This window comes from Mobula hypostoma, chromosome 1, assembly GCF_963921235.1.
Source record: "Mobula hypostoma chromosome 1, sMobHyp1.1, whole genome shotgun sequence".
NCBI classification, from domain to species: Eukaryota; Metazoa; Chordata; class Chondrichthyes; order Myliobatiformes; family Myliobatidae; genus Mobula; species Mobula hypostoma.
Window position 1 is genome coordinate 164,563,359 of NC_086097.1, and position 288,358 is coordinate 164,851,716.

Here is a 288,358-nt window from a genome sequence, read left to right on the forward strand (position 1 = left end):
TTGGGATTGATTAGTAAAAGCAAATTAAAGGAAGGCAGGAGCAAGTGCAGCAGCCATCATCTGAGTGAACAGAGTCAGAGTGGTGATCTTGAGGCTTTAGCTCTTCAAGGCTTCAGTCAGAGAAAGCAAAAGAAAAAAAAGCTCAAGTTTTTTTGTTCTCTTCTTTATATCTGCTCAGCTAGGACAGTTGGGATGACAGGTGAGATGGTGGAATGCTCCTCTCATGGGAAATGGGAAGGCAGGGAGACCTCCAGTGTCCCTGACGATTACAACTGCGAGAAGTGCATCCAGCTGCTGCTTCTAACAAACCGTGTTAAGGAGTTGAAGCTGGAACTGGATGAACTCCCGATAAGACATATAGTACAGAGGCAGTTACACCCAAGGCACAGGGGACAGGAAATTAGGTGACAGTCAGGAAGGGGAAAGGGGTTAAGAAGCCAGTGCAGAGTAGTCCTGTGGCCATCCCCTCAACAACAACTGTATCACTTTGTACACTGTCGGGAGTCGCCCTGCGGCCATCCCCTCAGCGACAGCTATATCACTTTGTATACTGTCGGGAGTCGCCCTGTGGCCATCCCCTCAACAACAGCTGTATCACTTTGTATACTGTCGGGAGTAGTCCTGTGGCCATCCCCTCAGCGACAGCTGTATCACTTTGTATACTGTCGGGAGTAGTCCTGTGGCCATCCCCTCAACAACAACTGTATCATTTTGTATACTGTCGGGAGTCACCCTGTGGCCATCCCCTCAACAACAGCTGTATCACTTTGTATACTGTCGGGAGTCACCCTGTGGCCATCCCCTCAACAACAACTGTATCACTTTGTATACTGTCGGGAGTCGCCCTGTGGCCATCCCCTCAACAACAGCTATATCACTTTGTATACTGTCGGGAGTAGTCCTGTGGCCAACTCCTCAACAACAGCTATATCACTTTGTATACTGTCGGGAGTCGCCCTGTGGCCAACCCCGCAACAACAACTATATCACTTTGTATACTGTCGGGAGTCGCCCTGTGGCCATCCCCTCAGCGACAGCTGTATCACTTTGTATACTGTCGGGAGTCGCCCTGTGGCCATCCCCTCAGCGACAGCTATATCACTTTGTATACTGTCGGGAGTAGTCCTGTGGCCATCCCCTCAGCGACAGCTGTATCACTTTGTATACTGTCGGGAGTAGTCCTGTGACCATCCAATCAGCGACAGCTGTATCACTTTGTATACTGTCGGGAGTAGTCCTGTGGCCATCCCCTCAGCGACAGCTGTATCACTTTGTATACTGTCGGGAGTCACCCTGTGGCCAACCCCTCAACAACAACTGTATCACTTTGTATACTGTCGGGAGTCGCCCTGTGGCCATCCCCTCAACAACAACTGTATCACTTTGTATACTGTCGGGAGTCGCCCTGTGGCCATCCCCTCAGCGACAGCTGTATCACTTTGTATACTGTCGGGAGTAGTCCTGTGGCCATCCCCTCAATGACAGCTGTATCACTTTGTATACTGTCGGGAGTCGCCCTGTGGCCATCCCCTCAACCACAACTGTATCACTTTGTATACTGTCGGGAGTCGCCCTGTGGCCATCCCCTCAACGACAGCTGTATCACTTTGTATACTGTCGGGAGTAGTCCTGTGGCCATCCCCTCAGCGACAGCTGTATCACTTTGTATACTGTCGGGAGTAGTCCTGTGACCATCCCCTCAACAACAGCTGTATCACTTTGTATACTGTCGGGAGTCGCCCTGTGGCCATCCCCTCAACAACAACTGTATCACTTTGTATACTGTCGGGAGTCGCCCTGTGGCCATCCCCTCAGCGACAGCTGTATCACTTTGTATACTGTCGGGAGTAGTCCTGTGGCCATCCCCTCAACAACAGCTGTATCACTTTGTATACTGTCGGGAGTAGTCCTGTGGCCAACCCCTCAACAACAACTGTATCACTTTGTATACTGTCGGAAGTCGCCCTGTGGCCATCCCCTCAGCGACAGCTGTATCACTTTGTATACTGTCGGGAGTAGTCCTGTGGCCATCCCCTCAACAACAGCTGTATCACTTTGTATACTGTCGGGAGTAGTCCTGTGGCCAACCCCTCAACAACAACTGTATCACTTTGTATACTGTCGGGAGTCGCCCTGTGGCCATCCCCTCAGCGACAGCTGTATCACTTTGTATACTGTCGGGAGTAGTCCTGTGACCATCCCCTCAACAACAGCTGTATCACTTTGTATACTGTCGGGAGTCGCCCTGTGGCCATCCCCTCAACAACAACTGTATCACTTTGTATACTGTCGGGAGTCGCCCTGTGGCCATCCCCTCAGCGACAGCTGTATCACTTTGTATACTGTCGGGAGTAGTCCTGTGGCCAACCCCTCAACAACAGCTATATCACTTTGTATACTGTCGGGAGTCGCCCTGTGGCCAACCCCGCAACAACAACTATATCACTTTGTATACTGTCGGGAGTCACCCTGTGGCCATCCCCTCAACAACAACTGTATCACTTTGTATACTGTCGGGAGTCGCCCTGTGGCCATCCCCTCAGCGACAGCTGTATCACTTTGTATACTGTCGGGAGTAGTCCTGTGGCCATCCCCTCAACAACAACTGTATCACTTTGTATACTGTCGGGAGTCACCCTGTGGCCAACCCCTCAACAACAACTGTATCACTTTGTATACTGTCGGGAGTCGCCCTGTGGCCATCCCCTCAACAATAACTGTATCACTTTGTATACTGTCGGGAGTCGCCCTGTGGCCATCCCCTCAACAACAACTGTATCACTTTGTATACTGTCGGGAGTCGCCCTGTGGCCATCCCCTCAGCGACAGCTGTATCACTTTGTATACTGTCGGGAGTAGTCCTGTGACCATCCCCTCAACAACAGCTGTATCACTTTGTATACTGTCGGGAGTCGCCCTGTGGCCATCCCCTCAACAACAACTGTATCACTTTGTATACTGTCGGGAGTCGCCCTGTGGCCATCCCCTCAGCGACAGCTGTATCACTTTGTATACTGTCGGGAGTCACCCTGTGGCCATCCCCTCAACAACAACTGTATCACTTTGTATACTGTCGGGAGTCGCCCTGTGGCCATCCCCTCAGCGACAGCTGTATCACTTTGTATACTGTCGGGAGTAGTCCTGTGGCCATCCCCTCAACAACAACTGTATCACTTTGTATACTGTCGGGAGTCACCCTGTGGCCAACCCCTCAACAACAACTGTATCACTTTGTATACTGTCGGGAGTCGCCCTGTGGCCATCCCCTCAACAACAACTGTATCACTTTGTATACTGTCGGGAGTCACCCTGTGGCCAACCCCTCAACAACAACTGTATCACTTTGTATACTGTCGGGAGTCGCCCTGTGGCCATCCCCTCAGCGACAGCTGTATCACTTTGTATACTGTCGGGAGTAGTCCTGTGGCCATCCCCTCAACAACAGCTGTATCACTTTGTATACTGTCGGGAGTAGTCCTGTGGCCAACCCCTCAACAACAACTGTATCACTTTGTATACTGTCGGGAGTCGCCCTGTGGCCATCCCCTCAGCGACAGCTGTATCACTTTGTATACTGTCGGGAGTAGTCCTGTGGCCATCCCCTCAACGACAGCTGTATCACTTTGTATACTGTCGGGAGTAGTCCTGTGGCCATCCCCTCAGCGACAGCTGTATCACTTTGTATATTGTCGGGAGTCGCCCTGTGGCCATCCCCTCAACCACAACTGTATCACTTTGTATACTGTCGGGAGTCGCCCTGTGGCCATCCCCTCAACGACAGCTGTATCACTTTGTATACTGTCGGGAGTAGTCCTGTGGCCATCCCCTCAGCGACAGCTGTATCACTTTGTATACTGTCGGGAGTAGTCCTGTGACCATCCCCTCAACAACAGCTGTATCACTTTGTATACTGTCGGGAGTCGCCCTGTGGCCATCCCCTCAACAACAACTGTATCACTTTGTATACTGTCGGGAGTCGCCCTGTGGCCATCCCCTCAGCGACAGCTGTATCACTTTGTATACTGTCGGGAGTAGTCCTGTGGCCATCCCCTCAACAACAGCTGTATCACTTTGTATACTGTCGGGAGTAGTCCTGTGGCCAACCCCTCAACAACAACTGTATCACTTTGTATACTGTCGGGAGTCGCCCTGTGGCCATCCCCTCAGCGACAGCTGTATCACTTTGTATACTGTCGGGAGTAGTCCTGTGGCCATTCCCTCAACGACAGCTGTATCACTTTGTATACTGTCGGGAGTAGTCCTGTGGCCATCCCCTCAACAACAACTGTATCACTTTGTATACTGTCGGGAGTCACCCTGTGGCCAACCCCTCAACAACAACTGTATCACTTTGTATACTGTCGGGAGTCGCCCTGTGGCCATCCCCTCAGCGACAGCTGTATCACTTTGTATACTGTCGGGAGTAGTCCTGTGGCCATCCCCTCAACAACAGCTGTATCACTTTGTATACTGTCGGGAGTAGTCCTGTGGCCAACCCCTCAACAACAACTGTATCACTTTGTATACTGTCGGGAGTCGCCCTGTGGCCATCCCCTCAGCGACAGCTGTATCACTTTGTATACTGTCGGGAGTAGTCCTGTGACCATCCCCTCAACAACAGCTGTATCACTTTGTATACTGTCGGGAGTCGCCCTGTGGCCATCCCCTCAACAACAACTGTATCACTTTGTATACTGTCGGGAGTCGCCCTGTGGCCATCCCCTCAGCGACAGCTGTATCACTTTGTATACTGTCGGGAGTAGTCCTGTGGCCATCCCCTCAACAACAGCTGTATCACTTTGTATACTGTCGGGAGTAGTCCTGTGGCCAACCCCTCAACAACAACTGTATCACTTTGTATACTGTCGGGAGTCGCCCTGTGGCCATCCCCTCAGCGACAGCTGTATCACTTTGTATACTGTCGGGAGTAGTCCTGTGGCCATTCCCTCAACGACAGCTGTATCACTTTGTATACTGTCGGGAGTAGTCCTGTGGCCATCCCCTCAACAACAACTGTATCACTTTGTATACTGTCGGGAGTCACCCTGTGGCCAACCCCTCAACAACAACTGTATCACTTTGTATACTGTCGGGAGTCGCCCTGTGGCCATCCCCTCAGCGACAGCTGTATCACTTTGTATACTGTCGGGAGTAGTCCTGTGGCCATCCCCTCAACAACAGCTGTATCACTTTGTATACTGTCGGGAGTAGTCCTGTGGCCAACCCCTCAACAACAACTGTATCACTTTGTATACTGTCGGGAGTCGCACTGTGGCCATCCCCTCAGCGACAGCTGTATCACTTTGTATACTGTCGGGAGTAGTCCTGTGGCCATCCCCTCAACGACAGCTGTATCACTTTGTATACTGTCGGGAGTAGTCCTGTGGCCATCCCCTCAGCGACAGCTGTATCACTTTGTATACTGTCGGGAGTCACCCTGTGGCCAACCCCTCAACAACAACTGTATCACTTTGTATACTGTCGGGAGTCGCCCTGTGGCCATCCCCTCAACAACAACTGTATCACTTTGTATACTGTCGGGAGTCGCCCTGTGGCCATCCCCTCAGCGACAGCTGTATCACTTTGTATACTGTCGGGAGTAGTCCTGTGGCCATCCCCTCAATGACAGCTGTATCACTTTGTATACTGTCGGGAGTCGCCCTGTGGCCATCCCCTCAACCACAACTGTATCACTTTGTATACTGTCGGGAGTCGCCCTGTGGCCATCCCCTCAACGACAGCTGTATCACTTTGTATACTGTCGGGAGTAGTCCTGTGGCCATCCCCTCAGCGACAGCTGTATCACTTTGTATACTGTCGGGAGTAGTCCTGTGACCATCCCCTCAACAACAGCTGTATCACTTTGTATACTGTCGGGAGTCGCCCTGTGGCCATCCCCTCAACAACAACTGTATCACTTTGTATACTGTCGGGAGTCGCCCTGTGGCCATCCCCTCAGCGACAGCTGTATCACTTTGTATACTGTCGGGAGTAGTCCTGTGGCCATCCCCTCAACAACAGCTGTATCACTTTGTATACTGTCGGGAGTAGTCCTGTGGCCAACCCCTCAACAACAACTGTATCACTTTGTATACTGTCGGGAGTCGCCCTGTGGCCATCCCCTCAGCGACAGCTGTATCACTTTGTATACTGTCGGGAGTAGTCCTGTGGCCATTCCCTCAACGACAGCTGTATCACTTTGTATACTGTCGGGAGTAGTCCTGTGGCCATCCCCTCAGCGACAGCTGTATCACTTTGTATACTGTCGGGAGTCGCCCTGTGGCCATCCCCTCAACAACAACTGTATCACTTTGTATACTGTCGGGAGTCGCCCTGTGGCCATCCCCTCAGCGACAGCTGTATCACTTTGTATACTGTCGGGAGTAGTCCTGTGGCCATCCCCTCAATGACAGCTGTATCACTTTGTATACTGTCGGGAGTCGCCCTGTGGCCATCCCCTCAACCACAACTGTATCACTTTGTATACTGTCGGGAGTCGCCCTGTGGCCATCCTCTCAACGACAGCTGTATCACTTTGTATACTGTCGGGAGTCGTCCTGTGGCCATCCCCTCAGCGACAGCTATATCACTTTGTATACTGTCGGGAGTAGTCCTGTGGCCATCCCCTCAGCGACAGCTGTATCACTTTGTATACTGTCGGGAGTAGTCCTGTGACCATCCCCTCAGCGACAGCTATATCACTTTGTATACTGTCGGGAGTAGTCCTGTGACCATCCCCTCAACAACAGCTGTATCACTTTGTATACTGTCGGGAGTAGTCCTGTGGCCATCCCCTCAGCGACAGCTGTATCACTTTGTATACTGTCGGGAGTCGCCCTGTGGCCATCCCCTCAACAACAACTGTATCACTTTGTATACTGTCGGGAGTCGCCCTGTGGCCATCCCCTCAACGACAGCTGTATCACTTTGTATACTGTCGGGAGTCGTCCTGTGGCCATCCCCTCAGCGACAGCTGTATCACTTTGTATACTGTCGGGAGTAGTCCTGTGGCCATCCCCTCAGCGACAGCTGTATCACTTTGTATACTGTCGGGAGTAGTCCTGTGACCATCCCCTCAACAACAGCTGTATCACTTTGTATACTGTCGGGAGTCGCCCTGTGGCCATCCCCTCAACAACAACTGTATCACTTTGTATACTGTCGGGAGTCGCCCTGTGGCCATCCCCTCAGCGACAGCTGTATCACTTTGTATACTGTCGGGAGTAGTCCTGTGGCCATCCCCTCAGCGACAGCTGTATCACTTTGTATACTGTCGGGAGTAGTCCTGTGGCCAACCCCTCAACAACAACTGTATCACTTTGTATACTGTCGGGAGTCACCCTGTGGCCATCCCCTCAACAACAACTGTATCACTTTGTATACTGTCGGGAGTAGTCCTGTGGCCATCCCCTCAGCGACAGCTGTATCACTTTGTATACTGTCGGGGGTGGGGGGAGGTGACCCAACAGAGGAAAGATGCAGTGGGTGATTCTGCCTCTGTGACTCAGAAGGGAAGCGGGGAGAAAAGGCATGCTGTGGTGATAGGGGATTTGTTAGTTAGGGCAACAGACAGGAGATTCTGTGGGTGAGAACGAGATTCCTGAATGATATGTTGCCTCCCAGGTGCCAGTGTCCAGGTTATCTCAGACTGAGTCCTCAACATTCTTAAGTGGAAGGCTGAACAGCCAGAAGTTGTGGTCTATGTCAATACCAATGACAAGGGTAGAACAAGCGAAGAGGTTCTGCACAGGGAGTTGGGTGCTAAGTTAGAGGGTAAGACCTCCAGCTTTGTGACCTCAGGTTTGCTATTCGTGCTATGTGCTAATGAGAAGCTGTTGATTGAGGAAAATTGCAGTCAATGGGTGAGTTGCAATGTAAAGGATGGAAAAAATTGAAAAGAGTGAATACAGGTCTGAAGGTGTTATTTTTGAACAAGTGCAGTATACGGAATAAGGTGGATGAATTTGCAGCACAGTTGCAGATTGGCAGGAATGATGCTGTAGGCATCACAGAATCATGGCTGAAAGAAGATTGTAGCTAGGAGCTCAATGTCCAAGGATACACATTGTATTGAAAGGACAGGCAAGAAGACAGAGGTGATGGCATTGCTCTGTTGGTAAAAAATGAAATCAAATCATTTGAAAGAGGTGACAGAAGGTGGGAAGGTGTTGAATCATTGTGGACAGAGCAAAAGAATTACAAGGGTAAAAGGACCCTAAGAGAGTTATACACAGATCCCCAAACAGCAGTATGGATATGAGCCTGCAACTTACAAAGGGAGATAGAAAATGCATACCAAAAGGGCATTGTTACAATAGTCATGGGGGACTTCAATGTGCAGGTAGATTGGGAGAATCAGGTTAGTCCTGGATTCCAGGAGGAGGGGTTTCTAAAGTGCCTATGAGATGGCTTTTTAGAGCAGCTCATGGTTGAGCCCACTGGAGGATCAGCTATTCTGGATTGGATAACGTGCAGTGAACTGAAATTGATTACAGACCTTATGGTAAAAGAACGCTAAGGGGCAAGTGATCATGGTATGACCAAATTCATCTGAAGATTGAGAAGGAGAAGCTAAAGTCAGATGTATCAATATTACAATAAAGGGAATTACAAAGGCATAAGAGAGGAATTGGCCAGAATTGATTGGAAAAGAACACTGTCAGGGATGATGGCAGAGCAGCAATGGCTGGAATTTCTGGAAGCAATTCGGAAGGTACAGGATATATACATCCCGAAGAGGAAGAAGTATTCTGACACAACCGTGGCTAATCTAATAAGAGAAGTCAAACCCGCCATAAAAGCCAAAGAAAGAGCATATGATAGAGCAAAGATTAGTGGGAAGTTAAGAGGATTGGGAAGCTTTTAAAAACTAAGAGAAAGCAACTAAAAAAGTCAATAAGAAGGTAAAGATGGAATCTGGAAGTAAGCTAGTGAATAATATTAAAGAGGATACCTAAAGTTTGTTCAGATACATAAAATGCAAAAGAGAGGTGAGAGTGGATATCAGACAGCTGTAAAACAATGCTGGAAAGGTAGTAATTAGGAACAATGAAATGACGAATGAACTATGTATTTTGCATCAGCTTTCACTGTGGAAGACTAGCAGTATGGTGGAAGTTCCAGGTATCAGGTGTAATGAAGTATGTGAAGTTACCATAACTACAGAGAAGGTTCTTGGGAAACTGAAAGGTCAGAAGGTAGATAAGACATCTGGACCAAATGGTGTACACCCCAGAGTTCTGAAAAGGTGGCTGGAGAGATCATGGAGGCACCAGTAATGATCTTTCAAAAATCACTATATTCTGGAATGGTTCTGGAAGACTGGGAAGTAACAAATGTCACTCCACTCTTCAAGGGAGAGAGGCATCAGAAAGGAAACTATAGGCCAGATAGTCAGACCTTAGTGCTTGGGAAGATTTTGGAGTTAATATGAGGTTTGAGGGTACGGAGGCACATGAAAATATAGGCCTTAGACAGCATGGTTTCCTCAGGGGAAAATATTGCCTGGCAAATCTGTTTGAATTCTTTGAAGAAATAACATGCAAGATAGACCAAGGAGAATTGCTTGATGTTGTGTTCTTGGATTTTCAGAAGGTTTTTGACAAGATGCCACACATGAGGCTACTTAACAAGCTATGAGCCCATAGTAAAACAGGAAAGATTCTTGGATGGATAAAGCATAGGCTAATTTGCAAGATGCAAAGAGAGGGAGTAAAGGGAGCCTTTTCTGGTTGGCTGCTGGTGACTGGTGGTGTTCCACAGGGTCTGTGTTGGGACCAATTCTTTTTACTTTATATGTCAATGATCTGGAGTTTAGTGGTGGGGCAGGTAGGTTTGAGGAAATAGAGAGGCTACAGAAGGACATGCAGGTTATGAGTTGGAAAGTGTATGGTCATGCACTTTGGTAGAAGAAATGAAAGGGCTGACTATTTTCTAAATGGAGAGAAAATACAGACAAAACTGAGGTGGAAAGGGACTTGGGAATCCTTATGCAGTATTCCCAAAGGTTAATTTGCAGGTTGAGTCTGTGGTGAGGAAGTCAATTGCAATGTTAGCTTTCATTTCAAGAGGACTAGAATATAAAAAGTAAGAATGTAATGTTGAGACTTTATAAAGCACTGGTGAGGCCTCACTTGGAGTATTGTGAGCAGGTTTTGGCCCTTTACCTTAGAAAGGATGTGCTGAAACTGGAAAGGGTTCAAAGGAGGTTCATGAAAATGATTCCAGGACTGAGTGGCTTGTCATATGAAGAGTGTTTGATGGCTCTGGGCCTTTATTCCCTAGAATTCAGAAGAATGAGGGGTGACCTCATTGAAACTTATCGAATGGTGAAAGGCCTTGATAGAGCGGATGTGGAGAGAATGTTTTCTATGGTGGAACTGTCTAAGACCAGATGACACAGCCTCAGAGTAAAGAGGAGTCTTTTTAGAACGGAGATGAGGATGAATTTCTTGGGCTAGAGAGCAGTGAATCTGTGGATTTCTTTTGCCACAGGTAGCTGTAGAGGTGGAGTCTTTATGTATATTTAGGGCAGAGGTTGATAGATTCTTGATAGGTCAGGACATGAAGGGATATGGGGAGAAGGCAGGAAATTGGGGCTGACAGGGACTTTGGATCAGCCATGGTGAAATGGCAGAATAGACACAATGGCCAAATGGCTTAATCTGCTCCTGTATCTTATGGTCTTATTACCAATAAACCAATTATGACATTAGGTCACATCAGTGGGGAGAGAACTAGTGTTAACATTTTAGGTGGAAGACCATTCATCAAAAGAAAAGACACAATGAAGACTGCAGATGCTGAATCTCTGGGGCAACACACAAAATGGAGGGAGTCACTGGGTCAGGTAGTACCTCTGGAGGGAAATGGACAGTAGATGTTCTAGGTCAAGACCAGATGAAAGGTCGCAACTCAAACCATTGACTGACTGTTACCCTCCATAGATGCTGCCTGATCCACAGAGTCCTCCAGCATTTTGTGTGTTCCTGAGGACAGAAAAGAAGCTTGTTATGCTGTAGGGATGATGGGGGAGAGGGAATGTCTCTGACGGGATAAAATTGGGGTGACTATTGGAATGAGCTGTATAAACTTTATCTGGTCATTGAGAAAATAGGGGCATTTAAAGAGTGAGAACAAAGACAAAATAAGTGTGAAATGTAGAGCAGGAAGATATGTCCTGCAGGTCAGCTGAATATATTGCCCACTCACAGAAAGATGTAGGGGAAAATAAAACAAACAAGTTGAGTCAATATCACAGATAGATGACTGATACAGAAAGAGAGATCAAATTGTCTGAAATTGGACTTTTTTCACTTACTAAACAAATTAAACATGTTTATGTATACCTATGATAAGAATTCTTACAGTATAGCTGTCCTTTTCCCTCACCCAACCAGCAGGAAAAAGCCGCTGGACATTGGAAAAATCTCCGAGACTTGCATTCACACCTAATCCGACTTTTTCTCTGTTCATCGAGTCACCTAAACTGAGTTTTACACCTGTGTGTGTGTTCATCGTGCAGTTATCCATAGTTTGGCTCTGACCTTTGTCTGCCCTGGTCAAAACAGGATACAGGATCGTGCAGGAAATGGACACAATTCTGGTGATAAGGGCAAATTGTATTGTGAATGACTTGGTTTATTTTATATCCACATCAAGCTTGCGAATATTTGTGGCCAACAATTTTGAAAGTTCACCTCTGGCACACCACTGATTTTCAAAAACTGGAAATTTAGGAGCTCAATCTAGGTGCTCAATTTTATCCAATTGTACTCAGAGTCTTGAAATTCATCCCTAGTGAAGCCATGTGTCTGAATTGCAAATTATTAAATAGTACTGCAGGTGGCAAAGGATGAATCAATTTTTTTCTGGAACTGATGCTTACATCTTTATTAACACAAAATAGTTATGACAGAATATCAGTCACCACATCAGAACTATGCAAACCCCCGTGTGCCTGAGAGCTTTGACTTTTGCATTGTTCCCAATGATACTTGCTGCTCAAATAGGAAAGCACATTTCGGAAAACTGGGAGTTCACCCTGCCCAACCAAGTGATTAAACCATAGATGGGCATTGTAGGAAAACTAATGAAGTGATTATAGACACAGATGACCTTGTTAATAACATGGAAAATACATCAGTTGCAATGTTGGGAGAAGATATTATAATTCCTAATCCCCGGAGATTATTTTGGATTCTCCTTAAGTGGACCATTGGTTTCCTAGTCTGGTATTCCCAGGAGAGCTTTCAGAGATTGTATATTTAACACCCTGGTTCAGTTTTTTTACTGTTAATGCTGTTCTGTATTTGATTTTTGTGCTGTTCTCTGCAAGCTGCTTGTTTGGGTTACCATTGAAGATAAGAGATAGAATTGTGTGTCCAATTAGGATGACCGGATTAAGGGGAGAGTTCTCTGGTGAGGGACACTAAGGTTGGGCTTGGGGTTTTTGTTAAGGAGATGAAGAGAGAAGACACCAGAGAGGAGAGGTCGTAGGATTTGACTCAGAGTGGGGCTGTGATTCAATGACACCTGGGGTGAGATCAATAGACAATAGGTGTAGGAGTAGGCCATTCGGGCCTTCGAGCCAGCACCGCCATTCACTGTGATCATGGCTGATCATCCACAATCAGTACCCCATTCCTGCCTTCTCCCCATATCCATTGACTCCACTATCTTTAAGAGCTCTATCTAACTCTTTCTTGAAAACATCCAGAGAATTGGCTTCCACTCCACAGATCAAAGGAGGGTCAGCCAAATTAAGAATTATAAAGCTAAATCTTTTAATTATATGCAGTGTACTGTCTGTCATTTCGTGGAACTTATTTGTAACCGGGTAACAAATCACGCAGCATCCACGCAAACGGGGGGTTTTGGGGTGGGTTTGTGCCTCCATCTCACATGGTTGATGGGGCCAGAGATCGTCTTACACAGCTGACGGAACCGGAGTGTTTCATGTAGATTTCAAACCCGTGATAGCAGTGAGGGACCACAACCTGCACTTAAGGACAGGAAGTCAGCACAGAGGTGGCCGGTCTCCAGGGAAGATTGATCCAGAGAGTGGGTTACAGTTTCTGATGCTGAGCTGGGTTGACGATGATATACCTGTGTAAAGGTTGCCTCTTTTTCACTCAGCACTGCTCTTGTGGCATCTTTAAATTTGTCTCTCACCAACTGAAGTTCAAATACAGAACTTTGAACTTTCAAAGTTCTGCATTCGATCTTCACTAAGGCTTCTGTTTCAAAATCTAAAGTACAGCACAAGAAAACAGAAAGTGTCAGCAGCATGATGCAATGAAATCCCTTGCTCTTGTGAAGCACACAGAATATACAGTACACATGGTAATAATAAATACAGTGACAAGCACAAAACAGCAGAATAGTGCAGCAAAGAATGCAGTGCAGTCTGAAATAGTACAACAAGAAATGTTAAAGTGGCAAAACCAGAATTAATCACAGAAGTAGAATTAGGGCTGAGAACATCACAGCACCACCGGAGGAGGGATGTGAAAGAATGTCAAAGATAGAACAGTACAGGACCCTCGGCCCACAATGTTGTGCTGATCTTTCAACCTACTCCAATATCAAATTAAACCTTCCCTCATACAGATGTAGCCCATAACCCTCCATTTTTCTTACACCCATGTGCCTGTCTATGAGTCTCTTAAATGCCCCTAATATAGCAGCTTCTATCACCACCCCCTGCAATTCGCTCCAGGACCCACCACCCTCTGTGTAAAAATCCTACAATATCTCTGATCTCTCCCCTAAACTTTTCTCCACTCACTTAAAAGGATGTCCTCTGGTTTTACTCATTGCTGCCCTGGATAAAGGCACCAGCTATCCACTGCACCTATGCTTTTTATCATCTTATACACCTCTAGTAGTTGGTTTAGAAGTTTGACAGTAGTGGGGAAGAAGTTGATCTTGAATTTGGTGGTCTGGGCTTTCAAGCTCCTGTATCTTTTCCTAGAAGGAAGACGAGAGAATAGAGAATGGTCAAGGTGGCAGGCATCATTGATTATACTATGGTATTAGCCTCCCTGAAGCAACACACCATGAAGGTGAACTGGATGGAAGGAAGTGAGGACCTGTGGTGGACTGGGCCGTGTTTACTACTCTCTGTCCAGAGGAGAGCAATTGACACATCATTGATTATCAGCAAGTTGTGGCTCACAATTAATTTCAAGTCAGATACCAGTATTACCTCAATTTTGACCCATCATTTTATTATTGCTGGTTAAAAGAGAAGTCTGAATTTTATCAGCATTAATAATTAGTGGAATTTTATCATTGCTATTGACTTCTGGTAGAATTCAATTTATACCAGTTATTTGCTTTACTGTTAAGAATCACTAGCCCAAGTTTGATTTCCTCTCTCCTCACCGCCTACTCTCCTTACCTTTTATCTCCTCTTCTCTTTGCCTTGGCTTGCCCATTGTTCACAAATGTACTTCTGGTAATTGGCACTCCTCAACTATAATGTCCCAACCTTTGCAAAGTAAACTCAAGGGTCCTTGTGAATTCCATAGGACTGGAAGTCATGTTTTCAGATAACAGATTATCAGACACCGCATGCTGTGTACAGCATGTGACTTAAAATCCTGAAGCCACAGACAGGCCCCTTGACCCGCCAAGTCTATACTGACGATCAGCCACCCATTAACAAGTTCAAGTGATTTGTAAGATCACGAGAGGCATAGTTGATGTGAATAGACAAAGTCTTTACCCCAAGGTAGTAGAGTCCAAAATTAGAGGGATAGGTTTAAAGTTAAAGGAAAAAGTTTTAAGACAAGGTAACTCTTCACATAGAGAGAGATGAGTATATGGAACAAGCCAGAGAAGTGGAAGAGACAGGACAATTATGATTTTAGTTGGCATTTGGATTGGAAAGGTTTAGAGGGATATGGGCCAAAGACAGGGAAGTGGGACTGACTCAGTTGAACAACTTGGTCAGCACAGACAAGTGGGTATCTTGGTTGGACTAGATCAGTTGGGCCAAAGGGATGTTTTCCCTCTGTATAACTTTGACTTTATAAGCAATGTTATGCCTAGCCAGGAAACATCTATAATCACTCATTATCTGCCATTCCAGTACGATGCATTATCTGAAGTAAAAGACAAAACATAATGAATGACTCTTAAGAAACTAGCCTTATAAGTGTCCCTGCTTTGGCATTGTGACCACAGCTTCCACCATAGCTTTTTCAGTCAATAACAGCACTTTATCAGCTGCTGCATCATTGCATTTTGCTCTCCCAAGCCAAGTTTGCTACGGGAAACGTTTACTTGGCAGTTTATTCAAAGAATAGAACAGTACTCCAAAATTTTCAAGCCCATTGCTACTGGTGTCACCTCATCAAGTGGAGTGAACAACTCCAGTTTTGCTGTGATTCCAAACCTGGCTCGATGTCTTGCAACCAAACATCAAGCTGCTGGCAAGTCAAGCAATATTACGTTAATAGATATTCAACATTTAAAGATTATTTGTTCATTTTCAAGTGTTTCTTGATGTACACATGTTAAGCAGAGTTTCCAAAGTACATACAGTATGGTTTCTTTATACTGGACAGGGACCTAAAAGGGTGTGATTTTTCTGTCCAGTTTCACATCCATAGCTTGAGTACATACAGGAGCTGCAAAAGGGAATTAAACTTGGTGTGTTAAACCCAACTTTTTGTATGAAGATACGTGTAAGCAGAGTCAGATTTTGGCAGCCCCAGTGATGGGACTTCAATCCTAACCTCAAGGGTTCTGTGAGGAATTTGCAGGTTCTCCCTGAGGCTACATGGCTTCCCTCTGGGTATTCAGGTTTTTTCCCACAGTTCAAAGGATGATGGGTTAATATTAATTGCTCAGATGGGAATGTGGATAGAAAAGGTACATGTAAGATTAGTGGATAAATGGAATTACTCTGTACCCAGCATAAGATTGGATGGGCTGGAATAACCTCCTATGTTGCATGAAAATTCAGAAACCACAGCAGAAATTAACCTTAAGTGGGATCTGACCAAAATAAATTGAAAATTCTTCCAGCAAACTTATTGAATTACTGGGTCATCTCAACATTTAACGGGGTCTGAATTTGATCTCCATTTTAAAGTCTGGGAAGTTTTTGAAGTATCTGGTTTAGTTGAGATCAGTGCAGAGAAAACATGGAAAACTGATGGAAAATTAAGTTTTTTCTACAAGCCTGGAAAAGCTGATCTCATCACTAGAGTTTCCGACTCTGGCTTGGTATATTCCTGAAAGCTGGGATTTATGATCTCTGCCCTTTAACTACCTCACCAGCCCATTTGCACCTTAGTTTGTCTCAGTAAATTGACTTCCTACATTGAAATGTGAATGTAAATGTAGGATTGTGTATTCTCAGGGACATAGGGACCATCAAGCACCCATTCTGCTCAAATCCTGTTTTATTCTCCCCATATTCCCAATGGACCCCCTTAGACTCAACTACTTTTTAGGGATAATTGACCTAAAACCCCTTATGTAATTGGAATATGGGGAAGGGGGGTCCCTAGCATTGAGGATAACTTCAAAAGCCGATGCTTCAAGAAAGCAACATCCATATTTAAGCAACACACATCAAAGTTGCTGGTGAACGCAGCAGGTCAGGCAGCATCTCTAGGAAGAGGTACAGTCGACGTTTCGGGCGAGACCCTTTGTCAGGACCAACTGAATGAAGATATGTGAATGTAAGAGATTTGAAAGTGGGAGGGGGAGGGGGAGGTCCAAAATGATAGGAGGAGGAGGAGGGATGGAGCCAAGAGCTGGACAGGTGATTGGCAAAAGGGATATGAGAGGATCATGGGACAGGAGGCCCAGGGAGAAGGAAAAGTGGGGGGGGGGAACCCAGAGGATGGGCGAGGGGTATAGTCAGAGGCACTGATGGAGAACGAGGAGAGAGAGAGAGAAAGAATGCGTGTATATAAACAAATAACGGATGGGTTACGAGGGGAGGTGGGGCATTAGCGGAAGTTGAGAAGTCAATATTCATGCCATCAGGTTGGAGGCTACCCAGACGGAATATAAGGTGTTGTTCCTCCAACCTGAGTGTGGCTTCATCTATACAGTGGAGGAGGCCGTGGATAGACATATCAGAATGGGAATGGGATGTGGAATTAAAATGTGTGGCCACTGGGAGATCCTGCTTTCTCTGGCGGACAGAGCGTAGGTGTTCAGCAAAACGATCTCCCAGTCTGCGTCGGGTCTCACCGATATATAAAAGGCCACATCGGGAGCATCAGACATCGTTTTGCTGAGGCGCATACTAGGATTTTAGAGTGACATATGTTGCCATCAAGGCGACATCTCTTCCCGGGACGTCCATGCTTATTTCAGCAGGACAATGCCAGACTACGTTCTGCACGGGCTACAACAGCATGGCTTTGTAGACACAGAGTGCGTGTGCTTGACTGGTCTGCTGCCAGTCCAGATCTATCCCCCATTGAAAATGTATGGCGCATCATGAAGAGGAGAATCAGACAACGGAGACCACGGACTGTTGAGCAGCTGAAGTCTTATATCAAGCAAGAATGGACAAAATTTCCAGTTGCAAATCTACTACAATTAGTATCCTCAGTTCCAAAACGATTAAAAAGTGTTATTAAAAGGAAAGGTGATGTAACACAATGGTAAACATGCCTCTGTCCCAACTTTTGTTGAGTGTGTTGCAGCCATCAGATTCTAAGTTTGTGTATGTTTACAAAATACAATTAAGTTGGTCAGTAAAACTATTGAAAAACTTTTCTTTGTACTTTTGTCAGTTAAATAAAGGTTCACGTAAATTAACATATCACAAATTTTTGTTTTTATTGCATTTTGGAAAATATCCCAACTTTTCTGGAAATGGGGTTTGTATATTAACTAGTGATATATATATATATATATAAAATAGTTAAGTTAAAATTAGTATAAAATAACAAATAAAAAGTAGTGAGGTAGTGTTCATGGGTTCAATGTCCATTTAGAAATTGGACAGCAGAGGGGAAGAACCTCTCCTGATCCCTCTAAGAGAATTTTTAAATTTATTTTTGTTTATTTATTTATTATTACTATTTCTTCTGTTTGTACTTACAGAGTTTGTTGTGTTCTGCATTCAGGTTGAACACCCTAGTTGGGCAGTCTTCCATTGCTTCTGTTATGGATATTGTTCTATAGACATTGAGTATGCCAACAATAAAAGGACTCTCAGGCTTGTATATGGTGACATTTTTTTTGATAATAAAGTTTACTTTGAACCTTATTTATGCCACTCATAGATTTTCTGTAATCTGCCCGAGGTCACCCCCTCAGTATCCTTTAATGCAGGCGAAAAGATCCCTGCCCATCCAGACTCTCTTTACAACTCAACCCTCCAATCCTGATAAATCATGTCTGCACCTTTTCCAGTTTAAAAACGTCCTTCATACAGCGAGACGACCAGAAATGCACAATACTCTAAGTGTAGTCTTGTACAGAACACCTCCCAACTCCTGTATTCAATGCCCCAGTCCATGTCTGCTTGCAACCAATACGGAATAAATAAAATAACAGAAACACGAGAAACTGCAGGTGCAGGGAACCTGGAGCAAAGTAACAATCTGTTTGAGGAAATAGTGACTCGAAAAGCATCTATGAGAGAAAAGGAGGTGTCAACATTTCGGGTCGAGACCATGTATCAGGACCCCTTATCCAATACAACACTCCCCGTTTCCCTTTAATAAATCGGTCCATTTCGCAAACAGAGATATATATTCAATTCCACTAGAAGTGTTAGGCACTTATTCCATGTTTACACGTAATCACACCACAACCTGCCGACCGCGACTGCAACCACCACAGATCCTGTCTTCGAAGGGGGGGGGGGAGAGATCGGGCCGAAGAAATGCGCATGCGTCCAGGGACTGGCGTCAGGCGAGGTTGCAGCTTGTTTTTTTCCTTCTTTCAATCAATCAGGCCGCGGGGGGGGGGGGGTGAAGAAAGCGAGCTGTAGGGAGATCAGAGAGACTGAGGCACTGGCAATGGGAGCAACATAACCCGGTAGCACAGGATAGGAAGCTGAGAGAATACCCATCACGCCGCCGATTGAGGATTTTAAAAAAAGGGGAGGGGGCGAAATGGTTATCATCTTCTGCTTTGACCAGCGTGCGCTGGGCTCCGTGTGAATCCGATTTGGGAGACTGCTTGGAGGAGCAAACACACACTCAGGGGAAAGCAGCAGCACGGTATCAAGAGAGGAGTGATGCACACACACAAAGGGAGAGCGGGGCTGTTCTTGTGTGTTGCAAGGCAGAGGTGGCTGGCGACCAGGCTGCATCGCCGCAGGCATGGAGACTGTGAACGGGAGCGCTGAGATCAAGCAGCAGTACGTGGAGAAGAAGCGGTTGAATCGAGCTCCCTCTCCCGCCAGACCCCTGAAGGACCTGCACTGCCGAGCTGGAGCCAAACCCTCGCTAAACCCTTGCAAGCCCGGGATCCTGCCTTCCTCGCCAGGCTCCCTCTCCAAACAGCAGCAGCAGCAACAGGTCGCCGGGGTGCTGGCTCCCCAGAGCAGACCATCCCGCAGGAGCAACGCTCCGGGCTCCAAGGACAAAGCGTCGGTGCCCAAAAGCGGCGTGTCCGGGGCCAAAACTTCACTGACGGTGAGTCACTTCGCCAAGAGAGCTTCTTCCAAAGCCCACCACGAGAAAGGGAGCAAGCAGCAACAGCCCGGACACGGTGCGGATCATCAGCACAAGGTCCAAGGGAGGAGGGTGAAGAAATGCTTGGTAGCCGAGCCCGGAGCGACCGCCTTGCTGCCGGGCAGCCTGGCGTTGGCGCTGACCAAACCCAGCCACACCGACAGCAGCTCGGACCTATCGGACTGCGCCTCCGAGCCCCTGTCGGACGAGCAGCGGCTGCAAGCGCCGGAGGCGGCCAGCACCAGCGACGCCGAGTCCTGTGCCGGTTCCAGCGATGCCGAGAGTGGGAAGAAAGGCAAACCGGCGGCTGGAGCACCCAACCTCGGCCGGGAACAGCAACAGCAGCGCAGCTCACCGGTCAAAGGAGTACCAGGAGGCGAGGGGTTGAAGGCTGGCTCTTCGGCGAACGGTGGGCAGGGCGCCAGAGCCGGCAAAGCCCGGAACCCATCCGAGGTATCACCGAGCGGGGGCGGCGCGCTGGAGGTGGAGCTGCTGAGAGAGATCGAGGAAGTCCGTTCCGAAAATGATTACCTCAAGGTGAGCCTTAAGACTTGTCACCGTCCCTTCCCCGAACTTCATTTCTCACTCCCACTCATCACCCCTCCACCCCTACTTGTGTCCTTGAAATCCCGACAAAGGCCGCCCTCAGTCATCATCCAAATCCACCGATTTCTGACCATTGTAGTTAAATCTGATGACATCTCTATCAATAATATCTGACCAGTTTGGCTCAAGGTTATTACATTCCTGTCATAGTATCTGTCAATTTGACCAAATTTAATACATCTGTCTCTAAAATGCCTGAGCAATTCTGACCACATTTGTTTCATTGAATATCGCAGAGTCTCCTCAATATCATTATCACATTCGGGATATTTGTATCATCAATAATCTTGTCCCAATTTAATTAACTAGTCCGCTATCTTGTATCAGTGGCGTTTTGTTTTAAAAAGACGGACAAACAAATATTCGGTGGTGATTTGTTAGCGAGCTCATTTTGCGATACGGCGGTGTGTAGTCTGAACCCCCTTTCCCCCTTCGTCGCTCTGTGAATACTGTCTGCCTGTGTATTTCTAACGTGGCGAGATCTGGTTTCAGACAGTCCGTTCGTCTTGTCACTTTCCACAGATTTGAAACTGACCAACGGGCGGTGATTGCCGGAGGTGGGACTGAATGGGGGGGGGGGACGTTGAGTGTGTCAGGGAGCTCTGGTTGGATAGTGGGACCGTTTAATTTTGATGCTGACGCTGCCTTCCAGATGGACATTTAAGCGCGTTTTTTAAATAATATGCCAGTTGGATTTAGTTTTATCTAATGGGAATTTTTTTTTTTGAAAATTGGAATCAACCACTCACACACCGCTAACCGAGGCAAACTGGCGTGTGCACTCTGACTTTGATGCTTGATAGAAATAACCCTTTGTGCACAAACTGAAGTTCCAGGAATCATGAAAGGGGTTAGATAAATAACGGAGAGCCTTGTGTTAATAGAGAGTAACTTCTGGCGCCGTTAGACTCAGCGCCTTCATGGTTGCAAATTATTTCCGTCATTAGATTTGCTCAAACGGTACTTTGCTCAACGACGAACTGTTTATATCTATTGAGACTGCTGGATTTGCATGACAGATCTAAACCAAATTTTATGTTAATTTTGTTAATTTATGCCAATTTAGTATTTCCTCGTCTTGTAATGCACTATGCTTCTGTTGTAAAAGCGCGGTATTTTGTGGCATTTATGCCCTGTGTATGTATGTCTATGACAACAATAAACTTGACCACAGAAGTGTCTTCAAAGCCTAACCTTTAACGTGGCAAGGTGAATTTGCTATTCCACATTTCTGGCACTGTTATTGATGTCTGTTAGGGAAGTTGGGTGAGAAGTGGCAAATGGATTTCAAAAGAGATAAGTGTGAATTTAGAAAGTCATACCTGCATAGGACTTGTAAGGCAATATGGTAAGGCAATAGAGAATGCAATGGAACAGAGAGAGCTTGGAGTACAGATGCATAGTTCATTGAAAGGGGCACCACAGGTAGACAGGATGGTGAAAAAGGCATTCAGTACATTGGCTTTTCTCTGCCAGTGAGTTTAGGAATTGGAACATTATTATGTTGCAGCTGTATGTCATTGGTGAGGCCACATGTGGATTAATGAGTACAGTCTTGGTCATGCTATTAATATGAAAGACATGGTTACATTTGGAAAGAGTGCAGAAAATTAGTATTTAAGAAGCACTTGGAGAGGTGGAGTTTAGAGGGAAATGGGACTACCTGGGCAGACAGCATGGTCAGTATGGACTGATTGGGCCAAAGGGCCTGTATCCATCCGATGTTGCTTTATGATTCCATTGCAAGAGTGATAGGTCAGCATATTGTTATAGAGCAACACAGCAGTGAAACATAAGACTGTAGGCCATAGGAGCAAAACTAGACCATTTGGGCCTTTTGAGTCTGCTCCGCCATTTGATCATGGCTGATCCTTTTTTCTCCCCCTCCTTAGCCCCACTCCCCAACCTTCTCCCTATAACCTTTGATGCCATGGCCAATCAAGAACCTATCCATCTCTACCTTAAATACACCCAGCAACCTGGCCTCCACAGCTGCCTGTGGCAATGAATTCCACAAATTCACCACCCTCTGGCTACCTCTTGTCCTAGACTCTCCCACCATGGGAATCATCCTTTCGGCATCTACTCTGTATAGGCCTTTCAACATTCAAAAGGTTTCAGTGAGATTCGCCCCTCATCCTTCTAAATTCCAGCAAGTACGGGCCCAGAGCCATCAAACTTTCCTCGTATGATAACCCTTTAATTCCTGTAATCATCTTTGTGAACCTTCTCTGAGCACTCTCCAATGCCAGCACATCTTTTCTTACGTATGGCGTCCTATGCCCTACTCATCCATGGAGACCAAGGTGCTCTTTGGGATTTTGTTGGGGATATTAATATTTTTGGATAATTTCTTTTCCTCTCTTCTGCCTCTTTAAAAAAAATCCATTCCCCAAGTCTTTAATTTTCATCCATTATTTCCTTTTTCTGGTTGATACACTATTACTTGCCCAATTCACAGATGCCCAACTTTCTTTGCTGCAGTATTATAGGTTCACACTATGATTAACGTATGAAAATGCGGGGTTGATTATCAAGAGCAGGCACCCTGTAACAGCAAAATTCAGCACAGTAAGCGAAAGTCAGTCAGGAGTATCTGAATGATGTTCATTGCTGACAACAAAATGGCAGATTGCTACAAGTCATTTAATGTTTCTCATTGGCCAGCTGGGGCCATGGCAATATCACACTCACAGCGCCATATCATGAGCACCCAACTATGCATTCCTTGTTTACATTGGTGGACAATGCACTGTGCCTCAAGTCCTTTCAAATTATTCTAATAGTATTCTAGACAGATGACTGATCCCTACACAAAGCTGTTGTAACAAAAGCTTATTCATATACCACTAGGATTATTTACATACTCTTTGTTGTAGACGTGGAAGGAAGTATGACTCCTTATTTTTATGGTGGAATCTTAAATTGACAATTTGAATAAAATCAAAGTAAATTAGGCATTGTAGAGACAGGTTGAGTTCATAATTAGTATTGCAGTATTTAAACTGTTTGTTGAATTGTATGTTCTTTATACAGAATTAAAATCAGACTTTAATTCTTGTTTGATTGCAGTACTGTTAAGTAGTTTTATACTAAGTCTTAAATGTAACTTATTCAAATGGATTTTTAAAAATCGTTCATAAAGAAACTTTTCAGTTGGCAGTGGATGGATTCCAAATTTTGTTGGAATGACTCCAGGGTTAGTGTGTTCATTACAGTGCTCTACTGGGAACACATTGTGTGCATGTGTTCTCTACATGTGGTCAGTATCTATTTATGCATAGTGAATATGTACCAAAGTTGCTGTACTCTGTATGGAACTCCAGAGACATTGAGATGGCAGATGCAGGCAAATTGAACCAATTGCATGGAGTATGGATTTTATTCACAATATGATATAAAAAGCACATTACATGGTATGTTTGCATTGAACAATCACTTAGCTGCTTGAAATTTGTGTGGCATTTAGAGACTAGACTGCCAGCACCATTACACTTTACAAATACCACAGATGCTGGAAATCTGAGATAAAAATGGGAATGCTGGAAAAACTGAACAGGTCAGGCAGCATCTGTGGAACAAGAGACAGTTAATATTTTGGGTCTGATGAAGAGTCTTTGACCTGAAATGTTAACCATTCCAAGTTGTATCATGACAATACAATAAACCATTGGAAAAATAGAAATTTGAGACAATAAAGTATCTGACCTTGAACGTGTTTTCAGGATTTATATTTTTATTTCAGATTTCCAACATGTGTAGCATTTTGCTTTCTAAGTCATTAAGGTGATAAATATAATACTGTGTTATTTGTCACTAATATTACTTGCATTGTGAATGATTGACCTATAGACTGCATCATTTCATCTAATTTTTTCCACATTTTACCTGGAAACATCATTTGCGCATTCTGTTATTAGATTATTAATAAAACAAGTTGTATAACAGTTGAGTGATGGATCTATACATTAGCCCAGATTGGCCTGATGTGCAGTGGTAACAGAATGACCATCACCATGACCCTTTCACTGACATGGGTCTGCTATGCAGTCAGTTTACAGGCGATCATTTGACAATATGGTGCCAGGGTGTTTGTGGCTTCCACTTATTGAGATTCTTCAAAGGTTTATTTTACTAATCTGATGGTCTTCTATTTTTGCACTAGGGTATCGTGGTAAGTGTAGAGATTGGATTTTACATAAGCAAGATATTTGATGTTTGTGGCATTGACATACAGGAGCAAGTTGCTGTGGTCATAGTTAACACTCAAAATCTCTACACTGTCCGTGGACAAATATTTGATTTAGTTTACAAACTGGCACCTATTTTTGGAGAAATAGTGTCAATTGTTTGCTAATTTTGCACTTGAACAATATATCTTGCAATGTGCTTAATAATTTGTCAATTTTTTTGCCTGCTAAATTGCTTATGTAGGATTGAGGTTACTTTTGTTATATTAATAGGTACTTTTACATAGGATTTGATACTTTCAAATTGCTCACTTAGAATGGGGCTTACAAGTGACTAGACTAAAGGCAATTCATTGGCAGTCAGTTTGCATACTGGAAGCTCCATCAAATAATAATCCTATTATGAACAATTATTTTTTTGTTTAGATAGAGAAGTGTTATCCAAGAACACTAGTGTTAAGACCCTATTTCAAAATAATTACACAGAATTTTTTGCACCCTACCCCTATCTAGAACCTCAGTTTAATGTTCATCTGAGTCACCTTAAGCAGCTGCTTAGTCCATTAGTACATCATTACAGTGCCAGTATTGACCTCGTTATCAAGACTGGACTGGAACTTGAACTCACAGTACTCTGCGTCAGAATTTTCAGTCTTACCAAATGTACCACAGTAGACTTGTATTCAATATCCCTATACTCAAACTCTCTGTTGATGGAAATATTTTGAGAGACCTGGAGTGCCCCAACCCAGAAATTGAAATGGTTTTGGTTTTATGCTTCATTCTTTCATGCTGCAAATACATACAATGGATTTTATTTAATTTTTACACATCGGGACCAGTATGTTTTGGCCTAATTAAGCACTGCTCCAATTAGACAAAGTTTCATGGAATAGTTAAAAGCTATTAGAAAAAGACAACCACTTTTTAACTAAGTTAAAAATTATGTATGTAAATGAAATACAGAACAAAGCGGAACACTACCAATAGTCCTACAGTATTATAAAACTCTATTAGTTTGTACATGGTTACTGATAGAGAAATCCATTGAGTGTAGTCGATTAGTAAACTATCCATTCTTGGCCCTTTAAATCTTGGAGGTTTAATGATTTTTCCAATAATTAACCAACAATTAATTTTTATCAGATCCTGACATATTTGAACACCACAACATAGCAATGCGATCCATTACTTTCATTAAACCTAATAGTTTTGTGTGTTTGTAGCAAAGGGAACCATTTGGAATGGCACAAAAAACACATGCCTGTATCATCAGCATTGTAGATATCATCTGCACAAAATTTTTAAAGCAAGTGGGGGAGTTTTGTAGTTATCCATGTTTCTGCACTTACAGCATCAGCACTACCTTTTTCACCATGTGCTTTCTTGAATTGAATGTGTTGATTAAATCTTTGTGAGCTAAGTTCTTAGCTAACTCCTTTGACTTGTTGTTATTTAACGTTGGTCCACTGCCACGCACACCTTGTCTATTTACAATGGAAAACCATTGGTTGAAGGTCACTTCAATATCTAGATCCTTAGCTTCCTGCTTTAGTTTTTGGGATATTCCCTGTTGTCACTCAAGTAATGCCCATTCATCTTACATTTTATCTTGCTGATGTATCAAGCTTGCAGTTGTAGATTTCGGCACTCCAGTTATCTCTGCCAGCTGACAATGAGTGGGGTTAGGCGGATGACTTTTAATTTAGTCCAGTAAGGTAATTTTTTTGGCTGTTGTCAAATCTTTTTGTGGCAAGGATCTCAAAAGAAATTTTTTTTGTTGGAAAAAAGGCTAAAATTCTCAAGAATCCCTGCTTTTTGAATTGCCCCAAATGCATAGCGTAATGCAAGCATGCACAACTGACTCTAAGCACTGTGCAGTATCTACCGGGCACACAAGTGCATGTGACTGAATGTTTCCTGCCTCAGCTAAGCAAAGTCAGTCCTAGCTATTTTCTTAATTTGTTTTTATTCCTTATGAGTTGTCCCAAATAAGTGTCCATCTGGATTAATCGATGATGCAATTAAATGGAATTCACTGAATTTTGTACATTTCATCAGGACAGTGCAAGTCACTAATGTACATTCCCTGTGGAAATGTGTGAATAACTTTCCTATAGCCAGAAATTGATACAGTCCAGAAAGTGGTTGTTTGGCTTGCTGTGCCTTTTCTGCCCTTTTGCCTTTTCTTCATGGTTATGTATATTTTTTTTCCTCTCATGACACTATCTTGATTTACTTGTGTATGGAGTGATCGATCTGGATGGCATGCAAACAAAATCTCTTCACTCTGTTTTGGTAGACGTGACAATAATAAACCAACCACATTATTCTCATTCAGATATTTATCAGATGCTCACTGGAAGTTGCACTGAAATCAGCTTCCAACATCTCAGCCTCTGCATTCCATAGAAAATGCCATTAACATTTTGGATGTTGATCTATGTGTGAAACATTATTTGGTGCCTTCTCCATATCAAATCTACAAACTATATTGGATTTCTCATCTGCTAATATAATTGCAACATCAAATAATTCATAAGGCATCATCCATTGTCTCTAACATCATGCTAGTTACATCCAATAAGCCTTACATTCTGTAAGTGAACTCTGATTGCATCTTGAGAAATGCTGGCAATCCCTTTCCTCTCTGAAAGTTACAGAATACATTGGATTCTGGTTAATTGGGACACATCGGGACCAGTAAATTTAGGCTCAGTTAAGTGGCTATTTCAGTTATTTGATGAAGTTTCATGGAAATAGTTAAGAACTTGAAAAAAGACTCATTTCCTTTTAACTGAGTAGCGAATTATCTATTGAAATGAAATACAGAAAAGTATCTGGGACACTACCTATTCTATAAAATCGTGTATTGGTTCCTAATAGTTATCGATGGAGGAATTCATTCATTGTATGCTGCTGTGTTCTTTTGATTAACTGTAAATGAACAAAATCAGTGCAGGCACTTAGTGTAGATAATGGACTGCCTTCATACAATGCTTTCAGTGATTGCATTCTCCAGATCTTCATTCTCATTGTAACATTGAAGATGATTGTATCTTCAAATTCTTCACAGTGCTTAACTTGTTTGTGAAATCATTTCATTTTCATTCATGGTCGTTTCTGGCATCTCCAATCCCAAATGCTTGAAACTGCAGTGAGCAAAACAGTTCTGACTGTCTTACTGCTTATTTCTCACCAACTATCAGTGACACAAGTCACAGATTTTTTAACACAAATGCCTGTTTTAAAACTGTTCATTGTAACCATGGTGTCATGTCCAATGGCCATGGAAGTGTACGTGACTGACGCTAGTTAGAAACTGTTCGGCAGCAAGCCTCCTATCCCAATTAAGTGGCACAGTGCCCCAGGTAAACGAAAGTAGTCCTGGCTATTTTCTTAATGTTTTTGTACTTTAAGAGTTGTCCCAAATAAGCAGCTGCCCCAATTAACTGATGGCCCAATGAACTGGAATACACTGTATTTGGTCTGTAATTACTTGATTGAGGAAATGTGGCTAATGTCTATTCTGCTTTGTAACAGATGTGATTTATATGAAATGTATCTAGTTTTTGGAAGTGAGTTGGAAATGTTTGCAATTTCAATTGTCAAAAACCCTTAGGGATGTTGTGGTGTGTTGGTGATCAACGTGTTGGGTGATAGGGTGATGAAATGTGTCCTTGAATTCAAAATCCTCTAAGCTGTGGACCTGACATCTCAATCATTCTTTGATATTGAGGTTGAGTCCGAAGGGTAGAAAATTCAGCACTTTGTGGCTAAAACAGCATGGTGATTAAGTTACAAGAGTATTATCTGGAGGTTTTGGTTGTAAAACTTGCAGACATTAGTTTCAATCTCACCATTGTAGCTGGGAAATTTAAATAAAATAAATAAATCTTGAATAAAAAGATAGTTTAAATAAAGATAATCATGAAACTGTTGGATTGCTCTAAAAAGCTACTGGTTCATTAATCTTCTGGAGGGAAGGAAATTTGCCATCCTGAAACAATACTGGCTTATATGTTACTCCATACAATGTAGTTTGCTTTTAGCTGTGAAAGCAATAAGGTAAGACCTGTAAGTGTTAAAGTGCAGTAAGTGAATAGAAAAGGCCTATTGGAAGGAAGAGTTTTAATTTTTTCTTTGTTTAGAGATACAGCATGGTAACAGGCTCTTCTGGCCCGACAGGCCCAATTACACCTGTGTGATCAACTAATCCACTACCCCGTATTTCTTTGGTCTATGGGAGGAAACTGAAACACCCAGAGGAAACCCATGTGGTCACAGGGAGAATATACAAACTCCTTAAAGACTTGAACCCTGGTCGCTGGCACTGTAATAGCATTACACTAACAGCTATGCAACTGCACTGCTCCTATAATTCTGTGTGAATCACACCTATATCATCTGTGCAACTCCCAGTGGGCATTCCTGGATAGTGTTACTACATTCCTATGGCTTCATGGCACCTGTACATGGGAAAGCCAGAAGACAATCCAAAAAATTATTTGGAATGCAGTACTCATAAACATTGTGTAGAATGCCTTTATAGATTTTCAGATCTATTGTGCCCTCTGGTCCTAGACTCACCCACTATAGGAAACATCCTTTCCATATCGAGCAGATGAGGCACACATTCCTTTCATTGTCTTCCTACAGATTATCCTGGGATTGCATTGAGCAAGTTCTCTTTGGATTTCCGTAAGGCAAGAATATCCTGTCTTGGTTAAGGAGACCAAAACTGTCTCAGTGCTCTACGTGTGATCACACCTACAGCCCATGCAACTACAACAAGGATCTTTACTGTCGGCTCTAGGAACATTCATCTTCCTAATTGCTGGCTTTCCTTATGTGATAAGTGTTGAGCAAAATTACTTGGTGCAGAACAGCTGTTTCCTCAGCTAATCTTCTCCACTGTGAATCTAATGGTGACTCCAAACGTTCAGCCTGCTGCCACTGTGTGTCATTGAAAGGCTTTCATGGCTCCCTTAAGCATCCACATTTTCTGAAAAGAGTGTGGTGTGATACAGAAGACAGCAAGAACTTTCGAATAGATTTGCAATACTGCTATTATACATTCTAATTTATTAATACTTCATGATATATGTAGCTAACATTTTTAAAACTGCTGGTGTGGTACTGGTCAGTGTGTTAAACAACTTAATTAGTTTGCCAAAGTGATTCTTGTGTATAAAAGGACGAGAATTTCCACAGATGGAGATAACTGCTTTGGACTGAAATTGTATGTGGTGTCAGGGACTAAAATTGAAAGGATATGTGCACATTCACTGTTGTTAGAAACAGCATGTGTGAATGAGATGCAAGAGTTTTGCTTTTTCTTGAGAATTGTTTGTTTACTGGATTAATTGAGCAGACTTGACTTCAAGCTATAGTCTTAGTTGAGTGGCGTCAAGGACTATTGAGGACTTGTACACTTGCTGATGTTAGGAACAGCAGAAAGAGACTAGGGACTGTATTTACTTGAATAGTGTAAACTGTTTGTTCTTGTTACTAATTGTATAATAAAACATATTTTTCTTGGACATGCTGATCGGAGCAGAGCCTTATTGATATTAAACAATGTTTTACAAGAAGGACTATTGAGCAATTGGTGAGTCAGTTGGTATCAGTGGTCTGTGCATCATCTGCTTCTGTTACCTTCAAGGGGATGTCTCATGTCAGATAGTTTTGGTAATTGAGTGAAAACTTGGCTATCACATGAGCTGACTACAAAATGCAATATGTTTATTCACTAAGCTACTTCAACATGCTTCGCAAACCCATGACCTTTAACTACCAGGAAGGATCATCGATACATAGAAATGACCCCAGTTGTAAATTCCTCTCCAAGTCACACACTAATTTGGAAGTATATTGCTCTTCCTTTGCTGTTACTGCAGTGTCCTCTCGATCGACGTTGTGAGAGTACCTTCATGAGAAGGCATGTTTTCATTTCAAGAGGTGATGAAGGTGCAAGAGCCATCTTTCTGAGGGCAGTATTGGATGAGCAATGAATGCCTGTATCCATACGTGAATGAGCCAAAGTGACCATATTCTGGTTTGGGTGGGATCTTGTAAAGAATACTATGCTTTGAGTCTGCACCAGAGACTCTGATTAATTGATGTTGGTGTGGGGTGTGTTTCTCTAGCTGGTTACTTTTATTCCTGAGAAAATAAGCAGCTTAGCTTCTTGGCTCCCTTAATGTGGCTAAAGAATGTTCATTTAGAGTCAAGAGTTTTTGTCCTTTCCTACACTGCCAAATTCTGATGTCTTCATTCAAAGACAATCCTTGAGCTAGCAAAAGTTAATGGGCTTGGTGCTGAAAAGTCAAAACTGTGTCTTCTATTCACCAGTTTTACTGGTGAGAAGGTTCAAATGAAGTACTTCACTAGATAACTTCTAAATAGGAGAGGCGTAGCTAGGATTAACTGCCTAACACATTATTCGTAGGGTGGCTATTGTAAATCAGTTGAACAGACAAAAGGTATATGTTCATAGTTTATGAAGCAGAATTTCAGGAAGGAGCTTGATGTTGATTAGGATTGTAGGGGGATTGTTAAAGTTTACAAAGAAGAAATAAGGATATTTCCTTATATAACACCTTTGACAGTTTCATTTGAATATCCTAAAGGTCTTTACTGCTCTTTATTGTAAAGCTAATTGTAACCTCATCTTACAGTCCTGCAAAAGGTGTCCCTTTAGCAAAGATCAAACGCAATAGAAACATAATGAAGGACAGTGATCCGAGTCTTTGCCTCACAGTATGAGCCATCCAACTTCAATCCTGACCCCAGGTGCTGTTGGTGTGTAGATTGCATATTCCCCCTGTGAATTTGCTCCAGTTCTCTGATTGCCTCCCACATAACAGTTGGGGTTAATTGGCCACTATACATACTCACTGCCATGGAGGTGAGCAGTAGAATATGGGGGAGATGCTGGGCCACAGGGACTGATTCTGTGCAGTATGAAGTAGTGTGGAAAGTGATTGGCTTGTTGAAAGTGAGGTGTGGTTACCCATTATATGGGGCAAACAGAGATGGGATAAATTTTACAGTGGATCAAAGTATTAACAGAGGCAACTATGTGACCAATAAATATCAGTAAATAGAAACAAGAACACATTCAACAGAATCAAAAACGGGGCATGTTAGAAGCACTAAACAGGTTACACATCATCATTGGGGAGAGAAATAAAATTAACAAGGTTGTCATACTAACAATTATTTAACAAGTTAAAAGAACTGATTTTAAAATAATTATTGCCTTGACAGCTTTCGTTTATATCTTGCCACAGACCTTCTCTTTAAATTAATTTAAAAGTTCAAAAAGATCAAAGTACATTTATTATCAAAATATGTATAATATATGCAACCTTGAGATTCGTCTCCTAACAGGCAGCCACAAGACAAAGAAACCCAACAGAACCCACTTTAAAAAAAGATGGTCAAACACCAAATATGCAGGGAAAAAACAAGTCATGCAAACAATGAAAGTAAACAAATAAAAGTAAGCAAACATTCGGAACTGAAGTTCACAGAAGTGAGTCCACAGCCACAAATTCGGTCATCACTGCAGTCAATCCAGGTGCCCATTACTTGCAGGCCAAAGCCTATGTTCAGCACAGAGACAATAAAACTCGTGCAGCACCAAGCTGAACACTGGCCTGTACCTCACATCTGGTCCCAACACCCTGACCTTTTCAATCTGACCCAGTGTTTAGATCTGCCAAACAGCAGATTGTTCTCCACTCAGGCCTTGGCCCCACTGCCGCCGCCTCGATTCTGCTAGTAACCGTAATGCCACAACCATCCTGCACCTTTGAGACTTCAGTTCACACCACAAAAATGCCAGGTAATACATGCAGGTTTAAAAACTCAAGTCTGAAAGGGAAGTTACAGGCTATTGAATGCAGTGATTGTTTACCAGAAAGAGTGTAATTAATAAAGTAATTAATAGTTCTGTTTGCTGCCAGCAAGTTGTCACTGTACTTCACCAGCACCATCTTAATTCTATACTTTTCAAGTTATGATGGTGGAGCCTCAATCTGCTCACCAGCTGTCTCTCTTGCCCACTGAGTGTTTCCAGTATTGGTTTTGATTTCTCCATTCAGATGTTTGACTACGTTTGGATGTCATTAAAAGAACTTCCAAACAATAATGCTGACCGACTTGTCTCAAGTCAGTGGACACAGATTCATCACCATTTAATGCCCTCTGCACCTTCACCAAACATCCTCCTCCTCATCAGCACACACAAGATGCTGGAGGAACTCAGCAGGCCAGACAGCATCTATAGGAAAAAGGTACAGTTGATGTACTTTCAGGACCGCACTTTCTCATTCCTCTTTCCAATGCAGCTGTGGGAGATGCAACACCTCTTCCTTTCCCAGCTTCCAGGGACCCAGGCAAAGTAGGAATTCATTTGCATTTCATTCAAACTGGCCTACTGCATAGGCGATCGCTTTGTAGCACATCTCCATTGGGAAGATCTTGAGCTTCCGTTCATCTGTCACTTGAATTCTCCATTCCATTTCTACTCTGATCTCTAGCCTTCTACAGTGCTCCAGTAAGTAAGTTTAAGGAACAGTGTTTCATCTTCTTCCTGAGTGTTTTGCTGCTGTAAGTCATGACATTGAATATAACAATTTCAGCCAACTTCCATTTTTTTAAATCTCCTGGATAAGCATTAAATGTTGATTTTTCCAGCACTGCCCATGAGATAAGTAAAAGTTCAGGGAGATCATTTCCTGTGTCAGTACTGGCATTGAGGATTCTGTGATGCTACCAACACACATCAGAAAACCTATGCATGCTGCCTATCACTTGCCTTCAAAACAGTTATAAATTTACATTATTTACTTGCAATGGGCGAGGCCCGTATACTAGTGATTCTTTCTGAGAGATTCTCACATTCAAGTGACTTGGGAGTATAAGTGCATTGTTCATTGAAAACAGTGTCACAGATAGGGGTGGGAGGTGAAGAAGGTATTTAGTAAACTGGCCTTAGCAGGCACTTGTATAAGTCATTGGAGAGGCTGCACTTGGAGTACTATCCACAGTTTTGGTTTCTTTGTTATAGGAAGGATGTGATTAAATTGGAAAGAGTGCAAAATAGATTTATGACGATATTGCCAGGAATAGAGGGCCTGAGTTGTCAGGAGAGATTGGCAGGCTAGGTCTTTATTCCTCATAGGAGAATGAGGGGTAATGGGATAGAAATGTTTAACATTTTGGGGCGTATAGATAAGGTGGACAGTAATGGTCTTTTCCCCAGGATAGGGGAGTCCAGAATTAGGGGGCATAGGTTTATGTTGAGAGGGGAGAGATTTAAAAGGAAACTGAGGAGCAACTTTTTCACACGGAGTGGTGAGTACATGGAATGAGAAGAGTGGTTGAGGCTGGTGTAATGGTGTCATTGGGTAGATACACTGAGGGGCAGGGCTTGGAGGGGTATGGGCTGAATGCAGGAAATTGGGACCAGCTGTGTGGGCACTGTGGTTGGCATGGGATTGTTGGGCCATAGGGCAGGCATCTGTGCTGTATGACTCTGCAAATGATGTCCTTTGAGATGAATATATTGCAAGTTATTCTTTAACTGCCCATTGCACTGCCAGTGTTGAGGGCGGCAATGAAGGTCCTACTTGGTCTTGACAGTGATCAACGTTTCCTTCATCATGTCAGTAGCTTCCTGTCAGTTTCTACTGCTGTCAGCCATGCAAATCCATTTGGAGGCTCAGGAGTATTGTCACACACAGATGTTGAAGGATTCTTCATTGCTATCTCCGCAACAGTTTTGTTTGACCAGTCAGAGTTGTTGGCCCTAAACTGAACCACCAAACCTGGAGGACCAGTGGACCATTCTTAATCTAGCCTCTACCCTTTGACCTGTTTGGCATGGGTGAAACTACCAAGGGTCAAAACGTAAAGCCCTGACTCCAAATAGCATTGCTCTCTAGGTCATTGAGGCACACAAGGGCTTGATTTCAAACAATAGTGAGTTTAGGGAGCTTCTAACAGAGTACTGGTAGATTTTCTCCATTGTGACCAACTTAACATTTTATCTGAGGCATTTTCATTTCATGAAAGGACAGAATCTGGAGTTAAAGCTTCCTTAATTTATACTAATAGATAGTTTTAACACTCAATCCACAAATGAGGATAAAACAGTAAATTCTTTCTTATTTGAAACTTGCCTTTCATTCAGTTGAAACAGTAAGTTAAAATGCTGCAGGGAACTTCCGTAAAGAAGTCTGGAAAATCATCAGCAGTGTGCAAACATAAATTTCTGATACAGTTTTGACCCAAAATGTTGTCAGATTAGGAATCTCCACTAGCATGAGGATGGCTGGTGTTTGAGATAGTTCTAGCACATTGATGAAGTGGTGGATGATCCTTGGAGGCTGATTTTAATGTTTAAATTGTTGGAACGGAATAAAGGGAGCTTAACTCTGCAGCTGCCTGTGCAGATGTTCTTTATAAAGAAGAAACTTCCATCATTTTCTCAGTGCTGAAAAGTCTGTCTTGTTAACAAGTATGGGATTCATACAAAGCAAAGCAGTACTGTTTTTGTAACTTATGCAAGTTCCCTACAGTATTAAGTTTTGTGAATTTGTACTTGGGAGCTATTTGTGATGAAAATTTAAAGAACTGCAGGTGCTACAAATCTTAAATAAAAAAAGGAAAATGCTGGAAGTACTCTGTAGGTCAGGCAGCATCTGTGGAAAGGGAAACAGGTTTAGAACTCCTCAGCCTGATAAGTTACCTATTTCCAGTATTTTCTAATTATACTTTTCGAGTATGCTTTCATTCATCTGGTTAGTGCCCCTTTTAGTCATGTGTGTCATGTCATTTGCTTCCGGTACTTAGGTACCGGTTGTCAGGAGATATTTGATGTTACTTCTCCATCCTCTCAGCTGGAATAGAGAGGAGAGAGTCCCGTCAGTCTGTGTACCAATCTTCCTTCCCTGCCCGCCCACCCCCATCCCATCCCACTGCATGGGGTTCATTGACTGTAATTGCACCTTCTTAGCTTGCATGTTGCTCTTTTATTTTTGGTTTTGTGCAAATTAATGGCAGGATAGAAGAGTGCAGCACACGGTGTTATTAATTAGCATGTGTTTCTTAATGGACAGGATGAGTTGGATGAGCTGCGATCCGAGATGGAAGAAATGCGGGATAGCTATTTGGAGGAGGATGTGTATCAGCTGCAGGAACTGCGCAGGGAGCTGGATCGTTCCAACAAAAACTGCCGCATCCTGCAGTACCGCCTCAGGAAAGCCGAGCAGAAGAGCTTGAAGGTTGCTCAGACCGGTCAGGTTGATGGGGAACTCATAAGAAATCTGGAGCAAGACTTGAAGGTAAGCTGGTCACCATACCCAGTCAACTCACTAACCTTGTGACTACCCATGAACAAAATCAATGTGTGTTCTATTAAGCTCGGGGCAACAAGCTGATCCACAAATTTACACAGAAAAAATAACCACACAGATGCAAATCTTGTTTCTGTTGCCTCTATTCTTGTTGCTTAGCAAAACAGCATTGTATTTTTCTCTATGTCAGCCTACTGCACTAACAGAATCTTTCAATCTCTCTGTCCGTGATGAACAAACTGTCCCAATGTAGTCATCCCATTCATGCTCAGTTACGTACAGTATATATTCATTCATTCATTCCTTTGTGCATGTCCACTCATTCATGAGTCATTCATTGCCAACTTTACTCATGGGAAATGCCTCATTCACACACAGGAGAACTCTGTGAAATAGAGAGATTGGAAATAACCATGTGTGGTAGGAAAGAAAGAACTATGTTTTAGGGTTAAGCTTCACCCTTCACAATTTCCATCTTTCACTGATCATAAATTTCCCAGCAAGGTGATTGCATTTATGCACTTGATTTTTTTCTCAGAAGTTACAGCACATTATGACCTCAATGTTGTTTTTCAAGGTGTAATTCAATTATTCCATTTAATTTCTGAGCAATGTATGCAATATGCATCCTGAAATTCTTGTTCTTTGCAGGCATCCGCGAAAACAGAAGAGTGCCCCACAGAAGCTGTGACAGTAAAAATGTTACACCTCAAAGCCCCCCTACTCACCCCTCCCTTGCTGAAACAGCAGGAAAGCAACGACCCTCCCCCGCCCCCACTTCCGCGCAAAAAAAAGCATCAGCACCCTCCACCCAGCAGGCAAACAATAGCAAGGCTCCTAAGAAAGACTATGATCTGCAGTACAAGAAAAACTAATCGTTCACCCAAAATTCAACATGCCACAGGCTCTCTCTTTCTCTCTCCCCCCCTAATAAAAGGACAGAGAGCTGTCCCTTTTCACGGTGAGAGGGGAGAGATAACAGAACAACTCACTGATTTGCAGTGATAAAGTCTGTCACGTAGCTGTTTTTCCAAGTTCTCCAACTCAAGAATCGGCAACAAATTCTCCCCCAGCAACGAGAGAGAGGAAGTGTGCTCAACTTGCTGATTACAGAACCTCCAACAACTGATCCACTATTCTCTTCTTTCAGTTAGTCCTGACGAAGGGTCCCGGCCCGAAACGTCGACTGTACCTCTTCCTATAGATGCTGCCTGGCCTGCTGCGTTCACCAGCATTTTTTGTGTGTGTTCCACTGTTCCTAATGTTCCATTTTCTCCCACGACGATTCAGTCCACAGCACCGGCATAGAATCAGCCTGTCCACTGGGCCGCAAAGCCTCGGAACCTTGAAGGCACACTTGTCTTTTAGGCCTTGTCCTTGTGATATCGAAAAGGGGGCAGTTGTGAGCCCCCCTGGGAGTGGGTCCCACCACCGCAAAGAACTGAAGTCTGAGTGTAATTCCAGGTCAGGGTCTCCAACAGAATCCAATCCACCCTGAAGGGGAAAAGGAGAGACATCAAAGGTAGAAATTAAGCTGTTTCCGTGGATGAACTCGAAGGAGTCGCTGTTAAGCACCATCTTAGCTCTGCTCCAATATAAAATCCTGGAAACACACAGGAGCTCAGCATCATATTTGGAGAAAACACCATCCATATTTTGTGGATGTGAATTCTCTGTTAGAACTAATCTGTCCACCCGCTGATCAGACCTCAGCCTCCTTATCTGGTTTTTGACTTTAATAGAGAAATAAACACAATGCATTCTTTAGGATTGCTCTCACCACAAGGTAAATAAAAAGCAGCTTTCACACTGACTCTGCCAAATAGCCAGTGTTAATTCACCGTAACACTAGAGATTCTGCTGATGCTGGAAATACAGAGCAACACACATAAAATGCCACAGGAACTCAGCAGGTCAGGTAGCGTCTACAGAGGGGAATACGCAGTCAATATTTCTGCCCAAGACCCTTCTTCAGAAATGCTGAGATTTTCCAGCATTTTGTCTGCATAAATTAACAGTGTCTTTCTGAATGAAAATAGGAGCATACAGTATCGGGTAATATCTTTGGAAAGAAGCAGTGCTGATGCTTCTGGTTGAAGAACAGCCTCCGTATGATATTGGATCTTGGACATGAAATGTTAACTCTGTTTCTCTCTCTACAAATTCTGCCTGGCTTGCTGCGTGTTTCTAGCACTTTCTGTTTTTATTTCAGAGTTCCAATCTCTTGCCTTTTTGTATGGCATGTTTTTTCTCCTATTCCTGTTCTTCTGCTCTCTGTGACAACGTCTTGTTCGACTGATATTTAGGTCTTGTTTTCACACCTGCCCCGCTCCCATCCACATTCCTGCTTACATCCTTGTCCCTGCTGCTGGCTTTCAATCAGTGCCACTTTGCACTGCCCTACAATTGAAAGAGGCCTTTCACATGTTTTTTAAATCCTACTTTTAATCTTGGTCCTCAGTGGCATGTTTATGTTGAAGATGCAGGATTGGGGGAAATGGTTTGCATTTCCAAAACGTAAGTGAGAAAGTTGGTCAGACAAAATGCATTTATACCTCATTCAATGGTTTGTTTGACATGCCATTTAATGTTCTCCTTGGATACATATAGTTAATTGAAAAGCAAAAATACTGCAGGTGCTGGAAATTTGATATATAAGCGATGCTGGAAATGCTCAGTATCTATGAAAGGGAAACAAAGTTTGCATTTCGGATTAACCTTTCATCTGACCATAGGTGTGTATTGATGCTTCTTACTCACACACCTGTGCTAATACAAATGTCTTTATATCAATATTGTAATCATACTTCCATAAAAACAATTAGCATGTCTTTTTTAATATGAATTCACAAACTAGTTTCAGACTGTTTGGCTTGATACTGATATGCTTCCCACCTTTTGTCCTTGCCTACTGTCCAATGAGCCTCTGCATGCAACACATCATTCTCCACAGCTTCCAGCATCTTCACACCAAGCACATCTTAACCTCTCCCCACCCCCCCCACTCTCTGCTTTCCACAGGGATCACTCCCTCTGTGATTCCCTTGTCCATTCATCCCTCCCCACTAATCTCTCTCCTGTCACTTATCCCTGCAAGCAGCAGAAGTACTAATAAGCCCAGTCACTTCCTCCCTTACCTCCATCAGGGCCCCAAACAGTCCTTCACGGTGAGGCAACACTTAACCTGCAAATCTTTTGTGGTCATATACAGTATCCAGTGCTCCTGATGTGGCTGCCTCTAAGATTGGTGAGACCTAATGTAAATTGCGAGACCACTTTGCTGAATACCTAAACTGAATCCTCAAAAAGCAGAATTCACAGTTGCCAACTATTTCCATTCCTATCCCATTCCCATTCTGACATGTTGCTCCCTGTCGTCCGCTTCTGCTATCATGAGGCTACTCTCAGGTTGGAGGGGCAACACATCATATTCTATCTGGGTAGCATCAAACCTGAAAGCCTGAACATCGATTTCTCCAACTTCCAGTATTTTTTCATCTCCCCCTTCCCTCTTCTTCATTTCTCCACATAGCCTCTTACCTCTTCTCCTCACTGCCTATCACCTCCCCCGCTGACCGTCCTCCTTCCTTTCTCCCATGAACTACACTTCTTTCCTAGCAGATTCCTCCTTCTCTCCTTCTCTAGCCCTTTGCCTTTTTGCCTCCCAACTTCTAACTTAATCCCCCTCCCCCACCCACCAGACCATTTTTCACCTTGTAGCTTCTCTTCCTTCCCCTCCCCTCACCTTTTTATTCTGGCATCTTTCCCTCTTCCTTTCCAGTCCTGATGAAGGGTCTTGGCTTGAAATCTTGACTGCTGCCTGACCTGCTGAGTTCCTCCAGCATTTTGGGTGTGTTGCTCTGGATTTCCTGTATCTGCAGGATCTCCTGTGTTTTTCTTTACTAATAACTACAACTCTAAGTATGATTCTATGCTTAAACTAAGGTTCACTTTCCCTGCATGAAATTAGCTTTGGGCTCGAGGGCTTTCACTTAAGTTTGAAAGCATTTAGATTTAATTTGTGCAGAATACAACAGATTAAAGAATTATTAATACCCAGTACTAAGATATAGGAGGTTGTCCATTCCTGCAGTAACATCGAAAATCCAATAATCCGCAAAGACATTGATGATAATAGGGACACAAATTGCATAAAGTTTGCAATTTTTAAAATTTTCAGACCAGTTTGGGGTCCAAAGGCCATTAACCCTATGGTCATGTCATAATTTGTCAACACTTTATTATGTATTGAAGTTAATAAACCTGTTGGTTAATTAAATTGCTTTATTTGTATTTATATAGGACTTGCAATGAATATTGGGTCACTATAAAGCATTTCCTGGTAAATGATATACATTTGAAGCATAGTTACATTTGTAATGTAGGAAATGTTATGGACAATTTATACTTGGTGATAATCTGTTTTATTTGATATTGACTGAGGAAGAGGAATGATAATGGCCAGGACTCCATGAAAATTCTCATTCTCCACTTTGAACTAACATCTTCTATGTCCACTTGGGAAATAAAACGGGCTTCACTTTAACCTCTTTATCCAAAAATGTAGTGCTCACTCATTACTACATTAAATTCCACACGTGTTGTGTTCAAACCTCTAACAAGGGAGTCTGGACTGACAGAATCTGGAGATAATTGGCCTCATTTGCCTTCCCCTGATATTGAAAACTACCAAGTAAGTTTTGATGGCGGGATTTTGATAGGCTAAGTGTTTCCTTGATAAATTTTCTTAAAAGACAGATTCATTGGGTATGTGTGTATGTGTGTGTGTGTGTGTGTGTGTGTGTGTGTGTGTCCACAAGATTTTCATGACCAATTTTAAATTAAGTGAATTCTTCCTTTCACCAGATAAATGCAGTATGAGGTTGCTTGAATCAATTTTCTATTTTTTGATAGTAAGAATATTTTGTTGGCTAAGGGGGTGGTTACAGGAACGTTACACTCAGATAACTCAACCAAGTCATAGCCTCACAGTGATAATTCTACATTTCAGAACCCAGTCAGGAATTTCTATCACAGGCACCCAATCCTGCCTTGTGCAGTGCATTTACCTTCTGAGCCTTGTAGAATTTATTTAAAGTGTAATATTCCTGGGCTTGCCCTACTGTAGGATTATTCTGACTTTATTCTGCTGCTGTTCTCAGGTTGCCAAAGATGTGTCTGTGCGTCTGCACCATGAACTGGAGAATGTTGAGGAAAAACGTGTCAGCGTGGAGAATGAAAATGAGTCCCTTCGACAAAGGCTTATTGAAGTTGAAATCTCCAAACAAGCATTGCAGAATGAACTAGACAGGATCAAAGAGGTACGTTGAGGGCCTTGTGCTTCTTAGGTTCCAATCATTCAGCATGATGCCGAAGTCAGAAAGTTACTTCAAAGTTCAAAGTAAATTTGTTATCATAGTCCATGTATGTCACTGTAAATACAACCTGAGATTCATTTTCTTGTGGGCATACTCAGTAATCCAAGAAACATGATAAAATCAATGAAAGATTGCACCCAATTTTATAACCAATTTCCCTCGGGATCAATAAAGTATGGCTATGACAACAGAATGGACAAATAACCAATGTGCAAAAGAAACCAGACTGCAAATGCAAAAGAAAAAAAAGATAAATAAATAAGCAGTAAATATCGAGAACGTGAGATGAAGAGCCCTTGGAAGTGAGTCCCATAGGTTGTGGGAACAGTTGGGTCGAGTGAAGTTTCAAGGTTCAAATTCCTGGGCTTTGGGAAGGACTTGGGTGAGTAGTAGTTAGTATAACTAAGTGAAAAGCAAAATGCATCCTTGGTCTCTACAGACTGAGCGAGCAGCTAGCTGTGTCCTACCCAAAGTCATGTAGCTGATATTTATGTTTGTTGGTAGTTGTCCATGTGCCTTGGGAGATATGTATTTTGGCTTCTTCGTGTAATTGGAGACGGTGGTGTCAGAGCAGGATTTTTTTAAAGTTTATTTGAAATCAACTGGGAAGGGTACAAGTGAACATCGGGGTGGTTATCACCTGTTTACAACACTTCTCTGTATTTCATGGGACCAGAATATATGTAGGCAGAATTAGGCCATTTGGCCCATCGAATCTGCCCCACCATTCAATCATGGCTGATTTATTTTTTCATCCCCTTTCTCCCTTTAACCTTAATCCCTTTACCAGTAAAGAACCTATGAATATCTGCCTTTAATATACCCAATGACATGGTTTCTACGGCACCCTGTGGCAATGAATTCCACAGATCCACCACCTTCCAGCTGAAGAAACTCCTCCTTATCTCAGTTTGAATGTGACACCCCTTTATTCTGAGGCTGTGCCTTCAGATCCTATATTCTCCTACTGATGGAAGCATGCACATGATGTCCACTGCAGACCTTTGAGCATCGAATAAGTTTCAATAAAATCGCCCATCATCCTTCCGGGTGTATCGGCCTAGAGACTCCAAATGCTCTTGTTACGTACCCCGTAACTGGGTTGCCAAACCAGCAGAAATGGATCACTCAGTTGGAGTCTGGATTACTAGAACTAAGAGAGTTTTATTAAAGAAACAAGCAACACAGTACTCTAATCAAACGGATAATAAATGCAACAGTTCAGCAATGATAAACACACATGTACACAGAATTAGGATAACAGGATCAATCAAGCTCTATCGTCGTCTAGGGGTAAATGACCAGTTTCAAAGTGACGCGAAGTTCCATTCAATTGAATTCAGTTCAGTTTGCAGTAATCACTGCCGTGGGAGATGGACAGTGTGGGGGAAGGAGAGAGAGAGCAAAACGAATGAATATTCAAACGGCTTCCACACAGACCTTCGATATTCTTCGCAGTCAGCTTTCGGGCGAGCCCTTTGTGATGTCTTCTGAGGTCATCGACCGTGACCCCTCCGTTTCCAGATACGATCGTTTCTCTGCGGTGAACCTGGCACCCAGGCAAGGGTGGACACACACCAGGTTCCCGCCGATCGTGCCTTTCCATCCTGTGCGTCTATGGCTTGGTCCCGCGACCAGCCTTCCAAAACTTCCCACCGACTTGTGGGAGACGCATCGCTTCCAGGGTCTCGTTACCTCGGGGTGTCGTGTGTGTCTTGCCTTAGCGAACCTGTCCCTTTTTATCCCCCTGCTGGGGTATCGCCTGTCCATCACTTCAAACAGTTCAGGGTTCAAAGGGGGAGCCGATCTTGACAGCTCTCCTTCCGTTAAACTCTCCCGTCCCTTCATTAACATCTCCAAATGCTGCTCCATTGTTTTCCTTATCTCTCTTTCTCCTGAAGGCAGGTGGCAGACCAACTGCTGATCCCACTGGTGCCAGCACAGGCCAGCTAACATCTTAATCTATGTGTACTCTCGTCACATTCTTCATAGGTTAAGCCTTTCTTTTCCTGGCATCATTCTTGTGAACCTCCTCTGGACTCAGGGCTAGCACGTCCTTCCTTAGATATGGAGCCCAAAATTGTGCAAAGTATTCTAACTGTAGTCTGACCAATGCCTCAAAGCCTCAGCATTTCATACTACTTAATTGTAGTCCTCTGAAAGTGCATTTGTCTTTACTACTAACTCAACTTGCAAGTTAACCTTGAGGAAATCTTGAACTACCAACTCCCTTTGTACCTCCAATTTCTGAATTCTTTTCCTACTTAGAAAAAGTGTGTACCTTCATTTATTGTACCAAAGTGCATTATCCCACACTTACACTTTATTGCCCATTCTCCTAACCTTCCAAGTTCTTCTGCAAACTCTCTGTCTTTGTGACACTATCTGTCCCTCCACCTATCTTGATATCAACTGCAGCTTGGCCACAATGCCATCAATTCCTTCATTCAAATCATTAATGTATAAAGTTAAAAGTCGCGGACTGAACACTGATCCTTGCAGAACTTTGCTGGTCAGCAGTAGCCATCCTGAAAAGGACCTCTCCATCCCCACTCTCTGACTTACTGCCAGACCCCTAACCTTCAATCCGTGCTAGTACCTTGCTTCTAATACTGTGGGTGCTTGTCTTGCTTAGCAGCCTTGTGTCCAGCACTTTGTCAAAGGTCTTCTGAAAATCCAAATAAATAACATCCATCGACTCTCCCATATTTTTTTTCCCTCTCTGCACTTTGTGGCAACCTCGCCATTTCTTTAGCATTTGTCTGTTTTTTACGAGACCGAGTTGCTAGCTCAACACTCAACCCAGCACAGATGAAAAACATGCAAGGAGCTGGCTGGATTCAACCCAGGACCTCTCACCTAGAAGTCTAGTACAGATGCCACTATACCACCGGCGGGTCCTCTTTAGATTTTCGTTCAGGCTTTTTATGTTGCTGAAGCTTTGGTAGAACTTTGACTCAGTCCGTCTCCCTTTGTCAAATGGGTAACTTTAGAACTACTGCTGTCCCGTACAGACTTTCCGTTCTCCTCAGCTCTGTACTCCTGCAAGAAGGGGATCCATTTATTTGCCATTGGGCATCTGTCAGCCACAGCCTTTACCATGCAAACAGTAGGTGTTGAAAGCTGGTATAAAAACAAATGCTAGAAATACTTACCAGATCAGACAGCAGCTGTGGAGTGTGAAGCAAAATTAACATTTCCTGCCTATACCCTTTCATTGTACTCCAAGGAAAACCTAAAATGTTAATCACCATTTATTCTCACAACCCAATCACCATTCTGAACCAATGAATGAATGATGCCCAAAGATGGTAAACTAGAGGTGTCTACGGACAAGAGCTCATGGTCTAGTGGCATTTAACAGAACTCTGATTTTAATCTGACTCTCCCGTCCTTGTTTCTTCGCATTTGCTATCAATATTTTTGTAAGAACCTTTTGACATTTTTTTTTATTTTTAGTACTCTGTCATTTTTAGTTGGCCAAAACCCATTTGGAGTTTTTATTGTGAAATATCATACAGAAGTATTATCTTGCAACTACGACTTGTTGCTTTTCCTGACCTCTACGTCTGCTGTGTGTAGATAAGGTCTGCAGCTGGAAGCGGGAGGTGTGTGTTCTATGGCACTGACAAATCAGCCATTTGTTCTGGCCTTGGAGCCTTGTCTCATTTAATTCAGCACTGCTGTTTAATGTCTGTACATAAACAAGCCATTTGAGCATTCTGCATATTTCAGCTGTATCATTTTACAGCACAATACTGTCAAAAATATACTGATATGGAGGAAACTTAAGGTTCATTTTGATACCACTTTATTTGATAAGTTTTAATGGGCCCTATCAGACTATTCCAGACTCCAGTGTTGCCTTTTTTCAATTCTGGCCTCTTTAAAATCCTGTATAAGGAATAAAAGCTGGAATTTTGCCATATTTAGTTTACATTTCTCTTAATGTCTCAGTGGTAAAGGAAATAAGTCTTTTCCAATTGAAATTAATGCTGTTTATTCTAACTGTTTTGTACAGCTTTACACAAGTGATTCATGTTCTGTGATGGGTGTTTGTTGTCTCATGGCACTGTTCTGTAAATTGTCACTCCATCCATCCCAGGCAAATACTTCAGAGCAAAACTTATGGACATAAAGGCAACTAACTCTTTCAACCAGAAACCTCCACACTGTGGTGGTATGTAACAGTTGGTAGCAGAAATGGCTTTTCAGTCTCCCAAACCTACTCAGACATACTGTATAATAAAATCATGGCTAATCTGTTATAACTTCAACTCCTTTTCAAGTAAGACCGTAAGATATGGGAGAAGAATTAGGCCATTTGGCCCATCGAGTCTGCTCTCCATTTCATCATGGCTGATCCATTTTTCCTCTCACCCCCAATCTCCTGCCTTCCTCCCTGTCTACCTTCATGCCCTGACCAATCAAGAATCTGTCAACCTCTGCATTAAATGTATACTAAGACTTGGCCTCCACAGCTGCCTGTGGCAACAAATTCCACAGATTCACCACTCTCTAGCTAAATATCTATCTACTTCAGCCTAACAAGTAGTTTTACTTTTTCACCACTCTCCAAGGAAGAAAATTCCAGAGACTGTGTCCCTTTCACGTTTTAAATGGGTAAAAAATTCTAACTTCCATAAGTGGAGGCAGCCTTTCCACATCTATTCTTGTTAGACCTTCTCAGGATCCCTTCTAATGTTTCATTAAAGTCCCTTAAAAACTCCTCTGAACTAGAGTAAATAAAGCTTTGCCCAATTTCAGCTGTTAATCTAATAAACATGCTCTGAATTGCTACTCTGCAAATAAAGAAAGCAATATTAGACTAAGTACTCCAGATGTGGTTTCTGCAGCGTTCTATATAATTGAAGCATAACCTCCCTATTTTTGTGTTTGATTCACCAAGGAATAAACAATGACAATTGTAGAGCAAGCCTCCACAAGTGCTAGGGCATTTCTCTTTGGAGCAAAGGAGGGTAAGGGGCAAATTGACTGAGGTGTCTAAGATGATAAGGGACATAGATAGAGTGGACAGCCAAGGCCTTTTCCCCAGGGCAGCAATGGTTAACACAAGAGGGCATAACTTTAAGGTGTTTGGAGGAAAGTATAGGGGCAGATGTCAGAGATAGTTTTTTTTTACACAGAGTAGTATGTGAAAGAAACACACTGCTGGGAATGGTGGGTAGAGGTGGGTACATTAGAGATATTTAAGAGACCCACAGATAGGCACATGAATGAAAAGAAAATAGAGGGCTAAATGGAAGGGAAAGGTTAAATTGATTGAGGAATAGGTAATAAGGTTGGCACACATTGTGGGCCAGACTGTCTGTCCTGTACCACACTGTTTCATGCTCTGCGTTCTGAGTGTGAGCCCTGCCTTAGCAACATGTACAGGGGATCTGGTTGCACACATCCCCTGCAATGCAGGAAGTCTCAGTCTTTTTTAAGCTCGGATAGGGGAGCTAAAACTAAAGGACATCAATTTAAGGTGAGAAGGAAAGATTTAATGGAGATCTGAGAGGCAAGTTTCTCCACACAGAGTAATGGGTACCAGAGGCAGATAACCTTTCTGATTACCCAGAGTTTTTGCCAACTAGCCTTACTAGGACAATGAACCCATGTACACTAACTCAATATTTTTCTATTACTTATTTAATTTGAAATTTATATATGTTTTTATCTTATTGTAATTTATATAGTGTTTTATCATGTATTGCAGTGTACTGCTTTCACAAAACAACAAATTTCATGACAAGCAGTATGCCAGTGCTAATAAACCTGATTCTGATTTGACACCCTGATCCCTCTGCATCTCAGAATTCTGCATGCTGTCACCATTCAGAGAAACTTCCTTTTACCTGCCTTTAGCATTCAATTCCTACAAATTGTGGTAACATAACAATTTTAACATTAGATTTCTCTGCAATAATATTCGTGATTTCAAGATAGTTATCCTACATAGTTGAAATTATTTGACTTTTAATCATATACTGTAACAGTCAGGTGATACCTAAGCATGTTGGCAGTGATGACACCTGTTGGTGAATTTGTATTATTTTGCATTATTGCTTTCAGATTTACTGGCATAGATAATTTCCAGTTTTGTTTAGGTTATTGATAGAAGAATTGATTTGTTTGACTTCAGTTTATTTTCTTTTTACTTAGTGAGTTGAACATTCCTTTTCTAACTTTTCAAAAGGTCATGAATTTAGGTGAACAGACCATGAGAACTAGGATAGTTGAGCCTGGACTATGGTGTGAGATACTAGATTGTATTATTAAAATAACAAGATAATCTACAAAGTTTAACTCCCTTGGGGTTCAAACAAGGTCAACCTAAAAGCAGTTAGCCTACTATATGATCATTTCCTGGAATGATCCCCAAGAGAAGAGTTTGTTACATGAATTGTTATAGTCGGATTTAATGAGCTTGAGTTGGGATCTTGTCTTTGTTGAAATGAGTATTTATAGAAAAGCTGTTGTTCTGCATCCTTGAGCGAGAGCTACCCTGTTTATTTTACAGATGCTGTTTGATCCAGTGGGTTCCTCCAGCATTTTGCTGACTCTTGTTGGAGAGTGTTATTGTCAATGTTATTAGCCATTGTCTGAGTGAATGAGCATCAAAAGGTGATTAAAAGCATGCTGAAACAAGGGCAAGATGAGTAGTGAGGTAATGGTGATTGTGGGGCTGTTTTCAGAGAGGAGAGCTAAAGGCTCAAGATACCAGAGTCAAACAACAGAAACCAAGAGAAGGTAGAATAATCTGTCCATCAGCAATGGTAAGGTTCAATGCATTCAGTGTATTGGAGGTAGTCAGTAAAGGTTCAAGTGATATGATGAAGGCCTTTCCTATGGATCAGTAAGTGGGTTGAATTTTCAGTGATTTAGAAGTTATCCAGAGTGGGAAACAGTAGGTGAACAAGGAGTTTTCAAACCTAGAAATGAGAAACATGGATAGACATTTCAATGACGGTGGAAGATTTCTTATATTGCTACTTTACAAAGTTCAATGCAAATTTTATTATCAAAGTGCATATACTGTATGTCACTATATACAACCATGAGATTCATTTTCTTGTGGGCAATAAATCTATGGAATAATAACTATAACATAATCAATGAAAAACTGCCCAACCAGGGCATTCAGTGGGAGTACAGAAGACAACAAATTGTGTAAATGCAAAAAGAAGAAACAATTATAATAAGTAAGCAATTAATTATCAAGAATATGAGGTGAAGAATTCTTGAAAACTGAATCCAAAAGTTGTGGGAACATTAAATAATGGGGTAAGTGAAGTTTAGTGTAATTATCCCCTTTGGTTCAAGAGCCTGATGGTTGAAGGGTTGTAACAGTTCATGAACCTGACGATGCAAGTCCTGAGGCTCTTGTACCCTTTTCCTGTTGGCAGCAGAGAGAAGGGAGCATGTCCTGGGTTGTGGTGGATCCCTGATGATGGATGCTGCTTTCCTGCGACTGCGTTTCATACAGATGTGCTCAATGGTTGGGGGTGCTTTATTTTCGTGATGGATTGGGCCATATCCACTACCTTTTGTGGGATCTTCCGTTCAAGGGCATTGGTGTTTCCATACCAGGCTCAACACATTTCCATGCTCAACACTACACATCTATAGAACTTTGTCAAAGTTTTAGATGACGTGCTAAATCTCCACAAACTCCTAACAAAGCTTTCTTCATCATTGTACTTACGTGCTGGCTCAGGACAGGTCCTCCGAAATAATAACACCTGGAATTTGAAGTTGCTAACCCTGTCCTCCTCTGATCCTCTGATGAGGACTGGCTTATGGACCACTGTTTCTTTTTCCTGGTCTATAATTAACTCCTTGGTGAGAGGTTATTGCTATGAAAACACTCAGACAGATTTTCAATCTCCCTCCTATATGCTGATTCACCACCACCTTTGATTGGGCCTACTACAGTGATGTCATCAGCAACTTGAATATGGCAGTGGATCTGTGTTTAAGTCATACAGTCATAACGTGTAAAGTGAGTAGAGCAGAGGACTAAGCACAGAGCCTTGTGGTGCACCTGCGCTTATGGAGATTGAGGAGGAACAGTTGTTGCCAATCTGAACCGACTGAGATCTGCAAGTGAGGAAATTAAGGATCCAATTGCATAAGGAGGTGTTGAGGCCAATGTCTTGAAGCTCATTGATTAATTTTGAGGGGATGATGGTATTGTATGCTGAACTGTCGTCAATAAAGAGCATCCTGATGTATGCACCTTTGCTGTCCATGGCATCTGCTGTGGGCCTGTTGCTTTGGTAGGCAAATTGGAACAGATCTAAGTGGCTTCTTGGGCAGGAGTGGATATGTTTCATCACCAGCCTATCAGAACACTTCATCGCTGTGGATGACCGTGCTACTGAGTGATAGTCATTCAGGCAGCTCACCACACACTGGGGTAATTAAAGCCTGAATATAATTAAACCTTAATTGAAGTACACTTTGGGAAATTTTACTCTTTCAGCCATTGATTGCAAGGGAACCACAAACAAGAGAAAATCTGCAAGTGCTGGAAATCCGAGCAACAGATGCAAAATGCTGGAGGAACTCAATAGGCAAGGCAGGATCTAGGAAAATAGTACAGTTGACATTTCGGGCTGAAACCCTTCAACAGGACTGGAGGAAACAGCTGAGGAGGAGAAGGGAATGCGTTTTGAGTTACCAACTGCTTTCAGTCTTAGAAAAAAAATCAACATCAGATTTTGGACAAAATATTCCAAATTGTAGCTGTGGGATTGAGGGAGCTGCTCTTGAGGTAGTGTGATTAAACATGCAGGTGGAAATCGACCACTTTGATAAAAATGCTTCTGACTTGTAGTCAAAGCCAGGAACCTATGGTTACTCAATCGATAATTAGAAGAGAAGCTACTGCTAGTGATGTCTTATGAGGAGAGTGTTCTGTGCAGACATGGAGGAGAAGCAAATCTTGATAAAGAAATCGACTGCATCATGGTCATTGAGAGAAATGTTGAGACACAGTCACAATTGGCAACAGTGATACCTTTTGCCAGAAAGGTTTCAGCACACAGAGTGAATCAGAAGATAGAATCACAAGGCCATCAGTCCACTGAGTCTGTGTCAACCATCAGGCATCAACCTATGTCAATCCCATTTTATTCTCGTCTTGCCCTGTCAATTCAGCCCAGACTCTATGACTCATCTGCACATTACAGCGGCCATTTTGCATGTCTTTGGGATGTAAAGGAAACCAGAATCCTTGTGGTCATGGGGAAAACATGCAAACTCCACACAGAGCAGCATCAGAGGTTAATGTTGCTGGACCTGTGAGATTCTGAAGGGGGGCTGCGTAAGGATCTTGATGCAACAAAGTTACAGACTTTATAAGGACTGCAAGGCTAGAGGTAAGGAAATTGAAGAAGATTAAAAAACTGAAGGCAGAGCTGTTTGAGCTGGTGGATACAATGAAGGAAAAGGAAACGATCCCTGTGCGAAGTCAGTGAACAGGGAGGTTGGAGATGATCTTAGATTCATCCAGTGAGGAAACAGGCTTTTCAGCTCACCTTGTCTGCGCTAATAGTTTTTGATTGTTTAGAATCTGCCAGAAAAGGGAACACAGAAGTTGGAGAGAAGATACCCATTGGAAGGGCTGTACAGCAGATAGGGGAATAGAAACTATGTGCGCAGGCAGGCATGAGAAGAAATTTGTGTATGAGCTATCTAAATTTTAATGCTCAGAGTTTTCACGTTGTTAAAGGTGGGAAAGATGGACAGCAGAATGGAGAATGATAAAGTGATGCTTGTGGAAAGAGTGGTATGACATTTTTATTCACCATCCAGGTTTATTGTGTGGTAGTAGTTCAAACTGGGCATGTAGAGAAGATAATAGTGGTTATGTTGGCTTCACTGCTAAGAGAAACAAGACCTTCCTGTTCAGCTTATCTAGGTCCTTCATAACATTATATATCCTTCTTAAATTTTCCTTTAGCCTCTTCGGTTCTAAAGAAAACAACCCAGCCTACCCACGTTTTCCTCTTTACCAATGTCTCCCATCCCTGACTGCCTGCTTGTGAATTGCCTCTTAATATTCCCAATTTTCTATAATCTCATAACTTCTCAGACTGGCCTAACTCTTAAAAAGTTCTGGAATAATCGCATTGCTCTTGTATTCTGCTCATCAACTAGTAAAGGAAAAGATTCTTAATACTGTTTCCTCTCATACCCCAAAGACATGTGGGTTTGTAGGTTAATCACCCACTCACGATAATTTGCCCCTGGTGTCTAGGTGAGTGGGAGAGCCTGGGCGAGGGGGAGTTGATGAGAATATAGTGCGAATAAAAATGGGAATTCAAGATTAATTTGCTTCTCAGCCTAAAAGGTCAACTATTCATTCGTCTTCATAGATGCTGACTGACCTGTGGAATTGCTCCAGCATTTATCTGTGTTGAGCCTATCCAGCCTTTCCTTTTGAACAAGGATCTCAAGTAATATCCTTATAAATCTTTTTTTTTCATCCTCTCCAGTTTAATGACATCTTTCCCAGAGCAGGGAAACTGGAACTGTTTACGATACTCCAAATGTAGCCTTACCAATGTCTTGTACAGCTGTAACGTGGTGTCCCAATTCCAACTGAGTGAGTGAGTGAGTGATTGAGTGTGTGTGTGTGTGTGTGTTGCTCAAGATAGCCATTATCTGCAGTATTTCTTGCAGCAGTATAGGCTCAGGCTTATTTCCCTGAAGCACAGGAGCAGAGGAGTGACCGTATAGAGGTTTGTAAAGTCATGCAGAGTATAGATAAGGTGAATAGCCAAAGCAGTTTTGGCAAAGTCAGGGAGTCCAAAACTAGAAGGCATAGGTATCAAGTAAGAGGTGACCTGAGGGGCAACTTTCTCACTCAGAGAATGGTAGGTATATGGAATGAGGTGGCAGACACAGGTTTAATTACAACATTTTAAAAGTTATTTGGACAGTTACATGGACAGGAAAGGTTTAGCGGGATACAAGTCAAATGCAGGCAACTGGGACTAGCTCACTTACAAAAATTGATGGGCACAGGTGCGATGGGCCAAAGGTCTGTTTCCATGCTGTGTGGCTCTTCCATATTTGATAGAATATTTTGTTGAGATAACAGCCATTTTTGCTGAAAGTAACACAGTCAATATGATGTACACAATTCAGAGGATGCCATATACAGTCTCATGAAACGAATGTTGGATGCCTGTATATGAAGTTGGCTAAGTAACAAGCAACAGCGGGTTGCAGGGAATTATTGTTTCTCAGGCTGGAGGAAGGTGAATAGTGGTCTTCACCTAGAGATTGGTGTAAGGATCTGGCTTTTATTGAACCACATTAATATCTTAGACTGGTGGGATAAAAGCCACAGTTTTTAAATTGTGGATGACGTTACATTTGTCAGTACAGGTTTTATACCCCTTATTCACAATGCTTGGGGCCAGAAGCATTTTGGATTTTGTCAGATCTTGGAATATATAATGAGATAGCTTGGGAATTGCCTTGGTAAACAGTCTTGGTCTTGCACTTGTTCATCAAGCATATATACATAACAGTAAAAATTATTGTATACCACTAATTTATTGAAAATATAATGTGTACAGGGTAACAAAATCAGTGCAGCAGCATTGGGAGAGTACCTGAATCGGCTGCTGAAGAACGGCAGGTTTTCAGTCTGCACCTGTCATGCTGTGGTTTGATTAAAAGGTTACCATACACTGTATTTGTACATTTTTTAATATTTTACATAAGGTATAAAAGCAATCAGCATTGTAGATTTGTTCTGGTGTGAGATTTTCATCAGCAACGCTTTAAAAATTTAATGCCTTTATGTAAGGTATTAAAACTATCAGCATCGTAGACTTCAAGATTAAAAGTGCATTTATTATCAAAGAATGTATAAATCATACAACCTTGAGATTTGTTTGCTTAACAGGCAGTCGCAAAGCAAGGAACCCAAAAGAACCCAATTTTAAAAAGAACAACCACCAGTGCCCACAGAGAAAGAGAAAAAAAACAAATCACGCAAGCAATAAAGGCGAGCAACAATGGCATTCCAAGCTAAATTGAATCAATAGATCCAAATCTCTGGAGCAGCTCAGAGTAGGCATAAAGCTTTGGTATTCAGTTCCTCATATTAGTGGGACAAATTGTTGCAAAGTTTGCAGGCATGAAGCACAGCAACTGGGGGCAGTCTCACAGCCTTAGCGTTACGGAGAGAGGAGTCCTCAGGCCATCTGGGCTGGCGTTTAAATTATTCAAACATTGCACTAGGACATGGGCCCCACTGCTAGCTAGTCACTCCAGCCCTAGATTTCGCTGCCAGAGAGGCTGTTCTCAACGTCTCCAAATCGGCTCGATGCTTAGAGTGACTTATTCTGGTGCTAGATCTTCATGATCAACAGGCACTTCAAAAAATTTCATGCCATACCTTTTCTTAAATTTCTGCAACCCGCTCGCTGAATATTCACAATTACCTTCAATTTTCAGCTTGTTGTGATAGATTTATTTCATGATCAGCATACTGTTAAGTGTCATTTGTTCACCCCAATTGAGATCTACATTTGTCACTTTATGCAGTGTTTATCTAGTTTTCACTCAGTACATATGTGAGGTTTCTTCTCAGAACATTCTATGGTGCACAGAGACCCGAGAACCTTCCCGGCAAATTGTGAAATTTTCTGTCTGTGACCTCAGGTCAGCACTCAAAAAAAATTTAGATTTCAGAGGTTTTTGAATTTTGGAATTTTGGGTATTGTGAACTGATAAAGTTATATTGTGAACTGTGGAAAAAACAGTGTAGGAGTGCAGCTGGGTTTATTTGGCTGGTTTACCAACAGATGCATGGCTGATCAAGTTTAATTCAGAGAAATGAGGTTGTGTGCTTTTATAAGAGAATGAGGAAATGCAAGATTTAATAAAGGATCCTACTCTGAAACGGGAAGAGCAGCACATATTCATGCACAAGTCACTGAAATTGGCACGAGAGGTTGAAAGCGTGGTTAATAAAGCTGGCATAGTTCTGGGTCTGTCAAAAGAGGCATGGGGTATAGAGTCAGGGCAATCCTGCTGAAGGGTTATAAAACATTGACCTGGTCTCAGCTGGGGTATTATGTTCATTTCTGTTGGGCATATTATAGGAAGAATGCAGGGGCAATTGAAGAAGTTCCAGAGGAGATTTACGAGAATGGTTCCTGGGATGGGGAACTATAGTTACATTCACTCACCCTACCAACACTGCAACGTAGCTGTGGCCTATATCATCTACAAGAGGTATCACAGGAATTTAATCATGCATTTTTGTAAGCATCTACTGTGGTGCTGTAAGGTAGTGTGTTCCAGCATTTTAGTCCTGTGACAATCCTGTAGTCACCATTGTATAACTGTGGTAGAGCCAGTGCTACACAGGGCCACTGCTACAGTGTGATAGTTATGGTCAAGCTTAATGGTGTGGCCGTGATGGGGATAAGTTTACAGTGTGTCTGTTATAGGGCCAGCATGATGTTATAATGTTATAGTAGTATTGTGTGGCATTCTTAAGAATAATTAGGACTAAGCAACAAATGGTAGTTTATTTAAATAACACATTATTTAATTCCATAAGATGACAGATTTGTGAATAGCAGTAGCTACTGTAAATGGTAATTCCTTGCACCCTTGGAAGTCAGAGTGAATTAGGTGAAGAGAGGATTCCTTTAGATTTACGTTGTTCGTTTGCCTCTGGGCCTCATATCCAAGCTGAAAGTGAGGCAAGGTTTAAAGCACTTCCTCACAGTGCTGTGAATTTGTTTCCCCACACGAGTACCTGAACTTCCTCTATTAGGAGCTTGTCTGCTTTGATGGAGCCTTCACCACTGTACTAACAGGGCACTGCAGCACCACACCTCTCCACACTCACACTCCAGCATGTGCTGTACTACTACGGGCAGCAAGGTCGTGTAGTGGTTAGCACAGTGCTCTACAGTATCAGCTGAAAGACAGAGGTTCAGTTCCTGCCGTTGTTTGTCCTTCCCATGACCGCATGCTTTCCTCCGGGTGCTTAGGTTTCCTCTCACACTCCAAAGACGTATGGCTTAGAGTTAGTGAGTTGTGGGCATGGTGTGTTGGCACTGGAAACATGGTGGCATTTGAGGGCTGCTCCCAGCACAATCCTCGCTGATTTGTTTTGACGATGTATTTCACTGAGTGTTCAATGTACATGTGAAAAATAAAGCTATTTTAAAGAAAATCTTTTTTCTTTATTCTTTATTATCTATGGGAGAACAAATAATTTTAGGTGAATCCTGAATCAGAAATATGCATCCGCATACTGCTCATTGCGGGAGGTATTCCACTTCCCTGATTGTCTATATTTGTTTTTCATTGAGGGGAGCTGGTGGGCTGGAGGTGGAGGGATTTGCCTGTGAAACAACAGAAAATGGGTGTGGATTTTTATCTGAGCTGCCCAGCTGAGGTGAAATTATTCTACAGGGTGGTTCCTCGTGGCACTGAGAACTTCAAGCAGATGGAAGCTTGGAGTAAATGGCAGAAGGAGCATATCACTTCACAAATTAACCACCCAGCCCTTTAGGTACCTCCTATCTGGGCTATGGTAGGATTTGTTTGTCGTAATTAGGCCTTGTATTGTGAGCAACTTTGAGCCTTCTATCTAAGGAAATTTGCAATGGCTCTGGAGAGAGTTCAAGGGAGGTTCATGAGAATGATACCAGGAATGAAAGCTTAACATAGGAGGAACATTTGATGGCTTTGGCACTATATCTGATGGATCCTGGAGGATAAAGGGGGATCTCATTGAAATCTTCCAAATACTGAAAGGCCTGGATAGAATAGACTTGAGGGCATGTTTCTATGTTAGTAGCAAAGCAGGATCCAAGGGCACAGCTCTGAATAAAGGAGCATATCTTTAGAACTGAGATGAGGAGTAGTTTCTTCAGCCAAAGGCTGATGTATCTATGAAATTCCTTGCCAAGGACAACCATGAAGACCAAGTCATTTGGGTATATTTAAGACAGAGATGCTGCAATGCCTGCTGAGTTCCTCCAGCATTTTGTGTCTATTGCTTGGATTTCCACCATCTGCAGATTTTCTCTTGTTTGTAAAGGTTAGTTAGTTCGTCCATCGTCAGTCATCGATGAAGACCTCGACACCGTTGATGGTGTCGAGACTAGCGCATGATTTGGATTTAAGTGAGGGAGAGTTGCACAGCATCAGCCTCACTCTCTCTTCCCAATTCCCATCTGGATCCAGTGGCAAGACAGAGTCGAGACAGCTGGAGATGGGACTAGGCATAGTGGATGACCAGGACGTTTTCTGTGTCTTGTTGTGCTCTACACGTTCCACGATGCTTGCAGAGACCGCCTTCTTGACCGTTGGACCTTCCATTGGTCTCGTCCTCTCAATCCGCCGGAGTCTGTCTTCACATGCTGGGATAGACATCTCCCTATCTCATCGAGGGTTTGAGACCCATCGGCTACCCTCACCTGGTTTAGCCGGCTTGTCGAAGCCGTTGCCCGGGGTGTGGCCGCTGTCGCATGCAAACAGCTACAAGGAGCCACAGGTGAGAGCTGAGTGCCAGGTGGGGACCAAAGGTGGACTAACCGCCTTGAAAAGGACGCGACATGTTCCCCCACCAGAGGTGCTACCCCTCCCTGACATCCCATACACCCTTTGTAAAGGTTACAGGGAGAAAGTAGAAAGGAGTTGAAAAAACAATCATCTATGATTGAATAGCTAAGCAGACTAGATGCGCTGAACAACCTAACTCTGCTCTTACATCCTTAAGTTGTTTCACTTGCAATAGAACCCAGAAAGTTAGAGTAGAAACATGTCATCTTCAATCCCGAGAGACGAGTTAGAAGAACTGCTATCAGGACCAGCAGCAACTTGAAGATAGACTTCTAATGTGATTAAACTGGAGATGGGAGAGATTCTCTTCTCTTCATCAACTGAGTTCTAAATGTTAATCCATTACGGTTGATGTAACATCAGCCAGCATCACTATTGCAATAAAACCATGTTAAATAGAATAACGCTGCACATCTAAGCAGATTTCCCATCTATGGTACCTGTCCATGCACAACACTGATTACTGGCCTTCTCCAATGTTATGGTCATCATTGCAAACACATTCATGGGAAAGCTACACATGTGCTGCTAAGCTTATCAAACCTGGAGTTGCCCAGCAGCATGGAGAGGGAACAGTTAATGCTTCAACTCATTTCTGCATACCTCGACAAGGGGGGATAAAACCGTGTTCAATCCCTTCCTACCTATGTTCGTGACACTTCTCACACTCTGAAACTTTTCGATGATTTTAAGTCCCCTGGCCCCCACCGCTTTATTTTCACCATGGATGTCCAGTCCCTATATACTTCCATCTCCCATCAGGAAGATCTCAAAGCTCTCCGCTTCTTTTTGGATTCTAGACCTAACCAGTTTCCCTCTACCACCACTCAGCTCCGTCTAGCGGAATTAGTCCTTATTCTTAATAATTTCTCCTTTGGCTCCTCCCACTTTATCCAAACTAAAGGTGTAGTTATGGGCACTCGTATGGGTCCTAGCTATGCCTGCCTTTTTATTGGCTTTGTGGAACGATCTATGTTCCAAACCTGTTCTGGTATCTGTCCCCCACTTTTCCTTCACTACGTTGACGACTGCATTGGCGCTACTTCCTGCACGCATGCTGGGCTCGTTGACTTCATTAATTTTGCCTCCAACTTTCACCCTGCCCTCAAGTTTACCTGGTCCATTTCTGACACCTCCTTCCCCTTTCTTGATCTTTCTGTCTCTATCTCTGGAGACAGCTTATCTACTGATGTCTACTATAAGCCTACTGACTCTCACAGCTATCTGGACTATTCCTCTTCTCACCCTGTCTCTTGCAAAAATGCCATCCCCTTCTCGCAATTCCTCTGTCTCCGCTGCATCTGCTCTCAGGATGAGGCTTTTCATTCTAGGACAAGGGAGATGTCCTTTTTTTAAAGAAAGGAGCTTCCCTTCCTCCACCATCAACTCTGCTCTCAAACGCATCTCCCCCATTTCACACACATCTGCTCTCATTCCATCCTCCCGCCACCCTACTAGGAATAGGGTTCCCCTTGTCCTCACCTACCACCCCATCAGCCTCCGGGTCCAACATATTATTCTCCGTAACTTCCGCCACCTCGAACGGGATCCACCACTAAGCACATCTTTCCCTCCCTTGCCCCTCCGCTTTCTGCAGGGATCGCTCCCTACGTGACTCCCTTGTCCATTTGCACCCCCATCCCTCTCCACCGATCTCCCTCCTGGCACTTATCCTTGTAAGCGCAACAAGTGCTACACATGCCCTTACACTTCCTCCCTCACCACCATTCAGGGCCCTAGACAGTCCTTCCAGGTGAGGCGACACTTCAACTGTGAGTCGGCTGGGGTGGTACACTGCATCCGGTGCTCCCGAAGTGGCCTTCTATATATTGGCGAGACCCGACGCAGACTGGGAGATCATTTCGCTGAACACCTGCACTCTGTCTGCCAGAGAAAGCAGGATCTTCCAGTGGCCACACATTTTAATTCCACGTCCCATTCCCATTCTGACATGTCTATCCACGGCCTCCTCTACTGTCAAGATGAAGCCACACTCAGGTTGGAGGAACAACACCTTATATTCCATCTGGGTAGCCTCCAACCTGATGGCATGAACATTGACTTCTCTAACTTCTGCTAATGCCCCACCTCCCCCTTGTACCCCATCCATTATTTATTTATATATGCACATTCTTTCTCTCACTCTCCTTTTTCTCCCTCTGTCCCTCTCACTATACCCCTTGCCCATCCTCTGGGCTTTTTCCCCCCTTCCCCTTTTTCTTTCTCTCTAGGCCTCCTGTCCCATGATCCTCTCATATCCCTTTTGCCAATCAACTGTGCAGCTCTTGGCTCCATCCCTCCCCCTCTTGTCTTCTCCCATCATTTCGGATCTCCCCCTCCCCCTCCCACTTTCAAATCTCTTACTAGCTCTTCCTTCAGTTAGTCCTGACGAAGGGTCTCAGCCTGAAACGTCAACTGTACCTCTTCCTGGAGATGCTGCCTGGCCTGCTGTGTCCACCAGCAACTTTTAGTCATAGTCATAGTCATACTTTATTGATCCCAGGGGGATATTGGTTTTCGTTACAGTTGCACCGTAAATTATAAATAGTAATAGAACCATAAATAGTTAAATAGTAATATGTAAATTATGCCAGTAAATTATGAAGTAAGTCCAGGACCAGCCTATCGGCTCAGGGTGTCTGACCCTCCAAGGGAGGAGTTGTAAAGTTTGATGGCCACAGACAGGAATGACTTCCTATGACGCTCTGTGCTGCATCTCGGAGGAATGAGTCTCTGGCTGAATGTACTCCTGTGCCCACCCAGTACATTATGTAGTGGATGGGAAACATTGACCAAGATGGCATGCAACTTGGACAGCATCCTCTTTTCAGACACCACTGTGAGAGAGCCCCGTTCCATCCCCACAACATCACTGGCCTTACGAATGAGTTTGTTGATTCTGTTGGTGTCTGCTACCCTCAGCCTGCTGCCCCAGCACACAACAGCAAACATGATAGCACTGGCCACCACAGACTCGTAGAACATCCTCAGCATCGTCCGGCAGATGTTAAAGGACCTCAGTCTCCTCAGGAAATAGAGACGGCTCTGACCCTTCTTGTAGACAGCCTCAGTATTCTTTGACCATTCCAATTTATTGTCAATTCGTATCCCCAGGTATTTGTAATCTTCCACCATGTCCACACTGACCCCCTGGATGGAAACAGGGGTCACCGGTACCTTAGCTCTCCTCAGGTCTACCACCAGCTCTTTAGTCTTTTTCACATTAAGCTGCAGATAATTCTGCTCACACCATATGACAAAGTTTCCTACCGTAGCCCTGTACTCAACCTCATCTGCCTTGCTGATGCATCCAACTATGGCAGAGTCATCAGAAAACTTCTGAAAATGACAAGACTCTGTGCAGTAGTTGAAGTCCGAGGTGTAAATGGTGAAGAGAAAGGGAGACAAGACAGTCCACTGTGGAGCCCCAGTGCTGCTGATCACTCATTTATATGTGTTGATTGAAATTCCAGCATCTGCAGATTTCCTCGTGTTTGAGTTAATGCTTCAGGTCAGGATTCTGCAAGAAAAAGGTCATTGTTGCAAAACTTTTAACTCTTGTTTCTTGCTCCACATCTCTGTTGTCTTACCTACTGATCAATTCCAGTGTATTTGTTTTCTCAGAATTCCAATATCTGCAGTGATTTGTATTCATATTGTGTTGCAATCTGACAGAAAGCAACTCCAGAATGGAACCTGTCACTTGGAGTGGCTGCATAATATAGTTTGAATGCTGTAGGAAAACAAGCCTAAGACACCAAAGATAGATGCCAACATTGGCTGAAGTGATGGGGAGTGGGGAAAAGGGGAAATGGATGAGGGTGGGTGGGAAATAAAGTGTAAAGAGTTATTTTTTTTATCTCAGTTGTTAGATTTTTATGAAGTGCAGCTAGCTGCTATACTTCTGTTATCCAACATGTTATTTCCAAAAATAAATATATAGATGTATCAAAGGAGCATAAAGAGACAAAGATTTTATACAGTATGGAGCTATTCATTTGAACCACACAGCTGTGGTATTCCTGATAAGAGAAAAATTGTGAGCTATCATCTTTTGCTGACTCTTGGTGTCATTGTTGTGCAGGCAAATTAGCTCAGTTTTGTCATGGATCAAGGCTATTGTGCAGTGACCTGGTACATGAGATACACATTGATTTCAGCAGCGTTGCATTATACTGAACTATCAACAGATTTAACATAGGACAAGAAGAAGCACCAATTAGTAGGCAGGCCATGTCCTTCAGGCAGTGCTGTTGAACCAGTGATATTAAAATGAAAAACAGTGCAACATATATTGAATACTAATTTATTTGGCTGTGAAATGTTTTCTTTCAAGAGATGAATGAAATAGCACAATATCAATAGATTGTTAAAATTACAGAGAGGAGCAAAATTATAGTACTCATGGAGCTGGAGATTACGGTTAATTGGTCACGGTGCTCAGGAGGATAATGTCTATGATGTCAGCGCTGTCTGCTTTTTACAATGGCCCAAACAATATAATCCTCTGCTTGAGGCGGTGCTATTTAACACTTCAGCTTCAATCTACTGCTTTGCCTGACCTCTACTGTTCCCTGGCCATCAGAAACAATTGGCCAAAAGTATTCAGGCAGCCAGCAGTTTAGCAAGAACCGTGGAGAAGCGGGTGGGGTAGGGAGGGGTGAGTGAGACTGTAATTCTTGCTGGTGCCTGGCACAGAGCAATCATTGACAATCACTACACTTCAACTCGGCTGGGAGTCAGTGTGCTTTTTACAGATTGATACTCCAGCTGTCAAAATGCCAAAGCCGTGCATCCAGCCTGCTACGTGCTTATGCAGAAGAATGGTTGCTGGTTAGCTGAATGGAACATAGTCCAAGGATTTTTGCCTGTTGGGCAGGTAGGATCAGTGTTCACTTTATTGTCACTGCCATAGGTCGTGAAATTTGTTGTTTTGTTGTGGCAGGAATCCAATGAGGGCATAATTGATTACTATAAGTTGAAATAAAAAATAAACACATAAATAGTGGGAAAGAGGAATAAGACGATAGTGTTCATGAGTTCATTCACCATTCAGAAATCTGATGGCGGAGAGGAAGAAGCTATTTATAAAATGTTGAGTCTGGGTCGTCAGGTTCCTGTACCACCACCCTGATGGTCATACTGAGAAGAGGGCATGTCCTGGATGGTGAGGGTCCTTCATCATGACACCACCTCCTTGAGGTATTACCTTTTGAAGATGTCCTTGATGGTGGAGAGGGTTGTGCTGTGATGGAGCTGGCTGAGTCTACAGCCCTCTGAAACCTCTTGCAATGTAGGGCACGGGTGCCTCCATACCAAACGGTGATGCACCCAGTCAGAATGCTCTCCACGGTTCATCTGTAGAAGTTTGTGAGTCTTCGGTGACATAACAAATCTCCTCAAACTCCTTACAAAGCACAGCTGCTGGCGTGTCCTCCCTCATCATGGTTACATCAATACATTAGGCCCAGGACAGATCTACTTGAGATGTTGATGCCTTGGAAGGTAAAACTGCTCACCTCTTCCACCACTGACCCTTCAATGAGGATGGTGGGTGTTTTCCCAGCCAGAATGCTCATCAAGTCAAGTCACTTTTTATTGTCATTTCAACCATAATTGCTGGTACAGTACACAGTAAAAACGAGACAATGTTTTTCAGGACCATGGTGCTACATGAAACAATACAAAAACTACACTGAACTACGTAAAATAACACAAAACTACACTAGACTACAGACCTACCCGGGCTGCATAAAGTACACAAAACAGGGCAAGCATTACAATAAATAATAAACAAAACAATAGGCACAGCAGGGGGCAGTTGGTTGGTGTCAGTCCAGGCTCTGGGCATTGAGTCCGACGGCTTGGAGGAGAAACTGCTACATAAATAAACAGCCGAATGGCGACGTCTGGGATTCCGTCGCTTTCTGTGCTCCCCCCGAGTATTTTGTTGGAGTCAGATGTAGTCCAATTTATTGTCCAGGGAGCGGACATTGGAGAGCAGAATGGACTTGAGACCAGAGTGCTGATATGATAAAGATGGTGGCTTTTCTGCTTGTGCTGTGGTGTTAGTCTGGACTGGCACTTAATAAAATAAATCCACATTCTCTCAGAATGAGATCTCATTGAAACTTACAAATTTTTAAGGGCTCAATACAATCCCTGGCAGGAGTCAGAAACTCAGTGGGGCTTTGGCTATTTGGGACCAAGATAAAGAGAACTTGTTCACTCAGTGGGTGGTGAATCTTTGGAATTCTCTCTCTTGGAAGACTATGGAGGCTCAGTTCCATACACTAATTACTTAACTCTTTCTGCTGCTCCTTCCACAATCAGTTATATTAAGTGGGAACTGCTGGTAGGTACTTCTGTAACAAAGATAGAGAATGTGAAAGCTGAGTTGCCTCTCTCTCTGCTCTAAATCCAGAATCCTGAACTCCCAAGATCTGTTTGTAGTAGCTGTTCTAGGACCTGGTCGCGCAGGACTTCTGGCTTCTCCGTCTCCTGCCTGATGGCAGGTAGAACAGTCCTCAGTGTTCAGGACCAGATAACCATCACCCCAGTCCCTGAAACCGATAGAATTCAATTGTTCACTCCCTTATTATCTATCCAATTTTGCACACTCCTTCTGTGTTTTGATTCATTCCTCTGGACCCAACTTTAAAGTGATGACATTTGTGTGTTCCCAGTTCAGAGTCTTTGCCTTTCTGCTTTTGTGTTGAGATAACTGCAGAAATGCCTCTGAAGTTGGATTGCTTCAATGACATCTTCCTTGAGAATTAGATTGGAATTCCTTGTCTCAATTTGTTCAAGTCCACATTGTTGCTAAAACATTTTGAGAAGGATGGAGATTATGTTGAAGTTAGAGTAAAAATTGGAATTGGCCATGACTTTCAGTGAAATAAATTCATAAGAGTAAAGAACTAAGGAGTTTATGTGGAATAGCAGACTAGATTGGGTTTAACATGAGAGGGGAAAGGTTTAAAATGTACCCGGAAGGCAAATGTTTTACGCAAAGGGTATGTGGGACGAACTGCAGAGGAAGTGGTAGAAGCAGTTACAGTTACAACCTTTAAAATGGTCATGGACAGAAAAGGTTTAGAGGGAGAGGGGCGAAATGCAGATAAGTGGAATCAGCTCAGCAAGACACATATGACTCAAGTATGCTTGATACATGAGACATGGAGCCAATAGACATGCTATTTATGTTTTTGGACTAGTGAACCTGAGACCTGGACTAATCATGTGGAGTTAAAAGTCTTTATGTCCCACCAAAACAGCTGGGGAATTTAAATTTAAGTTCAATTAGTTCTATGAATGAGCACAAACTGTACCTAAAACAGTGATCACGAAGCTATTAGATAGCTGGAAAAAAAATATCTGTTTTGTTAATGTTTTTTTGAGGAAGACTCGTATACAACTCCAAGCCACATGCAAAGTAATAACAGTGGGTTGTAGCTGTTGTCTATTTAATATTTCAGTAATATTTGAGTAATATTGTAAATGTATTGTATGATTAAGCATTCTTTGTTGTTTACATAATTCATTATGGGTCGTATATAAAATTACATGAATGTCGTAAGTTATTATGCCACCACGTCATATTGCCACACTTCACTCAAAAGTAGAACAAAGTAGATACATTCATCCTGGCTCCCATGTTTTTCTTTTGATTAGTTTCAGGAGTTAAAAAAACTTTCTGGAGGGAAACACTTCAGCAAATTGTACTTTGCTGAGGCCTTTCTTCAGATGGAAGAAGAATCCAAAGTGTTTCTCACCATAAACACACACAAAGGGCTCTATCACTATAATATGCTAATTATTGGAGTAACATCTACACCTGTGCTCTGGCAAAAAAGCTATGGACAAGGTGCTGCAAGGTTGCCCAGGCACTCAGTGTTACCTGGATGGCATCATTGTTATTGATGAGGATGACAAGGAGCTCTTCCAAAATCTCAAGATAATATTATAAACAATGGAAGATTATGGTCTCAGAGCATGATGCAACAAATGTGAATTCTTTAAACCAAGCATCACTTACTGTGGTCACACCATTGATGCACAAGAATTACACAAGTGTGCTGAGAAAATTCAAGCAGTGGTGGATGCCCCAAGGCCAAAGGAACTGTCACAGTTACAGTCCTTTTTAGGATTTGTCAATTACTATACCAGTTTCCTGCCAAACCTGGTTTTGGTGCATTACCTCTTGAACTCATTACTACAGATCGGGAAGAAATGACAATGGACAAAGCAGTGTGAGGTGGCTTTCCAAAAGACAAAGGAAGTGGTGATGTCAGACACTGTACTCACACATCATGATCTACATTCATCCAGTGAAGCTTGGCCTATGGTGTATGTGCAATGTTATCATATGTTGCGAGTGATGTAGGTGAACAACCTAAAATCTTTTTTTATTAGTGCAGAGAAAATTAGGCACAGAGAGGCACTGGGTCTGGTTTGGGTGTAAAGTGTTTCAACCAGTTCTTGTGTGGGAAAGAGTTTACCCTCATGAATGATCATCGACCATTAGTGTTCATGTTCAATCCAGAAGGGTGTTCCACTAACAGCAGCAGCATGAATGCAGAGATGGGCTCTGTTTCTTGGAGGTCACATGTGCAAGATCAATTTCAAGAGGAATCATAGATCATAGATATGCTGATGGATTATCCTGTTTACTCTTGAAAAAGGAAATATCTGAAAATGTTACAAAAGAAGCCACTTGTCTTGATGTATTCTCCCTAATGCAAATCAAAAATCTTTGTATTATGGCAGAGATGTTCAAAGGGAAACCAGAAAAGACCCCACACTGTCCCAGGATTGCATGACAACTCAAAATGTCTGGAACGTGCAGCAGAAATTCTAGCTCCCCCATTTTTATCAGTACCAGGATGAACTTGCCCTTGACAGGGATTGAGCGTCGTCGTACCATCCAAGCTGAGAGCTAAGGTGTTGGAGAAGGTACATACCAGACATCTAGGTGTGGTCAATCTGAAAGCAACAGCTTAAAGCTTTGTCTGATAGCCTGGGAGAGTCCAGCAGATCGAGCAGCTTGCCATGCACATTTGGAATGGCATGGCAAGCAGTGCCTCTCCATCCCTGGGAATGGCATGCATTTCCCTTGCTGAGGATTCATGTGGATTTTGCCAGATCATTCATTGGCACAAATTTTTTGGTATTGGAGGATGCATTCTATATTGAGTTGGAGTTTATAGCTAAGCAGGGAGGAACGTTGTGTATTTAATATTTCAGTAATATTAGAGTAATATTGTAAGTATATTGTATGATTAAGCATTCTTTATTGTTTGCATAATTCATATGTAAAAATAAGTGAATAGCATATGTCATTATGCCACCGTATCATATCGGCACATCTCGCTAAAAAGTAAAATGAAGGAGGCACATTCACCTTGGCTCCTGTGTTTTTCTTTTGATGCTTTCGGGAGTTACAAAACTTAACGGTAGCCCCAAGTTCAGGGTGGAGGTTGTAATATGGTAAACATCACTGGAACGTACCTGCACGAGAGAGGGGGCACACTGAAGACTCAGAACAATTCCTGTTGGCAGATCTATCATATGAAGTGGTTAAAATGTCAGAGAATGAGAGAGGATCTGTTCTTTTTCATTGTTATTTTGTTTGGAGATCTTGTTGAAACGTGCAAAATTCTTACAGAGCTCAGTTAGGTAGTCAGAGTATGTTTGCTCTGGCTGAGAATTCAAAAGCCAGGAGTCGCAGTCTCAAATAAGGGGTAGTCTGTTTAGTGTGGAAGAGGAGACATTTCTTGATAGTGAGTAGTGAATCGTCGGAGTTCTCTTCCCTGGAGTACCAAGGAGGTTCAGTTACTGACTGTATTCAAAAACAAACTTCAGTGGGTACCTGGATATTAGAAGATACAGGTTTAGGGCAGGAAAATGTTAGACCTAAGATCAGCCATGATATTGTTGAATAGTGGAGTGAGCTTGATGGTTTGAAAGTCCTACTCGTGCTCCTATTTTGCATCATCTGATGTTGTATAAGGAAGTTAGAACTGGGAGTCTAATATAAGATTCACTGGAAAGAGAGGGGAGTTGGTAGTGAGAGGAAGAGTGGGGTTAAGAGTAAAATCTCTTCAGTGAAAAGACAGGATAGAACAAAAGAAAAGCAGGCATTGGTGATTTGAAAGTAAAATTGGGATGTAAACAAAAGATTTTCACATTGTAATTGTGCACAAGATCCCTGGCAGCAGTTGTGAGTGGTAGAGTTCTTTATATACTATTCATATAGGTAGGTAAGTCAGAATGGCTTTATTTGGTGACTTTTAACAGTCACGTGGATCAGGATGACAGGCAAAACTCGTATTTGGGAAATAGCAGCCTCAGAATTAATGAGCACTCTAATAAGCACTTAAACAGAATCAGAGTCGGATTTAATATCACCGGCATATGTCGTAAAATTTGTTAATTTAGTAGCAGCAGTACAATGCAATATATGTCTGTATGTCTTGGATACTACAGAGGATAGTACCCATGATGGAGCTGACTAATTTTACAACTTTCTATAGCTCCTTTCAATCCTGAGCAGTAGCCCCCACCAGACAGTGATGCAGCTTGTCAGAATGCTCTCCACAGTACATCTGTAGAAGCTGTTGAGTGCTTTAAGTCCTCAAACTATTGAAATATAACTACTGTCCTGCCTTTATAGCCGCATCGATATATTGGGACCAGGTTACATCCTCAGATCTTGACACCCAGAATTTGAAATTGCTCACTCTTTCCATTTCTAATCCCTCTGAGGATTGGTTCATGTTCCCTTATCTTACCCTTCCTGAAGTCCATAATCAGCTTTGATAGTACTGATGTTGAGTGCAAGGTTGTAGCTGCGACACCACTCAACTAGCTGGTATATCTCACTCCAGTATGTTCTTCCGTCTGCATCAGATATTCTGCCAACAATGGTGACTAACAGTTATTTTGTTTGTGGGGCCTGGTGCTGACAGCTTTAGTTGTGGGTCTTGTGTGCCACTGATCTACGGCTACGCTCATTACACACTGGATTGTGGGCCCAGTTGAGAGAGTCAGGGCTGAGGGAAGCCCAGATATGAAAGGACAATGGGGCTACTGTTGGATTGGCTGAATGGCACTATGTTGTGGTAATAGTTAGAAGGAGATGGGCCCTAAATCACAGAGTCAGTTTTCATGACCTCGGCCACTTGGGGCGTCAAATGCATCTACTACTCATGTATTTACTGTATGTTGTGCTCTTATGCCTGACTGAATTTCACTCTTGGAAAAGCTGACTTTCAGATGTGTAGTTTTGAAAAATGTTGCATGTACAAGGTCATTCATTAGGTTGTGTTGGATTTAGGAGCAATCACAATATAATCCAGATGAGTATGATGAAATGTGAAACAGGATTTTAGACGTGGTAACTCTGACTCCATTGCAGTGAGACAGAGAATGTCCAATGTAACATGTTAATGCAAAAGTACCCGAGGGCATGGAAAGGTGTTTAACAAAAGCAGTTTTTGTAGACCTATTCAGGTTGCTGACAGGGTTAAGTTAGTTGTGGCATAATAACCTAGAAAGGCTACTGCTGTCCCATTGTCCATTTCAGCCTGTCTTGGTCTTCTCTTTCCGAGGCACAGGAAAGCACAGATGCCGGGATATTGAGCAACCAAACATCTGCTGCTCAACCTGCTGTGCTCCTCCAGCACTTTCAGGTGCTGACTGCCCAGCTGTGCTTTATTTTTAGTTTCTGGCACCGTACTTTATATTTTAATCACTGAATTATTAATGTTTTTATTAGAATTGTTAACTTTGGGGGAAAAAAATAAGCTGCTGCTTCATTGTGTTACTGTGATGGTGAAATTGCAGTTCTGTTTTGCATGTCATGTATCACCAGAATTTAGTGCAGAAAAAAGGGCTGATTGGAGTTGAAGTCAGTGCGCTAATTTAATCCAGGGGTGTTGAAAAAGACCCCAGCTATGCAGCTTGCAATAAACAGTTGATCAGTTATGCCTATTCCACCATTATATTTCACGGTACAGTATACTCTCATGTCTCAGCAGAACATCAGATGTAATGGGCATTGAAAACTAGCACTGCAATTACCTGAATGGGTAGGGCTTATAGTGATATTGTCTTAAAATGGTAGGCATGGATTGTGGTGCTGCTTCAGCTAATTGTACCCATCCATATCCTAACATTAAGGTGATTTCTTAGAGAGCTAGAATTAGGTGAAGTTTGGAAGTGTTTTCCTGGGGATATTTATAGCTCACCATATATACTCAGTAGCCACTTTACCAGGTACATATGTACACCTCATTAATGCAAGTGTCTAATCAGCCAATTATGTAACTGCAACTCAATGCATAATAACATTCAGACATGGTCAAAGAGGTTCAGTTGTTGTTCAGACCAAACATCAGAATGGGGAAGAAATGTGATCTAAGTGACTCTGAACATGAAATGATTGTTGGTGCCAGACAGGGTGGTTTGTGTATCTCAGTAACGGCTGATTTTAGATTTTCACGCATGACAGTCTAGAGCAGGGTTTCTCAGCTGGGGTTCTGCGAGAGGTCACTACAGATTCCACGGGGGATCGCGATTTTTAAAAAAAATTGTTTTTTGAACTTCACACAATACGTAATGCTAGTGCTCGCAGTGGTGGGCAGTGACCAAGCAGTCACATTAGCAATCTCGTTAGCTCCCCCCAACTTCCCCTTGCGTGTCACCAACTGACTTATGGGAGCAAACAAACTCTACTAGTGTAGTAGAAAATTGGAGGGAAATTTTCATTCTAAAGAGTTTTTACAAGCTGCAACTCAGCTGTTGGCCTGTCACGTTGCTGTTATTGTAATATTTGTTATATTTTATTCGCCCCTGTGTTTTACAGACATATCTGATGGTAGAATCTTCTGAGTCATCTCTGCACTAGTGCAATAATGGTCACAAAAAAAAGTCCACCTTTACATTAAAGGCTACTTATCAATGGGTTTTACATGGACTGGTGATCCAAGTTGTTCGATTCCATCGTATCTTGTCTGTGGCAAACAACTTAAAAATGCAGCAATAGCTCCAGAAAAATTGAAAAGACACTTAACTACAAATCACAGCCATATGACAGGTGAAAGTTCTGACTATTTTAAAAGGCTATTTGAATCACAGTCAGTAAAAGTATTCAGGAAGCAAGTTATTTAGTAGCAGAACTTATTACCCAGAAAAGGAAAAGTCACACAGTTGGTGAGGACCTAAGAATGCCAACATGTAAAATTATGGTGGATGAAATGCTAGGTAAGATACAGTACAAGAAATCGAAAAGGTTTCACTCTCAAGTAGTACAATATGTCGACATATTTGATGACATGTCACGTGATGCTGAAGAGGTTGTCTGTGATAAACTGAAAAACAACAGCCTCTCCATCCAGGTTGATGAGTCAACAGATTTCACCAATACATGTCATGTTGTAGCATTTGTAAGATTTGTAAATGATGGTGAACTTCAAGAAAACTTAGTGTTCAAAGAGCTGCCCAAAACAAGCAAAGGCCAAGATATATTTAATGTTTTCTCTTCATATCTGGGAACAAAAGGTCTGTCTTGGAGGAACTGTGTTGCGTTGCTTTATGGTTTTTAGTAACTTTACTATTCAACATTGTCATGTTGTAAATTGCATTAAATAAATCAATTTACAACCTTTTTAACTTAACTGTACCGAGCCTACCTGTAGAAAAATTAAATTGCATTTTGACTTCGCCACTTATTTAACAGAAACGTATTATGTTAGCCTTGTGAATTTTTTAAATTTATGAAAGGGAAAGAAAGAGATTAATTTCAAGAAAGGTAAGCTAAGCTTGACTACATGTATTTTTTTCAGGAAGGTTGGCTAAAAATTCATTGTCTACTCAAAAGAGCATTGACAATTATTTTTGGATTATTCTATCTACAACTTACTGATCATGCTAACGTACCATAAGCTGTAGCTATATTTTAAGGGTTCCTTCAGGGCAAAGCAGTTGAGAAAGGTTGGTCTAGAGTTTACAGAGAATGTTGGGATAAACGAAAGAAAAGATCCAGTGAGCAGCAGTTCTGTGGGCGAAAACACCTTGTTCATGAGAGAGATCAGAGGAGAATGGGCAGACTGGTTCAAGCTGATAGTAACTCCAGTAACCATGCATTGCCACAGTGGTGTGCAGAAGCACTTCTTTGAACCTTAACACATTGAACCTTGAAGTGGCTGCAGCAACAGAAGCCCACAAACATACATTGTGGCCACTTTACAGAAGGTTCCTAATAAAGTGACAAGTGAGTGTAGATCCAGCAGTCATTAGCATTTCAAAGCTTCCTTCTGTTTTCTAACTCGGTTTCTGCAACATATAGTGCACAGTACAGTAAATGTGTGATTCACAATAGGAAGGACCCAAGTGACGTAGTGAGCTGAATGACTTGCTACATTCCTCCTGCATTTCGTGTGCTGCTCAAGATTTCCAGCATCTGTAGAACCTCTTGTCCATGAGCTGAAGATGGTCTTTACTGCATTTCACTCTGGGGAAAATGTGCATTTCCAATCAAGTAGTGCTGAGATAAACAAGATTGAATTTCTAAACCACAATCTGTCTTAATGAGTTCACGTGATCCCGAGATAAAACAAACCTAATATAAAGTATTTATTTGTATTTTTATGTATAAAAATAATTTAAAGGTATTAGAGGTAAAGATCATTATAAGCGGTACATGACTATCAAATGGGACATTTTGGGTCAAAACCCTGCATCAAGTCTGTTAAAACATCTGCAATCCCTTTCCTCCCCTTAGAAGCTGCTTGCCCATCTGAGTTCCTTCAGGAAGTGTTGTATGAAATGGGCACACTCCTTTTCATTATCCAAGGTGCCTGGTTCATTGCCAGAGAACAATCAGTATTAACCATCCTGAAAGCTGCCTTGAATTCTAGCTTTGCTTCCAGAAACATTACAGCCTCATCTACAATCCCCTTTGTCTAGACAGAATAACAGTCATAATTGCACCAGATTAATTTTATGCTCTTCGAGATTATTAGTGCACCTCTTCTAAGCTTAATGCCTCATCTGGGAAATTTAAATGTAGGAATATATAAGCTAAAATGCTTTGTACATAGAATACAATGATCAGCAACACACACAGAATGCTGGAGGAACTCAGCAGGCCAGGCAGCATCAAAAGAGTACAGTCAACATTTCAGGTGATTGGATTATTAAAATCATCAGCTTCATTTATTCTCAACTACCATCTCTGGAACACCTAGAAAGACATATGATTCCCAAGGATTATCACCAATCGTTGTGTTGGTAAGATGAACGACAACGGCCAGAGACTGCTGGAGCTTTGCTCCTATCACAGGCTGAGCATCACCAACACGTTCTTCAAGACAAAGCCTTGCCATAAAGTCTCCTGGAGACACCTGAGGTCCGGACACTGGCATCAGCTGGACATGATCATCACCAGAAGAGCTGCTCTCAACAGTGTGCTTCTAACACGCAGCTTACACAGTGCAGACTGCGACATGGACCACTCCATGGTGTGCAGCAAAGTCCGACTGAAACCAAAGAAGATCCAACACACCAAGCAGAAAGGATGCCCACGCATCAAAACCGCTAAGGCAGCAAACCCAGAACTTCACACGAAACTCAACGACCAAATGGAATAGGCTTTCAAAGCAAATACAACCACAACCATAGAGAAGAGGTGGCACTGAGAATAGCAAGAAACAACGCTCAAAGGATGACAAGACACTGCGCAATTGAGTACTGGCAGAATCTGTGCCAGAGCCTCCAGACTTGCGCCGACAGTGGCAATGTGCAAGGCATGTATGAGGGGATGAAGAAAGCCTTCGGGCCCACCGCAAGCAAGATCACGCGGTTGAAGTCCAAGGATGGTGAAGTCATCAAAGACCGTGCCAAGCAGATGGAGGGGGGGGCCAAACACTACCAGAACCTGTACTCCACTGAGAACATGATCACTGAGTCAGCCCTTGCCACTATCCCTGCTCTACCTGTCATGAAAGAGCTGGAAGTACCCGCAACAGAGGAAGAACTCAGCAAGGCCATCGACTCGCTTTCTTACGGCAGGGCATCAGGCAAGGACAGCATCCCTGCAGAAGTGATCCAGTGCAGGAAACCAGTGCTCCTACGCCATCTTCACGAGCTGCTCTGCCAGTGCTGGGAGGAGGAATCAGTTCCCCAAGATATGCAAGATGCAAACACCATCACATTTTCAAGAATAAGGGAGACCACGATGACTGTAACAATTACAGAGGCATATTCCTGCTCAACACCATTGGCAAGGTGTTTGCCCGAGTGATTCTGAAGTGACTGCAGACACTGGCAGAACGCATCTACTCTGAGTCCCAGTGTGGCTTCAGAGCAGAGAGATCCACCTTCGACATGATCTTTTCACTCAGGCAGCTACAGGAGAAGAGACAGGAACAGAGACAGCCTTTATACGTTGCCTTTATCGATCTGACCAAGGCTTTTGACCTGGTTAGCAGAAGAGGCCTCTTCGCACTCCTGAAGAAGATCGAATGCCCTTCAAAGCTGCTGAATCTCATCGCCTCTTTCCATGACGGCATGCAGGGGACAGTACAATTTGATGGATCATCCTCAGAGCCCTTCCCCATCCAAAGTGGAGTGAAGCAGGGTTGTGTCCTTGCCCCGACGCTCTTCGGGATCTTCCTCTCCCTCTTACTGTTGTACGCTTTCAGGACATCTGATGATGGAGTATACCTACACACTAGGTCCGACGGCAAGCTCTTCAACCTTGCACACCTCAGAGCAAAGACCAAAGTGCGTCAGGTCCTGATCCGGGCGATACTCTTCGCTGATGATGCCGCCCTGACGTCACACACACAGTCTGGTCTTCAGAGGCTAGTCAGTTCCCTGGCACATGCTTGCCAAGAGTTTGGCCTCACCATCAGTCTGAAGAAGACAGAGATCATGGGCCAGGACGTCAGCAAAGCCCCCAGCATCAGCATCGGCGCCCACACCCTGCAAGCAGTAGATGAATTCACCTACCTAGGATTGACAGTCTTCAGCAACCTGTCCCTCGATCCAGAGCTCAACAGGAGAATAAGGAAAGCCACCACTGCTATAGCCAAGCTGTCAGAGAGTGTGGAAAAACAAGAAGCTCACCACAGCCACCAAGATTGCAGTGTACAGAGCCTGCGTACTGAGCACTCTTCTCTACGGCAGCGAGCGTTGGACAACCTACGCGCACCAAGAGCACCACCTCAACAGCTTCCACCTACGGTGCTTGCGTCGGATCCTGGGCATTTCCTGGAAAGAGTGCGTGCCAAACAAGGACATCCTGGACCAGGGCAGCACGCCAAGCATGTATGTCCTTCTCACTCAGCGATGACTGCGCTGGCTTGGCCACGTCTGCCGCATGCAGGATGGCCGCATCCCCAAGGACATCCTATACGGAGAACTCACCGCAGGATCCCGGCCCATAGGGCACTCACTGCTGCGTTACAGGGACGTCTGTAAACGTGACCTGAAGTCTGCTGATAACAGGGTGGACACTTGGGATGAGAGCTGCAGATCGCTGTACCTGGCAACAGGCTGTGCGTACAGGCATTACCAATGCAGAGGAAAAACGAACTCAACTGTGGTCGGACAGAAGAGAGAGAAGGAAAGCTGAGGCAGTGACTACCCCACCGCAGCCATCAGCCTTCGTGTGCGGCAGCTGTGCCAAGGACTGCCGCTCAAGAATCGGCTTATTCAGCCACAGCCGACGCTGTTCCACACCCAATTGTGTCCTAAACCGGGCACATCCATTGTCTACTTAGACAGACAGAGTCAGAGGTCAGAGGATCACCAATCATTGTACAAGTATGTCCAGGCCACTCATTTTAAAGGTTGTTTCTTGCTTGTGCCTATATTAACCACACCCTACGATTATGCCTGTCTACTCCCTAACACAATCTACTTGATGGGTAGAGCTAGTCTGCAGATCAGGTTAACAGAAACGGAGTCTTCTCTTTTTGTTTCTGAACCTCTCTGCATACGGTCATGTTCTTACCCCATGACATACCAATATTATTGTTTTGTTCTGGTGTTGATTTTGGTTGTGCATCTAGTAGCTTTTTCAGGTAGTTCATTACTATTTATCAGGTATTTTTGGGGCGTGGACCTTAAAAGCTTAGGTTGGTTTAGGCCAAAATTATTATTTGCCAAATTTGGTCATTACAAGCATCCCTTGAGTGATTCCTTTCTAAGCAATGAGGGATGAGCTGCTGTTTTTCCTACTTATGTATGATAAAGACATTTAATACATTAAAATGATACAAAAGCCTAGTTTACTGATGCATCCCATAATAGAGGTTCAGATGCACTTTGGAACAACATTGGGGAAGGTGAACGGTAACCTCACAATAGAATGTGATTAAAGCAGGCTAGGTACTGAGAATATCTGTTTTTATCATTAATCTTCTTTAAATTGCTCTACTTTGTTCCAAAAAATTCTATTCTCTTCAAAGACCCTGACAGAAGCAGATAAACTATGCCTCGCCTTGTTTATCAGGCAGTCGTTTTCGGTTTATTGGTAGATAAAATCAGTACTTTGCTTGAGTCAGGGTTTCATAGATTGTAGACACTTGCAAGTTTCAGTAATTACTGTGTCAAATTTTGAAGTGTGAATTGTATTGGCTCCAGGCTAATTGAAAGCATGTTGAATTTTTATAATGCTTTGGTTAGCTGTGACTGGACTTTGATGCCCAGTTTAGGAAGGATGTGAGGTCCTTTTACATAGGGGGCCTTTTATTGGTTGAGGTCAGTTATGGATGTCATGCCAGGGCAGATTTGGAGAGCAGGTTATTGCCCAGGCAACAGGCTCCCCTTCTCCACACAGCTGATGAATCCAAAGGAATGGCAGAGACCAATACAGTTTGGCACCGGCAGCATCGCAGGAGTTGCCTGTCAGCATTGAATTCAATGTGGAACTGCCTTAGGGACTCCAGCTTTGGAAGCCTTAGCCTTCAGTGGCTATAGCCACAAGCCAGCGTAGATTTGAGATCAGAGTTTTCCTTCTCCTAGATGAGCTGCCAACCGTGGCTGACAAGCCCTATAGAATAAAATAGAAGTTTATTGTTATTGTTCAAGACAACATGATTCCAATGTTACTCCAGTCCATGCAAAACAGATATTTACAGTGCATGTGGTGTGGGTTAAATTTTTTTAAAAGTTCCCATATTTACATGGAACAAGTGACTTCAGTAGTCCATTACATTCAAAGGACATTGGCAAGCCAGGTTGTAGCATTATTCAGCTGCACAACAGCCGTCGGGAAGAAGCTGTTTTTTCACTCTTACTGTCTTGGCTTAAGATGTTTCTGTGTCTCCTACCAGATGGTATGAGATTGAACAGACAGTGTCTGGGATGGATGGGTCTTTAATGATGTTACGAGTGTGCCACAGGCACCAAGAGCTGTAGATTGCTGCCACGTCCAGTGGTTGTATTCTAGTGATCTGCTGAGCTGTGCTAATCAGCTGTTGGAGTGCTTTGTGATCTGTCTTGCAGCAGCTAGAGTACCTCACTGTCATTCCGTATGACAGTGTGCTCTTTATCACACATTGATAAAAGTTAGCCAGCAATTTTTGGGGCAGATTAGCTCTCCTTAAGCACCCAGGTAGTACAGTCGCTGTTGTGCCTTCCCTACCACCTGCCCAAAATGATTGGATTTAATGCACCAATAACCCACTTTTGCCCCTTTTCCTGTCGGTAGAAACGGTTTTACCAGAAATGTAGCTAAGCCATACGTGAAGGCCAGGAGCTGGACTTTTTTGTCAGAGGCGATTTGAGGCACATGCCTTTGGGAGCATTTACTAGGTGGTGGGAGCTTATCCCCACTACCCCTCCCCCTGCTGACTAAAACCTTAAGCTTTTATACAAAATGCAGAACAAAATTCCAGGATGATTCAAAGGAAGAGGATTGTTAGTTACAGGGATTTTCCTTTTATTTCTCATCCCTTTTCCTCTTGGACAGAGCAAGAAATGGGTTTTCCTGGTCCTTCCATATGACCAGTCTCAGCACTGACAGACCACCTCTGCATTTATGCCAAATGCAACAAAATAAAACATCATAGAAACACTTCAGCATTTTGAAGGGATGGGCCTGTTCTTCCATCACTACCAGCTGTGGTATTGTGGTACTTTTCCACACAGCTGCAGGAGATGTAGGTAGCACTTGTCCTTTCACTTCTTCCCCTCCCACCATCGAGAGACCCAAACCCTCCTGCCGTCTGAAGTAGTGAATCACTTGCAATCCTTTCCATCCAGTGTGCTGCATTCACTGTTCACAATGTGGTCTCCTTTACCCTGAAGGAACCAAACATGGATAGGATGGCTGCTTTCAAGTGCACCTATATTCAGACCTCGAGTTCCTACTTCAATATTCCAACCCACTCCAACTCCGAACCATACGTCTGTGATCTTCTTCATTGTTACAGCAAGATCCTCTGCAGGCTTGAGGAAGACCACCTAGTCTTCTGTCTGGACATGTTGCGCCATCCGGATTTTCTTTTTGTCTTTTCTGCCAGTCGTTCACCTATGATTTTGTCTTAGTTTTTGTCATACCATCTGACTGGCTGCTCATTTCCCATAGCTGTGCTATTGGCAACATTTAACACAGACAAAGAAGCAAAATCTGATTTTGATTACCATATTAACATTTGTCCTCACCCTATCAAAGATATTTTCTTTGTTTTAGCCATCCATGAACTCACGAGTGATATCTCACTTTCTTCTTTTGCAAACATGGGCTGTTTAGCCCACGTTCAGCCTTTTATTTATTGTAACGTAGAGTAATTTTAATGTCGTGCACTGTACTGTTGCCACAAGACAATAGATTTCACGACATATGTCAGTGAAAATAATCCTGATTCATCTGTTCCACCCTTTCTCCACTACCAATTAGTAATTTGTTTCCTTCGCAACACACACAAAGTGCTGGAGGAACTCGCAACACACACCAGCTTTCCTGGAGCATTTTGTGTCTGTATCTTTGGATTTCCAGCATCTGCGGTTTGTCTCAAATTTGATTTTTTTCTTCTCTAGATAAGACAAAAGGCCTTGGATCTGAAATATTGATCCCATTTCTTCTTCCGCAGAAGCTGCCGGATTTGCTGAATGTTTCTAGTATTCTGTACTGGGGTTGTTCTCCTTGTAATTAAGGGGGTTCAGATGAGATTTGATAATAACATGTTTAGATAAAGAGACAAAGTAATCCTATTCATATTGGCCGAGGGTAGTCAAGTTAGGTACATGGTTTAAAACTATTCAATAAATATAGTTCAATAAAAACCAAAAAAAAATCCGCAGATGCTGGAAATCTGAAATAAAAACAGGAAATGCTGGAAAACTTGACAGGTGAGGCAGCATTATTGGAAAAGGAAACCATTTCAGGTGAAGATCCTTTATCATTTTGATCTGGGTGGAAGTCAGAAGTAACAGTGCAATCAGAGGAGTGGGGGGAAGACTGAGAAGAGGATAAGTGATGGAATAGGTCACGGTCTTAACAGTGAATCAAATCTAGGAATACAATCTCAACTTAACACTGCACCTTGAAGATTCAACTATCTTGGAAAGTGGTCTTTCTTAGGACAGCTGATCTAAGTTTCTCCTCAATATTTCAACAAAAAAAAAGATATCACCCCATATGCAAAAGATGTGCAAACTATGCTAGATGTCAGAGGTGAATTAGATTGGGAGGAGTAACACCTCACATTTTGACTGGGTGGCCTCCAACCTGATGGCATGAAAATTGATTTCTCTGACTTCTGGTAATTTCTCCCCATCCCCCTTCTCTTCTTTTCCATTCCCCATTCTGGATCCCCTCTTACCCCTTCTCCTCTCACCTGCTAATCACTGCCCCCGATGCCCCTCCTCCTTCTGTTCCTCCGATGGTTCACTCTCCTATCAAATTCCCGTTTTTTTCCCAGTTCTTTACCTTTTCCACCTTTTACCTCCCGAATTCTCACTTCAACCACCCTCCTCCACTTACCTACCTTCCCCCTCACCTGGTTTCACCTATCACTTGCCAGCTTGCACCCCTTCCCCTCCTCCCATTTTATTCTGGCTTCTTCCTCCTTCCTTTCTTTTGTGAGAAAGGGTCTCAGCCCTAAACATCAGTTTTTATTTCCCTTCTTAGATGCTGCCTGACCTACTGAGTTCCTTCAGCATTTTGAGAGTGTTATATTGGGAAGCACCTGTTCAGATTTACTAAATAATACAACATGATCTGGCAATGGAGGTGTTGTGGTTTATTACAGGTGAATTCAAATTGCATAATGCTGAAAGATAGCATTGCACAACTATATTTCTAACCCAGTAAGTTTTACTGGAAAGTAGACAGTTGAACATTCTGTAGTGGTATTAGCTTTATCCCCTTTGAAATGTTGGGGTTGTAGGCAGAAAATATGGAATAATTTATACTGTTTCCCTACAGGCTACAGCGTTGAGTAACCCAGATATATCCTGAAAAAAGGTGCCTATAGAGATACCCAGTCTGGAGAGATCTGTGCAGTCAAAGAGAAGGGAAAATCATCTCTGATCCCGAGATTTCATTCCCAATCTTCTGACTTCACTCACAACCCCCTGATCTCGTCCCCAAAGGCCAATTGCACTAAATCCCTTTGCACCCCATATTTACTCCCCAATCCCACTTCCACTGAGACTCATGACCAGTATAGAATCTTCCTCTCTGGTCACCAAGCCACTTTACTCGCTTGCTTACCTGACCTTGGAACTATGACCATGTCCCCCTCTTAACATCAATAATGCTTGCGAATTTTTGGCTATTTGGTCGTGAGTGCTCACAACCAGTCAGCAAATTGACATTGCTGGGTGAGCAGCGGTGTCACTGTTCCAGTGACCCAGGTCTTATTCCTACTTTATGAACTGAATGTGTGAAGTTGGCATGTTCCCTGTGTGTGAGCTTCCTCTGACTGCTCTGATTTACCACCATGTCCAAAGACATACAGGTTGGTAGCTCAGTTGGCCACTGTAAATTGCCCCAGTGTGTTAGGTGAGGGGGAGAAACTAGGGCTAGTTGAGGGGAATTGTCGAGGTGTGGCAGCAGGAGGGGGAATAGAATGAAATTGGCAAGGGTTGGTGTGTAGTAGGTAGTCAGTTCAGGATCAGTGGGTCAGAGACTGTGTTTTCCTACCATACGACTCTGTGATTGTAAACAATCATTCGGGTCTCTACACCTCTTATGAGGAAAGGTTGAGCAAGCTGCAGCTTTTCTCTTTCGAGTGAAGGAGGATGAGTGGAGACTTGATAGAGGTGATTAAGATTATAAGGGACAAGATAGAATGGGCAGCCAGCAATGTTTTTCCCAAGGTGGCATTGGCTAATGCCAGAGGACATCCTTTTAAGATGAATTGAGTAAAGCTTAAGGAAAATGTCAAAGGTAGGTTTTTTATGCAGAGTGGTAAGTGTCCAGAATGCACTTCTGGGGCGGTAATAAAAGCTGACACACTAGGGACATTTAAGAGACTCTTTGATAGGCACATGGATGAAAAACATGGAGGGTTATTGGCTATGCTGGAAGGAAGGGTTAGATTGATCATGAAATGGGTTAGAAGGTCAGTACAACATTGGTGGCCAAAGGGCTCATACTGTGTTGTACTGTTCTATGTTCTGGGATGCTGATGTTCAGCTTTCTAATGTGCCCTTCTGGCTGCTCTAGACCATCTAGGTGTTTGTTCTGTGACAAGATGTGCTGACACTGTAATGTGAAGAAAACATATGATCAGGTTAGCCTTCCAGGAAGTAGGCATGACAAGTACAATAAGTACAAACTTTATACGGCTTACCCATGACACAATGGAGAAGTGGCAAATCCATTATCAGGTTTTATTTGATATTCCTAGAGGACATGGTTTTGTTCAGTAAATTCTATTTTGCAACCACAGACATCCTGATAACATACAGATTGACAGAAATGGGTCAGTGATGTCTTTTCATGGTCTTGCTAATTAAAATTGAAGATTAATGCATATTATATTTGTTAACCTATTAATTTCTCAGAGGAGCATTGAAATTTGGAGGTCAATCTGAGCAGTCTGGTTGGGTCCAGTAAATCACCTGCAAATGCTTCTCTTCCAGACCTTCACAATAATGTCAGGTGTCCACCAAGGATCAACTCCACCCTATTACTCACCCAGCAGGGTGGCAGTTGGGACACCTGAGGGAGAACGATGCGGATGGGTTGAGAGGGATGAGGAAGAATAATTTTCAAGATTTATAAAGGATGTGTTTATTCTGAAAAGTGGCACACTTTCAACTTGACAAACTAACTCAAGAACATAAGGTGAAATTGTTTATACAGTGCATTGGTTCAGTGCTGAAATTCATTGCAACTCAAGTTGTATTTGTATATCACAATGAACACTGCAACACCAAAGCTCTTAAGAAGATGGAAGCTTAAAAAAAACTCTTAACTTTGACTGTTAGCTACAGGAGGCCACAAACAATGAGCAAAAGTTGGAAGTTGGTTCAAAGAGAAAAAGGGCAGAGTGTAGAATCTTGAGGAAGAAATATACTTCTTAAATGGGACTGTCATCTGTGGTGTGATAATTAAAGTTTCACTGGAAGCATTGTTGTAAGCAGTTCTTCGAGTCACTCTGGGGTTGTTGGGCACAGGTTTAATAAGCAGAGATATCTGCAGAGCTATGTTGGCAAACCTGCTCCTGTGGGACTAAATTGTACAGTTCTTTTAAAGGGCAGGCACTGTTCTGACAGATTGAATGGCCAGCTACATTATTATTAAGTTCTGCAATTAAAACGTAGAAAGCAGATGCATTCATATGGCACCTTTCACTACTTCCACGAAGTGCTTCTGCAATGCAGTCATTCGTTGTTGTCATGTTGAACATCAGAGCAAACCAAAATTTGTTGAAAAATCTATTCTCACGGCGACTGCTACTGCTGTTCGTTGTGCTGTTGGCTGTGTTGCCATATTAAGGCGTAAGAGTACAGCTGCAGTCTGCTGTTTAATACAATATTGATTTATATGTTTAGCTTTGCCAGAAAAGCACTCCAACTGTTTAAAGGGTTTAAATGCCATTTCAGTCTTCTCTTTTTTGTCTATTGTGTTTGTTGCATGCATCTGATAGAAGTCAGAAACAGAGAAGGGTATTATGGAGGATTGATTTGTTCATGAACCCACTGTTTTAACAGAGCTTAATCAGAATATAAAGCATTTTTGAATGAAACGAGCTGTTAAAGATGAACATTATCTTACATTGAATCATAATTCTGCAAGATATATGGGGAAATAAGTTTGTATTCATCTATCTGGCTAGCTGATACAGTTCCAGCAGTATGTAGTCACCCTGCTTTGCCTGTCTGAGCACCTTCCTAAATGGTTCAGTGCAGATTTTATTTGAAAACACTCCTGTAGCATAACTTGGAATGTTTTACTAGGTTCCTACTTTGCCTTTGAGTTGTGAAGGAGTTGGAGTCGTGGGCAATTTTGCGGACATTGGATCGCATCCAGATATTGCACTTTTTTGGGCAAAGTTGGGAATTCATGATGCTCGTACAAAATAGAGGTCACATGAAACTAAAGTATTGCCAAAGCAACAAATAATATCAGACCAAGGCAAATCCACAGACCTCCTTTCAATACATTTACACTTACAAGGGAGTTCAGCAGAGTATATTTCCCTTTTTGGCAATCTGTTTTTATTCCTTGGTCTTATGTTGACCAGCTGCTTTTAAATTGGCAATGAGCATTGGCACCGCATGTGCTGACAAAAAAATTCATTCCTCTTTGCAATCAAAAAATAGAGAAAAAGATCATGCTTGAAGTAGTTGAGTATAATAACCAAAATATGTTGAGCAATCTGTTTGCACAGTGGCTGCCGTGATTTTTGCTGTGGCCGAGCTGCCAATTTAACACATGAAGAACAGCTGCAGTCTGTCCAGAGAGGATGCCTGACCAGATTCACTTCCAGGCCCATGCAAGGGAGCAGCAATGAGGCAGCTGAAAGCCAGAGTTTGGGACCCTTTTGAAGTGATTCACCTTACTCAACCATGAAGTCATTTTAAAAACAATTTACTTATACAATGGTTACATCATTTGATTTTAGCATTGCTCCTGATGACTAATTAATGCAACATAAATTTAAGTGTCAGTTTAGATTGGATAAAATCTGACTGCCTCTGTGTTGCCATTTTGTATTATTCTGCACTGTGAAGTAGTCTTTTACATACTTACCTTTTTCCATTTCTAATTAGAAATGGGCCTTCATAGGGTCATTGAGCAGAAGTTTGTCCATAGCTTTCTATGTCTCAACAATGTTCCCCAGTTGCTTCATGTATTTTCTGAGAGCGCCTGCCACCACTTCTTCTCAGATTATGTGTTTCAGATTGAAGGCAGCCTCCAGGTGAAAAATTCTTCCTCAGATCGCCTCTAAACCTCCTTATTCCTCAGCTCAAATCTGCACCCTCTACTCTTAGATTCTCTGCCAAAAGAAAATGTTTCTTACTATTTGCCTTTTCTATGCCTCTCAAAATTTGCATTGCTGTGCCAGGTCACCTGTCAACTTCTCCATCTCCAAGTCTGTTCAGTCTGTCTTTATAACTGAACTGTTCCATCCTGGTGAATCTTCTCTGCACCCTGTCCAATGCAATGACATCCATAAGGGAGAAGTTTCGAGAGTACAGTGAGTGATAGGTTAGTTTTTTTAAATTTTATTAAAGTTCTATGGAAGCAATTGTAACAAATATCTTCCTCCCTTAATTTATAATTACACTCAGAATGTTCAGATGTTGTAAGTCAAGTTTAAATTTGGATGTGTATTTTCTCCAGCTAGTTCATTAAAATATTTGACCAGTATTAAAAATAAAACACAAAAATAAAAGTAATCAGAGAACTGACAGTGTATAATGGTATAACTCTATTTAAGAAGAGAACAAGGGAACGTCCTGGGAACCCTAGAGAGTGAGTCTCATGTCAGTTGTAGGGAAATTGCTGGAGAAAATTCTTAGGGATAGGATATATGAGCAATTGGAAACCGTGGCCTAACTAGGGAGAGCCAGCGTGGTTTTGTGTGGGGCATGTCATGTCTTACCAATTTGACTGAGTTTTTTGACAAGGTGACAAGAGAGATTGATAAAGGTAGAGCAATGGGTGTTGTCTATATGGATTTTAGAAAGGCATTTGACAAAGTCACTCATCGGTTAATCCAGAAGATTAGGATGCATGGGGTCTGCGGCAATTTTGTGCTCGAAGGGACTTATTCGAGCTGGAGGTCTGTAATTAGTGGTGTTCCACAGGGATCTGTGCTGTGACCTCTGCTGCATATAAGTGACCTGGATGAAATTGTAGATGGGTTAGTAAGTTTGCAGATGATAGCAATATTGGTGGAGTTGTGGATAGTGTAGAAGACTGGCAACAAATACAGCACAATATAGATCAGTTGCAGATATGGGCAGGGAAATGGCAGATGGAGTTTAATCTAGATAAATGTGAGATGCTGTACTTTGGTAGGGCAAATGCGAGGAGACAATACACTGTTACGGGTACACTGCCGAGCAGAGAGATCTTGGGGTCGAAGTTCATAGTTTCATGAAAGTGGCTACTCAAATCAATAGGGTGGTTAAGAAGGCTTATGGAATGCTTGCTTTTTTAGTCTAGGCATTGTGTTCAAAAGTCAGGAGGTTATGTTGCAACTTCATAAAGCCACATCTGGAGTCCACTATTGGAAGAACGTTGAGGCTTTGGAGAGAGTGCAGAAATAGTTTACCAAGATGCTGCTTGGTTTGGAGCGCAGGTGCTATCGTGAGAGGCTGGGTTGTTTTCTTTGGAGCGGCAGAGGCTGAGAGGAGATCTGATTGAGGTTCATAAGATTATGAGAAGCATAGACAGAGAAGACAGGGTGTATCTTTTTCCTGGGTAGAAATGTCTGATACCAGCAGGCATGCATTGAAGGTGAGAGAAGGTAGGTTCAAAGGGGATGTGAGGGTTAAGTTTTTTACTCAGAGGGTGGTCAATGCCTGGAATATGCTAGCTGGATGGTGGTCGAGGCAAATATATTAGAGGTTTTGAAGAGACATTTAGATAGACACCTGAATATGAGGCAGATGGAAGGATGGTATGGGTCAGAGGGATTAGTTTCTGGGGTTTTTGATTTACTTTTTAGCTGGTTTGACACAATATTGTGGCTGAAGAGCCTGTTCCTTTGCTGTAATTGTTCTATGTTTTATCAGAGTGGCTGCGAATGTTAAACCAATTTAGAAGTTAATTTAGGTCTAAGATCTAATCTTTGGTACCCTTTTGAGAAACCTATTTTCCCATTAATTAAATGCTAGTTGGTTCCTGGTTGCTGGATCTGGATGCAGCCAGGCTCAATCATTTTGGTGTGGCAAGCTACTTTGTCGTGTGAATTGAATTTCCAATTTTGTAAAGATTTTGCTTGTGGTTGCTCATAAGGTAGCAAGATGAGTGAAACGTATGTGGTTAGTCCTTTCTTTCTTTTGGACTGGTGACTGCATCTGGGTTTAAGGCAATTTCATATCCTGTCAGAACTGGAGAAGTTATCTGCACATCTTGTGCAAAGGTGCTTTAGCAGATTAAAGGTACTGAGAAAGAGAAAATAAAAATCAAAGAAAAATCCCATTCAAATATATCATGCACTATCAGATATAAACTACAGACAGGAAACAGTGACCAGTTTGTATATTTATTTCACTTAAAGCAGCAACATGATTAATGATCGGATGTTTGATTGGCTGCATTTGTTCTGTGTTAGAGGAATTGGGTTCATATATGAAGGAGCATCCTACCTTGATTAAGAACATTGGATTACTGGCCCATAACTAGCTACGTATGCCATTGCTTTGACTCAGTTGTGGTCACCATTCTTAGAATCAGGTTTAATATCACCAGCATATGTTGTGAAATTTGTTATCTTTGCAGCAGCAGTACAATGCAATACATAATAATAGAGAAAAGCAGTGAATTGCAGTAAAAAAATATATATATATGTAATATAAAATAGTTAAATTAAGTAAGCAGTCCAAAAAATAGAAATAAAATGTAGTGAGGTGGTGTTCATGGATTCCATGTCCAGTTGGAAATCAGTTGGCAGAGGGGAAGAAGTCGTTCCTCAATTATTGAGTGTGTGCCTTCAGGCTTCTGAACCTCCTTCCTGATTGTAGCAATGAGAAGAGGACGTGTGCTGGGTGTAGGGGTCCTTGGTGATGTACAGCACCTTTTTGAGTCATCGCTTCTTGAAGATGTCCTGGATACTACAGATGCTAGTGCCCATGATGGAACAGACTAAATTTACAACTCTCTGCAGCTTACTTTGATCCTGTGCAGTCGCCTACCCCACCATACCAGACGGTGAGGCAGCCATTTAGAATGCTCTCCACGGTACATCTGTAGAAACTTGCGAGTGCTTTAGGTGACATACCAAATTTCCTCACACTCGTAATGAAATGTAGCTGCTGTTGTGCCTTCTTTATAGCTGCATTGAAATGTTGGGTCCAGGTCAGATCCTCAGAGATATTGACACCCAGGAACTTGAAATTCCTCACTCTTTCCACTTCTGATCCCTATAAGAAAACACCCACTTATGAGAAAACACAGAAAAAAAGGTGTCAGGGTAAATCCTCCAGAGTAAAGGGAATGAGGTGTGAAATAAAAAATAAATAAATAAATAATAAATATCGAAAACATGAAGAGTCCCTGAAAGTGAGAATATAGGTTGTGGGAACATTTCAATGATGAGGCAAGTAAAGTTGAGTGATGTTATCCCCTTTGGTTCAAGTGCCCGAAGGTAGATGGATAATAATTGTTCCTGAATCCGGTGGTCTGGGGTGATGTCATCAGCAAACTTGAATATATGGCTTTGAAGGTGTGCTTAGCCACACAGTTATAGATGTAAAGTGAGTAGAGTGGGGGTCTAAACACACAGCCTTGATGGAGTTTGAAGAGGAGATGTTGCCAATTCCAACGGACTGGGGTGTGCAAGTAAGCAAATCCAGGATTCAATTTCACAAAGAGGCAATGAGATCTTGAAGCTTATTGATTAGTTTTGAGGGTGATGATAGTGAATGCGGAGCTGTTGTCAATAAAGAGCATCCTGATGTATGCAGTGTTGTTATACACTTGTTCCAGGGTTGAGTGAAGAGCGAATGAGATGCCATCTGCTGTGGACCTGTTGCTTTAAAGGTTTAAAGATAGACGATCAAAATAACCATCAATTGATAGCTTTACAGTGTGTCTTAAAGGAAGAGAATTTGGTAGAAAGATGGAGACACTTGTGGAGGGATTCCAGAGCTTTGTTTCCAAGCATTTGGAAGAGCAACAACTAGTGGGACAATGATTAAAATGAGAGAGGCTGGAATTAGTAGCGTGTAGGTACTTCGGGGTGGGGAGGGTTGTAAAGGCAGACGAGATCGCCAGGATGGGCATGGGTAGGAGCACTGAGGGACTTGAAAACAAGGATGATAATTTTAAGACAGCAATATCATTGAAATGAGAATAAATGAAGTCAGGGACCACAGGGGAGATGAGAAAATAGTTCAGGAAAGTTTCTGGTTTATGCTATAGGGACTCTATAAGTGAAGAACTTCAGTTTTCTGAAGAATCAGATCAGAAGAATGAACACACAGCAACTTGCAGAATTGAGTTCAATAAATACGGCAATGTGTGGAGCTTTATTAGAAACAAATGACCGTGAAAATTGAAAAATTGTTGTTAGAAAACCAGCTGGTTTATTGATTCACTTCTGAGAAGGATACCTTCCTGGCCTGGTTTGTGTATGGCTGAAGCCCACTTTGTGTGAGTGGCTCTTCATCGTGCCCTGTGTAATGGTGTCACAAGCCACAGGATGGGCAAGTGTAAGACCATTAAAATATTAACTGACCATGAACATAATCCTACAGCACTACTTTGAAGTGAGAGTAGCTGAGTGAGACAAGAAAACAAACCTCAGAAAGATTGAAGAATAAATTTAAAACAGAAACACAGCCGTTAATGGTTGAAGTGGTCTGCCGGAAAATGCTGAGCAAGGGAAGCAGAACTGCTCAAAATCCATTTGCTTGCTTTCATTAGGAGAATTGGATTAAAGTTGGGATGAGCTCCTGTGGGCCACGTGATCTGTCTATCTGTTTATTGTGTTAATTGTCAAGATCAGGACCTACATTGTGATCAGAATGGTGGTTTCTAAGATCACGTAGATTCAGACTCTATTCTTTCTATAATAATTGATCTGGGAATACAGGATCCATAATTCCCTGAAAGTGACATCACATCTAGATGGGATTATAGAGAGATCTTTTGACATATTGGCTTTCATAAATCAGAATACTGAGTACAGAAATTGGGATGTTACGTTGAATTTCTACAAGATGTTGGTGAGGCTGGATTTGGAGTATTGTGTGGAGTTCTGCTCCCCTACCTATAGGAATAATATCAATAGACTTGAAAGATAGCAGAAAATGTTTACAAGAATGTTAGTGGGACATGTGAACCTGAGTAATAGGAAAAGTTAGGACTTTATTTACTGGAGTATAGCAGAATAAGGGAAGATCTTATCGAGGTCTACAAAAATTTTGATAGGAATAGATAGGGTAAACGTAAACAGGCTTTTTTCACTGAGGCTGGGTGAGTCTAGACCTAGAGGTCATAATTAAGGATGAAAGGTGAAATATTTAAAGGGAATTTGAGGGGGAAAGGAAATCTGCTTCACTAAGAGGGTGGTGCGTGTGTGGATACGAGTTCAATTGCAACATTCAGCAGAAGTTTAGATGGGTACATGGATGAGAGGAACTGGTTTCTGCATACCTCGACACGGTTTTATCCCCCCTTGTTCAATCCCTTCCTACCTATGTTCATGACACTTCTCATGCTCTTAAACTTTTCGATGATTTTAAGTTCCCTGGCCCCCACTGCTTTACTTTCACCATGGATGTCCAGTCCCTATATACTTCCATCCCCCATCAGGAAGGTCTCAAAGCTCTCCGCTTCTTTTTGGATTCCAGACCTAATCAGTTCCCCTCTACCACCACTCTGCTCCGTCTCGCGGAATTAGTCCTTACTTTTAATAATTTCTCCATTCGCTTCTCCCACTTCTTCCAAACTAAAGGTGTAGCTATGGGCACCCATATGGGTCCTAGCTATGCCTGCCTTTTTGTTGGCTTTGTGGAACAATCTATTTTCCAAACCTATTCTGGTATCTGTCCCCCAATTTTCCTTCGCTACATCGAAGACTGCATTGGCTCTGCTTCCTGCACACATGCTGAGCTTGTTGACTTCATTAACTTTGCCTCCAACTTTCACCCTGCCCTCAAGTTTACCTGGTCCATTTCCGACACCTCCCTCCCCTTTCTAGATCTTTCTGTGTCTATCTCTGGAGACAGCTTATCTACTGATGTCTACTATAAGCTCATGGACTCTCACAGCTATCTGGACTATTCCTCTTCCCACCCTGTTACCTGTAAAAATGCCATCCCCTTCTCGCAATTCCTCCGTCTCCGCCGCATCTGCTCTCTGGATGAGGCTTTTCATTCTAGGACGAGGGAGATGTCCTCCTTTTTTTAAAGAAAGGGGCTTCCCTTCCTCCACCATCAACTCTGCTCTCAAACGCATCTCCCCCATTTCACACACATCTGCTCTCACTCCATCCTCCTGCCACCCCACTAGGAATAGGGTTCCCCCGGACTTCACCTACCACCCCACCAGCCTCCGGGTCCAACATATTATTCTCCGTAACTTCCGCCACCTCCAACGGGATCCCACCACTAAGCACACCTTTCCCTCCCCCCGCCCCGCTTTCTACAGGGATCGCTTCCTACGCGACTCCCTTGTCCATTTGTCCCCCCAATCCCTCCCCACTGATCTCCCTCCCGGCACTTATCCTTGTAAGCGGAACAAGTGCTACACATGCCCTTACACTTCCTCCCTTACCACCATTCAGGGCCCCAGACAGTCCTTCCAGGTGAGGCGACACTTCACCTGTGAGTCGGCTGGGGTGATATACTGCGTCCGGTGCTCCCGATGTGGCCTTCTATATATTGGCGAGACCCGACGCAGACTGGGAGATCGTTTCACTCAACACCTACGCTCTGTCTGCCAGAGAAAGCAGGATCTCCCAGTGGCCACATATTTTAATTTCACATCCCATTCCCATTCTGATACGTCTATCCACGGCCTCCTCTACTGTCAAGATGAAGCCACATTCAGGTTGGAGGAACAACACCTTATATTCTGTCTGGGTAGCCTCCAACCTGATGGCATGAACATTGACTTCTCAAACTTCCGCTAAGGCCCCACCTCCCCCTCGTACCCCATCTGTTATTTATTTATATACACACATTCTTTCTCTCTCTCTCCTTTTTCTCCCTCTGTCCCTATGACTATACCCCTTGCCCATCCTCTGGGTTTTCCCCCCCCTCCCACTTTTCCTTCTCCCTGGGCCTCCTGTCCCATGATCCTCTCATATCCCTTTTGCCAATCAACTGTCCAGCTCTTGGCTCTATCCCTCCCCCTCCTGTCTTCTCCTATCATTTTGGATCTCCCCCTCCCCCTCCCACTTTCAAATCTCTTACTAGCTCTTCCTTCAGTTAGTCCCGACGAAGGGTCTCAGCCCGAAACATCGACTGTACCTTTTCCTAGAAATGCTACCTGGCCTGCTGCATTCACCAGCAACTTTGATGTGTGATGTATGCTCCAGGTGTTAGCAGAGGGGACTACGCAAAGAAAACAGGTTGTCACAGACTGGATGGGCCGAGGGGCCTATTTCTATGCTGTAGTACTTTATGACTATAACTATAATGGGAAATGCAAGGAACAGCAGGGCAGCCAGCATCTGTGCAAGAAGGACCAGGGTTAATGTTTCAGCTCAAAGATCCTTTGTCAGAACTGAGTTTTTCCTGGAGTTTCAGGTGGTAGATGATTGGCAGAATAATTATCAGTACACAGGATTAAATTTTGGAATTAATTATAAACTGGACCATTTCCACTAATGGAACTTTTTATGGTCTTATATTTTTGGAAAACTAAATTCAGGCGATGTGATGCCCTTGCAACCACAAAAGAACATTTTCCACACATGAAGTGCCAAATAGGCAGTTTATTGGGGATGCTCAAAATACTATATATGCCAGTGTTAAACATATCAAAGAGTAGAAGAGGCCAAAGCAGTTTATCAGTAATGTTTCTGAGTTAATGAGTCATAAGATAGTAACTCACAATCTCAGGTATATTCTCCATTCTCCATTCATCATTACTACACACCATAGCTGATTAGGTTTAACTCATTGATTCTTATGTCTGCTGTTTACTGCCAAAAGTGCAAAGTTTCCAGAATACTTGATTTTGACGTTCTCTGTTGGTTAAGGTTGACCAGGACATTGTGTCCTTACCGTCTACGCGATACGCAAGCCAGGGCAATATGAAATGGAGAACGAACTGTTGCCCTAGCTGATGCCCATCGCTCTCTACACAGCTGATGAATCCAGAGGAACAGTAGAGAATGATATAGGTTGGCCATGATATAGTGGCATTGCAGGTGTTACCAGTCAGCATTGAACTCAACATAGGACTGTCTACCTCCCCTGGCTGTGACAACTATAAGGAACCGTACTTGATTTTATCCACAAATAACTCAACCAAATCAAGAAAGTCATGGTAGATTTTACTCAAGTTCAGTGGACACTGAAACCTCAGAGGGTTACGATGGTCATAGACTGTTGATGTAGTCTCAGGTCTGTGTGCTGATAGTGATTGATGTGGTGCTTTTCTCAGAGTTGGTGCTGAATTGATGGTGCTTTTGTGGGCCCCGTTAGAGTGATGATGTTGAGAATTATGCCATTTATCTTTGTCTACATTCTGTGATCATGTATTTGTAATACTGTCAAAGCAAACATCAAGGACACATTCCAGGAGAACCAAAGCATCAGATAACAGTGGATGTAGTAAATCCAGATTTATTATCCACAACCAATGGCCTGTAAACGAGCTGTTGAGATGCCGCCTTAAGAAACATGCCAGGATAAGTAAGTAGCCTTGCTGGGCTATTTCTCAGAGGGCAGTTAAGAGTCAGCCACACTTAACTAGGCACTGGTTCACATATAGGCAAATCATCTCCCTAAAAGACATGAAGTATATCATTGATGCTTTCAGCATTAACAGTACCACATTTTAATTGTAGCTTATTTATTTAATTTAATTTAGATTGTCCAAGCATTATGCTGTGATTTGAATCTGCATCTCTAGAGTTTTAGTCTAAATTTCTGCCATGGTAGTCTAGTAAGAAAACCTTGGTGCTGGTAAAATGGAAAAGAAGAGATGAATATAATTTTTAAAAAGTTATTTTGACTTCCTTCCCTACTTAGATTATCATGTATTAGGCAATTGGTATAACTTCCATAAAGGGTACCACGACCTTCCATAGAGTCTCCAAACGGCCATAATTGATGGTGAGATTGAAATGAGCAAGTACTGCCCCATTACATATTAGAGAATGTTTTTGCTATGGAAAAGAAAATCTAAAAAGTGTACCATTTTTACCTTTTTTTTTGCTGATGTTGTGCTGATTGGTTTTGAATATAAGTTCCAAATATACTATATTGATTTGACCAGGCAGTTATGCTGGAAATTAACATTATTTTTGATTATTCAGAACTTTTCATCTGAAGTGAATTTATGCAGAGTTCAGAGGGATGTGGGCCAAATGTGGCTAACTCAGTTGGACATCATGGATGCGTTGGGCCAGATGGCACGTTCCTGTGCTGTATCATTCTGTGATAATCAATTTAAACAGCTTGATAATAGCAAGCAAGGGTAAGATTTAAAATTGAGTGGGGGACTTTTCCACTTCTGATCTTTTCTGATTAGGGTTTTCAGTTGCTGACATTAACTCATTCTTCCCATGACTCTTTCCAGAATTGATTAGACACCTTAAGGGAAAAGAACCCTTAGGGGCAAGTGATCATAATATGATCAAATTCAGCCTGCAATCTGAGGAGGAGAAGCTAAAGTCAGATGTATCAGTATTACAGTGGAGTAAAGGGAATTACAGAGGCATGAAAGAAGAGTTGACCAGAATTGACTGGAAAAGGACACTGGCAGGGATGATAGCAGAATGGCAGTGGCTGGAATTTCTGGAAGCAATTCAGAAGACACAGGATATATACATATGAACGAGGAAGAAATATTCTAAAGGAAAGATGACACAGCCGTGGCTAATAAAAGAAATCAAAGCCAACATAAAAGCCAAAGAGAGGGCATATTATAGGGCAAAAATTAGTTGGAAGTTAGAGGATTGGGAAGCTTTTAAAAACCAACGGAAGGCAACATGAAATACGAAAGCAAGCTAGCCAGTAATATTGAAGAGGATATCAAAAGTTTCTTCAGATAAGTAAAGTGTAAATGAGAGGCGAGATATCAGACCGCTGGAAAACAATGCTGGAGGTGTAGTAAAGAAAGACAAGGAAGTAGTGGACAGACTGAGTAAGTATTTTGCATCAGTCTTCACTGTGAAAGACACTAGCAATATGGTGAAGTTCCAGATATCAGGGGTCATGAAGTGTGTGAAGTTACCATAACTAGAGAGAAAGTTCTTGGGAAACTGAAAGGTTGTGAAGGTAGATAAGTCAAGTGGGCCAGATGGTATACACCCCATAGTTCTGAAAGAGGTGGCTGTAGAGATTGTGGAAGCATTAGTAATGATCTTTCAAGAATCAATAGATTCTGGAATGGTTCTAGATGACTGGAAAATTGCAAATGTTACTCCACTCTTCAAGAAAGGAGAGAAGCAGAAGAAAGGAAACTGTTGGCCAGTTAGTCTGACTTCAGTGGTTGGGAAGATGTTGTTGATTATTAAGGATGAGGATTTAGGGTGCTTAGAGGCACCAGGTTTCCTCAAGGGAAAATCTTGCCTGACAAATGTGTTGGAATTCTTTGAAGAAATAACAAGAAGGATAGACAAAGGAGAATTAGTTGAAGTTGTGTACTTGGATTTTCAGAAGATCTTTGACAAGGTGCCAAACATGAGACTTCTTAACAAGTTATGAGCCCATGGTATTACAGGTAGAGCCCCCTTCAACTCTGAAAATGCGGCTTGTTAGTCCCTCGCTAACAGTGATAAACTCACCTTTCTCAGGCTTCATACGTCTAGGATGTATACAACTTTGGTTCCACCATATCCATGAGATTGGGATGTGTCTTCCACCCAAACCCCAGTTTGCTTGAATGCTGTGTGATTTACTGTCCTGCAATAGCCCATTGGCATGAAATAACAGATTGCACACTGCATACAATTATAAAGGAGTATATTTATGAACATTAACCAAAAAGTTAGTAAAGAAAAGAAAAAAACAAAAAGTGCCCATTATAATTAAACAGTCAAATGTGCAATTAAATTGGAGCTCATCTTGAAGTTGTCTATCACTCATACACTGGACCCTCAGTCTGCTTGAAAGCGCACACCACCTTCCAAATCTCGAACAAATGGGTCTCCCTTGGGAGTGTTGGTCCTTTCTCGTTGAAGCCATTCATCTGCACAAAGCACCTTGTGGAACAGTGACGGCATCATCCACCATCTTTTCTCCCTGTCTTCTCCCAGCTCCCACCAACAACGACCTTCAACCCAGCATTCTCCAGAACCTTCTTCCAATTCCACTATCCTGAATGGCTGACAGCACATTCCTAAATTGAATAACAAGCCTCTTATCTTAGCTTAAACCCAAACAAGCTAAAGCCAGAACAGACTGCTCTTACAGAACTGCTAAAATGAAATACCTACAGCATAGCAGTAAAAATCTTAAGCAGAGCATTACACAAGAAAGCTTCTAGCTTGGATAAAGCAGTGAAACTGATTGGCAGGAGGCAAAGAGTGGGAATAAAGGGAGCCTTTTCTGAATGGCTGCCTGTAACTAGTGGTTTTCCACAGGGGTCTGTGTTGGGACTGATTGCTTTTACATTGTATGTCAGTGATTTGGATGATGGAATTGAAGGCTTTGCTGCAAAGTTTGCAGATGATTTGAAGATAGGTAGAGGCACAGGTAGTCTTGAGGAATTAGAGACTACAGAAGGACTTAAACAGAATGGGCAAAGAAATGGCAGATGGAATAGTGTCGGGAAGTTTATGGTGATGCACTTTGGTAGAAGAAATGAAAGGGTTGACTATATTCTAAATTGAGAAAAAATGCTAATAAAAACTGAGGTGCAAATGGACTTGGGAGTCCTTGTGCAGGATTCCCTAAAGGTTACTTTTCAAATTGAGTCTGTGGTGAGGAAGGCAAATGCAATGTTAGCTTTCGTTTCAAGAGGACTAGAATATACAGTAAAAGCAAGGATGTAATGTTGAGACTTTATAAAACACTGGTGAGGCCTCACTTGGAGTATTGTGAGCAGGTTTGGGCCCCTTTTCTTAGAATGGATGTGCTGAAACTGGAAAGGGTTCAAAGGAGGTTCATGAAAATGACTCCAGGGTTAAATGGCTTGTCCTATGATGAGTGTTTGATGGCTCTGGGCTTCAATTCACTAGAATTCAGAAGAATGAGGGGTGACCTCATTGAAACCTATCAAATGGTGATAGGCCTTGATAGAGTGGATGTGGAGAGGATGTTTACCATGGTGGGAGATCTAAAACCAGAGGACGCAGCCTTAGAATAGAAGGGCTTTTACAATGGAGATGAAGAGGAATTTCTTTAGCCATAGAGTGGTGAATCCATGGAATTCTTTGCCTCAGACAGCTATGAAGGCCGCGTCTTTATGTATATTTAAGGCAGCGGTTGATAGATTCTTGACTGGTCAGGGCATGAAGTGATATGGGGAGAAGGCAGGGGATGGGGCAGAGAGAAAAATTGGATCAGCCACACTGAAATGGCAGAGTAGACTTGATGGGCCAAATGGCCTAATTCTGCTCCTATATCTTATGGTCGTATAGTCATAGTCATACTTTATTGATCCCGGGGGAAATTGGTTTTCGTTACAGTTGCACCATAAATAATAAATAGTAATAAAACCATAAATAGTTAAATAGTAATATGTAAATTATGCCAGGAAATAAGTCCAGGACCAGCCTATTGGCTCAGGGTGTCTGACCCTCCAAGGGAGGAGTTGTAAAGTTTGATGGCCACAGGCAGGAATGACTTCCTATGACGCTCTGTGTTGCATCTTGGTGGAATGAGTCTTTTGCTGAATGTACTCCTGTGCCCAACCAGTCCATTATGTAGTGGATGGGAGACATTGTCCAAGATGGCATGCAACTTGGACAGCATCCTCTTTTCAGACACCATCGTCAGAGAGTCCAGTTCCATCCCCACAACATCACTGGCCTTATGAATGAGTTGTTGATTCTGTTAGTGTCTGCTACCCTCAGCCTGCTGCCCCAGCACACAACAGCAAACATGATAGCACTGGCCACCACAGACTCGTAGAACATCCTCAGCATCGTCCGGCAGATGTTAAAGGACCTCAGTCTCCTCAGGAAATAGAGATGGCTCTGACCCTTCTTGTAGATAGCCTCAGTGTTCTTTGACCAGTCCGCTTTATTGTCCCTTTCCCTGGTCACGTAGTCGACTGCTGGGTAAAATTAAATCCACCATTACCTGATTTATTAAGGCCTTATTTCTTTTAGTACTGCTGTTTGGCAAAACTCATTTGCCTAGTTTGAGCCTAGGCTTTGGAACAATATGAAATAATACTTTGCATAAATAGTGAGAGGCATGTTGGAGCTCTGTGATTTGTCATAAACCAGTGGTCCCCAACCTCCAGGCCGCGGACCGATACCGGGCCGCGAAGCATGCAGGGGTGCAGCAGTAGCTGGAGTGCACCCAGCACATCCTTAAGAAAAAGCCGAAATAAACAAGCTAATTAATTAGGTGCCGCCCAGAAGCCAGTCCTCATTAGAGAAACTGAGGTGGAGAGGGTCAATGACTTTAAGTACTTCGGCATTGAGAATCAGCGTTTCTCTCGCTGAAAAGTATCAGATGATCTGTCCTGGGACCAGCACGTTACTGTCATTACAAAGAAAGCATGGCAGCGCCTATACTTTATTAGAAGTTTGTGTAGATTCAACATGTCACCTTGATCCTGACAGCCCTGTCTTTTCAGCCTGTCTGGGCTGGCATTTAAATTGACCAAACAATGGAACAGCTAAAGGCTCCAACGCCCTGGAAAGAGGAATGAACATCGCGTAGAGCAAGTGAAATTTGCAATTGCCTCTGATCTGGGCTGGGCTGACATTTACGTGCTGGGCGGCTCCTAATTAATTAGCTACCGCTGCACCCCTGCACACTTCACGGCCCGGTATCAGTCCGCAGCCCTGAGTTTGGGGACCACTGTCATAGACAATACAACGAGAAGTAATATCCTTGTCAGTACTGTAGCAATGATATTATGAAAAAACAAATATTTGATTTGAGTTGTCATATTGAAGACATTTTGACTTGTCAATGAGTTAGAGTAACATCCCTTGAGCTGAATATGGAATCATATAATAAAAAAGACATTGTTTCCAGCTGTAGTAATCTTTGCAAAGGAGAGCAGGGACTCCCACAACTGATGTAAACACAGCATGTCGGAGGTGTCAGGACTGTACTCATAGTTTCAATAGCTGGCTTTAACTCATTTTTGGCAGTTAAACAGTGATAGTTGAGGATTATGGAATCATTCAGCACAAAATAAGTTAATTGAATTCAGAATCAGGTTTAATATCGCTGATATATGCCTGAAAGTTTTTTTAATTTTGTGGCAGCAGTACAGTGTAATACATAAAAAAATTACTAAAAGTTACAATAAGAAATGCATAAAACAAATAAATAGGGCAAAAAGTGAGGCAGTGTTCATGGACCATTCAGAAACCTGATGGTGGAGGGGAAGAAGCTATTTCTAAAACATTGATTGTACATCTCCAGGCTCCTGTACTTCTTCCCTGATGGCAATAATGAGAAGTCAATAACTAATCAGATCAATATGTCAATAAAGTAGCACCATGGCACAGCAGGCAGTGCTGCTGTCTTGCAGCTCCAGGGACCCAAGTTTGATCCTGCATTTGAGTGCTAATAGTGTGGAGTTTGCCCGTTCTTCTATGAATGCATAGACTTCCACCAATGAAATGCTTCATAGTCATAAAGTTCAAGCAGGATAAAACATGGGAGCAGGCCCTTCAGCTAAGCAAGTCTGCGCCAAACATCTGTCAACTATTCAGACTAATTATTAATCCATACCAATCCCTAATTTTATTCTCAGTAAATTCTCATCAACTCCTCTTCCCGCCCCCCCCCCCCACTAATTCTACCACTCACCTTACACCAGGGGTACTTTTAACTGGCAAATTAACCTACCGACCTCACATGCTCTTGGGATCTGTGGAGTTTGCACATTCTCCTGTGAAGGCATGGGTTGCCACCTACGTTCTGCTTAGTAGGTGTAAAGTCCAAGAGAAATCAGTGCATACCAGTGCCCATGGTCAGGACTGAACCCAGGTCTCTGGCTTTGTGAGGCAAACTCTTTATTGGTGCTTTTGGCCCACTTAGTTTTGTATTTGAGGAAAAAAAAGTAAACAAAGAGATGCTGATTAGTTGAGAGCATCTGTGTACATAAGAAGATGAGAAATAAAAGCAGAAGTAGGCCATTCAGCCTCAGTTTCTTAGTCCACTATTTAGTAAGGAATTACCTTCCCGCATTAACCCTATATACCTTGATTCCCTTAATATAAAACTCCTGGAATGTTCACAGCGACTGACCCTTCACAGCCTGATTGGCCAGAGAAATACAAAGATTCACCACCCTTTGGGTGCAGAAATATCTGCTCATCTCTGTCCTGAATGACCAATCTCTTATTTTGAAAGTGTGATTCTTGGGTCTAGAAAGCCACCCCAGATGAACTATCAACCCTGCATCCTTCTTGTTAAGCCCAATAAGAATTTAATTTGTTTCAAAGAGATATCCTCTCATTCCTCCAAAATCAAGACTTCATCTCAGCTCACAGGACAGAGCCACCGTCCCAGGAATCAATCCAGCTAACAAAAACAGCAGCAACAGAGGTCATAGCCACAATGGAATAGAAATTTGTCTCTGTCGGTCATGCACAGTGAACGGTTCGCATCGACCACCCCACATACTGACTGCCTGATATTCATTTCCATTCACTTCCAAGGAACTGATTATCAAGCAGGGAATATAATATATGGTGCCTGGTTAACCATCACCCAACGCATCACTGATTCTATCTATACTGCCTCAAGAAATTCTGTGACACACAGTAAGAAAGAAGGTCTGTTATTTTAACAGTGTCAACAACTATTGGGAAGTAATATCTAAGTTTTTATTGCTGCTGTATTATACATCCATGCCAAAATGTAACACCCCAAGCCTGCCCCCAACCCAGTGTGCTGTGAATATCATTGCTGTAATGAAATTTTACAAATCAGGGTTCATAAGTTAATGTGAGTTTTCATATGATTAACATTTCCCAGCATACCACAGAATCTTTTCAGAGTGCAGTGCCTGTTACATGCCATTAGAAGGTTCATTGTGAGGTCCTGGTAAATGATCCTGAAAGAAAAGATGACGTCATTCAGTCTTCAACCTTTGCAGAAGTAAGGCCCTTGAAACTGAGTAACTCAAAGGACTAGAAGTACAAGCATCCAGTGGGCAGACTGTGAATCAGTTGTTGGACTTGTCAAGTGAGCTTATGGTGCAATGCCTGAGACATGATCTGCATTCATTTGTGAAGTTAGAGCTGTGTGCCCCGCGCACTCTTTCTCAAGATTTTCAACTTTTGGAACCAGCTTCTTTTGGATATTATGATTTGTGTTGAGTCATTACTTCACCAAGACCTTAGGTATCACACTTTCAAAATGAAATGGATCCCGAATCAATAACTCAAGTTACTACACACGTTTTCTGGTCAGCCCAACTCGAGGCAATGATGATATCATGTCTGGCTAGGTTTAATACAGTACATAGTTTTAAATAGAGAAGTACAGCTTAGATACAGGCCCTTCAGCCCATCTAGTCCATGCCAAAATAATTTAAACTACCTACTCACATCGAATAGCACTGGGACTATAGTCCTTCATATCCCTGCTATCAATGTACCTATCCAAACTTCCCTTAAATGTTGTTCTGTTGTGCACAATTCCCAATCTGCAACACTCTCTTTTAATGGTCAGCCAGATAAAAGAAATAGGCAGCACCAGTGAGGATAATCCATTATCCCATGGTTTCTTCTACATGTTCGGATTGACAAGCCTAGTTTATTTTTGTCATTACTATCTGACGGACTAATTGTGTTTGACTTCATGCTATCGAGTGTTCAAAATCTAAACCGGTGAGTCTGGTTATGTAATGTAGAACATGGAAGGTTACAGACAAGTATAGGCCCTTTATCCCACCTTGTGTATACTGACCGTGGTGTCTGATTAAACAAATATCACTGCCTGTATGTGATGTACAGTATATGCCTCTATTTCATGTCTGTCGAAATGCCTCTTAAAGTTTGCTGTTGTACCTACTTCTGTCCCTCACTTGACAGTGCACTACCACTCTCAGTGTTTAAAAACTGGCCTCACAAATCTCCTATATACCTCCATCCCCTACCAGGAAGGTCTCAAAGCTCTCGGCTTCTTTTTGGATTCCAGACCTAACCAGTTCCTCCCTACCACCACTCTCCTCCGTCTAGTGGAATTAGTCCTTACTCTTAATAATTTCTCCTTTGGCTCCTCCCACTTCCTTCAAACTAAAGGTGTAGCCATGGGTACCCGTATAGGTCCCAGCTATGCCTGCCCTTTTGTTGGCTTTGTGGAACAGTCCATGTTCCAAGCCTATATTGGTACCTGTCCCCCACTTTTCCTTCGCTACATCGACGACTGCATTGGCGCTGCTTCCTGTACACATGCTGAACTCGTTGACTTCATTAACTTTGCCTCCAACTTTCACCCTGCCCTCAAGTTTACCTGGTCCATTTCTGACACCTCCCTCCCCTTTCTAGATCTTTCTGTCTCTATCTCTGGAGACAGCTTATCTACTGATGTCTACTATAAGCCTACGGACTCTCACAGCTATCTGGACTATTCCTCTTCCCACCCTGTCTCTTGCAAAAATGCCATCCCCTTCACACAACTCCTCCGTCTCTGCCGCGTCTGTTCTCAGGATGAGGCTTTTCATTCCAGGACAAAGGAAATGTCCTGCTTTTTTAAAGAAAGGGGCTTCCCTTCCTCCACCATCAACTGTGCTCTCAAGCGCATCTCTCCCATTTCACGCAATCTGCTCTCACCCCATCCTCCTGTCACCCCAATAGGACTAGGGTTCCCCTTGTCCTCACCTACCACCCCACCAGCCTCCAGCCTCCGGGTCCAACATATAATTCTCCGTAACTTCCACCACTTCCAACAGGATCCCACCACTAAGCACATCTTTCCCTCCCCCCATCTTTCTGCTTTCCTTAGGGATCGCTCCCTATGCGACTCCCTTGTCCATTCGTTCCCCCCATCCCTTCCCACTGATCTCCCTCCCGGCACTTATCTTTGTAAGCGGAACAAGTGCTACACATGCCCTTACACTTCCTCCCTCACCACCATTCAGGGCCCCAGACAGTCCTTCCAGGACACCTACGCTCTGTTAACCAGAGAAAGCAGGATCTCCCAGTGGCCACACATTTTAATTCCACGCCCCATTCCCATTCTGATATGTCTATCCATGGCCTCCTCTACTGTCAAGATGAAGCCACACTCAGGTTGGAGGAACAACACCTTATATTCCGTCTGGGTAGCCTCCAACCTGATGGCATGAACATTGACTTCTGTAACTTCCGTTAATGCCCCACCTCCCCTTTGCATCCCATCACTTATTTATTTATTTACCCCATTTTTCCCCTCTCTTTTTTTCTCCCTCTGTCCCTCTCATAATAACTCCTTGCCCATCCTCTGGGTCCCCCCCACTTTATTTCTCCCTAGGCCTCCCGTCCCATGATTCTCTCCCTTCTCCAGCCTCATATACCTTTTGCTAGTCAACTTTTCAGCTCTTTAGCTCCATCCCTTCCCCTCCTGTCTTCTCTGATCATTTCGGATCTCCCCCTCCCCCTCCCACTTTCAAATCTTTTACTAATTCTTCTTTCAGTTAGTCCTGACGAGGGGTCTCGGCCTGAAACATCGGCTGTACCTCTTCCTATAGATGCTGCCTGGCCTGCCGCATTCACCAGCATTTTTTGTGTGTGTTGCTTCACAAATCTCCTTTAAAGTTTTCCCTTCCCACCTTAACCCTATGTCCTGTAGTATTTGACATTTCCACTGACAAAAAGACTCTATCTATCCTCCTCTTAATTTTGTTTCGTTAGTTAAGTTGTTATGCCGATCAGTGGGTTCAAACTGAGGCAGGACTGGCAGTCAAAAAGACAAAGTCTATATAAATAGAACCCTGAAGCAAACTGCCCACAGATTCTATTTAAAAGAATCTCCGTGACCAAGAGAAAATAAAGCATAGTAATTTGTGGAGAAGTAAATTACTAACAACACGCAGAGAATGGATGATAGTTAAAAAAACAATTTACATATCCATAATATTGCTGAGGTGTGGAAGGTTCCATTGAAAATTGTCATTTCCAGTCATCTCATGGAATACTGTCTCTGACATGATGGCTGAGAAATTACCCAAGTCATACTTGTTCTGGTTGGGAACAGTAGAATGCAGCTTGTTGAAGTTCTGGCTTACGGCAGCTGCAAAGGTGTTAGGCTAAAACCAAAAAGTCCTAATCTCTAGGTGTTGATTGATGGCAGAAATGGGTAGATCAGTCTGGTACTGTAGTTGCATAAAGCTGGCTGTCGTGTTAACAAATCAGGTTAATCTTTGTCAAACTAGTGAATTTACTCCTGGCCTGCACTAGTTTGGGAATTATGAAACTGATGGAACAAAAACACATATTATGTACCGACACATTGTTTCCTTCTGACTTTTGGATCCACCTCGTCTGTGTTCTTGGACTGATTCCATTGTAAAACTCAGTACGATTTTCACATTTCTAACCACTGTGCTTTCTAGTAAGTGATGAAAAAGGGAGTAGTCTTGTGGAGGGTGATGTTCTGGATGTTCATTGGAAAGTGAGCAATAAATGAGTCTTGGAGCGATGTTCTAATCACCAGGAATACTGCTTATATGTACTGACAAACGATAGAATCATGAGGTTTTGATTGGGTGATATACGTATTGAGCATGTCAAATGCACAGCAACACCTCTCCTGGGATTAATGTAAGTGGCTCAAGACAGCATACAGTTTGGCTTGACTAGATTCACATGGTTGAACTTTTCCTTTAGCAGTCCATCATGTCAAGAAAGCAAACTGAGGGCTGCCCGCTTTTAACAGAGTGCAGTCACAATCAGTCTTACTGTGTTATAAAAGTCTGATCAAACCCTTTAATCCAGGCAAGGTGACCTGGAAAGCAACTGTGGCTGTACAATTATTCTCGAAATAGGAAGTCTGTTGTAAGTAGCTGTGGGTGTACCCATTTCCTCCATGATCAGGAAGGCTAAGTGTTAGAGCAGTGAGCCACTACAAACACTATTATTTATTTCCTGCTGAGAACATTCTCACACTGACATTTGTGTAGTATCTGTGGTCATATGATTCTTGCAGGACTCTGTGGGGATATTGTATAATGCCTTGGCAAGTAAGACTATTCTGAGAGATGTATCTTTGATTTCTAATTAACTATTTTGCTCCGCCTATTAATTCAGTTAAATGAAGTTCATTTTCCCGTTTTACAGTATAGTCTGGCGCCAATATTATTTGATCACTTAAAATAGTTACTGTTTTCCTATGATTTACATTAATGCAGTTTAGGTCCATTTACCACACCAAGCCTACACCAAGTACTACAGTTCAGAATGTACAGTGAAATATAACAGCCTGCAGCCCTCACACACAACTTTAATCTATTTCAAGTCTGGTCTCTTTGAGTTGAGGTGCAATTTAATTGAAGCCCCATCTTTTACCCCAGAAACACAGCAAAGTCCTATTTCTCTCCATCCTATTCTATACCTACTCCCAAGTCCATTTAGTTGCTCAACTTGGCTAAAGAAAACAGGTGGCACTTCAAGCCAGCAATGGAAGACTACACACATTTTCTTGCCTGTCCCCCATTTTCTGTAGCTCCATGAGTCCAAAAATCTATTGAGCTTGCTTTTGAAGACACTCAACAACCAAGGATCCACAGTATTGATGCTGTTACCAGATTGAGGTTTGTGACAGGCATTCAGTTGTGCCACAACTTACTCTGAGTGGTCCAGCTTGTCACAGACTAACTATTGTGACCACTCCGGTAGGTGAGATAGTTGTAGTTAATAATGTTACTCCTACACCACTCAGTTAGCCACTCCCGCATGGGAGGAGTTCACATATTGTACAAGCAGGGTTATCAGTAAAGTTCAGTTGAATATCCTGCATGCTGGCATCCTGGTGTGCTCTGCACTTTCCCTCAATAATGAACACAACACTTTCCTCGTATCCTCACCCTCTTCAGGAAATGCACTTTCTCCAGTTGTTGACTGGGAGCCCTGGGAACAAACTGTCCACTACACAGTGACAGCTTAGTGTCAGGTTCAGCGAATTGAGAAATATTTCAGTAAATATTTTGTGACAGCTGATAGACAAATACATTGAACAGCTTAACAGCTAATCACAGTGGTTTCTCTATCAAAGATTTCATTGAAATGTTTTGTTGTCCCAGGTGTTCCCAGCATCTTCCACAACAATGAAATGGCTTTTGCTGCAAGTTAGGTTGGACTTAAGCTGCCAATATGTTAATTAGACCAACATTACACAATCGTTTTTGATGGACTATTATCAATAACATCCTACAACATTTTTAATACCATCCAAATTACCAAAATCTAAAAACAAAAATGCTTACTTGCTGAGCATAGATCAAGCAGCATCTGCAGAAAGGGAAACTGAGTTAACCTTTTTTTTATTTGCAGCATTCACTGTTTCTCTTTCCGCAGATACTCCTGACATCTGATACTCCAGTTTGGCAAAAGAATAAATCAGGGAAGGTGGTGCACCCGTGGCTGACAAGGGAAATTAGGGATAGTATCAATTCCAAAGAAGAAGGATATAAATTAGTCAGAAAAAGTGGCTCACCTGAGGACTGGGAGAAATTCAGAGTTCAGCAGAGGAGGACAAAGGGTTTAATTAGGAAAGGGAAAAAAGATTATGAGAGAAAACTGGCAGGGAACATAAAAACTGACTGTAAAAGCTTTTATAGATATGTGAAAAGAAAAAGATTGGTTAAGACAAATGTAGGTCCCCTACTGACAGAAACAGGTGAATTGCTTATGGGGAACAAGGACATGGCAGACCAATTGAATAACTACTTTGGTTCTGTCTTCACTAAGGAGGACATAAATAATCTGCCAGAAATAGTAGGGGACAGAGGGTCTAGTGAGATGGAGGAACTGAGGGAAATACATGTTAGTAGGGAAGTGGTATTAGGTAAATTGAAGGGATTAAAGGCAGATAAATCCCCAGGGCCAGATGTTCTGCATCCCAGAGTGCTTAAGGAAGTAGCCCAAGAAATAGTGGATGCATTAGTGATAATTTTTCAAAACTCTTTAGATTCTGGACTAGTTCCTGAGGATTGGAGGGTGGCTAATGTAACCCCGCTTTTTAAAAAAGGAGGGAGAGAGAAACCAGGGAATTATAGACCGGTTAGCCTAACATCGGTGGTGGGCAAAATGCTAGAGTCAGTTATCAAAGATGTGATAACAGCACATTTGGAAAGCGGTGAAATTATCGGACAAAGTCAGCATGGATTTGTGAAAGGAAAATCATGTCTGACGAATCTCATAGAATTTTTTGAGGATGTAACTAGTAGAGTGGATAGGGGAGAACCAGTGGATGTGGTATATTTGGATTTTCAAAAGGCTTTTGACAAGGTCCCACACAGGAGATTAGTGTGCAAACTTAAAGCACACGGTATTGGGGGTAAGGTATTGATGTGGATAGAGAATTGGTTGGCAGACAGGAAGCAAAGAGTGGGAATAAACTGGACCTTTTCAGAATGGCAGGCAGTGACTAGTGGGGTACTGCAAGGCTCAGTGCTGGGACCCCAGTTGTTTACAATATATATTAATGACTTAAATGAGGGAATTAAATGCAGCATCTCCTAGTTTGCGGATGACACGAAGCTGGGCGGCAGTGTTAGCTGACAGGAGGATGCTAAGAGGATGCAGGGTGACTTGGATAGGTTAGGTGAGTGGGCAAATTCATAGCAGATGCAATTTAAAGTGGATAAGTGTGAGGTTATCCACTTTGGTGGCAAAAACAAGAAAACAGATTATTATCTGAATGGTGGCCGATTAGGAAAAGGGGAGGTGCAACAAGACCTGGGTGTCATTATACACCAGTCATTGAAAGTGGGAATGCAGGTACAGCAGGCGGTGAAAAAGGCGAATGGTATGCTGGCAATTATAGCAAGAGGATTCGAGTACAGGAGCAGGGAAGTACTACTGCAGTTGTACAAGGCCTTGGTGAGACCACACCTGGAGTATTGTGTGCAGTTTTGGTCCCCTAATCTGAGGAAAGACATCCTTGCCATAGAGGGGGTGCAAAGAAGGTTCACCAGATTGATTCCTGGGATGGCAGGACTTTCATATGATGAAAGACTGGATCAACTAGGCTTATACTCGTTGGAATTTAGAAGATTGAGGGGGGATCTGATTGAAACGTATAAAATCCTAAAGGGATTGGACAGGCTAGATGCAGGAAGATTGTTCCCGATGTTGGGGAAGTCCAGAATGAGGGGTCACAGTTTGAGGATAAAGGGGAAGCCTTTTAGGACCGAGATTAGGAAAAACTTCTTCACACAGAGAGTGGTGAATCTGTGGAATTCTCTGCCATAAGAAACAGTTGAGGCCAGTTCATTGGCTATATTTAAGAGGGAGTTAGATATGGCCTTTGTGGCTAAAGGGATCAGGGAGTATGGAGGGAAGGCTGGTACAGGGTTCTGAGTTGGATGATCAGCCATGATCGTACTGACTGGTAGTGCAGGCTCAGTGGGCCGAATGGCCTACTCCTGCACTTATTTTCTATGTTTCTATGACATGCTGAATGTTTTGAGCATATTCTTCTCTACTTTCAGACTTCCAAAATCTGCAGTTATTTGATTTTCATCTACGTCCCTTTAGAACAGATATGAGGAGGATTTTGTTTTTGGCAGAGGCTGGTGAATCTGTGGTATTCATTGCCACAGATGGCTGTGGAGGCCAAGTCACTGAATATATTTGAAGTGGAGATTCATAGGGTTCTTGATTAGTAAGGGCATCAGAATGTTACAGGAATAAAGCAGGATAATAGAGTTGGGAGGCGAATTAAATTAGCCATGATTTAATGGTGGAGCAGAATTTATGTCCAAATGGCTTAATTCTGCTCCTACATCTTACGGACATACAAAAGTGAAATCTGATTCTAGTGTGCAGTAGATTATTTCAGAAGCTAGTGTCATCATGTAGAATAAAATAAAATAATTGAAGTAACTGGGCCCAGAAAACTTGCACTCTTATGACTCAAGCATTCTTTTTATTTCAGTTGTGCACAAGGAGAACAGCATGGGCCCTGTCACACAGACTGCTCTGAAGCAAGAGCAGAAAACTTGGTAGTTTTATACAGAATTGGCTTAACAGTTATGGATGTTAAACACTTGGTAAATTGTATATGTTTGAGTTCTTTGCTTGCAATATCACTTGCCATTCGCAACAGAGGTGCTAAAATCTATCGAAGCTTCCAAGAACTCAGCCAATGATATTTTGAAGTTAATAAAGACCATTGTGCATTAGTTGGGCATGTTTCATATTCTTCCATTATTCCTATCCTGTCTGTCTCCAGCACCCCCTTTTGCGTTTTAGGAAGACCTTTCTAGAAAATTCTCAACAGAGGCCACAATTGTCTGGCTTAGGTACACACTGCTGCAGTCACCCCCAGCCTACCTCATCTCTACTAAGCAGAGATGTCTTTAGCAGTCTTGCTTCAAAGGTCTCAACTACAACTGCCTCAGGCTATCCTTACCTGGACATTGTTTTTAACCTTTGCCTTACTGCAACTTGCATTAGCATCTTGGCTTTTTTTCTAAAAAGCATTCTTTCATCTTGTTATATGTTCTTTTGCTTATTATTTAAATTTCTCTCCTCCATTTCTTAGCTCCTACACCAGTGGAAGCATTTTATGTACAGACCTCACATTACTTTCCCCTCCTATTGTATGTCCTCTCAAAAGAGGATAACTAGGGAAAAGGGTAGAACCAGAGTATGCATTATGATCAGAGATTAAGGGAGCTAGGGCTTTACTCTTTGGAGAGGAGGAGGATGAGAGGAGACATGAAGAGGTATACAAGATAATAAGAGGAATAGATAGAGTGAATAGCCAGCACCTCTTCCCCAGGGAATACAAAAGGACATGGCTTTAAGGTAAGGGGTGGGAAGTTCAAGGGGGATATTAGAGGAAGGTTTTTTATTCTGGTTGGTGTGTGGAATGCACTGCGTGAGTCAGTGGTGGAGGCAGATATACTAGTGAAGTTTAAGAGACTACTAGACAGGTATATGGAGGAATTTAAGGTGGGGGGTTATATGGGAGGCAGGGTTTGAGGGTCAGCACAATATTGTGGGCCGAAGGGCCTGTATTGTGCTGTACTATTCTATGTTCTATGTTCTATAAAGGAAAAACATTTGTTTGGATGCAGAGGACATGGTTGAGGTTCTTAATGCATAATTAACATCAGTATTTACTAAGGAGAATGACTGGAGGATAGGGAGATCAGTGCCAAACATATTGATGTGCTAAAGACATTTCCAGGTAAGGGAGGGCGTAGTGTTGGGTCTCTTAAAGAGCATTAATGTGGATAAGTCCCCAGGGCCACAGGGCCTGATATACCCCAGGTTATTCAGAAAGGCAAGGGAAGAACTTGACCGATTTCTTTGTGTCCCCTCTAGTCCCCTGGAGGACTGGCAAGTAGCTAATGTTGCTCCCATTATTCAAAAGCGGAACCAGGGAAGGGCCTGGAATCTATAGACCAGTCAGTCTCATGGGAACCATGGCGAATTGACCATTAGGATTAAAAACTGGCTTGTCCATTGAAGACACAGTAGTGGCCGAAGGGAGCTGTTCTATCTGGAGGTCTGTGATTGGTGATATTCAGGCAGGGATCTGTGCTGGGACCTCTGCTGTTCGTGATATATATATGAATGATCTGAATGAAAAGTAGATGGGTGGGTGAGTAAGTTTATAGATGTGAAAAGAGATCGATGGTGTTGTGGATAGTGTAGAAGACTAGCAAAGAATACAGCGGAGTATAGATACGGATGGAGAAATGAAAGATGGAGTTTAACTTGGCCATATGTGAAATGTTTCTCCTTGGTAGGTCAAATCCAAAGAGACTGTTTTCTCTGGCAGAGGCTGAAGGGAGATCTGATGGAGCAGTGGGTCCCAAACTTGTTTGGGTTATCGCTCCCTTGGCTCCCAGACCACATCCCCTATGCCTCCCTCTCCCTTTATGGCCATTACATAAAAACAATAAAGAATTTTGATTCACAATGCACAGTGAAATAAAATAGGAACTGCAGATTCAAAACAGTGACGTATAATTGCAAAAAATATGCATGTCTATTTAAAGCTACAAATAAAATAATTTCTTTAATTACAGTAAAAAAATTTCTTCAGCAATTTTAGAGTGTACATTAGTAGTCCAACTATTTAGATTAGATTCAACTTTATTGTCATTGTACCGAGTACAGACACAAAGCCAATGAAATGCAGTTAGCATCCAACCAGAAATGCAAAGAATAGTGTTATTTACAAAATAACTGTGAATAAAAAGTAAGTGCTACAGCACACAAATATAGAAGTACTGAGACAGTACAATATGGATGCAGTACTGCTTAGCGCTGTGTTGTGAGGTTCAGCAGGGTCACAGCCTCAAGGAAGAAGCTCTTCCTGTGCCTGCTGGTGCAGGAGCAGAGGCTCCTGTAGCGTCTACCGGATGGGAGAAGAGTAAAAAGTCTATGGTTAGGGTGAGATGCATCCTTATTAATGCTTTTCGCCCTGCCCAGGCAGCGTTTATGGTAGATGTTCTCAGTGGTGGGCAATTGGATGCTGATAATCTGCTGGGCAGTTTTCACCACACGCTGGAGTGCTTTGCAGTCCGATACGGGACAATTGCAATTACAATTACGGGACAAGTATTCACTATTGCTTTTTCACCATTCAATGAGATAAATGGACTTGGTATTGTGATATCAGCTTTTCAACATCAGGTTGAATGTCACTCCGAAAAAGTCTCAGATCTCCACTTTCAGTAATTTGCAGTCTGTTTTGTTGCTTTGAAAGAAGTAGGGTGACAACGCTGAAACCGCGCTCCACTAAACAAAATGTTGGAAAAGCAATAAAAAATATCTTGTCATTTTTCCACAGTGCAAGGTATTGTTCAGAAATTTCTTTCTCAATCAAAAGTCTTAATATGATCTTTTGAACCTTGGCTTCAGCTCAAAGTCAGTTTATAGCAAGATCAGTTCTTCCCCATCCTTTCTGTCAATTCCTCATTACAAGTATGCAGGAATGGATTTATTATCCAATTTGGAACATGAGAAGATCCTGAAATCTTCCTGCTATGTCTTTTTGCAGTTTACCCAGGTGGGTACAGTATACTTAAAGATCATCATCTGATATTCTTTCTTTCTCTTAAAACTCAGAGGCTCGGAAATTGGAAAAGGTCTCAACAGCCAATGTTGCACTTAAATAGAATTAACTTGGACAGAAGTATGGAGACAACTGATTTGACTTTGATAAGATTCACAGCACTTCCTTGTAATTGAAGATTGATTTAATTAAACTTTTGAATAATTCTAACAAATAAGCAATGTCATGCCTATGTTCTTGAGTTGATTACTGAATTATGCATTCGAGTCTTCAAAGAATTTCATCACAGTTTCAAAAGCACATAAAAGCATCTCAGGCAGTTTGAGAGCCATCTGACTTCTGTGTGCAAAAGTGAGTATTCAAACCATTCATCATTCTCAATACAAAGCTCTTGAAATAGTCAAGAACTGAGAACATGGGACTTGATTTTATTTACCGCTGTGATAATGGTATTTAATAATCAGTTAGGTTTTTTTTGCGACAAGATGCTGTCTGTGAATTACATATGAATGGTAAATATGTAAGGTACAGCTATCTTCAAGAAAGTAAACCCACGGTAGCATCCTGTCATTCATTGGTGGTGTCCCATCTGTTGCACATGCAGGAATGTTGATGAGCAAACTGTTCCTGTGAAAAATTGCTCAACTACCTGAAATATTGACTCCCCCTTTGTATCTCTTTCTAGTCCCCTTGCAAATAACAACTCTTGAACCATGCTTTCATCTTTTATGAAGTGAACATAGCTAGAAGCAAAGATTCGTTGCCTGGGAAAGTTGACTCATCCAACTGCAGAGCAAATTTTGTTATCTTATGCATGGTGCAGAATGTATTTTCACATTCTCAGACATTTCATCTATTTGTCTTTGAAACGAATTGTCTCTGAGCGGAATCGAATTTTTAATTATTTGGTCTTGTCACTAATGCAAAGTCATATTCAGAACCTTTATTACTGCTATCAGAAGCAGTTCTCCAGTTGTATGGGGCTTTCCAGATTTAGCAATGAGCAATGAAATGTTGTATGCCACAAGCAATCACTGTTTTGTTGTAAAGTGCTGGTAAACACGGTCAATCGCCTATTGCTAAAGTCCAACCTCAAGTGCTGCAGTCAATAAAGGGGAAAGTTATGACATCATCATAGTTCAGGCAAAGCCTGACTCTCTGCTTGAAGGTACATAAAGTGGGGCAGCAATATCGTGGTTCAGACATGAGCCAGAGAAATGTGGTCAAACTATTTGAAAGGGCAGATTCTGAACTTTACCCCATCGAACATCATACCCTAATTCGCAGGAATTGTGTGATTAGAGAATGTGATTCATACTAGCTAACACTATTCTACTGTTACTTCAGTCCAGATGGCTCATGATATGCCAAATTCAGAAGTGTCACATTTCTTTTCAGCAACTGTAACATGCTTCGAGCAAAGTCTAAGTCGAGAACGGTGGGTTAGCAAGAGAAGAGGTGATTACATGATCATTGTAATCAGTTATGAGGCAGAGGTTCAAATGATTATAATAAGTAATTCATTTCTTAAATTAATCCTGTAATCCCTCAGCTGCTGAGTGCCACCTACTACTCCCTCCCCCCACTTTATCTTTACTGCCACCTTCACAACTTCCACCACCCTCGGCGGTGGGGGGGGGGCACAATACCGACCTTTTTGGGAGCCACTGTGATAAAGGTTTATGTGGTTGTGAGAAGTCTAGATGCAGTCAGTATCTTTTCCCTGGTTAACATTTCTAATACCAAAGGTTGTGCATTTAGGGTAATGGAGCAATGTCAAAGGAAATGTGAGAGGCAAGTTTTTTACACAGAGAGTGGTGGATGCTTAGAATTCATTGCCTGGAGTGATGGTAGTGCCAAATGCATAAGGGACTTTTAAGAGGCATTTAGATAGGTACATGAATGTGAGGTAAATAGAATTTATGGACATTGTAGAAGCAGACGAGATCAATTTTGTTGGCCTGTGATTACCAAATTAATTAGTTCAGCACAATATTGTGGGCTGAAGTGGCCGTTCCTTTGTTGTACTGGTCTATGTTCATTCTGTACTGTAAGGATAACAAGCCCAGCTGTGAGAGATCAGAATAGCTGATCAAAAGGAGTTGTGAAGGACATTACAAAGAAGGGGAAAGTGAGAGGTGGAAAAGCTTCGGGAGGAAATTCCAGAGGTGAGGCATTGCTGCCAGCATCGTAGCATTGAAGATATAGCAGGTGAAAGGAGCCATAATTGGCACTGGAGAGTTAAAGGTTTGCCAAGTATTAAAGGAATAGATAGAGTTTAAGACAGTGGAGAAATTTGAAAATAACAGTGAGATCTTTGGAATCTAAGAACTGCTGAATCATCATTTCTATTTTAAGCATCTTTGGTTATCCTTAAAATATCTTAAAATATACTAGTTTCTTTAATGAATGTATTTTCAGTACAATCACTGTTTAACTTTATGTGAGGCTAAGGGTTCATCTTATAATATTAGGACACCATTCAATAGTCTTAGTGAATCTTCAAAATTGTCGACTCAAAGCCATAATGGAACTTAGTTACTAGGTATTTCCATGACGGACACCATGGAGTTATTGGATTTAAGGGAATCAAGCTTCATTAGTGTAGGAAAGTAGTGCTGAAGTAAATAATCAGCCATTTCTTACTGAACAGCAGATCGTGTCTATATCTCTTGTGCTGTTAGATTTGTAGTATCTGCACTTGGTTGCTGTAGTTGAAGAGTGCACAGGCACAGCAGCCAAGGAAGTAGAGACCTAAAGGTCAATCCAGACAGTGACAGCCATTGAAAATATCCGACAGTGCAAACTTCCTCATTATCAAGGTATCACAATATATCACTGGTGCCTCCTGAAAGCATGCACACCAATGGAGTGGAAATCTCATTAAAAAGGTCCAGGTTATTAATGAACATACAAATGCAGTCAATAGCTGTCAGGATTCATGTGATGCCATAAATTCCAATACCCAAAATGCTGCTATGAAATCGATGAAATGGGGTGTTACCATCGCACAGCAAGTGGAGCCACTGCCTCACAGTACAAGCTTCAGTCCTGATCTATAAGGAGTTTGCATAGTGATCTTATGTACTTCCTCCAGGTGCTTTGATTTACTTCCTTATCCCAAGAACAAGTGTGTTGTTTTGGATTTCCTGCATCTGCTGATTTTCTTGTGTTTATTATAATGAGACCTTACACAACCTTGAGGAGCAACATCTTACCTTCCATCTGAGCACACTGCACTTGCAGGGCTCAATATCAAATTCCTGAACCAAAGACTTAGTCCTGAACTATAGACTTTCTTTCTATTTGTATGCGAACCGAACATCTTCGCCTGCTATCACTTCGGCTCAGCTTTTCCCATTTTTTGTTTCATATTGTCTGGATTGTTGTGCATGTCTCCCAGGCATGCATCAATGACAGATTACACACACAAAGAAGCTTAACCTGATTTGAACTGCCACGTTAGTTCATCCTCAGAATCAGATTTACGATCACTGACATATGTCATGAAATTTATTGCTTTGCAGCGGCAGTACAGTGCAATACATAAACTACTACAACAATAAGTATATAAAAAATAAAATAGTGAGCAAAGTGAGGTCATGTTCATGGTTCATGGATCATTCCAATGGCTGATGGCAGAGGGGAAGAAGCTGTTCATAAAACATTAAGTATGCGTCCTCAGGCTGCTGTTCCACCTCTCTGATGGCAGTAATGAGGAAAGTGTATGTTCTGCATGATGGTCTTTATTGATGGATGCCATGATCGTGAGGCACTACTTTTGGAAGAGGGCCTCGATAGTGGAGAGGCTAGTAGTCATGATGGAGTTGGCCGAGTCTACAACTCTGCTGCTGTTTCTGATCCTGTGCCTTGGAGCCTCCATAACGGGTGATGATGCAACTGGTCAGAATTCTCTCCACAGCACATCTGTAGAAATTTGCTTGAGTCTTTGGTGACGTACCAATCCTCAAACTCTTATTGAAGTATTCTGTCTTAACTTATCCGAGAAATCAACTTGTTCCATTAACAACTCCTCAGATAACAATAACTCAGCAAATAGGTCTCAAGTAACATTCGCATCATTTAAGTGCCAGGAAATAATGGTATCTGACAAGAGAAAATCCAGTTGTCACCCCTTGAGGTTCAGTGGCAATACCATAACTGAATTCGCCATCATTAAAACCATAGGGACTGCCATTAATCTGAATCTGAGCTGGGGTAGCCACATATGCAATGTGGTCACAAGAGCAAGAGGTAGGCTGGGAATTCTGTGGCAAATAACTTTGTCAGCTAACTCTCCAAAGCCTGTGCAGCATCTACAAAGTTCAAATCAGGAGTATGAGACCACACTGTCCACCTTCCTGGATGTGTTCAGCTTCAATAACACTCAAGAAGCTGAAAACCATATTGAATATGGTGGTGGCATCCGTTAGTCTCGCGAGACCATGGATCTGTGCCTGGAAGTTGCCAGGGCGCAGGCCTGGGCAAGGTCATATGGAAGACCAGCAGTTGCCCATGCAACGAGTCTCCCCTCTCCACAACACCGATGTTGTCCAAGGGAAGGGCAAGGGCCGATACAGCTTGGCACCAGTGTCATTGCAGGAGTTGCCAGAACGAGGTTGAAGGCAACGTCGGACTGCCTTAAGGACTCCAGCTCCGGACTTGTCCTCAGGGTTAATTCCCGAAGCCTTTCCCATGAGTGGTGTTACGTACCCCGTAACTGGGTTGCCAAACCAGCAGAAATGGATCACTCAGTTGGAGTCTGGATTACTAGAACTAAGAAAGTTTTATTAAAGAAACAAGCAACACAGTACTCTAATCAAAAGGATAATAAATGCAACAGTTCAGCAATGATAAACACACATGTACACAGAATTAGGATAACAGGATCAATCAAGCTCTATCGTCGTCTAGGGGTAAATGACCAGTTTCAAAGTGACGCAAAGTTCAGTTCAATTGAATTCAGTTCAGTTCGCAGTAATCACTGCCGTGGGAGATGGACAGTGGGGGGAAGGAGAGAGAGAGCAAAAACGAATGAATATTCAAACGGCTTCCACACAGACCGATATTCTTCGCAGTCAGCTTTCGGGCGAGCCCTTTTTGATGTCTTCTGAGGTCACCGACCATGACCCCTCCGTTTCCAGATACGATCGTTTCTCTGCGGTGAACCTTGCACCCAGGCAAGGGTGGACACACACCAGGTTCCCGCCGATCGTGCCTTTCCACCCTGTGCATCTATGGCTTGGTCCCGTGACCAGCCTTCCAAAACTTCCCACCGACTTGTGGGAGATGCACCGCTTCCAGGGTCTTGTTACCTCAGGGTGTCGTGTGTGTCTTGCCTTAGCGAACCTGTCCCTTTTTATCCCCCTGCTGGGGTATCGCCTGTCCATCACTTCAAACAGTTCAGGGTTCAAAGGGGGGGGGGCCGCTCTTGACAGCTCTCCTTCTGTCCCTTAATTAACATCTCCAAATGCTGCCCCATTGTTTTCCTTATCTCTCATTCTCCTGAAGACAGGTGGCAGACCAACTGCTGATCCCACTGGTGCCAGCACAGGACAGCTAACATCTTAATCTATGTGTATTCTCGTCACAGCGGGTATGGCCGCTAGGTAGCGGAGGTTTGAAATCAGAGTTTTCCCTCTTTTAAATGGACTGCCTTCCCAGGCTGATGAGCTCCATCTACCCAAAATTGAATATAGCAGCCCATTTATCTACAGCCGTTCACTCACTCCACTGCCCACATACAGTAGAAGCATCTACAGGATACACTGCAGCAACTCACCAAGACTCCTTTAGATAGCATCTTCTGAACCCATGGCTTCTACTGACAAAAAGGACAAGGCAATGAAACCAGGGGAAAACCACCACCTGGAAGTTTCCCTCCAAACCACCGAACATCATGGTTGCCGATCCTTCACTGTCATCTGGTCAAAATCCTGAATCTCCCTCCCCCGTACAGTACCCTGCACACCAAGGACTGCAGTGGTTCAAGAAGGCAGCTCACCATCAATTGCTTGAGGGAAATTAGGGAGAGAAAGTAAATGCTGGTTCACACTGTGAAGCCCACATCCCTTAATTAAATAAGAATAAAACTAACCCGCCCAACATTCCGTGCTAACTTGTTTCTCCCTTTCCCAGTTTTGATGGAGAGTCATAAACCTGAAATGCTCTTTCCACAAATGCTACCTGCCTCGCAGAGTGTTTCCAGCATTTTCAGTTTTAATTTCAAATTTTCAGCATCTGTGGATTTTTATTGTTGTTTACACTTTGTTCTCACTTTCTAATGTCTACAAGGAGTTTTGGGATCACTTCCTGGCAAAATTGTGCACTCCAGAATAACACCAAGGAGCTGGACTCCTAACTGGTCCTACCTGTATTTAATTCAAGACCATTAAATGTTGGCCTTACAGGAAGAGAATAGAGGGACTTGGGAGGTTAGGGACCTCATCAGACATGTAGCTGAGCACACCGCACACTCTTCCAACCATAATTTTATGGTAAGCAAATCCTTCTCCCTTCATTAGTATCTAAGGGCATTATTTGATAGAGTACATATTACAGATTATATATCTATTTGTATAGAGTGAAGTCATGTAAAATATTTAAATAACTGTCCAGTGAGACAGGGACGGAGGGCTGATTGCTTACTTCATTTGGGATTGATGGGAGTGGGGAAGTGGTCTTTAGGAGACGACTCTATATCTCCCAGGGTCAGTTTACAGTATGTGCATTGCAAACCTTCATTTTGCTTGCTCCCAGTATTTTTAGCTGTTGGTCTCTATGCAGCTGGTTGGAAACTTGAGAGTAATATGGGTTCTTTGATTACCAACACTGGTTGTTTTTTCTGTTTGAAGCATCAGGAGGAGCCAGAGTTATGGCAGGAGAAGGATAATGGATATTACTTGCCTTGGGATGGATTCATTTGCAGTATACCCCAGCTGAGCATCACATACTTAGTGACAACTTCAAAGGATTTAACACATGCAGTAGCATTAACCATTGTACAGTGTAGAAGTTTGGCAATGTAGGGAATGTGAGATATGAACTAGCCTGTGGCCCCAGCATTGCATCTTTGTCTTTCATTTCTTTCATTGAAGCTTAATCAACTGTGCCTGAAATTTCAGTGATTCGGCCCCTTACCTCATCACATTTGCCTACACTGTAACCACATTTAAAACGCCCCTTTTAAAAAGGTATTTCTAAATGCAGTCCTATTGCTCATCAATGTGTATAAAGTATTCTCACTGTAATACATCTTTCTCTGTAATAGACAATCTATAAAATAACTTCTGAATAGAGAAAACTCATCTATCTTTAGCTTTCCCATCTTCATAATATACAAACCCTATAAAATATCCCTTACCGTACAGATCATATTTTTAAGCTGCCAAATTAAAGTTCCTTCCAGATCTCTGAGTTCCTTAGAACAACATAAGCTTCATTGTCCACTAAAGGCCGAAACTTACATTCAGCCCACTTTGTAAACTCTTGAATATGATAAGAAACTTAGAAATATGAAGAGGGAACCTGAGAAATAAACTGTGTCTTAGTATATCTGTGAACTGTTTACTAATAAGAATGATTACAGATAGCATAACTGGTATGCTTTAAAAGCTGCTGTTCTTTATGCAATATCCCAATTCTACCCACTAGAATACAGTAAGAAAATGACAAAATTAATAAAATGTTCCAACATTAAAGAAATAGTAATTTGTTCAAAAAGCCATTGTAATTCATTCATTTTTTGTTCTGAGCCAAAATTCTTAGCTATACAGTCCATCAATGGCGAGGAATTCTCTGACTTTCTGTTACCTTAACAACCCATTCCTGTTTTGTGTGGCAAATGTTTTTGATTTATTATCAACAGTCTGTAGTACATCTAGAGGCTGGAACTATCTTTCGGCAGACTTACAGATCAAGGTCTGTGTTAGTACAAGGGGATGTTAAGTACAGGACTGCTTAGTGAGGCTGGAGATTACCGTCTCCTCCTGCGTGCTGGCACAAGGCAGAGTAGAACCTGACAGGCATGCAAATGATTTGCAGCCCACTTTCGTAAGTAATCGTACATTCACGCTGATCAAAATCTGTCATCTTCAACATTATGGCCTTGGCAACTTCTTTGTGGAATTATTGGTTTCACCTATGAGGTGACATGCCAGATCTGATTTACTTATAACCTTGAAGATGGTATTTGTGTAATATAAGAGTGGGATCATAGGAATAATTAAATGTGAGGTCATAATCACTTTCTAGTATAATTCAATTCTACATCAAGCGGTACATTATATTTGGGATTTTGTTAAATTTTGCAAATGCCAAGCTGCCTGAGTTTTCATTGTGTTGTGGTCCCTTGGATGACCAGCATAAATCAGGTTGCAATGGCTGGAAATTCATCAGTGATGATAGCATCAAACACACTGTTTAGTAACAGTTCTGTATTCTATATTGGCATTAAAGTTGAAGCCACTGCAACCAATCAAGGGAAGAATTTGTAGCTTAATATCCATAGTGAGAATTTGAAATACAGGAAAACTCTAATAATACATTATCTGATTTTTGGGAAATCCTGATGGTTTGGGAATTCTGTTGCCCACACTTCCTTTACAATCACTGGGGCTTTGCTTCCCACATTCCCTTTAAACACCATAAGATCTGATTCCTCATTCTTTAAGCTGACCAAGTTCACTACTAATGCACAACACCTTAAAAAAAGTCGATTAAAGTGTGCTGGAGCATTAATAGGAATAATAGCTAATAGTCCTAAAAAATCTGGAAGTCCATCAACACCTAATTTCAGCTTTAGTGTTTTACTATTCTGAAAGAAACGCTAACTGAATCATGAGGTGGAGTCATGATGTTAAAATTGTGTTTCTATTGTGACGATATTTTAATAGACAATGTAAGTGCCTACAAACACACTTCTGTTAATTCTGTATGCTGAACAGTGAAAAGTGTTAAAGGAATTTCAGGCAGTGGTCACATGTCAAGTTTACAGTCTCCACCAGACTGTCTGGGAGGAGGTGTGTGTAAGCCACATTGCTTAGCAACAGAAGGGAAAACTGAAGTCAACACAGAGTGCCTCTGCATAACTCTTTGAGGTCAACCAGTGGTCTTTGCTGTGGAGCAGGTTGTCAGCCACATTTATAATCAAGACTGATGCATTGCAGGGTAACTCAAAAGATGGGGAGTTATTAGGGGAAAGGCATTAACAGTACAACTCAGAGACTCCTTTTAAGTACTTGCTTTGTGACCTTAAAGTTGTATATTTCTTTCCAGTATAAAGTCTCAGTGAAATTAACCTCGAAGCGGTTATGCCAGTTAGACATGTCACTTGTTTGGAAAAGATATTACAATACCAATGCAAGAAATCTGAAAGTAATGTCAGCACAGGATTAAGGATTGAAATTATTGTGGTGAGTTTCCTAACCACCCACCTTAAATCAGACAATCCCTGGATACCCTGGAAAAACAGTGACATTTAATTACCTTTGTATGTTATATAATGAAACTTTATTAGAAAAAAATAGCCTTGAGGCCTTGAGGTAATCTCTCCATAATAATTAATTAGAATATGCACCGTAACAACATAGAAGATAACGCCAATAATCTCCAAATAATACTGCTGACCAGATCTTGTGACCCATGCCCCAACTTGCACCTGTCCGATATAAAGCCCTAATCTCCAGGCAAAATAACTCCCGGTCCCTGAGCTTTGTGAACGCCCCACAAAGACTGATCTTTGGCCAAACTACCTCCAGAAGTCCCTATTCCTTTTTCAGTCTTGCACCTTTAGTCCTCAGGAGAAATTGAAATTTGCAGTGGCAGAACTCTGAACAAAACATTATAGTAGAGCAAAAAAATAAAAGCTAGAGAAACTCAGCAGGTCAGGCAGCATATGTAGAGAGAAATGGACAGTTAACTTTGAGGGCTGAGACCTTTCATCTGGACTGAAGAGTCTCAACCTGAATTGTCGACTTTTTAATTTTCCTGTACTGATGCTGTCTGACTCAGTGAGTTCTTTCAGCAGCTTTTATCCCCCGTCAAGTTTCAGCACCTGCAGTTTCTTCTGTCTCCACATCTCTATCTTGCAGCACAGCAAGGTGACTACTAACAGGAAGGTTCTAGTTTGGCTGAGTTTTGATTGATTTTCCCTTTACTATTATGGAAAAGAATTAGAGTTGTTCTCCCCCTTTTTTTCTGTGCCAAAATCTTGAGTTTGGTCAGGATAAATAGGGAAATTCTCAGCCTCTAATTGTTTTGAAATGAAAATGTAATAAAGAGTAAAAAAAATCTGGAGAGAGGTGTTCCTGTAACTGTTCAGTCTCGACTGACTGCTCTTGACAAGGTACATTAACCGCCTATATGTTTAAGCTTACTTGTAAAGCATGCCCCAATAAAATGATCTTAGAAACAGTCTTTCAGAGCTGAAGATGCCTTGCTTCCAAGTGATCAATGAGTCCAATATAGTCTTTTCGGCCCCTGTCAGAGAAGGGTTAGGTAGGGAGAGGGACTGATTGGGTTCATAAGGAGTCCTTCCACTGCTTGCATTTAGCCTTCACAGCCATCTTGTTAAAGAGACATGCTCAGTGCTTCTCTGGATGCATCTCCACTACTTTGGTCAGTCTCGTGCCAAGATTCCCATTAGTTGGCACAGAAATCACTTGCTGTGACATACGTTGGAGTCGAGTGCTTACCTTGGAAGTCTGGTAACACGGGTCCCCAACCTTGTTTGCACCACAGACCGGTTTAATATTGACAATATTCTTGTGAGCTGGCTGACCCGGGGCGGGGGGGCCGGGGATGTTCAAGTAGGGTTAAACTCACCTCAACATGATGTCTTTTACAGTTAGGGTTGCCAACTTTCTCACTCCCAAACAAGGGGCAAAAGTAGCAGTCAAATCCTGATGAAGGGTCCTGGCCCGAAACGTCAACTGTGCCTCTTCCTATAGATGCTGCCTGGCCTGCTGCATTCGCCAGCATTTTTTGTGTGTGCTGACAGGACGCTTGTGTTTACCCCGAGAAAGACGACCATGACCATGAAACCTTGCGCGGGCACCTGTGTGCACATGTATGACATACGCATACGTGACGTGCGCATGCGCATACGTGCCGATTTTTTTCCCCACATACTGTATCGGTTTTGGCTTAATCTTCCCGACTACACTGTACATACATTATTTCTACTTTATATAGGCTGTGTATTTATCATATCATTCCTACTTTTACTATATGTACGAGTTATTTTAGGTGTTATGTGTTATTTGGTATAATTTGGTAGGTTATTTTTTGGGTCTGGGAACGCTCAAAATTTTTTCCCATATAAATTAATGGTAATCGCTTCTGTGCTTTACGCCATTTCGGCACGAAAGGTTTCATAGGCACGCTCTACCTTAGCGGGGGAAATACGGGACAAGGGCGGTCCTGTATGGGACTAACCAACTTAGCCCAATATACGGGATGTCCCTGCAAATACGGGACAGTTGGCAATCCTATGTTCAAGTTCAACAGTGCGTGACAGGGAATGAGGAGAGGTGCAGCTGACTCATATCGTTTCCTCACAGCCCTGTAGCACATGCTTTGTGGCCCAGTACCAGTGGCTGGTGACCGCTGTGGTAACAGATACACCGATAATATGGCTTTTCCATCACAGATGGTGTAGTAAAGTCAGAGTCTCATTGTTGCTCTAGGAGAGTACACTGACATTACTTCACCTATTCTGCCAGAGAAGAATTTTTTAAAGGCAACATTGGTTGTGCTTCTTTAGTGCTTTGTAGTGCCTGCCGAATGCTCCTTGGGTCTGACATAGAAAGGAGGGAGGGTATCAGTGCTTTTGAAAATTTTGAAATTAAAATCCTTCCAGAATATTAGAACTAAATTACTTTTGTTTTAAATTAAAGATCAAAGTAAATTGCAGTCCCATGAAGGTTAATTATACTGGTCGTATGACATGAAGGATCATCAGAATAAATATCCGTTGCATTGCCTTTCCAATCTAATTTAAACAGTTGCTTAGTCAGATTAGTGTTATTATCCACAACTGATTTCCATTAATACAATTTCCAGATGTTTCAATACTTGCTGACCTCAGTAATCGGATAACCTACCTATAAGCATTAGGCAACATACATCAAAGTTGCTGGTGAACGCAGCAGGCCAAGCAGCATCTATAGGAAGAGGCGCAGTCGACGTTTCAGGCCGAGACCCTTATAAGCATTAGGCGTTGGTCATTATACTATACATGTTGACTGTTATGATCTACCTCAAGAAGGTGACAATAATCATCAAGGATCCCCGCCATCCGGATCATGTAAACATCTCGCTGCTGCCATCAGGCAGGCGGTACAGAGGCCTGAGATTCATGAACAGCTCAGTTCCTAAAACCATCAGGTTCTTGAACTGACCTACACAACCCTAATTTCTACCTTAGCAACAGAACACTAAGGACACCTCTAGAACTACTGTGCACTTGTGTTTGCACTCATGTTTTGTTTTGCACTATTTTGTAGAATATACAGTATGTGTAATTTACGTATTGTGCATTGTCTGAACCTACGTGCCTGTTATTCTGCTGGAAGCAAACCTTTTCATAGTACTTGTACCTCACTTTTAGTTTTACCACTGACCATAAACTCTACTTGCCTAAACTACACACCTAAACTACTCACGCATTGACTAAATGTGTAAAAAGATACATATTTAGAGTGGGGTAGCTGATGGCTAATGTTGATGGCTTAACTGTCAGAAACATAAAAACTGTCATTAATTGCAGCTTTTGAAAAGGAATGGCTTTTTAATAAAGAGGTCATGTGAGTGTCAACTTCACTCAATAAGATGGGGGAGAGTACCTGCATTGAGATAAGCTGAAATGGTAAAACTAACCTGGAAATGATTTGACAGAAATGACCTAGAGGTTATTTACAGGGATGCACCCCAGGGTGAAAATTATTTTAATGGCTACAAAAATTTTGAAATTATGGTTCTGCTGCTGTTTGTATGTACAATTATTGTACATAGATTAAATGATAGATTAGATTAGTTAGATTAATGCATAGATTAGATTAAAAATAACTGTTAACATGCACACAATTGACGTATTCATTTGACACTTCACCTATTTCAAATGAGGCGTGAAATCAGACTCAGGTTTAAAATCACTGGCATATGTTGGTAAATTTGTTGTTATGCGACAACGATACATTGCAATACACAATAGAAACTGAAAAGCATTAAAAAATTAAACTAAATAAGTAGTACAAAAAGAGAAATAAAAGTTAGTGAGGTAGTGTTCAATGTCTATTCAGAAATCTGATGGCAGAGGGGAGGAAGCTATTCCTGAATCATTGAGTGTGTGCCTTCAGGCTCCTGTACCTCCTCCCTGATGGTAGCAATGAGAAGAGGGCAGGTCCAGGGTGATGGGGGTCTTTAATGATGGACGCCGCCTTTTTGAAGCAGCGCTTCTTGAAGATGTCCTGGATACTCGGGAGGCTAGTGCCCATGTTTATAATAAACCTTTATAAAAAGGGATGATAATTATGGCTTTTTGATTTTCCAAGCTGCTATCTCTGATCTTTTCTTCACTAAAGCACTTTGCCATTTGTATCTTACAGAGCTCTTTGAAGAGAAGGGGAAGCCGGGAGTTCTACAAGGATAAGAAAAGTGCTGCTCAGGTAACATATGCCCCACTCTACTAAGTTAAACTCACTTTATTAAGGATATTTAATTCAATTTAGACTTCTTAATAATTCCATTCAGTTATTCATTTTTTTTATTGAACAGCCACTTTCTTAAGCAGATAACTTTTAAAATATGCTTTCAAACATTTTATCCTTATTGTATATAATTTTGTGTCGTTGGTGAGCACTGCTTCATAAATCACCTCAAGGAATGCTGGGAGAAGGAAGAGGTGAGAACAATAGCACAGGATAGTTAAAAAGTAACATCTTGCAGGATTTCCGAATTGCCATTTTTACCACACTATGCAGCAGAAAAATGGATTCTCCCTGCACACCAGCTTCTTCCATCCCAACCTATCCGCATTCTGATAGTTAAAAACATAAACAAGATCTGGAAATCTTGAATGGGACATGGCAAGTCCTGGTTACAGGAGAAAATTGAAGAAGAAAGCTATTCAACTTAGCTTATTTGAACAAATTATGCTCCTCAAATTGGATCATACAGCTGGTTCTTGCATTTCTATTAGTCTGCCAAAAAGTACAATTTGATTGTTTCATATGAAGAAGAATTTTATGATACCTAACTCAGTTCAAAATGGACTCTCTTTGAAAAATGGGATCTCCTTTTGGATAGTGGACATATCCCTTTTATAATAGCTAAATAGATAGAACAAAACTCAGACAAACTATAAAGGCTGCCCTTTTGACATTGAATGCCCTTTACAGTGGATGAATCAGTTGCCTTGGCATAAGGTAAATATGAATTGGCAAATTTGATATCATTGGAATCCCTTAAGTGTGATTAACATTATAAGATTTTACAATGGCCTTTAGTATATCTTGAAGTGTTTCATCAGGTTTATGAAATTGTGATATCAGGATTATAGATCACAGAGACAATTTTGGAAATTCAATTAGTCATCCCTGCAATATCTCCAAATACAATCAGCAGAACCTTTCTGATAGTGATTTGAATTTAAGTTCCAATATACACTTCTGTAAGATACTTGAAGGCATCAAGATTACACTGTCTGTTCTGTATTTAATGCAAGGACTCAAAGGCAAATGGTCACACTGCTTAATAATCCTTGTGGAGAGATAAAGATCCTATTGGCTTGATAACGCATGAATTTTGTAGGTAGGCTCGCCTTTCAGTCCTGTTGGACTCTCTCCTCCAAGACACCATTGGCTTTGTCAAACTGGCAAGAGAAGCCATCATTGATAGTACTTTCCTTCAAGGGAATGCTCCTAAGGTAGCAGAATTTGCCCAGGATCTTAAATGATATATCATTAATCAAACAGCAAATGATATGGTTGGAAGATTGAATATGAACTGAATAATGACTTTAGTGTTTTCTAATTTAATTGTAGGGGCAAAAAGCATTGTTGCTCAAGGTAAAGCAATTGGATAGCAACAAAATGATCCTGAGATTGTAGCCAAATAACACCCAATCATGTGCAAAGTCTATGTCTCACATGACTGAGCTATTACATTTAAAGATACCATAATCAGTGCGATATCAAAAATACATCCTTGTCACAGCTCCTGATCTTTCCAAGCAGGCCATTGAGAATATTGTGCTCAACAGGGTTGGGAGCCAAAAGCCAAACACACTGAATCATAGAGTAGTAGTGCAATACAGTCCAGCGAATCCATGTAACCATGGTGCCCACCCAGTTTCCTGCATTCAGTCCATATCCCTCAAACCTCACTGAATGACATTATTGTTCCTGCCTCAACCACTTCCTCTGCCAGCTCATCCCATGTAGTCACGTCCCTCCGCATGAAAAAGTTGCCTTTCACATCCCTTTAAAATCTTCCTCCTGTCACTTTAAATCTATGCCCCCTAGTTTTGGACTCCCTAGCATGGGAAAAGGTTGGTGCCCTCCATCTTACCTGTGCCTCATAATTTAAAATATTTCTTTAAGGTCACCCCTCATTCTCCTGTGTTCCAAGATATAAAGACCTAACCTGGCCAGCTTCTCCCTGTAACTCAGGTCCTCTCGCCCTTGCAAAGTCCTCGTAATTTTTTTCTGCACTATTTCCAGTTCAAACATGTTTTTCCTGTGACAGGGTGTTGAAACCTGTACAGTACTCCAAGTGCAAACTCACCAGTGCCTTATACAACTGCAGCACGATGACCCAACTCCTATACCCAATACCCTGACTAATGAAGTCCCTTTTCACCACCCTGTCTACCTGTAACATCACGTGATATCAGTAGATCAACAAACCAGTATACAATTGGCATATGATGTCCTTGATTCGCACATAATTTATGGAGAATGTTCCAATTGTGCGTCACAGCAAACAGGACTGAACGTCTTTCCCACATCAACAACAGACAGAGCGATGTAGATGCTATTTGCTATATACTGTATTTCCAGAATTGGCAGGTTCAGGTGTGATCTGTGACTGGCTCATAAATACATTGGATTTCTAGAGAGCTATTTTCCACCAGTTCTTATGGTACAGTAGGACAGTGATTGTGTTAATAATAATAATGATCATGTTACTGAACTAGTAATCAAGAAACCTGGACATATCACACAATGACAAAGGTTAAAATCCAACCATAGCAACTGGGGCTTAAAATTCAGCTGTACCTCTTGTTTTGGCTGGTGGCTTAATATAGGGGGTGATAGCCCCCATCCCGGCCAAACTTAAGAAATCTCGTTTAGGTGGTTGCTGCGCGATGTGTCCCCTGTTATAAATCATTACCCCAAAATAACAAACAGTACACAACATGTGATTAAACGATTAAGCTTTATAATTCTTACTGTGATTGTATGGTTAGTAAGGAAAATGAAAAAAAAAGAAAAAGGGCCCAATCTTATTAAGCTGTCTATTTTGCAATGCTGGAGCTCACTGATGAGCCGATCGTCCACCATCGACCTCCTCCGATCGTCACTGCCCTTCGGACCCTCGCTCCAAGTCCACCCCATACAGCGGTGTACCAACTCTCTCCATTTGCGTCTTCTCTCCTCATCTCCCCGCGGCAAAAGAACACGAAAATCTCTCTTCCAAACTCACCAGAAGAAACAACAGCATTCCAACCCCCGTTATCTCTAGTCATAACCCAAACATTGCTGCTACATTATCAGTGAAACCTTACAGCATGTTACACAGCTATGTATCATTACAAGCTGTTGTCATCTAATGCAGAGCCATTGCACTATGGTTGACTATTCATTGCCACAAGACCATAAGGCATAGGTGCAAAATTAAACCATTTGACCCAACGAGTCTGCTCCAGCATTCCATCATGACTGATTTATTATCGCTCTCAACCCCATTCTCCCACCTTCTCCTTGTACCCTTTGACACTCTGACTAATCAAGAACATATCAACCTCTGCTTTAAATATACCCAATGACTTGGTCTCCACAGCCATCTATGGCAATGAATTCCACAGATTCACACCCTCTGGCTAAAGAAATTCCTCCTCATCTCTGTTCTGTTAACCCTATCTTTCCCAGGATCATTCTCTTAAACCTCTTCTGGACCCTCTCCAATCCTAGCACATCCTTTCTAGATAAGGGGCCCAGTTCTGATCTCAATACGCCAAGAGCAATCTGGCTAATGCCTTATAAAGCCTCAGCATTACATCCTTACTTTTATATTCGAATCCTCTGGAAATAACTACTAACATTACATTTGTCTTCCTTACCACAGACTTAGCCTGCAAGTTAATCTATAGGGAATCCTGCACAAGCAATCCCCAGTCTCTTTTCACCTCTGATTTCTGAATTCTGTCCCTGTTTATAAAATAGTGTACATCTTTATTCCTTCTACCAAAATGCATGACTATACACTTCCCTACACTATATTCCATCTGCCACTTTTTTGCCCAAGCAACTGACTGTTGATTGAGGTTGATTATTCAGTTGTCAGAGGAAGAAAGAGGCAAGAATTTTGGCTGCTGCTAACAGATGCAAACCACACTTGTGGCACAGTGCATTGATTGCATCTTTGAAATCTCACACACTCTGAAACGTTGTTGTAAAGGGAAAAGAGTCTGCTGTGATGTCTGTGGCACTATGCCACAGTGAGTTTTGACTTTTCTTTTATTCCCAGCCTTCTAATGTTCTTGAATTACAAGATAATTACACACATCCAAATTACTGTATGCTCTCTTGTCCACCTGCTTGTCTCAATCTTCAGTGTCAGCTGGTTTGCTTACTCACAGCTGCCTGACCTTCGCGACAACTGAGACATCCCTTCCATAGCTGCTTCTTCAATGCCAAGCTACAAGTTTGGAGGCGAAGGGCAGAAGTAATCTTGCTTTAGCCCGCTGCTTCAGCAGAACTGCCAACTTCAAAGTCAGCTGAGCCACTGATATCTTTTTAAACTGCCTTTCTATTCTGAAGCCAAGTGAAATGTCAACAGCCCTAATTGCATGAACTTCTGTAATGGACAAAATTTCTAACATAAATTGAGCAAATAGATAACACCACTACAACTCTGGCTCCATTATAAAGGTTAAATGTCTATGAATAAATTAACATTCTGAATTCAGAATACAATAACTAAACAAATGGTATCTCTTTTACATAATAACAAATTGTAGACATTAATATAATTTCATTTAATTGGATTATTGTTCGTTGATTTATTGTTGATTATCTGACAGTTCAAATATTTAAGGCTGAGTCTTATGCCAAGGAACTTCTAAAAGTTGATTGCTTGTCTGCACTGATCAACTTAGTCTTAGCCAAGTTTTACTGTTTGTTAACACTGTTCAGTGAACTTAATCAGGAAATGTGAATAGAATTACATTCCCAGTTGCCTTTTGAGTCATCCATGATAGACTAAGAGTCAACATGGGCACGATTGGACATTGATGCAGAAACTTTTATGCATCATGAAGATCTGGTTGCTTAAGTGGTTAGTGTTTGTGGCAGCATGCCCCATCTAGTAAACATCCATAGGGGAGAAAACTGCCGGTAAGGTTAAAATAAAGAGCATTAACTTGAGTCCACAACTATGAAGCCAGTTTAATGTGCGTTACTTTATGGTTTGTTGAACTTTTATTGTTTGACTTTAAAGCTTCAAAACAAATTTGCAATGATGCCTACAGTTTGAAAGTATTTCATTGGTTGTAAAGGGTCCTGGAATGTACAGAGGTCAAGAAAAGTGACTCCATCCATGAAGTTACACAAAGAAATTTCCACTCAGTCTATCTGCTACCTGCCACTGTCAATATTCGAATAGGGAATGCAAGTGAGATATTGGCCTTCATCGCAAGAGAAATGGATGTGCAAATGTAGAGAATTCTTGTTACACTGATATAAGCATTGACCAAGCCTGGTGTATCAAGCATAGCTTTGATATCCTTATTTATGGGAATGGTTGTCTTGGAAGCAGTACAAAGTTTCATTAGACTCATTCTTGGGAACATGGAATTGTGATGAGGAATAATCAACTGCATGGCTGCATGCACCTTGGAGATTTAAAACATATAAGATTCTGTGAGTGGCTGAGGGCTTTATAGGGTAGATACTATGAAGATGTTCCCCTAGTAAGAGAATCTAGAGTAAGGGTTAATGTCTCATTAACAAGGGTTGTCACATCCAAGTCTGATATAGAGGAGAAATTTAGAAACTTCATGACACAGCATCACATAATTTTTCCCATTGTGTCAGTGCCAGTCAAGAAGAGATACCCAGCCTAATACCACCTTCCAGCACTGGGTCCCTGCAGGGTATGGCTACCATCCTTTCAAATAATGAGTTCCAGAGTCCTACCTCCTCTGTCTCCTGGAGTACTTAGTTCTGCTTTAAATCTGTGACCCCGGTTTTATTTTGCTAAGGATAATCAATTGATCCAGTAGAGTTCCATGTCCTTTTTGTAATTTTATATGTGAAGAGATGAGATCACAGGGATTTGTGATTCTTTGGAATTCTCTACCTTAAAATAGTGTGGATGCTGAATTGCTAAGTACATTGAAGATTGACGTTGAGACTTTTTGGACTATTGGGAAACAAGGGTTATGGTATTCAAGTAAGAAGGTTCAGTTGGGACAGCAGTCAGCTAAACCTCGGTCTTACTGACTGGCAAAGCAGGTCTGATGAGTTATTTGACTTATCCTTTTTGCTGTTTCTGGACAGATTCACATTGATACTGGCTTCAGGAAGCACCTGAGACAAGTATGCTTTGTACACTATGTAGTTCTCACTACACTGAAAAGTTAGCTATCCTCAAGTCATGGAAATGCTAGAATTACTGGACTTACCCGGGAAATCTGGCAAGCTGCTACAGTCTGCAGTCATAAACATGAAATGGCTGGGGCAAAAGGTATAACTTGGAAACTTATCCAACATTAAATCCGGACTTTTATGAGATATGTGCAATACCAGCCTCACCAATGAAGCTTGGCAATAGGCAGGATTGGGACCAGGACAAGTATGAGAAAAGCAGAATCTTAAACTTTATTTGCTGTTTCCAATATCATATAAATGAAGAAGTCAGTAATGATGATGCCTGTCAATCCACTGTTACTGCTCCACAAGTCAAACAATCCATCTGAACGTATGTAATCAGCTTGTAACCTCACCCAGTCTTCAGTCTGGACTTGCAAATTCAGGAAATTTACACAGTGCTGCTGGATTATTTTCAATGAATCTAACCTGTTGTTAGCCATGATTCAGATAGCAGCTCGCTGTCTCCAAATCAGAAGGGACTTGGTTTGTCAAAATTCAGAGCACTCTGAAGATTTACAGTAAATCCTTTTAAGGAGTGCTACATTGTTGAAGATGCTCATCAGATGAGGTGTTAAACTGAGGACCAGTTGTTTCTCTCAGGTGGCTGTAAAAGATCCTAAAATACTGTGGGTGGGTGGATGCAGTTATCATTTCTAAAGCAGAGCGTCTGGTTATTACCACCTCTAAGTCAACAATGACTATATCTATAAAGTACTCCACTGCCTCTAAGTTTTATGGTGTACTGAAGAGAAGGTGAATAAATGCCAGTCATACTCTCTTTGAGGCCACAGTTCCTCTCATTAATATTACCTCTGCTTTTCACTTCCCTTATCCAATGGGAGAGGAGCTTATTACTAGGTCACAGCCAACACAAGGCTCAATCAGTCCTTCAAATGTCTGCTGGAGTCACCACCTGATCTTCAGATCTTCCATGCACAGACTGAAAAGTGGACCAAGCTTATTAAAATCTTAAGCTCATGCCAGTCCAGCAGAGATGTGAAGCTATATTGGTGCCATTTCTGCTTTTTCCTTCTATGGAGGAACCTGTTTGCCAGCATGAGCTCCCAGGTTAGTTTGCAAAGGAGAAAATTATAACCCAGGATTGACGTGCCTGCTGGCTGTTTATCGATCGCTGCAAATGAGACATGTGACGGCTAGGCTTTGGTGGCCCATTTGTATAAAATATTTAAAATTACAGCCACTCATTGTGCCTACTAAGCTATGGAACAATGATGTGGGATGGAGAGCATTTCCATAAGAGTTGATTACAATATTTTTAAAGCTTGATTTTAATATTTTCCTTATTAAATTTTGAGAATCAACCTTCCTATGAGGCATTGCAATTTTCAGATGGAAAATAGCTATTTTGAACTATCCTTTATTAATTTTACTTTTTCAATTAATTAGACCACGCTAAGTCACTGGTAATGGCATTATTAACTTGGTACAAGTGTAGTTCAAGGCTTTGTTTTGGTAGAGTAATAATTTTATAATGCACCAATGTTAGAAGTGCTACATAAATGCATTATTTTAGAGCAAATTGTTACTTGATTTACAGCTTGTCAATCTACATGTTATATCCCCTGTCCTGTGGAGGAAATGCCTGGTTCAGTTTACTTTATAGTTATCTTACAAAGTTAATCAAAATGGAACATGCACAAAAAAGAATAGGTGTCAATGTTTCAAGTATATTGCATGAACAAGAAATGGGCTGAAGTAGGATCATGTTGCAGAGTAAATTAGCTGTAAAGTACATTGGTGTGTTCTGTTGCTGTTTTATGGTTTATTGATCCAAGCCAATGTCTTCTCTTATTTGTGTCTCTTCCGGTGGTTAATTTAGAAAAAAGGGCCTTGAAGTGTTTTGGGGGTACTTTGGGTTGAGACGTTAGAGGCCAATATTTTAATGTGTGTAAATTGACTTCCTTGGTGCATGAATGTAAAAAAAATATTCTTATCATTTGTTTAAGGTATTGTGATTCTTTAAACAACCTTTAGACTATAAAAGTACGTACAGTATTTGAGCATCCCAGTGTGGTTTTAGGAAACATTCATTTGATTTTCCTTCTGTTTGAATATATGAAAATTATATACGTGAGTTTGCACCTTCTTAATATCACTTCCTGAGGGTCAGGGTGCCTGACCACAGATTCAGCCCTTGTTTGCATTTGAGTTCAGTAGGAGAATGGTTAATCCTACCAGACGCCCAGTCCCTCATCCAGTTTATAAAAAAGTAAATACTGATTATCCAATGGAATTAGTTTCTACTTTCCAAGCATTGGGGAATGTAAATTCATTGACTTAAATTAATAAATTTAGTAAAATTTCTTGAATAGTGTCCACAAAAGTCTGCTACTCCCTCTTTAAACTCTTAAGTACCCTCTGAAAGGCCCCACAAGGGGCTCAGTTTGAGAGGGGGCATTTTAACATTGCCAAGTGACACTTACACCAAGTAAGCTCTTGTTCCAGAAAGGCGAGAAACTTGGTGCATTCAGTTTTCATCCCTAATCTTCGGGTAAATTTTGGGAAAGGGTGCATTAAACTGGTATAACCTGTTAATCTTTCCAAAATCCAGGAAGATAGCGCAGACCTCAAATGTCAACTCCAGTTTGCAAAGGAGGAAGGCTCCTTGATGCGTAAGAAAATGGCCAAGCTGGGCAGGGAGAAGGACGAGCTGGAACACGAGCTGCAGAAGTACAAGTCGCTCTACGGTGATGTGGACAGTCCACTGCCCACCTGCGAGGCCGGGGGACCCCCGAGCACCAGGGAGGCGGAGCTGAAGCTGCGGCTGAAGCTGGTGGAGGAGGAGGCCAACATCCTGGGCAGGAAAATTGTGGAGCTGGAGGTGGAGAACCGGGGCCTGAAGGCAGAGATGGATGACCTGAAGTGCCAGCAAGAGCGTGACAGCTTCTGCCGGGAGCACCACCCAAGTGTTCCCAGCTCACCTTTTGCTGACTCGTCTGAGTCGGCCAGCGAGTTGCGGCGGCACCTGCAGTTCGTGGAGGAGGAGGCCGAGCTGCTGCGGCGTTCCATTGGTGAGATCGAGGACCACAACCGTCAGCTGACCGACGAGTTGAACGTGCTGAAGGGTGGGCCTGGCGGCCACCTGGACAGTAGCTGGGGGGCCGAGGAGGCTGGCAGCGGCTCGCTGCAAGAGGAGCTGAAGGCAGCCCGGCTGCAGATCAATGAGCTGAGCGGGAAGGTGATGAAGCTGCAGTACGAGAACCGCGTGCTCATCTCCAACGTACAGCGCTGCGACCTCGCCTCGCACCTGGGTGCACGGGCCGCCAGCCCGCGCGATAGCGACGCAGACAGTGACCCGGGCCACAAGGAGAGTGACGGTGAGGATTGCCGCCCACCCGGCCCCCAGCCCAAGCGGGAGGGCCCGATCGGCGGCGAGAGTGACTCGGAGGAGGTGTGCGAGAAGACGCCCGAGGAGCTGCTGCTGCTGTTGCGCAAGCGGGAGGACACCGAGTCGCTGGTCAGCATCAAGCGGGAGGCCGAGAGGCTGGGCCGCACCGTCCAGCGGCTCATCACCGACACCGACAGCCTCATCTACGACGCCAAGCTGCTGGTGAGGAGCGCTGGGCCGGAGCGGGGTCCTGCTCAGGATGGAGAGCCTGAGCTGCTGGACACCATCAGCACCAGGATGAAGGCATTTCGCTCTGAGCTGCATGCCTTCATGGACAGCGTAGACCACCTGGGAGAAGGGCTGCGGGAGCAGATGGATGAGCTGTCGCCCATGCCCAACCTGACTGAGTCTGCAAGCTTCCTCTCCTCCATTACCTCCATGTCCCGGGACTCTCCAGTCGGCACGCTGGGGAAAGAGCTGGTCACTGACTTTCAGGTGAGCCTACCCTCTTGCTTCCAAGCACACACCCCTGCTGTTGCTTCTGCTGCTGCCCTTGAACTAAAATAACCTTTTTTTTTTGTTTTGTTTTGCTTCCTTACTGAGCTTGAACCCAAACTGCACTAAAGTATCAACTAAATGCATTCTGAAATCAGCTCATGAATTTTGATGTGAAGCCTCAACAAATTTGGGAAAGGTATTAGAATGGCTACTAAACCCTAGGCTGGTTTAAACGATGTTGAGTTTGCCCATTAGAGGAGGTTGACTCTGTTATTTATCGACTTTCAATGAGGAAATCTCATTAAAATTTACAAAATTCTTGTAATATTGGACAGGAAGGGTGCCAGATGTTTTCCCTGACTGAAGAGTCTAGAACTATGGATCTCTGGGAATGAGCAGTGGGATATTGAGGACTGAAATTAGAAATACCTGAGTGCATTGAGTGGTGAATCTTTGGGACTCTCTTCCCCAGAGGTCTGTGGAGGCTCAGTCATTGAGTTAATTGAAAACAGAGTTTATTAATTTCTTGCTAATCAGGGAATTGGAAAATGTGGGGATCATGCAGGCAAATGCTGTAGTGAGGCAGAATATTAGCGATGAACTTGATGAATGCCGAAAAAGATATATTATCTAATTCTGTTCCTAATTCACCTTTTTCTCTGTAGGCAGGCTAACAAAAACAGGTTCTAATAAGCCGTGCTTTTAACACATGATTTGCAAAAACTAGCTGTGTTATGATATTGACTCAAATCAAGTTCAAGGTTTTATTTTAAGAACAGTAATAACCTATTTTAAAGTTTTGTTTCACTGTAGGTCGTGCATTTAAAATTTCCCTTCACCATTACAAACAAAAATGAGTATAGAAATTCTGAGTTTAGCCCCTAGCCTTTCTTTTCATTTCAGTGTGGCGACGGTCTGAATGATCGCTGTAAGAAAATGACTCTTACTTAATGCCAATTTCAGAGAAGAGCACCTTTAAGTTCACTTCCCTCTCCCATGCTCCAGGAAAATGATTGGTTAATTATGGTGACAGTTTTGGGTAGAACATCTTTCTCGTCCACCTGCACTAAATATAGACGTACCGTTTTGTACATGTTTCCAGAATTCAGTTCCATTAATTTCAAACTGAACCTGGTACAATGCAGGGCCTCCCTGATAAAATTGTGTAGGAATAATTTTTTTCTCTCATTAGTGCCAAAACCCAGTCCAGACAAAGCACCTTGACCTGAAATATTGACTGTTCATTTCCCTCGTGTGTGACCTGCTGAGTTCCTCCACCATGCCTTCTATTGTGCCAAATAATGTCTTTGACATTGTGGCTGACACAACAGCCAGAATTTAGGCTAAAGGGGGTGGGAAAAGCAAAAGAGAAGCTGCAGATACTAGAAATCTGAAATATAAATGGAAAATACTTAACATGTTCAGTAACATTTTTGGAGAGAGAAGGAGATCGAGTTACCATGTCAGATCACTGATCTTTTGTCAGAACTAAGAAAAGATTGATATCAAGTATGCATAAATTGCAAAGAAGTCATGGGATAAAGAGGTCAAATGGAATGTTTGTGATAGGATAGAAAGCACAAGAGACTGAAAGACGCTAATGGGGATGCATACTAAAAAAAAGTGCGTGAAGGCTTGTTAATAACAGATGATCTATCTGCAAATAGAAGATGAATGAAAGCAGAGAAATAGAGAGAAAGAAAGGGAGAAACAATGCTGGAACGTAATGTAAAACTCCAGGGAAGCAAAACATTGCCAAGTGCTAGAATTCTGAAATATAAACTAAGTATACCAGAAATATTTTGTGGGTCAGGAACGATCTTTGAAGAGGAGTAAACAGTTTTCAGGTTAATGACCTTTCATTGGAGCTAGCCAGTTCTGATAAAACGTAAAAGGCTGTTAATCAAAAGTTGTTGAATACCCTCTCCAGAATTATAGTTCTCCAAACTCTGCGGATAGCTTAGTAATCCATATCCATTACAAACACAAAGACTCCCCCAACTATCTTAACCACTTTGCTTCCTCTGAAAGTTCCAAGTCTCTATGGTTTCTTCATATCATTTCTAAAGAAGATCGGGGTAGGGTGTCCATTGTCCTCACCTTCTTTCCCATTAGCCTACACATTGAGTCAACCACTTGATAACCTCTGCTACAATCACCTCTTCCCTTCCCCCTCAAGCAATCTCAATGGACCATCCTCTCCATGATACTATGATTCACTATCACGTCTGCACCAACATGCACTCCTCGCGTGCCTTCCCATGCAACTTCAGAAGATGCAGCACTTGACCTCTTCTCTCCTTCCCTTCTCAACATCTGCAGACCCAAACACTACTTCTGGATGCAATACTTTTTGATTTCAACATCTGTCAATTTAGCAGGCTGTTTTTGATGCTCCTCTGCCAAATGCAGATTGTATAATTCTTTGCAGAACCCAACCACTCAGTCTGCATTGGAGATGATGAGCTTACAGTTATCTGTTGCTTTGAATCTCCACCCCACTTCCTGTATGATATCTCTGTCTTTGCCTCCTATACTTGCAACCTAGCCCAAAGCTAGCTTGAAGACCCCGCCTCACCCTCAGGCTGGGCTCATTATGGCTCTTATGCTGGATTTAGCAATTTGAGAAAATTACTCTTTCCAATTTATATCAGAACTGACTGGTTATGGGGAAAGATCATCAACTTGAATAATTAACTGTTTTTCAATTTTCACAGGTGCTGCCTGACCTTCTAAATATTTATAGCTTTGTTTGTTCTTATTTCACATTTCCAGCATTGGCAGTGATTGCTTCCCCAGTATTTTGTTGCACGCATTTCTCGCATTGCTTTTCATCCTTTGCTTTTTCTCTTCTATCTTCATTCATTGCCTTCTGTTTATACCAGGGGTCCCCAGCCTTTTTTTTTCCCTGGACCTGTACTATTAAGCAAGGGGTCTGTGGACCCCAGGTTGGGAATCCCTGATTTGTACCTCCTTGAAACCAACCAGCTGCATTTACCAAGCCTTTACTATCACTTCTCACCAGCATCGACCTTGTGTCATTCATTCTCTTTCCCTCCCCTCCCCCTCCCCCTCCATCTCCCTCCCCATCCCCACCTCTCTCTCTCGCGCCCTCCTCCCTCTCTCTCTCTCACACTGCCTCCTTCCCCCTCTCACTCCCTCCCTCCTCTCCCCTCTCTCTCTCACACTCCCTCCTTCCCCCTCTCACTCCCTCCCTCCTCTCCCCTCTCCTTCCCTCCTCTCTCCCCTCTCTCTCTCACTCCCTCCTTCCTCTCTGCCCTCTCTCTCTCTCACTCCCTTACTACTCTCTCCCCTCTCTCTCCCACCCTCTCCTACCCTCTCCCCCTCTCCCCTTCTCCCCCTCTCTCCCTCCCTCCTCCTCCCCTCTCTCTTTGTTCCTCTCTCTCCCCTCTCTCACTCCCTCCCTCTCCCTCCCTCACTCATTCCCTCCCTCCTCTCTCCCTCTCCCTCCCCTCTCTCCCTGCCCCTCTCTCCCCTCTCTTCCTCCCTCCTCCCCTTCCCCTCTCTTCCTCCTCCCCTTCCCCATCCCCTTCCCCTCTCTTTGTCCCTCTCTCTCTCCTTCTCTCTCTCTCACTCCCTCTCTCACTCAATCACTCCCTCCTCCCATCTCGCTCCCTTTCTCTCTGTCCCTCTCTCTCCCTCTTTCTCACTCCCTCCCTCCTCCTCTCTCCCTCTCCCACCCTCTCCCTCCCCCACCCCCTCTCACTCACTCACTCTCTCCTCCCCCCTCCCCCCTCTCCCCTCCCCCTCTCCCCCTCTCCCCTCTCCCTCTCCCCCTCTCCCCTCTCCCTCTCCCCCTCTCCCCCTCTCTCCCTCTCTCCCACTTACTCCCTCCTCCTCTCTCCCTCTCCCACCCTCTCCCTCCCCCACCCCCTCTCACTCACTCACTCTCTCCTCCCCCCTCCCCCTCCCCCTCCCCCTCCCCCCTCTCCCTCTCCCCCTCTCCCCTCCCCCTCTCCCCCTCTCCCCTCTCCCTCTCCCCTCTCCCTCTCCCCCTCTCCCCCTCTCTCCCTCTCTCCCACTTACTCCCTCCTCTCTCTCCCTCTCCCTCTGTTTTCTCCACCCTTCACCTTTGGGTAGGTTTGGAAGTTATAATCAGATTTTACTGATGGCAAACTGATGTTTATTCAGAAGCTTAATTAACCTTTCCATTGATAAACTTGATGAAAGAGTTTCATTGAATTGTGATAGTCCACAGAGAAATGAAAATGGATGAACTCTTGATGATTGTGGCGCTCTGATTATCAAACAGTTGTATTCATGTCTGTACCTCCTTGATCTAGTCTGATCTAGGTTCTAGAATTAAGAAGTATTGCCTCTCCTCTTCCCTGGACTACCCTATCCCGCTTTAATTCCTTTATGTTTTTGCTGTCAGATCACTAACCATTGATTGTGTGTTGATTGTGAATGCATTGGAGCTTATCTTCACTGCCTCCAATTATCAAGGAGCCACAGACCTACTGACACCCAGTGGAGACTTCTTCTGGAAATTTATTCTTGGTAATACTTAGCATGCGAATGTTTAATGGGTTATTTTTTTGGTAGCGTAGTGAGGCAACACCTCATTTGAAATCAAACAAATTAACAATTAAAATAGTAAGTAAAGCAATATCAGTCACCCATTGATGCCATCAACAAAAGTGTGTGGGTTTACTCATTCATTAAGCATTATGGTCCCAACCACAACAGGTTCCTCAGACCCCTTAAATCGGGCTTCATGAGCTGAATTACAGAATATAAGAGGCTGTTGAAGAGAAACACTTCACTAGGATGATTCAGAGAAACACACAAGTGTGCCCTCCATGAAAGCAAACATCCCTGCTCCTCGACGCAAGGGGGCTCATAGTCTCCTCGGACAGGCAGCATAATGATTTGTGGATGGTAATTGCTGCTGGCAAAAGACACTGCTGGATGATGCTGTCTGCATGGCTGCTTCGAGGATAGGCAAATCTTGAACCAGAAATCCTTCATGATCCGTAAGCTTGCCGTTGGTTTGAATCATCCATCATTGCATGCGCCTCATAACTAGTGTTTGCATTCTTTTTTCCTCTCTTTCTCTTTTTTCTTTTCAGATGTTTCAGCCCATCATTTTGCTCATTCTCATTTTGGTTCTGTTTTCATCACTCTCTTATGCCACTGTGTTTAAGTTGGTTTTCCTTTTCACGCTTTTCTTTGTCTTGTAGTTTTTTAGTCGTCTACTATACCCATTTTTGTTTTTTTTTTATTTCCCCCTCTGTCCTTTGTCGTTTTTGTTAAATCGTCCATGCACTCAACAGTCCAAACTGAGGGATCAGCCAGAATGGCAACTAGTCCCCGAACATACTCAAGAGCAAGAGACCCTTCAAAGTCAAGGTGCAGAGGACCAAAGCCGTACAGCTGATGGAAACTACAAAGTTTATGCAATGGAAGACAAGAACTGCTTCAGTCCAGAGGTAACTAGTGAAGCTCGCATTTTGCATGCAATTCATGTTTTTAGTGAGCCAAACCTAAGTAATTAGTGAAATGCAAAATTGACTTCCTATTGAATTCAAACCCCTTTGATATTTGAGATTGTCCAATTTATCCATGAGACTCAATAAGCAACAGGACAGGGAAGGATCTCTTTTCATAGTTTGCCGTTTTACAGTTCTTTTGCAGTTTTTCTTCTCTTTCGCAGTTTTTAAAGTGTTAAATGCGAAATACTTTAGATTAAGATGAAACAAAGGAAGTGTTTGCATTTAATGACTATCCTGATAGGTTTGCCTCAATGATATTTTGGCATTATGCTCATTGAATCCTTTTTTTTTAGAAATGCAACTGGGTAGTTAGAGTCCATGTAATTGTACTTTGCTCGTGGAAGGAGTGGGATTATTGAGGTGAATGAAAATTTTATTTTCCTTGTAGTCAAGGTCTGTTGGGTTTGTTTTCTCCTAAGGGACAGGAAGACAACAGATTTTGAAGCTATCTATCTTCATCTGAACACTCCAACTCTCCTCTCCCTCTGACATCACCAGCTCTGTTCCCCCATCCCCATCCCAGCTCTAATCCTTCACCATTCCCTCTGACCTTCCCCTCTCTGAGACAGACGTTCTGTTCTCAGTAAGGGCCTCACCTTTGTCCCACCTTGACTGCACCCCTGTGAGTTCCGCATCCGCCATGACATTAAGCTCTTCTTCCGCCTCCTCCATCTCCAAACCCACTTCTTTGGCAAGGATTCCACACCCTGCGCTGGTGATCCCCTTCTCCCATCTTCAACCCACTTCCTCTTCTTGGACACGCCGCTCTGGTTTTCTGCTTGCTCCGGATCTTTTCATCTCAAGTTGCCGATGAGACATTAACCATCTTGATTTCAGCACTCTTTTCTCCTAATCAAACTTACCCCTTCTGAACGCACTGCCCTCCACTTTTTCCACACCAATCCCAACTTTACCATCAAACCCGGGTGCTGTTGTAGTGTGGCGCTCTGACCTCGACCTTGCTGAGGCCAGGCAGCAACTCTCAGACACCTCCTCAAACCTACCCCTTGAAGGGGACTCCACTCGAGACCATCAGAAAACTGCCTTTGACACCATCACTGACCTCATCCACTACCATCAAACTCATAGTTCCCTTACCCCGCACTGCTCACTTCTTCCTCCTACCCAATATCCACAAACTGGACTGTCTGGGTTGGCCTCTTGTCTCTGCCTGCTCCTGCCCCACTGAAATTGTGTCCTTGTATCTCAGTTCCATTCTATCCCCCTTGGTTCAGTCCCTTCCCACCTATACCTGCAACACTTCTCATTTCCTCGAGATGCTCAGTAACTCTCAGTTTCTTGGCCCTGATGGCCTCGTCTACACCACGGATGTTCTGTCTCTATACACTTTCTACCTCCCCCGTCAAGAGGGTCTCAAAGCTCTGCTTCCCTCTTGACTAAAGAACCAACCAATCCCCCTCCACCATCACCCTTCTCCGTCTGGCACCTTGAACAATCTTTCCTTTGGACTTTCTCCAGACTCAAGGGGTAGCCATGGGCAAACGCATGGGCCCCAGCTATGTCTGCCTTCTCACTAGCTATGTAGAACAGTCCATGTTCAAAGCTGTTACTGGTTATACTCCCCCAACTCTACCTCCGCTACATTGATGACTGCTTCATGCACCCATGCTGAGCTCATCCATTTTATCAACTTTACTTCTAACTTCTTCCCTGCCCTAAAGTTCACTTGGCCCTCCTCTGACATCTTACTCCCCTTTCTTGATTTCCCTGTCTCCATCTATAGAGACAAACTGTCAACTCGACAATACTTCTCCTTCCCTCCACCCCCTTTCCTGTAAAAATGCTAGTCCCTTTTCTCAGTTTGTTTGCCTCCGCCACATCTATTCCCAGGAAGTGGCTTTCCATTCCAGGACATCAGAGATGTCCTCCTCGTTTAAAGAAAGGGGTTTACCTTCCTCCACTATAGATGCTGCCCTCACCCACATCTCCTCCATTTCCTGGACATCTGTGCTCACCCCATCTTCCCTCTGCCTTAACAGTCAGTCCCTCTTGTCCTTACCTACCACCCCATCAGCCTACGCATGCAACACATTATCTTCTGCAACTTCTGCCATCTCCAGAAAGATCCTACCACTGAACCTATCTTTACCTCCCCCCTCCCCCACCTTCCGCAGGATCGCTCCCTCCGTGATTCCCTTGTCCATTTATCCCTCCCAGCACTTATCCCTGCAAGCGGCCGAAGTGCCACACCTGCCCACACACCTCCTCCCTCACCTCCATTCAGGGGTCCCAGGCAGACCTTCCAGGTGAGGCAAAACTTCTCCTGCAAATCTGCTGGGCTCACCTATTGTGTCCAATGCTTCCGATGCGGCCTTCAATACATTGGTGAGATCTATTGTAAATTTGGGGACCGCTTCATTGAGCACCTCCTCTCCATCAGCCACAAGTGGGACTTCCTGGTGGCCAAACATTTTAATTCCGATTCCTATTCCTGTTCCGAGATGTTGATCCATGGCCTCCTTTTTAACCAAGTTGAGGCAACCCTCAGGGTGGAGGAGCAACACCTTATATTCTATCTGGGTAGCCTCCAATCTAATGGCATGAATATCGATTTCCCCTTCTGTTAAACAAATTCCATCCCCTTACCTCTATTCCCCACTCTGACCATTTACCTATTACTTACCCCTGGGTCCCCTCCTCTTCCCCTTTTTCCTATGGTCCGCTCTCCTCTCCCATCAGATTTCTTCTTCTCCAGCCTTTGACCTTTCCCACCCACCTGGCTTCATCTATCACCTTCCAGCTATCCTCCTTCCCCTCCCCCAACCTTTTTATTCTCGCATCTTCCCCTTCCTTCTCGGTCCTGAAGAAGGGTCTCAGCCCGAAATGTTGACTATCTTATGTTACGTACCCCGTAACTGGGTTGCCAAACCAGCAGAAATGGATCACTCGGTTGGAGTCTGGAGTACTAGAACTAAGAAAGTTTTATTAAAGAAACAAGCAACACAGTAATCGAAAGGATAATAAATGCAACAATTCAACAATGATAAACACACATGTGCACAGAATTAAGATAACAGCATCAATCAAGCTCTATCGTTGTCTGGGGTAAATGATCAAATTTCAAAGTGACTCAAAGTTCAGTCCAGTTAGTAGTTCAGTTCGCAGTAATCGTTGCCATGGCGATGGACAACGTGGGGGAAGAGAGACAGAGAACAGGAACAACTGATCATTCAGAGCACTGCTTCACTCACAGACTGGCGAGATGGCTCACAAGCAACTTTTGGGCGGGTCCTTGGTGATGTCACCTGAGGTCACCGACTGTGACCCCTCCTCCAGATGCGGTCGATCCTCTGCAGTGAACCCGGCACCCAGGCAAGGGCGGACACACACCGGGTTCCCGCTGATCGTACCTTTCCACCCTGGTCGTTGTCTGGTACTTCTCACCCACTCGTGAGAGGCGCACCGCTTCCAGGGTCTCGTTACCTCGGGTGGCGTGTGTCCTGCCTTAGCGAACCGGTCCCTTTTTATCCCCCTGCTGGGGTATCGCCTGTCCCTCACTTCAAACAGTTCAAGGTTCAAAGAGGGGAGCCGCTCCAGACAGCTCTTCCTCCCACATCCCTTCATTACACATCTCCAGACGCTGCTCCATTGTTCCTTATCTCTCCTTCCCCTGAGGGCAGGTGGCAGACCAACTGCTGATGCCACTGATGCTAGCCCAGGCCAGCAAACATCTTAATTTTATGTGTATTCTTGTAACACTATTCACTTCCATAGATCCTGCCTGACCTGCCGAGTGTGTGTTATTTTGAATCTAAAACAAAGAGAAAAATTACACATGGCCTTACTTCATCAAGAATAGAGAGAGAAGTCTGTGAGAGATAATGAAACATTGCCCAAGGGTGGAAGTTAAGCATGCCGACTCATGTTTATTCTTCAAGCACAATGTTGGTAGTGATCCACACATTTGTAGTTCTAATTCATAGAAATGGATTCTGTTTCTTCCATTTCTGGCCTCAAGTTTATTTTAAAGGCTTTCGAATCTTTGAGATTTATGATCAATGAGACATTATCCCATTCAACCAAGTCCACACTGCAATCATTGGGAATTAGGAATGAAATTTATTCAAAATTGATTTGTGATCGGGCAACAAAGGCTGATTTTTGTGAGTCCAGAGTGTGTAAGGATTCTCACCATGCAGTATGCATCAGAGAACTAGATTTGTGAAGTCACATTAGTATATGCACTGCTTTATTACGTGCACTGAGCATTTACAAGTTGTTTATTTTCCTGCAAATTTTGGAAATTCTGCTTATTTGTCATGCCATGGGATTTCAAATTTGACATGTTTCAAATGGTGGAGCAGTATCTCTTCTTTGGTTGTCTTATATATAAACCCTGGTTTGGAAAGGGAAAGATGTGCTTGACTAACAACCTTGACAATATTGAAAATTTAGATAAAGTTCCACGTAAACAGTTACTAATTAAAAGGCTCATGAGACCTCAGTGGAAGAAATGTTCTAATAAATGAGCTTCAATAAATGGGTGCTTTTAGAAGGTTGTCGGGATTGGAGTTGGAAGAATGGAAGTGATAAGATGGTTAAAGAAGACAAACAAGACAGATTTTGCTCTTCTCCAGTTGACTATATAACACTTTAATGAGAACTTCACTTTCCAGTGCTCTTGAAAGCAGATTATTCACTCACTGCACTAAAGACCCTTCCTGTTCCCTTTGCTACATACATTCAAGTATCATTTTTTGATTTAGAACATTTTAAATTTATTATATATTTGAATATAATATGAATATATTTTTTAAAATCAACTCCTAACTCCATAGTAGATCAATTGAGAGTGTTTGGCATTGACAGAACAGGTTGCACCTTTAACCTTTCAACCCTGTTTAATGTGTTATTAATTGGAAGCGATGAGCTTGATTCTTGATCTAATGTGCATCAGGTATCCCAAACCAAATCTGTGAACATGTCAGCTGAACAGTTTGAATATCACATGCCTCCCGTTGCCATGGCAGCCAGCCAGCAGTATGCTGTGCTCAATTTGCTGTACAATATGTAAAAATGGAACTTGCATTTTTCAGTATTCACATGTTTCTGTACTGTGTTCCTAGCAAAAGTTAGGGTTTGATCTACATATGTAGTTCCAATAGTAAAGCCAACACTATCCGTGATAGTGGAGCTAAAGAGTCTTGGAAACTTTCAAATGGAAAGTTTTAAGTCAGTCAAGCAGGAAGGACATAAAGTAGATAAAAGTGACAACAGGAGAAGTTTTGATCTTGATTGAGAGTATAAAAACATTCTATACTCTTCTTAAACAATATTGCTCCGCATGAAAAATTAATGTAATTTTTTTTTCATAATAGGCTGGAGGGAGTGTAGCTTGAATGCCCAAGAATTATACCGGGCCTTAAAGGATTAAAATATAGAGATACTATGTAAACTTGCCATCAGTTTCTTCCAGTATGAGCAGATATCTGATTGAGGATCTAATCTGACAGATGTTCAAAGACCATTTCTTTGATGGAAAATCTTATCAGAGAGATTTATCATCTTCAATTCACAAAATAACAGAAAGCTATGGGCAGAGTGAGGCTGGCTATTTATCCCAGTGAGACCTTACCAGCTGAAGAGCAATTCATCTCATCCAACTCCCAACTTTTGTCCTTCCCTCAGCTTCAATTTGAATCCAGCTACTGACTATGTAAAGAAAACTCTCCTCTCTCTCTCTCCCCTCCCCTCCTCTCTCCCCTCCTCTCTCCCCTCCTCTCTCCCCTCCTCTCTCCCCTCCTCTCTCCCCTCCCCTCTCCCCTCCCCTCTCCCCCTCCCCTCTCTCTCCCCTCCCTCCCCTCTCTTCTCCCCCCTCTCTCTCTCCCCTTTCTCACACACCCTCTCCTCACCCCCCTCCCCCCTCCTGCCCCCCCGAAGTGAAATGATTCACTTTGAAAGGTCAAATTTGAAGGCAGAATACAGGGTTAATGATAGGATTCTTAACAGTGTGGAGAAATAGAGAAATAGAGGGATTTCAGGATCCAAGTTCCCTCAAAGTTGCCATGCAAGTTGATAGGGTTGTTAGGAAGCCATATGGTGTGTTGGCCTTCATTAATTGGGGGATTGAGTACAAGAGCCTTGAAGTAATGTTACAGTTCTATAAAGACTTGGTTAATTCACACATGGAATATTGTGTTCAGTTCTGGTCACCTCATTATAGGATGTTGAAGTTTTAGAGAGAATGCAGAAGAGATTTACCAGGAAGCTGCTTGGAGTAGACAGCATGTTATATGAGGAAAGGATGAGCAAGCTAGGGCTTTTCTTTTTGGAACAAAAGTGGATGAGAGATGATTTGATAGAGGTATACAAATGATAAAAAGCATAGATCGAGTGGATAGCCAGAGACTTTTCCCAGGGCAGAAATGAGTAATACAATGGGGAATGATCTTAAGGTATTTGAAGGAATGTATCGGGGGATGTCAGAGGAAAGATTTTTACACAGGGTTGAAGATTTCGAGTCATGGAAAATAAGCCCATTAAGAAATTTAGATCAAAGGCAGTAAATAAAATTGAAGAAAAGTACTTTCTCTATGTCTTACATCTCCATTGATAATCATTAGATGAAGGCTTTGGAATGCCCTAAAATGTGTAATGTTTATATAAACCAAAGGGGGAAGCTCACCTTAGGCAGTGATTGGCTAACAAGGTCTGTTGCTTGGACAGAAGGCTTGTAAATAAAGCTCAGGATTCTACTGCAGCTCAAGGACTTCTGGTTTGCTCTACTCGGGAACAAGTAAAGCTCTATGTCCCATGGTACCTCTACCCATCTTTACTTGGCCAACAAAGAAGACTTGAAAGAAATTGCAGAGAGCTGGTCTGAATGCCCTCTGTGATATTTATTCTGCAGAAGTTTTTATGAAGTCAGGAGAGGCAGCGGTGTGGTACACTGATTTGAATTGGATCAAACCAGATGACTGCCCCCAAGAAAGCAAAGTCATCCTGTCCAGGAGGCGTTGTTCCTTGGGTACTGAGGGAATGAAGAGTGGAAGCTGCAAAAGCACCAGACAAAGTTTTCTGTTTATCCCCAGATATTGGAGCTAGTGCCAGAGGACAAGAGAAGTGAAAATATTATAGACCGGTTTAGCAAATGGGATACAGATAAAGACAGTAAATACAGATCAATCAAGTTTGTATCATCGGTGGAGAAACATTTAGAAATGTATTGAAAATATCATTATTTGATTTTGAACAATATGGACCAATAATTGAAAATCAGCTGGCATTGTTCAAATTAAATTGTGTTTAACCAATTGGGTGTTAATTTTATGGGTTTGGTATATGGATTTTAAAAAGGCACTTGACAAAGTATCACAAAAAAACCTTATTAGCAAAATGAAGGCATGTAGAATTAAATGTAGAGTGGTTATATGGACAAGAAGTCATGGTAAGTTGTTTATTAGTCTAGAGGGATGTACGAAAGAGTTTTCTCTGGAGAGTATATGATAATGACTTGAATTTAGATATACAGGGAAATAATTCCAAAGATTTTTGGACTGAATGATCCTCAGAAGTATGACAAATAATAAATCAGTTAACAACAGGCATTCGATGGACACAATCAGACAAATAGTCGATGAAGTTTAACACAGAGAAATGTAACGATGGAAGAATATGGAGAGAAAACATGACCTAACTGATTACATTTTAGGAAGGAAGAGACAAGGTGTATATCTACACAAATCTTTGAAGACAGCAGAATAATTGGAGAAGGCTATTGAAATCTCTATGGGAATCTTGAAAATATTGCTGGAGAAGTGGATTGAAAAACAACTGTTAAAAATGTTGGCACTAGACTGCAAGTACTGGAGCAACACACAGAGGAGTTGGAGGAACTCAGCTGGTCAGGCAGCATTTATGGAGGGAAATGGACTGTCGGACTGAAAACCTATATCTACTTATAGACACGGCATTTTGGAAGTATGTAAAGACTTGTAGAGGATGCAGAAGAAAGTTACTAAAGTGGTATTAGGGACAAGAATCTTTAATTATACGAAGACTTGTAAAGCAGTGGTTGTACTACTTCAGGCAGACAAGATTAAGAGGAGACATTCAGAATCAAGAACTTGTATTAATGAGAAGGGACTTGCTGGCAAAGTCATCAGTTACATAGCATGGATACAGCCCTTTCAAACCAACTCATTCATGCTGACCAAGATACTTGTCTAAGCTAATCCTTTTTGCCTGAGTTTATCCCATATCCCTATACAATTTTCCTGTCCATTTAATTGACTAAATTTCAAATCTTTTAATTGTACTTGCCGCTACCACTTCCTTTGGCAGCTCGTTCCCCTTTTAGAATTTTCCCCTTTCATGTTAAACCTCTGCCCTCTAGCTTTAAACTCCACCTACTCCAAATAGAAGACTGTGACTATCTATCTATGTTCCTTATAACTTTATAATCCTTTTATCATCACCCCTCAGACTTCTTTGCTTCAGGGAAAACAGTCCCAGCCTCTTCTTGTCACTCAAGCCCTCCTTCCACTCCGGACAACATCCTTGTGAAGCGATTCTGCACCCTCTCTAGCTTAGTCATTCAGATAGGATAGTGACCAAAGTGGCACACAATGCTCAAAGTGCAATGAAATCAAAATTCATAGCCTCGACAAATTCAGCAGTGAGATTTTCTACAGAAATGGACAGAAATTTGAAGGAAAATAAAATTAGATGGATATGAATGAGGAGCAGAGAAGCAGGACAAATTAGATAGCTCTATCAATTGACAAAGTGGAACAAAAGGCCTCTTTACTTAAAGAGGATACTAAAAGCTTTTTCAAGTATAGAAAGAGTAAAAGACAGGTGAGAGTAGATGTAGGACCGATAGAAAATGATGCTGGAGAAATTGTAATGGGAGGTAAGGAGTATTTTGCATCAGTCTTCACTGAGGAAGACATCAGCAGTATACCGGACACTCAAGGATGGCAGGGAAGAGAAGTGTGCGCAGTCACAATTACGACAGAGAAAGTACTCAGGAAGCTGAATAGGCTAAAGGTCGATAAATCTCCTGGACCAGATGAAATGCACCCGCGTGTTCTGAAGGAAGTAGCTGTGGAGATTGCGGAGGCATTAGCGATGATGTTTCAAAAGTCGATAGATTCTGGCATGGTTCCGGAGGACTGGAAGGTTGCAAATGTCACTCCGCTATTTAAGAAGGGCACAAGGAAGCAAAAAGGAAATTATAGACCTGTTAGCTTGACATCGGTGGTTGGGAAGTTGTTGGAGTCGATTGTCAAGGATGAAGTTACAGAGTACCTGGAGGCATATGACAAGATAGGCAGAACTCAGCATGGGTTCCTTAAAGGAAAATCCTGCCTGACAAACCTATTACAATTTTTTGAGGAAATTACCAGTAGGCTAGACAAGGGAGATGCCGTGGATGTTGTATATTTGGATTTTCAGAAGGCCTTTGACAAGGTGCCACACATGAGGCTACTTAACAAGATAAGAGCCCATGGAATTATGGGAAAGTTACATACGTGGATAGAGCATTGGAAACAGAGAGTGGGAATAAAGGGATCCTATTCTGGTTGACTGCCGGTTACCAGTGGTGTTCCACAGGGGTCCATGTTGGGGGCGCTTCTTTTTACATTGTGCATCAACGATTTGGATTATGGAATAGATGGCTTTGTGGCTAAGTTTGCTGACGATATGAAGATAGGTGGAGGGGCCAGTAGTGCTGAGGAAACAGAGAGTCTGCAGAGAGACTTGGATAGATTAGAAGAATGGGCAGAGAAGTGGCAAATGAAGTACAATGTTGGAAAGTGTATGGTTATGCACTTTGGCAGAAAAAATAAATGGGCAGACTATTGTTTAAATGGGGAAAGAATTCAAAGTTCGGAGATGCAACAGGACTTGGGAGTCCTCGTACAGGATACCCTTAAAGTTAACCTCCAGGTTGAGTCAGTAGTGAAGAAGGCGAATGCAATGTTGGCATTCATTTCTAGAGGAATAGAGTATATGAGCAGGGATGTGATGTTGAGGCTCTATAAGGCACTGGTGAGACTTCACTTGGAGTACTGTGGGCAGTTTTGGTCTCCTTATTTAAGAAAGGTTGTGCTGACGTTGGAGAGGGTACAGAGAAGATTCACTAGAATGATTCTGGGAATGAGAGGGTCAACATATGAGGAACATTTTCCGCTCTTGGACTGTATTCCTTGGAGTTAAGAAGAATGAGGGGAGACCTCATAGAAACATTTTGAATGTTGAAAGGCATGGACAGAGTGGATGTGGCAAAGTTGTTTCCCATGATGGGGGAGTCTAGTACGAGAGGGGATGACTTAAGGATTGAAGGGCGCCCATTCAGAACAGAAATGCGAAGAAATTTTTTTAGTCAGAGGGTGGTGAATCTATGGAATTTGTTGCCACGGGCAGCAGTGGAGGCCAAGTCATTGGGTGTATTTAAGGCAGAGATTGATAGGTATCTGAGTAGCCAGGGCATCAAAGGTTATGGTGAGAAGCCGGGGGAGTGGGACTAAATGGGAGAATAGATCAACTTATGATAAAATGGCGGAGCAGACTCGATGGGCCGAATGGTTGACTTCTGCTCCTTTGTCTTATGGTCTTATGGTCTTACTTGCCGGATCATTCTAGAAGCAGAGAAAGAAAATAGGAAAAATACAGGAATTACAGGGATGTTCAACATCAAAGAAGAAGGTTGAAGAGAAACCAAATGAGTCTGGGATAACTATCCAAATGAGATGGATATGTTATTATTCTATTATGGATTTATTGAGTATACCCACAAGAAAATTAATCTCAAGGTTGTATATGATGACATATATGTACTTTGATAATAAATTTGCTTTGAACTTTAAATTTCAACTAAGATGGATCAGGCAGGTTATGTATACATGCAATTTGATTTTTTTTTCTTATTAACCTGTTCATCAAGAAGAAACATTGACCATCTTTGTGCTCTCTCTCCATTCTACATTTGAATCCCTCTGCAGTTGAAGTTCTTTGCATTTGGAATCTACTGATGAGAAAAAAATTAGGAGTAAAACAAATACAAGAATCTGAAGCAAACAAAAAAAAGAACTGCTGGAGGATCTCAGCACGGCAGGCAAGGGAATAGTTGGTAGTTCAGGCCAAACTGACCATTCTGTTGCCTCCAGAGATGCTGCTTGAGTTCTTTCAATAGTTTACTTTTTGCTTGAGTGAAAGTAGTTGTGACGCTACAGCAATTTGCTGTCGATCAAACTTCCTGTAATTTATTGAGAAAGCCAGTGAAAATGGTTGCTAAATTAAGCGTCGATTAAGTGCTTGGATTTAAATTTCTCTTGCTCTGGTTTTTGAAGATTTTATCTAGGACAAAGAAATAAAGAGATCGTTATTTTAGATTTTGCAATCACAGCTATGGGTTATGTCCACAAGTAACACTTTCATGATCACTTTTGCAATAACTGAGGAATCTTTGAACAGATGTTCTGTTCCAGGGATATTCATTTATGCAGCTTGAACTGAATATGTTTCCTTGTCTCAAATAAACAGCTCAGAGAGCCCCCTGTTTTACCAGAGCAGAATCTATCTGTCCAAGAACTGCAGGTTCAGCTAGAACAGGAAAGACAACTTCGGGAGGATGAAAATGAAAAATTTACCAGCAAGATTCTTCAGGTGAGTTTAATCATTTTCTGAGATAAATTATAGATTAATGCAAGATGCTCAGATCAATTTGTAGTATAAAATGTGGTATTCTTACAGAAAGTTGTAGCATCACGTATTCCCAAATCTCATCTATGGTCGCTACTATTTTGGCTATTTGTGGTTCAGTCAATCTTTGGATCATCACCATTGTTTCTGGTCCTCCTTGACTAGAGGAGAGGTTCTGCATTTGACTGTGATCTCATCTGGAAAGAGTGTATGGACATTGGTTGGGGCACACACAAGGAATGATAGATAGACTGAGAAATCAGAGGGCAGCCAACACCCTTAGAACAATATACTAGCAGGAAAAGTGGTTTAAAATTCAGGATACTTTGGAGGGAATGGGGTGCCTTATTCTGGAGCATATGCAGGATGCTTTGATATTGACACAGAACACCCAGCTCCTAGGCCAAAATGTGGCTCGAGAGCATCATTATCTGGACCCTCACCTGTGCTCTTTCTTCCAGCCTGTGAATTTCATATATTACAAGTGCGTGGTTCCCAAAACTACAAGCTATTTACTGGTTTTGGGTTTGGATCAATGGTGAAACAGCTTGACATGTCCAAACTAAGAAATTTTACTGAGCTCAAGATTCCTGTCATATTCTTTTATGAGGGAAAGCCTATCAACTCCTTGTGCTCGCAACAGTGCACCTGAGATTGAGAGATCATGTTGGTCATGCGTATGTTTTCAAATCCTATTTGAGCCATAGTATGCAAATTATTTGAACATGGCATGGCAATTTTAGCTAGCCTGCAGGGAATTGGTGACTTTAGGCCCAAGGTTTCCAGGCTGTGCACCACTGAAGGTTTCCTCACCTCATAACTCGGTCTGTTACAGTCTAATTGAAAGAGATTGATTGTTGCAGTTAGTTAACAAGTCCATGATTGCTGCATTAGGATGCCAATAAGCAAACTCAATGGCCTTAATCTTTTCATTTTTCACAGTTCCTTTGCAGAAACGATTTAGGGGCTCTGATGGTAATGCATGTGAACCATTCTTAGGGATAAGGAACAGAAGGGTAAAGGCTTTGTGAGGGAAGGGAGAAGAGAATGAAAAATTACTAGTGTAAAAAGTTGGGGAAGGGATAATCATGCTCCAGTGGAATTAATTAACCACTATGTTTCCACTGATTAAAGTTATGTTTAGTTTTCCCGTTCTGAATTGCCAGCCAGGATATTGAAGCTATGTGGAGATGCAATGGGAAATTCCTAACTTCAACAACAGCGTGTAGTTCTTGAAAGTTAAGAAGATCTTAATCTTCAAAGCAAAATAAAAGCGATTAAACAAAGAAATCTTCTCCATTTTTTTAAATTAAGTGCAATCGTGAACAATAGCCAGATCAGAAATGCTGATCAAGTCAACTAGTTCCCAAAGAGAACTCTGATAGGCCAATCAGATGGTTCACTGCTGCTCAGCTTCAGAACACAAAAAAAATCATATGTACAATTAAGAAACATTAAAAAATAGTGGAAATACTGGAGACATGATGATCATGATGAATTCTGCTGGAGAGAGACATTTATACACATGCTGTCCTCCATAATTCAAAGAGAGTGAAGGATAAGGTTGCAGGTTGACAAAATGTGGCAGGAGCACTTGGAACTAAAAACTAATCCCTACCGGGAGAAAACAGCACCTGTTCTCTCTGCACTGTTCTCCAGCAGTTTAAGGACTAAGTCCAGCCAGAAAATAACTCACAAGTGCTCTTGAAAGTCAGGTATTAACCCTACCTACCAACAACCAAGCATTGCCATCCTGGTCCCCTTCATGATAGCTTATGAAGAAGCCTGTGACTTCCCTCCCAGAGATGATAGGTGTTTGTGCACTCAACTCTTGAAGGCTTGGACCCCATCGTCGCAGATGTTTCCAACCACAGCATCTGGAAGGCTGTTCCAAATTCTGATAGCACAGTGAATGAAGCTTCTATCCAGTGTGTAGGTTCTCGCATCAGGCATAGAAACAGCATGAGCAGGCATAGATAAACTTGATCATGTGGTGCACCATCTCTCATAAGGTGAAGGCAGCATGGTGCGAAGTTCTGCAAGGCTGTGGCTGATGTGCATTTTGTATAGCACAGTAGCTGCAGCAACCAGTCATCTGCGGTGTAAGCTATTGATGGCTAGTTTCTCACGAGCTGTGACTTCATCTACTCTTATAATCCTGAGAGCCTTTCTCTGAATGGAATCAAGCTGGTTGAGGACACTCTTGAGGCATTCATCCATGATAAGCAGGCATTCTCCATGATACTTCGTACCTGGGCTTTGTAAACCGTAAAAGGACAAATAACAAATAAAAAAACCCAGGAATAGATTATTAAACTGTATTGGAATGCATACAGTAAAATCTTGGTCCAAGTTGATTCATTGGTAACTTTCAAAGGGATTGTAAATATATGGATAGGAGCTGCACAATTTCTGCTCAACAAGGGGATCACTGAAGTGACAGTAATTGATCAGCTTCATCCAAAAGCTGATGAATGATCAGAATCAGGTTATTTTCCTCTTTGACATAAGCTGTGAAATTTATTGTTTTGTAGAAACAGGACAGTGCAGGATAACAAATTACTATAATTTGCAATAAAAATAAAATGGTGTGAAGGAGTAATAGTGAGGTAGTGTTCATGGATCTCTGCTTCAGTGTTTCTTTCTGTTACACAGCTGAGTAATTAAGATACAAGAGCTAGCTTGCAGGCATGTGCAAGCATGCAGTTAAGTGGTCTTCTCTGATGTGTAGGGAGAAATTATTTTTTGTCTCCAACAGACTTTTTGAGGAAGGATCATTTTGTAACCAGAAATGTTGCTTTTGATAGACTTTCACAGTAAGTACTTACAGGGAATTTCAGCTCTGGTAACAAAGCGAATTGTCCCATATTCCCATATGTCCCATATTGTCATTTTGCCAACATTATTTGTAGAATTACACAGGCACCCACTCCACTCAGACCAAATAAAGATGAAGCAACTGCTTTCCTCCAAGGCAGGGAAACTGAAAAGCGTTGAAGCGAATGTCATCATGAAGATTCCTAGAGATCAGAAACATCTATAGCAAGCATGCCGAGAAAATTAAATTTTAATGCTTTTGGTGAAGATGCAAACAAAAACCTCTCTGTACATGTGCCTATTTGTGCATATGTTTGTAATCGGATTAATGTTCAATTGGGTTGCCTGTTGCCCTTTCTGTCTTCCCCTTCCAACCAAAGCACGTGTCCCTGTTTTCGTGTGGGAAGTAGAGGCAGATTAATCAAGTGACTTTTAAAAATGCCTTTGGGAGAGAAAAATCAGGTCCTTTAAAAAATGTGATAATTATTTTTTGCAATAAATATTGATGAAGTTCTAGAATATATGTAATTAATCTAATAACATCTTTTAAGTCTTGCCAGCTGATTTCATTGGGCAAAGATGACTTGAGGTGTTTTATTCTGATTCAAATGCATTGATGATTGAAAACATATTTTTAGATGTTTGCAAAGTGTGGTTTAGAATAATATGCAAAAGCTTTATTCAGGATCTGATTAATGGTGAGTAATGCAATGGGTTAGTATACAGAACTGAATCACATGCAAGTTAATGATAAATTTCCTGTGCCACTAAGGAAGACAAGGCAACACAGTGGGTTTGTTCACTATCTTTTTACACTTCAGCATATATTCGTTTCCAGTTCTAACAGACAACTACATAGATACTCTTCCATTTTGGCACTCTCTGTGTATGTTGGCAGTGTTAACTCAATTTAGGTTGGGGAAGTGGGGGATGGACAGGAAATCAACAAAATGGAGTTGGCAAAGGACTGGTAAACCTAGCCAGCTGTTGGTGCTGTAGAAGTAGTTGTGCCTCTGCTTAAATTAAATTTCATGCTGTTAAGATAATGTGGCCCTGGGCTATGAGTGGCCTGAAAGTACTTGATGCTAATACTGGATATAGAAATATGTGAGATCTTCTAACCTTTATAGGTCTGTGAAGGGTACATAGAAACATAGAAAACCTACAACACAATACAGACCCTTCGGCCCACAAAGTTGTGCCGAACATGTCCCTACCTTAGAAATTACTAGGCTTACCTATAGCCCTCTATTTTTCTAAGCTCCATGTACCTATTCAAAAGTCTCTTAAAAGACCCTATCGTATCTGCCTCCACCACCATTGCCGGCAGCCCATTCTATGCACTCACCACTCTCTGAGTAAAAAACTTACCCCTGACATCTCCTCTGTACCTACTCCCCAGCACCTTAAACCTGTGCCCTCTTGTGGCAACCATTTCACCCCTGGGAAAAAGCCTCTGACTATCCACACGATCAATGCCTCTCATCATCTTATACACCGCTATCAGGTCACCTCTCATCCTCCGTTGCTCCAAGGAGAAAAGGCGAAGTTCACTCAACCTATTCTCATAAGGCATGCTCCCCAATCCAGGCAACATCCTTGTAAATCTCCTCTGCACCCTTTCTATGGTTTCCACATCCTTCCTGTAGTGAGGCGACCAGAACTGAGCACAGTACTCAGTACCCAAGTGGGGTCTGACCAGGGCCCTATATAGCTGCAACATGACCTCTCGGCTCCTAAATTCAATTCCACGATTGATGAAGGCCAATACACTAAGCATTCTTAACCACAGAGTCAACCTGCGCAGCTGTTTTGAGCGTCCTATGGACTTGGACCCCAAGATCCTTCTGATCCTCCACACTGCCAGGAGTCTTACCACTAATACTATATTCTGCCATCATATTTGACCTACCAAAATGAACCACTTCACACTTATCTGGGTTGAACTCCATCTGCCACTTCCCAGCCCAGTTCTGCATCCTATCAGTGTTCCACTGTAACATTTGACAGCCCTGCACACTATCCACAACACCTCCAACCTTTGTGTTATCAGCAAACTTACTAACCAATCCCTCCACTTCCTCATCCAGGTCATTTATAAAAATCACGAAGAGTAAGTGCCCTAGAACAGGTCCCTGAGGCACTCTACTGGTTACTGACTTCCATGCAGAATATGACCTGTCTACAACCGCTCTTTGCCTTCTGTGGGCAAGCCAGTTCTAGATCCACAAAGCAATGTTTCCTTGGATCCCATGCCTCCTTACTTTCTCAATAAGCCTTGCATGGGGTACCTTATCAAATGCCTTGCTGAAATCCATATACACTACATCTACTGCTCTTCCTTCATCAATGTGTTTAATCACATCCTCAAAAAATTCAATCAGGCTTGTAAGGCACAACCTGCCCTTGACAAAGCCATGCTGATTGTTCCCGATCTTATTATACCTCTCCAAATGTTCATAAATCCTGCCTCTCAGGATCTTCTCCATCAACTTACCAACCACTGAAGTAAGATTCACTGGTCTATAATTTCCTGGACTATCCCTACTCCCTTTCTTGAATAAAAGAACAACATCCGCAACCCTCCAATCCTCTGGAACCTCTCCTGTCCCCATTGATGATGCAAAGATCATTGCCAGAGACTCAGCAATCTCCTCCCTCACCTCCCACAGTAGCCTGGGGTACATCTCATCCAGTCTTGGCGACTTATCCAACTTGATGCTTTCCAAAAGCTCCAGCACATCCTCTTTCTTAATATTTACATGCTCAAGCTTTTCAGTCTGCTGCAGTCATCACTACAATCACCAGGATCCTTTTCCATAGTGAATACTGAAGTAAAGTATTCATTAAGTACCTCTGCTATTTCCTCCGGTTCCATACATACTTTCTCACTGTCACACTTGATAGGTCCTATTCTTTCATGTCTTATCCTCTTGCTGTTCACATACTTGTAGAATGCTTTGGGGTTTTCCTTAATCCTGCCCGCCAAGGCCTTCTCATGGCCCCTTTTGGCTCTCCCATATAGATATGGGTATAGATAAGGTAAATAGCCACAGTCTTTTTCCTGGAATAGTGAGGACCAAAGCTGGAACCATAGGTTTAAGTGAAAGGGGAAATATTTATAAGGGTCCTGAGAGGCAACTTTTCCATCCAACTGAGTGGTGTGTATATGGAACAAGCGGGAGATGGGTACAGTTACAACTTTTAGAGGGCATTTGGACTGGTACGTGAATGTGAAAGGGTTAGAGAGATATTTGACAAATAGAGGAAATGGAACTAGCTTAGTTAGGCAACCTGGCAGCATTGGCGAGTTGAGGTGAAAGTCTGTTTTCCATGCTCTATAACCCTGTGACTCTAAGTTTGCCCTATTTTCAGTCCTCTGAGACAATAATGTGGGGGCACAGAATCTCATTGAAACCTATTAAATATTGAAAGGCTTAGATAGAGTGGATGTGGAGAGCATGTTTCCATAGTGGGTGATTTTAGGACCAGAGGGCACAACCTCAGAATAGAGGAATTTCTTTAGTGAGAGGGTAGACAATCTGTGAAATTCATTGCCACAGACGGCTGCAGAGGCCAGGTCATCGAGTATATTTAATGTGATGTTTGGTAGTTTCTTGATTAGTCAGGGCATCACAGGTTACAGGGAGAAGGCACGGGAATGGGTTGAGAGGGATAATAATTCAACCATGATGGAATGGCAGAGCAGACTCGATGGGCCAAGTGTCCTAAATCATCTCCTATGTCTTCTGGCCTTGTGGTGCGTGTTGAAGCGTGGAATAATATCTCAGTTTTTCATTGGATTATTGTGTAAGTCTTGAAAAGAATTACTATGTTTCAATATTAAGATTTGAGTTCTATTAATTTCATGACACTTATAGTACTTTTTTGTTCTACTATTTGCCTTGTGACAGATTGAAGAGGAAAACCAGAAGAATCTACTGAGGAAAGATTATGAAGTGCAAAGCCTGAACCTACAGAACAGGCTGGAGCAAAAGTCCTGGAGTCATGAGAGGACTCTGCTACTGCAGGAGATGAGAATGTTCAAACAGAACAGCTTCCTGTTCTATGTCAAACTCAAATGGTTGCTTAAACACTGGCGGCAAGGAAAAAAAATAGAGTATGGAGGGGAGGATATCCTGGAGGTAGGCCTGACATTCTCAGTGTAGTCTCTTTTCAGAGGTTCCAGTTTATTGCATCGTGTGTGAGGTAAACAGTAAAAATTATATATTATGGGAGGTAAATAGTAAAAATGATATGAGCATTATTTTTAATTCTAGTGGAAAAGCAAAATTCTATTGGAAATCTGATACTGAAACAGAACACGTTGAAAGCATCTGTAAAATCTGAAAAGTAGAGTTGACATTTCGTTAGAACCAGAAAAACTTAGGATAAACTGATTTTTAAAAAATGGAAAAGGAACAAAAGAAAATGACTTTGGCATAGAAAATAAAAATAAATGACAAAAGGAGATAGTACTACAAGATCAGAATCAGGTTTATTTTCACCGGCATGTGCCGTGAAATTTGTTAACTTAGCAGCAGCAGTTCAATGCAATACATAATATAGAAGGGGGGGAATAAATAAATAAGTAAATCAATTACAGTATATGTATATTGAATAGATTAAAGTCATGCAAAAACAAAAATAATATATGTTAAAAAAAAGTGAGGTAGTGTCCAGTGGTTCAATGTCCATTTAGGAATCCGATGGCAGAGGGGAAGAAGCTGTTCCTGAGTCACTGAGTGTATGCCCTTGGGCTTCTGTACCTCCTAATTGATGGTAACAGTGAGAAAAGGGCATGCTCTGGGTGCTGGAGGTCCTTAATAATGGGCACTACCTTTCTGAGACACCACTCCTTGAAGATGCCCTGGGTACTTTGTAGGCTAGTACCCAAGATGGAGCTGACTAAATTTACAACCTTCTGCAGCTTCTTTCAGTCCTGTGCAGTAGTGCCCCCTCCCCCATTCAGACAGTGATGAAGCCTGTCAGAATGCTCCCCACAGTACATTAATGGAGGTTTTTGAGTGTATTTGTTGACAGACCAAATCTCTTCAAACTCCTAATGAAGTATACTCACTGTCTTGCCTTCTTTATAACTGCATCGATATGTTGGGACCAGGTTAGATCCTCAAAGATCTTGATACCTAGGAACTTGAAACTGCTCACTCTCTCCACTTCTGATCCCTCTATGAGGATTGGTATGTGTTCCTTCGTCTTACCCTTCTGGAAGTCCGCAATCAGCTCATTCGTCTTACTGACATCAAGTGCCAAGTTGTTGCTGCGACGCCACTCCACCAGTTGCCATGTCTCACCCCTGTACACCCTCTCGTCACCACCTGAGATTTTATCAACAATGGTTGTATCATCAGCAAATTTATAGATGGTATTTGAGCTATGCTAGCCACACAGTCATGGGTATAGGGAGAGTAGAGCAGTGGACGAAGCACACACCCCTGAGATGCGCCAGTGTTGATTATCAGTGAGGAGGAGATGTTATCACCAATCCGCACAGATTGTGGTCTTCTGGTTAGAAAATCAAGGATCCAATTGCAGAGGGAGGTACAGAGGCCCAGGTTCTGTAACTTCTCAATCAGAATTGTAGGAATGGTGATTTTAAATGCTGATCTATAGTTGATGAACAGCGTCCTGACGTAGGTGTTTGTATTGTCTTGGTCGTCTAAAGCCAGTTAAAGAGCCGTTGAGATTGCATCTGCCTTTGACCTATTGTGGCAATAGGCAAAATTCAATAGGTCCAGGTCTTTACTTACTGAGGCAGGAACTCAGTCTAGTCATGACCAACCTCTCAAAGCATTTCATCACTGTAGATGTGAGTGCTACTGGGCAGTAGTCATTAAGGCAGCTCACATTATTCTTCTTAGGCACTGGTACAATCGTTGCATTTTTGAAGCAAGTGGGAACTTCCACCCATAGCAGTGAGAGGTTGAAAATATCCATGAATACTCCTACCTGTTCGGCACAGGTTTTCAGAGCCTTACCAGGTACTCCATCAGGACCTTCTGCCTTGTGAGGGTTCACTCTCTTTAAAGGCAGCCTAACATCGGCTTATGAGACAGAGATCACAGGGTCATCAGGTGCAGCAGGGATCTTCACAGTTGTAGTTATATTCTCCCTTTCAAAGTGGGCGTTGAAAGCGTTGAGTTCATCTGGTAGTGAAGCATCGCTAACATCCATGCTATTGGGTTTCGTTTTGTAGGATGTAATGTCTTACAAACCGTGCCAGAGTTGTCATTCTTCCAATGTCGCCTCCAACCTCATTCGAAATTGTCTCTTCGCCCTTGAAATAGCCCTCTGCAAATCATACCTGGTTTTCTGGTACAGGCCTGGGTTGCCAGACTTGAATGCCACAGATCTAGCTTTCAGCAGACGATGTACCTCCTGGTTCATCCACGACTTTTGGTTTGGGAATGTACAGTAAGTCTTTGTAGGCACACACTCATCCGTACAGGTTTTAATGAAGTTGGTAACAACTGCAGCATACTCATCCAGATTCAAAGATGAATCCCTGAATACAGTCCAGTCCACCGATTCAAAGCAGTCCTGTAGGCACTCCTGTGATTCCTTTGTCAATAGATTCTTGGTCCCCACTACTGGTGCTGCAGTCTTCAGTCTCTGCCTATTCCAAAGAGGAAGAAAGGATCTAAGAGGAGTAAGAGGCGACCATGGATGACAAGGGAAGTCAAGGACAGTATAAAAATAAAAGAGAGGTAGTATAACGTAGCAAGGATGAGCGGGAAGCCAGAGGATTGGGAGACTTTTAAGGAGCAACAGAAGGTAACTAAAAAGGCAATACGGGGGGGCGGAAAGATGAGGTACGAAGGTAAGCTAGCCAAAAAAATAAAGGAGGATAGTAAAAGCTTCTTTAGGTATGTGAAGAGGAAAAAATTAGTGAAGACCAAAGCTGGGCCCTTGAAGACAGAAACGGGTGAAATTATTATGGGGAACAAGGAAATGGCAGAGGAGCTGAACAGGTACTTTGGATCTGTCTTCACTAGGGAAGACACAAACAATCTCCCAGATGTAATAGTGGCCAGAGGACCTAGGGTACGGAGGAACTGAAGGAAATTCGCATTAGGCAGAAAATGGTGTTGGGTAAACTGACGGGACTGAATGTTGATAAATCCCCAGGGCCTGATGGTCTGCATCCTAGGGTACTTAAGGATGTGGCTGTAGAAATTGTGGACGCATTGGTAATCATTTTCCAGTTTTCTATGGATTCAAGATCAGTTCCTGCAGATTGGAGGGTAGCTAATGTTATCCCACTTTTTAAGAAAGGAGGGAGAGAGAAAACAGGCAATTGTAGACCAGTTACTCTGACATCCGTGGTGGGGAAGATGCTGGAGTCAATTATAAAAGATGAAATAGTGGTATATTTGGATAGAAGTAGCAGGATAGGTCCGAGTCAGCATGGATTTACAAAGGGGAAATCATGCTTGACTAATCTTCTGGAATTTTTTGAGGATGTAACTATGAAAATGGACATGGGAAAGCCAGTGGATGTAGTGTACCTGGACTTTCAGAAAGCCTTTGATAAGATCCCACATAGGATGTTATTGGGCAAAATTAGAGCAAGTGGTATTGGGGGTAGGGTACTGACATGGATAGAAAATTGATTGGCTGACAGTAGGGATTAACGGGTCCTTTTCAGAATGGCAGGCAGTGACTTAGTGGGGTACCGCAAGGTTCAGTGCTGGGACTGCAGCTATTTACAATATACATTAATGATTTAGATGAAGGGATTAAAAGTAACATTAGCAAATTTGCAGATGACACCAGGCTGGGTGACAGTGTGAAATGTGAGGAGGATGTTATGAGAATGCAGGGTGACTTGGACAGGTTGGGTGAGTGGGCAGATGCAGTTTAATGTGGATAAATGTGAGGTTATCCACTTTGGTGACAAGAACAGGAAGGCAGATTACTATCTGAATGGTGTCAAGTTAGGAAAAGGGGAAGTACAACGAGATCTTGGTGTCCTTGTTCATCAGTCACTGAAAATAAGCATACAGGTACAGCAGGCAGAGAAGAAAGCTAATGGCATGTTGGCCTTCATAACAAAGGGAGTTGAGTATAGGAGCAAAGAGGTCCTTCTGCAGTTGTACAAGGCCCTGGTGAGACCCCACCTGGAGTATTGTGTGCAGTTTTGGACTCAAAATTTGAGGAAGGACATTCTTGCTATTAAGGGAGTGCAGCGTAGGTTCACTGGGTTAATTCCAGGGATTGCGGGAATGTCATGTGTTGAAAGACTGGGCTTGCATACACTGGGATTTAGAAGGATGAGAGGGGATCTGATTGAAACATATAGGATTATTAAGGGATTGGACACGCTAGAGGCAGGAAACATGTTCCCAATGTTGGGGGAGTCCAGAACCAGAGGCCACAGTTTAAGAATAAGGGGTAGACCATTTAGAACGGAGTTGAGGAAAAACTTTTTCCACACAGAGGGTTGTGGATCTGTGGAATGCTCTGCCTCAGAAGGCAGTGGAGGCCAATTATCTGGATTCTTTCAAGAAAGAGTTAGATAGAGCTCTTAAAGATAGCAGAGTCAAGGGATATGGGGAGAAGGCAGGAACAGGGTACTGATTGTGGATGATCAGCCATGATCACAGTGAATGGTGGTGCTGGCTCGAAGGGCCAAATGGCCTACTCCTGCACCTATTGTCTATTGTCTATACTCAGGGAGTAGAAGTACAGCCAGGTGATCAGACTTCCTGAAGTGAGGGCGTGGAATAGCATGGTAGGCATTCTTGATGGTGGTGTAACAATGGTCCAGTGTGTTGTTTCCTCTAGTATTGCAAATAATCTGTTGATGGTAATTGCTTAGTGATTTTTTTCAGACTGGCCTAGTTAAAATCCCCCAAAACAATGGTGAAGACGTTAGGGTGTGCTGTTTCATGCATGTTGATCCCATTGCTCAGATCATTTAAAGCCTGATTGACATTGACCTGTAGAATGTATACTGTTACCAAAATGATCCCAGAAATCTCCCACGGTAGGTAAAAAGGATGGCACGTAACTGCTAGATATTCCAGGTCTGGTGAGCAGAATTGGGACAGCACTGATATATTTGTGTACCAAGAAGAGTTGATCATGAGGCATACTCCTCCACCTCTGCTTTTGAGGGACTCTATAGATCTATCCGGTACAGAAGGGGTTAACCAGGATTCTCTGAAACAAAGGACACACGCGGTCCTAATGTCCCTCTGATTTAGCACCCTAGCTCTGAGATCATCGATTTTATTCACCAGAGACTGCACATTTGCTAGCAAGATGGTCGCTATTGGCAGTTTAAAACCCCATTTCCGAAAACACATTTGTATCCCTGATCTGCAGCCACATTTCCTGATGAAGGAGGTTGTTGGTGGGTCAGGCAAAGATTAAAGATCATTCTGGTTAACCAATCCATAATTATAATTTTGGAAATGAATACAATCCAGCTCTGATCTTAAATTATCGATGCAGCTTTCTAACATGAATCCCATTTGTCATTTTAAGATGGAACAGGGAGATGGCAACTTGACCAATCATGTGGTACCATCTGGAAGTTTGTGGTAGGATATTATGAATACAATGGTGATACATTTGCATCTGTTTTCCATTCTGAAGAGCAATCTGAGAAACTGTACACTTTCAGTATCGATCCAAGCATTTCATACTCTTATGCTCTCTCTTAATAAAAGCAAGGTTAATTACTTAAACTATTTCATTATTTAAGCTATTTTTCAAGTTTTGGTGACCACTAGTTCTCTGATCATTCATTCTCTGTGCAACCAGGTTATGAAAGCAGCCTTAATAATCTGGGTCACCTTCACAGATTAGTTACAAACAAGAGAAAATCTGCAGATGCTGGAAATCCAAGCAACACACACAAAACGCTAGAGGAACTCTGCAGGCCAGTCAGCATCTGTGGGGAAAAAAGTACAGTTAACGATTTGGGTCAAGACCCTTCATCAGGACAGGAGGAAAAAAAAACACCCTGACTAATCAAAAACTTATCAAACACTGCATTAAATATACCCAATGACCTGGCCTCCACAGCCACCTGTGGCAACACATTTCACATACTCATTACCCTCTGGCTAAAAAAATTCCTCTATTCCGAAGTTGTGCCCTCTGGTCCTAGAATCACCCACTGTGGGGAACCCCCTCTCCATATCCACTCTGTTTAGGCCTTTCAACATTCATTTTTATGTTTCTATGTTTCTATTAGCTTTTGATGAGATTCTGTGCCCCCACCCCCCATTCTTCTAAACTCCAGTGAGTACAGGCCCAGAGACATCAACCACTCCTCATACATTAGCCCTTTCATTTCTGGAATCATTCTTGTGAACCTCCTTTGGATCCTCCACAGTGCCAGCACATCTTTTCTCAGAGAAGGGGCCCAAAGGGACCTTAAGGGGGAATAAGGGATGCCATAGTAGTGTAGCGGTTAGCACAACACTATTACAGCTCAGGGTGTTGGAGTTTGGAGTTCAGTCCTGATGTTCTCTGTAAAGAGTTTGTACATCCTCCCCATAGAAATTATGAGTTTCCTCCTGGTGCTCTGGTTTCCTCCCACAGTCCAAAGACACGCCGGTTGGTAGGTTAGTCTTTTTTTCCAATCCTGCTGAAGGGATTTGGCCCAAAACATCGACTGTACTCTTTTCCATAGCTGCTGCCTGGCCTGCTGAGTTCTTCCAGCATTTTGTGTGTGCCACAGATCGGTTATACTGGTCCTGATTTGATAAGCGACAGTGTACAAGAATTCAACCATCTGTAGATCAGACCATATGGGGAGAAAAGGAAGACTCGATCATAATGACACTTCCTTTCACTTTTGGATATTGCTTCTGGAAGGAAAATTTTGGTTTTTGGTTATGTTCAATGATATTTCCACATATTAAAAAAACGCTACTGCAGCAGGGACTGACTGTTAATTTCATTTGTATCACTTGTAAATATTTGTGCTTAAAACATTTAATATTTGTTTAATAAGCAATAAATTATTTTTCAGCCTGAACAGATTGAAAGCCTGCCTGAATTTAACCTGCTTCTTGAACAGACAGAGCTGGACCCTGACCAAGAGGACAGTGGCTATGTGCTGACTGAATACTCCCAACTTTCCCCTTCAGAGAGTGATGACTACAGGCCTCAGCTACAGACAAAAGAGTTACTACAGCACCAGAAGCAGGTATGCCAGTAGTTCCTGTTTGTATCCTTATTCCTTTAGAAATTTCTCTCATTCTACAATACTCTGCCAGTTGATATTTTCTGGATTAGCTTTCAGAAGAACCAGCCGATGCAACTCACATGACATATTTCATATGTATGTAAAGTGAATTAAACTAAACCTGCAGCTTTCTATAAAATAAAGTGCAGTACTTAAAAAAAAAACTTTAACTATGCATTGTTGGAAGTGTATTTTAACCAACATTTCTATGATCTTCCCTCAGTTCTGTTACCTTCTGTTACTACAGCACTGAAACAATCCCTTTGGCTCATCTAGTCTGTGCTAAACCATAATCTACCTAGTCTCATCGACCTGCACCAGGACCATAGCCTTCCACTCCTCTCTCATCCATGTACCTATCAAACTTACTCTTAAGTGTTGAAATTGACCCTGCAAACACCACTGGCAGCTCATTTCACACTCTCACCACATTCTGAGTGAAGAAATTCCCCTAAACATTTCACCTTTCACTCTTAGCCTATGACCTTTAGTTGTAGTCTCACCCAATCTCAGTGAAAAAAAGCCTGCTTGCATTTACCCTATCTATATCCCTCATAAGAGTGTATACCTCAATCTTCTATTTTCTAGGGAATAAAATCCTTCTTTAAAGTGACCAACAAATTATCTTAATTGTGAAGTCACTGAACTTTACTGCACTGAAGGAGGCTGTTCAAGCCCATGCTAAGCAAAAATCAAGCTATTTAGATTTCTGCTTCCCAGTTGTTTGTTTATCACCTTGCAGCCCATAGCTCCTTAAGCACATCCTGTAAGCCTGATGAGGATTTCTACCCAACATCCCCTTCAGGCTGTGAGTTCTAGACACTCAGTACTTGTTGGAGGGGAAGGAAAAATAAAATCTGAACTCCCGTCTGATAATTAGACAAATTACATAAATCTCTGCCAATGGAAATACGTTCTGTCTGTCCATACTGTCTTGGTCTGTAATAGTTTTTTACAGCTCAAGTAATTCTTCCTTGTTCGAAAGAAAACAACTGAACCTAGTCAGCCTTTTCTCATAATTCTGTAGCCCTGACAACATACTCATTTATTCCCTCTGTACCCTTTCTAGTATAATCACATCCTTCTTTGAGTGTGGTGATCAGAAATGTGGCACAACTCATGATTATAGATTTCTGGGCACTCATATTCTGAGCCTCAGTTGACAAAGACTGGTATCTTGTGTATCACCTTAACCGCCTTATCTGTCTGTCCTGTTGCCTCCAAGGATCAATGGGCATGCACTTCAAGATTCTCCTATTGTTATACACTTTTTGGTATGCTACCACCTATTGCTTTTTCCCCATTTGTATACACATTTCTTAGCCATATTTCATGGCTGCATGCAATGAGCTCAGTTCATATTTCTTTCATCTTGTGATTGATTTTTTTTGCAAAATCCAGTCATCAAAACTTTAGAAGATAACAGTATCAGACTAGGACAGCATGCGTCTACTTGTCCTGTTTGGAACCCAGCTTAGGAGGAATATGGGGCGTGATCTCTGCTCTGTGGAATGGGCTTTAGACTTGTGATTGATCAAGCTCTCTGTCACGGTGGCTCCACTCACACTGTGCGCTGATCCATTATAGGCTAATAGATAGACGTGCAGATAAATACAGCTTTTGGTGAGGGATGGAGAGGATTCTTAGAAGTATAGAGAGACTTGATAAGTATTATTTTCAGCTGGCAACCTGTGGCAACTGCCAGAGTAGTTTCTGAATCCTGATTTGTTGATCTAGGAATCCTCACCCTCTAAAATTCTCTCCATGTGAAAAAGCTTGGGGATGCACTTGACTGGATTGCTCCTGCAAAGAGCTGGATTGCACACAATATGTCACATGGTTTCCATCCATGGACAATTATTTGATTTTACAAACCGTAGGACTGTGATCACTCAATGTCAAGCCACTAGACTAACATTGAGGAGTGAATTGTTAATCCAGAGGCAGCTGGAAACAACTGGTGTAAATTAAATAGATTGGCAGTGAAAAGCTAGTAACAATATCGTCTGTGAAACTGGAAAATTGTTATTTTCTCGTTTTAAAAACCCATCTGGTTGAGCAATGGCCTTTGGGGAATTAAATCTGCTGTTCTTGCCCTGTCTGGCCTTTACAGATGACTCCAACCCATCAATGTAATTGACTCATAACCAATGTTCCCTCTAATTTTTAGTAGTCAGTGTGCGCAAAAATCTAATGTTGTGCAAATTTTTTTCCTGTGACAAAGTATATGCACACTGAATGCACACATGGGACAGTTTATATAGGTTTACAAAATATTTGACATAAAACTGCACAGAATAACAACAAAATAACATACATATTTAAGTCACTCAGTTATCATTTCTCTTGCCTGTCTTTGGCATTTACCCATTCTTTGTAAACTCTATCTAGACTAATAGAACTTCCATCCAATTGATAGCTTTTGATACTCATTAACATATCCAAATGACATTCACCTAAACAGTTTCTCAGCTTGTTTTTGAGTTGATTCATTAGGCTAAAACCTCACTCACAGTCAGCATTAGACGCAAGAAAGGTTCCCCCAATGTCCATCAACTGTGCAAGGTCGCAAAACTGTTCATTTTGAAGTACAAATGCCACCATTTGAGCAAAGTTTGAAATCAGTTTGGATTTAATTCTTTCTTGCACGGAAAATTTGAAATCATTAAACTGTCTAACAATTACAGTATTTTCAGCTAGAAAATCGTGATATTTTAGACATAAGGCATTAACTTGTTCATCGCCAAATGCGAAGGCACAATCTGCAATTGCGGAGAAATCAAAAGCTGACCATTCTTGTACCTCACCTTCAGGAAACCTTTCTTCTAAATGAACACAAAGATTATTTATAAAAGTCAACAGCAAACTTGTATCTACTGTGATATTTTCTTCACGTTGTTGGCTTAGCAAAACTTTAACTTTGTCACTCCACGAAACATTGTCTCCCAGATACTGCTTTCTTATCTTGTTAATTTGCCTCGTGAAAAATGAAGTGAATCAATCGGTGTCAGGCCACTCTTTTGCAGAATCTTGCATGGTGCAGCCAGTTCATCAAAGACATCACTTAAGACCTGTAAAGCTACTTTGTATGCGATGTTTATCAATTTCTTGTGACAGTATTTAGCCGCAGGGTCATTTGACTGATCTTTTTCAGTAAAAACTAAGTAAGCTATCTACAGGATTTGAAACAGATCTTTGTAAACTTTATGATATGAACACTGTCCGCCAAAGATGGCTGCCACCGTGATGCAGCTGTACAAACCGGAACAGGAAAGGTGAGGTGACGTAGAGTAGTGACGTGCATTGTGGTATTTGAAAAACCAACTAACTAGTTAACAGAAACATTTAGCTAAAAGATTATTTTCAATAAGTATAATTGTTAATTACTACATTATTTTAGGTAACTAACCTTTTGTGCGCACATTAATTTTCTTTGTGTGCTGGTTGAAAAACGTGTGTGCGCGCACAGACACGCACAGCTTAGAGGGAACATAGCTCATAACTATTCTCTAGAGTAGCCTGACAGGACAGATGTGCTTTCCAACAATCATGGTCACTGTCAGTGGATTTTTTAAACTGTAGATTTGTTTAATTATATGAATGTAAATTCCATAGCCACCTTGGTGAGATTCTCAGGCCTTGGAGCAACCAACACAGGGAGAACTGATTGCTGTCAAGCCTGCACAGGCAGACACCTCCCAATCTCCACCCAGCTAACAGGAGTCACTTGCCTCTTATTTCCAATTCATCACCTGCAACCTATTTTAACCTAACTCTTATCCACAGTCTTTGTTCACCCATTGAACTAGCCAGCTTCAGCTGGTTGCTCCTAGCCTTCAGTTACCTTGTTGCCTGTTGTGTTTAGTGGTATTAGCGCCTGAATTCGAGGCCAATGTTGCTGAGTTCAAATCTGGCCATCTGTGCTAGGTTCAGTGTCGAGCTAGCAACTCGGCCTCGTAAAAAACCGACGAATGCTAAGGAAGCAGCAAAACAAAATACTGCCTGATGCACGAAAAGGGAACTGCTGTTGTGTTTAGAATCTGTTTGCTCTTGTTTTGAGGCCACTCGTGGCTGTTATTTCACGGTTTATTATTAAAATTATCATTCACTGCTGAATCTTCTCCACTGCTCTGCATCTGGGCCTCCTCCACATTGCCTGACAGGATGGGCGAACTAGCAAATGACCCAGCAGAGTTTGCTTGTCTGAAGGAAGTAGTCAGTCCACATGAGCACATGATCCAGAAGCAGCAGGAAACTATTGTGTATCTCTTCACCACTCTCAACCAACTCTCTGTCTTGATGTCATTTCAAGCTGCTGGTCCCTCATCAGCAACACCTCCAGAACCCATGCAACTAGAGAGGGCTCTCTTAACCCCAAGAGGGAATGAGCGCTAGTGGAGAAACAACTTGTGTGCGTACTGCAGAGCAACTGATCACCAATACATTGGATGTGCACTGCGCCTGGGAAGTGGCAGCACTGGGTAGAGATGAGGAGCTTCCTATCTGATAAGCTCCCCTGACCCCTCATTCCAGCACCATTGTCTGACTCTTTCTCTTTGTCCTCCTCCACACCCCGACAGCTCTACGTACACAGGAGGCTCTGGTTGATTCCAGCACTGCAAGCAACCAGACCCTGCGCTTGCAGCTTGGACTCCCTACCGAGCCTACCTCTCACCCCTTCTACATCATTCCACTGACACATTGCTTGGGGTCTGGGATGCTCAGAGTGTGCAGACAACCTATGCACATGAGCATCAGAGAGCACTGTCAGTCCATCCAATTCCTCCTGATCTACTTGCCCAACACTCCTCTCATCTTGGGTTACCCTTGGCTCTCCCATCACAACCCTCACTTCACCTGGCCATCCAGTTCTCTGCTGAGTTGGGGTCTCACCCGCAAGACCAGCTGCCTGCAACCTCAGCTGACTTTACCCTGTAAACCTATGGAGACAGAGGAAACTCTCAACCTCAGTAAACACCTACAGGAATACCCAAATTAGTCATCACCTTCAGTAAAAGAGAAGCCAATGCCCTGCTGTCTCACAGACCACACGACTGCATGATTGACCTCCTCCTGGGCAGCACCCCTCCCCAAGGTGATCTGTTCTCCCTCTTCTCCCCTGAAATCTAAGCTATTAATGACTACATCACCGAAGCACAACAGCACAGTATTGTTTGACCATCCCAGTCTCTAGCCGGTGCAGGATTCTTCGTTGTCAGAAAGAAAGATGGGGTTCTTTGTCCCTGCATTGACTACTGGGGACTCAATAAAATCACCATTAAGACTGCTACCCTCTCCTTGATGGATAGCACATTCGTAACGCTTTGTCAGGTCTTCATCAAACTAGATCTACAGAGCATGTACAGCCTGATCAGCAACCTCAAACTGCTACAGCACTTCTTGGGCTTCCCCAATTTCTATTGCTGTTTCATCAGAAACTACAGCAAAATTGCCGCTTCTCTCACCTCTCTCAGCAAATCACCCACCTCATGGTCTGTTGTCACTGACCACGCTTGCGAGGAGACGCTTCATCGCTGCTAGGACTAGATGGGAAAGCACACTCTTGTGCCGCCTTCTCGCGTAATTTCCACTCTACACAGCACTGTTGTGGAGTAGGAGACAGGGAGCTACTCACCATCAAATTGGCACATCACCATTGATTTCAACACTGGTTGGCCACCTTCCAATGGACCCATGATGATCATGACAGTGATGGATCGGTTCTCCAAGGCAGACCACATCATTGCCCTCCCCGAACTTCCGTCAGCCTCTGAGCTGGCGGACCTGGTTCCCCAAAATGCAGTTGGGCTCCATGGCTCCCTCAGGATATTGTGCCAGACTAGGACCCACAATTCCTCTTCTGCTTCTAGTGAGCCTTATACTCCCTCCTCCGCATTTCAGTTAGTTTGTCCTCTGGCTATAATCCAACGATCAATCAGCAAGTTGAGAAGTTTCCGAGATGTTTCGCCACCTCTAGCTCTTCCACATGCAGGAAGTATCTGCTCTGAGCCAAGACAAACTACACACCTCCTCTGCCGCTTTGAAGTGCTTCATGTTTACCGACCACCATGGAGAAACCAACAATGGAGGTATATTTTAGCTGCCATCCATGTCTACTACCTCCAGGCCAACCGGTGGTAGCACCAGCCAGTCTACTGTGGTCTGGCGACTGTGACTGTCTGTGCACTCAAGATCTTTCCTTGCAAACTCTCACACTGGTTGAATGGTCTCTTCAAGATCACTCATCACATTGAATCCAGTCATTTTCCCTCTCCATCTGCCGCTGTCCCTCAGGATCACACCTAACCACCTAACTTCCATGTGTCCTTCTTCAACGTTCAAAGGAAATTTATTATCAAATACATATATGTCACCATATACAAGCCTGTGGTTTGTTTTTCATGGACCACTCAACCTATCTGAGCCTGCAACTCCAGAACCTAGGATCGTGGAAGGTGGTTCAGTGTACATAGTCCGCCATTTAAAGGATTCACGTCATCATGGACAAGGTGTGCAGTACCTGGTCAATTGGGAAAGGTGCAGCCCAGGGAAGGAAGGAGGGTTCTTGGCTGCCATCTAGTTTCATCTTGGATCCTTGCTCATCGAGGAGCTGCACTGAACCCATCCGGATCGTCCTGGGCTATCGGGTGCTGGCCATAGGCAGGAGAGTCCAGTCAGACCTGCACAAGCAGACACTTCCCAGTCTCCACCCAGCTACAGGAGTCACCTGCAGCCTTTTTAAACCCAGTTATCATCCACTGCCCTTGTTCATCCATCGAAGCAGCCAGTCTCAACTAGTTACACCTTGCCTACAGTTACCTGTTGCCTGTTGTCTTTAGTACCTGGTCTCCCTTGTGGCCCCTCATGCCTTCTTCGTTTGCAGTTAATTATTAAAGTTCCATCTTAATTGGTACCTAAAAGAGTTGAGCACAGCCAGAGGAATTGGATTATTTTGGTGCCTAAGCAATTCCTGTGCCTTCAGAGCTTCCTCTATAAATTTTATATTCAGTGTCAGCATTGAGATCCAAACATAATGTAAAGTAATGAGTCATAATTCTTAGTTTTTTAAATGGTTGTGCCGAAAATACACATGTCAATGTAAACCTGAGTTCAAAAGCTAATATGATTGACATTCAACAGAGTAATTTCAAGTAATTTGTTGAAAATATTTTTTGTTTTGCTTGCATTTCTCAGGGTTAAAGTGGTTTATTGCTTTTCATGTGATCTAACCACATCTGCAAGGATTAAACTGCTACACATTTAACACAGGTCAATTGCATATGAATTAAAGTTCAAAATTCCTATGATTTATTATCATGGTATGGATATGTTAATTAATTAATCACATTGGATGTAAGACTTCCTGGATAATAGTCACTGAGGCAGATTATCATGTTTATCTTGCGTACCGGTATGATTGAAACCTACATGAAGCAGGTGGATACTTCATACTGCCGTAGCGAGAGGTTGAAGATACTGAATTAATGTTCCTTTCGTGCCACTAGGTTAGGAGATCAAGTCCCAGTGTAGAGATTAGAGCATCGTATTTCAGGCTGACTCTCCGCAGCACTCCCAAATGCGCGTTGCACTGTCAGCCAAGCCATTATCACACAAGACATTAAACTGAGTCTCTGCCTACTCGTTCAGCCATGCCCATCTAAGTTATTTCCATTTGTCTGCATTTGGCTCATAAAACCTTCCCAATCTGTGTGTCTGTCCAAATGTCATAGAGTTCTGATGTAGATTGCATCGACTTGCACCTTTTGCCTCCATAGATGCTGCTTAACCTGTTGAATTCTGTAAACATTTTGTTTTAATTCAAGAGTCGAGCATACGCAGTCTCCCTTGTCATCTTTGTTGACTTCATTGTGTTTCTACACATAAAGAAAACATAACTTGCAATGATTAGTATTTTCCATTGGTAAGTTGACCCTTGAAATTAGAAAAGTGTTATTATTTGCAGCTAATTTTTTAAGTAAAATAAATCTTTACTGCCAACAAGTTTAAAAACGAGTCAAAGAAAATACAGCCTTACTACTTGTTGCCTTGTACTAATTTATCTTGTAACTACCAACACCAGAAACGAAATGTGTTCATGTACTTCATTGACTTTTGCAAAATTCCCCTCACATTTTCAAACACAGTGGTCATTGTACATAACAATAATTAATGATATGTAAAGCATTGTTATGCAAATCTGATAAATTAATTTATATGCTCCACTTGGACTTGTCAATTGATGTAGTGTTGTCACACATATCGAGGTACAGTGAAAAATCTTTTGTGCGCTGTCCGTTCATTACACAGTGCATTGAGGGAGTACAAGGTAAAGCAATAACAGAATGCTGATTAAAATGTTACAGAAAGTGAAGTGCATGTAGGCAGTAAGGTGCAAGTTCACAAAAAGGTAGATTGTGAGGTCAAGATCCCATCTTATCATCTCAGGGAAACATTCAACGGTCTTATAACAGTACGTGCTTTCAGAATTTGTATTTTCTGCCCATAGGAGGGGGGAGAAGAGAGAATGTCTGGGGTGGGTGGGATCTTTGGCAGTCCACGTAGGGAAGACTGGTGTCTGTGAAGTGCTGAACTGTGTCCACAACTCTCTACAGTTTCTTGCAGTCATGGGCAGAGCAATTGCCATATTAAACTGCGATATCTCCGGATAGTATTCTTTCTATGGTGCATCGATTTTAAAAATTGGTGAGGGTCAAAGGGGACGTGCCAAATTTCCTTAGCCTGTTGAGGAAGTAGAGGCACTGCTGAGATTTCTTGAGCTTGCATCAACATAGTTATAGTTTAGAGTGTTTAGAGGTTTCTTTCTTATATTCCACATTATACCTGACTCATACTGAATATTATTGTTTCTATGGAGATAAACAATCCTCCATTACCTCATCATCATTCTTCATAAACAAAAATGGGTCTGGATCTGGAAGACATCAGAGCCAAATGTGACTCTGTTCTCTGCACACACAAGGTGTTTTTGATCTGTTGGAGAGGAATGAGCAGGGACTTGTATATTTCAGAAACACTGGTTTGGACTAGTTGCACTGAATCTTAGATATAATTATTCACCTCAGGACAAAAATAGGCTATCCGTCCCCTCAAGACTTTGCCTACTCTCCAGAGAACAATCCATTCTTCCCCATCTGATGCAATTTGCTCCCAGACAAATACATATCATTCTCTTGGGAACTTGCAATTGACACCGCTTTTCAAGTAATTCATTTTGTGTCAGAACTACCACTGCACAAGTAAGCTTTTCCTCACGCTACTCATGGATCTTTTGCCAAACGGTGCAAAATTTTTATATAACTTTCTCCCTTCCACAGGCCAGAGAAAACCGAAGGATCCTAATTGCTCTGAAGTCTATTTTGGAAGAGTTTGGTGCTGAGCTTGGGGAGGAGGAGAAACGTCGCCATGACTTGCAACAACAGTATGTCAATGAAAAGGCTGCCTGGGAGATGGAATACACTGAGCAAAAATGTCAGCTGGCCCAGGTAGATGGCAATGTTCACATTGATCAGTATCTCAACTATGATGGGAAACCAGTTTACACTTCACTATGAGCGGCTATTTAGAGTCAGCTGTATGTTACATTCCCCAAAAATTAAGATATACTAAATTATAGTTAAAATGAACTACAGCTTTGAGGAATTTTGAAAAGCCATTACATCTTTGAAACTAGATTCCAGAGAAATGCTGGAGGAGCCATTTTCATTATCCCTGTTGAACATGCCTTTTGGACTCTGAAGGAGTCGGGTTGTCAAGCTAAAGGTCCATCATAGTCTCAGCCCAGATCCTTCTCTTTGAATCAACTACAACTCTTTCACTAGGGGTATGGTTATATATTCAGCAGTGTGTAACCCTAATGGATTACTTCCTTACTCACTTACTACTCTAATCTGGTTAACAAAAATTTTTAAGAAGTTAATGGAAGTGATACCCATTACAAGTCTTCAACTATGTAGATCAGATGGAAAGACCACATCAGAACCCAACTGCAAGTTTAACATGGGACCTGAGTGAATTTTTCAATCCCACCAATCTACTTAACCACCTTGAAAGGTGGAAGAGATTTGGCTGTAGTTTTTAATAATTCTATTTATGAGCCCAGAAGAGCAAGCTTGTTCCTGTAAGTCGCACTTGGGACCTACAGGAACAGGCTCACCTGCTTTGGATTCTCCCTCCCATGGTCATTTTTATCTGGAAGTTGCCAAGCAGTTTGCGAGCTCTGCCTGGTCAATAAATGTGTCCAGCAGTTCAAAGGATCACTCCCCGGATAACTCACTAGTCAGCAGCCTCACCCAGGAATAAAATTGAACACTAATTATCACCAGCCCTAAAACATCATAGCCTTTATTTGTTCCTTCATGGATATGGTTTAATTTTCCTATATGTCTTTAAAATGAGCAGCTTGCAAGGGCCCTTCAGAGGACATACCATATTGAGAAGGGGAGTTATTTCCCCAAGATGTATTGGTGAATCATTGTTTAGTACAATCTGATGGTTAAGAATTTTTCTTTTCTGACAGCAGCAGATTTATTTAGTTGTTGGGATTATTTCATTAATGGGATATGAACTGCTGTCAGATTGAAGTTCAAGTTTAATTCTCATTCAACCATACACATGAATATAGCCAAGCGAAACAGTGTTCCTCTGGGGCCGAGGTGCAAAACACAGAACCAACACACACAGCACATTTTTACCAAAATCTGATAAATTCTCTCACCCTGCACCCAATTGTATTAAAAGAGGGAACCAAGGAAATAGTGAAAACACTGGTTGTCTTTTCTAAATTTCTATAGATTATGGAATATTTCCTCCAAAAGGAAGGATGAGGAAAAGGTGGAAGAGCCAACTGTTAGATTAAAAAAAATACTAGATTGTTATGAAGGGTATAACTTAGAAAAGGTTATGAAAAGGGAAGTTGTATCTAACAAAACCACTGGAGTTATTCGAGGATGCAACTAGTAAATGGATAAAGGGGAACTATTGGGTGTGGTGTTTCTGGATTTTCATAACTTTAATAAGGGCCCACATAGGAGGTTAGAGTGCAAAATATGGATGTATACCTGCATGGATTGAAACTTGGCTGACAGACAAGAAACAGTGTAGGAAACAATAGGGCTTTCTCAGAATGACAGACAGCAACTTGTCAGATACTTCAAGCATCAGTGCCAGGGACTTGAACAAGGGAATCAAATATAATTCTTCTAAATGTGACAATACAAATCTGGATGGAACTGTGAGAATGATGAGGTGAGGCTTTGAGAAATTGTATGAGTGAATGACTAGATTATGAAGTTACTTCAGAAGGAGAATCAAAGAAGTTGTAACCACAAGAGATCCTGCAGTTGCTGGAATTTCAGAGCAACACACACAAAATGCTGGAGGAACTCAGCAGGTCAGGCAGCGTCTATGGAGAGGAATTAACAGTTGACATTTCGGCCTGAGACCCTTCATCAGAACTGTCAAGGAAGGGAGAAGAAGTTGGAATCAAAAAGCGGATATTGTTTAGGTGATGAGGTATTGGGGTTACCTTGTATACCACTAAAAGCAAACTTGCAGGTGAATGAAGCTTAAGATGGCAAATGGTATATTGGTCTTTATTGCAAGAGGTTTTGAAGTCAAGAGGAAGAGTATCTTATTGTAGAGTTATTCCAGGCCTTATGTGGCCACATTATATGCAGTTTTGATCTTCTTACATCAGAAAGTATGAGGGAATGAGACAAAGCTTCTCAAGACTGACTCCAGGGATGCTGGGACTGTTGTGTGAGGAAACTAGGCTGTACTCAGTAAAGCAGAAAAATGGGAAGGATCTCTTTGAAAAGTACAAAATTCTGACAGGACTCGTCACACTGTATTCGGAGGAGAGATTGGCTGGGGCAACTAAAATGGGGAAGTAAACTGAAAGTATGGGGTAAAGTATTTAGGACTTAAATGAAGAGAACTTCTTTCATTCAGAGGGTGCTGAACTTGTAGAATTCTCTACCTTTAGAAGGCTGTAGAGGCCACATCATACTTAAGAAAGAAGTAGATAGATTTGTAGACACAAAAGGCATCAGAGTCTACGGGGAGAGAGTGAGAACATGGTATTAAGATAATCGATCAACTATGATCATATTGAAAGGTGGAGCAGCTTGGAAGGGCCAAATAGACTACTCCTGCTCTTATTTTCTATGTTTCTAAATTTCTGGTAAAACTAGGCACATTAGTTTTATTGAATCTCTTGTTAAGATTTGAAGAAGTGTTTCAGTGCTTACCAATGTTACTTGCAGAATCTGAAATCTGCACTTTCTTGTAACAGTTTGAAAAAAAGATTGGGAAACAGTCTTCCAGCAAGAAGGGCTCCGGTGATCCCAAAGATGTGTTCACGCGGGAGCGGGAGGAGCACCGCAAGCTGCTGGCGGACACTCACAGTCAGGTCATGGATCTGCACTGGCAGCTGCAGCAGTCCGAGAAGAAGTGGAAGCGAGAGAAGGAGGAGCTGCTGGAGAAGTTTGACCGAGAGGAGCGAGAGTGGAAAAGCAAGACTATGGAACTACAGAGCAAGCTGGAACAGGTAGGTAATGTCAAGTGGCACGTGGAGAGGCGGAAATCATGCTGTACAGGTTCATGGACCCATAGCTGAAGAACATTGATGTTACACTGAAGGAGAATGCATTGGCTCCCGAAGTCTGGCATGTTCATTGGTGCAGTTCAAAGTGGATTAGTGCATGTCCTTGTTCATGGAGGATAGATAATAATAGTTTACAATGAACAAACCATTGAAATAGCATCTATCATGGAATTACAGAATGGTTACAGCATGGAAGGCAATTAATCTGCCTTTTCAGTTCATCTGAGCTCCATGTTAGAACAATCAACTGGTGTCATTCTCCTGCCCTCGTTCTGTAGTTTTTAAATTTCTTCTTGTAAAAGTCTAGCATAGCACCGAGATGCAGAGGAGTGGGGGAAATTCATATTCAAATTGTCTTGAGTACATTCCTGGCCTGTGAATTAGAAGTGGTCGTAGACAAAGACGGAGAAACAATATGTAGATGAAAGCAGCAAAAATAAACTGGAGATTGAAGTTAACAAGGAACCAGATGACTTCCGGAGCACCATATGCTGTGGGAGCATATGCCTAACATTTGGCTCATACCTGTTGGATTTGCAAGTGTAACTCATCACATGGAGGTCACAAAACAGATCTAACACCCCCACATCCCTCCCCCCATAAATATGGCGTGCGCATACACACACACACACACACACACACACACACACACACACACACACACTCACACTCACTCATACACTTACACACACACACACACACACACACACACTCACACTCACTCATACACTTACACACACACACACACACACTCATATAAAGTGCATTCATATCAAGGCTGGGCTTATCATTCTTAAAGTTAATATGGAAGCACAAACTGTGTAAAACTAATATAAAACCACAGAATCTTTGTTCTTTAATTTATGGCCAGTATTTTGCTTCAAATTGCAACATGTAGGTTAAGAATGGATGATTCATCTTCAACGAAGGCAAGAATTCTGGAACTCTGCAGATGATGAAGGTCACTGAAATGTTAATCAAGCATTTCCTTTGTCAGTTGCTGACTAACCTGGAGATTGTTTCCAATAATTCTGCATTCACATTTTTACTTTGAAATTTGACTCATCTTAAGATCTTTAGAGACTAAATCTTTGCAGCTGATAGATTCCTGAAAATTGGTAATTTTGGGCATACTAAGCAGTGAATTTGTGCTGGGGGAAGAAATATGAAAATGCAGAGGCAGGTTCAATTGTCAGCTAGGAATGTGAAAAATCTTGGTTTTCGGAGACTCAGCATTGCTTTAGAATGTGCCTGGAAACATCTGTGAATGCCTGTTCTCACATTTGTGAAAGTATTATAAAAACCTCTAGAAGTACAATGACCTTCCTTTAAAGATATTTTTTAAAGAGCTATTGATGAAAAATACAATGAACAGTTTTCTGGTTTCCAGTATCGGTTTTGCATTGTCTAGAAATGGAACAGTGTTGTAATCATGTACAGTTACTCCACAGTCAACTTCCTGTTTTATTAGTCTTTGAGGAGGAAATAATGTCTCCTGTGCTTCAGTACTTTGCAAATCTCTTTTCGATAAACAGTTATAATATATTTTGACTGGCTCCTCTTCTTACACTGACAGCTGGGAGACTGAGGAAAGCCAATTATTTTTACTGAAGGGGGATTATACTTATGTAGTTGGGGGAAGGGATTATTTCAAGGATAACTGAACGGTAAATGAAAAATAAAGTTCAAAGTGATCTTCCTCCATGAAACAATCAGCAGTATATGAAGCTCCTTAGCCTTAGCATACTGCAGTCTGTTATTGTGTTGTGCCAGAACCCTATGCCACAAGGCAAAGTCTCATGGGATGCTTTACAGAGTTGGTTGTCGATTGATGCTCGCCATGTTTAATTGTGTTACTACCCATCCTCTGAACAGCTGGGAGTTGTTCAGAGTAGTGTCATGGTGTAGCCGGACCACTGAGGTTTGAAACTCTGTCAATTTTCTCTACTGTTTGCTGATTGCTTCAGTTCACATGTTAAGAGTTGGGCAGGAGTTGGACATGGTTAGCCTTGCTGCGTATGAAACTAATTAATGCTACTGAAAAAGATTATTATTGAGTCATTGATACTGATGGCACATAAGGAGGCCAGTTGACTCAAGCCAGCTATAAAAGAGCTAATCCCATCATCTGCCTCTCGATCTATAATGAGGAGCTCATTTAAATACTTCATTAAATTAATTCACGTAACTGCTATATTTCTGTCAAGAGGTTTCTGCTTGCAGCCTTGATGTTTTACGTGGTGCTGTTAGTGCATTGCTTTCTGACAAGTTGAACCATCACAAAGCAGCAACGCTGTGGGCTGAATTGCTCCATTCTTCTCAGCCATTCCCTCCAGAATTTTGGTCTTTTACAGAAGACAAAAGCATAAATAAGCATATGTCTGAGAAATGAAAGGTGGACTTGGTCTAATACTTCTCTGATCTTTCTGTATGCAAACTCTTGGCAATCCCTTTTTGTTTAGGGGCACACCGTAATTGAGATGTAAGCTCCCTGTTTTCGGTCTTTTAGGTACAGAGAATAGGAACAATTCCCTAATGTACTTTTCAACAAAAAAGATAAGGCTTGATTTAAAATAAAGGTTTCCTTTTACCCTTTAAATTGGTTCCATGCCTCTCATTTGGACACTTGCTTCAACTAGTCTAAAGCTAAAACAGTGTTTGCACATTCCATCAACAATACTGCAACAATACTGATAAAGTATGTAACATACTCTGCTGCAGTTTCCAGAAGTGAAAGCAGAGCAGTATTTTGCTTCATACAAGTGACCAGTGTAAAATCAATGAAGGAATGGGATAAAGTGGGTGGAAAGGTGGGGAGGCTGTTACTTATATGAAATGCTTACTGCCTTGTACTTCACACATTGCATACAAGCAACAACTGTTTGTAACAATCTTGCCCTTGGCTCAGAAAACACCAGATTCAAGTTGCACTATGGAGAATTGATGACGAAAGTCTGGACCGACAAAGCTGCTCTCCAGCAGTGCTACTCTGGGGCCATTTCGTCTATTAAGTTTGCTCTGCCATTTCATCATGACTGATCCAGTTTTCCTCTCAACCCCAATTTCCTGCCTTCTCCTCTTATCCCTTCATGCCCTGACTAATCAACAATCTATCAACCTCTGCCTTAAATAAACGTAAAGACTTGGCCTCCACAGCTGCATGTGACAAAGAATTCCACAGATTCACCGCTCTGTGGCTCAAGAAATTCCTCCTCATCTCGGTTCTAAAAGGACACTCCTTTATTCTGAGGTTGTTTCCTCTGATCTTACTCTCTCCCAGCAAGGGAAACATCCTCTCCACTTCCACTCTATCAAGACCTTTCACCGTTCGATATATTTCAATGAGGTCACCCCTCATTCTTTTGAATTTGAGTGAATACAGGCCCAGAGCCATCAAATGCTCTTCATATGACAAGCCACTCAATCCTAGAATAATTTTAGTGAACCTCCTTTGTAACCCTCTCCAGTTTCAACACATTGGTTCTAAGATAAGGGGCCCAAACCTGCCCACACTACTCCAAGTGAGGCCTCACTAGTGCTTTATGAAGTCTCAACATTACATCTTTGCTTTTATATTCTAGTCCTCTTGAAATGAATAAATGCTAATTTGCCTTCCTCACCACAGACTCAAGCTGCAAATTAATCTTTTTGGAATACTGCACAAGGATTCCCAAGTCCCTTTGCAGTTCAGTTTTTCGTATTTTTCTCAACTTAGAAAATAGTCAAACCTTTTATTCCTTTCCAAAGTGCATGACCCTACACTTCACAACACTGTCAATTCTTTGCCCATTCTCCTGATCTGTCTGTCCTTCTGTAGTCTTTTTACTTCCTCAGAACTACCTGCACCTCCAGCTATTTCATATTGTCTGCAAACTTTGCAACAAAGCCATCAATTCCATCATCCAAATCATTGACATATAATGTAAAAAGAATCAATCCCAACACAGACCCCTGTGGAACACCGCTAGTCACCAGCAGCCAACCAGAAAAGACTCCCTGTATTCCCACTCTTTTCTTCCTGCCAAGCAGCCTCATATGTGGCACCTTGTCAAAGGCCTTCTGAAAATCCAAGTACACAACAGCAACCTATTCTTCTGCTTGTTATTTCTTCAATGAATTCCAACAGATTGTCAGGCAAGATTTTCCCTTGAGGAATCCATGCTGACTACAGCCTATTTTATCATGTGCCTCTGGGTACCCTGAGATCTCATCCTTAGTAAACGACTCCAACATCTTCCCAACCATGGTGTTTCATCTGCCTCTCACTTCTTGACATTTGCAATTTTCCATCCTTCCGGAAACATTCCAAAATCTCATGATTCTTGAAAGATCATTACTAATGCCTCTACAATCCTTTCAGCCACCTCTTTCAGAACCCTGTTGTGTACACCATCTATTCCAGGTGACTTATCTTCAGAACTTTCAGTTTCCCAAGAAACTTCTCTCTAGTTATGGTAACTTCACACACTTCATGACCTCTGACACCTGGAATTTCTACCATTCTGCGAGAGTCTTCCACAGTGAAGACTGATGCAAAATACTTATTCGGTTCATCCACTATTTCATTGCCCCTGTTACTACCTCTCCAGCATCATTTTCCCATGGTCTGATATCGACTCTCGCCTCTCTTTTACACCTTAAGTACCTGAAGAAACTTTTGATATCCTCTTTAATATTATCGGCTGGTTTACTTTTGTATTCTATCTTTACCTTCTTATTCACTTTTTAAGTTGCCTTCTGTTGGTGTTTAAAAGCTTTCCAATCCTCCAACTTCCCACTAATTTTTGCTCTATTTTATGTCCTGTCTTTGGGTTTTATGTTGGCTGTGATTTCTCTCGTTAGCCATGGTTTTTTCACCATTCCTTTAGAATACTTCTTCTTCTTTGAGATATATATCTCCTGTGCCTTCCAGTTTATTTCCAGAACTGCCAGCCATTGCTGTTTTGCTGTCATCCTGCCCAGTGTTCTTTCCTGATCAATTCTGGCCAACTCCTTTCTCATGCCTCTGCAGTTCCTTTCACTTCACTGTAATACTGATACATTTGATATTAACTTCTGCTTCTCAAATTTTATTCTCATATTATGATCATTTTCCCCTAATGCTTCTTTCACCTTAAGCTCTCTAATCAATTCTCATTCAGTGCACAACACCCAATCCAGAATTGCTGATCCCCTCGTGGTTTCAACCATGAGCTGTTCTAAAAAGCCATCTTGTAGGCACTCTAGAAATTCATGACTATTGTAACATTGCCCTTTAGGCATGAATTTTCTATTCCTCATTGTAATTAGTAGGCCATATCCTTACTACTGTTTGGGGCTCTGTATAAAACTCCCATCTGCGTCTTTTTACCCTTGCAGTTCTTCGGTTCTATCCACAATGATTTAACGTCTTCCAACCCTATGTCACCACTTTCTAATGATTTGGTTTCATTTATTACCAACAAAGCAACACTGCACCCTCTGCCTTCCCGCATTTCCTTTCGATACAATTTGTACCCGTGGACATTAAGCTCCCAAATATAATCTTCTTTCAGCCATGATTCAGTGATGCCTACCAGATCATACCTGTCAATCTGCAACTGTGCTGCAAGTTCATATTCCTTATTCTGCATACTGTAAGCATTCAAATATAACACCTTAAGTCCTGTATTCACTCTTTTCAATTTTGTCCTCCTTTTACATTGCAACTCATCCTGGTGACTGCAATTTTGTCACATCAACAGCCTCTTCTCACTACACATTGCTTCTGCTTGTAATCCAGCTTCCCCACTTTCAGCACAATTATCTGCCTTTCCCACGATACTTCTTGCATTGAAATATAGGCAGCTCAGGATACTAAATGCACCATACTCAATCTTTTGATTCCTGGCTTTGTCTGAGGTCTTACCAACATCTACCTTCACAACCTCTCCACTAACTGTTCTGGTGCTCTGGTTCCCACCCCCCAGCAACTCTAGTTTAAACCCCACCATGCAGCATTAACCAACCTTCCCACTAGGATATTAGTTCTCCTCCAGTTCAAGTGCAAATCGACCCTTCTGTACAGGTCCCACCTTCCCTCGAAGAGAGCCCAATGATCCAAAAATCTTATGTCTTCCCTCCTACACCAACTCATTAGCTATGTGTTGAACTTCCTAGTTCTGGCCTCACTTGCACGTGGCACGGGCAGCAATCCTGAGATCACAGCCCTGGAGGTCTTACCCTTTAACCTAGCACCCAGCTCCTTGAACTTCCTCTGCAGAACCCCATCATTCATCCCACCCATGTTATTGTTACCTACATAGCTGGAAGCCGTGGTCCATTCACCCTCCCACTTAAGAATGCTGAGGACTGGATCCAAAATATCCCGGACCCTGGTAGCTGGTAGACAACGTACCCTGCGAGAATCACGTTATCGCCCAGAGATTCTCCTGTCCATTCCCCTAAGTAACGAATCCCCTATTCACCACATCATGCCTTTTCTCCCCCCCTCCCCCGCTTCCCTTCTCAGTTACAGAGGCAGACTCAGTGCCAGAGACCCAACCACTGTGACTTTCCTCTGTTAGATCATCCTCCCTGACAATCTGATGACAGAAAGGTTGGGAGTGTTCTGGATAGTATGGAGGGTTGTCAGAGAGTACAGTGGGACATTGATAGGATGCAGAACTGGGCTGAGAAGTGGCAGATGGACTTCAAACCAGACAAATATGAAGTAGTTCATTTTGGTAGGTTCAGTTTGAAGACAGAATATAATATAAATGGTAAGTCTCTTGGCAGTGTGGAGGATCAGTGATCTTGGGGTCCATGTCGATAGGACACTCAAGGCTGCTGCGCAGGTTGACAGTCTTGTTAAGAAGGCGTATGGTGTGTTGGCATTCATTAACCGTGGGATTGAGTTCAAGAGCTGTGTGGTAATGTTACAGCTATACAAGACCTTGGTCAGGCCCCACTTGTAATACTGTGTTCAGTTCTGGTCACCTCACTACAGGGAGGATGTGGATACTATAGAGAGAGTGCAGAGGAGATTTACAAGGATGTTGCCTGGATTGGAGGGCATACCTTATGAGAATAGGTTGAGTGTACTTGGCCTTTTCTTCTTGGAGTGACGGAGGATGAGCGGTGACCTGATAGATGTGTATAAGAAGATGAGGGGCATTGATCGTGTGGATAGCCAAAGGCCTTTTCCCAGGCTGAAATGGCTAACACGAGGGGGCATAGTTTTAAAGTGCTTGGAAGTAAGTACAGAGGGGATGTTAGGAGTAAGTTTTTCACACAGAGAGTGGTGGGTGCATGGAATGTATTGCCGGCGGAGGTAGTGGAAGCGGATACAATGGGGTCTTTTAAGAGCCTCTTAGATAAGTACAAGGAGCTTAGGAAAATAGAGGGCTATGCACTAGGGAAATTCTAGGCAGTTTCTAGAGTAGGTTACATGGTCGGCACAACATTGTGGGCTGAAGGGCCTGTAATGTGCTGTCGATTTCTATGTTCCATCTACTAATATTCAAAGTGATACACCTGTTGTTGAGGGGGATAGCCACAGGGGTACTCTGCACTGGCTTCTTAACCCCTTTCCCCTTCCTGACTGTCACCCAGTCTCCCATATCCTGCACCTTGGGTGTAACTACCTCTCAAAATGACCTATCTATCACCTTTTCAGCCTTCCGAATGATTCGAAGTTCATCCAGTTCCAACTCCAACTCCTTAACGCAGATTATTAGAAGCTGCAGCTAGCTGCCCTTCTCGAAGTTGTAGTCGTCAGGGACACTGGAATTCTCCCTGCCTTCCCACGTCTCGCACGAGGAACATTTCACTCTCCTGCCTGACATCTCTACTGTCCTACCTGAGCTGATATAAAGAAAGGAAGGGGGGAAAATACTTAACCTAGAGCTTTACTTTTCCTTTCTCTGACTGAAGCCTCTCTTCATTGAAGCCTCAAAGAGCTAAAGGCTCAAGATCACCATTCTGACTCTGTCCACTCAGACGATGGCCGCTGCATTTGCCTCTGCCTTCCTTTAATTTGCTCTTGCTAATCGCAAGTGCTGATAGTCGCTGATCAAAGCTCTTTCTCGCTGTAGTGACAAGCTGCTGCCTTTTGTGCTCAGGCAGTGGATCTGATTGAAGTCCCATCCTCTCAAAACCTCCAATGTCTAGACTGGGCACTGGTCAAAACTCTTATTCGCTAAATTTTTAGCTCTTTTTGAGCTAAATTTTAAGAAAGTGGTAAAGATAATCCATAAGACATTGGGGGAGAATTCTAACGTTTGTGATGTTGACAGCTGAAGTCACATCATCAGTGGTGAAATGACTACATACAGAAGAAGTTTGAGGGCACAGATATCCCAAAGGGAGAAGGGTGGGTAATGTAGCAGGATCCTCTTTTGAGTCAGTATGGGTAGAAGTCAGGAACAGGAAGGGAGCAGTTACTCTATTGGGGGTATTCTGTAGGCCCCCTGGTAGCAGCAGAGATACAGAGGAGCAGATTGGGAGGCAGATTTTGGAAAGGTGCAAAAATAACAGGATTATTATCATGGGTGACTTTAACTTCCCTAATATTGATTGGCACCTGATTAGTTCCAAGGGTTTAGATGGGGCAGAGTTTGTTAAGTGTGTCCAGGACGGATTCCTGTCACAGTATGTGGACAGGCCAACCAGGGGGAATGCCATACTAGATCTAGTACTAGTTAATGAACCGGGTCAGGTCACAGATCTCTCAGTGGGTGAGCATCTGGGGGACAGTGACCACCGCTCCCTGGCCTTTAGCATTATCATGGAAAAGGATAGAATCAGAGAGGACAGGAAAATTTTTAATTGGGGAAGGGCAAATTATGAGGCTATAAGGCTAGAACTTGCGGGTGTGAATAAGGATGATGTTTTTGCAGGGAAATGTACTATGGACATGTGGTTGATGTTTAGAGATCTCTTGCGGGATGTAAGGGATAAATTTGTCTTGGTGAGGAAGATAAAGAATGGTAGGGTGAAGGAACCATGGGTGACAAGTGAGGTGGAAAATCTAGTCAGGTGGAAGAAGGCAGCATACATGAGGTTTAGGAAGCAAGGATCAGATGGGTCTATTGAGGAATATAGGGAAGCAAGAAAGGAGCTTAAGAAGGGGCTGAGAAGAGCAAGAAGGGGGCATGAGAAGGCCTTGGCGAGTAGGGTAAAGGAAAACCCCAAGGCATTCTTCAATTATGTGAAGAAAAAAAGGATGACAGGAGTGAAGGTAGGACCGATTAGAGATAAAGGTGGGAAGATGTGCCTGGAGGCTGTGGGAGTGAGCGAGGTCCTCAATGAATATTTCTCTTCGGTATTCACCAATGAGAGGGAACTTGATGATGATGAGGACAATATGAGTGAGGTTGATGTTCTGGAGCATGTTGATATTAAGGGAGAGGAGGTGTTGGAGTTGTTAAAATACATTAGGACAGATAAGTCCCCGGGGCCTGACGGAATATTCCCCAGGCTGCTCCACGAGGCAAGAGAAGAGATTGCTGAGCCTCTGGCTATGATCTTTATGTCCTCGTTGTCCACGGGAATGGTACCGGAAGATTGGAGGGAGGCGAATGTTGTCCCCTTGTTCAAAAAAGGTAGTAGGGATAGTCCAGGTAATTATAGACCAGTGAGCCTTACGTCTGTGGTGGGAAAGCTGTTGGAAAAGATTCTTAGAGATAGGATCTACAGGCATTTAGAGAATCATGGTCTGATCAGGGTCAGTCAGCATGGCTTTGTGAAGGGCAGATCATGTCTAACAAGCCTGATTGAGTTCTTTGAGGAGGTGACCGGGCATATAGATGAGGATAGTGCAGTGGATGTGACCTATATGGATTTTAGTAAGACATTTGACAAGGTTCCACATGGTAGGCTTATTCAGAAAGTCAGAAGGCATGGGATCCAGGGAAATTTGGCCAGGTGGATTCAGAATTGGCTTGCCTGCAGAAGGCAGAGGGTGGTGGTGGAGGGAGTACATTCAGATTGGAGGATTGTGACTAGTGGTGTCTGACAAGGATCTGTTCTGGGACCTCTACTTTTCGTGATTTTTATTAATGACCTGGATGTGGGGGTAGAAGGGTGGATTGGCAAGTTTGCAGACGACACAAAGGTTGGTGGTGTTGTAGATAGTGTAGAGGATTGTCAAAGATTGCAGAGAGACATTGATAGGATGCAGAAGTGGGCTGAGAAGTGGCAGATGGAGTTCAACCTGGAGAAGTGTGAGGTGGAACACTTTGGAAGGACAAACTCCAAGGCAGAGTACAAAGTAAATGGCAGGATACTTGGTAGTGTGGAGGAGCAGACATGTCCACAGATCCCTGAAAGTTGCCTCACAGGTGGATAGGGTAGTTAAGAAAGCTTATGGGGTGTTAGCTTTCATAAATCCAGGGATGTAATGATGCAGCTCTATAAAACTCTGGTTAGGCCACAATTGGAGTACTGTGTCCAGTTCTGGTCACCTCACTATAGGAAGGATGTGGAAGCATTGGAAAGGGTACAGAGGAGATTTACCAGGATGCTGCCTGGTTTAGAAAGTATGGATTATGATCAAAGATAAGGGAGCTAGGACTTTACTCTTTGAGAGAAGGAGGATGAGAGGAGACATGATAGAGGTGTACAAGATAATAAGAGGAATAGATAGAGTGGATAGCCAGCGCTTCTTCCTCAGGGCCCCACTGCTCAATACAAGAGGGCATGGCTTTAAGGTAAGGGGTGGGAAGTTCAAGGGGGATATTAGAGGAAGGATTTTTTTACTCAGAGAGTGGTTGGTGCATGGAATGCACTGCCTGAGTCAGTGGTGGAGGCAGATACACTAGTGAAGTTTAAGAGACTACTAGACAGGTATATAGAGAAATTTAAGGTGGGGGCTTATATGGGAGGCAGGGTTTGAGGGTCGGCACAACATTGTGGGCCGAAGGGTCTGTTCTGTGCTGTACTATTCTATGTTCTATGTTCTAAGAAAGGACCAAAAAAAGAGCCAGTCATTTAAAACACAGTTGCATGTTGGTGAACTCTGTAATTAGGTGACAGTCAGAGAACATAGTAGTGCAGAAATAAATCAACTCAAATAACAACATGAGGTAGGACAGGAGCTATAGCAATAATCATATAAAAAGAAAGCACTTCCTTTTCGGATTCCTCATAGCTGGAGGAGGGGGGAGCTCCATTGGTGAGCATGGTGGGCTTCCCTGTGAATGCGGAGCAGCGCATGTCGGCCGGACGGGACACACAGTGGAAATCCACATCAGGGAGCACAGGAGGTATCTCCATTTAGGTTACCCAGAGAAATCAGCAATAGCAGAATATTGCATTTGCAATGGCCATAGGATTGGCTTTGATGGCACAAAGCTGCTGTGCTGCTCTGATGGCTTTTGGGACCACCTGGTAAAGGAAGCCGTTGAAATAAAACTAGATGAAAAGAATATTAACAGACAACGAAGTTCTCGCTCTAATTAAGAACTGGAATTTGATTGTAAACAAGGTGGGAAAATGGAAACCTGTTGGATGAGGACTAACCAATCAGGAGGGACTGACTATGGGGGTATAAATATCACTGGACTAGACTTGCCTGGGTGTCATCCCTGATGAAGATGGCGGAGTTTGTCATCAAAACATCAGTTATAATCAATATACGTACCCGCCTGGAAGCCCAAGAAGAATTTGCAAGCTCTAGATCCTTTCTCAACAGTATTTGCATTCATCTTTTATGTATGAAAATTGATAATTTTCCAAGCCTGAGCAAAATTCAAATTGGCTGTGGGCTTGTGAGGGCAATTTTAATTTTGTACTCAATCGCAAGTACAGAAGAAGTACTCAATTAAACCACAAGTGCAGAAAAAGGTGCTGCCCTGATGCAGAGGCCGTTTTCCACAAGGAAATACAAATGGCCATTTTACAGATGGGATATTACGTCATTTGTTTTCTCAAACAATATAAGATTGAATGCCACTGTTTCAGACAAAGGAGTAGATTATCCATGTTATGGTGACAAATAACATCATCAAAAAGTTAACAATTATTTGGTAATTGTCACTTTGCTATATATGGAAGCTCACCATGTACAATATGGTTCCAAAATTACAACCGTGACTCTATTTCAGAAGTACCATACTAGTTGGAAAGTGTTTTAGGGTGTTCTTAAAGGGGTGTGAAGGAACTATATAAATGTAATTTTCTTTGTAGAAAAATCTAAAACATAATGCTGCCCTTACAACACCTGCCCAGTTCCAACATCAACTGATTACTCATCTTTGAAAATGACCCTCTTGACCCTCTTATGTTCCTGATACAGCTTCAGGCAGAGTCCAGGCTTTGGAGAGGAGAAGGCCCTTTCACTGACCAAGAGGAGCCAGTGCTGGAAGCCTTGGAACCTTGCCCAATGCGAGAAAGCATCCACAATCGTCGCACACAAGGTCGCAGGCCTTTCTGGGAACCCGAGCAACAGCAATGCAGAGAGAAATCCTCCTTTGCTCTGATGGAAGGTGACAAGTTCCATGCTCCTCCAAAGATGTTCCCTGATGCCTCGTTGCTCGGATCAGTGAGTAATGCCAAGGTCCCTCAGCCTTGCAACTTGGAAAATGAGAGGAAAAAAATTGCACTCTGCCTTGGTGAGGTTAGTCTTAAGTACAAGGTCAACATATTAGAATCTGCTGTTGTGGGACGTAATACAGAACTTTGCTGTATGTGACTGTGCTAACTGATACACCATCTCTTTCACAGGAATTTTATTTCATTTGCGTAAATCTCTGAGTACTGATCTATTTGCTGATATAGTGAATCCTTGCATTAGCAACTGCATGTCTGTACCTCATAAAATTAAGCAAAGCTGCAAGAAGCATGATCTCACTTTCACTGAGTTAATGCATTCTTTCCGAAGCTATATGGAAGAGCAAGAAATCCTTTTTGTCGGGAGGAACAGAAACGTGGCCATTTTGAGACATCACTTCTGTCTCACTGCACAATAGCGTAAAGCAAATCCTCCCATACATAACACTCCATTTAGGCCTGATAGATTACAGACTTTTCAAATGATTTGAAGCATTCAAAATACACTGAGGATAGTCCTTGCACCAATACATTACGACAGGAGATTTTACAGCCAGCATCCTACCTATTGGATAGGCAAATGGTGTATGCCAATGAGATGGGGCTGGTTAACGGATGGAAATGTGAAAATAAAGGTCTGCCTTGCTCAATAGCTACATGCCCCCACCCAAAATGTCCGGCTATCAGCCACAGCTCTGGATTGCACAAGGAACCACATAAAACATGGGCTGCACCATTGATCCCGCAATTGCTCTTACATGGAATCACAAGTGGTAATTAGGCCTAAAGTGGTGGGACCTGAGACCTAAACTCGTCCTGTTAGCTTGTGACTTTTCAATTTGATAAAGGGAATTTTCTGTTCACAGGTCAAAGGTACTTATTAACAATTAAAATTGATTTAAATTACTAGAAATATTTTAATTATTAAAAATATTTAACATTAATTAATCATAATGCATTAAACAACTGAAAATTAACTAAAAGCATAAGTAAAGAAAGTAAAATGAAAATCTCTCATCCTCCACCGCTCCAAGGAGAAAAGACCAGGTTCACTCAACCTATTCTCATAAGGCATGCTCCCCAATCCAGGCAACATCCTTGTAAATCTCCTCTGCACCCTTTCTATAGTTTCCACATCCTTTCTGTAGTGAGGTGATCAGAACTGAGCACAATACTCCAAATGGGGTCTGACCAGGGTCTGTTCTATAACCATAACATTACCTCTCAGCTCTTGAACTCAGTCCCACGGTTGATGAAGGCCAATACACCATATGCTTTCTTAAACACACAGTCAATCTGCGCAGCAGCTTTGAGTGTCCTATGGACTCGGACCCCAAGATCCCTCTGATCCTCCACACTGTCAAGAGTCTTACCATTAATACTATATTCTGCCATCAAATTTGACCTACCAAAATGAACCACCTCACACTTATCTGGGTTGAACTCCATCTTCCACTTCCTGTGAGTCGACTGGGGTGATATACTGCGTCCGGTGCTCCCGATGTGGCCTTTTATATATTGGTGAGACCCGACGCAGACTGGGAGACCGCTTTGCTGAACATCTACACTCTGTCCGCCAGAGAAAGCAGGATCTCCCAGTGGCCACACATTTTAATTCCACATCCCATTCCCATTCTGACATGTCTATCCACGGCCTCCTCTACTGTAAAGATGAAGCCACACTCAGGTTGGAGGAACAACACCTTATATTCCGTCTGGGTAGCCTCCAACCTGATGGCATGAACATTGACTTCTCTAACTTCCGCTAGGCCCCACCTCCCCCTCGTACCCCATCTGTTACTCATTTTTTTGCACACATTCTTTCTCTCACTCTCCTTTTTCTCCCTCTGTCCCTCTGAATATACCTCTTGCCCATCCTCTGGGTTAACCCGCCCCCCCCCCGTCTTTCTTCCCGGACCTCCTGTCCCATGATCCTCTCTTATCCCCTTTTGCCTATCACCTGTCCAGCTCTCGGCTCTATCCCTCCCCCTCCTGTCTTCTCCTATCATTTTGCATCTCCCCCTCCCCCTCCAGCTTTCAAATCCCTTACTCACTCTTCCTTCAGTTAGTCCTGACGAAGGGTCTCGGCCTGAAACGTCGACTGCGCCTCTTCCTATAGATGCTGCTTGGCCTGCTGCGTTCACCAGCAACTTTGATGTGTGTTGCTTGAATTTCCAGCATCTGCAGAATTCCTGTTCTTTGCGTTTAAATTCCACTTCTCAGCCCAGTTTTGCATCCTATCAATGTCTCACTGTAACCTCTGACAGCCCTCCACACTATCCACAACATCCCCAACCTTTGTGTCATCAGCAAATTTACTAACCCATCCCTCCACTTCTTCATCCAGGTCATTTATAAAAATCACAAAGAAAAGGGGTCCCAGAACAGATCCCTGAGGCACACCACTGGTCACTGACCTCTGTGCAGACTATGACTCGTCCACAACCACACCTTGGCTTCTGTGGGCAAGCCAGTTCTGGATCCACAAAGCAATGTCCCCTTGGATTCCATGCCTCCTTACTTTCTCAATAAGCCTTGCATGGGGTACCTTGTCAAATGCCTTGCTGAAATCCATAGAGAATACATCTACTGCTCTTCCTTCATCAATGTGTTTAGTCATATCCTCAAAAAAATTCAATCAGGCTCATAAGGTACGACCTGCCTTTAACAAAGCCATGCTGACTATTCCTAATCACATTATGCCTCTCCAAATGTTCATAAATCCTGCCTCTCAGGATCTTTTCCATCAACTTACCAACCACTGAAGTAAGACTCACAGGTCTATAATTTCCTGGTCTATCTCTACTCCCTTTCTTGAATAGGGGACCAACATCTGCAACCCTCCAATCCACTGGAGCCTCTCCCGTCCCCATTAATGATGCAAAGATCATTGCCAGAGGTTCAGCAATCTCCTCTCTCTCCTCCCACTGTAGCCTGGGGTATATCTCGTACAGTCTCAGTGACTTATCCAACTTGATTCTTTCCAAAAGCTCCAGCACATCCTCTTTCTTAACGTCGATATGCTCAAGCTTTTCAGTCCGCTGTAAGTCATCCCTACAATTGCTAAGATCCTTTTCCGTAGTGAATACTGAAGCAAAGTACTCATTAATTACCTCTGCTACATCCTCTGGTTCCATACACACTTTTCCACTGTCACACTTGATTGGTCCTATTCTCTCACGTCTTATCCTCTTGCTCTTCACATACTTGTAGAATGCCTTGGGTCTTCCTTAATCCTGTCTGCCAGGGCCTTCTCAAAGCCCCTTCTGGTTCTCCTAATTTCATTCTTAAGCTCCTTCTTGCTAGCCTTATAATCTTCTAGATCTTTATCATTACCTAGTTTTTTTTTAACCTTTCGAAAGGTCTTCTTTTATTCTTGATTAGACTTACAACCGCCTTTGTACACCATGGTTCCTGTACCCTGCCATCCCTTCCCTGTCTCATTGGAACGTACCTATGCAGAACACCATGCAAATATCACCTGAACGTTTTCCACACTTCTGCCATACATTTCCCGGAGAACATCTCCCAATTTATGCTTCCAAGTTCCTGCCTGATAGCTTCTTATTTCCCCTTACTCCAATTAAACATTTCCTAACTTGTCTGCACCTATCCCTCTCCAATGCTATGGTAAAGGAGATAGAATTGTGATCACTATCTCCAAAATGCTCTCCCACTGAGAGACCTGACACCTGACCAGGTTCATTTCCCAATACCAGATCAAGTACAGCCTCTCCTCTTGTAGGCTTAACTACATATTGTGTCAGGAAACCTTCCTGAACACATCTAATAAACTCCACCCCATCTGCACCCCTTGCTCTAGGGAGATGCCAATCAGTATAGGGGAAATTAAAATCTCCCATCACAACAACCCTGTTATTATTGCACCGTTTCAGAATCTGTCTCCCTATCTGCTCCTCAATGTCGCTGTTACTATTGGGTGGTCTATAAAAAACACCCAGTAGAGTTATTGACCCCTTCCTGTTTCTAACTTTCACCCACAGAGTCTCAGTAGACAATCCCTCCATGACTTCCTCCTTTTCTGCAGCTGTGACACTATCTCTCATCAGCAGTGCCACGCCCCACCTCTTTTGCCTCCCTCCCTGTCCTTTCTGAAACATCTCATTCCTGCCCCTGAGCGACCCAAGTCTCTGTAATGGCCACAACATCATAGCTCCAAGTACTGATCCATGCACTAAACTCATCTGTTTTGTTCATGATACTCCTTGCATTAAAATAGATACATCTCAAACCATCAGTCTAAGTGCATCCCTTCTCTATCACCTGCCTATCCTCCCTCTCGCACTGTCTCCAAACTTTCTCTATTTGTGAACCGACCACCCGTTCCGCCGTATCTTCAGTTCAGTTCCCACCCCCAAGCAATTCTAATTTAAACTCTCCCCAATAGCCTTCACAAACCTCCTTGCCAGGATATTGGTCAGGACTTTGGTAGAAGAATCAAAGACAGACGATTTTCTAAATGGGGAGAAAATTCAAAAATTATAGGTGCAAAGGGACTTAGGAGTCCTTGTGTAGGATTCTGTAAAAGTTAGCTTGCAGTTTGAGTTGTTGGTAAGGAAAGTAAATGTGATGTTTGCATTCATTTTGAGAGGACTAGAATATAAGAGCAAGGATGTAATGCGGAGGTTTTATCAGGCATTGGCCAGACTTCACAGAGTATTCTGAGCAGTTCTGGCCCCTTATCTCAGGAAAGATGTGCTGGCATTGGAGAGGGTCCAGAAGAGGATCATAAGATCATAAGGATCATAATAGGAGAAGAATTAGGCCATTGGACCCATTGGGTGTGCTGCACCATTCCATTTTGGCTGATGATTCACAATAATGATTCTGGGGACTCAAGGGTTAAAGTATGGGGACCTTTGGGCTTGTACTCATTGGAGTTTAGAAGAATAAGGGGGGGATCTCTTTGAAACCTATCAAATATTGAAAGAAACACACATCAAAGTTGCTGGTGAACACAGCAGGCCAGGCAGCATCTCTAGGAAGAGGTACAGTCGACGTCTCAGCCTGAAACGTCGACTGTACGTCTTCCTAGAGATGCTGACTGGCCTGCTGCGTTGACCAGCAACTTTGATGTGTGTTGCTTGAATTTCCACCATCTGCAGAATTCCTGTTGTTTGCGTTTTAAAATATTGAAAGACCGAGTTGGGATGGATGTGGAGAGAATGTTTCCTATAGTGCATGAGTCTAGGACCAGAGGGCACAGCCTCAGAATAGAGGGATGAACATTTAGAGCAGAGGTGAGAAGGAATTTCTTTAGCAAAAGTTTGGTGAATCTGTGGTATTTATTGTCACAGACAGCTGTGAAGGCCAATTCATTAAATGTATTTTAATGTGGAGGTTGATAGTTTCTTGATTAGTCAGGGCAACAAAGGTTACCAGGAGAAGGCAAGAGAATGGGGTTGAGAGGGATAATGAATGAATGAATGAAATTTATTTCGGTCAGTACAATCATAACAAAAAGCATCATCTTCAACGATGATTTCATAAGACAAAATTGCAACAAAAAAACAGCTATTCTCTAAAAACAGTCCGAAAGGGTGTAGGCTGAAGCTACAGCTTAGTACACTTAAACAACAACATATTTGGCGTCAATCATCACATCAAAACAAAAAAATTCAAAACACAAAATCCAATTCCAAGTATCATTTATTTACATTACTCCCATTCCTTTTAAATCATGTATTTTATATTTATTCATTAAATTATTTTTAAACAACTTTTAAAACTTGTTTAGTGTGGTGCATGTCTGTAAATTCTCACTACAACTGTTCCATAGATTCACCTCTCTGACTGAAATACAATGATTTTTTACATTTGTTCTTATCCTTTCTTTGAAATATGCATGTTCCTCTCAAATCATGTTGACTTCCTCTCATTTTAAACCACCTTGGATACTTTGTGGTGGCTGTCCATTTTTTACTTTATACATAATTTGAATTACAAATGGAGTATTTTAAAATCTATGAAATCTCTGAATTTTAAAGGTTTAGTTGAATAAGTAGTGGATTGGTTGGCTCATAATAACTTGTCTTATTTACAATTCGTATGACATCCTTTTGGAGTAGAAAAATTGAGTTTGTATTTGTTTTGTATGTATTTCCCCATATCTCTACACAGTAAGTCATGTATGGGACTATAAGTGAACAGTATAATGTATACAAAGACTCCTGATTTAAGAAATCTTGCACTTTGTGCAGTATTGCAATAGATTTGGACATTTTTGCTTTGGCATAAATTAAGCTGGAAACCACATATAAATTATTATCTATTACCACTCCTAAAAATTTTGTTTCAGATACCTTGTCAATTTCAACATCATTTATTCTAAGTTTACTGTATGAGTTTGGTACATGGTTTCCAAATATTATGGATTTAGTTTTACTTAGATTCAGTGATAATTTGTTAGAAACATAGAAAATAGGTGCAGGAGTAGGCCATTCGGCCCTTTGAGCCTGCACCGCCATTCAGTATGATCATGGCTGATCATCCAACTCAAAACCCTATACCAGCCTTCCCTCCATACCCCCTGATCCCTTTAGCCACAAGGGCCATATCTAACTCCCTCTTAAGTATAGCCAATGAACTGGCCTCAACTGTTTCCTGTGGCAGAGAAGTCCACAATTCACCACTCTCTGTGTGAAGAAGTTTTTCCTAATCTCAGTCCTAAAAGGCTTCCCCTTTATCCTCAAACTGTGACCCCTCATTCTGGACTTCCCCAACATCAGGAACAATCTTCCTGCATCTAGCCTGTCCAATCCCTTTAGGATTTTATACGTTTCAATCAGATCCCCCCTCAATCTTCTAAATTCCAACGAGTATAAGCCTAGTTCATCCAGTCTTTTATCATATGAAAGTCCTGCCATCCCAGGATCAATCTGGTGAACCTTCTTTGTACTCCCTCTATGGCAAGGATGTCTTTCCTCAGATTAGGGGACCAAAACTGCACACAATACTCCAGGTGTGGTCTCACCAAGGCCTTGTACAACTGCAGTAGTACCTCCCTGCTCCTGTACTCGAATCCTCTTGCTATAAATGCCAGCATTCCATTCGCCTTTTTTACCGCCTGCTGTACCTGCATGCCCACTTTCAATGACTGGTGTATAATGACACCCAGGTCTCGTTGCACCTCCCCTTTTCCTAATCGGCCACCATTCAGATAATAATCTGCTTTCCTGTTATTGCCACCAAAGTGGATAACTTCACATTTATCCACATTAAATTGCATCTGCCATGAATTTGCCCACTCACCTAACCTATCCAAGTCACCCTGCATCCTCTTAGCATCCTCCTCACAGCTAACACTGCCGCCCAGCTTCGTGTCATCCGCAAACTTGGAGATGCTGCATTTAATTCCCTCATCCAAGTCATTAATATATATTGTAACAACTGGGGTCCCAGCACTGAGCCTTGCAGTACCCCACTAGTCACTGCCTGCCATTCTGAAAAGGTCCCGTTTATTCCCACTCTTTGCTTCCTGTCTGCCAACCAATTCTCTATCCACATCAATGCCTTACCCCCAATACCGTGTGCTTTAAGTTTGCACATTAATCTCCTGTGTGGGACCTTGTCAAAAGCCTTTTCAAAATCCAAATATACCACATCCACTGGCTCTCCCCTATCCACTCTACTAGTTACATCCTCAAAAAATTCTATGAGATTCGTCAGACATGATTTTCCTTTCACAAATCCATGCTGACTTTGTCCGATGATTTCACCGCTTTCCAAATGTGCTGTTATCACATCTTTGATAACTGACTTTAGCAGTTTCCCCACCACCGATGTTAGGCTAACCGGTCTATAATTCCCTGGTTTCTCTCTCCCTCCTTTTTTAAAAAGTGAGGTTACATTAGCCACCCTCCAATCCTCAGGAACTAGTCCAGAATCTAAAGAGTTTTGAAAAATTATTACTAATGCATCCACTATTTCTTGGGCTACTTCCTTAAGCACTCTGGGATGCAGACCATCTGGCCCTGGGATTTATCTGCCTTTAATCCCTTCAATTTACCTAACACCACTTCCCTACTAACATGTATTTCCCTCAGTTCCTCCATCTCACTGGACCCTCTGTCCCCTACTATTTCCGGAAGATTATTTATGTCCTCCTTAGTGAAGACAGAACCAAAGTAATTATTCAATTGGTCTACCATGTCCTTGCTCCCCATAATCAATTCACTTGTTTCTGTCTGTAGGGGACCTACATTTGTCTTAACCAATCTTTTTCTTTTCACATATCTGTAAAAGCTTTTACAGTCAGTTTTTATGTTCCCTGCCAGTTTTCTCTCATAATCTTTTTTCCCCTTCCTAATTAAGCCCTTTGTCCTCCTCTGCTGAACTCTGAATTTCTCCCAGTCCTCAGGTGAGCCACTTTTTCTGACTAATTTGTATGCTTCTTCTTTGGAATTGATACTATCCCTAATTTCCTCTGTCAGCCACGGGTGTGCTACCTTCCTTGATTTATTCATTTGCCAAACTGGGATGAACAATTGTTGTAGTTCATCCATGCGATCTTTAAATGCTTGCCATTACATATCCAGTCAACCCTTTAAGTGTCATTTGCCAGTCTATCTTAGCTAATTCACGTCTCATACCTTCAAAGTTACCCTTCTTTAAGTTCAGAACTATTTCAGTTCAGAAGTATCAAACTATTTCTTTATAATTTTTAGCTCTTTCTCCACTGTATCCAAAAGTTGTTTCAGATGTTCCCCACTATAAAATATAGTTGTATCATCAGCAAATAATATACATTTTAATGTCTGAGAGACCATACATATATCATTCATATAAAAAATGAACAGCAATGGACCAAGCACTGAACCTTGTGGAACCCCATAAGTTACCCTCAAAGAATTTGGATTCGAATTGTTTACTTGTGCATACTGATACCTGTCTTCCAAATAACTACTTAACCAGTCATGTGCCACCCCTCTAATACCATATCTTTCTAATTTTGTTCATAATAATTTATGGTCACTGGTGTCAAATGCTTTTTTTAAAATCAAGGAATATTCCCACTGTGTATTCATTTCTTTCTATAGCATTTGATATTTCTTCTACAAAATCTATTAATGCTATTGTAGTGGTTCTGTTTTTTTCTAAAACCATATTGCTGTTCACAGAGTATATTATGTTTTGTTATGAAATTATTTAACATTCTTACAAATATTTTTTCCAATATTTTGGAAAACTCAGGGCAAAGAATCTGGTCTATAATTTGAAAATATATGTTTATCTCCAGCAATCAAAGACTGATTACAAATATGAGTCAGTGGTTTCACAACACAGTCAATGATGTTTTTAATTAAATACATATCATATCCATTCCAATCTGTTGATCTCTTGGTATCTGATTTATATATTATATCAATTATTTCTTTTTCCTCAGTTGCTCTAATAAACATAGTGTAAGTGTTTATATTAATAATACAGGTTTCCCCCACTATCCGAAGGTAGAGCGTTCCTATGAAACGGTTCGTAAGCCAGATTGTCTTAAAGCAAAGAAGCAATTACCATTAATTTATATGGGAAAAATCTGCAAGCCTTCGCAGACCCAAAAATAACCTACCAAATCATGCCAAATAACACATAAAACCTAAAATAACAGTAACATATAGTAAAAGCAGGAATAATATGATAAATACACAGCCTATATAAAGTAGAAATACTTCTCCACAATCATTGCTGCACTGTTCTTGGTAGCGAAAATCTCACGCAAGCGCTCTCAGCAGAAACACGACACAAGCACTCTCCAGTAACCTTTAAGCTATGAAGCTGCCAAATCATACCAAATAACACGTAAAAATACACAGCCGATATAAAGTAGAAATAATGTATGTACGGTGTCGTATCACTTACCGGAATTGGGACAGCGCTGAGCACACTGATGATGGTGTGTTAGGCCGAGTCGTCGGAGGTTGGGGCGGGGCAGCGGCCCCCATCGTCCGGGCAGGGAACCGATACCGATCTGCGAAGCATGCAGTGGTGCAACGGTAGCCGGGACGCATCCAGCACATCTTTAAGAAAAAAGCCAAAACAAACAAGCTAATTAATTAGGTGCCGCCCGGCATGTAAATGTCGGCCCAGATCGGAGGCAACACAATCGACAATCGCCTCTGATCTGGGCCGACATTTACATGCCGGGCGGCACCTAATTAATTAACTTGTTTATTTCGGCTTTTTTCTTAAAGATGTGTCTTGTGCCTCTCGGCTACTGCTGCATTCTCCGCGGCAATGTATCCGTACACGGCCCGGGGGTTGGGATGGTGGGACACTGAGGTGTCATCTCATCGTCCATCAGGGCAGGCAGGTCGTCATCTTCTATGTCTGCCTGCCTCGATGTCGAAGGTCGAGGTTCGTCGTCTGCTGTGGCTGAAGTGGAAGGCTTGCTTGACTGCCTAGCGTCACGCATTTTTAGATCATACAGTTCTTTGTAGGCACTCAAACCATCCTGCAAATATCCCCTAAACCTACGTACCCTTTCAAAATTAAAGTCGTACTTTATCATTGCAGCACAAATCTCACGCATCTGATTCATGTTCAGTTCCTGGATTACTTCACTTTCAGTCCGATGGCTACTGCACTCGGTTTTGATTGGTATCCTTTCCTCTTCCAATTGCATCAGCTCTTCATCTATCAGTTCTTGGTCATGGGATGCCAAAACCTCTCCAACATCATCTTTGTCAGCTTCCACAAGCCAAACTCACTTTGTCCTTACTTCGTTCACCACGATCGAAACGCTTAATTATGTCTAGTTTTACGCTAAGTGTAACACCCTTATGAGCTCTTTCAGGCTTTTCCGATACCTTAGAACTCATCTTGCAAATGGATACTCAAAATAAATCGACATAAAGCACAGATGCTCACAGGCACGTGTTTAAGCAATGCCGGCAAGAATGCTGTTCCGAATCCCGGGAAGGAGCGGCTGCTCGGGGCTCACGCTGATTTTTTCTGTGCGCTGCCTTTTTTTTTGTAACAGTGAAAACACCTGTTAGCGAAAACAGGGAACTAATGTAGGTCTTTCGTAACGGTGAGGTTTCGTAAAGCGAACATTCGAAAAGCGGGGGACACCTGTATTACTATTTACTCCATCTTTATTGCTGGGTTCAGTAATTGATTTAGCTAATTTAGTTCCCACATTAACAAAGAAATCATTAAACCTATATGCAACCAAATTAGTATCCTTTATTACATCGACTGCACCTCTTCCTGTAGATGCTGCCTGGCCTGCTGCGTTCCACCAGCATCTTGTGTGTGTTGCTTGAATTTCCAGCATCTGCAGATTTCCTCATGTTTGCGTAGGATTCATTACAGGTTTCCCCCGCCATCCGAAGGTAGAGCGTTCCTATGAAACGGTTCGTAAGCCGGAATGTCATAAAGCGAAGAAGCAATTACCATTAATTTATATGGGAAAAATTTGTGAGCGTTCGCAGACCCAAAAATAACTTACCAAATCATGCCAAATAACACATAAAACCTAAAATAACAGTAACATATAGTAAAAGCAGGAATGATATGATAAATACACCGCTTATATAAAGTAGAAATACTTTTCCACAATCATTACTGCACTGTTCTCCGTAGCGAAAATCTCACGCAAGCGCTGTCGGCAGAAAATCTCACGCAAGTGCTCTCCAGTAACCTTTAAGCTATGAGCTGCCAAATCATATCAAATAACACACAAAAATACACAGCCTATATAAAGTAGAAATAATGTATGTACAGTGTAGTATCACTTACCAAAATCGGGACAGCGCCGAGCACACTGATGATGATGTGTTAGGCTGAGTCGTCGCAGGTTGGGGTGGTGCAGTGGCCCCCACCCTCCGGGCCACCAACCGATACCGATCCGCGAAGCATGCAGGGGTACAACGGTAGCTGGGATGCATCCAGCACATCTTTAAGAAAAAAGCCGAAACAAACATGCTAATTAATTAGGTGCTGCCCGTAATTGTCGGCCCAGATCAGTGCCGATTTCCGATTGCGTCGTCTCTGATCTGGGCCGATAATTATGTGTCGGGCGGCACCTAATTAATTAGTATGTTTATTTCGGCTTTTTTCTTAAAGATGTGCTGTGTGCCTCCCGGCTACCGCTGCATTCTCCGCGAATCGGTATCTGTCCACAGCCTGGGTGTTGGGGTGGTGGGACACTGGGGTATCATCTCGTCGTCTGTTTCTGTTAGAGCAGGCAGCTCATCTTCTCCTATGACTGCCTGCCTCGATGTCAAAGGTCGAGGTTCGGCGTCTGCTGTGGCTGATGTGGAAGGCTTGCTTGATTGCTGAGCCTCGCGCATTTTTCTATCACGCGGTTCTTTGTAAGGACTCAAACCATCTTGCAAATATCCCCTAAACCTACTTTATCATTGCAGCGAAAATCTCATGCAGTTGCTTCACGTTCATTTCGCTACTGCATTCGGTTTCGATTGTTATCCTTTTTTCTTCCAATTGCCTCAGCTCTTCATCTATCAGTTCTTGGTCATGGGATGCCAAAACCTCTTCAACATCATGTTCGTCAGCTTCCACAAGCCAAACTCACTTTGTCCTTACCTCGTTCACCATGATCGAAACGCTTTATTATGTCTAGTTTTACGCTAAGTGTAACACCTTTACGAGCTCTTTTAGGCTTTTCCGATACTTTAGAACTCATCTTGCAAACGACTGCTCACAGGCATGTGTTTAAGCAGTGCCGGCGAGAATGCAGTTCCGAATCCGGGGGAGAGCGGCTGCTCGGTGCGTGCGCTGCCTTTCTTCGTAACAGTGAAAAAACCTTCTGAAAGTAAAAACAGGGTACTAATGTAGGTCTTTCGTAACAGTGAGGTTTCATAAAGCAAACGTTCGAAAAGCGGGGGACACCTGTATTACCATATCATTGTTTGAATTAAAGTAATATGGGTAAATTGTTTTTCTTTTATCCTTTTTAATAATTTCATTTAAAACTCTCCAAGTATTTTTAATATTATTTCTATTATTCTCCAATAATTTACTATAATAACTCCTTTTACTAGATCTCATAATACTTGTTAACTTATTTTTATATTTCTTGTATTTAATTTCAGCTTCCTTTGTTCTATGTTTTAAGAATTTCTTATATAATACATTTTTCTTTTTACAAGCATTTTGTATTCCCTTTGTTAACCAAGGCTTATCAATATACTTCTCTTTGTCAACTTTTTAAACTAGTGGGCAATGTTTATCATACAAATTAGTTATTACAGAAACAAATGCTTCATAGGCTTCATCTACATCATCTACATAGACTGTATTCCAATCTTGTTTAATTAACTCCTCCTTAAGAGACTTAATGGTAGCTTCTGTTATATGTCGAGTTAACCTACTAGTTTTAATTTCATTATTAATCATGATGCGGCTCTCAAAAGCTACAAAAACAGGCAGGTGATCGCTAACATCATTTATGAGTAAACCTCCTGTTATTTTCCCATCAGTAACATTTGTAAATATGTTATTGATGAGTGTAGCACTATTTACAGTTATCCTGCTTGGTTGTGTGATTGAAGGATATAAACTCATGCAAAACATTGTATTGATAAAATTTCTTATTTGTGTATGTCCATGAAGATTTAACAAGTCAATATTAAAATCCCCACAGACAAAAACCACCTTCTTATTGTTAATGTTATCATATAACCCAGCCAACTTATCTTTAAATGTATCTATGTTGGATCCTGGGGTTCTATATATACAGCTTATAATTGTATTTTTTGATCTCTCAACTTTAATTTCTTCAGTCACAGTGATTATGGAATAGCAGAGCAGACTCAGTGGGTGAATAGCCTAATTTTGTTCCTTTGTCTTATGTCATCACTTTATGCCATTTACACTTGCCCTGAAAGAGAGGGATCAGATACAAAACTCGCCTCACCACTCAGCACAATACAAGCGAGAACTGCTGTTGCACTCAGAGGCCTCAGTATGATCCAGCCCCATGTGTTCTGCACTGTTTCATGTCATTGCACTTTCATGAGCATTAATCTTTTCGCTGCTATTCAAACTGACTCTGTTTATACTTTTAAATATGCAAGCACAGACTGGTGCCAGTAGGTGCTGCATGAATTCACAATGACCAAAGCAGACACCAGACAAGCTATGCTGAAGTTTCTCACCAGCCAACTCATTATAATTTGAGGAAAATATTACTTCCTTTGAAGGAGGGCCATCATCTAACTCTGTTTTTACTCCTCTCCATAGCCACAGAGACTCTCACCCTTTGAAGTTTGGACATCCTTTCTAATGCCAACATAGCTACCTTTTTATTTACTTTCGGATCTATTAAAGTGACTTGCAGAGTGCCTTATAATTTAAGTTCATGGTAACTTAAAAATATGTTGGAACATCTTTCCAGCATTAACTGTATCAAAGTATGAACTGTACCTGATCAAGAAAAATCACAAACAGCTTTCAGCCAGGCTGTTGTTAGCATTTACGGAAGTGTGGTAAACTATTTTACACTGTTGTATTTAAAAGGATACTTTGCATTGAGGTTGAGTTGCTTTGTTTCTCAATAAATATAAAAAGATCTTTGCCTAGAACTTCCTCCTTGGTTGGGTAGCACTAAACCTGCAATGTAATAATGAATGTTGTACTCATTCATGATATCCAGTTCCATTGCCACCATAATACATGTTCTTTGTCATCTATTTAAAGATGAATTTCTCCCCATTCAGGGCCACTGCAGATTATCATTTCAGAAATGAAGAGAGCAGAATTTACCATCGCTTGCTGTACTGTTGCAGCTGATACTGATATTGTGAATTTAAGCTTCTCTTAAGGGTGGACGGGGACAATTTTATGCAAATGTAAACAATACACCACAGTGCAAAGCAGTGGGTAAAATTCAGAGTAGTTTTAAGTGCTCCTCTCCATTTTTTAGGCCCTGAGTGAAATATGTGGAACAAAGGAAGCTTCTGAGTTTCAAGAAGAAGAAATGCGTAAAGCAAATCTTCAAAGGTAAGAGATCAAGCCTTCTTCTCTTCTGCTTGCTAGTTCTTCTATACCTTGAGCTTGAGCCACAAAATGCACACATTGTGATGCTCCCAGGAAAACAGACGTCCATGGCCAAGAGGGAAAGACAGGTTTAAATATTACAATCAAGCCAGTTAAGGAATGTCCTTATTTTGTTATGGAATTAAGTTTACTTATGAAACAAAGTAGCATTTACCCTTTCATCCCTCTGCTGTTTGTAGTGAAATCAAAATCACCACAAACTTTTTTTTTTACCACTGCTGCCTTTGATGCCTCTCCATTTCCTGACTGGGAAATAATTGTTCAGAATTCTTACCAAAGACTGAGGGGACGTGACATAGTATTGATCCCCTGCCCACTGGAAGTATTGATGTAATCTTCTGACAGCAGATCTTAGGAAATTCACTGGAGCCCACTGGTGTGGCAGGGTTTGGGTGGCAATATGTTGGGTTTGGGAGTTTGAGAATTTTCAAGGAGTATGGCAGAAAATGAATGAACAATTTAGTTCGTACCTCATGCTGGCATTCTGAAGGTTTCTCACTTTCATTGTCCCAGTCTCCTCACACTCACCCTGTTGAACTTATGAGTCCTCATCTTCTAGCATCCCATTAGAAGATTGTTTCTCAGCGGTGCGGGGAATGTATTAGCTTTCTGTTCATATATTAGTTGTTACTGCCTGATCATCAAAATAGGTTTGCTCACTTTCCCCACTGGCTTCTGATAGGCATCATTAACGAAAAACACTTACATGTACAGTGATACACCTAAAATGTTCCTTTAATCATCCATTATGATTGTGCTGGGCCTTGAAACTTAAAGCTGAAAATAGGCTTCCTTGTATGGTCCAAATGTGAGTTGGGATTAACAATTCTCTCAATTCCTTATGTCAGTAGTACTGAATTGTTTGCATTCATTGAAAGAAGATCATGGTTTTCTTAGCTGGTTTAGGCTGTTGTTTAATTCTGTCCAAAAGAAAAGCCCTTAGTGGTGCTCCTTCCTTCTGTATTCCAGTTTTCCATTGCTAAATTGTGTAAAACAAAGAAGCCTCTGATTTGATCACAAATGATTCATCTGATCTCAGCTGGGATGGGTTGCAGTCAGGGCTGTGGTACAAGAGTCTGGAATTAGTGTCCCCGTTATTGAGTTGAGCAAAGAAAAATCAATCAACCCAGGTACGGCTGTCTTTTACCAACCTGTACTCCAAGAGAAGTGTGTGAAGATTACTGGCCCCATCTTTCCATAGAAACCATAGAAACTACAGCACAGAAACAGGCCTTTTGGTCCTTCTTGGCTGTGCCGAACCATTTTCTGCCTAGTCCCACTGACCTGCACATGGACCATATCCCTCCATATACCTCCCATCCATGTATCTGTCCAATTTATTCTTAAATGTTAAAAAAGAACCCGCATTTACCACCTCATCTGGCAGCTCATTCCATACTCCCACGAATCTCTGTGTGAAGAAGCCCCCCCCAATGTTCCCTTTAAACTTTTCCCCCCTCACCCTTAACCCATGTCCTCTGGTTTTTTTCTCCCCTTGCCTCAGTGGAAAAAGCCTGCTTGCATTCACTCTATCTATACCCATCATAATTTTATATACCTCTATCAAATCTCCCCTCATTCTTCTACGCTCCAGGGAATAAAGTCCTAACCTATTCAACCTTTCTCTGTAACTGAGTTTCTCAAGTCCTGGCAACATCCTTGTAAACCTTCTCTGCACTCTTTCAACCTTATTTATATTCCTTCCTGTAATTTGGTGACCAAAACTGAACACAATACTCCAGATTTGGCATCACCAATGCCTTATACAACCTCATCATAACATTCCAGCTCTTATATTCAATACTTTGATTAATAAAGGCCAATGTACCAAAAGCTCTCTTTACGACCCTATCTACTTGTGACGCCACTTTTAGGGAATTTTGTATCTGTATTCCCAGATCCCTCTGTTCTACTGCACTCCTCAGTGCCTTACCATTAACCCTGTATGTTCTACCTTGGTTTGTCCTTCCAACATGCAATACCTCACACTTGTCTGTATTAAACTCCATCTGCCATTTTTCAGCCCATTTTTCCAGCTGGTCCAAGTCCCTCTGCAGGCTCTGAAAACCTTCCTCACTGTCTACTATACCTCCAATCTTTGTATCATCAGCAAACTTGCTGATCCAATTTACCACATTATCATCCAGATCATTGATATAGATGACAAATAACAATGGACCCAGCACTGATCCCTGTGGCACACCACTAGTCACAGGCTTCCACTCAGAGAAGCAATTCTCTACCACCACTCTCTGGCTTCTTCCATCGAGCCAATGTCTAATCCAATTTACCACCTCTCCATGTATACCTAGCGACTGAATTTTCCTAACTAACCTCGCATGCGGGACCTTGTCAAAGGCCTTACTGAAGTCCATGTAGACAATATCCACTGCCTTCCCTTCATCCACTTTCCTGGTAACCTCCTCGAAAAACTCCAACAGATTGGTCAAACATGACCTACCACGCACAAAGCCATGTTGACTCTCCCTAATAAGCCCCTGTCTATCCAAATGCTTGTAGATTCTGTCTCTTAGTACTCCCTCCAATAACTTACCTACTACCGACGTTAAACTCACCGGCCTATAATTTCCTGGATTACTTTTCGATCCTTTTTTAAACAACGGAACAACATGAGCCACTCTCCAATCCTCCGGCACCTCACCCGTAGACAGCGACATTTTAAATATTTCTCCCAGGGCCCCCGCAATTTCAACACTAGTCTCCTTCAAGGTCTGAGGGAATACCCTGTCAGGTCCTGGGGATTTATCCACTTTAATTTTCCTCAAGACAGCAAGCACCTCCTCCTTTTCAATCTGTACAGTTTCCATGATCTCACTACTTGATTCCCTCAATTCCATAGACTTCATGCCGGTTTCCTTAGTAAATACAGATGCAAAAAACCTATTTAAGATCTCCCCCATTCCCTTTGGTTCTGCAAATAGCCGACCACTCTGATCTTCAAGAGGACCAATTTTATCCCTTACAATCCTTTTGCTCTTAATATACCTGTAAAAGCTCTTTGGATTATCCTTCACTTTGACTGCCAAGGCAACCTCATGTCTTCTTTTAGCCCTCCTGATTACTTTCTTAAGTATTTTCTTGCACTTCTTATACTCCTCAAGCACCTGATTTACTCCCTGTTTCCTATACATTTCATACAACTCCCTCTTCTTCTTTATCAGAGTTGCAATATCCCTTGAGAACCAAGGTTCCTTATTCCTATTCAATTTGCCTTTAATCCTGACAGGAACATACAAACTCTGCACTCTCAAAATGTCCCCTTTGAAGGCCTCCCACCTACCAATCACATCTTTGCCAGAGAACAACCTGTCCCAATCCACGCTTTTTAGATCCTTTCTCATTTCTTCAAATTTGGCCTTCTTCCAGTTCAGAACCTCAACCCTAGGACCAGATCTATCCTTGTCCATGATCAAATTGAAACTAATGGTGTTATGATCACTGGAACCAAAGTGCTCCCCTACACAGACTTCCGTCACTTGTCCTAACTCGTTTCCTAACAGGAGATCCAATATTGCATCCCCTCTAGTTAGTCCCTCTATATATTGATTTAGAAAACTTTCCTGAACAGATTTTACAAACTCTAAACCATCTAGACCCCTAACAGTATGGGAGTCCCAATCAATGTATGGAAAATTAAAATCCCCTACCACCACAACTTTATGTTTCCTGCGGTTGCCTGCTATCTCTCTGCAGATTAAAATTTCCTCAGAAACCTAGTGGCTGACCTGATTGAAATGGGAAAAGTTGAGTAGAAGATATTTCTAGTCTCAAGCCATTATTAGAACACAGTCTTGTGTATTCAGGACAGGAGAGGCTCCTTTTGCCAAGGGCGTTATAAATGAAGAACTGGTACTAACGACATGAATAGCTTACTTGTTTCAGAGAATTTAGGTAAGCATGATGGGCAAGGAATGGAAGGAAATGCAGGGATCATTAGCAGTGAATGGCTTGTTTCTGAGCAAATGCATTCTCAGAAAATATGTAGCAGATAGGGTGAGGTTAACGCATAAGGAACAAGGTAGGTGTGATTTTAATGCAATAATCCAACCATAGACTAGAAACCTAGCATGAGTTGATGCCTTGAAGTGTCACATGAGAATAAATATTGCAAAATCTTCCTGAAAACACCTTCTTCATGTCTTAGAGGAGTGTAGGTTTGAAATCAGATTAATAATCCTTTCGACTTTGTCCACTCTGTGCTTTGTTACTGCGGTAAAATTTGATATATTTGCTTACATAATATCCCTGAAGAGACTGATTTGTGAAGTGGAGTAAATATTTCTCTGTGTTATATTTGATATGACACTTTCACATTTTGTTTGTGACATGTATTCTAAAAAAAAATCTTGTGTTTTATTTTAAGAGCAAAGTCCGTTTCCTCCATGTCAGAGTTCCAACGCTTGATGGACAGTTCTCCATTTCTCCCTGAGAAGCACTTCATTAGTGATTCCAGTCAACATGCATACAAGACCAAGGATGAAGCAACCCCACCATTGTCTCCAGATGACTTGAAATATATTGAGGAATTTAATGGAAAAAGCTTGGAGTACACTAGCAAAGATAAGCCAGCAGAAGCCTGGCTGGAAAAGAGTGAAGATGAGAAAACAGTGAGCAGTTTACCGGCTGAGCCCTTCCAGGCTACCTCATGGTTCCTTACAACCAGTGCTACAATGACAACCAGTACAATCAGCGGGCAGGATTCCACTCAAAAGCAGCTCCAGCGCAGCAGTGCGGGCTCAGATAAGATAGGAATGCGACTGTATCACAGCCCACCAGTGATCCGCAGATTTGAAGGGTCAACGCGACCTAACAGTGATGTAATGAAGTTGCCAGATTCAGACTTTACTTTTTCCAGGATCAAGTCAAATGGGAATGAGCCAAAGGGAGGATCACCAAATGTGTTTGGAAGGTGGCCATGTGAGATTGGAAAGCACCACAAAGATCTGCTGGAGGGTGGTCTCCATCCAATGGAGCACCCAATCTGTAGTACTGTAGGCTTTGCTTCATCACTGCATGATCTTAACATATCTGGCAACATGAGTGATGACATGAAAGAAGTAGCTCATTCAGTCATGAGTCGAATACGTTCAAACTCAATTGAGCCCCAGTTCAAAGACATTGCCTGTCAGACTATTGGTGCTACAAGTACAGGAACACAGACCACACAGACTATCAGTGTAGGATTGCAGACTGAAGGCCTTAGGAACATCACCAGCAGTCCGCACAAGTGTTTGACACCAAAAGGAGGTTCAACTCCTGTATCTTCACCCTCACGAAGTTTGCGGAATAAGCAGGTGGCACCAGTAGTTGAGAAAATGCAAGCAAAGTTTGAACGAGCATGCTGCTCACCCAAATATGGCTCCCCAAAACTACAAAGAAAAGTTTCTGCAAAATCGGATCAGCCAAAGGATCGTATTTTGCCAAGTACTCCACAGAAGGGATTCAATGAATCAGCTTGGGCAAGATCAACCACCACTCGAGACAGTCCTGTTCACACCACCATTAATGATGGCCTTTCGAGTTTGTTTAATATCATAGATCACACACCCATAGCTTGCGACAGTGTGCAAAGATTGACCAGGTCTGTGAGTAGATCAAAGCCTGCAGAACCCAGGTCGAATTATGTCTTAGTTCAAGAGTTTCTGAAGACTGTTAGTGGCGGATCGCCAAGTCCAGTTTGCATGTCAGTGGAATCAGAGGTGGAAACAGATGGCGACGATCTTATTGGGAAGCAGGAACTGTCTATTTCTCCAGGATACAGCCTTACTGAAAGTCCTGCCAGGATCTTAAACAAACATCTACTTGAACAGGCCCTTAATGATGAACAAAGTCAAGCTAAGAACAGCCAGAAATCTGCCAGTGACGATAGTAAGGCAGAAGATGCAGATGGAATTTCCCCGAACTTCCTTGAGGTATATTGGTCATTTTACTCTTTCTGTCTTGAATTTTACAAAGCACATTGTTTGGATTACATGGATCAGCTAATTAAAATTAAATATTTCTGTGGTTTCTGCAGACAATATGTGGCTCCATTCACTAAAGTGTTTCAGGTCAATCCAATTCTGTTCTTTGAAGTTTCATTTTGGACTTCAGAGCCAACTAATGCTCACATTGTGTGGTGATAGTTAATCTCATAAAATTGAAGGATTTCATTGTAGGTCATACCAGCAGCATTGAAGTCTTCTCACATGGACTTTTGTTAAAAGGCTGCCACCTTTCTTGAGCCAGTTTTTTGTATAGTTTCACCATGACTCCGTTCACTCTCACCTCTGAGTTAAGTAAGCAGTGGGTTCAGATCTCACCTGTGTGTGAAAATCCAGATTATTACTCCAGTGCAGCACCAAGGCCCCGTGTGTTTTTCTTTGGATAAGCTGTTAAAATATGGCTTTGCAAACAGGTGTAAAATATCCTCTGATACTATTTGGGGGAAAAAGCAGGGAGCTATCCCTGTATGCTAGTCAATTAGCTATGCTGAAAACAGATTCTCTGCTCATTATCGTGTTTCTGCTTTTGAGATGATTCTGTGTACAAAAAGGCTTCTTATTACAGAAGAGCTGCACTTGAAATGTTAAAGCCATTTAAGGATTTTTACGGTGTCACGGTGCTATATAAGTACACGTCAGTCTTTTGTGCTTATAGTCATATGTGCCTGCATTGCAATACTTAAAAAATTTTACTTTAGTATTGCTTTGATTTCAGAATTAGAAATTTGTTAAAGTTCTTACATGTGTTGGTATCTATGAATATTCTTTCCTGGTTGAAGTATTCTCCTACTCAATGTAAAAAAAAAATCTGAGCTTCTCAGGTTAACATATTTCATGCAATGTTCAAATGGCCAGGGATTTGTCCATCCTTGGGGTAAGAGACCAGACCTTTTCACAATAATCCAGATGTTAGTAGAGCAAACTATTTCTTCTTTTTCTCTCAAATTTTCTTGTACTTACCCTCCTGATTGCTTGCTGCACGTACATACAATTTGCCTTCCTCAGGGTTTCCCAAGTGCTTTAAAGCAAGTGAAGTGTTTTCAACAATTGCTCAGAACCTTAAGTGAATTTCCCCTCCTGACCATAAGCATTGAAATTAGGATGCATGCAGTGTGCTAAAATAGTAGGTAAAAACAGCATCTTTGGGTCCAATTAATCATTGAGTAAAGCCACTGAGCTTTCACAATGAGTTGATTTTTTTTTATTCTTGTTCTTCTTGGGAAGCAGTGATGGCAAGACAGGAAAGAGGTAGCAAAGTAGAGGGGATCAGGAAACGGCTACAGGCAGGTGCGAGCAGTAAGAATTGAGGTGGTAAATCTGGCAGCCATCTGATGGAATTAAAATTAGCTCGAGAGTGAGTGAGTTTGCACGTAGTAAGGAGAAATATGCCAGTCGTAAATGAATCCTTTTTCCCCTATAAGGGAGCATCTTGACTCTCTGAAGCTGCTATTGTTTTATGCCTAGGACATTAATAGAAAAAAACAGACTATTATTTAGAAGCCAGCAGGGTTGAGATTTCTGGAATTTTGAGAGGTACTCTTTGGGTGGTGGATAAAGAGTGAATTGGTGGGGGTAAAGTAGATAGAAGAAATCTATCCCATGACTAAATTAATAATTGGAGATTTTTTCAAAGTCAAAGTTAAGACACGTAAATAGAATACATACAGATCAGCCAAGATCTCATTAAGTGGCTGTACAATGAGCTGTCCTTGTTCCTATGCCCCAGTTAGATTGATAGCAAATTTATATTTTCAAAGTTTATGCTGAAACTTTATTTAATTTAGGATCAAACCAAATAATATTATTCCCTCCAACAATCTCACAATAATGGGGTTAGAGTCGGCAGTCCCATATGAATCAGAGTATTGTATAATATCACCCCCACCCCCCCCAGGTCTCAGAGTATGGCTGATTAGTGAGGTTTCATCATCATAATGCACACTCATAAAATCAGATCTTAAAGGGAAGGTTTTCATAAACGCTGAAACAAATGGGGTCCTGTGACCAGTACTCAGAGTACAGAATCAGCATTGGTATAGATCAGCACTGCATCTGAAGGGTAGGAATTGTTATAAACAGTCCACCAGTTTATATCGCTCTCAGTGTAACCTTTTGTTTAAATTTTGTTAACAAATGTTCTAAATATTATAATGTACAAAATAATATCACTGGTTCAATTTAATATCAAAGAATGTAAACAACGTACAACCTGAAATTCTTACTCTTCACGGACATCCACGAAACAGAGAAAGAAACCCAAAGAACGAATGAGAGAAAGCATTAGAACCCCAAAGGCCCCTTCCTCCCATGGACAAACAGCAGCAAAAGCATTAACTCTCCCCCCACTTGCTCTAGCAAAAGCATCAAACCCCACCACCCACCATGCAAGCAATAGTAAAGACCTCAAAGAGACTATGATCTAGAGTCCATCCCAACACTTCGATATCTCGGACAGGCTCTCTCTCTCACCAGTGAGAGACAGAGATATCACTCCTGCAACAAGAAGGGGGGAAACCAGCAGCTAGCTATTTCGATGTTACAGTCTGCTGCATCACTTCTCTGAGTTCTCCAACTCGAGGACCAACAGACTCTCACTCACCATCAAGGGAGAGAGAGAGATCGCTTGAGTGCAAGGGCCTTCCAACAGCAGCACACACTCCTACTGCCTGGATGTTTCAATCTGCGTAACGCTTCAGTCAGTGACGTCAGCGAGAAACCGTGTCACCCACTGAAGGTGCAAGTCTTCCAGGCCGCACCTGGAGATATCAAAACGTCAGGCTGCATGGCAAATCAGAGAAGAAGAGCTCACTGCCCATTGAGAGCTGCAGCTGTAGATCGCAGACTCTGACTAGACCCTAGCCACCTTGAAAGGAAAGGAAAGACATGAAAAAGGACAAAGAAGAAACTTTTTCACAGACAGACTGGAAGATGGCACCTGGGTCTGCAATAACCTCTGGTGCCATAATATATGTGAAAAGCTACATTTCCTCTTCCTAGCTTAATCTCATTTTCAGGTTTGAAAATATTTTGAAAACAATTGTTACTAGTGCATAGTATTCAGCATTGATACTTGATCCTTCAGGTTCATCATGCTCCTGCTTCCTTGTAAACTCCCACCTTTGCTCCAAACTTGACCACCATTAGTGGATACTGACTGAAAATCCTATTCAAGTTCGATCCCTTCTAAAAGTAAGCCGTAAATTGGTATGGTGATTAAAATACTAGACCAACAGTCAAAGTTGTGGATCACAGATCCAGAGGCATAAATTTGAATCCAGCATTGCAGCTACTGAATTTAAATGAACAGAAATTATATAAATTGGAATTAATTAAATAGCTAGTTTTGGTAACATTAAGCACAAACTGCTGGATTGTTGTGTAAACCCATCTTGTGTGCTAACATTGTTCAAGGAAGAAAGTCTACCGTCCTTACTTATGTGTTACTCCAAATCTATAAACATATGCAACCCTTTACTGCCTCTTCAATTAGAGATGGACTATAAATGCAATTGATAGTCATGTCCACATTTGTGGACCAATAAACTATAAAAACTCGCAATATTTGTAATTGGAGGTTAAGACTGGTTAGCTTGTGAGACTAAGAGTCTGTGGGATGTATTCATTTGTTACATTTAGACAAATTTCAGGGAGGTCTGATGAGATCATTAAATTTCCATTCTTCCACAAACAAAAAAAAAGATACCACAGATTAAAGTTGGGCAGCTTTTAAATTGCTAGTCACCAGATCCGTAAGTATTCTAACCACCACCAAACCCAAGCCACCAGAGTTGGTTTCATTAGCCTGACTGGCACGAATGACCTAGTACAGTGGGAGAAAGATAAAGGATAGGTTGTCATTACAAGAAAAACTATAGCAAATCAGAATGATAGATGCTTCAGCATTCACGCTCTGCCTTAAACTGAATTTTGTCTCAAGCATATCCTGTCGGGAATTCAGTGAAGACTTCTATATATAGAATGTGGAACATTATGCCATAAATTGTTGTCAAGGTGAATAGCATAGCTTCAGGAAACTAGGTAAGCATCTTTGGAATATGAATAGGAAGATGCGTTGATGCAATTAGCTGAAGTAAAGGAGGAAGCTCAAGTGGAGTACACATATTCATTTGAAATTCTTAGGTGAAATATCTTTTTCTGCACTATAACTTCATTTCATGCAAGCACCTTCTGCGGTGCCAAGCATGAGTTGTCCAGTTACTTTGCATACTATGTCTTCCTACAGTATTATTGTCCACTTCCAAAGGAATCGATACTTTATGTGGACGGTCCTCCACCTTTGCTGGTTGCCTCATAATTTACCAGATTTTTCTATTAGAAGAGTGGAATTCACTTCATATGTGCTGCAGGCAAGGATTCCAATATGACTGACATATTTTATTTGATTGTGGATAATGACAAGAAATTGCAGCTAAACGGGCTATCCCAGAAAGAGGATCAAGCTGCTGCAGACCCACAGAGGGGTCACTACTCTCTGGACTGAAGTTGAAATCATCATTATCACATTGAAATTAGAGAAAGCTTTAGGGTTGTATACCTTTCTGTAATTACAAATACTATCTATTTCTGTCCATGTAATGTTTTCACCTGATATTTACAGTTGATTATTTTGTTATTTTCTATATATAAAGTATACTACAGTTTACTGATAAACTGATACAAATCTTTGTATAATCGCAACAGTTCAATTTGCAAATAAGTGTTGCCACAAAAGCTATGGGAACCTCCACTGTTGACCAGTTGTGCTTTTGTCAGCTGGTCGTCAATTTCATTTAGATCCATAGTAAATTAGTAAAACTCTGTTACATCCAATGCAATAAACAAGAGGCTCTTGGATACAGTCATGAGCTTCTTTTGTTAACTGATTTTCTGTCTGTTGACAATTAGCAGAGGCCACAAAAGGATTAACGTGCTATCTCAATAGTTTGCCTCTGTGGGAAAGCTCTCTTCCTGTAACGGTTAATGAGGAAAGTTTGCAAGCCCTGACATGTTGCCAAGTATCTTTCTCTTACGTTCAGGGAGCATCATGGGCCATTGCTACATAGAACCTTCAGAAGCCTATTCTTTATTAATTACCCTTGTTTAATAATAACTGTTTCAATATGTAACTTTGCTGTTTACCTTGTCTTATCTTTTTCTCCTATCTGTTCTACCCAGAGCCAAACTCTCTTACTAACCACCCCTTGGGGACTCTAACCCTGCCTGCCTCACTACTGTAAGTTTTATGTTTCCAACCTTGGTGCTGTTCTGACTGTCCATTATAGAAGCTTTTGGCAGAGCGATTCATGCTTGTAGGTTTAAAAACAAGTTGCTTCTTTTTATTGCGTAGATGCCAGACCTTGTGCTTCGTAGTCAAGTTTGTCATTGCCACGTGCTCTTAAGTTTTATTTTCGGATGCATGGCATTTGATAGGCTGAGAGTAAAGTTAGCGTAATGTAAACCATGAGACGGTACTGTGTCTCTGGAACCTGGATGCACTTCATGTGGATGCCATCATACTGTTCTTTCTCACTCAATGCTGGTAAATATGTGTCTTAAATTCTGTAGTTATCTTCAGAGTGCATCTATCCAGACCTCAGAATAAAGCCAGTCTACGTAGTTTCTCTTGACAATATGTATTACATATATTTACCAGCTAACGATGGAATATTGGATGTGGCTTTGCAACTCTAGTGAAATAAGCACAAATTCCATGACTACAAGAATTCCATCAGCCCACATCAGCCTATGTTAGTGAGCCCTAACCATTTCAAATCTGGAGATCCTGTACCATGTTCCAAACTGCTCTAGCATCATCACATTAGGTCATGCTGACATCATGGTCATGGCCTCACTGAAATGGAAGTTATGAACTCTATAGCTATCTGGTGCAACCAGGGGTTCAAAGGACTAGTTACTTATGAGTTCAAGACTTCTGGAGCATTAGTTCAAGTCAATCTCCAAGTTAATTTATTTGAGACCTACTGAGAGAGTCACAACTCCCCCTGAAGTTCATCTTCTTTTGGAAGGACCATGGAGAATAATTCTGCTTTCCTCTCCAATCCTGGAAATGGGAGTGCAAGAGGTGGAACCCTAATGAAGTTGGGTTCTGGCTGATATGGCAGCTTCTTTGATGGTGGCTGCCACATCTTCCACTCACAGCTAAGAAAAAAAAAATGTTTTCAAGTTTGTATTTGTTGATTGGCTTCCACAGGGAGCAGTGTGTTTCCATCTCACCCATGCTGTACCATCCTAGAATGCTTGCTCATCTCTCTGCACATAAAGCATAAACATCTTCTCAGCTTCAATCCTAAACATAATCACTTCAAATCATCAGAGTGAAGAGCAGTTCCCTGCTTGACAAGCTAGCTGAGACAAAGAATGATATTTCTGTCAGTAGCACAGGGTTTTATTTTTTAACACATTATTAATATCTTTTCTAAACACAAGAGATTCTGTAGATGCTGGAAATCCAGAGCAACACACACAAAATGCTGGAGGAAGTCATTAGGCCAGGCAGTATCTATGAAAGGAATAAACAGTCGACCTTTCAGTTCGAGACCCTTCATCAGGACTGGAAAAGAAGGGGAAGGAAAGAAGCCAGAATATGAAGGTGGCGAAGGGGAAGGAGCACAGGCTAAAAGATGATAGGTGATAACAGGTGTGTGGGTGGGGAGGATGAATTAAGAAGATGGGAGGTGATAAGTGGTAAAGGTAAAGAGCTGGAGAAGAAGCAATCCAATAGAGGAGGAGAGTGGACTATGGGAGCAGGGGTGAAAGGGGAGGGGTACCGGGGGTGGGGGTGATAGGCAGGTGAGAAGAAGAGTAGAAGTAAAAGGGGAGCCAGAGTGGAGAAAGAAAGAAGGAGGTGGGAATTACTGGAATTTAAAGGAGGCCGTGGACTGGCATGTCATAATGGGAATGAGGATTGGAATTAAAATGTTTTGCCACTGGGAAATGCTGCTTTTTGTGGATGGAGCAAAAGTGCTCGACAAAGAAGTCCCCCAGTTGAGTCTCCCCAATGTCTAGGAGGCCACACCGGGAGCACTGGATACAGTAGATGACCCCTACAGACTTACAGGTGATGTATTGCCTCACCTGAAAGGACTGTTTGGGGCCCTGAATGGAGGTGAGGGAAGAGGTGAATGGGCAGACATAGCACTTCTTCCGTTTGCAGGGTTAAGTGGCGGGAGAGAGATCAGTGGGGGGATTTGTTTTCTTAGATGTGTCAGCCTAGGTTTGGCTGGTGATGTTGCAAAGGAGTTGAGGATTCCAATTATGGGTTACAAATTCAAGCCCCACTTTAGATGTGAGGGCCTTAACCAAATTTACATCGTTATGTTACAGTAGGAATGCTCCAGCGTCAGAGGTACTGTCCTTTAGATTAAATATGATTGTCAGAGCACCAAACCCATCCTCGTATGTTCTTATTTGAACAATTGCATCAGTGCCCTGATCACATATTCATTCTACAGCGACCATCATCAAAAATAGGTCATTGAATCATTGGGTAAACCAGTTGAGGTAATTTTGACACTTGGCTATGTTTACCTTTCTTGCTACATTGTCTGTACAATAGTAGTAGGCATTGCCAATAAAAAAAATGGGAAATCAAATACATCTTTCTCGATTGCTTCACTTCCTACCCTTTATCCTAGCCTCAATTAACCCCTAGGTATGAAAACTGGTGAGGCAAGTTGCCTGTCATTAATATTTATTTGGTTTGCTGCCAGCACCAGACATTAGGTCTGTTAAAGTTGCCTGAAGACCAAGCTCCACATGTCCTCAGGCTCAATGTAAGGTTCATATCCGTATATGCTCCTGCATTTTCAAAAGTTTCAAAAAGGATGGTCATAAAGGTAAGGTATAAAGCAAAACAAATGTTGGAAATCAGAGGCAATAAACCATCGTAAGTCTGAAACCTGAACTGTTTCTTCTACAGATTCTGCCTGAGCTGCTGCATCTTTCCAGCATTTACTGTTTTTTATTCCATTTTCCATACCTATAGTTTATATAACCATTGATTATTCTTTAATCAAGATTTTCTTCCAGCCTTTTAAATATTTTCAAGTTTTTTTAAATTCTTGAATGTGCACGAGGTTTTGTTTAGTGATTTTAGGACAATTACATTTTAAGCTATAGACGATTTGTTCTTGGGTCATCCTTCTGTATATTTGCAGAGATGATTTTGCATTGCACTTGCAGATTCTATTAGTGACGTTGCTGCTCAGGTGTAATGTTCCAAGCGACTTACTGTAATTGGAAGATAATTGGGAAAAAGCGGATGCTGAAAATCAGAAGTAAAAACACAAAATACTGGAGTTACTCAACTGGTCAGACAGCATCTGTGGAGACAGAAACGATATCAACATGTCAGGTTGATAATCTTTCATCTTGCCTACTCTGATGTAAAGGTAATTATTAGCACTGTCTCTGTCCACAGTTTCTCCCTGACCTGCTGAGTATGTCCATTATTTTCTGTCTCTAATTAAAACGTAATTCCTTCATTATAGACCATGTATAATGAAGTCTATAATGGTCTACATTATAGACCTCTACAGGGTCTCCACCCAAAATGTCTACTAATCGTTTGCCTTTGCAGATGCCTGACCCCAGACTTCCTCCAGCAACTCTGTGCCTTTGGTTAAAAAGTAAAAGAAGAGAAAGCTGCTGAAGGAACTCAGCGGGGGTGGGGGGGGGTGGTTGGTGGAAGATGGGGATCTGAACATGGGCTTGGGCCAAATTGTCAACCGTCCCTTTGCCTCCACAGATGCTGCTTTTTTTTGTTTGTTTTTAATCGTGTATCCCCAGTGAGCAAAAGATAAATGAAATTATGCAGATAAATTGTTTCAGGAAGGGAATAAAAAACTCAGTTAAACTTGCAGATAGCAGGGATAAAGCAGTTGTTTACAAGCAAGATATAAACTGCTAAGAGATTTAAAATAGGGGTAGATGCAACATCTTTTGAGTTGGATCAATATTCCTGATTGAAAGCTTATGGTGCCAGGTTACACCATATCAAGAAGCATCTTGCAAATTCATGGCAAGATTCAACTTAGGCTTGGGGACTTCGAAATTATTGTTGACTAGTAGACATTAAAATGACAGCATTCCTCACCAGGTTCATAACTGAATGTATAATCCAGCTCTCTTAATTAGCAACAGGGGACTTGTAAATATTAAGCACATTTTAGCTGGCATTTCAGAATTTTGTAATTTTTGGGGCTCATTTGTATGTCCATAAGCCCTGTGTCCATAATCCAGGGACTGCCTGTTCATTTCTATTTCAGAAGCTCTTAGTAAATAATAAAAATGTATTCTCATATGAGAGGATCACAGCCAAGATCTTCTCTGATTGAATAATATATCATTAAGAGTTTTGGCAAAGTAAAGGATGCAGGAACCATTCCAATTTTTGCTGGTTTCATATTTCTGGCCATTCTAGTATGTAAACTGCAGCTGTTCCCTTTTACAAAGAAAGTGTAATTCAAATCGGTCCAAACGTAAGTATTATTTCAGATATAATAGTAAATACATTATCTTTAATTTGTGTGCCATGCTTGCAAACACTTGATACATGATACAACAAAAACTGGAATTTGTTACCCTATTTCTTATGTTTGTAGCAATAGAAAACTAGCATGGTGCATCTTCCCCTGACTTGGAACTTCAGCATAGATGTTGGTTATCTCCAAATGGCACACACACAAATTATTGCGAATTTAGACAAATATCATAGAAACAGAAATATAGGACTTTTTCAATATTTGACAGTGGCATTCAGAAAGACCTGGTGTTCAATCCATAACTGTGAAAGAGAATATCACGGTGATGCACTTTGCCATTGAAAATGCAATTATTGCTTAAACATCTTAGCGTAAAACTATGGGTGTTGCCCTACAGTTGAAGTAAGCATCTTTTTAAAAAGGAATTTGCCAAAATGCTTTTTTTTTTGCAGAAGTAACCTGCCTTGAAATATTTATTAGCATTTTTAAGCAAGATTGACACTATCACATTGCATTGAAAATTTTAAAAATGTATATTAAGTAATAAAGAGTCTGTGTCTCTAATTTCAGCACAGCTGCAGAAAGTACTTAACCCACTGATAATGTGTGGTACCCTCCAGCACTCTTAGAATGTAGTCTTTTCCAAAATTTGAGTTTCAAACAATAACATATTGGTTTGATTAAAAAAACTTTTTCCAAGTACAAATTAGGGATCTTAAATATTGCTTTTGATTTGTAATTTAGCCATTTCATTTTGCTTGATGATTTAACATATTATGTTTAAAGAGAAACACAGCCTGCTTAAGACCAGTTTGGATTTAATTTAGAAAAATGTGAATTTGGCACACTCCGATACGCATTTCGAGGGTTTAAGCCATGCCATCCTTTTGAAATCTACAGTACTCAATCTGTTCCACTGTTTGTTCTGCCTGAGGTTTTCTGCCACACAAAGCTGTTGATAGCTACAGGTGACCGAATTTTAGTGTTGGATGTTTAATTTTAATTTACCTTTGTGCAGGTTTAAGGTTATCTATCAATTAGTTATTCGTTCTAATCAATCAAATGTGATCTGTGTCCTCAAGCTCCCTGATTTTCATGAATGGTACGTGGTCTCTTTTTGTCTGTCATGTATGGTCCTGAACAGTTTATTTGAATGGAAAGGTATTGAATTAATCAAATTAAGATCAGAAGCAGTAGGTGGCTTTAGGATGGAGGAACAGATAATTGGCTTTCAATGGCTGTAATTTAGATTTTGCTTGGTGGAATAAAATGGACAGCAGCAAATGATAAAGCTTGGAGTTTTCACTTTGATTGAATTCTCAGCAGCTGGTATCCAGGGAGATGTACAGCATGGAACTTCATGGATATGGTCAATTTTAATCTGTAGCCTAAAACTATTCTTGCCTCCAGTACGTTAAGCTGACACCAGAAGGACAGGCATGTAGTGTGTATTTATCTCTTTTTTTTCATTTTCATGATTGCTGGCACAGGAAGCTCATTTTCTCAAAGTTATTGTCTCCTTATGGTGGGTGCCCCTGAGACACCTTCGGTAGCAAGGCCCAAGGCTCTGATCCAAGAACACCAAAGGAATGTGTATGTAAGTCCAAGTCAGGAAGCTATAATCCAGAGAACATCACAGACATAGTATTCATATGCTCCTGCTGTCGATTTCCCTCTGTGTAATGGTTTAAGAGGAACTGCTAAATAAGCCTAGGTGAGTTATTGCAGTGCATGCTGCAACCCCAGAGTGGTAGTGGTGCAGGAGCTGGATACTCAAAAAGGTAAATGGCAGATCAATTCCTGACACCTGAAGACATACAGCTTCTTCAGTTTTCAAGACATGAAATTTCTGCATTCATTTTCAGAGTATTTTAGTCCCTGAAGGACATCTGGAGAATGCTCAGAAATTTCTAACATAATAAGACATAGGAGCAGAATTAGCCCATTTCACCTATCGAGTCTGCTCCGCCATTTGATCATGGCTGATTTATTTTCCTTTTCAAACCCATTCTCCTGCCTTTTTCCCATTACCCTTGACCCCCTTACTAATCAAGAACCTATAAGTCGCCATTTTAAATATACCCATTTGCTTGCCTAACATATCAGATATTGTCAAATCAAAATGAGTAGATTTGCTCCATGGTAGTAACAAAGGGTTAGAGACATGAGCGTATGAATTACGAGACCAATGTGGTTCACGGTACTCCAGATGAGATCTCATCATAACCTATATATCCATATCATAACCCCTCTGTTTTTGTCTTCAGTTCTCCTATCAATTAACAAGAACATAGTGTTAGCTTTCCTAATTACTTGCTGCACCTGCGTATAGGCTGTTGGCAAATCATTCACAAGCACACCCTGATCCCTTTGGATCTCAGACATCTGCATTCCCTTACCATTCAGGTAATTAGTTATATTTACTTTTCTTTCTGAACGCTAAAGATGAATTCTTGAAATCTCAGTCTAACTCCTCATGGGCCTTGCATCTTAATTGTCTACCAGTACTGCACTTTGTAACTATAGCACAGTATCTGCTTTCTGTTATTGTTTTTTTCTAATTTGCACTACCTTATGTATAGAATAATCTGTTTAGATGGCATGCAAAGAAGGCTTTTCACTGTCTCTCATTACACATGACAGTAATAAATCACTTACCAATTTCTATTATACTAATCACATATCAGTTGTTCACACTGCTTAATCTGTGACCACCGAATCAATAAAATACACCATATAGAAGCCACCATGTCAGACAGTTACTTTAATTCTCTTCCCTTTAATTATACATACAATGTCATATACAATAGGACATCAAAGGTGTACTCTCAATATTTGTCATATCTTCCCTGTAGTATCAGGACTGACATTTCACCTTTGACATCTATCTTAGAATGTATGGCTTAGAAATATTGCACATTTCAGGTTGGTTTAGAGTGAAACAAAAAAGAAACAGCCGGAGGAACTATCTCCCTCTACAAGTGTTATCTGACTTCCTGACTTCCTCCGGCAGTTACTTTTTGTTCCAGAGTCTAGCAACTGCTGTCTCTTGTGCCTCTAGATTGAAGCTTGGATTTACTTTGGAACTATCTTGGTTATTTTCTCAACCCTGACTATCAACAATTTTTTTTTCCAGAAACTACAATAGAAATATTTTCCCTTTCATGTCATTCTTTTCTCAGGAAGGATAGTTTATAGTTAAACAGAATCATTAATTGGCAAAAGTACAACGGTAACGGTAATTATTAAGTACCGAGACCATGGATCTGCGCCTGGAAAGTCTTCAAGGCACAGGCCTGGGCAAGGTTGTATGGAAGACCAGCAGTCCCCTCTCCACGACAGCAGTGTTGTCCAAGGGAAGAGCATTAGGACCCATACAGCTTGGCACCAGTGTGATGTGTGATTAAGTGCCTTGTTCAAGGACACAACACGTTGCCTCGGCTGGGGCTCGAACTCACAACCTTCAGGTCGCTAGTCCAATGCCTTAACCACTTGGCCACGTGCCCAATAAGTACCAATCACAATGGAAAATGTTTAGGTTTTAGATTTCAGCGTTGTGGACATTCTGGGATATTTTTACTTTCAGTTCCCCTGCATTACAGACATTACAGATACCCCAGCACAAAAGCAGCTGTTTGAATCTGAAATAAAACCTAAACATGCTGGAAATGCTTAGCAACCCAGACAGCCTCCATGGAGAGAAACATTTCAACTAAGGAATCTTTCAACAAGAGGAAGTCATCACCCAGAACCATGGTAGCATAGTGGTTAGCACCATGCTATCACGGTTGGGAGTGTTTCCAGAGTTCAGTTCGGCGCTGTTCTGTAAGGAGTCTCTATACGTCCTCCCCGTGAGAGGTCCTGGGTTTTCTCTGGGTCCTCCAGTTTCCTCCCGCAGTCCAAAGAATTGTAAATTGTCCCATGATTAGGTGAGGGTTAATCGGGTCTGTCGGGGGTTGCTGGGGCGGCGTGGCTCAAAGGGTCAGAAGGGCCAACTCCGTGTTGTGTGGCTAAGTAAATAAAATAAATAACTTTTCCAGCATTTTTTGTTTTAGTTTCAGGGTTTGCTATGCTAGTTACAGTACATCATTTGTACTTTAGTAATGGAATTAATTATATTTCTCCTCATCTATAAACTAACATCGACCCTAACTCATTTACATTATTGTGTAGCATCTGCACATTAACTTCAAGTTGCACAACATTCTAGCATGGAAACATATCATTATTCCATCATCATTATCACTGAGTCTATATCCTGCTACTCCCTTAACAACAGCACTATGGACATACCTGCACTAGAAGTACTGCAGGGGTTCAAGAAGGTGGTTCAGTACCAGTTCCTCAATGACAATTAAAGATGACAGTAAATACTGTTCTTCCCAGTAATGACCAGGCCCCAATAAATGAATATGCTTTGTTTTCATCTGCACCCTCTGTGGAATTAATAAAGGGAGGGTGGAATCTGTATAAGAGTGCTTTTTACCCTTTGCCACACAATAGCAAGAAATTTGGTTGGGATCTTCATGAAAGAGGCAACGTCAGACTGATTTTTATAAATTTTTCTCTGTAAAGGAGCAATTTGCAAATAGAATCACATTGCCAATAGACAGACCTCTGCAAGCATTAATATGCTAGCAGGGACTCTCTGTAAGTAATTGCGTACATTAATACACCTTCCCCTGCATCAGTGTAAGCACCAAATGAAACAGTGTTGTAGTAATGGAAACTTTCTTTATTAGAATCAGAATGAGCATGTGTCATGAAATTTGTGGTTTAGCGCCAGCAGTACATTGCAATACATAATAAAAACTATAAATTACATTGAGAATTACTGTATATATAAAAAAATTTAAAACTGGTGCAAAAAGAGGTGGAAAAGTACTGAAGTAGTGTTCATGGTTTCATTGTCCAGTCAGAAATCTGATGGTGAAGGGGAAGAAGCTGTTACTGAATTGTTGATTGTGTGTCTTCATGCTCCTGTACCACCTCCTTAATGGTAGCAATGAGAAGAGGACATGTCCTGGGTGATGGGGGCCCTTATTGTTGGATGCCTACCTTCATTAGTCAACCTAAAGGTAAAAAAGTTGCTCCTCGACTTCCTATTAAATTTTTTTTCCCCTTTCACGCCAAGCCAATCTCCTATAGTTTTTGATTCCCCAACCCTGGGAAAAAGACCATGAGCAGTCACCCTATCTGCACAACCCCGGTAAGTGCTCATTATGGTGGACTCTATGTTACCATTGAATTTGCACAAATAAAAGTATTAAAACAGAGGTATAAAAAAATTAAAAGTACAAATTTGTCCTTAGTCACATGTGTGTCATATTCCATTTCTGAAATGGATTCCAGTGAAACATTTCAGTCAAATAAAGCTTTATTTACTCTGGATCTATTGTGACAGCATTCATCCAAACTATATTGCTGAGTTTTCAAGTATGACTCAGCTGTTAAAAGCTGTTTGCCTGTGTACTTTGGCTGGTGTCTATTACCTAGGAAAATGCTGCCTTGTGTAACAGATTTACTGTGCTTTGGGATTTTTATTTTGATATTTCTCCAGTTCATGAAGGTTGATCATTGTATTCTTCCCTCACATGAGCTCTTCATATCACATAACAGTACTTAGTGACTTACTGATTAAGCCAAAACTTGTTCATGCTTGTTTTTGAATTGGAGGCACAAGAGACTGTAGATGCTGAAATCTGAAATAACAAACAAGTTACTTCAGAGATTTCCCTGCATCTTGTTTGTTGCTTGATTTTGAATTTCTCCATGGTCCTGCTTGTACTTTTGGTGTGATGTTCCTTACAACACTCCAGTACGTCTGTGATCTTCCAGCTCAGCCTTGCTCGGTATCCCAGTGCTTAGTTGCTCCAGATTTGGCAATCTTGCCTTCAGCTCCCATCCTCTCTCCTTCAAATTGCTACTTAAAATCCACCTCTGTGGTCAAGGACAGGAAATGCTGGAAATACTTAGTAGGTTGGTCAGCATCTGAGAAAGCTGAGAAAGAAATGGAGAATGGTTTAGATTGAAAACTTTTTATCAGAATAAGAAAAGTTACGAAATAAACTTTTTAAATTGCAGAGAATGGATAGGGATGAAGACAATGTCAGTGAGTCTGTAGAGATTCGAGGAGACTGAATGATATAAATGGTTGTGGTGCCGGCTCAGAAAGGGTTGTGAAGATGTTTTAATCATAAATGAGCCAAGTAGAGGCAATGTAAATAGAACAAAGTAAATGCTAACAGCGGAAGAGGAAATAAACTCAGAAATAAACACTGGAACTAAGCTACAAATTAGTGAAGCAGAACACTGCAGATGTTGGAAATCTGAAATAAAAGTAACGAATGTGGGTATATTTAGTAAGGCAAATTCTATAGAGAGTTAATGTTGCTGGTTAAGACCTTTCATTAGTTCTGGCTATTTTTGATACTGCACAGAAATGAGCCATTAAAGCCCACCTCATCCATATCATTCCTGCTGCCTATTTACACTAATCCTTTTTACCTGCATTAGGCCTGTATCCTTCTTTGCCTTTTCTATCTGAGTACCAGCACAAGTGTTTTTCAGAAAATGCTGGTTATCTGAAATCCTTGAATTCACAGTTAATGCCTGGCACTGTGACGTGCCAAATAAGATGCTGTTCCTCAAGTATTTTTGGAATACTGTAAAAGGCCAAAGAAAGAGTGATAAGAGTTGGGGGTGGGTTGAATGGTGAAATAAAGCGTTCGGCATTTGGAAGCTCAGGGTCATTTTGCAGACTGAACAGAGATATTTTGTGAAGCATTTGCCCAGTCAGCATTTGGTTCTTCTGCTGCAGAGTAGACTACAATGTAATACTGAATGCACTTCTGTAACTTAGGGCAAGCAGGTTTCTTAAGATTGTTGTAGCTGGGGATGGAGGCGGGGATTAGCTCCCACTACCTACTAAATGCTCCCAATGGCATGCGTCTCAAATAGTCTCCAACAACCAAGTCCAGCTCCTGGCCTTAACATGTGGCTTAGCTACTAAGCCCAGTGGAAAGGTTTCTACTGTCAGAAGGGGCAAAGGCTGGGGTTACTGATGACTTAAAACCAGTCGCTTCAGGCAGATGGGGCTCATCAGCTGTGATTGGCAGCTCATCTAGGAGAAGGAGAACTCTGATCTCAAACCTCCGCTGCCTTGCGGCTATACCAAATTATGGGGAAGGCTTCTGGAGTAAACCCCAAGGAAAAGTCCAGAGCCGAAGTCCCTAAGTCCCGAGTTCAACATTGACTGGCAAATCCTGTGACATTGTTGGTGCAAAATTGAGTCGGTCTCTCTGTCATTCATTTGAATTCATCAGCTGCGTGGAGAAGGCAAGCCTGCTGCATGGGCAACAGCTTGCTCTCCATATTGTACTGCCCTGGCTTGTGTATCACATAGACAGCTGGGGCACAACATCCATGGCCGGCTTTGACCAACGGAGGGCCTCAAGGGCAAGCACTAGACAATGAGAAGTGTGTAGATCTTGGATGGTGGGGATAAGATGATAGGGCAGGTGTTGTATCTCTTCATCTGTTGTAACGATTTTTCGAAATCTTCTACGGTGTGGCATGAGGTACAATTTTGTTAAATGACACTCCTATTGAAGCAGCTTAGGAAGTTTAATGGCTTGAAAAGTTCTAAAAAAAATCTTGCTTTTTTTTTTAAACTTGCAAATTGTTGCAGTTGTTCAAATTGTAAAACCTACAATACCACATCGACAATTTCTGGTCTCATGCAGAATATGCCAGACACAATTTCCATGAAAAAAGACCAAATAGAATGTTGGAAATCTGGACTAAATATCTGTATACCTATCCAATAGATTGCAATAATTGGAGTACTGGTCAAAATTTGCCATGTAACAATGAAAAACAAAAGACCAAAGCAGTTAGTATATCAGTCAGTGTCTGTGGAAAGTGTAGGGATTGTATTGATTTTGGTGTTCTGTTCAATTAGTTTAAGTATCTCTTTTTCAACTGTCTAGGATACATTGATTTAATAATCTCCTTCGGTGTCCTAAATTTCTGTGATTCTGTATTACTTCCCCCTGCCAACAGGAACTTTGATCTTTTTGGCTCCAGGCATTAAAACATATTTTATCAATTTTGTATAGAATTTTTTGATCCAGATTATATTGTGGATAAAATTACCCAATTTGTGAAGCGGCTTGCTAACTGCTCACTCAGCATTTCAGTTTCAACAAAAAAATCTTCAATTTGATTCAAGGTAATTTAGATTTCTGCTGGATGTTGATGAAAATCCCATACTGCAGATCAACCATATCACTTCATTTGAGCAACTAGAATGTAGGAATTAAGAGTAATACTCTGGATGTGCCAGCAATGCAGAATGATAGGAACAAGTAATACTTCAGTGCAAGTCCTTCTCTTATGTTGCACACAGAGGGAACATGAATCAAACACATTGTCTAAGTCAGGGTAATGTTATACAGTGAGGCATGAAGGAAATGTGAGATTAATACAGGGAGGTGGCAGAGAGAACTGGGGAGGCTGGCAGGAAGTGAAATGGATAAAGGTGAGGATGGAGAAATGGACTTCAATGGAGAAGACTGACGGGCAAAAGATATGCATCGAGACTTGGCTCACAGCTACTTCAACAAATTCTGGTCATGATTCCACTTCCTTTTACACCTCCTTTAACTGAAACACCATCTCCTATTTACACTCCCTCCAATCATGATTCCTCTCATTTATACCCCCTCCAATCATGCTCATCCTATCTAAACCCCCTCCGATCCTGCTCATCCTATCTAAACCCCCTCCGATCCTGCTCATCTATCTAAACCCCCTCCGATCCTGCTCATCTATCTAAACCCCCTCCGATCCTGCTCATCCTATCTAAACCCCCTCCGATCCTGCTCATCTATCTAAACCCCCTCCGATCCTGTTCATCTATCTAAACCCCCTCCGATCCTGCTCATCCTATCTAAACCCCCTCCGATCCTGCTCATCCTATCTAAACCCCCTCCGATCCTGTTCATCCTATCTAAACCCCCTTCGATCGTGCTCATCCTATCTAAACCCCCTCGATCCTGCTCATCCTATCCAAACCCCCTCCGATCCTGCTCATCCTATCCAAACCCCCTCCGATCCTGCTCATCCTATCCAAACCCCCTCCGATCCTGCTCATCCTATCTAAACCCCCTCCGATCCTGTTCATCCTATCTAAACCCCCTTCGATCATGCTCATCCTATCTAAACCCCCTCGATCCTGCTCATCCTATCCAAACCCCCTCGATCCTGCTCATCCTATCCAAACCCCCTCCGATCCTGCTCATCCTATCTAAACCCCCTCCGATCCTGTTCATCCTATCTAAACCCCCTTCGATCGTGCTCATCCTATCTAAACCCCCTTCGATCGTGCTCATCCTATCTAAACCCCCTTCGATCGTGCTCATCCTATCTAAACCCCCTCGATCCTGCTCATCCTATCTAAACCCCCTCCGATCCTGCTCATCTATCTAAACCCCCTTCGATCATGCTCATCCTATCTAAACCCCCTCCGATCCTGCTCATCCTATCTAAACCCCCTCCGATCCTGCTCATCTATCTAAACCCCCTTCGATCATGCCCATCCTATCTAAACCCCCTCCGATCCTGCTCATCCTATCTAAACCCCCTCCGATCATGCTCATCCTATCTAAACCCCCTCCGATCATGCTCATCCTATCTAAACCCCCTCCAATCATGCTTGTCCTATCTAAACCCACTCTGATCATGATTTCTGTTATTTACATCTCCAAGAATTGTGATTGCACCCTTTTACAATTTTTCCAGTTGCCGTATTTTTGCATCATTTGCTCCATTACTTCCACCTGCTTACACTCATCAGTCCTTCAATCTTTCCAGCTTTCTCTTTACCACAGATCTCCCCTTTTGCTCTTCTCTCCTCATCTGCAATTGCCCCGCATTTTTATCTCTGATTAATATTTTTATCTTTAATATTGTCAAATTCTGGTGAAAGCAATTCAGCAACCTCACATATCCAGTGTTCCATAAACAGCAGAAATGTGATAACACAGAAAGAGTTGGGGTGGGGGGGGGTAACAGAAGCTTAACTGGCAACACAGTCCAGATATGAGGAAGCAAAGAAGATCTCAATGCAACACCGTTCCACCCTGCTAAGTAAATATTCCAGCCATATTCAAGGCCAGGTTTTTTAGGCTTAGTTTGAGTTTCCTTGGAGTGAAGCAAAGGGGTAAGGATGGAGAGTCCTTATTGTGAATGTGTGTTACAGATGTCCGAAAGCTCGTTGTCAAGCGATTACTTAGGGTTAGAAAAGGACTCGGGCAGATCAAATGAACGTCATAAATTCATTGAATTGTATACCAGGGAAACAGCCCTGTTGGCACAACTCACCCACCAATCACAATGCCTATCTAAGCTAATCTTATTTGCCTGCATTTGGCCCATCTCACTAAATCTTTCCTATTCATGAGCCTGTTCAAATGTTTTTTAAGCATTGTAATTGTGCCTTCCTCTGCTGTTTCCTCTGGTAGCTTGCTTCATATATCCCCTACCCTCTGTGTAAAAAAAAAATCATCCTTCAGGTTTCCTTTAAATCATACCCCAACTCACCTTAAACTTATGCCTTTTAGTTGTAGACTCCATTACCCCGAAAAAAAGACTGTGACTGTCTGTCATATAAAGTACTGTGCAAAAGTCTGCGGCACATTCTGTGTATCTAGCTACAGTGCCTCAGGTTTTACACAGTACTGCATTTGTCAACGTGGAGTGGGGAGCAAGTTTATAAATCTGGCAGGAGCAAAGGATGTTGGGAATGATGGCGGTGGAGCGCCTTGGGAGGGATGTGGGACAGGTGGCAGGGAAGGAGTGTCAGGGCGGGGGAAGGCTTGCACGGATTCTGACACACCAGGCAAGGTCATTTGATTCCTTAACAATTGGTTTATTGATCATTAAAGAACGTCTCTCTTGTGCTTCCCACACCCTCCCCTCTCCCTTCCCCTTTTCCCAACCACGATTCCCCTCTTCCCAGCCACAATTCCCCTCTCTCTGCTCCCTTCCCATTCTCAGTCCACAATAGAGACCCATATCAGAATCAGATTTATCATTGCTCACATGTATCATGAAATTTGTTCTTTTTTGCGACAGTACTATAGTGCAATACATAAAATTACTACTGTACTGTGTAGAAGTCTTAGGCACCCAACTCTATTTATTGTATGTGCCTGAGAGTTTTGCACAGTACTGTATATGCCCCTCATAATTTTAAAAACCTCCACAAATTCATGCTTCAGTCTCCCTTGTTCCAGCAAAAACAATCCCTGTTTATCCATTCCCTCAGGCATCAATAATCATCAGGGAGGAGGTATACCAGCCTGAAGATGCACACTCAACGTACTAGAAACAGCTTCTGCCCCTCCACCATCTGAATGGTCAATGAATAATACCTCATTATTTTGCATTATTTTTATATATTCCTATTTTATCTTATAGATTTTAAATGTATTGTACTGTACGGTAGCCTCAAAAGAAAAATATCACAATGTACAGTATGTCAATGATAAACCTGATTCTGATTCTAATTCCTTCCTTGTAGCTCTAGTTGGACCACACTTGGAGTATCGTGTTTAGTTCTGGCCCCCTCGTTATAGGAAGGATGTGGAAGGTCTAGAGAGGGTGCAGAGGGAATTACCGGGATACAGCCTGGATTACATGGAAACATTAAGCGAGCTTTGGCTTTTCACTTTGAACTGAAGAAGGATGAGAGGCAACTTGATAGAGGTGTATAAGATTATGAAAGGCATAGATAGAGTAGACATCCAGCAACTTTTTCCCTGGGCAGCAATGGCCAATATCTGAAGAAACCCATTTTACCTGAATGGAGGAATGTTTAGTGGAGATATCAGAGGTGGGGTTTTTATTATACAGAGAGTGCAAGGTGCCTGGAATGCACGGCTGGGGTGGTCGTAGAGATTGATATAATAGGACCATTTAAGAGACTCTTAGATATGCACATGGATGTAAGGAGGGCACCACAATAGAATAGCGGTTGGTGTTACGTTATTACAGCCCAGAGCAGCAGAATTCAGAGTTCAACTCTGGAGTCCTCTGTAAGGAGTTTATACAATCTCCCCATGTCCGCTTGGTTCCTCTGGGTGCTGCGGTTTCCTCCTGCAATCTAACCAGTTAGTATGTTAATGAGTCATTGTAACTTGCCCTGTGATTAGATTAGGGTTTAGTAGGTGGGTTGCTGGGTGGGACTGCCTGTTCTACACTATATTTCTAAATAAATAACCATTTATATAGGTTGGCACAACATCAAGGGCTGAACAACAGCACGGTGCTGTATTCTATGTTAAGGTCTTGGAGCTCATCTGAAGAATTGGCTGTGGTGAAGTGCTCATCGAGATTTGAATCATTATCTGAATTGAAAGATTAAAATAGGCAGTTTTTACTAAGGCACATGATGCTTTTGGGAAAGAAGTGTGAAAAGATTGAACCATTGTGGATGGAATACCAAAATCATTACAGTATTTTTTAGGTAACTATTATCAATGTTAATAGGATCTGAACTATTGAGCTATTGGGGCAGAGCCATCTTGAGGTCAGAGCCTGGAAATGCAAGCTGGTTGTGGATTTCCTGATTACAATATCGGATTCTACTTTTCACCGTAACATTTTTTTACCATAATTAGCATTCATGTTCATTATTGGAATCATATCTCGCAACAAGCATGACATATGACTCTTAACTTTTGAAATTAATTTTATCAGATGGAATTTTCAATGCAATTTAAAGTGTATTGTTGGAATGCCTTTGATCTGAACAATCAGGACTAACTTTGAGTCGTGTTAATATGACTGCCTGGCTGATCAACTCTGCCTGAGTGTGTCAGCAGGGCTTCTCATTTAGCCCAGTAACTGATTTAAATTGTCCACAATGATCTTCCAAAATATCAGAATGCAGTTTCCGTTTTTTTTTATTGTGTCAGTCGAAACTGTAATAGGGATGGGCGAATGGTTAATTCTGGCTGAAACTTTTTTGGAGAGGGAGCAGGGTTAATGTATTAATTCAATGTCCTATCATCAGAATAGAATAAATTTTACTCTATATTGACAGCATCTGCAGTACTTTATTTTTGGCCATTTTGGGGTAAAGCCACAGGTATCAGCTCTGTAGCACCACCAGACTCCACCACCACCTTATACCATGTCAATGAGAACTGCCTGGATTTCCCTCACTCTCTCCAATTGAGGTCATAAATGGGATAGAAATCTGGTCCATGGAGAGATTACCACTTCCACCCTCCCTTCTTCGCAAAGTGAACCATTGCACGATGTGATACCACATTTTTCAGTGTCAGAATCAGACTCGTTTATTGTCACTGACATACGTCATGAAATTTGTTGTTTTGTGGCAGCAGTACAGTGGAAGACATGAAAAATTACTGTAAGTTACTATAAGAAATATAAAATAATTAAATATCATGGTCCATTCAGAGATATGGTGGATGGGAAGACGCTGTTCCTAAAAAGTTGAGTGTGCATCTTCAAGCTCCTGTACCTCCTCCCTGATGGTAGTAATGAGAGGAGATATGTCCTTGATGGTGAAGGTTCTTATTGATGGATGCCGCCTACATCCAATTTCTAATGCTTTAATTACATAAATTGAAGTACAGAAAAAAATCACCCATGAGATGACCATTAGAACCTAGCAATGCACTAGTTCACTGAACTTATATTCCACAAGCTACGCTGAACAAGTGGGGCACAAATCACCTACCAAGGATGACTGACATTGAAATATTTGATGCAATTCTTTGAAATCAGGTTCAATAAGCTACTAAGAGACGGATGCCAATATTGCAATACTTAACACGACGATTGTGCCAACAACAGGATTCTTCTCTTTCCTCCTTCACTGTCTTGGGTAATTTCTGTATAATTTATGTTCACTATGTTGTCTGAATCTACGTTACTGTGATGCAAGTTTTTCATGGTAGCTGTACCTCATCATACTTGTGCACATGACAATGGACTTGACTTAATCCCTGTTTGCTCACATTAGAGCTTTGCTTCTGAACTTTCCCCCATAGGTGCAGACTCTGAATGTGGGATAGTTACCTGGAACCCAGGCATGACTAGCTTTTTCAGTTCATCCTGTACAGCAACTGTTGAGGCATGATTCAACTGTAATGCCAACACATCTACACATAACAACAAGTTGTTTTTCAATGCTGGGGCCAGTCCTGTAGTCTCCTATGGTTGGTTGTTCTTCAGTATTATTATGCTTCATGGAAATATCTGTGTGACCCAGTCAATTTCAGCAGGGCTCTTCCTCGAGAATTTTCCCATCTTTTAGCTCTAAAGACAATGCATCATTAAATATTATGGTTGTCAATGTTCAGGAGCATAAATAAATCTTGATTTCTAGTTTTAAGATTTTCAGTTAACTAGAGCATTGGAATAATTTATCATATGGGTGACAGCATTACTGTGTAAAACTTTGGAAAGGAAGCGATTGATGGTTAATGGAAGTGCATGTGATTCACTTTTATTGATGCAGGAATTGCGAGATTGATGGAACTGAATAATAGAGCTGAATTTGAAATGTACCCCTTATCACCAAGCCAACAAAATGCTTCAATTCTCTTTCAGTTATTTGTTTAAGCAGCTTGTCCTGTTGACGTCATGAAAATAGTTCCCTCTGCCCAGCACTGTCCTAGGACAGGAGCAATGACTGGTGGTAACCATGGTGCTGTTGGAATATGCTCTGTACAAAACAACATTCAGGATCTGTTGAAGTGAAAAAGATGGTTTAAAAAATGAGTTGATAGATGCCAAACTTGACAATTAAGACATGGACTTTTCCTTGTTGTTGCTGCATAGGGCAACATGAATACCACTGTCTTGTTTTGCTGGTGACAAAAGAGCTTTGGAAAATAGTTGATCTGGCTTTACTGTTCTCCTTTTTAAAAAGTACAAACTACAGCAGTTTACTAAAAGTTTCATTCACATATGTATATGTATTTGCATAATTTGGGCAGAATTGCTGCTGCATATCTCCAGGGACCCAGGTTCCTTACCTGGATTTCTTAAATGAGACCAAATGGGTTTCCTTAGAGTCTCTGGTTTCTTCCTAAAGATGTGCAGGTAAGTTAATTGACTATTGTAAATGACCTCTTAGAGTAGGTAAGTAGAAACAAAACAGAGGGCCATTGAACAGCAGGTGGAAGAGAAAGAGAGGGTGGGGAATAAATTGCAGGGGTACGAGGAAATAAGAAGAGGGGGAAAGAGATTGCTTTGCCAGCATATGTTCCTTTCTTCTGTGTTGCAATAAGTAATGCATGGCTGCTGTGGCTTATGTGATTTTCCATTTACTTTTTACCATTGCAATGTTCTAATCTTTCCTCCTTCTATTTTCTGCTTGCAAGGAGTTTCCTTGGCCCTCAGTAGCTCCACCACTGGAACCCTGCTTCTCACGGCCTGCCAGGCCAGCCAACCAGCGCCCACCATCGCGGTGGGCTTCACTCTCACCTTCTGCCTCACAGTCTTCATCCTCTGGGGATTTAGTTTGCATCGGTCAACCGAGTGAACCTCCTGCAACGGATCAAGAACATGACCCAGAGCACAAGCCTGCATAGTACACAAGTTAATAACAAAAAACACTAATTCACAGTCCCAATGATCCTGTATGGCGGAAAATTCTACTCAACATTCAGTTATGAAGGATTCAACAAATCAGGAATGAACTGTTGTGTATCAAACCTATAATATAACTGCAGTGTCTGTGCTTAAGAATGAGAGTGCTATCCAGACAGACGGCTGGAAAGATAGCAGTTTCTTTGCTTGTAATGCAGTAGTTTATGAGTGTTTATTTTACTTAGCCATATTGTTTGGCAGACAAAGCAATTTGAAAGGTAGACTTTGAAGATACACTCCTCCCATCTGTCTGCTTTTCCATCAATGGGACTGGGACTGTGGTGAGGATTTTTTTTTCCCACTGCAACCAGGTGACATGCATTCAGTGTCATTTTCCTGGCAGCTGGAAATCTTGTGATTACAGTGCAGATCTCCTAAATAAGAATGGGTAGATATGGTTTCTATGTTCCCAGTGCTACCTGTTAGATATGTCTGAAACTGCAATTGGAATGAACTTTTCTGTGTTTTTAAGCTGGATAATTTGCTTCAGGTCCAACAGTGAGAAGACAAATGTTCATTGCCATCTTGTCAAAGATGCTCTGGCTGGCCACCAAGTTGCCCTGCAGTTATGACTTAATCACCCTACCATTCCTGATGGTTGAACAGAGCCATTGGACCCATTCACGTGTGGATCTTTTATCCAGTGGAAAAAAAATTATAATAAATGCAAAAAAGTATTTTAAAGTATCACAATAAAAAAATAACATTATATCTACACAATCTTGTAATTCATTGCTTACGGTAGCTTCACAGTATTACCTTACGGCATTGCACGCCTCAGTAGGATGGCTATGGTGCCAAGGTTTTTGTTTGTAAAATGTGTGCTATCCAAAAGAGGAAGGTTCTAGAGAAATTGAAGGGGTTGGAGTGGTCTCTCAGTAATTTGGGCTGCCTTTCTTTTACATTGCACTGTATTGGTTTCCATGTAAAATAGTCCTAATTATATTCTTTTAAAAAACACATTAGTTTTTATTTTACTATTGATGCCAGTGTGATTTTGTAAAGTGCTTCATATGGATTGAAGCTTTAGTTTTAATGACACAGAGTTTACGGTGCTCTCAAGTAAAGCAAGTAAACCCAGGTTTAGGGACAAGAAAAGAAATTATATTGAATAGAGTTTAATTTTTTTTTGCTAGAGCATAAAGCAAAAAAGAAGAATGATAAGGACAGTCTTAATAAGTTAGTTAAATGACGGTACAATACTTGACTTGCATGCCATTGGGTCCATAGCACTTTAGTGCATGTATATAGCTACTGTACCCCAATATCACAAAAATGAACAAAACGACAAAGAATCCACTGTTACGATGTTGTGAGGTTAATCATGTACTGTATTTTAATTATTGGTGTTTCTTGCATTAACTAAGGAGAAAGCATTTTTAACTAAATTATTGTAACAGTTCAACTGTCTGTGTACAGTATTGATAATTTTTGGAAAATATTGAGATATTGTTCAAACTTAATATTGTAATGAATGTCTTTAGGGTTCAGTGTAAGACAATTTACCCATAAATAAAAGTTCAAATTTCCAACACCTGATTTTGCTTCTCAAATCCTTTTAGAGAGAAACAATGCCTGGTTCATCTTTGCAAGTTGACTTGTGTCTAGGTGTGAGAGTTTGATTGTGTGTGATAGAGTGAGAAAGTGCAAGGTTCTTTGTATGAAAGAATGTGTTGTGGTTGAGTGTGCATGCAAAAGTTTATGCATCTGGATTTGTGTGAGACTTATCCTGAAATCCATCTAGGAATATGGAAGAAAGAATATGGGTCAGGATATTCTAGGGTTACCTCTAGTCAATTGCCTTTGTACTACCTTCTACAATTTATTTTTTTTATGAATTGTGTATATGATGCTAAGTGCCCATGATGCTGCTACACACGTCTTTTACTGCATACGTGTACTTGTATTTGACAATCAATTAAACCATGACTGTAGACAAGTCAACACACTACCCACAATACATACTGCTCATTTCCATCTGCAGATACTGCCTGGACTACTGAATTCTTCTAGCAGTTTGTTTTTTTTCCATTATTCCTGTTATTTTGTAATCAAATGCCTTTTTGGAACAAATCTCATGTCTTCCCAGTTGTTGGATGTTATGTTCACAAAAGGAACTGTTGTTCCCTGTTTACACAGTCCTAGCTCCGACTCCGTGTGAACCACAAGAGAATTAAGATCACCAGACCTGATAACATTCCCAGTCTCTGGCACAATGGTTTATGCCAAATGAGAAAATAAGCAAAAATTGGTCAGGAGACTTTGAAATCTGCCAGTTTCCCAAAATTTTAACATATTGAGTCTCAATACAAACTGACAGGATGTAAAAACAATGTGGCTTTCTTTTATTATTCATGTGGCAAGCCACTTTTTTGTAAATTTGATCTTCTTCTAGAGAGTCATTATCATATAGGATAAAAACAGGCCCTTTGGCCCAACTGTTACAAGCCAGCCAAGGTACCCATCTAAACTAGTCTCATTTGCCCACATTGGTTGATAGTCCTCAAACTATTTGCCACTTGAAGAATCTGTCATTTTCCTCTCAGGCACCACATCCTTCCAGAATTCCTGGTTCAGCTTCCAGTCACCTTCATTCTAATCTTTCCCAATATTGTATCATTCAACCACAGGGGATGCAATAGACCCCAAGATACTTAATTACTCCCACACAATACTCCAGGCCCGCAATTACTATTCCTCAAGACACAGCAATTTATTCCCATAATGGAGAGATATGCAAGAGGCAGCTGGAAATGCCCTATGGGTCAAGCAGTGTCTGTGAGGGAAAAGGACTGTCTACATTTTTGGTCACAACCCCGCATTGGGACCTGAAAGGGGCAACGGACAAGCAGAGAAATGTTTGTATATACATTCAAACGGTTGCTTTTTAATTTAAGAGGGGAAGGAACATCGTCCATGGCCTTCAACACATTCCTGCCAACAAATTGAATTACACCACATCTAGGCTGAGGGGAAGTTCCCAGTTGAAGCATTTTTGGGGAGAAAGTTGTGCACAGTGTTGGATGTGATGATTGTAACAACATAACATCTTGAAACAGCAGATGATTAGGTGTACAAAGACAGCCATATCAATCTTGGTCAACATGCAAAATCATTCAAGCTCAGAGCTGCAGTGTGGACCACACAGTCTCACAATGGGTAAACCCCCATGTACCAAGTCAGATTGCCAAATGAATGGGGAAAGTGCTCTACAGAGTTATCACAGAAGGACATCACTGGCATTCCCACATCAATCAGTTGCAGCCATGTGCTCCTGAAGGCTCTGTGAAAATGCTGTCCCTCATGTCCCCTGTAAATCTTTCCCCTCTCACCTTGTGCCTATTTTTGAACTCCCCTGCCCGAGGAAAATGACTGCGATCATACACCTTATCTATTACCCTCATAATTCTATAAACCTCTAAGGTCACCCCTCTGCCTTCTGGAATCCTCTCAGAGACTGCAGAGTGCTGATATACCTAAACAATTTCCAAAGTGCAAATCATAGGCTCCAACATTTCCAAAATCACATTCAAGATGAAAAGGAAACATAAAAGACGTAAGTAGTGAAATATATGGTTTCATGATCTATCCAGAAGATGTTGCCCGAAGGAGCATTATACTGAGGTGCCATCCTAACCGGAAGTTCCATTCCGAATCAACCCTCGGTTCAAATCCTTCACGAGGGAGATGTTACAGCGAGACAGAACACTCAGCACCCAGTGGTCAGCTGAAACCAATCCCAGCCTCACTGATAGGTCGTTATCCCAACCAAGGACTCACTTGTTCTGGGGTAAACCACCTAAGTAGTCGTACTGGAGAGTGAGAGTTTGGGTTGAGTTTTGAGACTGACATAGTTTTACCAAATAAAGGGTTGTTTTGAATTCCAGCTTGTTCTATTGTCTGGCTATGGATCTCCTCAGTATTTATAGGCAAGCGAGCACCATGTTATCCAAGGCCTGAAATCCATACAAGCCACATGCATCACGCTGTCCTTATCAGCTTTGTTGGTCACCTCAAAAATTTCAATCAAGTTCCTAAAATATGATCTTTCATACACAAAGCCATGTGACTAATTAACCTCCATCTCTTCGGACGTACATATATATTTACCCCTCAGAATTCTCTCCAGTAATTTACCCACCAAGGATGTTAGACTTACTTGTCTATGGTTCGCAGGTTTTTCTTTGCCACCCTTCTTAAATAAAGGCATTACATTTGCTACCCACCAGTCTACCAGCACCTCGCCAATATCTAACAATGATGCAAATATCTCAGTCAGCACCCCTGCAATTTCTTCAGTAGTCTCCCAAAGTGTTCTTTGATAATGTGGTCAGGTCCAGGAGTTTTGTCTACTTTCATACAAGACCATGAGATATGAGAGCAGAATTAGGCCATTTGACACATCAAGTCTGCTCCACCATTTTATCATGACTTATCCACTTCCCTCTCAGACCCCATCTCCTGCCTTCTCCCCTTCTCCCCATATCCCTTCATGCCCCAACTAATCAAGAATCTATCAGCCTCTGCCTTAAATATACATAAAGACTTGGCCTCCACAGCTGCCTGTGACAATGAATTCCACAGTTGCACAACTCTGGCTAAAGAAATTTCTCCTCATCTCCATTCTAAATGTTTTTTTTAAAGAATCCAACACCTCCTGTACTGTAATGTGGACTATCCCCAAGACCTCCCTATTTACTTTGGACAGAAACAAACAGTTAACATTTTGGGCTGAAACCCTTCATTGGGATGTCTGCATCACAAAAAAAGAAGAAGACATCAAATCCTTCAGGTCTTTCTCAACAGTAAAAATGGGAGAAGTATTCATTAAGGACCTTGCCCATCTGCTGCAGCACCACACCAAGGTGTCCTCTTTGGTCAATCGGGGCCTTAAAGACTTAGTTTTCCCTTGTACTCTCTCAATGTGATGTTGTGATGAAATGATTTGTACAAATGGCAAGCAAAACTAAGTTTTTTCACTGTACTTCAGTATATGTGACAACAAGAAACAAATTTACCAATTTTATACTTTACATTTAGCAAGTTGGACATAGTGTGGGAAACAGTTAAGGAGATTATAGTACTGAATCAATTGCCCCCTAGAATGGGCAAATTTGAAGTCAGAGATGCAAGTATTGGATAAACCCAGGAGTTCATACGGGGATATTTCCATGATCAAACTCTAAAATACAAGCAAAAGACTTACGTGGGAAATACAACAAAAATCTTGTTTCTGCCTGTTACAACCAGAAAGACAAATATTGTTTGCTCTTTGTTCGACCCTGGACTGAGCCCACACTTGAGCCTCAAGCTAGTACAGATCACTAAGGAAAACAATGTTATTACATCTACCCATTGTCTGTCACTGTTAGAGCTAGCCAGTTAGTCCCAATCCTCCTTCCCCTTACTCTTGCAACCAATTTCTCTTTAGTCCAACTCCCTTTTAAAGTTACTATGAAACTTGCTTCCTAAGTTTTGGACAATGCATTCTAGATGACAAGAAACCTTATGCCAGGACAGAGGGCGTGAACACCTTCCAGTTGCACCAGTACTTACCCACCAATTCAATTCTGTATCTTTGTGCTCAGAGCATAATATTTGCCTGTGCACTCAATGATGTTGCATTATGATTCAGGCTTCCTTGTGTTGTCCAGGATATGAGAATTTGAATCCAGGTTTAGAAACATTACTAATACCCAGCATAGCATGGATGAGCAGCTAACAATAGGCAATGACAATGATATTAGGCTGATAATATGAACGTAGAAATAGTTGTCAAATTGAGGAAAGCAATGAGATGGCCTACAGAACAACAAACACAAAGTGCTGGAGGAACCCAGAGGGTCAGGCAGTATCTATGAAGGGAAATGAACAACCGATGAATCAGCCCAAAATGTCATCTCTTCATTTCCTTCCATTGGTGCTGTCTGATCAGCAGAGTTCCTCCAGCATTCTATGTGTTGCTCAAGATTTCCAGCACCTGCAGAATCTCGCGTATCCCCTAGATGGTTTATAGGTTTATGCACTGGACTAGGCCAAGACTTTACCAGCACAGTAGCAAAACATCTGCAAGTAATACACATTAAAAAAATATAAACACTAGCTCTCTTGGGAGCTTCTACAAGAGTTGCAATATAACTTTCAGGAACCAAGTATTCAAAGCCCCTAGTGTAGTTATGTTAGAACACAGAAATAATCCACAACATCGAGAATCAGGACATACTCTGGCCTCTGTCCTTCCTCTAGAAAACTCAGCTGTTCCATTTACAAATAGGATAAATAACATTTCCTCTCACAATAAACAACATGTTTAACTTTCCTTCTTCATTCTAAATGATGCAATAGAATCCACAGATTCTCTGCTTCTTTCACAACACTACCATTGCTAGAGAGGGTGCAGAAAATTTTTACAAGGATGTTGCCAGAAATGGAAGACTTATTTTGCAGGAGACTGAATAGGTTGTGACTGTTTTTGCCAGAGTGGAGGTGGTAGAGGGGTGACCTTAGAGGTTTATAGAATTATGAGGGTAATAGATAAGGTGTATGATCGCAGTCATTTTCCTCGGGCAGGGGAGTTCAAAAATAGGCACAAGGTGAGAAGGGAAAGATTTACAGGGGACATGAGGGACAGCATTTTCACACAGAGGGTTGTGGGTATACGGAACCAAGTACCAGAAGAAGTGATAGAGACGAGTACAATTACAAAGTTTAAAAGATATCTAGACAGGCATATGTGTAGGGATGTGCTCCAATGAGACTTGATCTGGAAGAGAGCTTGTCAGCATAGATATGATGGGCCAAAAGGCCTGTCTCTGTACATGTCCATGCCATTGACACAATTTTCCCCAGTACTCGATACTACTAAATCTCATCTGAACAGCTGTTAATCGTACAACTCTCAGAACTCCCGGCACCATCTCACCCTACGTAACTGAAGCACAATTTCCTTACTTACTGCATTCATTTCCTCTCACAATAAACAACATGTTTAACTTTCCGTCTTCATTCTACATGATGCAATAGAATCCACAGATCCTCTGCTTCTTAGCCTCACTAAATCTCCTCCAATGCACACTCATTTATCTAGCTAGCTTGTTTCCCCTATCCTCTCCTCTGCCTGGATCCACCTGCCAACTATTCCCTCTCCACATGTCTCCACCAATCTCCCACCAGCCTCTGAAACACCACTGTTATCTGGTCCAATCTGCCCATCATCCCATCCCCACCTCATTCTGCCTATTATGTAGCAGTCTCCATCTCATGCCTCTACATACTACTACAATGGCAGATTTTCCTCCTCAGTTTCTCCAATCCACTGCTTTTGCCTCCACAAATTGCAGTGTAGACTGGTGAAAGGCTTACAATCATACAGCTTTAGGGGAATTTTATTCTGGCTGAGCTTTTAACAATAGCATCTTTTTCCATTTCATTCACTGCCAAGACAGAAGATGGCTTTGGAACAAAGGAATGCCATAAATCATTTGATGAAATCTCAAGCCTACACAAAGATCAGAGGGAGTATGTTGGTCTAACAGTGAAACATCGGCAAGGCTCATTAAAGTGATCAGTATGAGACACCTTTGATTTGAGCAGATAGATTAAGATCAGACATCACAAAGAAATATACAGTAGCTCTGCTTTAGATAAATAACCAGTAGCTTTCCTGTCTATGGATGGAAAATTAAATATTTTGGATGTATAATATGTTGAGATATTTAACAGGACAGTGTTCCAATCTATATAATTGTTGTGGATAACTTGATAATCCCTCAGGAATATTACCACACAAGCTGGATATTTGATATCAAATCCGCCAGGGGGTTAAATTATTTTTTAAGTGCATCATTGTTAAAAGTGGAAACGTGACAGAGACTGCCAACCACCGCACACATAGCCAACTCTTAGCAGACAGACATCTCACAAATGTGAGAACTAATTGGAGTTCAAGAAGCATGAAGAAATGTGAACAGACTGAGACCCCAATCTTTCAAATGGGATTTTCATTGTTTGAAATGTGTCATAGCTTGCAGCCATGAACAGTATGTGCAAAACCACGATATGGAACATTTTCCCTGCACCTATCAGAATCATTGGGCCCAATTATATGCAATTAATCTGCATTATTTTATACTGAGAGTACCGTCATATCCACAGGGCAGTTAGCTTATATTTGAACCAAAAAAAAATATATATATATATATAAAAGCTATGCAAGGAAATGTTTGAAGAATGTTTTAGCAAAGACAATGAGAAACAACTCGATAGGTGTACAAGATGATAATATGCATAGATAGAGCAGGCAGCCAGCAACTTTTTCCCCCCGTGCAAAAACGGCTAAAACAAGGGGAAGATTCCCCCCCCCCCACCCCCTGACAGAATGCCAAGTGCCTGGAACACTGCCAGGGGTGGTGGTAGAGACAGACAGCTACATTAGGGATATTTAAGGGTCCAGATAGGCACATGGATGAAATTTTAAAAATGGGGGGTTATTTGGGAGGAAAGGGTTATATTGATTTTGGAGTAGGTTAAAGGGTCGGCACATCAGGGGCTGAAGGTCTTGTACCAGGCTATACTATTCAATGATCCATGTTCTATAAACCTTAGAATGTCCATAACTCAACCTCAACCCGTCTTACCTTACAAATTGATAGCACGAGTTCAATTTGAAAATCTCATGTGCCTGATTAGAATGGGCCATTTGAGAACTTGCCTAGCTGGATGCCGACAAATTGCTGTCCCTGTTTGGAGAATCAGATGCAAGGGTATTAGTTTCATTAAAAGAAAGCAACTATTTAGGACTGAAATAACCTTTGGAACTCTCTGTCCCAGGCACATTGGTCTTGGGATTAGAGGAAGAAAATAGACAGGGTAGGAGATCAGCTAAGATCAGCTAACAGCATAGCTCAATCAATAAGGAAAATGGCCTACTCTTGCTCTAATGCCCAATACTACATGCCTAGAAGTTGTCCTATTCTCTAAAAAGTCAGCATACCTCAGGAAGAGTTGGTCATTTTCAAACTTTAGTATATTCTCAGATTCATTCTTCTATATAAATTCTCTCCTGAATACAAAACAAAAGAACACTCGCTGCTTTATTTCACAGGAAAATAAAGCACTTGTTTGAATTGACACAACTGATCTTTGTGCAGCAGTACATAGTCATAGTCATACTTATTGTTCCCGGGGGAAGTTGGTTTTCGTTACAGTTGCACCATAAATAATAAATAGTAATAGAACCATAAATAGTTAAATAGTAATATGTAAATTATGAAATAAGTCCAGGACCAGCCTATCGGCTCAGAGTGTCTGACCCTCCAAGGGAGGAGTTGTAAAGTTTGATGACCACAGACAGGAATGACTTCCTATGATGCTCTGTGCTGCATCTTGGAGGAATGAGTCTCTGGCTGAATGTACTCCTGTGCCCACCCAGTACATTATGTAGTGGATGGGAGACATTGACCAAGATGGCATGCAACTTGGACAGCATCCTCTTTTCAGACACCACCGTCAGAGAGTCCAGTTCCATCCCCACAACATCACTGGCCTTACGAATGGGTTTGTTGACTCTGTTGGTGTCTGCCACCCTCAGCCTGCTGCCCCAGCACACAACAGCAAACATGATAGCACTGGCCACCACAGACTCGTAGAACATCCTCAGCATCGTCCGGCAGATGTTAAATGACCTCAGTCTCCTCAGGAAATAGAGACGGCTCTGACCCTTCTTGTAGACAGCCTCAGTGTTCTTAGACCAGTCCAGTTTATTGTTAATTCGTATCCCCAGGTATTTGTAATCCTCCACCATGTCTACACTGACCCTCTGGATGGAAACAGTGGTCACTGGTTTTTAAGCTCTCCTCAGATCTACCACCAGCGCCTTAGTCTTTTTCACATTAAGCTGCAGATAATTCTGCTCACACCATGTGACAAAGTTTCCTACCGTACATTACCTACAAAGTAATGAATCAATAGATGACTCATCACAGACCCAAAAAAAACAGGCGATATGTCTTCTTACATTGGAGATCACCAGACTAGGGACGAACCATCATGCACCCCCATGTCTCCCGATGATCCTTTGGGATCAGTATCTGAAGATGATGTGGCTGGCTGCCTTTAAGAGGAAAGCAAGGAAAGCATCCGATCCAGACGGAGTACCCGGCTGAATACTGAAGATCTGTGCCGACCAACCGGCTAGTGTATTCACAGGCATCTTCAACCTCTCACTCTGGCAGTGAGAGATATCCACCTGCTTCAAGCAGACTTCAACCATACCAGTGCCCTAGAAGAGTGTGGTAACCTGTCTAAATGACTATCGCCCAGTGGCACTTTCATGCAGTGATGAAGCATTTTGAGAGGCAAGTGTTGAAGCATATCGGCTCCTGTCTGAAGCAACAAAAGCAACAGGTCTGTAGCAGATGCCATCTCATTGGCTCCTCACATAACTCTGGAACATCTGGACAGCAAAGATGCATACATCAGCATGCTCTTTATTGATTACAGCTCAGCATTTAACACCATCATCTCCCTCTAAACAAATCAGTGAACTCCAAGACCTGGGCCTCTATACCCCCTTGTGCAATTGGGTCCTGGATTTCCTCACTTGTAAAGCCCAATCAGTTTGGATTGACAAAAACATCTCCTCCACAATCTCCATCAGCACAGGAGTACCACAGGGATGTGTACTTGGCCCCCTGTCCTACTTGCTTTACACCCAAGTACAGCTCCAACACTACATACAAGTTTGCTGATGACTCCACTGTTGTGGGTTGTATCAAAGGGGGTGATGAATCAGAGTACAGGAAGGAGATTGAAAACTTGGCTAAGTGGTGTAATAACAACAAGCTCTCACTCAATGTCAATAAGACCAAGGAACTAATTATAGACTTCCGAAGACGGAAAACAGACGTCCATGAGCCAGTAATCATTGGAGGATCAGAGGTGGAGAGGGCCAGTAAATTTAAATTCCTGGGTGTCACTATCTCAGAGAACCTGTCCTAGACCCATCATATAAATATTATTGTGAAGAAAGCACAACAGCACCTCTACTTCCTCAGGAGTCTTCAGTGATTCAGCATGTCATTAAAAACCTTGACAAACTTCTATAGATGTGTGGTGGAAAGTTTGTTGACTGGCTGCAATACGGCCTGGTATGGGAACACCAATACTTTTGAGCAGAAAATCCTACAAAAGATAGTGGATTCAGCCCAGTACATCACAGGTAAAACTCTCCCAACCATTGAGCACATTTACATGAAACATTGTCATAGAAATTCAGCATTCAAAGATCCTCACCACCAGGCTATGCTCTTTACTTGCTGCTGCCATCAGGGAGAAGGGTCAAATGCCTCAGGACTCAAATCACCAGGGTCAAAAAGAGTTACTACCCCTCAACCATCAGGCTCTTGAACACTATGATGTTTTGGCTACTACAGAGACTTGGATGGTGCAGGGGCAGGAATGGCTACTTCAAGTGCCAGGCTTTAGATGTTTCAGAAAGGATAGGGAGGCAGGCAAAAGAGGTGGGGGTGTGGCACTGTTGATCAGAGATAGTGTCATGGCTGCCGAAAAGGAAGAAGTCATGGAGGGGATCTCGAGGGAGTCTCTGTGGGTGGATGTTCGGAATACAAAGGGGTCAATAACTCTACTGGGTGTTTTTTATAGACCACCCAATAGTAACAGGGACATCAAGGAGCAGATAGGGAGACAGATTCTGCAAAGGTGTAATTATAACAGGGTTGTTTTGGTGGGAGATTTTAATTTCCCAAGTATTAGAACATAGAACATATAGAACATAGAACAGTACAGCACAGTACAGGCCCTTCGGCCCACAATGTTGTGCCGACCCTCAAACCCTGCCTCCCATGTAAGCCCCCACCTTAAATTCCTCCATATACCTGTCTAGTAGTCTCTTAAACTTCACTAGTGTATCTGCCTCCACCACTGACTCAGGCAGTGCATTCCACGCACCAACCACTCTCTGAGTAAAAATTCCTTCCTCTAATATCCCCCTTGAACTTCCCACCCCTCACCTTAAAGCCATGTCCTCTTGTATTGAGCAGTGGTGCCCTGGAGAAGAGGCGCTGGCTATCCACTCTATCTATTCCTCTTATTATCTTGTACACCTCTATCATGTCTCCTCTCATCCTCCTTCTCTCCAAAGAGTAAAGCCCTAGCTCCCTTAATCTCTGATCACAATGCATACTTTCTAAACCAGGCAGCATCCTGGTAAATCTCCTCTGTACCCTTTCCAATGCTTCCACATCCTTCCTATAGTGAGGTGACCAGAACTGGACACAGTACTCCAAGTGTGGCCTAACCAGAGTTTTATAGAGCTGCATCATTACATCGCGACTCTTAAACTCTATCCCTCGACTTATGAAAGCTAACACCCCATAAGCTTTCTTAACTACCCTATCCACCTGTGAGGCAACTTTCAGGGATCTGTGGACATGTACCCCATGATCCCTCTGCTCCTCCACACTACCAAGTATCCTGCCATTTACTTTGTACTCTGCCTTGGAGTTTGTCCTTCCAAAGTGTACCACCTCACACTTTTCCAGGTTGAACTCCATCTGCCACTTCTCAGCCCACTTCTGCATCCTATCAATGTCTCTCTGCAATCTTTGACAATCCTCTACACTATCTACAACACCACCAAACTTTGTGTCGTCTGCAAACTTGCCAACCCACCCTTCTACCTCAACATCCAGGTCGTTAATAAAAATAACGAAAAGTAGAGGTCCCAGAACAGATTCTTGTGGGACACCACTAGCCACAATCCTCCAATCTGAATGTACTCCCTCCACCACCACCCTCTGCCTTCTGCAGGCAAGCCAATTCTGAATCCACCTGGCCAAACTTCCCTGGATCCCATGCCTTCTGACTTTCTGAATAAGCTGACCGTGTGGAACCTTGTCAAATGCCTTACTAAAATCCATATAGATCACATCCACTGCACTACCCTCATCTATATGCCTGGTCACCTCCTCAAAGAACTCTATCAGGCTTGTTAGACACGATCTGCCCTTCACAAAGCCATGCTGACTGTCCCTGATCAGACCATGATTCTCTAAATGCCCATAGATCCTATCTCTAAGAATCTTTTCCAACAGCTTTCCCACCACAGATGTAAGGCTCACAGGTCTATAATTACCCAGACTATCCCTACTACCTTTTGTGAACAAGGGTACAACATTCACCTCCCTCCAATCCTCCAGTACCATTCCCGTGGACAATGAGGACATAAAGATCCTAGCCAGAGGCTCAGCAATCTCTTCCCTCGTCTCATGGAGCAGCCTGGGGAACATTCCATCAGGCCCCGGGGACTTATCTGTCTTAATGTATTTTAACAACTCCAACACCTCCTCTCCCTTAATATCAACATGCTCCAAAACATCAACCTCACTCATATTGTCCTCACTGTCATCAAGTTCCCTCTCATTGGTGAATACCGAAGAGAAGTATTCATTGAGGACCTCGCTCACTTCCACAGCCTCCAGGCACATCTTCCCACCTTTATTTCTAATCGGTCCTACCTTCACTCCTGTCATCCTTTTTTTCTTCACATAATTGAAGAACACCTTGGGGTTTTCCTTTACCCTACTCGCCAAGGCCTTCTCATGCCCCCTTCTTGCTCTTCTCAGCCCCTTCTTGGGCTCCTTTCTTGCTTCCCTATATTCCTCAATAGACCCATCTGATCCTTGCTTCCTAAACCTCATGTATGCTGCCTTCTTCCACCTGACTAGATTTTCCACCTCACTTGATTGGCATCTCCCTAGAGTGAGGGGTTTAGATGGGGTAGAGTTTGTTAGGCGTGTTCAGGATGGTTTCTTGACACAATATGTAGATAAGCCAACAACAGGAGAGGCTGTACTTGATCTGGTATTGGGAAATGAACCTGATCAGGTGTCAGATCTCTCAGTGCGAGAGCATTTTGGAGATAGTGATCACAATTCTCTTTACCATAGCATTGCAGAGGGACAGGAACAGACAAGTTAGAGAAACATTTAATTGGAGTAAGGGGAAATATGAGGCTAGCAGGCAGGAACTTGGAAGCATAAACCGGAAACAGATGTTCTCAGGGAAACATACGGAAGAAATGTGTCAAATGTTCAGGGGATAGTTGCATGGGGTTCTGCATAGATACATTACAATGAGACAGGGAAAGGATGGTAGGGTCCAGGAACCGTGGTGAACAAAAACTGTTGTAAATCTAGTCAAGAAGAAAAGTAAAGCTTACGAAAGCTTCAAAAAGCTAGGTAATGATAGAGAGCTAAAAGATTATAAGGCTAGCAGAAAGGAGCTCAAGAAAGAAATTAGAAGAGCCGGAAGGGGCCATGACAAGACCTTGGCAGACAGGATTAAGGAAAACCCCAAGGCATTCTACAAGTATGTGAAGAGCAAGAGGATAAGACATGAGAGAACAGGACCAATCAAGTATGACAGTGAAAAAGTGTGTATGGAACCGGTGGAGATAGCAGAGGTACTTAATGAGTACTTTGCATCAGTATTCACTACGGAAAAGGATCTTGGTGATTGTAGGGATGACTTACAGCAGACTGAAAAGCTTGAGTGTGTAGATATTAAGAAAGAGGATGTGCAGGAGCTTTTGGAAAGCATCGTTGGATAAGTCACCGGGACCGGACGAGATGTACCCCAGGCTACTGCGGGAGGTGAGGGAGGAGATTGCTGAGCCTCTGGCGATGATCTTTGCATCATCAATGGGGACAGGAGAGGTTCCGGAGGATTGGAGGGTTGCAGATGTTGTTCCATTATTCAAGAAAGGGAGTAGAGATAGCCCAGGAAATTATAGACCAGTGGGTCTTACTTCAGTGGTTGGTAAGTTGATGGAGAAGATCCTGAGAGGCAAGATTTATGAACATTTGGAGAGGCATAATGTGATTAGGAATAGTCAGCATTGCTTTGTCAAAGGCAAATCGTGCCTTACGAGCCTGATTGAATTTTTTGAGGTTGCACATTGATGAAGGTAGTGCCGTAGATGTAGTGTATATGGATTTTAGCAAGGCATTTGATCAGGTACCCCATGCAAGGCTTATTGAGAAAGTAAGGAGGCATGGGATCCAAGGGGACCTTGCTTTGTGGATCCAGAACTGGCTTGCTCACAGAGGGCAAAGAGTGGTTGTAGACAGGTCATATTCTCCATGGAGGTCAGTGACCAGTGGTGTGCCTCAGGGATCTGTTCTGGGACCCCTACTCTTTGTGACTTTTATAAATGACCTGGATGAGGAAGTGGAGGGATTGGTTAGTAAATTTGCTGATAACACAAAGCTTGGGGGTGTTGTGGATAGTGTGGAGGGCTGTCAAAGGTTACAGTGGGACATTGATAGGATGCAAAACTGGGTTGAGAAGTGGCAGATGGAGATCAACCCATATAAGTGTGAGGTGGTTCATTTTGGTAGGTCAAATATGATGGCAGGATATAGTATTAGTGTTAAGACTCTTGGCAGTGTGGAGGATCAGAGGGATCTTGGGGTCCAAGTCCATAGGACACTCAAAGCTGCTGCGTAGATTGACTGTGTGGTTAAGGCGGCATATGGTGCATTGGCCTTCATCAACCGTGGGCTTGAGTTTAAGAGCTGAGAGGTAATATTGCAGCTATACAGGACCCTGGTCAGACTCCACTTGGAGTACTGTGCTCAATTCTGGTCACCTTACTGCAGGAAGGACTGGAAAGGGTGCAGAGGAGATTTACAAGGATGTTGCCTGGATTGGGGAGCATGCCTTATGAGAATTCATTGAGTCAACTCGGCCTTTTTTCCTTGGAGCGACAGAGGATGAGAGGTGACCTGATAGAGGTACATTATCTTTAATTAGAGGCATTGATCGTGTGGATAGTCAGAGGCTATTTCCCAGGGCTGATATGGCTTGCACAAGAGGGCATATTTTTAAGGTGCTTGGAAATAGGTACAGATGAGATGTCAGGGGTAAGTTTTTTATGCAGAGAGTGATGAGTGTGTGGAATTGGCTGCTGACGGCGGTGGTGGAAGCAGAATCGATAGGGTCTTTTAAGAGACTCTTGGATAGGTACATGGAGCTTAGAAAGATAGAGGGCTATGGGTAAGCCTAGGTAGTTCTAAGGTAAGGACATGGTCGGCACAGCTTTGTGGGCCAGTGGGCCTGTATTGTGCTGTAGGTTTTCGATGTTTCTAATAAAGGGGATAACTACACTTTACTTTATTTATTTATATCCGCATTTGCACAGTTTGTTTACAGTTCCTGATGTTTGCAGTTACTGTTCTATATACTTGCTCAGTGCCTGCAGAAAAAGGATGTGCATGCAATCTGATAATAAAGTTTACTTTGGGTGTTATTGTTACGTAACCAGCAACAATGAATATTAGTCGAGACTGGTTATATAAAAACAACCAAACGTTTATTAAACACGTATAAACGATAAGGAAAAATAAAACAAAGGAAAACTTTAACCGGAGGTTAACAGGTACGCAGCCGTTCACCAACTCCACTCGGCTCTGGTTCTTAAAGCGTTAAATGCGAAAACAGTTCTTAAAGTGATACAGTCAGATATAGTTCTTAAAGCGATAACTTCGGAAGTCCAACAGTTTTACACATTCAATTGGGAGAGACTTCTCTGGAGAAGGATTTCTTCACCGACACACCTTTACTGCCAGTTCTGTCCACAGGATTCACGATGCCGAAAATAAACAGTTTAAATTGACTGACCTTAAATTCCTTTTAGAGAGAGAGCACCTTTTTGCATGAACTCATTGCGCTTTTGCAAGAGTTATCGCAATGCAGGTTCTCTCCAACGAAGACTCAATAAGGTCGATTCTTTATTAAACTGCCAAACGATGCCGACTGCTCTCGATCCCTCAGTTCAATGAATTCTTCACTCTCCCTTCAAAACTGTCGGAATTGAGTAAATTGGCACTTCCAGCCACAAATTCCCAGTCCAATAATACAAATCTTATAAGAGAACGCACCTTCCGTTTTAAAAATGAAACTGCGTCACAAAAACAAACACGCAACAGAAACGGAGGCACAACTCATTCTACCTGGAAATCTACAAACTCAAGAACCCACTGCGTCACCTGAGTCGACCCTTATATAGTCACGGGGGCACATGTCATCACGTGACCTCACGTGACCTCACATCGGCAGGAAAATCACATCAGCTGACCTTCAAAAGACCATTACATCATTCTCACAAAAAAAAACAGATCTGCTTGAGCATGTAACATTATAAACAAAATTGCTGAAGATTTCTATTGTCTGACTAGCATGCTAACAACAATAGATCAATACTTTGACCATTAATACAACTTTAAGTTCCCTGGCCCCCACTGCTTTATTTTCACCATGGATGTCCGGTCCCTATATACTTCCATCCCCCACCAGGAAGGTCTCAAAGCTCTCCGCTTCTTTTTTTCGATTCCAGACCTAATAAGTTCCCCTCTGCCACCACTCTCCTCCATCTAGCGGAATTAGTCCTTACTCTTAATAATTTCTCCTTTGGCTCCTCCCACTTCCTCCAAACTAAAGGTGTAGCTATGGGCACCCGCATGGGTCCTAGCTATGCCTGCTTTTTTGTTGGCTTTGTGGAGCAATCCATGTTCCAAGCCTATACTGGTATCTGTCCCCCACTTTTCCTTCGCTACATCGATAACTGCATTGGCTCTGTTTCCTACACGCATGCTGAGCTTGTTGACTTCATTAACTTTGCCTCCAATTTTCACCCTGCCCTCAAGTTTACCTGGTCCATTTCTGACACCTCCCTCCCCTTTCTAGATCTTTCTGTCTCTATCTCTGGAGACAGCTTATCTACTGATGTCTACTATAAGCCTACGGACTCTCACAGCTATCTGGACTATTCCTCTTCTTACCCTGTCTCTTGCAAAAACGCCATCCCCTTCTCGCAATTCCTCTGTCTCCGCCGCATCTGCTCTCAGGATGAAGCTTTTCATTCTAGGACGAGGGAGATGTCTTCCTTTTTTAAAGAAAGGGGCTTCCCTTCCTCCACCATCAACTCTGCTCTCAAGCGCATCTCTCTCATTTCACGCACATCTGTTCTCACCCCATGCTCCCACCACCCCACTAGGAATAGGGTTCCCCTTGTCCTCACCTACCACCACACCAGCCTCCGGGTCCAACATATAATTCTCCGTAGCTTCCGCCACCTCCAACGGGATCCCACCACTAAGCACATCTTTCCCTCCCCCCCCCACTTTCCACAGGGATCGCTCCCTACGCGACTCCCTTGTCCGTTCATCCCCCCCATCCCTCCCCACCGATCTCCCTCCTGGCACTTATCCTTGTAAGCGGAATAAGTGCTACACATGCCCCTACACTTCCTCCCTCACCACCATTCAGGGCCCCAGACAGTCCTTTCAGGTGAGGCAACACTTCACCTGTGAGTCGGCTGGGGTGATATACTGCCTCCGGTGTTCCTGATGCAGCCTTCTATATATTGGCGAGACCTGACGCAGGCTGGGAGACTGTTTCACTGAACACTTACGCTCTGTCCGCCAGAAAAAGCAGGATCTCCCAGTGGCCACACATTTTAATTCCACGTCCTATTCCCATTCTGATATGTCAATCCATGGCCTCCTCTACTGTCAAGATGAAGCCACACTCGGGTTGGAGGAACAACACCTTATATTCCGTCTGAGTAGCCTTCAACCTGATGGCATGAACGTTGACTTCTCTAACTTCCGTTAATACCCCACCTCCCCTTCATACCCCATCCGTTATTTATTTATTTATTATGATTGTTAATTTTTTTCCTCTCTCTCCTTTTTCTCCCTCTGTCCCTCTCACTATACTCCTTGTCCATCCTCTGGGCTTCCCCCCCCTCCCCCTTTCTTTCTCCCTGGGCCTCCCGTCCCATGATCCTCTGATATCCCTTTTGCCAATCAACTTCCCAGCTCTTAGCTCCATCCCTCCCTCTCCTGTCTTCTCCTATCATTTTGGATCTCCCCCTCTCCCTCCCACTTTCAAATCTCTACTGTACCTCTTCCTATAGGTCCAGCCTGGCCTGCTGCATTCACCAGCAATTTTTATGTGTGTTGCTTGAAATTCCAGCATCTGCAGATTTCCTTGTGTTTGCGTTAATTCACACCATTCTTGTGCTAATGTTATAAATAATCAACATAAATCTGGAGGACATTCTCAATGATGATAGAGAACTGACCTTGGTTGCAAGCAGTAAACACATAAAAGAGTGTTGGTGACAGACTTCACTCATTTCACTCATTTCATTAACTTCAGTGGAACTGATTGTGTCAAAGGCAAGAACAATCAACAACTGAAATAAATGGCCCAATCAGGAATCAAACTCAGGTCACTGGGTTTTGAAAATTCAACACTTTACGTCTGCAATCAAACTTCAAATATCTTCCTTAACTTTTCTGTCTTCTCTCTCAAAGTCCATGACAGAATTCTTTCCAGCCACCCTCTTATTCATTTTGCAGTCTCATGTTTGGCTGGTGCCCATGAAACATTATTTTATGAACAACATGTAGATTAATGCTCATTTTGGAGATGCGACCTGACCTTTTATCTTTTTTCTTTTCTCGGTGCAGTCCATTTATTTCTATCTGCCCAACATGCTCTTGGTATGTGTCCTACTTGTTTGTAATTTTCTGCAGGTTTCACATTTAAACCTGCATCTGTTTGGTGTAGGGGTACCACAATGGTAACACAATTTGTTCAGCCAGGTGGGTTTCTGTTTAGATGATGCAAGTTTGTTCACGCTCACTTTCGTTCCTCACTGCAACTCAGTTGCATCTCTGCGGTTTCCATTGAAACAGCAATTTCCACTGCTTCTTTAAAAATATAAGTTGTACTTATAGGAGCTATTTTTGAATGCTTTCTTTTAAGATTCCACAAACTAAATATATCTTAGTATATCATTAAGGTCATTACCAAACTGACAATGCTCCGCTTCTTTTTGATTCCACTTATGAAAGCTAAAGCATCCTGCAATCAACAGTGGCTTCAGTTCTAAATATTCCTGCAACAGTTTTACAATACCTGCAAAGCTCATTTCTGCTGGTTTGGTTGGAGCAGTCAAACCTTGAAGCAAACAGTATGCCTTGAAACCAGATGCACTTAACAAAATTGGCACTCACTTCTCACTGGCCATTTCATTTGCTTCAAAATGCTGTTCCAATAGCTCCATGAGCCAATTGCCCATTGTGTAATCAAACTTCTCAATCCTTCCAATGTAACCAACCATTTCTGATTTCTTTAAATGTTTGTTATCACCCAGTACTCACTCTTTATGAACCCTGAATTTTCCTGTTTACGGCTCTTCTTTAAACTCGACGATTCTGCACACGCTGGCCTGTATCCTTTGAATTCAATCGTTCCTCACTTTTTTTTAGTACGAACATCTCGCTGCACTTTAACAGGTCGGTAGCCATATCAGGTTCATTTTAAATGTACCTCATTGCTAATATTATGTTTAGTATCTTTAAAACATCAAACTAATTCAAAGGAAGATTCAGAAGTCTGGGAATGTAGTTAGAGTTTGAGTTTACTTTAAGCAGAGTGTGCATGTATCACGTGGTAGTGTGATAACGCATACAATTCATATATTTGTACACATAACCCGTAAGGAATTATTTAAAGAACAAGAATGTATAATCAACCTATACTTACACACATGTACAAAAACATATATATACAAACAAGATTATGCAAATATAACTGAAATATTAAATACATCACATGTAGTACAGGAAAACAGCTTACGTGCAAGAGTCATGATAGGGTAACTTGGGAGATCAAGAGTTCACCTTTAGCAAAGTCTGATAACAGCAGGATGAGTCGGGTGGTTCATTCTCTCAGGCTTTACCATCTTCTGCCCTTTGGAAGAGTTGAGAAGAGAATGATCAGGGTGGGTGGAGGGGTGTCCTTGATTATGTTGGAAGCACAGGAGAACTCAGATAAAATTTGCAAACTTTGTCATGCATAAACCAAATCCTTGAATTTTAATCCTTTAAAAAGGGATAGCGTGGACTACCTGGCCTATGTGTTGGGGTGAATTATGCAGGTGGGAGTCATTACTAGTACTGGAACCAATCAGACAAAAGATCATCATGCTCCATCTCTGTTTTCCCTCATCTCCATGGTAACTGTTTCTGCAACTGTTGTGTTACTGTTGCATTGCATGACTTTAAGGCTTCGTGCTCTACCAGTGATAAGGGAGGCAAGAAGTAGTGAAGGAATTTTCATGCAGCTCCTCTTGGATTCATCACAGATCCCACTTTAGTCCATGATTCTAAGTTTAAAGCACCACTTCTCGCCAATTTCACAATCATCTCTACTTGCAACACATACTTGGCACATCAAAAAACTGTGAAATCCAATTTCTAAGCACATTTCAATTTCATACTCTTCAGAATATGACTCATTTGTTCCCATATTAATCTGGTTAAACTCTTGTAGAAAATACAGCACGTTTAATTGAGATTGATCCAGATTGTTAATCAATTAGAACCAAATTACAAACAGTCACTGCTTTCAGAATGAATCCCAATAATTATAGTGATTCAAGATAGTGAATGGATTAATGACTTGGCTTAGACGGATATTTTAGTCAAATCTGAAATTCAGGCTAATCCTTCAATTCTTTTGTAACCTGTGTGGTTCATCTATCATTTGTTCATTTGAATTTTATAGCATGACTAATTTCAAAATAAATATATTAATCAAGTTTTTTTCCTCATTGATATTCAAATTACTTACTGATTATGTTATCAATGAAAGCGATTAGCTATTGGCAGTGTGATGGGTGATGCCTGCTATTAAAACACTGTTATTTACAGTATTATAACCTTCTGAAATTCACAGCTATTACCATAAGACCATAAGACACAGGAGCAGAATTAGGCCATTTGGCCCATTGAGTCTGCTCTGCCAATCAATCATGGCTGATCCTTTTTTTTCCCCTCCTCAGCCTCACTTCCTGGTCTTCTCCCCATAAACTTTGATGCCATGACCAATCAAGAACCTATCAAGCTCTGATTGAATACACCTAACAACCTGGCCTTCACAGCTGCCTGTGGTAATAAATTCCACAAATTCACCAGCCTCTGGCTAAAAAAATTTCTCTGAATCTCTGTTTTAAACGGATGCCCCTCTATCTTGAAGCTGTGCCCTCTTGTCCTAGACCTCCACACCATGGGAAACATCCTTTTCACACCTACCATGTTCAGGCCTTTCAACATTCAGGAGGTTTCAATGAGATCGCCCTTCAATCTTACTGGCATTATTAGAGCATTGATTGATTGGTAGGAGGCTGTGAGTGGGAATAAAAGGACCCTTTTCTGATTGGCTACCAGTGACTAGTGGTGTTTCGCAGGTGTTGGGACTGCTTCTCTTTATGCTGTATATCAATGATTGAGATAATGGAATAGATGGCTTTGTTGCCAGGTTTGTAGATGATATGAAGATTGGTGGAGGGGCACGTAGTGTTGAGGAAACAGGTAGGCTGCAGAAGGAAAATGGGAAGAAAGTGGAAAATGAAATATAATGTTGAAAGTGAATGGTCATTGACTTTGGTAGTAGAAATGAATATGCAGACTATTTTCTGAATGCAGAGAAAATCCAAAAATCTGAGATGCAAAGGGACTTGGGAGTCCTTGTGCAAAACAAACTAAAGGTTAACTTGCAGGTAGAGCTGGTGGTAAGGAAGGTAAATACAATGTTAACGTTCATTTCAAGAGGTCTAGAATGTAAGAGCAGGGATGTGATGCTGAGACTTTATAAGGCATGGGTGAGGCCAGTGCCTTGAGTGTTGTGTACAGTTTTGGGCTCCTTATCTAAGAAAAGATGTGCTGGCATTGGAGAGGGTTCAGAGGAGGTTCACAAGGATGACCTGGGAATGAAAGAGTTATCATATGAGGAATTACCACAGCACATAGAAGCATAGCACTCAATCTGTGAATGGTATGAACCTCAGAAAAAAAGCCTGCAATGCTCTTTCTGTGTACAACCAATGATAAGACAAAAAGAGAATTGACTACAGGAAAAAAAATAGTGGCAGAATGGCGGTTGTCATTTGCTGGTTGTGCCAGAATGACCTATTTCAATATCAAAAGAAAATATGGTAATTGCGACTTATTAATAGGGAGCACTGACCTCAAAGCAACTATGTTGGGGAACCCCACTAGTGCCATTCCGTTAGTCATGCTGCTGAATTTGTTTTATTTGCAGCCTCACAAACATCAGCCTACTGACCTACAATGCTACTTCAATGCAGTTTCTAGGTCAAAAAGCAATTTGTCAAACATCCCAAAAAGCACCATTCAACTTTATTTAGGACCTTATTTTCCCAGGGATAGCCTTTTACGTTTCAGATCCATCCAAACTGGAATTCAGTTGCCATTTATGTGCCCATTCTGCAGATTTGTTAAAGCCTCTTGTATTTTGTTGCCAATCTCCTCAGTACTAATTACAGCTCTCAATGCATTGCCAACTTGATAATTATAGTTCTGATTCTCGATTCTAAGTCATTAGTGCAAACTGTGAGCATCAGTGATCTCATTGATCTATACTGAGCACCACTCATGATTGAATGACAGAACCGAATCAGGAGATGAATAGCCTACTTCTACCTATTACACCAAAACTATGCAGCCAAATCTGAAAAAAAGGCAACAATTTGTGGGAATAAACGGGACCTTTTCAGAATGGCAGGCGGTGACTAGTGGGGTACCGCAAGGCTCAGTGCTGGGACCCCAGTTGTTTACAATATATATTAATGACTTGGATGAGGGAATTAAATGCAGCATCTCCAAGTTTGCGGATGACACGAAGCTGGGTGGCAGTGTTAGCAGTGAGGAGGATGCTAAGAGGATGCAGGGTGACTTGGATAGGTTGGGTGAGTGGGCAAACTCATGGCAGATGCAATTTAATGTGGATAAATGTGAAGTTATCCACTTTGGTGGCAAAAATAGGAAAACAGATTATTATCTGAATGGTGGCCGATTAGGAAAAGGGGAGGTGCAACGAGACCTGGGTGTCATTATACACCAGTCATTGAAAGTGGGCATGCAGGTACAGCAGGCGGTGAAAAAGGCGAATGGTATGCTGGCATTTATAGCAAGAGGATTCAAGTACAGGAGCAGGGAGGTACTACTGCAGTTGTACAAGGCCTTGGTGAGACCACACCTGGAGTATTGTGTGCAGTTTTGGTCCCCTAATCTGAGGAAAGACATCTTTGCCACAGAGGGAGTACAAAGAAGGTTCACCAGATTGATTCCTGGGATGGCAGGACTTTCATATGAAGAAAGACTGGATGAACTGGGCTTGTACTCATTGGAATTTAGAAGATTGAGGGGGGATCTGATTGAAACGTATAAGATCCTGAAGGGATTAGACAGGCTAGATGCGGGAAGATTGTTCCCGATGTTGGGGAAGTCCAGAACGAGGGGTCGCAGTTTGAGGATAGAGGGGAAGCCTTTTAGGACCGAGATTAGGAAAAACTTCTTCACACAGAGAGTGGTGAATCTGTGGAATTCTCTGCCACAGGAAACTGTTGAGGTCAGTTCATTGGCTATGTTTAAGAGGGAGTTGGATATGGCCCTTGTGGCTACAGGGGTCAGGGGGTATGGAGGGAAGGCTGGGGCGGGGTTCTGAGTTGGATGATCAGCCATGATCATAATAAATGGCGGTGCAGGCTCGAAGGGCCGAATGGCCTACTCCTGCACCTATTTTCTATGTTTCTATGTTTCTAATTCTCGTCCAACACATACATTAGACTAAAACAATGTTCCCAAAATAGAAGGCAAGTTGGAAGAGAACAAATTATTGACTCACCACAATCCGTAAAGGTGTTAATAGCTAATATTTTAAACAATAGCTAATAAGTAGGAATTACATAAGTTAAGGAATACAAGCAACACACACAAAAGTTGCTGGTGAACGCAGCCGGCCAGGCAGCATCTCTAGGAAGAGGTACAGTCAACGTTTTGGGCCAAGACCTTTTGTCAGGACTAACTGAAAGAAGAGCTAGTAAGAGTAAGAGCTCTCACTAGCTCCTCTTTCAGTTAGTCCTGACGAGGGGTCTCAGCCCGAAACATCGACTGTACCTCTTCCTAGAGATGCTGCCTGGCCTGCTGCATTCACCAGCAACTTTTGTGTGTGTTGCTTGAAATTCCAGCATCTGCAGATTTCCTCATGTTAAGGAATACAAATTGGAACTTTAAATTATAAAGGACAACTTGTGACACAACATTGCTGTTACAGATTCTGAATGAATTTATTAGAACTCTATTAACCAGCCTCTTACATAAGTGCTCTTGGGCTCCATATCTGCCATTAGTATCATTATGGTTAAAATAAAAGGTTGTAGGTGTCAAACAGGAAGGAAATTCATTCACTTCTAAATGAACTGAGGTAAGGAAAACAGAAAAGGTTCAATGATTGTTCATTAATTTTTCAAAGCGATAGCCTTTCTTCCATTATATGAAATGCAGCTTCAGAAAACATTCCACGCCAGGTTCATGAATTTTCATAATAGCCAAAGTTAAGGGACAGAGCATAATGAGCGTGAGATAAAAGTACAGCAAGTTTTCTAGTTTCAGTCTTACAGATTCTACAGGCAGATTTTAGTTGACAGATGATAATCACTTCATTGCAAAATCTACCATAACATCAGTGTAAAATTGTGAAAGATGGGGTTGTTAAGAAAGATTGAGATATGAGGTAAACATTTCCAACAGTTTCTTTCAAATACTGCTTTGTTTTGCACTATAATCTTTTTCCCAATAGGGCTCAGCCCATTTAAGTTAGAGCTAGGTAGAATTAGGGTAAAATTGCACCAGATAATGCTGTTTCAAAGCAGACTGCTGGAATTTAACTCAGAATTCACAGCTCCTTGTGTTGAAAGTCAGATTTTTAAAAAAGGCCAATATCAATAGAAGTTAATCTTGAGTTCATTTCTCAATTGGAGTGAAACATAGGAAGAGAACCAGACTCCTTGCTCCTTGAGTCTTTCCTAGCATTCAATCAAACCATGGTTAATCTGCACATTAAATCGAATGGTTGTGGACCTTAGGAAGGGGAAGTCAGGAGAACACACACCAGTGGAAAGGGTGAGCAGCTTCAAATTTCTGGGTGTCAACATCTCAGAGGATTTATCCTGGCCCAACATATTGATGCAGTCATGAAGAAGACACACCATATTTCTATACTTTATTAGGAATTTCAAGATTCAAAATTGATTAATGTGAGAATTAAATAATTGTTGTAAACGAGAGAAATCTGCAAATATTGGAAACCCGAGCAATGCACACAAAATGCTGGAGGAACTCAGCAGACCAGGCAGCGTCTATGGAAAAAAGTACAGTCGACATTTTGGGCCAAGACCCTTCAGCAGGACTGGACTCTGGATCCTATGCAACAAAAAAAACACAGTAAGTTAGAGAACACAAATCACCAAAAACTCTTGCAACTTTCTACAGATATATGGTGGAGAGCATCACAACCTAGCATGATTTTCCAATGTACAGAATCAAAAGAAGGTACTAGACTCAGCCAGCTCCACCACAGGAACAATCCTCCCCACCACTTGGCACATGTTAAAGAGCTGTGGCATCTACAACTAAGGACCTTCTGGGACATGCATTCTTCTCATTAGAGCCATCAGGGTGGAAGTAGAGGAAGAGGAAGACCCACACTCATTGACTTAAGAACAGCTTCTTCCCCTCTGCCATCAAATTTCGGAGCAGTTCATGACCTTATGAGCACCACTTCATTCTACCCTTCTTTTGGACTATTTATTTTGCAATACACAGTAATTCTTACATCTTGTGTAAAACAACAAATTTCACAACATATGTCATTGATGATAGACCTGATTCTGGTTCTGATATTTAAACATCTTGGTCCGGTAATCCTCAAATTTATCCATAAATCTCAGTTTTGAAGGCTTCAGCTGACTGGCAGACCTCAAGAGCTTTCCTGGGGGAGACAATTTCAAGCTTCCACCACCTGTTGCATGAAGGTGTACTCTCTGACAGTATCTTTGTAATAATGCAGATTTGCAGAAAAACTTTCACGCACAACACAGTTATGATTTGGAAATCACTGACCCTGAGGGCAATGCAAACAGAATTAATCTAAACTTTAAAAAGAATACTGCGTAGCCACTTGAGAAAGAATAATTTGCATTGTTAACAGAAATGAGCAAAGGAATGAAAATTACAGAATTACTTAACTGGGACTCAGCATGGACTTAATAGGCCATATTTGTTCTGAAATTCAGAATGGTACAGATTTAATTTTTAGATTGTTCCTCCACTTTATGGACCATCTAACATATGGAACTATTCTATCTGCTCTATCAGCTCCTTCAACCATTTTAAACCCTTGTTTCATTGCTGCTAAATCTTCATTGATGAAGGTAGTCGTGCTGTTTTAGGCAAGAAATAAAAGAAGGAGCTAATATAACAGTATAGCAAGGAACAGGCCCATGACTGTGTTGACCATGATGTCAATCTAACAACCATATCTGCCTTTACATGATCCTTATCCCTCCTTTCCTTACCTGTTCATATCTCTATCTTAAACATTGCTCTTACATCTGCTTCCACTGCCACCCCAGAAGTGTGTTCCATGCACCTGCTACTCTCTGTGTGAAAACATACCTCACAGATCCCTTTTAAACTTTCTCCCCTCACTTTAAACCTATGCCCTGTTGAATTTGGCATTTCCATCCTGGGAAAACGACTTTGACTATTGACCCTATCTGTGCCCCTCATTGTTTTATATACTATCAGTACACCCTTCAGAAATCAAAACTACTCTTAAGTGAATGAGGCAAAATAAAATCTTATTTATCTTCTGAAAATTGTAGCAATAGTAATTTATTTTGCTTTTCCCCCTTTGTTCACTTGTTTTCCTAAAGTTCCACCTTAACACAACCTGCAGTGGCAGCTCAAACAAGCCAGTGCCACTGCTGGTGACCTCACGGGTAGTCATCCTTGTATGATGTGCACTCCGATCAATCCTATAATGACGTTCCACTAAGTGGAAAAAATGTATTCAATCCTTTATTAGCATCTAGCAAAGCAAACAATCTTGAAGCGATCCAATTAAATGGTCGACAAAGGATATGACACCCGGCGGTCCACGGCTCCAAACTGCCCGGAACAAAACATGGATAAGGAGCTTATTCGCTTTGCCTTTACCACACCCCCACCCATGTGACTAGTTACCATAACAAACACGCAACACAAAATACAATACAGATGGAAAACAGATACATGGCTCCTACATACCTGCCCCCTAATTATTATACTATAATAATTACAGCTACCAACTACCAAAACACAGGAGACACGAAATCCTGACATCCACGCAAATGTCCTCTTTCTGTTAAGTGGTCCATCCTGGATTGTGATCTTCTCTTGACACACCAGGTTGTTCCTTTTGACTGCATTTGGGAAAATCTGACTTGAATTGCTGCTGCCGAGTTCAAAAATAAAATCCTGTTAACTGTCAGCCCTGGCTGACCGTAATCTCTTTCGCCACCATTGTCTCTGTCAGCCCTGGTTGAGCGTAGTCTCTTTCACCACCATGGTCTCCTTTCAATGGTCCATTAACAGTCCAACCCAGCATTGATCTGATTGTATAGGGTCCACCATTAACACTGCAAATCACTTGCTGTAGCTCCAATACTTTAGGCACATTTGTCCTATGAGCGGCTCAGCTTCTGAATCAAATTCCAACAAGTAGATATGATTCAGGTGAGACCATTCCTGAAGATCCCTTTGATAAGGACTGTTCCTGAAATCCTGAAATGACATAGCTTCTCATGACCTCTCTTGACCCATGGTGCATAAGAGAATGAGCTCCTTTTTCTGTCAGATTGAGTTTCTTCATGAGTTTCACTGTGCAGAACACTGCCGTACTTCTTTGATCCAGGAAAGCATAAATAACCACTGTCTTGTTACCCTTCTTAGACTTCACCCGGCCCCCATAAGGCCATTGGATACCAGGGTGTTACTCACTGCTTTGTCTGATTCTTTCACGGCTTCAACTCAAGTCGTCACTTTTTATTGTCACTTCAACCATAACCGTTGGTACAGTACACAGTAAAAACGAGACAACGTTTTTCAGGACCATGGTGCTACATGAACAATACAAAAACTACACTGAACTATGTAAAATAACACAAAACTACACTAGACTACAGACCTACCCAGGACTGCATAAAGCGCACAAAACAGTGCAGGCATTACAATAAATAATAAACAAGAAATAATGCACAGTAGAGGGCAGTAGGTTGGTGTCAGTCCAGGCTCTGGGTATTGAGGAGTCTGATGGCTTGGGGGAAAAAACTGCTACATAGTCTGGTCGTGAGAGCCTGAATACTTCGGTGCCTTTTGTCAGATGGCAGGAGGGAGAAGAGTTTGTATGAGGGGTGCGTGGGGTCCTTCACAATGCTGTTTGCTTTATGGATGCAGCATGTGGTGTAAATATCCGTAATGGCAGGAAGAGAGACCCCGATGATCTTCTCAGCTGACCTCACCATCCACTGCAGAGTCTGGCAATCTGCAATTTTTTCGAATCTGCAGCCTCTTCAGCAGAGTCACTATGAAGTATACTGGGATGCTTGCCACTGCATACCTTGCTTGAAAAACACTTCCTACAATCCTTGCTGATGTGTCCTGTACACAAACAACCAAAGTACACACCATTTTGTTTTAGGCAGGCTATCTTCCTATTATGAACCTTTTTCCCCAGCTGAGAGCACAAATCTGAAGTATATTCACCCTGGTAGAAGAGACACACCCTTTTGGCTGACAAAACCGTTTCCCTTTCATTAGTCCTGGGCTCAGTTTTAGCTTTACTTTTCACAATAGCCACAGTAGTGGCAAAGCTACTTTGGAACAAATTCTTTACTTACTCTTATTTACACGTTTGCTCACTGCCAGTGATGTATACATTTCTAACACTAGTTGTGTAGCAATCTTTACTTGCCTTTCAATAAATTGAACAATGTCAGTGAAAGTAATCCAATGGTTGTGACATACATCAAAGTTGCTGGTGAACGCAGCAGGCCAAGCAGCATCTATAGGAAGAGGCGCAGTCGACGTTTCAGGCCGAGACCCTTCGTCAGGACTAACTGAAGGAAGAGTGAGTAAGGGATTTGAAAGCTGGAGGGGGAGGGGGAGATCCAAAATGATAGGAGAAGACAGGAGGGGGAGGGATAGAGCCAAGAGCTGGACAGGTGATAGGCAAAAGGGGATACGAGAGGATCATGGGACAGGAGGCCTAGGGAGAAAGACGGGGGGGGGGACCCAGAGGATGGGCAAGAGGTATATTCAGAGGGACAGAGGGAGAAAAAGGAGAGTGAGAGAAAGAATGTGTGCATAAAAAGGAGTAACAGCTGGGGTACGAGGGGGAGGTGGGGCCTAGCGGAAGTTAGAGAAGTCAATGTTCATGCCATCAGGTTGGAGGCTACCCAGACGGAATATAAGGTGTTGTTCCTCCAACCTGAGTGTGGCTTCATCTTTACAGTAGAGGAGGCCGTGGACCAATGGTTGTGCCTTTTTTACAGATAACAGGCCACTGTCCTCCATTTATCCCTAAGCATGTAGGGCAATTTCTTTACAACAATCAACATAGTAGCAGGCATGTCCAGCTCACACATGTCCTGCACTTCTTCCACGGCATTGCGACAGCCTCTAAGAAAAAGACTGTAATCTTGAAGAGCTTTCACGACTTCTGATTTCATATGCAGCCAAGGAAGAGCCTTTCCAATGTAGGCTGCAGCAATTTTGTTCTCATCACCAAAATGCTCCAGTAGTAAAGCTTTGGCTTTTAAATATCTTTGGTCCAGGTTGGCTTGCTGGCAAATTTTGACAAGCTCTCTAGGGTAACCTCTAGTGAACTGTTCGACAAAATAGAGATAGTTGCTATAATCATCGGTCTTAATTTCAATGCTATTCTTGGATTTTCTCTGCCATGTCAACATAGGAACTCACACCATTGAACTAACTTGCTGAAGCACCTTTACCACCCACAGCATCTGAAGCTTCATTGCTTTCACTTTGGTCATCCTGGCTGCAATTTCGTCCTGCAAATTAAGCTGCTCCAGCTTTCTTCGTAGCTGCTTATGGTTTCTCCAAAGCTGTTCTTTCATCTGCTCCTTTCCTCCCCAAAGCTGTTCTTCCATCTGCTCCTTTCTTCTCCAAAGCTGTCCTTCCATCCTCTCCACCTCTTCTTCCAATGTATGTTTATCAGTCAATATTTGTTGCCTTGCACATAACTCAGCTAAATCAGTCTCTATTCTAATACGTACCAAAGTGTTATCAGATGCACAGGATGCTCTACTAGCAATAGAACCTGCAGCATGCATGTTAGATGCACTGTCTTCAGGGTGTATGTCATCCTGAAAACCATCAGCTCTATATGTGGTCAAAGCATGCCCTGTGGCTTGGTAAATATTTTCATATACTCCAGCAATTCGATCTTCAACATTGCATGTTCTTTTCAACCATGGTTCAACCTCTGCTGTGACTGTATTAATAAGAGTCTGAACATTCGCAAAGCTTTTGGTTTGATTATCTTGCCCTGAGCTAGGCATTAAAGACAACGACACATTATGTTACTTATCAAAATCTTCACAAAGATTTTTCAAATCGTCCAAACGAGATTGCACTTGAAAGACATTTTGCTTTTCTTGTACTGGGAAATGGCTAATTAATAGTATTAAATCATTAATCTTCTTAACAATTTTATAGTCCTTTTGAATACTACCAATTCTACTTGCCAAATTTTTTTCAGTAAATTTAATTTCTCTTTTAGTCCTGACTTTAAGGACGCTGCTTCCAGTTTGACTCATGTTGTTTTCAAATGTGAGAACTAAACAAAACAACACCATTCAATTCAGATGTCAACAATGAAATATTTCAGCATTTTAACAGCACCAAGTGCCAAACTCTTAGGTGAACATCACATCAGGATGACCAACCCCAAACATGCAGCATGAATCAACAAAAGATTTCTGCTCGCCACAATGCAGTTAGAAAACAGATGCATTACTCCTACACAAGCCATTCCACTTCTAGTTCATTCTTTGGGTGCACTAGAAACTAAGTAAGCTAGACATCTATCTAATTGCTGGGATATAAGAATATATTTGTAAGTCATATTAAAGTTACCATCAAGTGATGTAAACCAGATCGTTTCTATAAAAGGTAGTAACCTATCCTTTAAATTTGGGTATTAAGCTAAAATTCTATGTAAGTACAGGGAAAACATTCCACTAACAGCATGGAAATCCTTTATAGATTACAGGATCTGTCAACGTCATCATTAACTTGTCAGAGCTGATATTGTGGCCTTCATTGACCATGGCACATCCTATTTTACTGGACAAGGATAAGCAAGGAATTCTCTGTACATAGTGCATTGGGCTAAAAGGAATGCAGCTTCAAGGCCAGGACTAGGGTGCCAAAAATAATTACACTAATGATATAAGAATACAGTAACCAGTTGATGTACTTGCAAACCAGAGAGCATGAAGTCAAATTCCATCAAATCAAGTTGGAAAGTTAAAAATAGTAAATGCCATACGATGTCTGACACAAGATAAAATTACCGTGAAAACAGCTGAAGAACTGTAAGTTACCAACAATTCATTAATGGAACTTAAAGATAGCAAGCTTCCACTCCTAGCAAGCTTAGTGTTATGTACTCATGTATATTTTAACCCTTACTGGTTGCTGTCAAGATTCCCTGTGTGTTACGTACTGAATGTAATGTGAGAGGGCATTCAGGGCAGATGACTTGCAAGCAAAATAGACAGCTGCAAGTTTGCTCCTCACCTCTCTGTCTCTCATGTGTGGTATTCACGGCCACCCCACTTCCCAGTATCATAAACGTAACAACTGGCAACAAGGTGACAAGTCCTCACACGATATTTATTGTTCTGTTCCCTTCAGCAAGAAAAGTCCATGTGCAACGTTGGTGGTGTACCACTGTGAAATATGAGTGAGTGAAAAGAAAACGGTTGCAGGAAACATGGCGAGTGAAGAATCTGAGGAGAGAGAACTAGGACAAGATGGTTAAGTAAAACAAATAAGAGAGGGAGAGAGAGACGGATAAGACTAGTTAATTTTTCTGGAATGTGATTGTATTTAAATATGACAACAATATTTGGAGATATAGGGCCATGTGATAAAATGACAGAGCAATGGAGTCCATATACTGAATGATTTGAATATTTTGCACTGGCAAATCAAATTTCAGATGATACTCATGTTCCAACTTTTCTGACTGAGATGGGTGCAAAAATGTTTAATTTATTATGCAGTCTAGTGCAACCTGCTATACCCAACGAAAAGTCATAGTTACAGCTGAAACCGAATTGTTTCCTTGGCTGCATAAGTCTAGGAAAGACACTCTCCAGTCCTGCCAAACTCAGGAGATTGAGACAGCTTTCCCACTCCAAACCCCGGTCTGTGTGGATGCTGTGTCATTTTCTACCCTGTTACAAATTAGTGCCATGAAATGACAGACAGTACATTGCATACAATTAAAGGAATTATATTTATGAATCTTAACTAAAGGGTTAGTAAAGAAAAAACAAAAAGAAAAGGGCCTATTTTATTTAAACAGTCAAATGTACAGAAGTTGGAGCTCAACGTTTCACCATATTCATCGATCATCAATTGATCATTGCCCCTGCCTTCATTGAATCATGGTCCCGCTCCAGGTCGAATCCTACGACCTGTTCTCTCCAGGAACATCTCTTCATCTCCCGCTGAACAAAATCCCCAAGCCTAAACTTAGTGTCCCTCACCAGAAAAGCCTTCCCTCAGTTCTACCATCCTAATTGGATGATACACATTCCTCTTATCCAAACAAGTTGAAAGTAGAACAGATTGCTCTTACAGAACTGCTAAATGAAATACATATAGCACAACAGTGAAAATATGAACCAGAGCATTACACAGTCTTAAGGGACCACTATTCACCTAAACATTTGATTATTACTGAGAGGTTTAGATTTCATAAAAGGAATCAAGAGGAAGTCAAGACTATTTCACAATTGTCTGAACAGTGTGATTTTGGGCACATTACGTGATAGACTTGTCATGTGGTCTGCATAGTGAACCAATTCAGAAACATTTGCTTACAAAAGACAAACTAACACTACTGAAGGTAATTGAGATTAGTACATTTATGGAGAAGGCAGCTAAAGAAGCAAGCTATTGAACAAATCTTCCTAAGTTCATAAAGTTTCTACTGATTTTAAGAATAAGACACCTGTTGGCAATCAATGTTACCATTGTGGCAAAACTGGGCATTCAGCAAAAGAATGCTGATATGAGGATTTAGATTGCCAAAGCTGAGGCAAAAAATGTCATATTGAACACACTTGTAAAAGTAAAACCCGTGTGTGTGAGTAAATGGGCAACTCTAGTGGTTCTTGTCAACACCTCAGGTTCCTCTCCAAGTCGCATATCATCCTGACTTGTGTCACCAAGTCCAGCTCTTGGAATTTGCTACCACCAGCATTGTGAGACTACGTTCACCAGGATTACAGCACTCAAAAGGTCAAAAAGACCAGGGTGACCACACCATTGACACCAACATTATGAAACAGCTTTAAAAAACACCGGGCCTAACAGCTTCTGAATCCTTGAGGACACATCAGATGAACTGGATTGTTTAATGTACCACAAGACCAGCAATGGTTTCCTCGTGTAACAAATTAAATTGAAGTAAATTTAAGCTAATTTATTTTAACTGCCTCAGTTGTTTGGGCATTAGGTTTTTGTGTAAGGCAAGTCATGTTGCAGCTGTATACAATGTTGAATAAGCCACACTGGAAGTATTGAGTGCATCTCTCGATGCCTTATCATAGGAAGGATATGGTGGCTTTGGAAAGGTGCAGAAGAGGATTTTCGGGATACTACCTGAATTAGAGAGCATTTGCTATAAGTAGAGGCAGTATAAACTTGAGCTGTTTTCTCTGGAGCATCAGAGGTGAAAATCCTGATAAGATGTGTGTAAAATTATGAGAGGCATAGACAGGGTAGATGGTCAAAATTGTTTACCCAGGATATAACTGTCAAATATTAGAGGACAGGCACTTAAGGTGAAAGGGGGAAAGTTTAGAGAGATGTGTAGGGTAAGTTTTTACAAAGGGGTGTTGGGAATGTGGTGTCAGTAGATACTACAGAGGCACTTAAGAGGTTTTTAGATTGACACATGAATATGCAGGGAGAAGAGATTTAATTTAGTTTGGCATTATGTTCAGCACCGATATTGTCAGCTGCTGGATTGTTCCTGTGATGTATTCTTCTATGTTCAAATACTTGTGTCTTTCTGGTAGCTAGAAGAGGCCATATATAGTGTAAACTGCCAGAACCTAGGTACCACTGCTGCTGAGATGGAACAGGCGATTAAACAAATTGTGTTGCCCCAATCATTTTCATGTAACCTGCAATATAAATACACGGTTGTGCAGGAGAAACAGAATGAACAGGCACGTGCATAATTTCATTATCTATTAATACTCCTCCCGGAGCCTGAGAATAGATCTATCACAAAAATGGGACAAGCTGACATAAATAGAACTCCTTGATCTGTAGAGAGCAGCACACTAGGATTCAGGCTCAGAGAAGGATGAATGCATCTTCTCAATTTCTAACTGAATATCTATGTCAGTCAGGAAACATTACTACGAGAGTGATATACCTCAAGTAACACATATTTTATAGTAGCTGAAACATTCATTTATGTAATGACTTTAACACAAGGAAAAAACAAAACCCTTTCATTTATATAAGCCATTCATGGTTAAGTGTAATAAGTATGTACGTGTTGTATTGAAAGATTTGTTTCTTTATTGTATGACTCCATGGATTCCAAAAGCACTTTACAGCTAGCTAGCAAATACTTGTGATTTATTTAGTTAAAATTACAGAACTGGGGATACAGCCGGTCTACATACAGGAAGCTCGCACAAAGAACAACATTATCATGATCAATTGGTGTTTTTTTTTGTGTGATGCCGGTTATTGTATAAATGTTGGTCAAGAGTCTGAGGATAATACACCTAATCTAAAAATGAAATAGGTATTGGTATTGGTTTATTCATTTAACATGTACCAAGATACAGTGAGAAGCATACAGAAAAGCATCCATACAGAGCAATTCAAAACATCTGGATGAAGATGTAGGAGATGTGGATGAATACGTTTGCTGATGACACAAAAGTTGGGGTGCTGTGGATAGTCCGGAGGGTTGTCAGAGGTTACAATGGGACATCAATAGGATGCAGAGAAATGGCAGATGGATTTCAATCCAGATAAGTGTGAAGTGTTCATTTTGGTGGGTCAAATTTGAAGACTTAATATAATATTAATGAAAGACTCTTGGCAGTGTGGAGGATCTGACAGATCTTGGGGTTGTGTCCATAGGACACTCAAAGCTGCTGCAGGGGTTGACAGTGTGGTTATGAAGGCATATGGTGTGTTGGCATTCATCAGCCATGGGACTGAGTTCAAGAGCTGTGAGGTAATGTTACAGCTGTATAAGATCTTGGTCAGACCCCACTTGAAGCACTGTGTTCAGTTCTGGTCACCTCACTACAGATACTAAGGAGAGAGCGCAGAGGAGTTTACCAGGATTTTGCCTGGATTGGAGAGTGTACCTTTTGAGAATTGATTGAGTGAACTTGGCCTTTTCTCCTTGGAGCCATGAAGGATGAGATGTGACCTGATTGAGGTGTGTAAGGCATTGATCATATGGATATCCAGACGCTTTTTCCCCAGGGCTGAAATGGCTAACATGAGGGGCATAGTTTTAAGGTGCTTGGAAATAGGTACCAAGGGGATGTCAGGGGTAACTTTTTCCACACAGAGAGTGGTGGGTGTGTGGAATGCACTGGAGCTTAGAAAAATAGAGGGTTATGCACTAGGGAAATTCTAGGCAGTCTCTAGAGCAGGTTACATAGTCAGCACAGCATTGTGGACTGAAGGACCTGTAATGTGCTGTAGATTTCTATGTTCTATAAGTACTTTGCCATAGTACAGCGGAAAACATTAAAATGCAGAATATAGTATTACCGTTACATTTACAGAAAATTGCAGTGCAGGTAGGTAATAAGGTGCTCGGGCCAGGACAATGTAGATTGTGTAATCAAGAGTTCATCTTCAACGTCCAAAAGGTACCATGTAATAAAAGCTGTACCACTGATGATGAAGCATTCCCACACTAGAGAGGCTGTTTGAAATTTTGCCTTCATATCTCTGGAGATGGATTTAAATCCACAAACTTTTGACTCAATGTATGCTCGCAACTTGGTAATATACACTCAGCAGCCACTTTATTAGAGAGGCCTGTACACCTGCTCTTTAATGCAAATATCTAATTAGCCAATCATGTGGCAGCAACTCAATGCATTGAAGCATGCATACATAGTCAAGAGGCTCAGTTGTTATTCAGAACAAACATCAGAATGGGGAAGAAATATGATTTAAGTGACTATGACTGTGGAATGATTGTTGGTGTCAGATGGGGAGGTTTGAGTATCCCAGAAACTGCTGATCTCTGGGAATTTTCACACGAGTCTCTAGAGTTTACAGAAAATGATGCGAAAAGCAAAAAATAGATATATCCAGTGAGTTGCAGTTGTGTGGAGGCAAAAATGTCTTGTAAATGAGAGGAGTCAGAGGAGAATGGCCAGATGGGTTAAACCTGGCAGAAAGGGACAGTAACTCAGGTAACCATGCATGACAACAGTGGTGTGCAGAAGAACACCTCTGAACACACAACACGTCAAATCTTGAAGTGGATAGACCACAGCAGCAGAAAACCAGAATCATATGCTCAATGGCCACTTCATTTATACAGGACATACTGAAATACTTTGCTCCATTGCCAATAGGGATAAATGTTGGGTTGGACACTGGTTATACCCTAATATTGATATGAAGATACAGTGAAAAGTTTTGTTTGCATGCCATCCAAATACTCATTACATATTAAGTAGACTGAGATATTACAAAAGGAAAAATAATAACATAATGCAGAATATCCAAGTGAAACACCCTGGTTTCCTTGGCTGTGAAAGTCTAGGGAAGACAACGTCTGGCCCCACCAAACTCCTGAGATTGAGGCGTGTTCGATTCCACCCCAAACGCCAGTTTGTGTGGCTGCTGTGTCATTTGCTACCCTGTTACAAATTAATGCTACAATTAAAGGAATTATACTGATGAATCTTAACTAAAGGGTTAGTAAAGAATAACAAAGGAGGGAGGGAGAAGATGGCGGCGCGATGCAGCATGTGCGGCCATTCCGAATGATATCGTAATGTGTTAACTGGGGGCCATGCACAATCCTGATTTGATGGAGACAGCCGTGAGAAGCACAGAGGAACACCTGGAGAAACTTCTGAAACGCCCGCTTCGCTGCCGCTGCTACTGTGCGATTGAGAATCTCCGGAGGGGAGGGCCCCAAATCCTCGGCTTTGCCTATTGCCTGTTGCCAGGGCCGGGGTCGAAGCGCTCAGCAGAGATGGTGCTCGATGTTGGAGAGCTGGTCTGAGGCTCGGAGTTTTCAGACGGACTCTGAGTCGGACTGTGGTCGGATGCTTCCAGGATGCTGCATCGGCAAGTTTGCGGTGCTGGAGGTTCACCGTCTGCATGAGATGATGGGGCTTTCTAGAGACTTTGAGACTTTTACCATGCCCATGGTGTGACAAGAATACACATAAATTAAGATGTTAGCTGGCCTGGGCTGGCACCAGTGGGATCAACAGTTGGTCTGTCACCTGTCTTCAGGAGAAAGAGAGATAAGGAAAACAATGGAGCAGCATTTGGAGATGTTAATGAAGGGACAGGAGAGAGTAACGGAAGGACAGCTGTCAAGATCGGTTCCCCCTTTGAACCCTGAACTGTTTGAAGTGATGGACAGGCGATACCCCAGCAGGGGGATAAAAAGGGACAGGTTCACTAAGGCAGGACACACACACGACACCCCGAGGTAACGAGACCCTGGAAGCGGTGCGTCTCCCACAAGTCGGTGGGAAGTTTTGGACGGCAGGTCGCGGGATCAAGCCATAGACGTACAGGGTGGAAAGGCACGATCGGCGGGAACCTGGTGTGTGTCCACCCTTACCTGGGTGCCAGGTTCACCGCAGAGAAACGATCGTATCTGGAAACGGAGGGGGTCACGGTTGATGACCTCAGATGACATCAAAAAGGACTCGCCCGAAAGCTGACTGCGAAGGTCTGTGTGGAAGCCGTTTGAATATTCATTCATTTTGCTCTCTCTCTCTCCTTCCCTCCATTGTCCATCTCCCACGGCAGCGATTACTGCGAACTGAACTTTGCGTCACTTTGAAACTGGTCATTTACCCCTAGACAACGATAGAGCTTGATTGATCCTGTTATCTTCATTCTGTGTACATGTGTGTTTATCATTGCTGAACTGTTGCATTTATTATCCTTTTGATTAGAGTACTGTGTTGCTTGTTTCTTTAATAAAACTTTCTTAGTTCTAGTAATCCAGACTCCAACTGAGTGATCCATTTCTGCTGGTTTGGCAACCCAGTTACGGGGTACGTAACAATGGTCTGTTCTTATCAAATTATGGTATTGCTATGCACTGTTGTGACTATATGTTATAATTATGTGGTTTTTGTCAGTTTTTAAGTTGGTTTGTCATGTGTTTCTGTGATACTATTCTGGAAAAACATCGTATCATTTCTTAATGCATGCATTCCTAAATGACAATAAAAGAGGACTGCGTGTCCTAATCTAATCTAATCTAATCTAATCTAATCTAATCTAATCTAAAAAGAAAAGGGCCCATTCTAATTGAACAGTCAAATGGGTACAAGTTGGAGGTCATCTTGAACTTCTCTGTCACTCACACGCTGGGCCCTCGGTCAACGTGAAAGCACACACCACCTTCTGAATGTCGCTCGCAATCCATCTTGAAAAAACGCGTCTCCCACCGGATCGTATGCTACTGTGGCGACCCACTTTCTGGCACACATGAACCGGCTCACAACAGCACACGCAGGCAGAGGGCCAGCCCCAAAAAGGGCACCAGGCCATCCTCACCAGCAGGGGAAAAATCCTGCGCACAGAAAGGGTCTGGGAATAAGCATTCCCCACAGCAATCCCGCCCAGGGAGGGCGGGAACGGGAAGGCTTTAAAGCGGGCCGCGAAGTTTGAATAAATCTCTTTCATCACAACTCTAACTCACCGACTCCGTGTGGTTATTCTAGCGCTGTGTGTAGCACATCGCTACAATTGGTGACCCCGATGGCCCAAACGATATTTGGACCAGAGATGACCGACGCTGCATCTGTTCACGCAGTTTCGTTAAAACTGCCAAGCTTCTGGATGCTGCGACCCCAATTATGGTTCGAACAAGCAGAAGCACAATTCCACATTTGGCAGATAACCTCAGAGTCCACTCGCTACTACTACGTGCTGAGCTCACTCGACCAGGAGACTGCTGTACAAGTTGAGGAGTTTATACAGTCACCCCCGGAGGACGGCAAATACACAGCATTCAAAGCCCTGCTTTCGGACTCTCACAGCGAGAACGAGCACGCCGCTTAATGCGCCTGGATGGTTTGGGAGACAGGCCGCCGTCAGCATTAATGAACGAGATGCTGGCCCTGGCTGAAGGACACAAACCCTGCCTCGTGTTTGAGCAGGCGTTCCTAGAGCAACTGCCCGAGGACATATGCCTGCTGCTGTCCGACGCAGATTTCAGCAACCCCCGGGAGGTGGCGGCCCGAGCAGATGTGCTGTGGAATGCCAGGAAAGAGAGAGGGGCATCCGTCGCACAGATCACCAAGCCGCGTGCCCAATGACAGACCAGACCAGGCCTGGCAGCAGAGCCTACAAAACCCGGCGACGGGAGTGAGGAGCCCAACAAACAATGGTGTTTCTACCACCAGCGGTGGGGCACAGAGGCCCGCCGCTGCAGACCACCCTGCAAATTCCCGGGAAACGCCAGGGCCAGCCGCCGCTGATGGCTACGGCAGCTGGCCATCAGGACAGCCTCCTGTACGTCTGGGACAAGCAGTTGGGACGCCGCTTTTTGGTCGACACCGGAGCGGAGATCAGCGCCTTACCTCCAACGAGTTACGACACCCGCAACAGAGAACCGGGACCCACCCTGAGGGCCGCTAATGGCAGCACAATACGAACCAACGGCACCCGCACGGTGCGGCTATGGTTCAGCTCCAGCGGGTTCACATGGGACTTCACACTGGCCGCCGTGGCCCAACCACTGCTGGGGGCAGATTTTCTACAAGCCCACAGCCTGCTGGTCGACCTGCAAGGGAAGCAATTAGTCCATGCCAAGACTTTTCAAACGTTCTCCCTGGGTGAAGCGCAGTTGCCAGCCCCACACCTGGACTCCATCACGCTGTCCGACAATGAATTCACCAGGGTCCTGGCGGATTTCCCATCAGTACTGACACCGCAGTTCACGGCAGCCATGCCCAGACACGGAGTACAGCACCACATCCCGACCCAGGGACCACCTCTCCACGCCCGTGCTCGAAGGCTTCCCCCGGACAAGCTCCGACTGGCGAAGGAGGAGTTCAAGAAGATGGAGGAATTAGGGATCATACAACGGTCCGACAGCCCATGGGCCTCCCCCCTTCACATGGTGCCCAAGGCAACGGGGGGCTGGAGACCATGCGGTGACTACCACAGAGTGAACGAGGCTACAACGCCAGACCGCTACCCTGTGCCACACATTCAAGACTTCGCAGCAAACCTACACGGCGCAAGGATCTTTTCCAAGGTAGACCTCGTTCGGGGATACCATCAAATCCCTGTACATCCGGACCACATCCACAAAACAGCACTTATCACCCTGTTCGGACTTTTCGAATTCCTCCGAATGCCGTTTGGTCTAAAGAATGCCACACAGACTTTCCAGCGGCTAATGGACGTGGTGGGACGCAACCTGGACTTTGCATTCATCTATTTGGACGACATCCTCATAGCCAGCAGTAGTCGACAGGAGCATCTGTCCCACCTCCGCCAGCTCTACTCCCACCTGAGCGAATTCGGCCTTACAATCAATCCAGCCAAATGCCAGTTCGGACTCGACACCATCGACTTCCTGGGCCACAGGATTACTAAAGACGGGGCAACCCCGCTGCTTGCCAAGGTAGACGCGGTCCACCACTTCCCCCGACCCAACACAATCAAAGGCTTGCAGGAATTCGTGGGTATGGTGAATTTTTACCACCGTTTCCTCCCCTCAGCAGCCTGAACCATGCGCCCCCTGTTCACCCTGATGTCGGATAAGGGCAAGGACATTACCTGGGATGAAGAGGCCGGAACCGCTTTCGTTAAAACCAAAGAAGCCTTAGCAAACACCGCGATGCTAATGCACCCCAGAACGGACGCTCCTACTGCCCTCACGGTGGACGCATCCAACACAGCGGTCGGTGGAGTGCTGGAACAACTCATCGAGGGTCGCTGGCAACCCCTGGCGTTCTTCAGCAAACACCTACGACCACCCGAACTCAAATACAGTGCTTTCGACTGGGAGCTATTGGCACTATACCTGGCAATCTGGCATTTCAGGTACTTCTTAGAAGGCAGGCCCTTCACCGCGTTCACAGACCACAAACCGCTTACCTTTGCGTTCACGAAGGTGTCCGACTCCTGGTCGTCCCGCCAGCAGCGACATCTGTCCTACATCTCCGAGTACACGATGGACATCCGGCATGTCTCTGGAAAGAACAACGTCGAGGCGGACACACTTTCCAGACCTACCATACAGGCCCTGTCCCAAGGGGTGGACTATGCAGTGCTGGCAGAGGCACAGCAGGCAGACGCTGAGATCCCCAGTTACAGGACTGCAGTCTCCGGTTTACAGCTCCAAGACCTCCCCATAGGCCCAGGTGAGAGGACCCTACTATGTGACGTAGCTACCGGCCAACCCCGCCCCGTCGTCCCAGCAGCCTGGCGCCGGCGGGTGTTCGAATCCATTCACAACTTAGCGCACCTCTACATCAGGACAACCGTCCGGCTGGTCGCCAACAGGTTCGTGTGGCATGGACTTCGTAAACAGGTCAGTGAATGGGCCAAAACGTGTATGCAGTGCCAAACGGCCAAGGTACAGCAGCACACCAAGGCTCCGCCACAGCGGTTCGAACCCACCCGCCGGAGGTTCGACCACATCCATGTGGGTATCATGGGGCCCCTGCCAGTGTCGCGAGGAGCGCGGTACCTCTTAACTATGGTAGACCGGTTCACCAGATGGCAGTCCCGCTCACCGACACCACCTCCGAATCCTGCGCCCGAGCACTGATCGCAACCTGGGTAGCACGCTTTGGGGTACCAGCCCACATTACCTCCGACAGGGGCGCCCAGTTCACCTCCAGCCTGTGGTCAGCTATGGCCAGCCTTTTAGGATCACAGCTACACCACACAACTGCCTACCACCCACAGTCGAACGGACTAGTGGAGCGTTTCCACCGTCACCTGAAATCGGCTCTCATGGCCCGCCTGGAGGGGCCTAACTGGGTGGACGAACTTTCCTGGGTCCTGCTCGGAATCCGCACGGCACACAAGGAGGATCTACACACCTCGTCGGCCGAGTTGGTGTACGGCGCGCCCTTGGTCGTCCCAGGAGAGTTCATACCAGCCCCAAGGGGGCAAGAGGAAGAACCCACAGCAGTCCTGGACAGACTACGGGAGAGGCTTGGTAATCTGGCCCCCATACCCACTTCACAGCACGGACAGAGCCCGACCTGCGTACCCAAAGACCTGCAGAACTGTAAGTTTCTTCTTGTACGACGGGGCGGACACCGGGCAACGCTACAGCAGCCCTACGAGGGACCGTTTAAGGTGATCAGGAGCAACGGGTCCACGTTCGTGCTGGACATTGGGGGGAGAGAAGAGGTTTTCACGGTGGATCGACTCAAACCGACCCATGTGGACTTGGCGCAACCGGTCCAGGCTCAGGCACCGCGGCGCAGGGGCAGACCTCCCAAACAGAGGCCGATCCAGACTGTGGACATTGGGGGAGGTATCGCCGGTTCTGTGGGGGGGTTATGTGGCGACCCACTTTCTGGCACCCACGAACCGGCTCACAACAGCGCGCGCAGGCAGAGGGCCGGCCTCAAAAAGGGCGCCAGGCCATCTTCATCAGCGGGGGAAAATCCTGCGCGCAGAAAGGGTCTGGGAATATGCATTCCCCACAGCAGTCCCGCCCAGGGAGGGCAGGAACGGGAAGGCTTTAAAGCGGGCCGCGAAGTTTGAATAAATCTCTTTCATCGCAACTCTAACTCACCGACTCTGTGTGGTTATTCTAGCGCAGTGTGTAGCACATCGCTACACTACAACCATTTCTCCCCAGCATCTTCTCTCCATCTCCTCTCAAACTAAAGCCCAAAAACAACCTTATTGACTCTCACCAAGAAAACCTCCCGCTAATTGGATGGCACACATTCCACATCATCACTTAGCTTCAACGGTGAGCTGAACAGGCTGAAAGCAGAACAGACTGCTCTTACAGAACTGCTAAGTGAAATACCTACAGCGTATCGGTAAAGATGTGAACCAAGGCATTACACAAGCAAAACACTGGAGGAACTCGGCTGGCCAGGCAGCATCTATGAAAAAAAGAGTACAGTTGACTTTTCGGTTCGAGACCCTTCATCAAGACTGGAAAAAAAAAAGATGAGGAGTCAAAGTAAGAAAGTGGGGTGGGGGGAGGGAGAGAGAACCCCTCCAAGGTGATAGGTGAAACTGGGAGGGGGGTAGGGATGAAGTTAAGAGCTGGGATATTGATACAGGGCTGGAGAAGGGGGAAATCAGACTGGAGTCTACCCAGACAGAATATAAGGTGTTGCCTCTCCAACCTGAGTGTGGCCTCATCATAACAGTAGAGGAGGGGCCCTGAATGGTAGTGAGGAAGGAGGTGTAGGGGGCAGGTGTAGCACTTGTTTCACTTGCAAGGATAATGCCAGGAGGAAGATCAGTGGGAAGGAATGAACGGATAAGAGAGTGCATAGGGAGCGATCCCTGTGGAAAGCAGGAAGTGAAGGGGGGGGGGGATTGGAAGGAAAGATATGCCTGGTGGTGGGATCCTGCTGGAGATGCAGAAGTTTCAGAGAATTATGTGCTGAGCACGGAGGCTGCTGGGGTGGTAGGTGAGGACAAGAGGAAGCCTATCTCTTTTGAGTGGCGGGAGGGCAGATGTGCATGAAATGGAAGAGATGCGGTTGAGGGCAGCATTGATGGTGGAGGAAGGGAAGCCCCTTTCTTTGAAGAGGAGTGCCACCAGAAAAAGCGGGATCTCCCAATAGCCACCCACTTTAATTCCACTTCCCATTCCCGCTCCGACATGTCAGTCCATGGCCTCCTCTACTGTCACGATGAGGCCACACTCAGATTGGAGTAGCAACACCTTATATTACGTCTGGGTAGCCTCCAACCAGATGGCATGAACATTGATTTCTCAAACTTTCAGTTATGTCCCCCCCCTTCTCCATTCCCCATTCCCATTTCCCTCTCTCACCTTATCACCTCCCACTGGTGCTCTACCCCCTTTTCTTTCTCCCATGGCCTTCTGTCATCTCCCTTCTCCAGACCCGTATCTCTTTCACCAATGAACATACCAGCTCTTTACTTCACCACTCCACCACTTACAATTCCACCTATTACCCCGTTGGTGACCATGGTTTTCCATATAGATCTGTCCCTCATTTTTTGGATGACTTCCATTTCCTTGATGTGTAGCCACCTGGCTATGCTTTTGATGTACATAAGCCGAGGTCTTCCTCTAGGTTTGCTCCCTTCAATCTTTCCAGAGAGTATGTGTTTTTCTATTTCATCTTTCCACATGCTGTGTCCTAGGAACCTGAGTTGTCTTTCTCTTATTGTTGGTATGAGTGATCGAACTGCTTGGGCTCTTCTGAGAACTTCTTCATTTGATGTGTGTGTGGTCCATGATATTTTTAACATTCTCCTGTCGAACCATAATTCAGCTGCTTCTAGTCTCTTTTCTATTGCTGGGGAAATGGTCCAGCATTCACTTCCATAAGTCAGGATAGAATAAATGTAGCACTGCAGTATTCTGTTTTTAGTGTACGTGCTCATCTTTCTGTCTGTTAATATGGTCTTCATTTTTTGGAACGCTTCTTTTGCCATTGCTGTTCTGTATTTGATATCTGTGTCGCACCTGCCATCACTTGTTATTAGGCTGCCAAGATATCTGAATTTGTTGACTTGTTTTATGTTTGTATTTCCAATCTTGATCACACATTGTGGGATGTTTGTCTTTCTGGAGATGACCATGCTTTCTGTCTTCTTGGTGTTGATTGAGAGGTCTCTGCGATTACTTTCTGCTGCCACTATAGTGAGTAGTTCTTGAAGTTTTGTTTCTGAGTCAGCTATTAGTACGATGTCATCAGCATATCTGATGTTATTTATATTATGGCCTCCAATTGTGAATCCTTTGATGTCTTTGATACTTCAAGATATTTTCACTATACAGGTTGAATAAGTCTGGCGAAAAGACACAACCTTGCCTGACTCCTCTCATGATATTCACATACTCACTCACTTCTTCTATTCTGATGGATGCTGTCTGGTTCCAGTATAAGTTTCTTAAGAAATGTACATCTTTCCCATCTATGTCAAGATCTTAAAGCATTTCCAGAAGATCTTGCTGTCTGACAGTGTCAAAAGCTTTTGTATAGTCAACAAAACATAGGTAGATGTCTTTTTGTACCTGGATGGCTCGTTCACAGATCATCCGTAGCATGAAATTGCATTTCTGGTTCCAGTGTTTTCCACAAAGCCGCATTGTTCTTTACTGATTTCTGGTTTTATACAGCATCTTGCTCTCATCATGATTACTCTGAGAATAATTTTTGCCACGTGGCTCATCAGGCTTATTGTACGATGTAACTCACATTCTGTTGCTCCCTCTTTCTTTGGAAGTGTGATGAACACTGATTTACTTAAATCATCAGGTATCTCCCCATGATCATAGATTTCATTTGTTTGTTATTTCTGTTATTTTCCCTATTCCAAAATCTTCTAAGGCCAGTATCATTTCAACAGCGATGTTGTCTGGACCAGTTGCTCTGTTACGTTTTGTTTTATTTACGGCTGCTCGAATTTCTGATTTTAGAATGCTAGGTCCTTCAAGATTCTTCTTTATGTTTGGTTTTTCTCCTCTGGTCTTCAAAAAGTTCTTTTATATATTCTGTCCATCTGTTCAAGATTTCCTCTTTGTTCATAATCAAGCCGCCATCTTTTGCCTTGATGCATCCACTTGCTGAGCAAAGTAATTTCCCCATTAGTTCTTTAATCTTATTGTGCATCAACTTTGTTCCAGGGTTATGGGTTTGTAGCATTTCTATCTTGGAGCATTTCTCACTTAGCCATCTGTCTTTAGCTTCTCTGCATTTTCTTTTTATTGTCTTATCAAGTTGTTTGTATTCTTCGCTGTCTCTTAGTTTGATGGTCTGTTTTTGTTGCATCAATTGTATTATATCTTCAGTTATCCATTTCTTCTTACTTTTCCGTTCTTTTCGTGGGTTGGTTTCTTTTGCAGCTACAACCATGGATTCCTTCAGTATGTCCCAGGAAGATTTGCCTCCTTCACCCTGCAGCAATTGAAAACGGTTTTTCATTTTGATTGTGTATTCTGTTTTCAGATGAGGGTTGTTTTGTAGTTGTTGATAATCCAGTGGTTCTGATCTTTTTGGTTTCTTTAATTTTCTCATCTTTATTTTCATTTTGCAAATGACTGGTATGTGGTTGCTTCCACAGTCTGCTCCAGGATAGCTTTTAGATTGAGTTATCAAGTTTTTGAATCTGTTATTGATTGCTATGTAGTCGATTTGATTTTTTTTCTCCATGTCCATTTCCTTCTTGGATGTTGTTTAACCCAAGTGTTGGTGATTATCTGATTGTTTGTTTTACACCATGATATAAGCTTTTCTCCTCTTTCATTTCTTTCTCCCAATCCCTGGTCTCCAACAATATGGTCTTCTCTTCGCTCACCAACTTTTGCATTGAAGTCGCCCATGACTATGATGGCTTCTTGTGATTTGCATTCTTCTGATGCTTTGTCTAGGGAGTGGGAGAAGGCATCAGTTTCTTCCTGAGCTTGCTATTGTGGGTGCATATACTTGGATGATAGAGATGTTGTTTCCTTGTCCTTTTAGTTTGATTAGCATCATTCTGTCTGAGATATGCCAGTATCCTAGCAGGCTCTTGGATGTTTCTTTGTCTAAGATGATTGCAACACCCTTTTCATGTTTACCTCCACCAGAGTATCTCATCCTGTAGTCGTCTGATTGGAATACTCAAGTGCCTTTCCATCTTATTTCACTCAGGCCTAGGATGCTGACTTCTAGACTCTTCATTTCTAATTTTACGTTTTCTAGCTTACCAGCTTGGTGCAGGGTTTGAACATGGCAATTCGCAGTCTCTTGTTCTTGCAGACAGTAGTGGTATGACGATCCAGGCTCATCTGTCTGTTTACGTGATATCCTGTACCGAGCGAGGTGTCTGCACTATTTGGAAGTGGGCTGCCATTTACGCTGCGGTCTTTTACATTTGTGTATTATTAACCATGGCTGTACCAGGGATAAAATACAAGAAGTAGCTTCCCCTTGCTTGCTTCCAAAGCAGTGTCTTTACAAGGCGGGTGACCCTGAACATTGTCCTATTAAAAGGATCTACTGCTCAGTGTCTGAGAAGCAGGAACCATCGATTCTGTTAATCACAACTTGCCTTCTGCTTCATCCACCACCTGCATTCCGTGGCTTCACTGTAACCCAAGTAGGGAGGCTAACAGGTGCTACACCTTGCCTAAGGGTGACCCAGAGGTAGCTGTGGTTAATGGTAACCTCATTACCCAAAGCAAATGCTCCACAGCTGGATGTAGTTTATCCTCATACCCAGGAGAGAAAGAACTGAGTAGTTGAAGAAAATCTCCTCTCAATCTTCTATGTTCCAACTAATACAACCCTAACCTATTCAATCTTTCCTTATAACTCATGTTCTCCAGACCTGGCAACATCCTTGTAAATTTTCTCAGTCCTCTTTCAACCTTTTTTATGTCTTTCCTATAGGTAGGTGACCAAAACTGCACACAATATTCAAATTAGGCCTCATCAACATCTTATAAAACATCATAACACATCATCACATGTGCTCAATGCATTAATTTATGAAGGCAAATGTGCCTAAAGCTTTCTTTAGAACTCTATCTACCTCAGATGATGCCACTTTCAATGAATTATGGACCTATATTCCCAAATTCCTCTGTCCTACCACACTCTTCAATGCCCTACCATTCACTGTGTAAGACCTACCCTGGTTGGTCCTATCAAAGTGCAAAACTTCGCACTTGTCTGCATTAAATTCCATCTGCCATTTTTCAGCCCATTTTTCCAGCTGATGCAGATCTCTTTGCAAGTCAAGATAGCCTTCCTCACTGTCCACTACAACAATCTTGGTGTCATCCACAAATTTGCTGATTGATTGATATAGATGACAAACAACAAAGGACACAGCACCAGTCGCTGCGGCACACCAATAGTCACAGGCCTCAGTCAGAGAGGCAACCCTTTACTACCACTCCCTGGCTTCGCCCATAAGGCCAATGTCTGATCCAATTTACTACCTCATCCTGACCAGCCTCCCATGCTGGATGTTATCAAGTGCCTTACTAACGTCCATGTAGACAACATCCATTGCCTTACCTTCATCCACATCCCTGGTAACTTTCTCAAAAAACTCTATAAGATTGGTTAGACATGACCTACCAGGCATGAAGCCATGCTGACTATCCTTAATCAGTCCCTGTCTATCCAAATACTAATATATCCAGTTCCTTAGAATTCCTTCCAATAACTTTCCCACAGCTAATATCAGACTCACCAGCATGTAATCTCCTAGTTTATGTTTAGATCCTTTTTTTTAAAAAAATAGTGGAACAACATTGGCTATGCTCCAAACTTCCATCAGGCAAAAGATACAAGAGCTTTAAAACACACATTGCCAGGCTCAAAGACAATTTCTACTCTACTGTTATAAGACTCTTCAATGGACTTCATGTATGAGAATTGTATGAGGAGAGTTTGATGGCTCTAGGCCTGTCCTTACTGGAGTTTAGAAGAATGAGAGGGGATCTCACTGAAACCTATAGAATATTGAAAGCCCCAGATATAGTGGACATGGAGAGGATGTTTCCTATAGTGAAGGAGTCTAGGACCAGAGGGCACAGCCTCAGAATACAGGAATGTCCCTCTAGAACAGAGATGAGGAGGAATTTCTTTGTCCAGAGGGTGGTAAATCTGTAGAATTCATTGCCACAGGCAGCTGTGGAGGTCAAGTCACTGGGTATATTTAAAGCAAAGGTTGATAAGCAGTGGATTAGTTAGGGCTTCAAACGTTATGGGGAGAAGACAGGAAAATAGGGTTGAGAGAGATAATAAATCAGCCATGATCAAATGATGGAGCAGATTTGATTGGCCAAATTAACCTCATTATGACCTTTGCAGCTTATTGTCTACCTACTAAGCACTTTCTCTGTCAGTGTGACACTATATTCTGCACTGTTATTGCTTTCCTCTGGTTCTACATGAATATATTTAGCTTTGAAATGTTATGTATGGCTTTCAAAACTAAGTTCTTCATTGTATCTCAGTACACATAGCAATAATAAACAATTCCTATGAGACTGTTAAAACATAATTGAAGGTGTATGAAACAGTCAATTCTCCAAAAAGGCAGTCACACCTTTTAGCATTGGTTCATGATGCATTGAAAACTTCAGCTCAGTCCTGTGCAAGACACACAAAATGGTGAAGGAACTCAGCAGAATAGATAGCATCTATGGAAATGAATAAACAGCTGCTATTTTGGGCCGAGACACTTCATCACGACTTTGTCCTGTCCTGACAAAGTAGAATTTCACAATGAAAGGAGATCATAAATTATTTAATGATTTGTCATGTAGGTGAAGCCTTCTGCTGTGCCTGCTGCCCTGGTCATTTCAGGTTGTAGAGATCACAAAATTAGGAAGTATTGTTGAGGAACCTTTGGCAATTTGTTGCAGAAAATCCTGTGGTCTGGTGAAGCAAGGGAATCTTTAATTGAACTGAAAATAAATTCAGGCTTAGGGTTCCTGATTATGTATTTGAAGAATTCTCCTGACAGTGTTACCGAGCAGCCAGACAAAATCGAGTAAGTTTTTGGTATATTAATGAAGGTCATTTAAAAAATAGAACTCCACCTCCAGTGACAGGTTTATAGGATGTATCATAGAGGCGCCTCTCTGAAAATACATTGTACAGGAGCATAAATTACAGTGACATACAGCCAGGGTCTCACAGGAGATCTGAATGCAGAGTTGAATACAGCATCGGAACGTGAGTGAATATTTCTGGGAGGGAAAAAAAGATCAGAATGAAATAGTATATTTTACTTTCCATAAACATTAGGAAGAAATATTACTAGTAAATCTGATGGAATTTATACATACTAGCTGGGCAAAGATAAATCTAGGTTC

At 42.3% G+C, this 288,358-nt stretch overlaps 1 protein-coding gene across 3 annotated transcripts; it reads left to right on the forward strand.

The window, feature by feature from the left end:
• The first annotated feature begins 18,853 nt into the window (after window positions 1–18,853).
• On the forward strand, window positions 18,854–238,342 carry LOC134351995 (microtubule cross-linking factor 1). 3 transcript variants are annotated; one of them, XM_063059036.1, is made up of 16 exons: window positions 18,854–20,204; window positions 35,596–35,820; window positions 40,995–41,153; window positions 124,091–124,150; window positions 132,933–134,204; window positions 139,505–139,660; window positions 151,235–151,357; window positions 158,125–158,355; window positions 165,222–165,398; window positions 174,773–174,940; window positions 177,751–178,005; window positions 190,319–190,639; window positions 205,478–205,554; window positions 209,996–211,544; window positions 216,792–216,849; window positions 236,545–236,674. In XM_063059036.1, the coding sequence occupies exons 1-15, from the start codon at window positions 19,314–19,316 to the stop codon at window positions 216,828–216,830; spliced, it is 5,703 nt and encodes a 1,900-aa protein (XP_062915106.1). In that variant the 5' UTR covers window positions 18,854–19,313; the 3' UTR covers window positions 216,831–216,849; window positions 236,545–236,674. The 3 variants fall into 3 exon arrangements, with proteins under 3 accessions (XP_062915106.1, XP_062915098.1, XP_062915090.1); XM_063059028.1 differs by lacking the exon at window positions 216,792–216,849 and having other exon boundaries at window positions 165,270–165,398; window positions 236,545–238,342; XM_063059020.1 differs by lacking the exon at window positions 216,792–216,849 and having other exon boundaries at window positions 18,856–20,204; window positions 236,545–238,342.
• The last annotated feature ends 50,016 nt before the right edge of the window (window positions 238,343–288,358 follow it).

Excerpts from the sequence above, each read along its gene's own strand:
- LOC134351995 (XM_063059020.1), top strand. The coding sequence starts at position 19,314 with ATGGAGACTGTGAACGGGAGCGCTGAGATCAAGCAGCAGTACGTGGAG. Across the intron at positions 134,205-139,504 it reads AGCTGGTCACTGACTTTCAG|TCCAAACTGAGGGATCAGCC; the intron begins GTGAGCCTACCC and ends TGCACTCAACAG. Across the intron at positions 205,555-209,995 it reads CGTAAAGCAAATCTTCAAAG|AGCAAAGTCCGTTTCCTCCA; the intron begins GTAAGAGATCAA and ends TTTTATTTTAAG.